Source organism: Mustelus asterias, chromosome 2 (assembly GCF_964213995.1).
Source record: "Mustelus asterias chromosome 2, sMusAst1.hap1.1, whole genome shotgun sequence".
Classification (NCBI taxonomy): Eukaryota; Metazoa; Chordata; class Chondrichthyes; order Carcharhiniformes; family Triakidae; genus Mustelus; species Mustelus asterias.
The window spans coordinates 40,793,496-41,030,655 of NC_135802.1; the positions used below are offsets into that span (position 1 = coordinate 40,793,496).

Consider the following 237,160-nt stretch of genomic DNA (forward strand, 5'->3'; position numbering starts at 1 on the left):
ACACTCTCCCGAATGCTGTTCAATAATTTTATACTTTCTGTACTCTTTATACTTTTCATAACCCAATTGATATTGGGTTGGTTGAAATCCCCATCAATTACTGCTCTATTGTTTTTGCACTATGATTATTAAAAATGTTGTACACTACCTTTGGCTATCTCCTTTAGAAAGCTATAATATTTCCTGTCCAAAAAATAGTACTACTGTAATAACAGTAATATTGTTACTTAACATTAATGAACATTAAACAGTAATGGCTTAATGTAATCTGACAGGCAGGTAATCAGAAATATAAAGATAACATGGGTATATTTCCTCACTGATCTTGAATAATATTTTCTCTCTCTTACCACCAATGATATTGAATCATGTTGGAGTACAGTTTTAGAGGCTTTGGCAGCTATCCAGGAAGTATCTCCGCCAAATTTCCATTCTTCATACATGAGCCCGTACAATTAGTGTCAGCAGTATATTTGAGTGTGGGTAAAGGAGAGAATGTTCAGAGGTGTGCTCGTCGTAGACATACCTTGGCATCCATTCAAGAGATGCTTTCCTTAGAAGTTGCTGCATAATGAGCATAAGTAGAAATCCAAACTACTTTTTCTCAGTGGTGCTAAAGCCAATTGTAGTATTCCTGCTATTGCCCTAACTTTCTGAATCTTGTGTTTCAATTTCACAATTAACAGTGAAATTACTAAATGAAACTGTTGGTCAAGCTAAGTTTTGCTCGTCTATAAGGTCCTTGGTATTATTAGTTACCTATAGCGTGGAATGTCTTCTGTTCTCTTCATGAGTAAGAAGTTTAACAACACCAAGTCCAACAGGTTTATTTGGTAGCAAATGCCACTAGCTTTCAGAACAGGCTGTCCCTTCGTCAGGTGGAGTGGAGAAATGCTCACAAACAGGGCACACAGAGACACAATTGAGTTTGTGTCTCTGTATGCCCTGTTTATGAATTGAGTTTGTGTCTCTGTATGCCCTGTTTATGAATTGAGTTTGTGTCTCTGTATTCCCTGTTTGTGAGCATTTCTCCATTCCACCTGACGAAGAGACAGCCTGTTCCAAAAGCTAGTGGCATTTTCTACCAAATAAACCTGTTGGACTTTAACCTGGTGTTGGTAAACTTCTTACTGTGTTTACCCCATTCCAACGCCGGCATCTCCACATCATGACTCTTCAAGAGTCTCAGGCTAATGCTTTTTGTGCAACTCTTTTAAATTGTGTAAGACCAAAATTAATTTATCTATATATTTACAATCACATCCTGTGATGGGCATAACTCATTTCCAAGAACTACTGATACTTCCTTTCTTGAAGTTTGTGTAACAATTGCCTGTGTGATTATGAAAAATCCTGCAAGTAATTACCTCTACCATTGAAGGCAGGCAAAGATGATGCTTTTCCTCATTAGTCTTCATTTTATATATACAGGAAATGTGGACAGCATTGGCTAGGTCAGCATTTATGTCCATCCCTAATCTGTTTGTGTAAACAATATATCTCAAAAATTAATGGGTGGATTTGAACAAAGCTTGGTACAGAGATGTAAGGAACAGCTGATTTGTTTTTGCTGAAGATGTGGACCCAGATCGTGGAAGTTTAGAAAGGATCCACTAAAATTGGAATATAAGTCAAATTGACATTGTATTAGAATATTATGATTTTTAAAATTCAGAATGCTGCGGATGGTTTCATCTGCTGTGGTGGACAGAAGTCCATTAGAACATACAAAACAGGCGGAGTTGGCCATCGAGCCTCTTGAGTCTGCTTTGCCATTTAATAAAATCATGGCTGATCTGCACAACATTCAGCATCATTCATGACTCTTCAGATACTGAAACAGTCCATGTTCAAATGCAACAAGACAATATCCAGGATTGGGTTAACAAGTGGCAAGTTACATTCACGCCACACAAATGCCCCAGGCAATGACGACCATCAATAAGAGACGCTCTAACCACCGCCCCTTCACATTCAATGGGGTTACCATCACTGAATTCCTCTGTCAACATCCTTGGGATTACCATTGACCAGAAACTCAACTGGACTCACCACATAAACACAGTGGCTACACGAGCAGATCAGAGGCTAGGAATACTGTGGTGAGTAACTCACCACCTGACTCCCCAAAGCCTATCCACTATCAACAAGGCACAAGTCAGGAATGGAGTACTCCCCGTGTGCCTGGATGGGTGCAGCTCCAACAATACTGAGGAAGCTTGACACCATCCAGGACAAAGCAGCCCGCTTGATTGGCACCATATCTACAAACATCCACTCTCTCCACCACCGATGTCAGTAGCAGCAGTGTGTACTATCTACAAGATGCACTGCAGCAATTCATCAAAGATCCTTAGACAGCACCTTCCAAACCCACGACCACTTCCATCTCGAAGGACAAGGGCAGCAGATACATGGGAACACCACCACCCGCAAGTTCCACTGCAAGCCACTCACCGTCGACTTGGAAATATGTCGCTGGGTCAAAATCCTGGAATTCCCTCCCTAATGGCATTGAAGGGTCAACCCACAGAACATGGACTGCAATGATTCAAGAAGGTGGCTCACCACACCTTCTCAAGGGCAACTAGGGATGAGCAATAAATGCTGGCCAGCCAGCGATGCCCATGTCTGACGAATACATTTTTAAAAATTCCACTTTCCTGCCTGCCCCTGCCATAACCCAGGGCTCCCTTGTCAGTCAAAAATCTGTCTAACTCAGGCTTAAATATATTCAATGACCCAGCTTTCACTGCTCACTGGGGAAGAAAATTCCAAAGACTAACAAACATCTGGGAGAAAAAAACATTCTCCTCACCTTCTTCTTAAATGAGAGACTCCTTATTTTAAAACGGTGCCCTCTAGTTCTAGGTTACCCCCACAAGAGAAAACATCCTCTCAACATCTACCCAGTCAAGTCCTCTCAGAATTTTATAAGTTTTAATAAGATCACCTGTCATTCTTCAAAATTCCAATACATTTGTACAGTTGTAGCAAGATTTTGCTACTTTTATATTCCACCCCCTTGCAATAAAGGTCACCATTCTATTTGCTTTTCAACTGACCTGTTTGTACCTGCCCACTGACTTTTTGTGATTCATGTTGTTGCCCTCGAACTTGGGTCAACAATGAATAAAGACACTCAAGCTCTTGAATTATTGGGCAACAAATCTCCTTTATTGTACTCCACTAAGTTACCACAAAAGTAACAACCTCTACCATTCAAACTTTAGTACACAAGTTATCAAACTTCATTATACATAAAGTATTCAACCTCTGTCTTACTTTGCTACATACAAAGTATCTAACCTCTGACTTCATTAAGCACAAAGTATCTAACCTTTGACCTACTTTGTTATACACAAACTATTCAAAAGCTTCACAAAATACCCAAACTCTCAACTTGGACTAAGATACGACCTGTGGCGAGGCGAGGTGATCAGACTCCCAACCGATGGACTTTGTTCAGAGTCTGAGTCGTACTGCTTCTTTTACAGTGGTTAGTCCTGGGTTACCGCTCCTGATATTTCTTTGTCTCTCCATCTTGTACAGTTCTTGCTGTCATTGTTCATGCTTCCAGTCACACATTCACAGGACGGTACTAATTAATGATTGCCTTTTTAGTCACAAATGCTCCGAGGGTCATGTCTCTCTCAAGGGGTCATATGTTTGTCAGGAGCACAACACACTGGGGATCTGTATTCAATCACAAAACATTTGGACAGGTACATGGGTGGGAAAGGTTTAGTGGGATATGGGCCAAATGCAGGCAAATGGGACTAATTCAGTTTTGGAAAGCTGGTCGGCATGGACAAGTTGGGCCAAAGGGCCTGTTTCCATGCTGTATATCTCTATGACTATCTGTTCAAGGCATAACAGCCACTGTCCAATCAGCTCCTGTGCCTGTTTTTTACTGCACATCCCTGTGCAATCTTGCTATTCACGCAGTCCTTAGCCTGATACAATGTTAGTTCTTATAACCAACAGGCTTTGCTGATGTCTTCATTTTGGTGGTGACTTTATGAATATCCATTAAGCTACAATGTACTCAGACTTTCGTATCTTTTTCCTGACGGAAGGTGGAAGAGAGTATGTCCAGGGTGTGTGTGGTCCTTGATCATGCTGGTGCTTTTCGGAGGCAGTGGGAAGTGTAGACAGTGTCAATGGATGGGAGGCCGGGTTGAGTGATGGACTGAGCTTCATTCATGACCCTTTGTAGTTTCTTGCGGTCTTGGACAGAGCAGGAGCCATACCAAGTGTGATACAACCAGAAAGAATCCTTTCTGTGATGCATCTGTAGAAGTTGGTGAGGGTTGTAGCGGACATGCCAAATTTCCTTAGTCTCCTGAGAAAGGTGGGCTTTCTTCACTATAGCGTCTGCATGGAGAGGCCAGGTTGTTAGTGATCTGGGCACCTAAAAATTTAAGCTGTCAACCATTTCTACTTCATCCCCCCCTGATGTAGACAGGGGCTTGCCCTCCACTATGCTTCCTAAAGTCGATGACGATCTCCTTCATTTTGTTGACATTGAGGGAGAAATTATTGCTGTCGCACCAGTTCACCAGATTCTCTATCTCTTTCTTGTAGTGTCTCGTCATTGTTTGAGATCCGACCCACAACGGTGGTGTCATCATTAAACTTGAAAATCGAGTTGGAGGGGAATTTGGTCATATAGTCAAAGGTGTATAAGGAGTATAGTTAGGGGCTGAGGACACAGCCTTGTAGAGCATCGGTGTTCAGGATAATCGTGGAGGAGGTGTTGTTGCCTATCCTTACTGACTGCGGTCTATGTCAAAATGCTGCCAGTTTATTGGAAAGCAAACTATAGAATTGCCACTACAATTATTTCATAATGCTCTCCGGGTGAAATGTGTTTGTAATTGCTACCAATTCTTTCCTTTTACTGCATATGTGAGTATATCTCAATGACAAATGATGGCTTTACAGCTTATTTTATTCTACTAAACAAAGGGAAATAATAGTCAGCAGATTAAGACACCCTCCCACTCACTAATGCATCCAATCAATCATTTTACTCCTAAACCATTGACATTTTTATTGTAAACTCTTGGTAAAAAAAGAAGTCTCAGCACAGCATTTTTGAATAGAATTTCATGTTTTATAATGACTTGCATCCCATTTATTAAATTGACGAGTGGCCAAAATTATGAAGATATTTGGGACCACCACAAACGCTCACCTCCCTGCCCCCATCCCCACCCTGCCCTAATACCTCCAGACTCTTAATCCATCCTCAAAACACTTTTAGATCCTGATAACCTATTCCAATGCTGTCAGACTCTGACTTTCTTTCTAATGTTCCCAAGTCCTAAGAATGACTCCAATCAGAATGTGTTCCTGGCACAACTACTTGGCATAAACCTTACTTATAGACCTAAGGGGTAATGCCATTGGAAATCTGGCTGTGTCTCATGTGATGTTGCTTATTTCTAGTCAGAATCTGTGTGATTTGGAGGGGAACTTGCATGTGGTTCTGTGGTTCATGCATCTGCTGTTATTGTTTTTTTAGATGATAGAGGTCATAGGTTTGGAAGTTTCGTGATGGAGGAAGGTTTGCAGTAGAGTTCTCCAGGGGTCATTGTTGGGACCCGTGTTTTTCCTGATATATATTAATGACCTGGGCCTTGGTGTACAGAGCACAATTTCAAAGCCTGCAGATGATGCAAAGCTTGAAAACATTGTAAACTCTGAAGAGAAGAATGTAGAACTTCAAAAGGACATAAAGAAATTGGTGGAATAGGTGGACAGGTCACAGATGAAGTTCATTGTAGAGAAATGTGAAGTGATTAATTTTGGTAGGAAGAACAGGGAGCAGCAATCTAAAACAAAAGGTACAACTCTAAAGGGAATGCAGGAGTAGAGGGACCTGGGTGTATATGTGCTTAAATCATTGAAGGTGGCAGGACAGGTTGAGAGAGCAGTTAATAAAGCACACAATATCCTGAGCATTATTCATAGGGGCATAGAATACAAGAGCAAGGAGGTTATGTTGAATTTGTGTAAGTTACCAATGTTACTTGTGGAGGAAATTCCCATTGATTGCGAGTACCTGAAACCGGCCTGTGTGACTGATCCTTGCCAAAACAACAATGTCCTGGTAAAAGTTGGGAGGAGAGGTGGCTCCACAGCAGGTAGGACAGAAAGTAGTGGCAGCACCAGTGGTACTGCCTGAGGCAGCAACTCACTGGTCCTGCCCTGCTCAGTCGTTGGACCTCAGATTCCGGGCATCACATTTTAGAAAAGATGTGAAGGCATTTGAGAGAGTGTAGAAAAAATTCTAGGGATGTGGAACTTCAGTTACGAAGATAGATTGGAGAAAATAGGTGTATTTTGCTTAGAGTAAAGAAGATGAGAGGAGATTTGATAGAGCTATTTAAAATCATGACTTCTTTACAGAGAGGGAGAAACTGTTCCCATTCATGGGCGGCACGGTAGCACAGTGGCTAGCACTGCTGTTTCACAACTCCAGGGACCTGGTTCGATTCCCAGCTTGGGTCACTGTCTGTCTGGAGTTTGCACATTCTCCTCGTGTATGCGTGGGTTTCCTCCGGGTGCTCCGGTTTCCTCCCACAGTCCAAAGATGTGTGGGTTAGGTTGATTGGCCATGCTAAAATTGCCCCTCAGTGTCCTGAGATGCATAGGTTAGAGGGATTAGCGGGTAAATATGTAGGGATATGGGGGTAGGGCCTGGGTGGGATTGTGGTCAGTGCAGATTCGATGGGCCAAATGGCCTCTTTCTGCACTGTCGGGTTTCTATGATTTCTATGAAAGGATCGAGAATGAGAGGGCACAGATTTAAAAGAAACAAAAGTGATATGAGGAAAAGGTTTTTAATACAGTGAGTGGCTAAGGTTTGGAACATAAGAGGTTAGTGTGCAAAATTAAAATGATTGGGGTTAATATATTGCCATGGCTTGAGTACTGGTTAGCAGACGGGAAACAGAGAGTAGGAATAAATGCGTCTTTTTCAAAGTGACATGTGGTGAGTTGGTGTGATGCCACAGTGGCCAGTGCTTGGGCCCCAACTATTCACAATATGCATCAATGATTTGGGTGAGGGGACCAATTGTAATATTTTCCGGTTTGCTGATGACACAAAACTTGGTGGGAATGTGAGTGGTAAGGAGGATGTTGAGAGACTTCAAGGTGATTTAGATAAGTTGAGTGAGCGGGCAATATGTGGCAGGTGCAGTATACAGTGGATTAAATGTGAAGTTATCCACTTTAGTCGGAAAAACAGCATGGCAGAGTATTATTTAAAGGTAATAGATTGGGAAATGTTTAGGAGCAAATGGATTAGGGTGTCCTCGTACACCAATCACAAAGTAAGTATGGAGGTCCAGCAAAAACAGAAAATGCTGGAAAATCTCAGTGAGTCTGATAGCATCTGTGGGGAGGGAAGAGAGTCAATGTTTTGAGCTTGGAAGATCCATCGTCAGAGCTGTGAATCATAGAATCCCTACAGTGCAGAAGGAGGCCATTCGGCCCATCGAGCCTGCACCAACCACACTCCCACCCTGACACTATTCCCGTAACCCTACATATTTACCCTTTGATTTGATTTATTATTGTCACATGTATTAACATACAGTGAAAAGTATTGTTTCTTGCGCGCTATACAGACAAAACATACCGTTCATAGAGAAGGAAACGAGAGAGTGCAGAATGTAGTGTTACAGTCATAGCTAGGGTGTAGAGAAAGATTAACTTAATGCAAGGTAAGTCCATTCATAAGTCTGACAGCAGTGGGGAAGAAGCTGTTCTTGAGTCGGTTGGTACGTGACCTCAAACCTTTGGTCTGAGGTCACCTGCTAATCCCCTGATACTAGGGGCAATTTAGCATGGCCAATCCATCCAACCCGCACATCATTGTGACTGTGGGAGGAAACTGGAGCACCTGGAGAAACCCACGCAGTTACGGGGAGAAGGTGCAAACTCCACACAGGCAGTGACCGAAGCCGGAAATTGAACCTGGGTCCCTGGCTCTGTGAGGCAGCAGTGTTAACTGCTGTGCCACCTCCCCCCCCCGTGCCACCCACCCCCCCCCCCCCCACCCCCCCCACCCCCCCACCCCCCCCCCCCCCCCCCGTGCCACCCAGAAGAGCTCAGCAACCACTGGGAGGGTCTCAACTGGCTGCAGGTTATCAGAGACCTGGGACGACAGCTACCGTAAGAAGTCTCACAACACCAGGTTAAAGTCCAACAGGTTTATTTGGTAGCAAATTGCTACCAAATAAACCTGTTGGACTTTAACCTGGTGTTGTGAGACTTCTTACTGTGCTTACCCCAGTCCAACGCCGGCATCTCCACATCATGACTACAGCTACCAGCATGCTTTGCGGCCGGGGACCGGCGGGTGAGAGTTCACGGGCGGGCGGCGAGAGCGAGGCTCGTAGTCCCAGAGTGCCCTGCGTGGTTGGGAGGGAGTAACCAGGGCGGGCGCGAGCTGGCGGGGAGGGAGGGATAAAGCGATGCAGAAAGATGTAAGATGGCAGAGCTGCAGATGTTACTCGAGGAGGAAATCCCCGCCGGCAAGAGGGCGCTGATTGAGAGTTACCAGAACCTGGGCCGCGTGGCTGATTACTGCGAGAACAACTATGTCCAGGTGAGGCTGAGGCGGCTGGGCGAGCGGGAGGAAAAGGAGAGAGAGAGAGCGCGGCAGCGGCAGCGGCACCGCCAGCAACTCCCCCGGCCCTGCCCCGCTGTCTCTCTCACACACCGTCCCCGCGGCCAGGGCCCCGCACTCCACCCCCTTCCCTTCGGTCCCTCAGCCCGGGGTCGACCGCCTCTCTTCCCCCCCGCCCCCCTGGGGTTGCTCGGTGATTATCGGGTCCGGCCCAGAGCTGACTGAAGGCGGAGGTTCCCCCCCTTCTTTCTGTGGCTTTTAAACTCACTTTGTGCTAGAGTGGGCTGCCGCTGGGTTTATCACCACGTTTGAGCTCCAGCCTATGTGTCCCGGAGGGTGTGCCTCTGCTCTGATTCTTGGGGTAAGTCGGCGGGACTCTCCCTCTCCCAATAATCTCCCCCCGGCTGTGGCGGTGCCTACCTACTCTTACAATTTCAACTAATGATTTTATTAACAGCTTTTGTTCTTTTGTGGCAAGCTCTTCTTCTCCCCGCTTTGTTTTTATTCGGTCAAGATCTGCAGCTTTCCAAGAGATTCCGGTTATTCTTTGCATTGATCGATCCTGTGTGTGAGAGATATGAATTTCGGTGTTTCTTCTCAAATTATCTGTCCGAAGACTGCGATAAGTGCTGGGTTTTGTAATCGTAAACAGGGGAAATATGTCTCAATTGAGCAACGTTTACCTTGCCTAGGTTGGGCAACATTTTGAAGGGAAAAAGTGTCCCCGGGACAAGTTTCGTGTGAAACTGGTTTTAGAGCAGATCTTGTTTCGACAGGAGAAGGTTCCTCCCGCGCCCGCTCCTCCTCCCCCAGGAGATTTTTCCCCTCTTACTTTTTAAAAATCTTGATAAATTCCTCGGGCATGTGGGTGTTGAAGCTCGTTGTTTGATGGCCGTGTGTGTAGTTTTGCTTTACTTCGAGGTCGCCAGTAACCGGATGAGATGTCGAACTCCACCCGGGAGATAGTTTGATGCGCCAAATACGTAGGAAGCCAATGTAGCATTTGTTTTTTCCTCAGACGGAAATGTGATAATCAAAGAGGCAGACAGAAGTTGCAACACGTAGTCCGACTTGTCAACTATGCAGGCTATGTTGATCGGGCTACATAAGACATTACTTCTAAAATTTATTAGAACGAAGTATATTTATGACTTAAGATCTCTTGCTCACTTTCCATGTGGTCTACCTACACTTAACTTTTGTCACTTTAAGCGGTTTCCAGAACTTTTAACATCTGACATGCTTTTGAGATGCATTCCTGAGTGTGACATGACAAAAGTTGATACTGAGCCAAATAAATTAAAACCGCTGGATTTTCGAAACTTGGGGTCGGGCTGGTTGAAGGTTTGCTATCAGTGTGGGGGGTGCAAATGAACCCTGAGCTACAGGCCACAGAATTTTTGGTGTGTTGTAGAACTGGAGGAGGTTGTAGAGAGATCTAGGTTAGCAAGGTCAAGGCTGATGGGTGAATAGGTCTTGTATGAGCTTAAGGCTACAGAGAGTAGAAGATGGAATGTGGCCAAAGGCAGCTTTTGGAATAGACATTTTTGAGGTTTCAGTAGTGGATGAGCTGGGCAGGGATTGGTGACTGAAAGGTTGGGTTGGATTAGGAAAAGCTCAGATTCTAATGAAATCAGTTTGCGAATAGTCTAGTTCAACTTACATTGTCATACACTTTCCAGTCACTTAAGCAACTTGTGTCCTTTTGCAGGCTCTTTACAAGCTCCTCAGCTTGCTTTTCCATCTAGTTCTGTACTTTCAGCACACTTGGGACATTGTACTTAGTTCCCCTCATCAAAGTAATTAATACAAATTGTAAATAGTTGCGGCCCAAATACTGATCTTTCCAGTACCAGTTGCGTCCTGCCATCCCAAAAATGACCTGTTTTTCCTACTGTTTTCTCTTCAATTCTCAATCCATGCTGATCCGTTACTTATGTAACAGGAGCTCCACTGACACCTTCACCAAATGTCTTCTGAAAATACAAGTATACTACATCTACAGGTTTTCTTTGAACAACCCTGCTAGTTACACCCTTGAACTAGGCAAACATGGTTAATCTTTCACAAAGCCATGTTGACACTTGCCTAATCAGTGATTTTTCACATTTTGTTGTCAAGTCCTGAAGTTCTAGCGTTTTTGTTTTAAACTGGTCCCAGTTTTCTTTTCCCTACATCTGCTCCTGTTCTGTTTTTAATGGCACTTGTGTACATGCACCAGAAGCCACCATGCACTCAAATATTTTCTTAGAAAATGCTGGCACATTTGTCACATTAGTTGCCATTTTACATGTCCATTGTTACAGGGGTTGTTATTTTTAAGATGTCTCCTATTCTAAAGGATTCCTTGCCTAGAATTAGAGACATTCCACCTGAATTATCTCAATACTAGAATAAACATACCTACAAAATAGCCTTGGACAGACTGTAGACCTCCCTCCTTTCCTGTATATGTTATTTAAGTACCTATTATTCTGGTACTATTCCTGATTTTGTTTTCCTGATTTTTTTTTAATCTTCTGCAAGGTAAATCTATATCCTCCTCTCAAGTTCTTTGTCTCTAGGATTGCACATTTGACAACTCCTAAGTTCAATTTATGGTTCATTTTTTGTTTTCAGACATAGGATGAGTAGTGTGCAATTTTGTGTCTTAGAGTTCCCTTAACTTAATCTGTAGTTGAATGTCAGTTGATCAAACTGCTGCTCCGCCTTTTTCCAAACATATACTTTGTAACTTATTTCTATAATTTTTATGAATAAAGTTGACATATAAAGTGCAAATCATTTTTTTCAACACGGTTTATGGATCAAGCTGCTAATTCTGTCTTTGTTCCTCTTCCTGTTGATCTTAAGGGCCAGCACCAATCACTTTTGTGCTTCCGGTTTTATAACTTCAGTGGGACATACTGGAATATTTCTTTCAAGTGAGGGGGGTGCTGTTCATCTATACAGCTTCAAAACACTGTCCAGTTGTTCCTCTGGTATTCTTTGTCGTTTCCACCCCCAGCAGTTGTCGATCCTTTTGTGTATCTTATCAGAATAGGTGTCTGCAAGCCTTGACTATGTATTACATGTTGTATGTAACTTTTCTTATCAGCAGTTTCATCCTACAGGCAAACACACCACAGATGACCAGGTTGGTTGACCTGTCTCCACAGAATATACACTTCACTGATCGCAGAATGTCTTTGCCTCCTTGTGAGGCTTGTTGGATGGTGAAATCACGCTTGGTTTTGATGGGCAAGTTGCACTTGCAAGTCTTGGATAACCAAATTTTATTGTGACTGTACCTTTACACTTCTATTGCCTCGACACAGTCCACATGCTCCAAATTGAGTATATAATGTTACTTAATACTAGCCAAATATTTTTTAAAACCACTCCTCATCATAGTCTTGCAATCCAGTGCAATGATTGAGTGCATGAACACCGCCACACTTTATGCTGCTCTATTTCTCCTGAATAGATTTTAACCAGAAATGTTCTACCATCACCTGACCAACATTTAAATGTTATAACCTTTGCACCAGCATTGTGTTGGTAGATTGGCAGCTTTATTTACATCACTTGACTGAAAGGTCCACAGTGCTGTATCGGGGAGATGAAAAGTAAATATATTGCATGTAATTTACAGTGCAAATAGGCCATTTAGCCCAGCAGGTCCATGTTAATGCACTGAGCCTCCTCCCACCCTTCATCTAATCTCACTGCCAGTTTAGTTTCCTCTTACATTTATCTATGCTTGTTGCCTGAACTGCAGCGTATGGTAGCACATTTAGCTCTCTGGGTTAAAGAAAAAGCCTCTTCTGAAATCCATATTGGAATTTAGTGATCTTATTTATGTTCTCTAGTCTGAACTTTCATGCTAGTGGAAAAGTTTTCTCCATGAGTACATTGTCAAATCCTTTCATGAATACAAACATCAGGTCATCTGTCAGTGTCCCCTTCTGGAGGAATGAGCCACTGATTATTGCATTCCTGAAAGGTATAATCTCTTGGTATCATCGTGGTTGATCTTTCTTAAACCTCTCGTGCCTCATATCCTCCTAGAGGAAAAAAGAACCATCCGCAGTGCTCACAAGTGTGGTTTGGCCAAGATTTTATTCGGGTTTGGCATAACCCAAATTTTATTCCTCTAGACATAAATCCCAGTACTTGTAACAAAATCCAAAAGTAACTTGGACACTACGTCATGTTATCTGTGCTTGCTTGGCACCCTATTACACACTGCCCATTGATCAGACACAGACAAGGCAGGTGACTAGAAGCTGTCACTAAACACTTAGTTATTCTTTCATGGGATGTGGACATTGCTGGCAAAGCCAATTTTTGTTGCCCTACCCTAATTGGCCTTGAATGGGACAGTCAAGAGTCAACCACATTGCTGTGGATCTGTAGTCACATGCAGGGCAGACTTCAATGACTTTGACAGTGACTTGAGCAAGGAGAGCAAAAGCATGATAGCTAAATTTATAGATGACAAAGATATGTAGGAAAGTATCAGAAGCAAGAAATGCTGGAAAATCTCAGAGCTGCTCAAAACGTTGGCTCTATTCTCCCCCCACAGATGCTGTCAGATCTGCTGAGATGTTCCAGTATTTTCTGTTTCAGATTCCAGCATCCGCAGTATTTTGCTTTTATCTTAGGTAGGAAAGTATGCTGTGAAGCGGCCATAAGGAAGTTGCAGACAGATATAGATAGGTTGAGTGAATGGGCAAAAATTTGGCAGATGTAGTATAGTGTAGGAAAATCATTTTGGCAGGACAAATAAGACAATATTACTTAAACAGGGGTCAACTGCAGAATTCCAAGGTGCAAAGGCAGCTAGGTGTTCTACTGCATAAGTCGCAAAAAGTTAGTATACAGGCACAAGTAATTAAGGCTAATGGAATGCTATCTTTTACTATGAGAGGAATTGAACACAAAAGTAAAGATATTGTGCTTCAATTTTACAGGGCATTGGTGAGACCACATCTTGAATATTGTGTGCAGTTTTAGTCTCATTTAAAGATGAATGTAAATGACTTGGGGGCAGTTCAGAGGAGGTTTATTGGATTGATAACTTGAATGTCTTGAGGAAAGGTTGGACAGACTGGGCTTGTTTCCACTTGAGTTCAGAAGAGTGAGTCACTATTTTTGAGGTGGTAGTTATTAGATTCTTGTTAGGCAATGGAATCAAAAGTAATCAGACAGATGGGCATGTAGAATTTGAAACACAGATCAGCCATGATCTTGTTGAATGATGGAGCAGGTTTGAGGAGCTGAATGGCCTACTTCTCATTTCATATGTATGTACCCGATAAGGATTAGCAGATTTCATTCCCTAATGGACATTAGTGAACCAGATGGGTTTTTATAGCAATCAATAGTTTCATGGTCACCATTACTAAGATGAGTTTTATATGCCAGATTTATTAATTGAATTTAAATTCTACCAGATACTGTAGTGGGATTTAAACCTGTCTTCAGGGCATTCGCTGGGCCTTTTGATTACTAGTCCAGTGACATTACCATTCCACCACATCTCCCCATATTTGGTTGATTGGCCATATCTTGTGGTGGAAGAATATTTAGTGGTGTTGATCTTGTCCCATTGAAATGTAGTTTCGCTCTCCCTAGGGCTCCCACAGTGACTCAATGGTGTATGGTATTCATTAGTCCAGTAACATAGACTAGAATAAGAAGATTCTGCATTTTTAATGTGGTTAACTAGCATCATTGGCCCTTGTTTCGGAAGGAAAATAAGCTAGGGCCTTGTACTTGATTCCTTTTAGCTACACTTGTTTAAGATGTGCATGCTTTGTTGTTGGGCAGTGATAGATGCAAAGATCTCTAATGCCTCAACTAATCATAATTTGCAATTGTTTTGAGGTTTGGATGACTTGCTATCAAGGGTAAGATGGTTGTGCTAGCTCCTGGAAGGCAGTGCCTTCCATGCCCACTGGGCACTGCAGGGACTGGTGTGCATTATTGACCCTGTTAATCGCATTTTGATTTGATGTTTTTAAGTTTCCTTTCCACTTTGTCTTTTGTTTTGGGCAGTTCCCTTCCTTTTGGGAGCTGTCCCTTTTAATTTGTCCCTTTGTTAATTTGATTTAGTTTATTTGGTTCGTCGAAAAGATTGGTCCTGGAAGACAATTAACATTGATGGAGCCACACCTATTGAAAAGTTAAAACCTGCATAGTAAGAAAGATGATTTTTGAGGTGCTTATGGGCTACCGACTTGAACCACTGCATTCATGTGGCAAAGGTATTTGCACAATTCTGTTGAGTAGGCAGTCCCAGTATTTTAGCCCAGCAGAACTGAAGGAAATAGATTGTATCTCTGTCAGGATGGTATGTGAATTGGAGGTCATAGTGTTTCCTATGAGGTACTGTCAAAATAAGATGTTTAGTGCATCGTGTGATGGTACTTATTGTAGTTGGGGGTCTGATGCTGCTGGTGTGAGTGAAGATTTAAAGTAATTGGGGGGCTGCTGATAAAAAGTGCAGCTTTGTCCTGAATGGTGTTGCAGCTGGAATACCAAATAAGCTCATCCATCAAAAGTATTCCATCACATTCTGCCTTGTAGGTTGTAGAATGGTTTGGGGGAGCCAGGTGGTATTCCAGTTGCTGCAAAATATTTTAATCTCCAAGGTAATTGTGTGGCTGGTGAGGTTGAAACTCTGACTAATGGTGACTTCCAGGATTAGCTGATTTAGTAATGCTACTAAAACTTGAGCAACTTTCATTTTGTGTGTCAAAGGAAGTGGCTGCTCTTTTATGCATAATGAGAGAGAGGTATTTGACTTCTGGGGCTTCAAAATATGATCCTGTCCTTTTTACTCAGTCTTGATGCACTTCAGCAGGCATCAGTGGAATTCTAATGTGCTTTGAATTCAAAATGATCACACCCTCAAAAGCAGCCAGGTAGATGTCGAGTGATATTTTTTGAAGTGACTAAAAAACAGATTTTGTAATGTGTATGTGAAATTTCAGTTGCTGTTTTAAGTGTTCCATGAGGATTGTTGGAAAAATTGCTGTTTGGCTGAAGAAGTGTGGTACAGAGAAAGCTGGTTGGACAGGTTAGGGTTAATTGATTGCAAAGAGTTTGAAATTATCTCGGGTGATGCAATTTCTTTCCACTTGGTGTTTTTAAAATATGGATGTGGCTACAGGGAGCAAGGTATCAAAATTTGCATGTCATACAAAAGTAGTGGTATTTGGCAGAGGGCTAGAGTTCAAAATAATCAGGTTAAATTTGAGACAACGAACAGTAAGGAATGTGCTCTACAGTAGGGAAGATAAAAATCTGCATAATAGTTTAAAAGTTGCAAGTTTAGGTTCAAAATCCGTTGTGCTGGGTAAGCTTTGCTTGCCAATCTTTGTTAGTTTGTGATTAGTGCTTGCATGTCAGTACCTGTCACAGTAACACATAAACTTAGGCAGGACAGCAATCTGCTACAGAGGCAGAAGGGTTGTGTTGACTTGCATAGGCCTTCTGGTGTCAAACACTTGATGCTATAGTTTGCACAACAAATTTGGATCCTTAACCTGTTGGCTTTTTGTTTTGAGCTACTGAAAATGGGTGGATGTGCATTGGTTTGCCAACCCAACAATGGTTAATAGAGCTGGCAGTAGCTATGGTGTCTGTTGAGCACCCATAAATCTTTGGTTTGCATTTATGATTTTGATTTTAAAGGACTTGGTTGTTTAGTATATGTCCACGATGCAGTAGAAAACCAAAATTTCAGATTTTAGGAAATGTTTGTATTTTCTGTAGGTACTAATTTTAAATAACTGATTCATTTTAGGTATTTTAAACGTATATTTTCTATACAAGTTCACTAAGGAATTTGGAAATTGATTTATTTCTTGATCACAGTAAGGTGGCATGGTAGCACAGTGGTTAGCACTGCTGTCTCAGTGCCAGGGACCCGGGTTCGATTCCTGTCTTGGGTCAGTGTCTGTGTGAAGTTTGCACATTCTCCCTGTGTCTGCGTGGGTTTCCTTGGTGCTCCGGTTTCCTCCCACAGTCCAAAGATGTGCAGGTTACATGCATTGGCCATGCTAAATTCTCCCTCAGTGTACACGAACAGGCACCGGAGTTTGGTGACAAGGGAATTTTCACTAACTTTGTTGAAGTGTGAATGTAACCCTACTTGTGACACTAATAGTTGAACTTGAGAATTGGTATGCTTGTCTGAGATTCAGCTGGATTGTTTGACAATCTTTTATTATACTTTAAAAGAATGATTCTCTTCTAACATGTTAGTTTATTGTTTTTCCTCTTCAAAACTCTTACTCTTGCTGTGTTGTGATCTTGACTGTAAGGACTGTGGTCATTCACTCAAATGTCTTTGACATTTATTTTCTTTGTGAGTTCACAGTTTGGATATAGTCGCAGTTCAGCATCCAAGTCAAACTACTGCAGCACGTTTGCAGGATGAGCTCCCTGTATGATTGATATGCCACAGATATCCAGGCTTTGTATTTTGTAGTTGCTTGAGTTGTGTGCTCAGAATTTTGCTTTGGGTTTACATTGTATAGCCTCAGCTGAACCTCCCTTGCAGTCTATATATGAACTGCAGATTGAAGTGGCAGTACAGAATAGCTTTGGTAAGCAGATGATTACAGTTCCAGTGCCAACATCTATGTTCGTGCTAGTATTAGTAAACCAGCTTTTGGTTTGATTTCAAGATGTTAGATATTTGAGTTCAGGATTGTGTACTTTTTGCTGAGGATCTTGGTATTGTATTTAAATAGAACATAGAACATTACAGCGCAGAACAGGCCCTTCGGCCCACGATGTTGCACCGACCAGTTAAAAAAAAACTGTGACCCTCCAACCTAAACCAATTTCTTTTCGTCCATGAACCTATCTACGGATCTCTTAAACGCCCCCAAACTAGGCGCATTTACTACTGATGCTGGCAGGGCATTCCAATCCCTCACCACCCTCTGGGTAAAGAACCTACCCCTGACATCGGTTCTATAACTACCCCCCCTCAATTTAAAGCCATGCCCCCTCGTGCTGGATTTCTCCATCAGAGGAAAAAGGCTATCACTATCCACCCTATCTAAACCTCTAATCATCTTATATGTTTCAATAAGATCCCCTCTTAGCCGCCGCCTTTCCAGCGAAAACAATCCCAAATCCCTCAGCCTCTCCTCATAGGATCTCCCCTCCATACCAGGCAACATCCTGGTAAACCTCCTCTGCACCCTCTCCAAAGCCTCCACATCCTTCCTGTAATGTGGGGACCAGAACTGCACACAGTACTCCAAGTGCGGCCGCACCAGAGTTGTGTACAGTTGCAACATAACGCTACGACTCCTAAATTCAATCCCCCTACCAATAAACGCCAAGACACCATATGCCTTCTTAACAACCTTATCTACTTGATTCCCAACTTTCAGGGATCTATGCACACATACACCTAGATCCCTCTGCTCCTCCACACTATTCAAAGTCCTCCCGTTAGCCCTATACTCAACACATCTGTTATTCCTACCAAAGTGAATTACCTCACACTTCTCCGCATTAAACTCCATCCGCCACCTCTCGGCCCAACTTTGCAACCTGTCTAAGTCTTCCTGCAGACTACGACACCCTTCCTCACTGTCTACCACACCACCGACTTTGGTGTCATCAGCAAATTTGCTAATCCACCCAACTATACCCTCATCCAGATCATTAATAAATATTACAAACAGCAGTGGCCCCAAAACAGATCCCTGAGGTACACCACTTGTAACCGCACTCCATGATGAATATTTACTATCAACCACCACCCTCTGTTTCCTATCCGCTAGCCAATTCCTGATCCAATTTCCTAGATCACCCCCAATCCCATACATCTGCATTTTCTGCAGAAGCCTACCATGGTGAACCTTATCAAACGCCTTACTAAAATCCATATATACCACGTCCACTGCCTTGCCCCCATCCACCTCCTTGGTCACTTTCTCAAAAAACTCAATAAGGTTAGTAAGGCACGACCTACCTGCCACAAAACCATGCTGACTATCACCTATCAATTCATTACTCTCCAAATAACTATAAATCCTATCCCTTATAATTTTTTCCAACATCTTGCCGACAACAGAAGTGAGACTCACCGGTCTATAATTCCCGGGGAAGTCTCTGTTCCCCTTCTTAAACAATGGGACAACATTCGCTAACCTCCAATCTTCTGGTACTATACCAGAGGCCAACGACGACCTGAAGATCAGAGCCAGAGGCTCTGCAATCACTTCTCTTGCCTCCCAGAGAATCCTTGGATAAATCCCATCCGGACCAGGGGATTTATCTATTTTCAGACCCTCCAGAATATCCTGCACATCCTCCTTATCAACTGTAATACTGTCTATTCTACTCCCTTGCAACCCAGTGTCCTCCTCAGCTATATTCATGTCCCCTTGCGTGAACACCGAAGAGAAATATTGGTTCAATGCTTCACCAATCTCCTCCGGTTCCACACATAACTTCCCTCTGCCATCTATAACTGGCCCTAAACTTGCCCTAACCAACCTTCTGTTCTTGACATACCTATAGAACGCCTTAGGATTCTCTTTAACCCTATCCGCCACAGTCTTCTCATGTCCCCTTTTAGCCCTTCTAAGCTCGCTCTTCAACTCCCTCTTAGCCAATCTAAAGCTTTCTAGTGCACTACCCGAGTGCTCACGTCTCATCCGAACATAAGCCTCCTTTTTCTTTTTAACCAACAAAGAAACTTTTTTGGTGCACCACGGTTCCCTAGCCCTACCAATTCCTCCTTGCCTGACAGGGACATACCTATCACAGACTCGCAGTAGCTGCTCCTTGAAAAAACTCCACATGTCGGACGTTCCCAGTCCCTGTAATCTCCTAGTCCAACCTATGTTTCCTAATTCTCTCCTAATAGCCTCATAATTACCCTTCCCCCAGCTAAAACCACTGGCCCGAGGTTCATGCCTATCCCTTTCCATCACTAAGGTGAACGTAACCGAATTGTGGTCACTATCACCAAAATGCACACCAACTTCCAAGTCTAGCACCTGGTCTGGCTCATTTCCCAGCACCAGATCCAATATAGCCTCACCTCTAGTTGGCCTGTCTACATACTGAGTCAAAAAACCTTCCTGCACGCTTTGAACAAAAACTGACCCCTTTAACGAGCTAGAGCTATAACAATTCCAGTCAATATTAGTCAAGTTAAAATCCCCCATAACAATTGCCCTATTACTTTCACTCCTAAGCAGGATTGACTCCGCAATCCTTTCCTCAACCTCTCTAGAACTTTTAGGAGGTCTATAAAAGACTCCCAACAGGGTGACCTCTCCTCTCCTATTTCTAATCTCCGCCCATACTACCTCAACAGATAAGTCCTCATCAAACCTCCTCTCTGACACTGTGATACAATCTCTGACCAATAATGCTACCCCTCCCCCTCTTCTACCTCCTTCCCTACTTCGACTAAAACATTTGAACCCCGGGACCTGCAGCATCCATTCCTGCCCCTGCTCTATCCATGTCTCTGAAATAGCCACAACATCGAAGTCCCAGGTACTGATCCACGCTGCAAGTTCACCCACTTTATTGCGAATACTCCTGGCATTGAAGTATACACATTTCAAACCCTGCTCCACCCCACCTCTGCAATGCCGTGCATTGCAGTCCCCATCCATGCATCCCTCACTTTCAGCCCCACTACTCAGGATCCCTCCCCCCCCCCCGAATCAGTTTAAACCTCCCTGCATGGCCTTAGCAAATTTACCCCCCAGGATATTGGTCCCCTTCTGATTAAGGTGTAGACCATCCTTCTCATAGAGGTCACACCTTCCCCAGTACGAGCCCCAATTGCTTAAGTACCTGAACCCCTCCCTCCTGCACCATCCCCTCAGCCATGAATTCAAACCTTCCCTCTCCCTATTCCTCTCTAAACTATCCCGTGGTACAGGCAAGAGTCCAGAGATAACCACTCTGTCAGTCTTGGCCTTTAGTTTCCACCCCAACTCCATAAATCCCTGCCTAATATCCCCTTCCCCTATCCTCCCTATGTCGTGTGTCCCCACATGTACAATAACTTGTGGTTTATCTCCCTCCCCCCTAAGAGTCCTGAATACCCTGTCAGACACATCCCGGACCCCAGCCCCTGGTAGGCAACACACCAACCCTGAGTCCCTACCTTTAGTTCCGACCCTCCTATCTGTCCCCTTAATTGTGGAGTCCCCAATCACAAGGCCCAGTCTTTTACTAAATGTTTCATAAAGATCAGCAATGCTTCTGAGTCATTGCCTACAGTGCAGAAGCAGGCTATTCCACCCATCGAGCCTGTACCGGCAACAATCCACCCAGGCCCTATCCCTGTAACCCCGCGTATTTACCCTGACACTGAGGGGCAGGGTCGATCAATCTAACCCACACATCTTTGGACTGTGGGAAGAAACTAGAGTATCTGGTGGAAACCCATGCAGACACTGGGAGAATGTGCAAACTCCACATGGTCACATGAGGCCAGAATTGATGTTGTGAGGCAGCAGTGCTAACCTTGTGCCATCGTGCCACACATTCCCTAGTTCCCTGAACCAGCAGGGAAATTCATCAGTGCACAATCTTGTGAAATTTGGCCATTTGTTTTAATTGTTTATCAATTAAAGTAGAAGGACAACATACTTAATCTTGTGTGATGGGGAATCCCATTCCTGTGCTCAGCTAACCGACTAATGAAAAATTGTCTTCTGAAAGCTGTAAAATTCCCTATTGCTGACGTTGTACCAAATTATTAATGTAAACTTGTTACTACAGGTGGAATTCCAAATGCGTTATATTTTAAGATTACTTTCATCCTGCTTGTCATTGCCCTTAATTAGTGTATTGCTACAATGATGTCTTGTAAGAAAAATCACAATTTAAAAAAATTCAGTGTGTAATTGCAGCCATGACTCAGTGACAGATTTATAACTGCCAACCCTTCACCCTTAGTGTTATGCAGGTCCAAATAGCCTTTCTCAACACCTTCCAGTTTGGAAATGACTTGTATATAATTACACAGCTATCCTTTAGAATACCAAATGTAAGTAGCAAGAATTTTCTTAGGTACAAGTTGATGACAGTGATGCCTTTTGTCTTTTATGTCCCTTCTCCATCTCCCAAACTCCAAACATTAACCATTGATTAGGCAACAGCAACTTGCATTCTTATGATACCTTTAAATGTTAAAATGATCCAAGTTGGTTGACAGGAGCATTATTGAACAAAACTTGATGATGAGCCTGATGAGATACGTGGTCAAGTACCAAAAGCTGAGCTACGGTAAAACAGTACCTATTGATATGGCCAAAATAGAGTGCTACAAAACCATCCTGTGGGATATTGGCTATTGTGATCAGATCACTGTTGGTTGTGTATTGTGCAAACTTGCAAATGGGCCAAAGGCTGCCACTTTCAGACCTGCAGTGTGCATCGTCTGCCTTGAATAATCCTGGACACGCAAAGTATCGCAAAATCTGAGCAGATTAAGCAAGCAGTTTCACACTGACCCAGTGCCATGGTCGACAAATAATATTTTCCACCAGTAGCATGCTACTGTCTGCCCAAAAAGATGTTCTGCTTGCCATGCAAGTGAGCAACATATGAGTTTCAGTGCTGGTGTGATGCCAGTAATATAGGCTGTACATCTCAATGATTGTCCGATCGAATCAGACAACGCATCCCTTTGGTGGTCGTAATAAAGTGCAGACAGGGTGGCACAGTGGTTAGCACTGTTGCCTCTTGGCTCCAGGGACCCAGGTTCAATTCCAGCCTTGGGTCACTGTCTGTGTGGAGTTTGCATATTCTCCCCGTGTCTGCGTGTGTTTCCTCCGAGTGCTCTTGTTTCCTCCCACTGTCCAAAGATGTGCAGGTTATGTTTGGCCATGCTAAATTGACCCTTGTGCCTGGGGGTTAGCAGGGTAAATAAGTTGGGATAAGGCCTGGGTGGGATTGTGGTTGGTGCAGGCTCGATGGGCCAAATGGTCGTCTTCTGCACTGTAGGGATTTTATGATTGAGTACTTAACTAGCACTTATCTTGCAAAATCCAGAACAAAATGTCTCCTGTTAGATGTTATCCTATGATTGGACAGCAGTTGTTGAACAATCCTGAGTGCACAGTAGCTACACTACCAATTTAAGATAATCAGTTGAGCTTGTAATGTGGTTCATTTGCATTCGATAGAAGTGACATGCATTTGTAAGCAGAAAGCCTCCTTTACAAACAGGAATATGTTTGAGCCTTGCATCATCTTTGACTTGCCAGAAGTTTGGGCCTATAGTTCCTTGTTAATTTCTTCTTGACAATGCTTTGACTAATCAGTCAACTTGCCAACGAAGCAGCAACCTTTTCTCCTGTAGTAAAAATTGTTGTGATTTTTCAAATAGTTTTAAGTGATTTGTATTGGTAAACATTGGCAATAGTGTATAGTTTTAAGTGGGTTTAATGTAATGTTTCTGTGCCTGGAAGGGAAAACTTGTAGTTAGATTCTGTGTAGAATTGGTTTCAATTACAACTGTTTCTATTGTGCTTAGAGAGGGTTATGGTATGAAGAATCGGTAGGCTGGCAAAAGTAGCAATGGTTGCTTAGCAATCGGGGCCTTTTAGGGGAGAGGTTTTTTTGGATTTTGTTTTCGTTGGATATATTGCAGTTGAAGAAAGGACACTCAACTCGCACAGTAGGCTTCCCAAAGAACCAGATAACCAGGGAATTGCGATATAACTTCAGTCGTCAGACATTTGTTTAAGAGAGTCGGGACCAAGGTATTGTTCAGGAAAATTCAAGGGGAAAAGTAAGCCAAATGTTCTGAGTTCGAGACTATTGCAGTAACCACATTTAGTGGGAAATTGGACTTCAGAGGTAAATCAAAAGTTTGATGTCATCTTTATATCGTCTGGGAATGGATAGTTAAAGCAATTGTGAACAGTTTGTACAACAGTTCAAGGCAGAAATTCTAAAGAAGTGATAAAATCTGGATATTGGATTCATTGTTAAAAGTGAAGCGGAAGCTTTATTTGAGTCATTTGGAAAGCCTGGACTGGATTTCTGAATGCAAACCGCGAATGGAACGCATTGTTGTGGAAGATCGTTTTAGAGTATATTTGGAGTTTGGAAACTCTAATGTGAGAATCATTGGGGGGGGGGTGGAATTGTGAGGAGAAATTCAGACGTTAACTTGGGCTCAGTGAAGTGTATGTATTTGACCACAGCCAATCTGTGTGTTTAAAGGGACTTTGTGTTAATGAGACCATCGTAACGTAAAATGTACTTTGTAATCTGTGTTAATCTTAAAATCTGTGTATTAAACCAAGAGGGAGTAGAGAAGTATGGTATCACCATCCAATGTTTTAATGTTTTCTTAAAGCTAAGGATCTCTGTTCCTCCTAGTTTATTTAAAAAAAAATTAAGGTTACTGTCTTTGAGTCAAGTTTGCATTTTGGGATCTTTCTATCCAGCCGTAACACCAACTGGGATCATAACATGTTTGTCCTGCTTAGTACTAAACAAACCATTTCGGCAATGTATTTCTGGCAAGGCCACTGTTTGTTGCCCATTCCTAATTGCTCTTGTGCGCTGGTGGCGCTTTACAATTTCTATAGACTCTATTTTTTTTCTTAATTGTCCCATTACCACTTTTGCCTTATACCAGCAATGTTTTGTCACTTCCAACCTATCTCAGATCTTTCTGTTTTCTCTCTGCCTCCCCCACCCCCCAACTGAACAGCTTTCATTGCCCCTGATTTTAAAACATTTTACATTTCTAACTTTGCCCAGTGCTTATTAAAGCTCATCGACTCTGTTAACATCTTTCTCTTCACCAGATACTGCCTGACCTGTTGAGTATCTATTTCACATTTCTGACATCAGTTTTCTGCTTTTGCCTTGTGTAGAGATAGATTAGGTATTGAGCTGTGTTTTAACAGAGGAGAGAGTGGTTGAGAGTTTAGGGAGGGAATTCCAGAGCTGAAAAGCCTAACCTGCTGAAGGCATGAGTAAAGGGACAGAATTGGAGGAATGTAGCGGTACCTGAAGGGTTAATTTACTTTTTTTCCTTTAAAAAAAAATGTTCATTCGTGGGCGTCACTGGCTGGCCAGCATTTATTACCATCCTTAGTTTGCCCGAGGGTAGTTGAGAGTTAACCACAATGCTGTGGCTCGGCAGTCACATGTTTCCTTCCCTAAAGGACATTAGTGAACCAGATGGGTTTTTCTGGATAATCAACAATAGTTTTATGGTAATCAGTAGATTCTTAATTCCAGATATTTTTATTGAATTCAAATTCCACCATCTGCCATGGCGAGATTTGAACCAGGATCCCCAGAACATTAGCTGAGTATAATACCACTAGGCCATCGCCTCTCCTCGTACTGAATGTTTTGAGCATTTTTGATTTTTTTCTGAATTTCAGATCAAGTTGTGTCTTAAATTTTCGTTTTGGAAGCAGGAAGTGAATATTTTTCACATTCTCAGAATGTTGCTATTACTGGCTAGCTCTGCATCTGTTGTCTATCCCTAATTGCCACCTTGAGAAGCTCATAGTGAGCTGTCTTCTTGAACCGTTGCAGTCCATGTGATCTAGGTACTCCAAAATGTTGTTAGGATTTACTTTGTTCTTGATAGAAAACCTTTTCAGACCCTGGGGAAATATCTTGCAAAAAATGCAAGCACCATTAGAATCCCTTGTATTTCACGACTATATAACATCTGGTTGATGTTGTTACTTTATTCCTTTTTTCAGACTATAGATTTGAGTTCTGGCAGCAACGTTACACCTGAATTGGGAGGGAGGTGAAGAAACTCAAGATATGTTCCTCCTTCAGAGGGTAGAGGAGGAAATATTGGCAAGATTTTGTGTTGGGATTTAAACTGAGTCTGGCATTGTTTCTTCTGTGATAGGCAAGGTGAAACAAGAACTAATGGTTCTGAAATGTATAGGTGATTGTCATGACGGCTAACTTTTCAAGCATGTAAAGAGAAAAGCATTTCTGTCGTTTTGCATAGTATTTAAGCACAAATTCTCGAGAGCATTGATCTTGTGTCCAATAATTAAAGCATTGGCTTTTAATAAATGTTGTCAGCTACACCTGAAATGTCAATGATCTCAAACTGCAGCACTCTGAAATGGCCAGATTGTTTAACCCATATTGCAACAACAATTATGCAATAAATTTATCCTGCTGCAATTACAGTTCAAAAAGAAATACAGAAGACAACTGAACCAATACATTAAATGTAAGACAAAAAGAAATTCAGTCTTGTGCTCAACCTGTCTTTGCAACCCAGATTATTTTTTAACAATCTGTACATGTTTAATTCTACTTTAGGAATAGAGTATAGAGGAGCTTTTAAACTATTGATGCACTTATTTCAAGAATTGAAGGTGTTCATTATTCCCCAGCAATAACTGTGGAAGGATTGATAGTGTTTGGCTGTTCTTATTGTGAGCTTAACTCCACTTTCCTGCCTGCACCCCCATAACCTTTGAAGCCTTTATCAATCAACAATCTCTCTAACTTTGCCTTGAATATATTCAGTGGCCCAGCCTCCATTGCTTGTCGGGAAAGATAATTCCAGTAACTCTGAGAAGAAGTTTCTCCTCCTCCTCCTCCATCTTCTGGACGAGCCTTATTTTTAAATTGCTGTCTAATTTTAGATTTCCCCCACAGAGGAAACAACCTCTCAACGTCTACCCTGTCAAGCTCCCTCCAAAACCTTGTGTTTCAATAAGATTAAAATATATTTTCAGGTTTGCTTATAATTGGTGTCTTTGCAAGGAGTCATACTATAGCGTCAGGAGAACTAGGTTAAGTGAAACTTGATTTTTTTTTGGGAGTGAATATCTGTAACTTGTAAAGAGTTATTGAGCTTGTACAGATTCTAATTTTGGATCATGTCATGATCTTTGTAGTGCAAAAAATTGCAGAACAGCAATTGGTAATGTCCTGGAACATTACCCGTGATGATAGTGGAAGCAGAAACAATGATTTTTAAAGGAAATTTGATGGGCACGTGGAAGAAAATAAACTTTAAGGGCTTTTGAGCAGGTGAACGGGATTGACTGAATTACTCCAGGGGGAGCTGGCGTGCACTTGTTAGGCCAAATGACCTTTTTTTTGTGCCACGAGTGACTTTATAACTAGAGTGTGAAGTTACACAAGCGCAACATTCTAAAATGTATATTATTTGTAATGACAGGGTAATTTCACTGGTCACTTTACAGCTTAACATATGCCAGCAGCTATGACTCACTGCTGTCAGCTTGAATATAAACAGAGGGAATCTGCAAAGTAAGCAATCCTAATTTGAAAATTGGCAAATAATAGAAATGATTGACACTTTGGTTTTGCCATGGGATCTTTTTTACTTCCCAATAGTAAAAATACCTCATTCTAAATGCTGAACAATGCATTAAATGGAACTACAGTATTAAAACACCACGCTTTGTGTCACAGCGTTGCTGCAACATGCCTTAACTCCTCCACTGCTGCCTCCAGTTTTGTCCTGCACTTCAGGAAGGGTTTGTGATACATGGTTGACCAAGTGTGGGAAATTTACTTCTCAGGCTGTCAAGCGTCAATGTATATTCACGATATGTGCTTTGCAATAATTGCCTCAATGTATTTTCTTCGCACTTGAACAAACTGACCTCTTGTGTCTTGGGTAGCTTTTTTCAGTTCATTTCAGATAGCAATATTTCTTGACCATCTCCATGTGAATCTTGAGGGTGTTGTGACGTCTGGTATGTCAATATTTTTAAAAGTTTGGCCTGAAGATACTGCTTGATTTAGTGAGACAAGTTTTAGTAGCACACCATTGAACTGTGTACTTGCATTTCAAGTGCACCAATCATTGTTTAAGTATACCATTGTGGCTGAGTTTAATGAATGAGCACCACGATCAGTTGATATTCCTTGTTAACTAAATCAAACTTCATGTGTCTTTCTATTAGATTGCTATGGGAGCTATGTATGTAATAAAACTTTTCTCTTTGATCTTCTGAGTTTATCCATTCACTTGTGAAATGGCAGTGCTTTGCTCTGCTTTGAGGGCAGGCTGCCATTGAGTGGTGGGACTTTCCCAGCTGTTTCCTTGGTATATTATGTCATTTGGAGGAGGATTGGTATGCATTAGAATAGTACTATTTTAAATTCTTTGCAAGTGTAGTGTGATGAGGAATGTGGCCTCCCCATCTGGCAGTTTCCTCGGGCAATTCGCACGTCACCAAATCTGCAAATGTCTACATGCAAATGAGGAGTGAGTCGTTCAGTCTCCTGCACTTGCTGTGCCATTTAATAGAATAATGGCCGATTCAATAGCAACCTCAAATCTGCATCCTGCCTACTCCCGATAACCTATCACTGCCTTACTTACCAAGAATCTATCCAGCTCTGTCTTAAAAATATTCAAAGACTGCTTCCTCTGCCTTTTGAGGAAAAAGGCCCACAACCCTCCTTATCTGTTAAATGGGCACCCCTTATTTTTAAACAGTGACCTTTAGTCCTAGATTCTGCCCCAGGAGGAAACATCCCCTCCATCCACCCTGTCAGTACCCCTCAAGATCTTGTATGCATCAATCCAGTTGCCTCTTGCTGTTCTAGACTCCAGTGGATACGAGCCAAGCCTGTCCAAACTTTCATCATAAAACAGCCCACCCAGTTCAGGTATTCCTTTTTCAAGCTCAGTGACTTCGAACAAAACCAAAGCATGCTTACTGCACTTAACCTGGCACAGATCAATGATCAAGCTTGGCACTGTATTCAACTTGGTGATCTGCTTGCTTTACTTGTTGAAGTTGTACTTCATTGTCTGCAATCCACAGCTGAGTTTGAAAGCTCAATAGTGAGAAGTGCCAACAATTGTGGCTCAAAGTTGGTCTGATATGTGCAAATCCATATTTCAAAATGTTTGATAAATTTTCTATTCATTTGGCATGGTCTTTCACACTTAACAATTTAGAGAATTTGAAAAATTAACCAGGTGGATGCGATGGGAGAGATTTGATTGTCAGGTGGGGAAAGGTTCAACATTTATTTGGTAAACTGAGACTGTTTATGGAAGAACTTGAACAATATCTTAAATTACAAATATTTCAAAGATAAATCCGTCAAAAGCAGAAAAAATAATTTATCGAAGTATTGCAAGGCAGGAAATGGTTTTCTAAAATCTTAAAGTACAAAAATACATTCAAGTTTCACATTGCTGCCACAAAAATAGGATAATTGAAGTTTTATTAGATCCTGAGGTAGATTTTCCACTAAATGGGCTGGTTTTGCCCCTGTATTCAAAACATCAAGGAGTTTGAAGTCCTAATAATGCCTGATATAAATCAAGTTTGTGATTCTTTTACTTTTTTTAATAAAATGAGCTGGAAGTCTGTCTTGCCCCTAGATTGAATTAATCATAGAAACCCTACAGTGCAGAAAGAGGCCATTTGGCCCATCGAGTCTGCACCGACCACAATCCCACCCAGGTCCTACCCCCATATCCCTACATATTTACCCGCTAATCCCTCGAACCTACACACCTCAGTACTCTAAGTGAGTTTCTTCCAATTGCACTTGGTTGGTGGCCTTCAGGGAGGCTTCAGAAATTGGGCTTAAGGTCCGAGAGCACTAATCTATTTTTTAAAAAGACTTTACATGTTTACTAAAACCAACTGATGTACACCACAAAATAGTAAATAGTTCTGCATGTTTTCAAAATAATTTACTTAAAATTAGGTTAATTAAGACAGGCAGCACGGTGGCACAGTAGTTAGCACTGCTGCCTCTCAATGCCAGGGGACCTGGGTTCGATTCCGGCCTCGGGTCATTGTGTGGAGTTTGCATGTTCTCCTCATGTCTGCATTGGTTTTTATCTCAGTGCTTCGTTTTTCTTCCACAGTCCAAAGATGTGCGGGTTAGGTTGATTGGCCAGGCTAAATTGCTCCTTAGTTTGGGGGGGGGGGGGGGGGGGATATTGGGGCTAGGAGGGTAAATATGTGGGGTTACGGGGCTAGGATCTGGATGTGATTGTTGGTGCAGGCTCGATAGGCCAAATAACTGCCTCTTGCACAGTAGATTCTGAGAGATTGCTCACAGGTAATAGAATCATAGAAACCTTATAGTGCAGAAAGAGGCCATCTGGCCCATCGAATCTGCACCGACCACAATCCCACTCAGGCCCTACCCCCATATCCCTACACATTTACCCGCTAATCCCTCTAACCGACGCATCTCAGGACACTAAGGGGCAATTTTAGCATGGCCAATCAACCTAACCCGCACATCTTTGGACTGTGGGAGGAAACAGGAGCACCTGGAGGAAACCCACGCATACACGAGGAGAATGTGCAAACTCCACACAGACAGTGACCCAAGCCTGTGAAGCAGCAGTGCTAACCACTGTTTTAATGGGCATCAAAAATACTTGAGCTAATTAGAACAAATTGGCAAAAAAAAGTCCTTGATGTACTTTGGAGTGGTAACCTAGTATAATCTGATCCTAAAATGTGTCCGTAACAAAACATAAGTTTGGTTCCTGGAAGATTTATGTTCAGTGATATTCAAATGAATGAATGTAAACCTGAATGAAAATCAGCAATTTTGAGCACATTTGCACTTAGCATGCTGATCTGTGCTCACAGTGGAAACTACCCCCAGCATATAGTGTGCATTTGTAGGATGTCACACCCGGACTGTCTGCTGTGACATCCTAATTATGCATAGTGTCATTTTGTCTGTAATGGTTAGCTTAACATCTCTAAACAGGCAGGAAAACCTGGGAACCAGTAGCACACTTGAAGAAACAAGAAAAAGCCTGAAAAGTACTCAACTGCTTTGAGCATTTTACCTTTCCAGAAAAACCAATCCCTATTTTTATCTTTAAATGCTAGGCGATAAGAAGAGGAACAAATCAGTGACACTAAATTTGTACATAACTGTTAACTTCTTTAGCGATGCTTTTTCCTCTCTCTAGAACTTTGAATTTTACTGTATTTTTCAACTTGCTGTGTGAATCTGGATCTTGGATTAAACTTTTTCATGACAACTTTCAATGTATAATTGACACTACCTTTTTTGTACTGATGAACCACATTTCCCAAAATTTAGCTTCAGACTGCATCGTAGTTCAGTATTAGGTTGGTTATCAGAGCACTTTAAATGGGTGTGCTCTGGTAACAAATAGTCTTGCTTGAGTTCACAAATTCTGTAGCTTGTATGTATGTGATTGGTAGGACATAAATTCTCCCAGATTCAACCATCTAATTGGATTCATTTATATATCAGGTGATTGGATCCCCCTTGAGGTTTTGCCCCTGTAATCCAAGGTTCTGGCCACTCTGGCCTGGGCATAGCCAGCGCTCTTTCCGTCTTAGTTACTGTGCCACGTATAACATATTTCATCTTCCAATTCAGTCACTGACTTGGCAATTAAAATTAGTTTACATTATTGTGTAAAGTCTAGTTTGACTTGACCACTACTTTCCTCAAGATGCTTTTTGGCTATTTACTAAAAAGAGGAACACTTAGTAATGCATAGTGGGATTTTTTTTCATACTGAGATCTATCAATTATAGACTTATACTCATTTTCTGTTGCCTTGGGCAAAACCTCATTTCACTAAGCTATTTCCATTACTGCACATGCTGAGTAGTACCATTCCAGTCAGAATGTTGTGCATTTGTTGCCATCCTGTACTGAGAACATTTCTAATTTAATGTCAAGAATTAAATAAATCTTGAAAAGAAACTAAAACTTGAGGGTGGTTGTTCAAAGTAATTTCCTAGCACTTGGTCTTGAGATTAGAGTGAAGTTGGTGTATACTTGCTAACATGGTAATAGTGGAATAATAGGAGCACTGGAGGCATTAATTGGTGAAATGCGAAGGCTGATGATGGATGTTAACACCATTGTTTACAAAGGTAGGCAAAGATGGCCGAAGAAATTACAGGTCTAACCTCGGTAGGTAAAATCCATTGAATCCCTGCAGTACAGAAGGAGGCCATTTGACAAATTGGGTCTGCACCGACTCTCGGAAAAAGCATCTTATCCAGGCCCAATCCGCCTAACCTGCTCATCTTTGGATTGTGGGAGGAAACTGGAGCAGCTGGAGGAAATCTGCACAGGTGGGGAGAGTGCTCCATAGAGCACTCCATAGAGTCACTCAGACTAGAACTGAACCCGGACCTTGGCGCTGTGATGCTAACCACTGTGCCACCATATTGGAAAAAGTCCTGAAGAACAGTAATCCATACTTTGGGTGGTGGGAAAGATAAACAAGGCAAAGGAATAAACAAATGATAGGAAGTGTCAGGGCCATATAGTGCAGTGGAGTACATTGGACTTTTTGTGCGTTTGAAGTGTTCAACTGTTCCGGGTTTCAGCCCTGGCAGAGCTATTGTTTTAAATGAGCAACAAGAGGACCGTACCTTGGTGTGCAAGCCAACAGATCCTTGAAAGTAGCAGGGCAGCAAGATAATATAGTCAAGGTGACAGTGGGATACTTGCCTTTATTAGCTTGGGCATCAAACGTAAGCAGGGATGCTATCTTTTAACTAGATAAAATACTAGCTAGGCCGCAGTTGGAGTACTGTTTATGGTTCCAGTCACTATTACAGCAAGAGTCTGAGATTTACAAGATGTTGCCAGGAGTGGGCAATTTTATTTGAGGGAAGATTAAATAACTTGGGGTTAATTTTCTTGGAACAGAGGAGGCTGAGGACAGACCTTAATTAAGGTGTGTGAAATTGAGGGAGACGTTATCAAGTGCTTAGAATCCATTTCCCCTGGCAAAGAGGTCCATAATCTGGTGCACAGATTAATCGCAAGAGGGTTAGAGGAATTTATTGACCCAGAAAATGACGGGTATAGGACCTGTTGTCTCATGGCAAAAAAAAATTGGATGTGCACTTGGAAAAACTAACCATACAGGGTTATAGACCATGAACTGGAAAGTGGGGCTTGTTTGTGTATATTTTTTGGTTGGCACAGTCACTGGGTTCAATGACATGCTGCTGTGGTAAATTTTCTACTTCTATGTTGCATTCTCCTGGAATTGCCTGTAATTTTTACTTTCATTTGTCCCTGGTCTTTTCAGTTCAACTCTGGAATATTCCCTTGGGTGGCTCACTGAAAAGCTGCCCAAAACATTTTCAGAACCATCGCTACCTTGAAAGCTGATGAGATTACAGACGTGTGCCTTTTGTCTTAAATTGTTAAGTCTTGATTCACTATCTGTCTGTTCAGATATACATTGTGGTTTAGAAAGAATGTGGTTTTGCTCATGTTTGTCAGTACTTGATAGCACTGTTTTAGTGTTTGGTAGAATGACGTGTGTATTACAGTATGTATTTTAATTGACTCTTAAATTGTAGGGTTTGTGTTTAGCTTCAAAGAAATTTGTACCCCATTGTGATTTTGAATTCATTTTGACAGAGTTAATTTAATATGTGAGACTAACTTGTTTCAATCATGACTTGATACAGTACTGCAGCACTTTGTATCTCACCAGGATATATTGGCTGGCACAGGTTTAGGGTGGCATCCTGGAGTTACACTTGCTTTCTCCAGAAGGGCATTGAACTGGCTAGGAAACTTGACATTAAAACACTGACCACCGCATCTGCTCCTAAGCCATGCAGAATAAGGGAAGCAGCTCCTCAGATTGGCTGAACCTAACCCATTTTGGTCTACATTGGATAAATGCAAAAGATAATTTACTTGTAATGTTACTGCACTTCAAGATTTTTCTGACATGAGGAAAGTTGCATTGTAGCATTTGGTGACGTCCAGGAGTAACGTTGAGAGTCAAGTTATCCGTGGTTGGCTCAATCATAATTTAACCAAAAAAGTAAATTTTATTTTGAGAAGTGTAAGCTTTAGTTACAATTGGCATTAATTGCAAAGAGCTGCAGTTAAGGTTCTCAACAATTTTTTGTTCTGCATAATTACAGGAAGGATGTAAATAAGGTTGAATGAGTGCAGAGAAGGTTTATAAGGATGTTGCCGGGACTTGAGAAACTGAGTTAGAGAAAGGTTGAATAGGTTACGACTTTATTCCCTGGAGCGTAGGAGAATGAGGGGAGGTTTGATAGAGGTGAATAAAATTATGATAGGTATAGATAGAGTGAATGCAAGCAGGCTTTTTCCACTGATGCTAGGGGAGAAAATAACTAGAGGACATGGGTTAAGGGTGAAAGGGGAAAAGTTTAAAGGGAATATTAGGGGGGGGGCTTCTTCACGCAGAGAGTGGTGGGAGTGTGGAATGAGCTGCCGGATAAAGTGGTGAATGTGGGCTCACTTTTAACATTTAAGAAAAACTTGGACAGGTACATGGATGAGAGGGGTGTGGAGGGATATGGTCCAGGTGCAGGTCAGTGGGACTAGGCAGAAAAATGGTTCGGCACAGGCAAGAAGGGCCAAAAGGCCTGTTTCTGTGCTGTAATGTTCTATGGTTCTAATACTTCTATTGCCTCCTTGCAAATTCATTTTTACAGTCTTTCTTCAGCATTGACTGTTGTGATAACTTAATGCTGATTACTTTCTCTCTCTTGTTTCTGTTAGAAACTGGGCATGTTGCCAGAGGATAATGCATTCTTTCAATGCTGTTACGTTTATAACATAGAACCCAATCTACACAACACTTGTCCACCTGAGGAATCTTTTGAAGTTCAGAGTAAATGCTTTCAATCCAAAATTCACAAATTGATTTTATGAAATTTATTTGCGCACCCATGCAGTTTGCTATTACTTTGACAGACCTCTTCCCAAGCAGCTAGCTACAATGCAGTTTCTATCAGTAGCTTGTTTAAACACTTATGATTCAGTTGCAGTCAGTTTTGTAAAGTTGTTATTGTCATTGTCATACTTGCTGAAGTTTCTAATTTTAAAATTATGTATAGTTTATTATTTGCTATAAAAATTTAATCTCCTGAGTGTTTTATTTTATAGGCCCAAGACAAGAGAAAGGCCCTTGAGGAAACAAAAGCATACACCACCCAGTCCCTTGCAAGTGTTGCATACCAGATAAATGCTTTGGCTAACAATGTGCTCCAATTGCTGGATATTCAAGCCTCTCAACTACGGAGAATGGAGTCTTCCATTAACCATATCTCCCAGGTAACAATGAAATTTGAGTGTGAATTTTTATGCAAGATATGCACAACCCCTTTGTTAATGGGTTCATCATAGATGGATCGTAAAGCGCAGAATGAATTTAATCACAAGTTTATTGCGCCTTTGAGTTTTTTAAAATTGAACTCTGTTACAATGTTGCAAACATGAATAGGTTATTATGTTGGGACAATTAAGTTTTCCTGTTAATTTTTAATGAACCATGGACTTCTGGTAAGTTAGCTACTAAAACAAATCCCTTCTACCATGCTTGGAAACGATCACATAAAACTGTTTCTCCATGTGGCATGAAGGGACAGAATTATATAACCTTTTCAAGGTTATGGAATATCTATTTTCTTAAGATGTTCAGATATTTTGTTTTTTTGTGATCCTCTGGCAGTGGCTTGCCATGATGTCTGCAAAATAATAGCTTTATTGTATTTAAGCATGTATATAACAGGATTAAAAAATAATTTGTCTCCTTTCCAAAGTTAAGAAAACAATTGGTATGTTTTGCATTAATTGTAACAAATTGCAATGTTGCCTCAATGTGCAATTATGAATGTATAACCAATACTTAAATTATTTTGCCAAATTTGTACAATGGTGTACTATGATTTAATTTTGCATCTGATTTTAAACTCATCTCCCACCCTTAATTTGCTGTTGCAATTTTTTTCCTCATGATTCACATTCTACTTGATAAACATGGAAATGTTAATTTAACCCTTCAACTTTTGGCAAGTATAGATGATTCTGTACTTTTCGATCTGTCTTTTACTACAGTATTCTTCTGATTAGACTTAATGTTGGGAGCAGAATCATAGAATCCCTACAGTGCAGTAGAAGGCCTTTTTGCCCATCAACCCTGCACCGAGGACAATCTCACCCAGGCTCTCTCCCTCTTACCCACGTGTTTACCCCCTTTAATCCCCCTGACATTAAGGGGCAATTTGGCATGTCCAATTGACCTTGCCCACACACCTAGAGTAACTCGTGTTACTTAAATTCCTAACTACTTGTACTTAATTTTTGCTCTTGCCAGATTGTATTCATCCCTTTTTTTGATTACTTGAGTAATCTAAAATTATTTAATTTAATTAACTAGTTGTCTAAGTTGCTGAAATGTTGCTTTTTTCCTAAGTCCGATATCCAAATGTACCATCTGGCACTGGGGCCCACTTTTTAAAAAAAAATTGGTTCCTTTCTGAATTCAGTATGGAGGAATACCCACAATTTACCCGTATAACTACCTAATCATTCTTGTTGAAAATGCATGTAGTTACAGTTCTCGTGGCAACAGTATGGGGCTTTACAATAATGTTCTTCAAATTTAACTAGTTTGTAGCACGTGATATAGATTTGCATGTGAAGAATGGTCACATAGGTGAGTACTACTGGCACAAGTAAAACCAGCAAGCATCAATGTATTATGAAAGTGAAAATTTCAGCAAGAAAAATTTGGTTACTGGATGCACAGTTTTTTAAAACTCTTGTTTCAGAATGCTGAAGTGCAACTTGATTCTCTTAATGTAGGTCTCAATCTTTTCCCGACTCTTGTCATGTTTGTTTCAAATGATCAGGTTATCTGTCTGGCAGGCAAAATAAATATGCCCTGCGGTATTGTTCTTGCTAACGCTGTGAAGATTAAAGCTCAGTTTTATGCTTTCACTGGATTAAGTCTTCCAGCAAATGGATAAGTGACTTTCATAAGCACTGCCATTTTTTGAAGTTCTTCCTGTTAATGGTGAAACAAGTGGGTGGGTGGATGGTGAAGACCACCATGTACAGTGCTTGATTTTTTGGATGATGTATAAAATAAATGGATCATCCTTGACAATAGCCTGAATGAAGCTATAGTTGTACTTGGCCATATTATTTAGACTTTACTCTAGTTTCTGACCATTTTAATGGGCTGTAACAGGTGTATTTTCAAAATAATGCACTTAATTTATTTAGTAAATTGTTTCTGTGGGATTGGAATTGCTATATGATCCCATCCGGTTTTCCTAAGCCTTACAGAACATGTTGCAGCTCAAAGTCAACGTAGTAAAACTTGAAACAAGTTCTGATTATTTTAATCTTGTTTAATTTCCAAACAAATCTACAGTGTTCAGAATCCATGGCTATGGTCGTCTAGTGGTTATGGAACTTATCCAGTAACTTAGTTCTGTAATTCAAATCCCATCGTAGTGAGTTGTTTTCACGGATTCCCTTCAGAGAAGGCATTGTGGCAGCTGTAATAGGTCTGTTCTAAATGTCAGTCGAGTTTGCACTTCTTGGAATGCCATTTGAATTGGCCTTGTGAGCTGCTGAGTAATGTAAAGAATTGCTACATCTGAGTGATTTGGATGGGTCTTATGTGAGGCCATAAACACATTGAGAAATGTTAAAAATATTCTCCAGTGCATTGTGCAGGGATACTGTGGCAATTTTGGGACCTGTTGAAATACCTTGCAGATTGATATCTTTGTTTTTGAAGTCATGTGCTCTATTTTACTGAACATGTAATTTAATTTGCCGCCTCTTCAAGGAGATAGGATCTGGACATCTCAGGTGAACTTCATTGTACTACAAAACTATAACTGTTAATCCTGGGTAGATGTTCCTCAATGATTCATGGAAGATTGCAGGTTTTGAATCAAAGATTTTCATTACTGAAAACTGGCTTTTTGCTATGAGCAAAACAAAACCGTTCAGAGACAGCCCAAATCGTATTGCACAATATCAAGGCTGAAGAATCTTTCTATTCATGTAGTGATGAATTGAGGGTGTTTAAGAACTTAAAAAGATTGTACAAGAGAAGAAAAACTAACATGTGAAACTTCATAATTTTGAAGTTCGAATGCATGACTTAAAACAAGTAATTGTATCTTAATTTTTACAGTGAAGATCATCAAGCAGTGTGCTGTATTTAAAGCTGGAAAGGAACAACAAATGTAGTGACAGTTTAATTTTAAAACTAAAGATGTTCGAGAAAAGGGAAGGAAGGATTGCATTTTCGATCTCGTGTTCTGTGCAGAAGCGCAAGAATATCAGGGACTCCTGAGATGCAACTCCAGTATTAAAATCTTGAGCTTATAGAGTCATCTATGCAAGTGGGATGAGAAAGGAAAATAGTTCTACTGAAATGGCTTTGGACGACCAAAGATTGAGATTGGTTTTTGGTTAACTTATATAGAAAGTTTTAAAAAAACTCCAAGAATGTTGGGAACTTGAAGTGATCCAGATATTGCATTGCACTGAAGTCCTTGATCTCTGGGAGCATCTGACTTGGAATTGGCAAACACATGAATCTGGCAGGGTGGTGAATCCTCGAACAGGGGGTGACTGTTCAGCTCTGTGCATTTTTTTAAGCTGGTTTGAACTGTTCTAATCCAATTTCCTCCTTCCCCATCCATTTTTAATGTTTCATTTTTCAGGTAGTTTAATTGCTTCTGCCTCTAATTGCACAGTATTTCATGTTCCAATAATCTGAATATATTTCTAACTAACTATGCTCCAGTGATAAGTTTTGTTTCCCAAACTGCCGTTCATTATTTACTCCCTCACACTTGAAATTTTGAGAACCACTTGCTATCCCACTGTTTAATTTTCTGTGATCCAGTGAAAAGATCCTTTATCCGTAAACCACTCCTGCATCATAGCTGTAATATTTTTAAAATGTTGTGCTGGTAACTGCATGTAATACTGAAAACAGTCTTGTATAAATTCAGCATCGCTTTCTTGCTTTAATATTCACTTCCTAAATGTTTTAAAACCCAGAATCTTGTTTGCCTCTTTATCAATGACCTTTGTTCCACCTTGAAAGATTCAGGAATTTACATCCCTAGATCCTTGTTGTTAAGAATTATATCATTCTTTAATATACTTACTCTTCACACTACTTTACCACTTTGCCCACAGAGTTAACCAATCATGCATTCTTCTATCTGCTGCTTCTCCTCGTCATCTGGTATCAGATAACTGTAATATACCTTTGTACCTACTGAAAATAAATCACCTGCACATCACAAAACATGCAAATAATGCCCAATTAGCTCTACACTGTTTTCTGTCTTATAACCTGCTTCCTATTGCACAGTTCTGCTTTCTCTAGCGTGTATTTTATTTTTAGCATCAACTCTCTTTTATATGACATATTAGTAAAAGTTAGCATAATGTTAATGATATAGTTCTCTTGACCAATGATAGAGAATCCTACCATTGCAGAGAGTGGAATTTTAATTCAAATTAATAAATGTGGCTTTAGGCTAGCCTCAGTAATGGTTGCAGAGAAACTATTGGTTTTTGTTTTAAAAACACTATTTGTTTCATGTACTTCAGGAAAGGAAATCTACTGTCCTTAACTGATCTGGCCTACATCTGACTCCAGACCCAGAGCAGTGTAAAGTTGCCATAATCCCGGATGACCTTGGGCTGTTCTCTGCCTGGAGCGGGAGATGATTGGCGTTGGTTTAACCTGAGGGATCACCATACCCCAGGGGAGGAGCAAATTGAGAATCACAGAATTGCTAGAGTGTATAAGACGGCAATTTGGTCCATCGAGTCTGCCCCAACTCTCCAACAGAGCATCTTACCCAGGCCCCCACACTGCCCTATCCCTGTAACCCCATGTATTTACCCCGCTAGTTTCCCTAACCTACACATCTTGGGATACTAAGGGACAATTTGACATGACCAATCCACCTAACCTGCAAATCTTTGGACTGAGCAGGGGGAAACTGGAGCACCTGCAAAAAACCCGTGCAAACTCCACACATAGTCATCCAAGGCTAGAATTGAACCCATGTTTCTGGCACTGTGAGGCAGTAGTACTAACTACTGTGCTGCCTGCAGAAGGTGGGGCCTTTATGAATCACCTCAGCCGGTACAGGAATTGAGCCCCTGCTGTTGGCATTGCTTTGCGTCAGAAATGTCTAGCCAACTGAGCTCACCGACCCTGACTCTACACTGCCCTCCTGAAATGGCATAGGAAGCTACTTGGTTGTATGAAACTGGCAGATAAAGTTTGAAAAAAAAGTATTTCAAAAAACTTGCTAAGGACAATTGGAGATTAAGTTTAATGTTGGCTTTGCCAGCGATACTCTCACCCCCCAGACAGCATAAAACTTTTTTAAAAAGCAGATGGATCATCGAGTATCTTCCAGCTGCACTCTAAACAATTGAGGGAAATAAGTTAGATGTGTCTTTTGCAAAACCATTCTGACTGTCCCTGATTTGTTGTCTTTAAGAGTTCACAAACTTACCCTGTGGGTGAGTGGGATGATCATGGGAGAAGAGTGAGTGGTGTAGTCCTGGGTGTCTTAACTTTATGCGAAGAGTGAAAGTATTAGTTTATTATGTGAAGTTATTTTGAGGGGTAATTAGTTAAGAATTGTAGCCTCTCTGATTTTGGGGTACCCAGATCAGATACCCCAAGGTAAACTATGAAGTCAGACGAGACCCCAACGACTTTTTGTTTTGGCATTAGTGTGAGGATAAGATGTCTCGGTTCAGGCACAATTGTACTGGGAAGCTTTTATCAAAACAAACTTTATTTAACATAGTTTAACCATAACAAAAACATTAGCTTAAGCTTTAACAATTCAGCATACTGAAACATGCCAAGATACATGTCTAAATTGCTAACCTATTGCTATGAGTTCCAATTAAAGCAATATTCCTCTTTTAGACTAACACCCCTCTTTAAAATTAGCTTGCAAACACAGGCATACTTGCTGTGACTTGGGTTACCAGCTTAAGAGCTCTGAGGCCTTTTAAGAGAGAGTGCCACTGCTTTCTCCTGGCAGTTTGGGCAGCAACTCCCTTTATTTTTAAAATGAAACTGTCAACAGTATTTCTTTGCTGCAGTTTAGCTCCTCCCATTAAGCACATGACTCTGGCCCTGTCAATCAACCTAATCAAAACTCTGCTCTGAAATCCCAGGGAGAATACAGATAAACAAAAATGCATCAGCTCTGCTTAAATGTCTAAAATGACTACTTATTTGTGCTCAAAGCTACCAATTTAAAAGTTTCCTTAGACAAGTTGGCACCCTGCAAAACTTAGCTGAATTCTAAGCATACCCCTTACAGGAAACAGATGTCTGGCTGAAATGTCCTTTGAATGAACATTTAAAATGGGAATTTACTGGAGAGTTTCTGTGCAGCATCCTTGATGGATATGATTGGAATTATTTTTCTAAATGTCTACCCAGCACTTGTCTACCTAACCAATTAAAGGGGTGAGAAAAGCCAGACTGTGTCTTTGGTGTCAGTCAGGGCAATTTACCTTTACTGTACTTAATGATTTCCATATCACTCCATTCGGAACTTGCTGTGGATAAATATTTCCATTAAACTACTCGGCATATTTAAACTCCTATCCATGCTGTTATGTCCAAATAAATAGAAGTCAAATGAGTTACAGGCTGTGTTTGCACGAACCAATGAGGCCTATCCAAGTCTTTGAGTGATTTTTGAGCTTCAAGGTGATAATGGCACAGTTGGCATAGGCTTTGCTTTTGACATGTAATTTACATGGCATTGATTAGATCTTAACACACCTGTTTCCCTTCAAATGTTCATATGTGGGATTACACCATTTTAATTCTGAATTGTTGTGTTGCTGTGTATTATCTAAGTTTCTGTCCTGCTGGGGAATAATTTTCATGGTATTTTGTCTAAGTGGCCATTCTTCATTTTTATTATATTGGTGGTTTGACTGAACCTGATCCTGTCATCCAGTTATTTCTGGATGTCAAATCAGAGCAACTTTTGTGCTCGCCTTTTCTCACTTTATGCATCAATCATGTCTACAAAAATTCCTTAATTCAATCTAGGCATTGTTGAACCCGAAAGTAGATTTGAAAATCTTATTTGATATTTAAGATGGTTTTTTGTTTTTGAAAAATGAGAATGATGCTGCTGCTTGAATTGTGTTCAATTTTGGTAAATTTGTAATTTACAAAGTTCAGGAGATTAAATTTTTGAACCGATTTAATTTACAAATAAGCATTTCGTCCAGCTTATTTTTTTTCTGCTTTTGCAAATTAAGTTGATACAATTTCTCCTTTGCCCCTTTTCTCCTCATCCATGTGTAAATCACTTACTGTTTGCTGCTTTCTGATCCCATGATCTTGTACTTTCCCAGGAAAAGACTTGAACTGTAGTCCAGGAAATACTGATGAACTGCTTCTCTCCATGAGCAGGCAAGCAAAAACCTGATGACCAAAAAATACTGTGCCAATTAATTAAATGATTTTAAGTACACAACTGTAATTTGTGACTTGTTGAAACTTAACAGCTATGACATAGGGCAGTATATCTTTTAGTTTTGTCTTACAAAACAATAGTATTGCTGAAAAAAATTGATGTTGAAGCTTTTTGCCTTGCACTCATCAGGGCACTTTGCAGGATTACTAATTTATAAGGGGAATACAATTAATGCTGTATGAGAAGAAAACACTTCTCATACGATAAATTATTGTTTTAAAATAGAATAGAATATTTATTCTATTTTTTATTTCCCAATGGTATTCTTGAAGTATTCTGAGTACAGGACAAAAAATTTTGCCCTTTTTTCAGCAATACCTTTAACATTGAAAAAAGATTTACTATGGCATAATTTCCAAATTAAGCACATTTTAATATTTGTGCCTTGTGTGGAGCAAAATGGCAAACAATTGCAGTGCCATACTTATGACATTTTCTCCCCACTGTAAATGACATTAAGTTGCCTTGCTGATCCTAGCATTCCAATGTGGAGGTGTTTGGATTATTGGATGTGCTGACGAGCTAGTCTCCAATCTCATGGGTTGTTTGATGCAGTGGTTTTATTAAAAATGGAATTGAATTTCTTGAGCTGTTTTTGAAAATAAAATTGTTCAAAATTCATAGTTCATAGCCAACATTTTTAGATAAATTTGGAAAAATACCTGAAGTTGAAAGTTGTTGTAGCCATTTTATTTGGCCGTTGTTTGGATTATCAAGGTTTTAGAAGTCCAACTTGCTACTCTTGCTCACTGTGAAGATCTGATTTTTACAAAACCGTTGCACTTTCCATTCATCAGGATCATTTCTAGCTTTCTGATTCAATGAGGAATTTTAAATTTTGGATCAACTTGGCTTTAGCTATTTTATCCCTGAAATAGTCTGCAACCAAGATGCAAGTCCCTGAGTGGTACATGAAAGCATTACCAGTTGACTTACGATTTTTTGCAATTGTGCCCCCAGGATCTTGTAGATAACTTCTGTCCATTTCTGTCTGGCATGCAATATTTCCAGATCACTGTCCTTTTGAATATTTTGAGTGTTAAACTTCAATTTCCTTTTGAGACTGCTTGGCAGTATTGCATGCAATTAACAAGTTAAACATTGTGGTTAACTATCAGAGCTTCACAGTATGATAGATGCATGGTCAATATACCTGGAAAGACAGTAACAGTAGTTGATAACATTGATCTACATAACACCATTATTCACCACCATGACGACATGTGGTTTCTGAAGATCTGAAACACATGCCTGCCCTGCAAACAAGGTGTCAACAGAGACCATCCGGCAACGTTAGCAAGGGACACCTTCATGTGCGGCACTTGGGCAAACTTTGCTCTTCTCGAATCAGCTTGTTCAGTCACCAAAAGAAATGCAGCAGATGATCTCATCTGCTCTCGCTAAAGTTCTGAGCATTTCCATCATCTCTTGCAGAAGGAAGGATGCTGTCAAATCAATCGCATCATAGCATATTCAATCTGAGAATTGTTTAAACCACCAAGGGTGGATAATGGTCAGTGAATGAACCTGACCAGTGATAACTGCTAGCTAATATAAAACTGGCACTATTGGTATCTTGCAGTGGATTGTTCTATAGAGACACCAACAACAGCAACCTACGTTGGGCACTGCAGAAGATACCGTAATGGATTGTTCTGTGAATGAGATCTTTAACCTAAGTATGCTGCGCTCCAATATATATCGCCCTTTTGCTGTTTTGTGTTTAAACTGGTGACAGAGCAGCTTTCTTGAAGGTCAACCCACGGAAAGCGACTGGCCTGGATGGTCTGGACGTGCACTCAGATCCTGCGTGGATCAGCTGGTGGGGGTATTCACAGACATCTTCAGATTGTTGTAAAGAAAGGTTGAAGTCCCGATCTGCTTCAAGAAGACGACCATCAACCCAGTACCTCAGAAAAACCAAGCAGCATACCTTAATGACTATCGGCCAATGGCTCTGACATCCATCATTATGAAGTGCTTCGAAAGGTTAGTCATGGCACGAATCAATTCCAGCCTCCTGGACTATCTGGATCCACTACAGTTCGCCTACCACCGCAACAGGTCCACAGCAGACACCATTTCCCTGGCCCTGCACTCAACCCTGGAACACCTAGATAACAAGGACACCTATGTCAGACTCCTATTTATTGACTACAGCTTAGCCTTTCACACCATTATTCCCATGAAACCCATCTCCAAACTCTGTGGCCTGGGCCTCGGCACCTCCCTCTGCGACTGGATTCTGAACTTCCTAACTCTCAGACCACAATCAGTAAGGATAGGCAACAACACCACCTCCACGACCATCCTCAACACCGGTGCCCCACAAGGCTGTTTCCCAGATCCTACTGTACTCCTTATACACCGATGACTGTGTGGCTAAATTCCCCTCCAATTCGATTTTCAAGTTTGCTGATGACATCACCGTAGTGGGTCGGATCTTAAACGATGACAAGACAGAATATAGGAATGAGATAGAGAAACTGGTGGGGCAACAATAATCTCTCCCTCAATGTCAACAAAACGAAGGAGATTGTCATCCTTCAGGAAGCGTAAAGGAGAACATGCCCCTGTCTACATCAATGGGGACGAAGTAGAAAGGGTCGAGAGCTTCAAGTTTTTAGGTGTCCAGATCACCAACCTGTGCTGGTTCCCCCCCATGCTGACACCATAATTTAGAAAGCCCACCAATGCCTCTACTTTCTCAGAAGACTAAGGAAATTTGGCATGTCAGCCATGACTCCAACTTTCACAGATGCACCATAGAAAGCATTCTTTCTGGTTGTATCACAGCTTGGCATGGCTCCTGCTCTGCCCAAGACTGCAAGGAACTACAAAAGGTCATGAATGTAACCCAACCCAACACACAAAGCAGCCAGCATAATTAAGGACCCCACGCACCCTGGACATTCTCTCTCTTCCACTTTCTTCTTTCGAGAAAAAGATACAAAAGTCTGAGTTCACATACCAACTGACTTGAGAACAACTTCTTTCCTGCTGCTGTCGGACTTTTGAATGGACTTGCCTTGTATTAAGTTGATCTTTCTCTGCACCCTAGCTATGACTATAACACTACATTCTGCACTCTCTCGTTTCCTTCTCTAAGAACGGTATGTTTTGTCTGTATAGCGCGCAAGAAACAATACTTTTCACTATGTTAATGCATGTGACAATAAATCAAATCAAAGTATAGTCACTGGGATGAGCTGAGAATGACCAGTTGCTAACTATGCACGTACAATGTATAGCTGTCACATATAACGCTAGTGGCAGAGCTAAGTCAGTGAAGGGTTTGTGATGATTGCATTTACAATTAATGACGTTCACACTGCTATTGCTTCAGCCCTTTCACTGACTGCTATTAAAGACGAGCGCTAAGTCCAAGGGAGAAAGGGAGCCTTGCTGTCACAGGTGTAATAAAACATAGCTGCTTTGCTTTCATCTGGCTGTTGATGTTGAGCAGGTTACAGGAACTAAAGACCTTTGTGAAAGCAGTTTCTTTACTGAAGGTGAAGCATTATGTGGTATTATGCAAGTAGTCTGTGCCTAGTTGAATTACATATGTTAAATCGCAATGTTGAGACCAGGAGGCATGTAGCACTGATCCCAGTGGTTTAGAGGTTGGAGTATGCAATGTAGTGTTGGGATTATAGATTATAACTAAATGTTTTCCTTGGTTTCATATGTTTTTACCACCTTAATTTTTGATTTTGCAGTTATTCCATACTTGACTTCAAAGTATCTGCAGGAAATATGCCAGACACCTTCCTCTTTAAAAAGTATACCATCGATTACCATTTTTTCCTGTATTATTTTCATTTGGTCTCTCTGCTTTCTTCCTTGTTGGCTAATATTGTAACCAAAACCACCTCTAATCTGTCCAAATGAAATTGAGACTGTCACTTGGACAAGCCTGCATGCATTTGTTGAAGGGAATTTGTCTCATTAACTTGATTTTGAATTTTACTTTTTGAAGGAGCAGTTGGTTGTTGGGGATAATGTAATTGATGTGGTGTATGAAGACTTTCAAAAGGCATTTGATAAAGTGCTATACTTATGGATCAAAAAGGATACAAAACTGGCTAAGGGACAGGAAACTGCAGTGGTTAATTGCTTTTTGAATGCGGGAAGGTACACTTGTGTGCAGAGGGCACGGTTTTGATGTGCAGATGAGACAAAACTTGCAAACATTAAGAACTGTGAGGAACTTTGAGGATGCAGGCTGTTGGAATGCTTGGTCATGTGGAAAATAAAACTTAGTGCAAGTGATATCTCTTTTGTCGGGAGACCAAGGAGAGGTAATAGAACTAAAGGGCACAGTCCTCAAGGAAGAACAGGAACAGAGAGCTGGGGGTATAGGTACACACATTGTTGAAGGTGGCAGGGCAGATTGAGAATGTGTTTAAAAAGACATGCAGGATCCTGGGCTAATGTAGAAAGAAGAACTTGTGATTAACTTCTATAATGCACTGATTTCGCCTCTTCTAGGCACAGCACAACAGGAAGGGTGTTGAAACATGAGGATATAGCAAAGATTTACAAAATGATTCCTGGTGAGAGACCTGTTATGTGAATAGATTGGAGAAGCTGGGTTTATTTTCCTTTAGAGAAGATTGAGGAGATTTAAGGGTGCTCAATGAGGGGTCCAGACACAATCGAAGAAGCGCAGCTGTTTCCTTGGGCAGAAGGGCCCAAGGACCAGTGGACTCTGAATTAAGGTGATTGGCTAAAGAACCAAAAATGACATGAAAAGCATTTTACTAGGAGGATCTGGAATGTACTATCTGAAATGGTGGTGGAGGCACATTCAGTATGGCTTTTAAAGGGAATTAAACCAGTACGTCAAGGAAAAGAAAATGTTAGGTTACGTGAAGTGGGTTGGAATAGTGGGATTAAATGGATTGCTCTTGCAGAGGCAGTACAGACTGTGCAGTAACCATTTTATGTTTCTTAATCTGCCCAGTAATTTACACCTACCAGGTACCCTTATTAATATGATTTGGTGAGAGGCCTGCTTCAATGAATATTAATGATTTGCTGAGAGGCCTGCTTTATCGAATAAAGAATGCATTTCAAGTATCACTTTTTGAAAATTAATATTAAAATAGCTTAAGTTGGAAATTCGCACCAAACTTATGGATTGTATCAGTTGAAAGGTTAATTTAATTTTGAACAAGTGATTGAATAGGTGGAACCCATTAGTTATGGAAATGTTAGAGCTAAAAGTATAGACATACCCTTTCTCTTTTTTATATCTATTTCATGTATCTTAAGGACTGACACTTGAGTAATGGAACTACTGAATTCTTAAAGCTCCCATAATTAATAACATATAATTAACTATTCTGGTCTGAACAAGCTGCTCATAGCATGTCCTTTATGTGAATTAGTGAACAATCTTTTAACATTTTTAGTTCGATTGCTCAGGTTAGGTTCTTATTACCTGCATGTAATATTCAATGATCTGTCGAATTAACCAATCAAGCTGACACAACCAAGGTGGTTGCTTTTAAAAATGATTCACTTTGAAGGATGCTGACATTTGGCTGTGCATAGTACAGAAAAGTTACAATTGCTAGACACAGCAGCTTTGTGTATCTCTATTTCTTCTTTAAATTAATGTCAAAGCTGAATTTAATTGGGTGTCGGATTGCACTATTGCTCTGAATTGTTCTGGAGCTGCTGCTGGTTAGGATTCTAATTTAAACTGAGTGTTGTGGCTTTAAGTAATCTAGCTCTCCACTTTTCCTTTGGCTAAAGTAATTTTGTTCTTTTGAGTATTAAAATTCAGACCTGTTTAATAGGTGATGGCTGAAGTATTTAAATTACTTTCAGCACAAATTTTGTAGTTGCTTTAATGAAGCCGTCAGGCAAACACGAGCAACTGCTGGCAAGGCCATTTAGCGAAGAGCATGGAGTGTAATATTTTGCTTTGCAGCTAAAAAGTGCCTGTTTGACTATTAGATTGCACTGAATTGTTTTGCTGCTTGCCTTGTTTAGAGCAGTAGAGCTGAAATAGACAAACTGTGCTCTAAAAATGTGAATCTGAAAATTTTGCTTCTCGAAAAGGAGACAAACTCAAGTAAAAATTCACTAAGAAACACAGCTTACATTTCATTAATGCCATTCACATCTTTGGGATACCCCAAAGTAGTTCTCAATGAATGACTTTTTTTTGGTGCAGTCATGTAGATTTATTTGTAAAACTGAACAAATTCCGGATGAAATTACCTGTGCATAATATTTACCGTGGAACAAAATTTGTGGTCGGTAGAATTGTCTTCTCTCTGCTTCATTTTTTTTTAAACTGCCGTTTTGGTACTGTTAAAGGTGAAAACCTGATTGGAGGGATTCTAACATGAAGTTCCAGAAAGTGTGGGTGAGAGTTTGAGGCAATAATGTGTTCAAGGACTTTGGGAAGTAAATTGAGGTTGGAACACATGCACAATACTACAGATACCGGAAACGTGGAAACAAACAAAATCGTTGAAATACTTGACCGATAATCTTTGAAGTCTGATCTTTCTTCAGAAGTTGGAGCAATTTAGCATGTCCAATTAATCTAATCCACACATTTTTGGACTGCGCGAGAAAACCAGAGCGCCTGGAGGAAACACATGCGGACACGAGGAGAATGTGCAAACTTCATACAGTCACCTGAGGCCAGAATTGAACCCGGATCCATGAAACTGAGGCAACGTGCTAACCACTGTGCCACCATACCGCTCCTACAATGTCACCCTATCCCTGTAACCCTACATATTTATTCTGCCATGCCCCGACACTAAGGGGCAACTTGGCATGGCCAATCAACCTAACGCGCACATCTTTGGACTGTGGGAGGAAACCCAACAGACATGGGGAGAACATGCAAATTCCACACAGGCAGTCATCCGAGGTCAGAATTGATGCCAGGTCCCTGGTACTGAGGCAGCAGTGCTAACCATTGTCACCCTAACAACTGAACTGCTTAAAAATGTGACCCTTTGCATCATCCAGGATAGAACTATTCACCATGGTGGGTGGCCATGCCACTGGGTATGCTATCTACCAGGTGAAGGTCCATTGCAGTGAAGAACGTTGGTGAATAACAATTCAATATTGGGTTTTGCAAACTTGCCAATCAGACCATAGGAAAGTAATACATGGACTAGCTCAGTAAGTTTAAACTTTTGCCCTGAGAATAGCCTAATTATTATCTTATTCTTGTAACTTTTTTTAAGGTCTGTATTAGAATTGCACTTAGTGTGGTGGATCACTTCAGAATTTGTATTTTAAGTTTGTCAAATAACACTTCTAATCGAAACTCCACTGTATTTTTCCTTTTGTGGGGTGAAGGGTGGGCAGAGCAATGGATTTAATGTTCAGGTCATTGACTTGAGTGACGTGGCCAGAAAAGCATCCTTGATGGCTCTGGAGAGAGAACCCAAGAACTGCAGGGTGGGAAACTGCTGGTAAAAATGCATTTAACTGAATTGTCATTGACTATTGCCTCATTGTACTTGGCTCTACAGTGAACCATTAAAATCTACATTTTGCTAAATAGTGTGTATATTCAGAAGTCTAAAGCACTTTTTGAGAAGAGAGTTGGGGGTGGGAAAGATTTGATTACCATTTTGTTCTCCTTGTCCATTTTTGGGCATTTGGTCTTGCACAAAGCATATTTGTCCCAGACTTGTAGGTGCAAATTGCTGGCCTGTTGGTTTAACAGGGTGTTTATTATGTGGTTCAACTTTGGCTTGACTCATCCAGCATTTTGGTATGCCAAGCCAGTGCATTTTGAGGGAGGGACATTAGAGTGCTGTTGAGGTATACTATTTTCCATCTTGAGCAGCAAATTCTGATTCCGATAATGACTTGATGTGCTTTGAGTTGGCTTTGTTGGTGTTCGTTCTCTCTCTCCTAACACCCCCCCCCTTATATTAAGTTGATCTTTCTCTACACCCTAGCAATGACTGTAACACATTCTGCACTCTTGTTTCCTTCTATGAATGGTATGTTTGATTTGATTTATTGTCACTTGTATTAACCTAGTGAAAAGTATTGTTTCTTGCGTGCTATACAGACAAAACATACCGTTCATAGAGAAGGAAACGCAAGAGTGCAGAATGTGTTACAGTCATAGGGTGTAGAGAAAGATCAACTTAATGCAAGGCAAGTACATTCAAAAGTCTGACAGCAGCAGAAGAAGAAGCTGTTCTTGAGTTCAGCTTTACTTCAGCCAGAAAGAATGCTTTCTGTGGTGCACCTGTAAACGTTGGTGAGAGTCGTAGCTGGCATGCCAAACTTCCTTAGTCTTCTGAGAAAGTAGAGGCGTTGGTGGGCTTTCTTAACTATAGTGCCGGCATCGGGGGACCAGGACAGGTTGTTGGTGATCTGGACACCTAAAACTTGAAGCTCTCGACCCTTCCTACTTCGTCCCCATGATTGTAGACAAGGGCATGTTCTCCTTTACATTTTCTGAAGTCGATCTCAATCTCCTTCGTTTTGTTGACCAGAGAGATTATTGTTACCACAAATGCCCAAGACTGCTGTACAGACAAAACGTGTTGCCACATGTTTTGTCTGTATAATGCGCAAGAAATAATACTCTTCACTGTTAATACATGTGACAATAAATCAAATCATCATGTGTGGCGTGGAAAGGGATGCACGTGCCTGGTGAATGTTGGTAATCTGAACCGAGCATGCGCTGGTTGAGAGAGGATCATTGATGTGCAGTTCTGATTTTTTTAAACATTGGTTAGGCCCTTTTACATTTGCCTGGCGCATGTACAACAAAAATCTGAACCCTCGATGCAGGTGTGGGAGGCCTGAGGTTCATTGAGGCTTGGAGATGCCGATCATAGAGCTGAAAACAGAGATTGGTTTTAACTTGCTTACATTAGGTTCAATAATTTTTAATCTTTGTGGCAGACTTGTGGGGCCTTTATGGCATACCAGTGTGCTGCCGCACACCGGTTGGGACCCTCTGTAGACTCGTAGTGACAGGTGATAGTTTGAGTTGTAAGTTATTTTCTACACAGGTGCTGGAGATACTTTTCGTCTCTGGAATTAAATCAACTTGCACAGCCAAGTTGTGGGGAACAGAAACACTAAAATAACTTTTAGCCACTTGATGATTTGGGAAGCCAAGTGCTTTTGTTGGAACTTAACTAATGATGGTCTTAAGATTGAGATGCTCATGATATCTTTTACTGCCAAGTCTTCATAGAATGCCTACAGTGCAGAAGGAGGTCAGTCAGCCCATCGAGCCAACACTACCAACCATCCCACCCAGGCCCTGTCTCTGTAACCCCACTTATTTACCCTACTAATCCCCCTGACATGAAGGAACAATTTAACATGGCCAGTCAACCTAACATCTTTGGACTGTGCGAGGAAATTGGAGCACCCAGAGGAAACGCACGCAGACACGGTGAATGTGCAAACTCCTCAGTCCTGAGGCTGGGATTGAATCTGGGTCCCTGAATCTGAGGCACTGTGCCACGTGCTGCCCATCTTGTGGCATGGACGCTGCAGCATTATTTGTGGCAGGCAGACCAAACTCTTTGCGTTAGTCATTGAGAGAAAGTACTTCTCAAGTGCCTCACTACTTGTGTGGGATGTCACCTGTAACACTGTCTATCATGAGGAGATGATGGTGGAGTAGTAATGTTATCAGTAATCCAGAGACCCAGACTACTGCTTGGGAGACATATGGTCAAATCCCACCATGGCAGCTGATTTAGTTAATAAATCTGGGGTATGAAGTTTATCTCAGTAATGGTGATCATGAAATTAAAAAGCCATCTGTTTCACTAATTTCCTTTTTCAGGGAAGGAAATCTGGCATCTTAGCCTGGCCTACATGTGATCCACAACAATGTGGTTGACTCTTAGCTGCCCTCTGACATGGCCTCAAAGCCACTCCGTTCAAGGACTGCCAGGGATGGAAACAAATGCTGGCTTTACTATTGATGCTCACATCCCGTGAAAGAATAAATGACGTGTTGTTAGGATTTAATACATATTTCAGAAGATTTTGCTGTTTTCCTCCACAAAGCAAGTCCTAAATTCCAGATTTTTAACTGGTTGACTTAATTTTGACCTGGACAGTCTTTGTTGTTTGCCGAAGCCTAGTTTTTGTTTGCCCATTCGGGTGATATAAATATATCTGAGTAACACAGCAAGGGCTCCAGTCATGTCATTAAGCCAATGATAGTGGGAATGGGTGCTTTTGTAAAGAATAATTTGACCTTGAAGCTGAAAAATGTGCCGAGACCTTGCCATGTGTCTATCGAACCTCGATTTATGTATGCTTCCTGTCATTTTGCATGAAGTGGCAAATGAGCTCTGGTAAAGTTTAAAATTTTCAGTGCTGAAGCAAGTAAGCATCTCCTTCAGTTTATTGGTTATACTTTTGGCAATGTTTGCAGTGCTCCTCCATGTGTATAGTAATTCACCAATTTTGCATTGGGATCAATGCCACATTGGTGTCACTACTCCACTATGGCATCCAAAGATTGACTTTACTCCATTGGTGCAGATACCCATACATTGTGACCATGTGGGATATGCTGATTGATTGAAGTTGTCAAGCAACCAGAAATCTCAGCTGCTGTTTGGTAGGCAGTAACTAGAAAAAACAAAATGTCCGCCTGAATTGTGCCTTTTGAAATATACCTCATGCACCAGAAGATCAGTGAAACCTGTTGCATCTGGATTTGTTTGACTAATGGGCATGATTCACTAATTGAGTTAGGACGACATTGGCCATGTCATTAATCTTGGTGTAGCAATCTATTTGGTCATGGTACTAACTGAATGAATTTATCTTTTGTACTAAAATAGGGCTCACCACGTCTGCGATTTAGTTGATATTAGTTCCTGTGCGTTGGTTCTATGTTTTTATGACTTCGCAATTCTTGAGTATGAGGCTTCAAGAGTCTTAATGTTGTCAGCAGCAGTAACACGAGCACAAAACTGTATTTTTCTTCATAAACTGAGCCTAGAGTCATAGAATCCCTACAATGCAGAAGGAGGCCATTCGGCCCATCGAGTCTGCACCGACCACAATCCCACCAAGGCCCTATCCCCATAACCCTGTGCATTACCGTAGCTAGTCCCCCTGACACCCCACTGTGCCACCGTGCCAAGCCCCCCCTCCCTAAAATATTTTGGCTACTTGTCCTTGTGGTGTTGATGTTGGTTCCAAGTCTCTGCACAGAAGAGATGGTTTTTAGTCTGTTATTTGATAGAAGTTCATGTAACACTGAGGTATTGAGTGTACGTTGTCTCAAGTAAATACCATTTTGCTTTACTACTTTGTCATATTTGCACCCCTTTGATATAAAATCCTGTCTTATACCCAGTGTCAATGTTTCGCTTCACAGACTAATATTTGTGTGTGGAATCAGGACTTATTGTCTCATCAAAGATTATTTTTCAGCCAAGTGCACTTGTGGCAAGACCAATTTTGTTGCTTTGCTCATGATCACTATCTTCTTAACACTAGCTACCGTCATTTGTGCATTTCACACTTGACCTCAGCACATATAATTATAGAGCAAGTTGTTACAAGGAAGGTGTGTGGGAGGGGGTGGGGAAGAACTGATTGGTTTCAATTGCACAAACTAGTGCATGGTGATTGGAGGTGATGGCATTATACACTTTACTGTATTTCTTGTTTTCATTGATGCATCTTGAAGTAAAATAGCTACTTTATACAAATTCCCAAAGCACCTTTTAGACTTTGTTTGAGTAGCCTACTAAAAAATGCATTAAATAAATATCTAAAATCGATCATTGAACAAATTATCCCACAGATGCAACATTGGTTGGGGAATCTGGACAAGATTATGGGTAGATGTTGGCAGGAGCAAAGTTCATACTTTGAAGGTTTTTGAAATGAGTGTAAAGGGAGAGGTATAGAAATAATCCCTCCCCCCAGAGCAGAACTTTGAGTGATGGCAGAAATTACCCCATTCAGAACTATAGTTTACTAATCCTCTCAAACTTGGCATAAAATGACTTCTAAATTTGATCTCCCTTTCTTCCACCCAACGGTATCTACTGTTTAATGAGTTGAAACATTTACTTTGATCTATAGGGACATGAAAAGATTCCTGGGATAGAATTAAATCAGAAAATTTGTTCTCTGGCTCCGAACTAGAGGCTCAATTAACAACTCTTGATCTGAAGTTGCTTAATTTGAATTGAAATTGTAAAAGAAAAATTTATTGTTTCCTAAAATTGCAATAATTTAGGTAAATTTTACTTTGTGACCAGGAGTAGACGCCAATTATGATTTCCAGAATTCTAATGCGCGAGCATGAATTGGATTCGTGCTTGTTAATCTTGCAGCAAGAAAAGTTGCAGATTGAAACATTTATTCTGTATTGCTGGCAAATGATAGGATGACTTATTTTTTCAGATAAAGCTCGGCACAACATCGTGGGCCGAAGGGCCTGTTCTGTGCTGTACTGTTCTATGACTGCATATTTTATTTTAAAATATGTATTGGAAACTTTTTCTAAATTAGCTTGAGTGCAGTGAAGGCCACTTCATGTAAAAGTATTAAATATACACTTATTTGAATATGAGGTCCTTATCACAGAATATTGTCCATTTTAGTTTTCAGTTTTTGGACACGCAGCCATTGTATCATGTGGATTTGATTGTCTTTTAGGGGTTAACATTGTTTGATCTCTTGGCCCAAAGTTCAGTTACTAAACTTGCCATGTATATTGTATCAGCATTGGGCTTAGGCGGGTTTTTACCTTGGGTATCATGGCAAATCATTGCTGTTCAGCAACTTGAGAGGAGAAGGGTGAAAGTATAGAGGAGGAAGAGAAAAATATTCAGATTATGTTAATTCATAATTCGAAGATTAACTTTGCTCTCTTTTTAACTAGACTGTGGACATCCATAAAGAAAAAGTGGCTCGTCGGGAGATAGGTATTCTGACTACCAACAAGAATACATCAAGAACTCACAAAATCATAGCACCAGCCAGTGTTGAGAGACCGGTCAGATACATTCGGAAACCCATAGACTACACAGTGTTGGATGATGTTGGTCATGGAGTGAAGGTAAAGTTTTCAAGATGAAATGATGCAAGATACTTCAGATTTGTAACCTTATTAAAATCTCAGGTTCTCATGGCCTTGCCCTTGTGAGTCTATGTGCACCCTTGAGATGATGTGTACAGTGAACTTTGAATTGGAAGGTCTGCTGTATCTTTTGACTTTTAATGTTTACTGCAAATAGTATAGCTACACTATGTGTATTCTTGTTATGCAAAAGTTCTAACAGGTGTAGAAACCAGCTAACACAAATTTGTTGCTCTCTCCTGAAGGTAGGGTTCTGAAGACTGGGAGGAACAGAGATCTTGGGGTCATATCTACAGATCTCTAAAGGTTGCCACTCAAGTGGATAGAGCTGTGAAGAAGGCCTATAGTGTGTTAGCTTTTATTAACAGGGGGTTGGAGTTTAAGAGCTGTGGGGTTATGCTGCAACTGTACAGGACCTTGGTGAGACCACATTTGGAATATTGTGTGCAGTTCTGGTCACCTCACTATAAGAAGGATGTGGAAGCGCTGGAAAGAGTGCAGAGAAGATTTACCAGGATGCTGCCTGGTTTGGAGGGTAGGTCTTATGAGGAAAGGTTGAGGGAGCTAGGGCTGTTCTCTCTGGAGCGGAGGAGGCTGAGGGGAGACTTAATAGAGGTTTATAAAATGATGAAGGGGATAGATAGAGTGAACGTTCAAAGACTATTTCCTCGGGTGGATGGAGCTATTACAAGGGGGCATAACTATAGGGTTCATGGTGGGAGATATAGGAAGAATATCAGAGGTAGGCTCTTTACGCAGAGAGTGGTTGGGGTGTGGAATGGACTGCCTGCAGTGATAGTGGAGTCAGACACTTTAGGAACATTTAAGCGGTTATTGGATAGGCACATGGAGCACACCAGGATGATGGGGAGTGGGATAGCTTGATCTTGGTTTCAGATAAAGCTCGGCACAACATCGTGGGCCGAAGGGCCTGTTCTGTGCTGTACTGTTCTATGTTCCACCTCACTCCATTCCTGTCCTCACCTTCCCGTGGCACAGGCAGCAATCCTGAGATTACTACCTTTGCTTTCCTCCTTCTTAGCTGTCTCCCTAATTCCCTATACTCTCTTTTCATGACCCCTTCCCCCTTCCTACCCACATCAGCGGTACCAATATGTACCGCTACCTCTGGCTCCTCTCCCTCCCACCTCAGGATTTCTGGGACTCGCCCAGCGACATCCTGGATCCCAGCCCCAGGGAGGCAGACCACCATGCGAGACTCCCGCCTGCCTCCGCAAAATCGCCTGTCCGTCCCCCTGACTGTCGAGTCCCCGATTAATACTGCCTTCCTCCTCTTTTCCTTAGCCCTCTGAGTTACAGGGCCGGACTCCACCCCAGAGACACAGCCACTGCTGCTTCCCCCAGATGGGCTGTCCCCCCCAACAGTACTCGGGCAGGAGTACTTGTTGTGTAGGGGCACACCCACCGGGGTGCTCTCAATCACCCGAGCTTTACCCTTCCTGGCCGTCACCCACTTGGCCTCCTCCCGTGGCCCTGGTGTGACCACCTGATGATAGCTCTTGTCTATCACCTCCTCATTCTCCCTTAACAGCCTAAGATCCTCGAGCTGCTGTTCCAGCTCCCTAACACGGGCCCTCAGGAACCGCAGCTCGACACACCCCTAGTTAAAAGCAAATTACTGTGGATGCTGAAACAAAAACAGAAAATGCTGGAAACTCTCAGCAAGTCTGACAGCATCTGTGGAGAGAGACCGCACCTGTGTCCAGACTCAATGTTCGCTCTAGTGTCTCAAAGACCTGCTGAGATTTTCCAGCATTTTCTGCTTTCAACAAATTAGACATTTTTGGGTCCAATTTTACCATTTTCATTTTGAGTCCTGGGACTTGAATTTGGGAGTGTTTCAGATCTGACTTTTAGACCTGTTCTCCGGCGCCCCCGTATACACCCTGCCGGGGAAAAAAAATCAGCGATTCAGAATCGTGCTGCAGAAGCCTGCTGCGCCGATCAGAGCCTTCAACTGCGCTTGCATAGTGGGGGAAAAAAAAAGAAAAATGCTCCCCTGCCACGTCGCTCCCAGGTCTGATTAATGCCTCCCCCCGGCCCCCACAGACATTACCCCACCCCGACAATGTAACTGTCCCCCCCCCCCTGACCACCGATTGCACGGAGAGTGGCAGCTGAACCCCCCCCCCCCATCACCACCTGCCTCACCCCCCTCCCCCCAACCACCACCACTTTAATTTGATTTATTATTGTCACATGTATTAGCATGCAGTGAAAAGTATTGTTTCTTTTGCGCTATACAGACAAAACATGCCGTTCATAAAGAAGGAAACGAGAGAGTGCAGAATGTAGTGTTAGTCATAGTTAGGGTATCTGAGTCAGAGAGCTGCCGGAAGCTCTGAGTTTACCACCTCAGAAGTTGGAGAGCCCGAATCGAACCTTTGCGGACCATGTCTGTTTCGCTCCAAATCTGGACGGGCGAGTGGGTGGTAAAGGGGGATGTGCTGGTAAGTTTGGACATCCAGCCCATTAAATCAATCTAAAATGCATGCAAATGCATTTAAATTGACGTCATGCCCATTTTAGGGTCCAGACGGTAGCCATTTTCAGTGATTTGGTAAAGGGGGAATGGACGTGGAGGCGGGCGCGGATCATGCTACTCGCCTCGCGCCCAAAAATGGGTGAAACTTGATGGTAAAATCGGGTCCTTTGTTGGGTTACATACCATGCTGCATTGCCCCATATTGTGTTTTGAGGTCAAGTGTATGCCTATAGGAAATGAGGGTTTGCTTGCACAGTTCATCCTTTCAGTGGAGTAGGAGGGAAATATCTAAACTTACCCTAAAATGATTACTACAGTAACTTTTATATAGTGCCTTTCATGTAGAAAATATACCAAGGTGTTTCAAAGCACATCCTGTTATGGGAGCATTGGAACAATCCAATGGAGGTGATAAACGTGACTGTTTCAGCAGCACATGGGCTGAGGTGAGGTGTAGTTGGGCAATGTCAGAATTGAAAGAATGTGGAAGAGAATATGGGGTTGAAAATTTAATTTGGAGTAAAATAAGATGCCAAAGTTGCAAAAGAGTTGGCTTCAAGCTGAGGCAGTGCTTGGAGAAGATGGACAAAATCATTCTGCATGGAGTTTGTAGTGGGGTGGAAAATGATGGTAGTCTTCCTAGTATCGAACTGGAGAAAATTGAGGCTCACTCTGAGCTGGGTGTCTGACAAATAGTCTGGATTGAGAGAGAAGAATTATTTCTGCTTAGAGAAGCCAGAGTTGTGTTTGAAGAAGTAACTAAATACAAGTTAGTTGTAAATGAATAATTGACCATGCTAATCACTAAACATGATGCTTTACATTTTCCTATTGGTTTTTTAAATTCATATATGGGATATGAACATCTCTGGCTAGACCAGCATTTATTGCCTATTCCAAGTGGTGGTGAGCCACCTTCTTGAACTGCTGCAGTCCCTAAGGTGTTGGTTCACCCACAGTGCTGTTAAGGAGGAAGTTCCAAGATTTTGGCCCAGCGACAGTGTAAAAACTGTAATATATTTCCAAGTCAGAATGGTGAGTGACTTGGGCAGGGAACCTCCAGGTGTTGGTGGTAGTGGTTGTGGGTTTGGAAGGTGCTTCCTTAGAAACCTTGGTGAGTTCCTGCACTACATCTTGTAGATGGATGATTGCCGCTGTTTGTCAGTGGTGGAGGAATTGGATGCTTGTGGAAGGGGTAGCAATCAAATAGGCTGCTTTATCCTGGATGGTGTTGAGCTGCTTGCGTCTTCACACTAGAAGCTGTCAATCTCTGGTTGGATTTTCATAGATTTGAACTGAAAGGGACTGAACTGATTTTCATTGAAATAAACTTTATGCCAGTCGAATTTCCTGTTGTAGATGTAATTCCAAATTATGTAAATTAACTCATGTTTCACTTGAATGAGTCCAAATAATTAAATGTTTAACTGCAGTGAGTTTGTTCACCAAATCCTTACAGGCTCAGTTTTTTAAAAAGAGGAAATAATGGAACATTTGCTTATTGAGCTAAGGGCTTCAATCCTGAAATCTGTCAAAATATACTTTAATTAAAAGGTATTATTAATCACTGTTTTTGTTATGCAAAGTATCATTTGCCTAAATGGTATTGATTCCTAGCCAAGAAATTTTTATTGCTTTCATATGTCTTCATGCTTTGAACCTTTTAATCCTAAATGACCTGCTTTTGCAAACTCAAATGTCAATTTTTTTCTATTTTTAGTTCGCAATAGAATCTGTTAATCAGCAGAAGACTGACTTCTCATTGCTTATTATATCATAGAATCCCTCCAGTGCAGAAGGAAGCCATTCAGCCCATTGAGTCTGCACAGACCACAATCCCACCCAGGCCCTATTCCCATAACCCCACACATTTACCCTGCTAATCCCCTGACACTAAGGGTCAATTTAGCATGGCCAATCAACCTAACCCGCACATCTTTGGACTGTGGGAGGAAACCTATGCAGACATGGGGAGAATGTGCAAACTCCACACAGACAGTGACCCAAGCTGGGAATCGAATCTGTGTCTCTGGCGTAGTGAGGCAGCAGTGCTAACCACTGAGCCAACGTGCCGCCCCAATTTATCAAAATTGTCAGGTAGTTCGATAAGGAAATAGGATATTTATTGCACAGGACGCTATTTGGCCTATTGCATCTGTACTCGTTTTTCCTAAAGAATTTGAAAAAGCTGGTTCTGTTTTCTCATCATAGTTTTGTATCTTTGTTCTGCTTCCAAAATTTAGTTGTTCTTGCCCTTAAAAGATGCATTCCATGTTTAATTGTTTTTTAAAACATTCTCATCCTCCTAACTTGATTATTTGCAAGTGGTCAATTAGAAATAGAGCTTTCCATGAGTAGAATATCAATCCAGGGACTTGAAAATTGAAAGGTGAGAAATTAAATCACGGATACACTTGCACATGGCAATAGCTACAATTTTTGTATCATTTTTAAAAGATTCGATTTGAGAAGAGTCAAGTTTCATGATGATTAGCTCGTTGGAACTAAGGATTAATTGCTCATAAAATTCAACTAGTCAGATGGGATGTAAATTTTATTTTGGGATTGAGCGGAAATTTCATGTTTCCTCTACTTGTATTGTTTATTGAAATCTTCCCATGACCGAACTGCATTTTATCTAATTTTTCTGAATAAATAGAGAAATTATATATGCACTGGTTTTATTGGTACGATTGACAATTTAAGTCAGATGGTCATTTAAAGAGTTAAATATCTTGGAGTGCAAATGTGGGTCCGTTCCAAGCGGAGTCAGGAGAATTTATAATGTGTAAACAAATATTTTTTTATCTGTCTTCACAGAGCAAAATAATCCCAGAAATTGTGGAGAATCAACGAAGTGCAAGATAGTTTTTAAAGAAATTAATGGGTCTTGAGATAGATGAATCCCTTGAATCTGATATATATTCAAGAGTATTGAAGAAGCGGCTGTAGAGATAATAGATAGATTGATCATCTTTCAAAACTCTAGATCTGGAGTGTTCATGAAGATTGGAAGGTGGCTATTTTTTTAAAAAAGGGAGAGAGAAAATGGGGAGCTACAGACCTGGTTGCCTGGTATCAGTAGTAGGGAAAATGTTAGAATCTATAATAAAGAATATGATAACAGAATACTTCAAAAATAATGGTAGGTTTGGGCAGAGTCAACATGGATTTATGAAAGGGACATCATGTTTAAAAAAACTTGTTGGAATCTTTTGAGGATGTAACTGGCAGAATAGATGAGGGAGAATTGGTGGCTGTTTTGTATTTGGGTTTTCAAAGCCTTTAATAAGATCTCAAGACATTGGTTAAAAATTTTTAGAGGAATTGGGGTAATGTACAGGCATGGATTGGGAACTGATTAACAGAAAGAGAGCAAAAGGAATAAGTGGGTAATTCTCAGGTTGACAGGCTGTGGCTAGCGGGGCATTGCAAGGATCAGTGCTTGGACCCCAGCTATTCACAATCTGTGATTTGGATATGGGGGTTAAATATATCACAACATTTGCAGATGACATGAAACTTAGAGGAAGTGGGAGTTTTGAGGAGGATGCAAAGCTGGCTTCAAGGGGATTTGGAGAGGCTGAGCAAGTGGAATTTAAAAAATTGGCAGATGGAATGTAGCATGGAGAAATTAGGTTATCCACTTTTGGTAGGAAGAACAAAAATCATTTTTTCCCCAATGGTGAGAGACTGGGAAATGTTGAACATCAGATACTTGGATGTCCTTGTCTAACATGCATATACAGCAAGCAATTAAGAAGACAAATGGTACCGTGGCCTTCATTACAAAAGGATTTGAGTATAGGAATAATGTCTTACTGCAATTGTGTGGAACCTTGTTGAGACCTCAGCAGGTGTCTTGTGAGAGTTTTGGTCTCCTTACCCAAGGAAAAATGTACTTGCCATAGAGGGAGTGCAAAATTAATTCCTGGGACGGAGGGATTGTCCTGTTTGAAAGATTTAATAGACTGGGCCTATATTCTCTGGAGACTAGAATGAGGGGTGATCTCATTCAACAGTTAGATGCAGGAAGGATGTTTTCCTCTGGCTGGGGATACTATAATACACCTTCACTCCAACTACACCTTTACAAAAGCATACAAATTTATAGAGAGAACGCATGTTGTTTCATGGTAGGTGTACAGTATAAACTAATAGGTGAACTGTAGTTACGTCCACCACACTCCAAAATGAAGTGACAGATGCCACCCCAACGCAGATGCTATTGATTTCTCATCAGCCACACCTTCGGCGCTCATTACCCTATGAGCCAACCAGTCTTACGGAACTCTGCTTTTCATGCGAGTGTTTCCAATTCACTCTCGAAGTTGGTGTGAACTTTTCTCCTAAAGGCACATTCTCTTGGACATCTTCAGCAAGGATCCACCTCCAAGATTTTGATCTCTCCTTCCGTTGTTCCTCTCCCCTGCACCACCATGTGATTTCAAGCTTTGCCCCATGCAGCTCTCAGCCATCCCAACAGAACACCACTTCCCTCACAGGCCTGTAGTATGGGGTCACCAACCTTTGGCCATCTCCTCGGATCATCTGGCTTCTTGCAAGCCTAATTTGCTCTATGTCCCTGTACTTATAATTTGACTTATCGGGACCTTGTTCAGACTCTTGTTCTCATCCTGCGACGTCATTGTCTTTCTGGGGCAACCTCCTGTCCCAATCCTGGATCTTAGAAGTCAGCCCCTACTCGCATGTCCAGTTCTTCAATGCTTCCAGATGTAATGCAATGGCATAGTCTTTTCTTTTTGGTGGAGGGGTGGGGGTGGAGATCACCTGATCCTCAAGGCTCAGTTATTGATTATATTCAAGACTTGGATTGTTATATTTCTACATATTAAGATAGTGCAAGAAACTGGTGTTGAAGTAGTAGATTAGCCATGACCTCCTTGAATGATGAAGTGGGCTGGAAAAGCTGAATGGCTTACTTATCCTGTTCTTGTTTTCTTAAAGCATTTAGAGGACTATTCAAAATTCAAATGTGGGATTTTGTAATCATTGTATTAATGCATCAAAATAAGTAAAGCTGCATTATGCTAGTGTGATCCTATAATTAACGTTTTATTTCTAGGGTATTGAAACCTGTCTTGTAGTAACCTGTTTTTATACAGTACCAGGAAGTTCATTCAGGGATGCATTTCTTTAATTATGAACATGATCTGTACTTAATACTAGAGTTACTGCAAATTGGCAGGAATAGAAATGAGGGACTTCGTTAAAGGGCACACTACTTACCACAGTTGTGAAGAGTATTTTTTGCATTTCGGGAAAAAAATGTTTCCCTTTTTATTCACAAAAATGCAGGTTGCATGATCTTCTAGCTGTTCCTTGACCTGGGACGTGCCGCATTAGCTACAAAGCTGTCACATGGTACAGGAGATGTGGAATGTCCACCACATTCCCCAGTTTGCTTGGAAAGGTATTGAATACTGCACTGACTTGTGGTGGCAGTGGTTAGCACTGCTGCCTTATAGCGCCAAAGAGCCAGGTTTGATTCTGGCCTTGGGTGATTGTTTCATGTGGAGTTTAAGCGTTCTCCTCGTGACTGCGTGGGTTTCTTCCTGGTGCTCCAGTTTCTTCCCACAGTCCAAAGACATGCAGGTTGAGTGGATTGCCTTGCTAAATTGCCCCTTGGTGTCCAAAGATGTGTAGGTTCGGCGGATTTGCCATTGTAAATCCATGGGGTTACAGAGATAGGGCAGAGGGGGGTGGGCTTGGGTAAGATGCTCTTTCGGAGAGTTGGGTGCAGATGGGCTGAATGGCCTCCTTCTGCACTGTAAGGGTTCTCTGTACCTTGGCTAAATGGTTAGCTTGTTATTTGGTTTTTAACTTGCAGGATAATATACAGAAGCTGAAGGACAGCTAGTTATTGACAATACAAATAAATAGCATCGGGATAGAGTTACCAAGATATTGGTATTTCAACTTTGCAGCCATTGAAAAGAAAGACCTGTATTTTCTTGATCGCCAGATATTTCAAAGTTCTTTTCACATTGTGAAAATTATATATAATGCAAAATTCCTGTCCACTGCATGAAGATGACCTGACAACTAGACTGACTTGAAGCTAAACAGGACCGTGCTTCCATGGCAGAAGTCTGCCATCTGTATTGGGCTTTTAACTATCGTCCATTCAAGAATGTCCATTAAACCATACATTAGAGGTAACTAGTTTATCTGCTGCCAATCTGCAATTCTAATGTATCAAGGATTGCTCAGTCACTAAGAAAATCTCAATCTAATTAGTTTGAGTAGATGGAGCAGCATCTACAAGCATAGCCAGCTGATTCTCATTGAAAATATGGAAGAATTGGGCCAGTTAATGTATTATGTATTTATTGTCCCTGACAGCCAAAACAACTCCTGAAATTTATAGATTATTGAAGTCAATTTTTAATTGTTACATCAACACTTATTTAGATTTTGTTTTAACTGTAGCCTTTATACTGAAAGACACTGATTATAATTATTTTTGCATATGACATCTTATAGCTTTACAAGTCCAAAGTTCAAGTTGGAAAGCTAAATCACAGCACTGTGTCAGGTGGGTTGCCTTGAATCCCACGGTAATTTTTCATAGGCTGCATCATTCATGTTGTGAGCGGTCTGATCTGAGAGACCGCTGTTGTTTGCTGAGCTGTCCTTAAGTTTCCTTTTGTGAGGAGGCGTCATGTCCTTGCATGGCAAGTATGAATCCTGTTGTGCAGACAACAGATTTAGAGGGAGGTTGAACCTTGGAGACTACTGCAAGAATGGAGGTTACAATCAGATCAGCCAGGATCTTATTGAAGGTGGAGCAGACTTGGGAGGGCCAAATGGCCTACTCCTGCTCCACGTTCACGTCACTGATCAGATTTTTGAAGATATCCATGTCAGCCCAAAGGTTGCACCATTTATCCTTTTTGTCAAAACCAGCCTCACTCGAAGCATTCACAGAGCTCCAGAAAGGTTTGCATGATTTGAATTGTGTATTTGGTATGTTCTGTAAGTCTTTATAGATTGGCTTCAATGCAGTAAGCTCTTTTAGCATTTTTGCCTTCTGGTGCCCATGAGATAGAATATTAGACAGGACTGGAAGCTATCGTACAATGTTGGCTTCAGTGTAACACTGATTAACCACATTGATTATGTTGAGAATAGTGTTCAAGCATTCTGTGGCTGATTATAATTGAGCTTAACTTTTAAACTTATCTATCCATTTTGGAGCTGCATGGGCTCCCAATCAGCACATGTAGAAATTACTGTAAAGCTATTTTGAAAACTTTTGAATCATGAAAGCTGTAGGCAGTACAGTAATGAGATCACCTTGAAGAATGCAAGGTTAGGGTAAAAACAGGTTTTCCAAGATAAAATGACTGACTGGTAAATTTCGAAAAGGGTTAGATATTTAATTTGTTTAAGTGGTTTCATTCTTATCAACGACTTGGCATCCTTGGGTGATCTATTTATAACAGGTGGGAATCTCAACTTCAGGCCACCTTTATAGTTGGTTTGGACTAGCAATAAGAATAGAACATTCAATGCCTCAAGGCCAGCCTACTTTTTCAAAAAAATCATAGCTGAGATGTATCTTAACAGCATCCATCTGCCTTGACTTATTCCTTTTCTGCCCTTGTTTTTGTGGAATTATGCAGTTATTCTTTTAATTTGATACAATTTTTAATTGCCTTTTGGTCCTGGATGGTGTCCTTCCCTCGCCTTTCTTTCTAACTGGAATGTATCTTCTTGAGTATTCTAAAATATTGTTTTCAATATTGTTTCAAAATATTGTTCCACAGGAGCAGGCTGAGGGTAAGAGAGTTTGTTTCTACACTTGATTTATTTATTTTTCAGTGATTTTTGTGTTTAAAATTGGAGTTTTTTTCTGAAACTGGAAGTAGGCCCAGGAGAGGCCTGGGAAGGTTTTTGCTGTGTTTAAAAGTAGGCCGCACTTTTGAGCGGGCAGCGGAGTAAGCAGGGAGCAGAGTGAGAGCTGTAAGGGCTTTGGCTCTAAGGGCTTAGGCAGAAAGGGTGAGGCGGGACCTATACAAACAGGATGGGGTGCACCTGAACCAGAAGGGCACCAATATCCTGGGAGGGAAATTTGCTACAGCTCTTCAGGGGGGTTTAAACTAATTTGTCAGGAGGGTGGGAAAAGGAGTTGTAGTCTGGAAGTCAGTGTTGAGGGTAGTGAGGTATTGGGGAAGGTATCAAGGGTGGGTACCAGTCGACAGGAAGGTGGGTCGAAGTGTGTCTACTTCAATGCAAGGAGCATCCGGAACAAGGTAGATGAACTTGGGGTGTGGATTGGTACTTGGGACTACGATGTTGTGGCCATTACGGAGACATGGGTAGAACAAGGACAGGAATGGTTGTTGGACGTTCCGGGGTATAGATGTTTCAGTAAGTGTAGGGAAGCTGGTAAAAGAGGTGGAGGAGTAGCATTGTTAATCAAGGATAGTTTAATGGCTGCGGAAAGGCACTTCGAGGGGGATCTGCATACTGAGCTGGGCTGAAGTTAGAAATAGGAAAGGAGCGGTCACGTTGTTAGGAGTTTACTATAGGTCCCCAAATAGTAATAGAGATGTGGAGGAAGAAATTGCTAAGCAGATTATGGATAGGTTTGGGGGTCACAGGGTAGTTGTCATGGGGGACTTTAACTTTCCAAATATTGATTGGAACCTTTGTAGGTCGAATAGTTCGGATGGGGCAGTTTTTGTGCAGTGTGCGGGAGGGTTTCCAGACACAATATGTGGATAGGCCGACCAGAGGTGGGGCCACATTGGATTTGGTACTGGGAAATGAACCGGGCCAAGTGTTAGATTTGGTTGTGGGAGAGCACTTTGGAAATAGTGACCACAATTTGGTGTCTTTTGTTATTGTAATGGAGATGGATAGGGCTGTACGGCAGGGCAAGGTTTATAATTGGGGGAAAGGTAATTATGATGCGATTAGGCAAGAATTAGGGGGCATAAGATGGGAACAGAAACTGTCAGGGAAAGGCACTAATGAAAAGTGGAACTTTTTCAAGGAACAAATACTGTGTGTCCTTGATAGGTATGTCCCTGTCAGGCAGGGAGGAAATGGCTGAGTGAGGGAACCATGGTTCACGAAAGAGGTGGAATGTCTTGTGAAAAGGAAGAGGGAAGCTTATGTAGGGATGAGGAAACAAGGTTCAGATGGCTCGATTGAGGGTTACAAGTTAGCAAGGAATGAGCTGAAAAAGGGGCTTAGGAGAGCAAGGAGGGGACACGAGAAGTCCTTGGCGGGTCGGATCAAGGAAAACCCCCAAGGCTTTTTACTCTTATGTGAGGAATAAAAGAATGACCAGGGTGAGGTTTGGGCCGGTCAAGGACAGTAGTGGGAACTTGTGTATGGAGTCAGTAGAGATAGGCGAGGTAATGAATGAATACTTTTCTTCAGTGTTCACCAAGGAGAGGGGCCATGTTTTTGAGGAAGAGCGGGTGTTACAGGCTAATAGACTGGAGGAAGTAGATGTTCGGAGGGAGGATGTGCTAGCAGTTTTGAATAAACTGAAGGTCGATAAGTCCCCTGGGCCTGATGAAATATATCCTAGGATTCTTTGGGAGGCAAGGGATGAGATTGCAGAGCCTTTGGCTTTGATCTTTGGGTCCTCATTGTCTGCGGGGATGGTGCCAGAGGACTGGAGAATGGCGAATGTTGTTCCTCTGTTTAAGAAAGGGAATAGAAATGACCCTGGTAATCATAGGCCGGTTAGTCTTACTGCGGTAGTTGGTAAGTTGATGGAAAAGGTCCTTGGGGATGGGATTTACGACCATTTAGAAAGATGCGGATTAATCCGGGATAGTCAGCACGGATTTGTGAAGGGCAAGTTGTGCCTCACAAATTTGATAGAATTTTTTGAGGAGGTAACTAAGTGTGTTGATGAAGGTAGGGCAGTTGATGTCATATACATGGATTTTAGTAAGGTGTTTGATAAGGTCCCCCATGGTCGGCTTATGATGAAAGTGAGGAGGTGTGGGATGGAGGGAAAGTTGACCGATTGGATAGGTAACTGGCTATCTGATCGAAGACGGTGGTGGTGGATGGAGAATTTTCAGACTGGAGGCAGGTTGCTAGCGGAGTGCCACAGGGTTCAGTGCTTGGTCCTCTGCTATTTGTGATTTTTATTAATGACTTGGAGGAGGGGGCTGAAGGGTGGACCAGTAAATTTGCTGATGACACGAAGATTGGTGGAGTAGTGGATGAGGTGGAGGGCTGTTGTAGACTGCAAAGAGACATAGATAGGATGCAAAGCTGGGCTGAAAAATGGCAGATGGAGTTTAATCCTCATAAATGTGAGGTGATTCATTTTGGTAGGACAAATTTAAATGTGGATTACAGGTTTAAAGGTAGGGTTCTGAAGACTGGAGGAACAGAGAGATCTTGGGGTCCATATCCACAGATCTCTAAAGGTTGCCACTCAAGTGGATAGAGCTGTGAAGAAGGCCTATAGTGTGTTAGCTTTTATTAACAGGGGGTTGGAGTTTAAGAGCTGTGGGGTTATGCTGCAACTGTACAGGACCTTGGGGAGACCACATTTGGAATATTGTGTGCAGTTCTGGTCATCTCACTATAAGAAGGATGTGGATGCGCTGGAAAGAGTGCAAAGGAGATTTACCAGGATGCTGCCTGGTTTAGAGGGTAGGTCTTATGAGGAAAGGTTGAGGGAGCTAGGGCTGTTCTCTCTGGAGCGGAGGAGGTTGAGGGGAGACTTAATAGAGGTTTGTAAAATGATGAAGGGGATAGATAGTGTGAACGTTCAAAGACAATTTCCTCGGGTGGATGGAGCTATTACAAGGGGGCATAACTATAGGGTTCATGGTGGGAGATATAGGAAGAATATCAGAGGTAGGTTCTTTACGCAGAGAGTGATTGGGGTGTGGAATGGACTGCCTGCAGTGATAGTGGAGTCAGACACTTTAGGAACATTTAAGCGGTTATTGGATAGGCACATGGAGCACACCAGGATGATAGGGAGTGGGATAGCTTGATCTTGGTTTCAGATAAAGCTCGGCACAACATCGTGGGCCGAAGGGCCTGTTCTGTGCTGTACTGTTCTAAGTCTAAGTCTATATCTCTAAATGTCTGCAACTGCATCACTGATTATCTATTTCTTAACCTAATTTCTTAATTCATTTTATTCGCTCTGTTTTTACGCCCTCATAATTGTCCTTATTTAAGTTTAACACACTGGTCTTGAATCTACTGCTCTCTTCAAACTGAACACGAAATTCATTCATATGACCTCTGTAACCTAGGGGCACCTTCACCATGAAGTTAATTGATCCTGTCTCATTGCATGTTTCGAAATTTAGTCTAGTTTGCTCCTTTGTTTGGTTCTAGAATGTGCTGCTTTAAGAAACTTCTGAAAACACTCGAGCTCCTCATGCCAATCTGATTCATCCAATTTATATCGAGTCACCTTGAAAAATTGAGGTTGTCTCACATTTTCAGTTGTAATGTAGTCCAGAAGAACTGGTTTGTGATGTCGGTGGTGTGGGTTCAATTCCTGTACCGGCTGAGGTTATTCATAAAGTTCTACCTTCTCAACCTTGCCCCTTGCCTGAGTTAAAATCACCACTCAGAGCTCCCCCTCGAAGGGGAGAACAGCTTATGGTCATCAGGGACTATGGCAACTTTACCGTTACCTAGTCCAATACAATGGTATTTTGTGGTTCTTGTGGGGATAAAGAATATGTTGCAACAGAGGGTTCCATTTAAGTTCTGTGATCAATATTTCATAATGCCGTTTAATGCTTTTTGGGAGCATTGTATAAAAATGGTGTATTCTGTGAAATTATTTTCTTAACAAAAATCAACCTCTTGCTGGATACAATTCAATATTAGGGAGATTTGAGGTAACTGAGGAAGGTATTCACATATTGGGATTCCAGTGTAGATCAAAACCAAGTACTGAAAGGATTCAGTCAACAAAGTTACATTTAGTGTACATTGAGAGTTGTGGCCACCAGTGATCACTGAAGTGTATAATCTATTGCTGTTTTTTAAAAAAAAAATGCAGACCAGAGCTGTAAAGACAAAGGAACCATCTCCTATGTCCACACACCCCTTGGTTTTCTGTTACACGTGCAGGTTGCCACTTCAGACGATATAGCATCATTTCATTGCAGTACTGATAGTTCAGAGCATCTTCACCAGTGAATTGGAACTTGAGCCCACAACTGTGTGTCTGGCTGAGTGTGGTGATATCATTTGTCAGAAGTTAGCTCACTGACCATCCAAAATTAGCCCTTTCACCTTGACTCTGACACCTACAGATGAGTTACTATCATTTTAAAAGCAACATTAGTTTATATGGATCGACTTCAATTTTCAGTATTAACTGACAAATGTAGGGAGTATGAATAACCCAAGGAGGGGAAGCAATGCTATAATTAAGAAAGCCCACCAATGCCTCAGCTTTCTCAGGAAGCTAAGGAAATGTGGCATCTTCACAGATGCACCAGAAAAACTTGGGATGGCTCCTGCTCTGACCAAGATAGCAATAAACTACAAAGGGTCGTGAATGTAGCCCAGTCCATCATGTTAACCAGCCTCCCATCCATTGACTCTGGCTACACTTCCCACTGCCTCAGAAAAGCAGCCAGCATAATTATAGACCCCAAGCATCCCAGACATACTCTCTTCCACCTTCGATCAGGAAAAAGGTACAAAAGTCTGAGATCATATACCAACCAACTTGAGAACAGCTTCTTCCCTGCTGCCATTCATTTTTGAATGGGCCAACCTTGTATTAAGCTGATCTTTTTCTACATCCCAGCTATGACTGTAACACATTCTGTGCCCTCTCCTTCCCTTCTCTATGTACTCTATGAATGGTATACTTTGTATAGCACGCAAGAAACAATATTTTCTACTGAATACCAATGCATGTGACAAATCAAAAGGAACGAGAAAACCACTGACCACAGAAATCATACAATTGCTCTTTTCATGTTCCATTGTATTGAGATTTATCACTCAAGCTCCAGGATTTTGGCCTTCGCAATGGCTGGGTCAAAATCCTGGAATTCCTCCCTTATCGGCATTGTGGGTCAACCCATAGAACATGGACTGCAGCGATTCAAAGAAGACAGCTCACCACCATCTCGAGGGCAACTAGGGATGGGCAATAAATACTGGCCAGCCAGTGACGCCCATATCCCACGAAATGAGTTTTTTTAAAAAAGCTGAACACTACATATTGATGAAATGGTGATAGTTGTAGAGAAAAGTATCTTGCAATGCATTTGTTTTCACAGTTCAATTTTGAAAGGTTTTCAAACAGAACAGCCCTGATGTATTGGGGCGGAACTTATTTCTGCCTTTTATTTGAAACTGACCTATCCCATTAGTGATAGGCAAGTGTTAAAGCAACAGTCCTAACTTTAGGCCTTGTCGACAGGTGCAATGTCTCAAATCCGGGCATAAGAAAACAAGACATTTTTCTAAGCTGCTATGCATCGATTTTAATTGAACAGATAAAATAACTTACCAGGGCAATTCGGCTCGGTGCTGTATTGATTTGGTGTTGCGCCAGAGCAGTCATCAGCTTCAGCTTCTCACACCACTCTTTACCTGTATTCCAAGTTGCCCCCACCTGACCTGGTTTGGCCTCGTCTCCCATTAATTGAATTGAGGTTCTGATTTCTTTTTTTCCAAACTCAAATTGGTAAGTTTTGAAATCTAGCATGGGCTCGGTGACTAGGTTGTTGCTTTTGAGGCACTATCTGTAGCTTGAGTCTCAAGTCAGTAGTGAAATGGAGCAATTTATTTTTGGCAACAGAATGTTAATGCTCCCCTCTTGCCTCCTTCAATCTGGTTAAAATAACACAAAAATTGGATCTTAATTTTTTCGTTCATGGTATATGGATTTTGACAAGGCCAGTATTCAAAGCCCCAACTTGAACCACTGCAGTCCATCTGGTTTGGTACACCTACAATACTGTTGGGAAGAGAGTTCCAGCATTTTGACCCTGCCACAGTGAAGGATTGACTTCAGTCCCATTTCTTTTGAATTGTTGTTTTCTCTCTGGCTATGTTCCATCAAAATTATTTCACCAGTCTGTTATTTTCTTGCTTTGCTAATTTGCCTTGGAAGTGCAACTTACAAAGTCTTGGTACTACCTTTTGATGTCCTTTATTAAAATAGATGATCTGCTTATTGCCATTTAATTTTGTTCGTCTACAAAATAGAACGGATACTGAAAATGTATTTTGAACTTCAAATGTTAGTGCGAATTGAGTAAGTGTTCACTGCAGCTGCTTTTGATGGGGTTCAACTGAAACTTGAACAATTGTGTTTAATTGGACTTGCATGGCCCTAGCCTTTTAACTTGTTTCCTGATGTGACATTTGACATCACCCAGTATATAATTGAGAAAGGAAATTCCAAGATGAAATCTGTCGCTACTTCTGATTGTTGATAAAACTGTCTAATTGCAGTGGCATACAAACTAATGGCCAGAACTTGGATCAGGAATCTGTTGGCAGAGATATGTTGCACCCATCCTTTTGATAGAGAATCAAGAATGGTGCATATGGAAAATCCTTGCATATATACTGTTAATTATGGGATGCTGAATCAAGTTGGATCTGATTTCTGTTAACTTGTGTTGTTCAGTACAGTGGACCTCATTCATTCTCCATAATGGAGATTTCTTCTTGGATAAAGGAAATTGGTTGATGGAGGTTCCATTGGAATTCGAATGCTGTGAGGCAGCAGTGCTAACCACTGTGCTGCCCTTTTGAGATGAGATTTGCTGAATTCTATGAAGCTTTCCTTGGTGGATCTTCTGATTGGCTTGAGTTAAAAATGGTTCAGTTGAATCCTATTACAGGTCAAGTGCAGCTTTTTACTTTGAGGGTCCTTTAATTGACCGACCTTGTTTTCTTGGATAATCACGAATGATTGTCAGTCATTTCCTAGCAGCCTCATATGTTTGCTAAACCAGAAATCCTGGGAGGTTACAACACAGGAACATGTTTGTACACATGCCAACAAGACTAATTTTCTCTCCTGCTTGCTCCCCATATCCTTGAATAAATGGACATTTTAAACTATCTAACATGGTCATCATTGGTCTTAATTCTGGTAGAAGAAGCGGTGCACTAAAATTTATGATAACATGCCAAATCAGTGTTTTGCTGTTGACTTTACAGTGTTGTAGGGTGGGTGATCTCACCAAATTTCTCTTGTTCTAAATTTATTACTCTGGTACAGTTCCATGGCTGCTGCACAAATCTAAGTAACCATTATACATCTGTAAATCTTGATAAGATAATGTTGGTATTGGATCCCAAGACACATCTGCCCTCAGTTGATAGCTACCTATGCTTATTCAGTAGGGGATCACTGAATAGAAATGAGAATTGGGATCCATCCAATCTAAGTTACTTCATACCAAGCTGTTATCCTCCTCATCCTACTGTATGGACAAACTTGTGAATCATCTGCTTCAGTAACTGTTTCCTCTAGCACTTTTTACGGGTTTTAGTTTTGAGTGATAGGGCAGTGTCGGAGTGTAAATAGAATAGAGTCTAAAATCAAAAAGGTATAGTGTTAGAACATAGAACAGTACAGCACAGAACAGGCCCTTCGGCCCTCGATGTTGTACCGAGCTTTGTCCGAAACCAAGATCAAGCTATCCCACTCCCTATCATTCTGGTGTGCTCCATGTGCCTATCTAATAACCGCTTGAAAGTTCCTAAAGTGTCCGACTCCACTATCACAGCAGGCAGTCCATTCCAGACCCCAACCACCGGTTCAGACTTCTCATTTGCATGCCTAATCGTATGAGCCCTAAAGCTGCCTCCAATACCAAGCTGTAGGCTGGATGTTGCATTTGAGGTGGCCAGATGAAAGGAGCTTTAAAAGAGCACTTTAAAATCCACATAATCTTGCAATATTAACTCTGGAGACCTGGGAAGACATGGTCACAGAAATCGCAATCTGACTGTTCATCTGTTAAACTGAACCATGTCTGCCTGGTTGGTTCAAATTAATTTGAGTTGAGATCTAGCTGCCAAACAAAGGCATGCAAGACAACTCTTTTGCCTCATCTCACTTGGTGGTATATTTCTATTTCACGTTTGGGCTAATCTCCCATCAACAGAAATTCTCATTTGTTGATCTGATTTGTTTGGCTGGCCGCGTGTTGGTTTGAGCCTCAACTCGCCGGCCACCTCAATTGCCCATAAAACATAATTTATACTGCCAGTTGGACTAGACCTGAAATTTGCTCACCTTGTTTTTTTTTCTCATGGAATATGGGCATGGCTGACATATGTTGCCCATTCCTAATTGCCCTTGAGCGAGTGACTAACTCTGAGGCCAGTGATGCATGGTGCACACGTGACAAGTTTTGTATTCTAAGTTAATTTTATGTCAAGAAATTTGGCTTCTTGAGTTGTCATTTATACTCTGAATTTGGCGGTCTTATCCGAGCAGCATACTTGTAGACATGATTTGTGGGTGCAGGTAACTTGGCATTAGAGCTGAAACAATGCAAGCAAGCAAACTCCACTAGATGAAAGAGAGCTTCTATCTTGGGATAAAAGCAAATGACAAAGGGTCATTCAGGTTCAACGTTAGCTCTATTCTGTAAGAAGTCTCTCAACACCAGGTTAAAGTCCAACAGGTTTACTTGAATCGTGAACTTTCGGAGCACTGTTCCTTCAGCAGGTGGCTCGTGATTCCAAATAAGCCTGTTGGACTTTAACCTGGTGTTGTGTGACTTCTTGCTGTGCCCACCCTCGTCCAATGCCGGCATCATGTCTACAGATGCTGTCAGACCTGCTGAGATTTTCCAGTTTTCGTTCTACCTTCGGGTATGTTCATGCCTATAATAATTCTGAGGCAATGCAAACTCATTGTTATCTAATGCTCACCTGTCAAGTCATTTTTACACTTAATCCACCTATTGAACTTATTTCTCCATTGCTATTCTGTTTGTATTGTCAGGCTGCATAAAGTTGATTTGCAAAACTGGCACAGAAAAGCAACTTAAAGTCAAACGGACCTCCTCTAATGAGCCTGCAGAAAAAAGGAGTCACCAGAGAGTAGACCTCTGTCACATACTTTGTATTTTTTTGATAGTGTGTAGATAATTTTGTTTTAAGTACATGGTCGTTTAATTTTTTTGTGTGGCTGTGCTGTGACTTAATCGGGCCAACTTGTGTCTAGCTTGCACAGGAACATTTTTGGTTGTTGCAGGGCTATACAATTTAATTGGTCATAAATGACATGTTGAGCTGACTGTTCAGGAGAGCAAGATTGGAACATAGGCAGATCCAGGGAATAGTTTTATGTGGATTTCCATCTGTTGAACTGGACCCGGAAAGTTTATTCTGCAGTCAGTTAAATGTGCACAATATCGGCTTTAATGGTCTGTGACACTGAATAATGCAGGAATGTATTAATTGTCTTTTTTTGAGAACATAGAAATTGAGACCATTTGTATACATGGGACTACTTGGCTGAGTGTCAGCCCAAATAGCTGGACAATTTAATACATTCTACCCATGTGCATTTGCATACTGATACTGGGTTAAGCACTTGGTACACATCAGTTAAATCCCATTGGCTCGGTTCGCACTCATAGCTTGGCTGATTCAGCTTCCTTAATAGCCTTTTAATTGTGCAAATGGTTTTTTGTCAAATAGCTACAGAAAGTTGTACATGTGATTCAATTTAATACATGTCTTTGTCGAATAAGACTTGATTGTTTCATTTGCTTCCCATCTGCATTAACCTTTACAACCGCGAGGACTTTGCTACCAATGATTTAGGATGGCGAAAACTTGTTCATCCAACTGCATAATGTTTTGAGTTGCAATGCCTTAATGACCAGACACAGCATTGGCAGAGAAGGGAAGAAACCAAAGCAATCCTGCACTCTGGATCCCACTTCTTTGTGGGGTGTCCTGCCCCATGTGTCCAAGGATGTGCATACCAAGAATTGGCCTGTTAAGTCAGGTGAAGACCCATGGCCGAATCTTGTGAACCTGAATAGATGGCATCCTTGAATTGAGGGATAGCTAACAATGACCCACACGTTTTTCCGCAAACCCATAACAATGTTAAGTTGATTTTGCGATTGAATTGTTACAAATCCATAAACTATTTGGCAGTCGAAAACATTTGTGTAATCTTGGCTTGTGTAACAAAGGAGGAATGTTTATTTTGGTGTTAATTGAAGAAGAACCTAATTATTTCTCGCACTTTGACTTGTTAATGAGCAAAACGGTGGCAGAATGTAATCGTGCAGTAAATTTTTAAATATTAGTACTATGGGTGTTGAATTCTGTACTGGATTTGTTTCAAATTTTCTCTACCAAACTCATGTGGTTAACTGTTACTTTATTTTTCTTCCCTTTTGGCAACATTAAGTGGCTTAAAGCCAAGGTAAGATGAGCATTTTTCTTTTGTAGTGCACCAGCAAATCTTTTCAATGCAACAACAGCATAAATACACAGCAGTATTTTACATAGGATCATAGGACTTGGGATCAAGAGTAGGCAAAATGGCCCTTTTGGTCTTCTCTGACATTTGATAAGATCATGGCGGATGTGTGGTCTTGACTCCACTTTCCTGCCTGCCCTTCTTAACCCTTAACATCTTGTCTCTCAAAAGTTTGTCAAACTTGATCTCGAATAAATTCAATGTTTCAATCTCCATTGCTTTTTGGAGAAGAGAATTCCTTCAGAAAATAATTCTCATCTAAATTTTAAAATGGACACCTTTTTATTCTTAAACTGTCTCCCCTAGTTCTAGTCTTCCCACAAGAGGAAAAATTCTCTCCGTATCCATCCTATCAAGTTCCTTGGGGTGTAATGTTTCAATAAGACCACCACTCATTCTTCTTAACTCCAATGGGCATAGGCCCAACCTGTTCAACCATTCTTCCTAAGATGAGCCTTTTGTCCCTAGAATGAGTTGTGAACTTCCTCTGAACTGCTAGTGCGATTATAACTTTTCTGAAATAAGGAGACCAAAACTACACAGCACCCCAGATGTGGTCTGTACAAATGTAACAACACATCCCTACTTTTATATTCATTCTGATGTCAAAAAACGCCAATATGCTATTTGCTGTACCTGCATACTATATTTTTGTGATCCATGTACTAGGAAGCCCAGATGCCTTTGTATTAGGTCTACAATCTCACAATTTAAATAGCATTCCGAACAAAGAAAATTACAGCACAGGAACAGGCCCTTCGGCCCTCCAGGCCTGCACCGACTGCTTTTTAATTCTCTTGTCAAATGGGCAACTTCACATTTCCCATATAATAACCTATTTTGCCCACTTAACCTGTCTATATCCCTTTGACCCCACACTCCCTCCACCTGGCCCCACACCCCCTTCACCTTGCTGGCAATTTAGCTACCATAAAGTCTGGCGCTTTCATCAAAGTCATTGAGGTAGACTGTAAATGGTTGAGGTCACAGCTCTGATCCCTGTGGTACTTTAGATCTTGCAAACCATTTGTCCCTACTGTTTGCTGCTTGTCATCTAACCAGTCCTTTATCCATGCTAATATATTGCCCCATACACCGTGTACTTCTGTGTTGCAACCTTTTGTGGCACCTTATCTATGCATTTGGGAAATCTAAGTTCACCAGAATTACAAATTCCCCTTTGTCCACCTTGTTGCTTCCTCAACAAAGACTTTTGGTTGGCTATCCCAGTATATCCTAATTCATTGATTTTAAAGTGATCTCAATAAGTGTTTTTTTTTCCCATGAGATTTAGAAATTGTGTTATAAACCTTTTGGGATTTCCCAGATATCATTACAATACCTTTTGGGATAGCTCAGTAAAATTCTCCATAATTTAAATGTGGGACATTATTCTAAGCATATATGCAGTCACTTAAATGGTATGTTTTTATGAAATTTTGTAAGTATATGTACTGAACCTAGCAATTGAAAATCAAGTTGTGTACCAAATCTTTACTTTGTAGAGCATTTAAATTCACACCTGGAAAATCTTAATTTTGCTCAATTCCTTGCTGGGATATGATTCTTCTGATCACACTCAGTACCTGTTTAACTGCCTAATAATCTTTCAGCCTGGACAGTGCTGCCAAGTCTTAACATTGTGGTGATGCATCACAACTAAACATCTAATCCTCATCTGATAATCCCTCAGCAGTTGGTGTTTTGGGGGCCAGTTATAGTGTTCTTGCTGCCAACTAGCTGAAAACCCATTCATGACTTGGCTTTGAAGCTTGTACTTTGCAGGTTTCTGAGCTCAGCTACTATCTACGTAAGCTGACAACCTTCAGTGAGCTGAACTGGTTTGTTTTCAATGATCATGTTCAGAAAGCCAGTAATATCGGACTCCATTTTATTAATATAGTAATAGTTAGAATTTATAGTACATACTTTCAATTAAGCATTCCTTACTTGAACTGCAGTTTTTTTTTTGCAGCATGGAAGTAATCAACCTGCAAGAACTGGTACACTCACCAGGACAAATCCGCCCACCCAAAAGCCACCAAGTCCCCCGATGTCTGGACGTGGAACTTTAGGGTATGCTGCTCCATACATGGGAAAGATTAGTCAATTATTTTCCTAGCCTGTACTCTGCTTTGTGTCTTTTGTAGGGAAGACTTACTTTAGTTAATTAAGTTGATAATGTATATGTTGCAACTAGTGAGTTGTTTCATTTAATGGATCCCAGTTAATGGAGTAAATATACGGAAAAATGTTTGCTCGTTAAGGTCATTAAGACATTCCAGTTAATGGCATAGTTTATGGTGTATGCTCTAATTCTCATGTTCTAATTCCTAATAGCTTTTCTTGTTCTAAATGGGCATGCTGAGCTTTAACAGTAATTTTTTTTCAAGATGGAGGGTGGTGGGGGGGGAGAAAAGTTTTCACTGCAGTTTGGAAACAGTTCTTTTTGTCTGTGCGTGTTCGGTTTTATGCCCAAGTACAAAAATGGTGAGGTTTGGAATTGGTTAGCCTGTTGTTTTAATGGTTGTGTAGAATAAAAACTGACTTTTATTTAGTAGAAATCTATATTTAGCCTTGAACAAATTACTCCAGAATGTCAACCCATATTTCTGTTTGTGTTGCTGCTTTTTTTCTGAAATGAGTTCTTTATTACATCTGTGTTTCTATAAATGGAATAGTTGTAATTTGATGGTAAAATGCGAACTTGCCTGTAACAAATGTTGGTATATGGAAAGTAGTGCAATGCCTATACGCTAGGAGCTGGAAATGGTACTTTTTAATTCCATTTCCTTAAGCTTTTATGGGCCACAATGCATTCACAATAGGAAAGGAACTTGAACTAGAAAATTTTGCACCAAACACTGGGATAGCTGAGCAGCCTCGGGTATGTCAGCTTTATTATTTCATACTTTGAAAGGATCCAATTTTTAACTTTCATAAGGTGGCTGTTAAGTAAAGCAATATAAAGTACTTGGGTGTTTGTTTCATTACAATCTGGTGTAGAGGCAGCATCTGATTCATAACTGTTTGTGTGCTCAAACTCTCTGTAAAATAACATGAAGTAATTTTTCTGTACCTTCAGACGAAACACTCCCTACAAAACGCTAGAGCCTGTTAAGCCACCTGTTATTCCTAATGACTACATGACTAGTCCTGCTAGGAATGTGACTGCAAACCAGCAAAGCCCTATGCGAACAGCATCTCTGAACCAAAGGCCAAGAACACACAGGTATGAATGCTCTTTCTGTGATCAACTTTTCAACTCTGAAATGACACTTTGTCGAGATAATTGAAGTTGGATCTGCTTTTAACTTTTTTTGTTGACAAACGTGCTAGTAGTGTAGTAGGACCAACTATCAACTGCTTCATCAATTTTGTTCCCTTCACATAGGTGAAAAGTGGGCATGTTCAGTCATCCGTGTTCAGTACTATTCGTGATGGCTCAGACACCAAAGCATCTTTGTCCACATGCAGCAAGGCCTGGACAGCGTTCAGGCCTGAGCTGATAATTGGCAAGTAATATGCAAATCACAAGTGTCAGGCAATGATCATCTCCAGCTAGGAAGAATCTAACCGTCTCCCCATGGCATTCAATGGCGTTGTTGTTGTTCGTCCACCGTCGTCGATGAGGACCTTAACACCATTAGTCATTGAGGCTGGATGCGATGTGTCCAAAGATGACTGATCAGGCCAATTTGGGCACGGAATGTCCTGGCACATATTGGGCAAACTTGTGAGGCGTTATAGTTGTTGCGCTGGTAGTTCTGGACTTGCGCAGCTCGCGCTTAAGTTGTGCTTCAGCATTGCACCTTGCTTCATAAGCTTGACAGCCCTTGTGGATGAGGCAGCGCCAGGTAGGGCGGTTTTGTGCCAGCGTTTCCCAGGTGGTCGTGTCTATGTCGAGCGACTTCAGGGAGGCCTTGAGTGTGTCTTTGTAACGTTTCTTCTGCCCTCCATGCAAACGTCTTCCAGCAGAGAGTTCCCCAAAAAGGAGCTACTTGGGTATGCGCTTGTCCGGCATACGGATGACATGACCTGCCCACCAGGTCTGTGCTCTCATCAGCAGTGTGTGGACTGATGGTAGACTTGCTCTAGAGAGAACTTCAGTGTCTGGTACTTTGTCTTGCCATCTGATGTGTAATATTCTGCAGAGACAAGTCATGTGGAAATGATTGAGCTGTCTTGCATGCCTTCAATACAGTCCACGTTTCACAGGCATACAGGAGGGTAGTGAGTACCATGGCGCTGTAGACCTTCAGTTTTGTTGCTGGGCTGATTCCTCGACGTTCCCATACAGTGGAACTCAGTTTACCGAAAGCAGAACTTGCCTTTGCTATTCTGCAATTAACTTCTGTATCAATAGTCACTGCTCGGGAGAGGGTGCTGCCAAGATAAGTGAACTGGTCCACTGCCTGTAGTTTCTGCCCTTTGAGATTATGGGTTCTGTGTACGGTGCATGAGGAGCAGGCTGGTGCATGACTTCGGTCTTTTTAATGTTGATGGTGAGTCCAAAGTTGTCACAAGCTGTGGAAAATTTGTCCATACCGACTTGCATCTCTGGCTCTGAGCCAGTATACAGGGTGCAGTCATCGGCAAAGAGTAAGTCTCTCAGAACAGTCTCCTTCACTTTGGTAATAGCTTGAAGTCTCCTCAGGTTGAAGAGCTTCCCATCCACTCTGTATTTAAGGCTGATTCCAGCAACACTGTCCTGGAAGGCATCATGCTGAACAGTGTGGGTGCGAGCACACAGCCCTGTTTGACGCCATTGGTGACTGGGAATGCCTCAGAGGATTCTCTGCTGTTCAGTACTCTGGCCATCATGGAACTGGTGTACCATCTGAATGAATTTGGGGGGGCAGCTGAACTTTGACATGATCCTCCACAGGCCTTGTCGGCTGACAGTGTCGAAGGCTTTCGCGAGGTCACCAAAGATTGTGTAGAGCTCGCGATTCTGCTCCTGACACTTCTCCTGAAGTTGGGCGCGGCAAAAATCATGTCAATAGTCCTGCGACCTTTGCGGAAGCCACACTGTGACTCCGGAAGCAGGCCCAGCTCCAGATAATGACCAGTCGGACTCTTTTTTTCCCTGCAATGGAGAGCAGCGAGATTCCTCGATGGTTGTCACATACTTGCCGATTGCCCTTCCTCTCTTGTAGAGGTGTACGATGGAAGTGTCCTTAAGTTCCTGAGGAATGGATTGTTGCTTCCAAAAGGACTGGAACAACTTGGTGAGCTTCTTGATAAGTACAGGACCAGCAGCTTTGTACATCTCTGCGGGTATGGCGTCTGCCCCTGGGGCTTTGCCACTAGATAGCTGGCTTACAGCTTTCGTGACTTCGGCTACTACCGGTGGGTCATCCATGGCACTGTTGATATCGACCTGGGGAATCCTGTCTATTGCCTCATCGTTAATAGATGACGGTCAGTTGAGGTGGTGTGTGTGTGTTGGGCAGAGAGAGAGAGATTGTGTGTGTGTGAGAGATGGTGTGTGTGTGTGTTGGGGAGAGAGAGATGGTGTGTGTGTGTGTGTGTATTGGGGAGAGAGAGTGTGAGAAATAGGATTACCCACTCCGGAAACTTGAAACCATCCAGGTCATATTGTTACCCTATCCACTACCACCTTAAAGATTTACTCTGACCATCAATGCACAGTGGCAATAGTGTATCTCGGGACTTAGTGTACACTGCTGCCACTTTGCTGTGGGCAACTTGCCTTTTGATTCCCCGAAGCTTGTCTATCATCTGCATGATAGTTCAGAGGAATACTCTCCACTTGCATAACCAAAGAAAAGTTAGAATTTGTACAGTGGTGCATTTTGACTGGACTGATAAAGCCATGTAAAACAGATAATGTATCTTGGCTTCCTCCAATTAATACCTTCTAACCCCCCATTTTTCTCTTAGTTGATTTAAGTTAAATCTTTGTCATGTGTTCTGCACTGAGATTTTCCTAATCAAAGGAATTAATGTATCCCATTATTTCCATAGCACTTTTATCCTTCATCCAAAGAGTGAATATAATTTCATGGTATATTAACAGACAACTTTATTTATGCTCCACCATCTACAGCTTCATGATTGTAGCTCTGCTTTTTTCTTGACGTTCATCCCCAACTTGAATCAAAAATTTAGTTAAACCTCCACTGATTACACATTGGTAAGACTGAAGCCAGAAACCTTTGCACCCTGCCCATGTTTCTGTTTCCCCAACTAGCTGCATACTCAGTCTAAGCTCTGACTATGATGTTTTTCTTGCATGATTTGAACCACAACTCAAGCCATTGTTGCTAACATCCCCCCCGCCAGTCTCCACTCTAGCTTCTATGGTACAGTCATAATGGAAAATCAAGGTTATGGTGGACATGCAGCAGATTCTATTCATAGTAAACAAATGAAGTGCTTAATATTCTGGTCTCCCAATGATAAGTTGGGTGCAGCAAATAATTGAACATCAAAATTCCTTTAGACTATTTTAGTAAAATATGCTCATTTTTGATGAGTAAGTAGTTTAAATCTGTATGCAAATGGTCACTACCTAATTATATCCGGTCCAGCTGGCAGTTGTGTCCTGGACATGTTACTAATTACCACTTGGGGAGAGATTTGCAACAAAGTCAGCAGAAGGATGAATCTGTCTTGATGCTGCATGCCATTCTAATGTCACAAATCTAAGCCATTTGCTTTATTATTAGGTTGGCATTTTGCAATATGTAAAAAAAGCTGCATTCCACAGTAGTTGAAAAATATTTCCCAGTTTGAATTGCAAAACATCCCTAGTTTAGACATGAACAAGAACTGATGGTGGTTAGGGGCAATTTTAGCTCAAATAATCCCACTTGTGACTTTGTTTCTCAATTCCTCCATTTCTTTCAGAGCATTGACAAGACAGAACTGATGTTCATTGCATCAGGTTCTTAATAAATGTGAACCCACAGTCCTGAGCTCACCACAATTTTGGTCTCATTTAATCATTAGAAGAATAATAGGTATGGGAAATAGTAATGTCCAAGGGTATAAGATTTCTCTGAAGCTGAAAATAAAGGTGTCTTTACTGAACACACCCGAGTAAAATGAGACATTGTTTTCAATTAATTTATTGATTTCATATTCTCATGTTTTGTTTACCCAATAGATTCAGATTGTTCTTCTAGACGTTTGTTGCTTTAAATATTGTTTGCCTAATACATTGCATCTCATATTCCAAGTGCCTCGCAGACACTAAATTGCTTTAACATATGGTCATTGATACAACAGCCATTTTGTGCATACTTAAATAGAAAGCTGGAAAAACTCTGGTCTGGCAACATATGTGGAGAGAGAAACAGTAACGCTTCAGTCTATTAGATGACTTCAGAACATGCACTTAATTTGCAAGTAACAATCAACAACTTAGTGGAGTTGTTAATTACAGAAGAAACACTCGCTTGCACTCACCAGATCCACCTACACTAGGGAACTTCAATATCCATTGGCATAAGAAGTTGAAGCTTTTTAAAATCTCATCCAAAGAATGGCACCTGACAACACAATGCTCCCACACAGTTGATTATTATTGAAATGTCAGTCTGAATAATATACTGTACTGCTGCAGTGGGATGTGAACGTAAATGTTTGTGTGCAATTGACAGATTTTCACATTGCTGCTTTTTTTACTTGTTTTAACATTCCAAAACTAAATCTATGGCACCAGCCAATTTGCCATTTGCAGTGCCTGGCTGGAACTTCATCTCCTGTTTAAGAAGAATGCAGCTTTGGATGAATATAAGGAAACATTGGTTATTTCATTAGATTGATTCTGAAAATATTAGAGATATACGGCACTTTTATTCAATGTAATGCATAAATGGGATACAGTAAAAATTCTCCCCTGACAGCACCTTGTTGAAATTTTGACACAATTGGTGACAGCTGTGCCATATTGAGTTGAGTGGAAGAGAAAAGGTAATGCAATCTGCTGTACTCTAAATTTAGCTTTCTTTTCCGCTTGTAGCCTTCAGGAAGCCACTGCACTTAATGGTGCAGTAATTTCAGTAAATGTTTGATTGTTGGTATATCATGCACTATAACCTCAAGAATTTATTTGTAGTTAACTAGTTAATATACTTCTGTCTCTGCTTGAGTCAAAATCCTTGGTTCTGAGTTTTTGTGAGGATGGGCAAGAAAAGCTGATAGTTGTACATGTCAGGAAGCATCCTGGTTGACTCTCGTGTATGCTGAGTTTGCTGACCTCCGGGACAGGAAGATGGGCCAGTTGGCCTCTGCACTCTTATGGAGAGTTGAAATGGTGAGCTGGAAACGCATATATGAATGCATTTAGCACAGGGATCCGCTTTGACTGTTATGCCTCTATGGTTGAATAGCCAACTGAGACTGAGGCTTGCATGTGTATCGATGGCTAAGATACAGAAGCTCATATATATCCTTAACCTAGCAAGGAGTTTTCCATTTGGGATAGCTGCTGGGTAGAAATTGCTGATATGCTTGTTTTTATTTTTTATTTTGCCTTAGTGGGAGCAGCGGAGGAAGTGGAAGCCGAGAAAATAGTGGAAGCAGCAGTATAGGCATTCCTATTGCTGTGCCTACTCCCTCACCACCCACTCTTTTGCCAGGTCGGTAAACTTCTAATGCTTTGCAGATGAATAAATGGAGGATGCTTATGAGTCTGTTTATGAAGTTGATTTTGAGAACTAATTTCCCTGCACTTTTAAGGACTAGTGTAGTTATAACAAACTTCAAGATAGAATGAAAACAGAAAATGCTGGAAATATTCAGCATGTTGGATAGCACCTGTGAAGGCAAACAGTTATTGTTTCAAGTCCATGTCCTTTCATCAGAAGGTCATTGAACTGAAATGCCAATGAGGCATAGTCTCAGAAAAGGGGGTCAATCATTTCAGGCTGGGGTGAGGAGAAAGTACTTCATTTGAGGGTTACAAATCTTTGGCATTATCTAGCTCAAAGGGTCATGGATGCTACATCATGGAATATATTCACGGCTGGACTTTTGACCTCTCCCAGGAATCAAGGATCTCGATACTGGCTAGGAAAGGGGTTGAGGCAGAAGATCGGCCAAGATGGTATTGAATAATGGTGCAGGCTCAACGGGCCGCTTGTTCCAACCTGTCCCTATTTGTGTTCATAAGTTGTTGTGCTCAAGGTAGAGATGGGTTATCTCTTGCAAATCCAATCTCCATTTACTGTCTGTACTGATTTCTCATTACCGAATGGACCTTATCACCACCCACCCCCGATGTTCATATGATGTGGCATATACATTTGTTGTCTCAGCCCAGCCAATATTATAATTTTGTCCAGTGGCATCAGATTTCCTTATTTCTTAAATTTAACATTTTTATAAAGAACTATTGGGTAAAGTGTTATAATCATAATTTGACTTTTTTTGTTAGCATCATATTCTGTCCCTGCTGGAGCCCCTTCCCTGCCACCACCACCACCTCCACTGCCAGCGGGCAGTTTCATAGGTGAGACTGGCTGCTGCTTGGAACTACTCACGCATTTGTCCTTTCACAGCTAACTTGTAATAGATGTGGAAAATGGTGTTGATTCGCAATGGGTTACAATGACTAAACTGGATGGAATGATTTTGGGTTATAAGGAATTGCTGATGGTATTCTTAAGTACTTTTAATCCATGTTAGTGTCTTTGAAGTGGGCTCAGGGTTGACAAGCTGTCCAGGAATTCTTAAAACTATAAAATATTAACCAACCAACTGAAGCCAGATCCATATTTTGTCTTTCAGTCCAGTTTTGTGACAACTTTGAGTTTTACAGATGATCTTTATGCCTTGCCTAAATGACTATTATTAATTCATTTTGCGATTGAAGGGAGTGTCTTAAATATGGGAAACATCAATCCTGAGTTTAATCTTGTCCTTATCTAATGCCCATATGCCAATTTGAGGGTTTTTTTCTCGCCCTCATCACCTCGTTTACTGTGGGGGTGGGGAAGCTCAAGACTGGGTTCCCAACAGACCTTTCGGTTGCAATCAGCTAACACTCTAGAGACTGGGAATTGTTAGGGTGCTGGACCAGAACCCTAATACATTTGGGAGCCAGACTAGACAGCAACAATTTTTCCTTTTTAGCATAAATATGAGGATAGGATATTTCTTTCTGGGAATGACTCCGCTGACAAAGTAGAGATCTTTTATAATAAAACAAATTTTATTTGGTAACACATTTAAATATAACAAATGAAGCAGCTTAGCCACTAACAGTTGAACAATACTTAAAATGAAAGGAAGCAACTTTACTTTCTAGCTTATGACTGTTCCAGTTCTAAATAAGCCCCATTTATGCATAGATCTACACACCACTTATAAATAGTTAGCAAACCCAGGCATACTTGCCATAAATTGTTAACAGTCTTGAAGCTTTTAGAGAGATTTTGTGGAGAGAGAGAGGGTTCTCGGGTACAGCCTATGCATGCCTCTGACTTGTTAGAGAGATGTGTATTGTCTCCAGACAGGACAGCTAGTGAGAATTTGCAAGTCCAGGCAAGTTGTGGGGGTTACAGATAGTGTGACATGAACCCAACATCCCGGTTGAGGCCATCTTCCTGTGTGTGGAACTTGGCTATCAGTATCTGCTCAGCGACTCTGCATTGTCGTGTGTCGTGAAGGCCGCCTTGGAGAACGCTTACCCGAAGATCAGAGGCTGAATGCCCATGACCGCTGAAGTGCTCCCCAACAGGAAGAGAACAGTCTTGCCTGGTGATTGTCGAGCGGTGTTCATTCATCCATTGTCGTAGCGTCTGAATGGTTTCCCCAATGTACCATGCCTCGGGACATCCTTTCCAGCAGCGTATCAGGTAGACAATGTTGGCCGAGTTGCAAGAGTATGTACCGTGTACCTGGTGGATGGTGTTCTCACGTGGGATGATGGCATCCGTGTCGATGATCCGGCACGTCTTGCAGAGGTTGCTGTGGCAGGGTTGTGTGGTGTCGTGGTCACTGTTCTCCTGAAGGGCGGGTAATTTGCTGCGGACAATGGTCTGTTTGTGGATGTGCGGTTGTTTGAAGGCAAGAAGTGGGGGGTGTGGGGATGGCCTTAGCGAGATGTTCGTCTTCATCAATAACATGTTGAAGGCTCCGGAGGAGATGTCGTAGCTTCTCTGCTCCGGGGAAGTACTGGACAACGAAGGGTACTCTGTCCACTGTGTCCCGTGTTTGTCTTCTGAGGAGGTCGGTGCGGTTTTTCGCTGTGGCACATCGGAACTGTCAATCGATGAGTCTAGCGCCATATCCTGTTCTTATGAGGGCATCTTTCAGCATCTGGAGGTGTCTGTTGCGATCCTCCTCATCCGAGTGGATGCTGTGTATACGGAGGGCTTGTCCGTAGGGGATGGCTTCTTTAATGTGTTTAGCGTGGAAGCAGGAGAAGTGGAGCATCGTGAGGTTATCCGTGGGCTTGTGGTACAGTGAGGTGCTGAGGTGACTGTCCTTAATGGAGATGCGTGTGTCCAAGAATGCAACCGACTCTGGAGAGTAGTCCATGGTGAGTCTGGTGGGATGGAACTTGTTGATGTCATCATATAGTTGTTTCAGTGATTGTTCACCATGAGTCCAAAGGAAGAAAATGTCATCGATGTATCTAGTGTACAGCATCGGTTGAAGATCCTGTGCGGTGAAGAAATCTTGTTCGAACCTGTGCATGAAGATGTTGGCATATTGAGGTGCGAATTTGGTCCCCATGGCTGTTCCGTGTGTCTGGATGAAGAACTGGTTGTTGAAGGTGAAGACATTGTGGTCCAGGATGAAGCAGATGAGTTGTAAAATTGCATCTGGAAACTGGCAGTTGTCAGCGTTGAGTACTGGGGCAGTTGCAGCAATGCCTGTCTGGAGACAATACCTGTGCTTAATGCTCTCTCTGCTCACATTGTCTGTACCTTTAAGACTTGATTAGCTGTAAAGACTTGCATTCCAATCATTATTCTGTAAATTACGTTTGTGTCTCTGTATGCCTTGTTTGTGAGCAGATCTCCCACTCCACCTGACGTAGGAGCAGCATGCTCCGAAAGCTGGTGGCGTTTGCTACCAAATAAACCTGTTGGACTTTAACCTGGTGTTGTGAGACTTCTTACTGTGCCTCTGACTTTAGCAGTCAGTTTTTCTGTCTGCTATAGACCCAGCTCTGCACATTAACCATATTACCACATGACCCTGTCAGTCAACCTAATTAAATACCACAGGGGAAATCTCCTCTCCCAGCATCTGAGCTGCATTCCTACCAGACATACCGTGTACCTGTAGAATAAAGCCGAACTTTTAAACATTCCCTTTAAACAAAAACGTATATGTATATATCAGTTGCACTATCATCACAGAATTGAACTTTGAACCTTTCTGATGTGCATAATTTAGCCAACGACTCTCTAGAATGTGAAAAGAATGCTCTCTGCCTCAACCCTTTTGTGGAAAAACATTAATTTTTTTTAAGTTGCAGTTTTTGTCAAGAAAAATAACCATTTGTGTGAACGGTCAGCATTCTTTTTTAGGTTTTAGAACCTTTTGGTTAATTAGTAATTGTGGGAGTGGTGGGATCTGGATTGTATTTTAGTCAGTTCTTGAAGAATGTCCTATTACAGGGTGGCACAGTGGTTAGCACTGCTGCCTCAATGCCAGGGACCCGGGTTCAATTCCAGCCTTGGGTGACTGTGTGGAGATTGCATGTTCTGCCCATGTCTGTGTAGGTTTCCTCCCACAGTCTAAAGATGTGCAGGATAAGTTGATTGGCCATACTCAATAGCCCCTTAATGTCTCAAGATGTGTAGGTTGGGGGGCTTACTGGAGTAAATGTGTAGGGATACAGGGATAGGGTGGGGAGCGAGATGCTCTGTTGGAGAGTTAGTGCAGACTTGATGGACTGAATGGCCTCCCCGTTCCATGTAGGGATTCTAAGCCCATGATACTCTGACACTAACATGGATTGATGTCCTTAGAGGCCTGTTCTAAATGCTTATATATGCTTATAAAGGATTAATTTAACATTGAAGGTTTGATTGAATTTGAATTTTAAGTGTCTATACTTTTACAATGTATAAAGCTTTTACTAATCTTTCTGGCTTGTTGCAATCACCTTTGTTTGCTATTGGTGATGGTGTAGTGAGAATTTTTCCCCCCGAATCTTTGCATGCCTGTAACACTGTCCAGAATCAATAGGAAATTTGGAACCCTTGTGAAAAGTATGGTTTAAGAATGGCTAAAGTATATATATTGCTTGATGTCTCATGATTTTTCCTAAAAATGCGAAGCGGAATAGGAGCCGTGACAGAATGGAAGAAGGAGCATTTTCTGAGTGAGGAAATTGTCAATTGATTTTAATGGAACATGTAGGAATTTCAGATTTTACACAAGTGCGATTAAGCTGAAACTTCATTTTATCCCCTCGCTTTATTTCTTCTGCTCTGGCTGGTTTGAGGATTCACGTTTTCTTCACCAATCAAATCTGCTTTTCAGAAATTATGGAATAATACATATTTCTTTTTTCCTCCCCTGCTGTGACTTTAATGCTTTCAGCTGGCCCTGGTTCGGCTCCTAGCTCCCAGTACAGTACCATGACCAGACAGATCTCTCGGCATAATTCTACCACCTCTACGGCATCTTCGGGGGGCTTCAGGCGAAATCCTTCAGTGACTTCTCAGTTTTCTGTGCAGCCGCATATTAATGGTGGCCCTCTCTATGCTCAAAATTCAAGTAAGGCTTTTACTTAATACTGCTTCCAAATATACAATGCTCATTGTATATTGAGCTAACTAAGGTGTCATTCAATGCATTTTTAGTTGTCTTTATTGTCTCATGGATCATTCTACTCTTGGTGGAATTCTGACTTTGTAGCACAGGTTGCATGTTCATTTCTGTATGACCTATACTTTGCTCATATGTATCTTCCTCAGATGCCTGAAATAATTGGAATCCTCAGCAGATTGTTCAGCACTGAGATTAAGATTTTTAACTATGCAGCAGCAATTTCTTTTCTGAGGGAGGAGAAAATTTGTTTATGATACATGAGAATACATTGTGGTGAAAATGGATTATTAGAACAAAGTATATTTGAAGTAGTTGCAGCATATTAATATTTAAAACAGTTTCTCAGACCCCACCCACCCAGAGTGAACTGATTTGTCAAATATTTTAGATGACTTAGTCAACAGTACACTATGCAGAGCACATCATTCTAAGTTTCACTGTTTTGCAAGATAAATTCCAAACCATGTTTCTGCATACATTTTTTTTCATGGGCGGTTCTGAGAGACAGAATGCTCGGAACTCACCGGAGTGGTAAGGGAAAATATTCCAGCAGGGAAACGGACAGTTAGGTTTTCTAAAAATTTGAGGCTTGCGCATACTTCGCTTGGCTGGATCACTACATTTCCAGCATTATGCATAACAGATGGATTTGCAACTGCAACAACTTCAAAAGGTGTTCTTTGAATCATCACATTTATAATGCATCCCAAAATAACTGCAGTATCTGCAAAAGAAAAAATCACCCGATTGTATTGGTGGCTTGGCTATGAGGGGTCTAACTTGTAGTCTGCAGACTGGTTTGTTAGGTTCAAAAACACGTGCCAAATTTGAATTCCGTGAATGAAATTGCGCAATTCACAAAACCATCAGGGCGGCACGGTAGCACAGTGGTTAGCACTGCTGCTTCACAGCTCCAGGATCCCGGGTTCGATTCCCGGCTCGGGTCACTGTCTGTGTGGAGTTTGCACATTCTCCTCGTGTCTGCGTGGGTTTCCTCCGGGTGCTCCGGTTTCCTCCCACAGTCCAAAGATGTGCGGGTTAGGTTGATTGGCCAGGTTAAAAATTGTCCCTTAGAATCCTGGGATGCGTAGGTTAGAGGGATTAGCGGGTAAAATATGTGGGGGTAGGGCCTGGGTGGGATTGTGGTCGGTGCAGACTCGATGGGCCAAATGGCCTCCTTCTGCACTGTAGGGTTTCTATAACTGAGAAGTTTGCCAAAGCAGCTTCTCCATTTGTAATTGTGTGAAGTTTTAAAAAAATTATTTATTTAAAAACTGAATTATTTATTGCAGCCATCTAATTTGCTTTCAGCAATGTTCACCATCTGCTTTTTAAATAAAAGTGACCAGTTTTCAGGTTGAGGAAATTTGTAATGGCTTGAATTTTACACAAACTCATACTTGCACTTGTGTGAAGACAAACCAATAAAACTTTGGTCCAAATAAGTAGGAATTTCTGGTTCAGCACTGATCAGATTATTAAAACAGCCACACTTGCATTTATATAGTGCCTTTTAACATAAAATACCCGCCTCAGGAGCATTATCAAAAATTGACACAGACACAAGGGAGACATTAGGTCAAATGATCCAAAGCTTTGGCAAAGGCTGATTTTTAACAAACTTCTTAAAGGAGGAATTCCAGAGCTTGGGGTCTTGGCAGCTGAAGATTTGGCTGCCAATAACAATGCCTAATTTAGGGGATGCAGATTAAGGCCAGAGTTGGAGAGCTGGGAAGGTTGTAGGACTACAGGATGTAACACATCTAGGAATAAGAGCATGTAGGGATTGAAACAAAGATGATTTTAAAATCAAGGCATTGTTTAGCCAGGCACATGTGCAGGTCATTTAGCATAAGTACAATGGTGTGTGTTAGGATACTCGAGCAATCAGGAGCAGGAACCCAAGTTGTTCATCCCTGTTAAATCCCCGGGTGCTACCATGGTTAACATCGGCTAACTAATCATTGAAAGGTAAATCAAATCCAAGGATTTCTGGCCTTGAGAGCTTTGCTAATTTTTGCTAGGCTCGAGAATAACATTTTGCATAATTCTGACCGTAAATAGGCTTCAGTGGTGAAGCCCTGTACTTTCTATTTTTAAATCAAAGCAATTAGAAGTCATTGGCCACATCATTCATTTAACCAAAATGTAATAATTTGCATGAACAGAGTGGCTTGTAGAATTTAACTGAACACATCTATAAATCCTGATTTATTTGTCGTTGTCCCCACTTATTTTGCGGTCCTGTGAAGAATTAATAAACAAACATTACAGATTCTGAGTAGGAAAAAGATTATCTACTGTAATGAAAAGAAAAGCTGAGCTGCTTTCCAAGGTTTCAACAAGAAAAGATTACTAGTCAATAAAAGATGCTACTGAGGTAGAGCAAATTTGCATCTTTGTGCATTTCTGTGGCTGTTCACTGGAACCAAAAAGATACATTACCGTGATTTATGGTGCAGTGTTCTTATTCAAAATGAAATCAAGTATAGTGAGGTAACGTTTCAGTTCCACAAAATGGAGTAATGTTTTTGGTATGTGCAAGAGCCGTTTGTCTGCCTCCTCGGTGTAATTTATGCCAGCCACGCTAGTCCTCAAAAACATCTGTTGAGACGTGTGCCTCTTTACAAATTTTACATGTTGCCCCTTTTCATGCTGTCTCCTATACGTGTTCTCAAGAACTCACTGCAGTCGCATTGTTCTAACTCCAGTGTTTATTTGCCGTTTAACTTGGCATACAAGTCTTTAATCTTTCTAAACATGAAATATACAGTTGCTCAATACTTGCTTTTGGTTACTAAATTAGCTCAGGAACAACAGTGTTCATGCATTTCCTGGGGAACTTGTACAAACAAGCATCTGCAAAATAAATTACTGAGAAACCTTTAAGCTTGTACGATAAAAGAGAATTTCTGAAACCACATTTAAGTTTAAAAACTATGGATAGCCTTCACTTCACCAAACTTAACATAACTTGGGACACAAAGTACTGGTCATTGCAAGGTGGCTGCAGCTTTTGTGACAGAAACAGTCTTTGTGGAATGGGGAAAGGTATCCAACATCCATAATGGCAGAGAAACCGTTCTCTTTGGGATTGAATACTTGCATGGCATTATCATGGAACCATCTTCATGCTGTTATGGATACTGGCTTTTGTCAAATAGACTATTCTTTATTCATGCACAAAACCTGCTGCACTATGCTAACAAATCTCAGAAGCCTTCCAATAAAGAAAAATGTATTTGAGCAGTGTTCTGTTTCCTGCCCCAGTGCTGCTTCAATGCACTTTCAGCATCTGCTGGTAATTCCTTTCTCCTAACCCTGATATTGTGTGTCTGATGGTGGATCTCATTTTGAGGACCTTTGGCTTAATGGGGTTAAGGTGGATAGCTGTCCCAGGTCTTCGTCTATGATTTGTCAAGTGATGGGCAGGCCTGTGATCGATTCCCAAATATTAGTAAGTCTTTCTGCAAACTCTCTGCTTAACCAGAAAACTGAAGTTTCACCGGAGTGTAATTGAAACAGTTCTTTACATGCTGCCGAATGAGCAGTTTGAAAACAGTAAAATGAACTGAGCTGGTGTGTAAGAGGGGGCATTTTTAACATTGTTATAGTTGGTTAGGTGCTGATCATCTCAGCTGGTTGTTCCAAGATTGTCAGGTAATTTTGCAGTATAAACAATGAAAACAAGCACACCTACAAAAAAGACAACTGATATCAGTTCCTAAATTGTCTACAATTTGCAGGTTTCACTATTTAAGAATAGGCTTATGAACAGCAGTGTTGCAAAAGTACCTTTTTAGATTTGTGATCCCTGTAACTTTGTGACCTCAAAATGCCAGGAGTGGTGTTGATGTTTTTATTTTTAATCAGCATTAAAACTTACCAACTGAATAAAAAGGAATTATTTTTGGCTGCATTTTCCCAAATCTCTTCACAGATTAAAAATGTATACACCAGAGCAATGAAGATCCTGTGCTCAAAAATTTGCAGTTCATGGAGCTATGATGCTTGACCTTATTCAGGATATTTACTTATCTAACCCTTGGTAGGAAGTACTTTTTTTAAACCTTTAAATGTAGTCCAAATGCCAAACGTTTATTTTCCCCTCACTAATACTGACAGCCTTATACAATTGGGCTTAATTAAAACTAAACCACCCCCCAGTATAGTTTTAAAAGAAAACTAGATTAATACCTCCATCAGGGAAGGTCTCAGAAAAGCACAAACATTCCTTCTCCTTTTGCTGTGCGGCAACTGTACCGTTCTATATGGCCCTGTTCCCCATTTTGTTGATTGCACAGTTCTTTAATTCAAACCTTCAGAACTTTTCCTCCTAATCCTTGGCTTTTTAAAACTTTGATTATTAAATATGCTTCTTGCTTTCCCTACTCATGAGCCTGGTTAGCATTCTATGCTATGGACCATGGCCTTTCTCATTGACTTCCCAAAAGTCCGTTCACCTCGCCAGACCCTACGTGGTAGTTGATCCATTTTAATAATGTTGTGAAGGATTTTTCTTCTATATAATTACTCCATCCCTTGTACCTAAATTGTAATGTCCTCTGTTTGCTGAAGAGTCCAGACCAATAGTCTTGGTGCTTTGTGCAGGGCAAATTTTAAGCCAAGTTTCCTTTGTGCAGAGTTTCCTCCAGCATCCATGAAGTCTCATGGTATCAGATCAAACATGGGTAAGGAAACCTCTTGCTGATCACCACCTACTTGACCTCCCTCAACTTACAAATCCGTGCTCCTCAATATTAAGCATCACTCTGAAGAATCACTGAGGGGAGCAAAGGCGTGTAATGTATTCCGGATGGAACTTCAATGTCCGTCACCAAGTAGCTCAGCAAGCTCAGCCAGTAGCAGTGCTACTAAGTTTTGAAGGATGCATCTGCTGGATAGGACCTTTGGCAGGTCGTGAGAACTGTTGATGGACAAACTTGCTTTATCTCACCAATCTGTCTCAGATGCATCTAACCATGAACTTATTGATTGAAATGACTGTCCAATCGCCCCATGTTCACACGGAGGACATCCTCCATGCTCTGTGACATTACCATTGCGCTAAACAGGATAAATTCAGAACAAAACTGAAGTGCAATGGACCATCAATAGCCGAGTTATATTTGACTACAATCTGAGCACAATATCATAGAAATCATAGAAACCCTACAGTGCAAAAACAGGCCATTCGGCCCATCAAGTCTGCACCGACCACAATCCCACCCAGGCTCTACTCCCATATCCCTACACATATATATTACCCGCTAATCCCTCTAACCTATGCATCTCAGGACACTAAGGGGCAATTTTAGCATGGCCAATCAACCTAACCCGCACATCTTTGGACTGTGAGAGGAATCTGGAGCACCAGGAGGAAACCCACGCAGACATGAGGAGAATGTGCAGACTCCACACAAACAGTGACCCAAGCCAGGAATCGAACCCAGGTCCCTGGAGCTGTGAAGCAGCAGTGCTAACCACTGTGCTACCCTGCCGCCCCACACCTCAGAAGTTTTTCAAGGAACCACACAAGGTTAAAGTCCAACAGGTTTATTTGGTAGCAAAAGCCACAAGCAAGAGAGTGCAGTTAAAGATGTGGTTGCAGGGATGGTGTAGGAGGGAGGGTTTCGGCTACGTGGATAATTGGAACACATTCTGGGGAAAGTGGGACCTGTATAAACAGGACGATTTGCACCTGAATTAGAGGGGCACCAATATCCTGGGAGGGTAATTTTCTACGGCTCTTCAGGGGGGTTTAAACTAATTTGTCAGGGGGGTGGGAAAAGGAGTTGTGGTCCGGAAGTCAGTGTTGAGGGTAGTGAGGTATTGGGGAAGGTATCAAGGTTAAGGGTGGGTACTGGTAGACAGGAAGGTGGGTCGAAGTGTGTCTACTTCAATGCAAGGAGCATCCGGAACAAGGTAGATGAACTTGGGGCGTGGATTGGTACTTGGGACTACGATGTTGTGGCCATTACGGAGACATGGGTAGAACAAGGACAGGAATGGTTGTTGGAAGTTCCGGGGTATAGATGTTTCAGTAAGTGTAGGGAAGCTGGTAAAAGAGGTGGAGGAGTAGCATTGTTAATCAAGGATAGTTTAACGGCTGCGGAAAGGCACTTCGAGGGGGATCTGCATACTGAGGTAACATGGGCTGAAGTTAAAAATAGGAAAGGAGCGGTCATGTTGTTAGGAGTTTACTATAGGTCCCCAAATAGTAATAGAGATGTGGAGGAAGAAATTGCTAAGCAGATTATGGATAGGTGTGGGGGTCACAGGGTAGTTGTCATGGGGGACTTTAACTTTCCAAATATTGATTGGAACCTTTGTAGGTTGAATAGTTCAGATGGGGCAGTTTTTGTGCAGTGTGCAGGAGGGTTTCCAGACACAATATGTGGATAGGCCGACCAGAGGTGGGGCCACATTGGATTTGGTACTGGGAAATGAACCGGGCCAAGTGTTAGATTTGGTTGTGGGAGAGCACTTTGGAAATAGTGACCACAATTTGGTGTCTTTTGTTATTGCAATGGAGTGGGATAGGGCCGTACGGCAGGGCAAGGTTTATAATTGGGGGAGAGGTAATTATGATGCGACTAGGCAAGAATTAGGGGGCATAAGATGGGAACAGAAACTGTCAGGGAAAGGCTCTAATGAAAAGTGGAACTTTTTCAAGGAACAAATACTGTGTGTCCTTGATAGGTATGTCCCTGTCAGGCAGGGAGGAAATGGCTGAGTGAGAGAACCATGGTTCACGAAAGAGGTGGAATGTCTTGTAAAAAGGAAGAGGGAAGCTTGTGTAGGGATGAGGAAACAAGGTTCAGATGGCTCGATTGAGGGTTACAAGTTAGCAAGGAATGAGCTGAAAAAGGGGCTTAGGAGAGCTAGGAGGGGACACGAGAAGTCCTTGGCGGGTCGGATCAAGGAAAACCCCCAAGGCTTTTTACTCTTTTATGTGAGGAATAAAAGAATGACCAGGGTGAGGTTTGGGCCGGTCAAGGACAGTAGTGGGAACTTGTGTATGGAGTCAGTAGAGATAGGCGAGGTAATGAATGAATACTTTTCTTCAGTGTTCACCAAGGAGAGGGGCCATGTTTTTGAGGAAGAGCGGGTGTTACAGGCTAATAGACTGGAGGAAGTAGATGTTCGGAGGGAGGATGTGCTAGCAGTTTTGAATAAACTGAAGGTCGATAAGTCCCCTGGGCCTGATGAAATATATCCTAGGATTCTTTGGGAGGCAAGGGATGAGATTGCAGAGCCTTTGGCTTTGATCTTTGGGTCCTCATTGTCTGCGGGGATGGTGCCAGAGGACTGGAGAGTGGCGAATGTTGTTCCTCTGTTTAAGAAAGGGAATAGAAATGACCCTGGTAATCATAGGCCGGTTAGTCTTACTGCGGTAGTTGGTAAGTTGATGGAAAAGGTCCTTGGGGATGGGATTTCCGACCATTTAGAAAGATGCGGATTAATCCGGGATAGTCAGCACGGATTTGTGAAGGGCAAGTCGTGCCTCACAAATTTGATATAATTTTTTGAGGAGGTAACTAAGTGTGTTGATGAAGGTAGGGCAGTTGATGTCATATACATGGATTTTAGTAAGGTGTTTGATAAGGTCCCCCATGGTCAGCTTATGATGAAAGTGAGGAGGTGTGGGACAGAGGGAAAGTTGGCCGATTGGATAGGTAACTGGCTGTCTGATCGAAGACAGAGGGTGGTGATGGATGGAAAATTTTCGAACGGGAGGCATAGAACATAGAACATTACAGTGCAGTACAGGCCCTTCGGCCCTCGATGTTGCGCCAACCAGTGGAACCAATCTAAAGCCCCTCTAATCTACACTATTCCTGGTTGCTAGCGGAGTGCCACAGGGATCAGTGCTTGGTCCTCTGCTATTTGTGATTTTTATTAATGACTTGGAGGAGGGGGCTGAAGGGTGGATCAGTAAATTTGCTGATGACACCAAGATTGGTGGAATAGTGGATGAGGTGGAGGGCTGTTGTAGACTGCAAAGAGACATAGATAGGATGCAAAGCTGGGCTGAAAAATGGCAGATGGAGTTTAACCCTGATAAATGTGAGGTGATTCATTTTGGTAGGACAAATTTAAATGTGGATTACTGGGTCAAATGTAGGGTTCTGAAGACTGTGGAGGAACAGAGAGATCTTGGGGTCCATATCCACAGATCTCTAAAGGTTGCCAGTCAAGTGGATAGAGCTGTGAAGAGTGCCTATAGTGTGTTAGCTTTTATTAACAGGGGGTTGGAGTTTAAGAGCCGTGGGGTTATGCTGCAACTGTACAGGACCTTGGGGAGACCACATTTGGAATATTGTGTGCAGTTCTGGTCACCTCACTATAAGAAGGATATGGATGCGCTGGAAAGAGTGCAAAGGAGATTTACCAGGATGCTGCCTGGTTTGGAGGGTAGGTCTTATGAGGAAAGGTTGAGGGAGCTAGGGCTGTTCTCTCTGGAGCGGAGGAGGTTGAGGGGAGACTTAATAGAGGTTTGTAAAATGATGAAGGGGATAGATAGTGTGAACGTTCAAAGACTATTTCCTCGGGTGGATGGAGCTATTACAAGGGGGCATAACTATAGGGTTCATGGTGGGAGATATAGGAAGGATGTCCGAGGTAGGTTCTTTACGCAGAGTGATTGGGGTGTGGAATGGACTGCCTGCAGTGATAGTGGAGTCCGACACTTTAGGAACATTTAAGCGGTTATTGGATAGGCACATGGAGCACACCAGGATGATAGGGAGTGGGATAGCTTGATCTTGGTTTCAGATAAAGCTCGGCACAACATCGTGGGCCGAAGGGCCTGTTCTGTGCTGTACTGTTCTACTGAAGCTTTGGGAGCCTTAAGCTCCTTCAGGTGACTACAATCTGTAAGCTCATTGCCTGGCATAGATTATCAAGCTGGCTGACCAACCCTGGTTCAATGAGGATGGAAGTAGAGAATGCCAGGAGCAGCACCATGTATAACTCGGAGGCCAACTTTGTAATGCTATATTGCAGGACTACATGCATGCTAGACTATGGAAGCCGCATGTCACAGAGCTAAATGACTCCAAAACAAATCAAATAAGAGTTCTGTAATCCTGCCGCATCCAATCATGAATGGGATAATGAAGTGACTAACAGGAGAAGGAGCCCCCCCACTCCCCCCAACCACCACCACCACAAAAAGTCTTCCAAATCTGTTCTTGTTGAGTCAAATACTTTGTTGAGCCATTGTATTAATGTATTCTTTAATATATCTTGATTAATGGTCATAGCTTCAGCAGAATGCTCCCTCTGACAATGCTATAAATCTGTACCCTTTAACTTCTTGCAACATCTGTTTATATCCTGGGGAAATGGAGCTTTTTCCTTTTTTATGCTTTGTACTTCCATCTAAAATTTGTGGTGGGTTAACTTGCATTCATAAATGTTGTTGCAGTGGAACCTTATCTACTCTAAGGTAAATGTTTGGTACTGGTCTTGTTTTTGGGTGAAGAAACCAAGTTGCTGTATGATATTTCCAATATAGCACTTGTAACGATCTGCGATACTAAAACCCTATCTAGTGTATGTAGTTCCTTTAAAAGGTTTCTCTGAAACCTTTATTCCTATACTTGGAGGAATGAGGTTGCACTGCTTCATTAAGCAATTGTATGTTCTCCTTGTGACTCAACCTATGTGATTGACAGCTGCTTGTGTTTGCCTTTTCCTTTTACCCCTCACTGTGTTGTTCCAATGTGTCTGTGTTTATGCCAGCATCCCTAGCTCCACCCCCTCCCCCTATGCCTCAGCTGACTCCACAGATACCTCTCACAGGCTTCGTGGCCAGGGTGCAAGAAAACAGTAAGTTCCTATGGCTGAGTAGATGCATCCTTTTCTTTACCCACTTGAGGAAAGAAGTTTGCATGATTGACATTTTCACATTTGTTTAGGCGATTTCTCTACTGCTGTCACTGGCTGTGTGCTTGTCTGTGTTGCTAAATGTTACTTTGATCACTTGACGTGCAATATTTGGTTCTTATTCACATTTGTGTACTAGTTTTAAAGTTGGGTGTATTTTGGTTCACTGGGTATCTTGAAACAAACAATTATTTCCTTTTTTAATCCTGTAATTTTAATTGGCTTTTTTTCGAAGTAATTGAAGCTGGATGGACTTCTATGCATAATATTCAGATCAATATCTATTTACATGTACTTACAGTAAAGCCCCAATTGTTGTAATATTTGACAAGAAAACTACCTTCAGTGGTTGAAATTCAGGATAAAATTGTAATTTGATTTTTTGCTGTCAAAAGCTAATTTACTTAACTGGAGTCTGGCGTTTAGTGGACTGTTCTGCATATTGCACGTCTAATATCTGGAAACTGTTGTATTTGTCATTTTGTGCATGTTTTAGGACACATTAATTTAACCCTACTGTTCATCTGGCTGTATAGTTTCTACATTTGTGCAAAGACTTTTCTTTTTAAAGTTTTTGTCTGTATAAAGTTGTGTCGTGTGCCAATCACAAAAGTATTAAAATCTAGGAATACAAAGTTGCCACCTGCTGGATAGTGTTGATTGTACATAGTGATTCTTGAACTTCATTGAAATGGTAAGCCATTCATTTACTCATGGTTAACGTGGAATTCTACATGAGCATGTTGGGAAAGACTTTTGAACACTGCAACATTTGGATGAAATTTTTATGAAGATGCCTACTCTGACATGGTACAAATATATCCAAAAATTTCCATTTCCAATGCTTCTCGCAAAATTCTGTTTTCTTTCAAAAATGACGATTTCTCTAGGTCGTTTTGGGACTTCTGTACTCAATTGTAAATGTTGTGTACAGATTTAGAGATGCATTTCCTTAGTGAATACAAAATATGGTGGATTTTTAAGTCAACGTACCTTCATTTCCGTTTTTCTTGCTTTGATCTAATTTGAGCTCTTACTGATATAGATTAATACAAAAATGTGTTCGGAATCAATTGTTATAATCACCACTTTGAAAATGGATGAAAATTTTATTGTATGCAGTTTTATTTTGGTTCCTGCAAGTTAACTTGAAATTTAAGCAATTTTCAACATTTTAAATTTTTTTTACTGCATGCTAAAATAATATGCATCAAATTATTACCTTCCAATTGGGGAAACTTAGTATTTAACTGAGGCAGTTGAACATACAAGGATTGATGTGCAGATTTTTCATTTCATATATATATAGAAATTATGACTAACATGGCTTAGCATGGTCTGAAACCTCTCTACATACTCTGCCTATCTGCATGGTTTCTTTTAAAAGCCTGCAATATGAAATGCATGTGAAATTAATTGTGTTGAATATTTGTGTAAAATGTATTTGTTGTCTTTACTAAATGATATTTAATTATACTAATAAACTGCAAATTGTTCCAGTTGCTGATAGTCCAACCCCTCCACCACCTCCACCTCCAGATGATTTACCAATGTTTGATGAATCCCCACCTCCACCTCCCCCACCTCCTGTGGACTACGAAGATGAAGAAGCAGCAGTCGTGCAATACAATGACCCATATGCTGATTCAGACCCTCACTGGGCACCAAAGATTTATCTCGAAAAAGGTAAGCAGTTCATTTATTTTGATTATTGTCACATGTATTAGTATACAGTGAAAAGTATTATTTCTTGCGTGAACAAAGAAAATTACAGCACAGGAACAGACCCTTCGGCCCTCCAAGCCTGCACCGACCATGTTGCCTACCTGAACTAGAACGCCCTACCCTTCTAGGGACCATATCCCTCTCTTCTCATCCTATTCATATATTTGTCCGGACGCCCCTTAAAAGTCACTATCATATCTGCTTCCACTACCTTCCCCAGCAGCGAGTTCCAGGCACCCACAACCCTCTGTGTAAAAAAATAAACTTGCCTCATACATCTCCTTTAAATCTTGCCCGTCGCACCTTACCCTTATGCCCTCTAGTAATTGACTCTTCCACCCTGGGGAAAAAGCTTCTGACTATCCACTCTGTCCATGCCCCTCGTAATCTTGTCGACTTCTATCAGGTCACCCTTCAACCTCCGTCATTCTAGTAAGAACAAATCAAGTTTCTCCAACCTCTCGTCATAGCTAATGCTAGGCAACTTCCTGGTAAATCTTTTCTGTACCCTCTCCAAAGCATCCACCTCCTTCTGATAGTGCGGCAACCAGAATTGAATGCTGCATTCCAAGTGCGGCCTAACCAAGGTTCTATAAAGCTGCAACATGACTTGCCAATTTTTAAACTCATGCCTCGGCCAATGCAGGCAAGCATGCCCTATGCCGCCTTGACTACTTTCTTCACCTGCATTGCCACTTTCAGTGACCTGTGTAAGAACATAAGAAATAGGAGCAGGAGTAGGCCATCTAGCCCCTCGAGCCTGCCCCGCCATTCAATAAGATCATGGCTGATTTGAAGTGGATCAGTTCCACTTACCCGCCTGATCCCTATAACCCCTAATTCCCTTACCGATCAGGAATCCATCTATCCGTGATTTAAACATATTCAACGAGGTAGCCTCCACCACTTCAGTGGGCAGAGAATTCCAGAGATTCACCACCCTCTGAGAGAAGAAGTTCCTCCTCAACTCTGTCCTAAACCGACCCCCCTTTATTTTGAGGCTGTGCCCTCTATTTCTAGCTTCCTTTCTAAGTGGAAAGAATCTCTCCACCTCTACCCTATCCAGCCCCTTCATTATCTTATAGGTCTCTATAAGATTCCCCCCTCAGCCTTCTAAATTCCAACGAGTACAAACCCAATCTGCTCAGTCTCTCCTCATAATCAACACCCCTCATCTCTGGTATCAACCTGGTGAACCTTCTCTGCACTCCCTCCAAGGCCAATATATCCTTCCGCAAATAAGGGGACCAATACTGCACACAGTATTCCAGCTGTGGCCTCACCAATGCCCTGTACAGATGCAGCAAGACATCTCTGCTTTTATATTCTATCCCCCTCACGATATACGCCAACATCCCATTTGCCTTCTTGATCACCTGTTGCACCTGCAGACTGGGTTTTTGCGTCTCATGCACAAGGACCCCCAGGTCCCTCTGCACAGCAGCATGTTGTAATTTCTTTCCATTTAGATAATCCAATTTGCTATTATTTCTTCCAAAGTGAATAACCTCGCATTTGTTAACGTTATACTCCATCTGCCAGATCCTCGCCCACTCACTCAGCCTGTCCAAATCTCTCTGCAGACCTTCTACACGATTCACTTTTCCACTTATCTTTGTGTAGTCTGCAAACTTTGTTACCCTACACTCAGTCCTCTCCTCCAGATCGTCTATATAAATGGTAAATAGTTGAGGCCCCAGTACCGATCCCTGCGGCACGCCACTCGTTACCATCCGCCAACCAGAAAAGCACCCATTTATTCCGACTCTCTGCTTCCTGTCGGATAGCCAATCCCCAATCCACGCTAACGTGTACCTGTACAGCCAGATCCCTCTGTCTATCAATACTCTTAAGGGTTCTGCCATCTACTGTACAGCCCTCCATTCAGAAATGCACCCTTCCACTGCTACCCTCTGTCTTCTATCCATCTTGCCAGCTCACCTCTGATCCCCTACGACTTCACCTTCTGTACCAGTCTGTCATGAGGGCCTTGTCAAAAGCCTTACTGAAGTCCATGTAGACAATATCCACTGCTTTGCCATCATCAATCATCTTCATCACTTCCTCGCAAAACTCGATCAAGTCAGTGAGACATGACCTCCCCTTCACAAAACCATGTTGCCTCTTGCAAATACGTCCACTTATTTCCAAGTGGGAGTAAATCCTGTCTCGAAGAATCCTCTCCTAAAATTTCCCTACCACTGACGTAAGGCTCACCGGCCGGTAATTACTGGATAATCTTTGCTACCCTTCTTAAACAAAGGATCAGCATTGGCTATTCTTCGCCAATCCTGTAGCCAGTGAGGATACAAAGATTTCTCTCGAGGCCCCAGAAATTTCCACTCTTGTCTCTCTCAGTATTCTGGGATATATCCCATCATGCCCTGGGGACTTGTCCACTTTAGTTTTTCAAGACCCCCCAATACTTCCTCTTTCTTGATCTCAACATGACCCAAACTATCTATACACCCTTCCCCAGACTCATCATCCACCAAATCCTTCTCTTTGGTGAATACTGACGCAAAGTACTAATTTAATGCCTCGACCATTTCCTCCGGCACCACGCATAGATTCCCTCCCTTGTTCTTGAGTGGGCCAACCTTCTCCCTGGCTACCCTCTTGCTCTTTACATACGTATAAAAAGCCTTGGGATTTTCCTTAATTCTGCTGGCCAGTAACTTTTTGTGACCCCTTTTTTTAGCCCCCAAGTTTATTTCTACTTTCCTTGTATTCCACACTTCGTGTGTTCCCAGCCTCCTAGCCTTGACAAATGCTTCCTTTTTCTTTTTCACTGGGCTCACAATATCTCTTGTTATCCAAGGTTCCTGAAACTTGCTATACTTATCCTTCATCCTTAAAGAACGTGTCGGTCCTGGATTCTTATCAACTTACACTTGAACGCCTCCCATATGCCAGATATTATTTTGCCCTCAAACATTTGCACCCAATCTACATTCTTCAGTTCCTGCCTAATATTGTTGTGATTTGCCTTCCCCAGTGTAGCACCTTCACTTAAGGACCACACTCGTCTTTATCCATCAGTACCTTAAAGCTTACTGAATTGTGGTCACTGTTCCTGAACTGTTCCCCTACTGAAACGTTGACCACCTGACCAGGCTCATTCCCCAATACCAGGTCCAATACAGCCACTTCCCTGGTTGGACTATCTACATACTGTTTCAAGAAGTCCTCCTAGATGCTCCTTACAACCTCTGTCCCATCCATGCCCCTAGCACTAAGTGAGTCCCAGTCAATATAGGTGAAATTAAAATCATCAGCCACCACAACAACTCTGTTACTTTTACACCTTGCCAAAATCTGCCTACATATCTGATCCTCTATCTCCCAGTGGCTGTTGGGAGGCTATAAGTAAACTATAAGTGGCTACACCCTTCCTATTCCTGAGCTTTATCCATATTGCCTCGTTGTATAAGTCCTCCGAGGTGTCCTCCCGCAGTACAGCTGTGATATTCTCCTTAACCAGTAGTGCAACTCCCCCACCCCTTTTACATCCCCCTTTATCCCGCCTGAAACATCTGTATCCTGGAATGTTAAGCTGCCAATCCTGTCCTTCCCTTAACCAAGTCTCTGTAATGGCACCTACATCATAGTTACCGTAGTTCTGTGCTATTCAGACAAAGCATACCGTCCATAGAGAAGGAAAGGAGAGGGTGCAGAATGTAGTGTTACAGTCATAGCTATGGTGAAGAGAAAGATCAACTTAATGCAGGGTAGGTCCATTCAAAAGTCTGATGGCTGCAGGAAAGAAGCTGTTTTTGAGTCGGTTGGTGCGTGATTTTTGTATCTTTTTACCCGACGGAAGAAGGTGTAAGAGACTGGGGTGTGTGGGGTCCTTGATTATGCTGGTTGCTTTTCTGAGGCAACGGGAAGTGTAGACGGAGTCGATGGATGGGAGGCTGGTTTGCGTGATGGACTGGGCTACATTCATAACCCTTTGTAATTTCTTGCAATCTTGGTCAGAGCAGGAAACGTACCAAGCTGTGATACATCTGGAAAGGATGCTTTCTATGGTGCATCTGTAAAAATTGATGAGGGTCATAGCGGACTTGCCAAATTTTCTTCACCTCCTGAGAGTAGAGGCGTTGGTGGGCTTTCTTAACTAGAGTGTTGGCGTCGAGGGACCAGGACAGCTTGTAGGTGACCTGGACACCTAGAAACTTGAAGCTCTCTACCATTTCCACTTCACCCCATTTATATAGACAGGGGCATGTCCTCCAATACGCGTCCAGAAGTCGATGACTATCTCCTGTTTTTTACTGACATTGAGAGATTATTGTCAGCGCACCACTTCACCAGATTCTTTATCACTTTCCTGTCCTATGTTTCATCATTGTTTGAGATCCGACCCACTACGGTGGTGTCGTTAGCAAACTTGAAAATCGAATTGGAGCGAAGTTTGGTCCCACAGTCATAAGTGCAGAAGGAGTATAGTAAGGGGCTGAGGGGACTGCCTTCTGGGGCACTAGTGTTGAGGATAATCATGGAGGAGGTGTCGTTGCCTATCCTTAGTGATTGCGGTCTGTGGGTTAGGAAGTCTCGGATCCAGAGGGAGGAGCCGAGCCCTCGACCATACTTTGAAAAAGTAAATCCATGTCTATTTTGCTAACCTCTTTAGATTGAAGTTGGGAGTAAATACATTTTTGATTTCAATGTTGCCAGGTTGAAATAAAAACTTAAACTTTTAGTACTTTTGTAAGAAGATTGAAGCTCATGATTGAGGGTAGCAGTTATGACCATTTCCCGTGGCTTTACATGGACAGGCTGCTCCATGTTTTGCAGGCCTTCATCTGACGGTTTTCTGGGACAATTGATTATGTAATAATGTGAATGGCGATGGATTGTTTGCACTATTAGTGAAATGGTAATCTGAGGGGACTAAATTAAGGTGGTCAAAACAGTATTTTTAAGAAGTACATGTCTGAAGTATGGTTAGAATATGGTTCTCTCTGACGAACTATTTTTAGAATTGAGGGCAACCAGGTTGTTTGTCAAAGTGTAAACTTGTGCCAAATAGCCTGTTTTAGTGTACTGAGATTTCTGTGCCTCTGCTATTTTTGGCCTTGATAAACAAGGTAATAGAATGGCTCCCAATACTGAGACTTCAGGCTGCATTCTTCAAAGAGTGGCCATTGCAATAAAAAGTTGGACCAGCCGCAGCACCATGGAACATGAGGTTGAATTAGGATCAGGTCTTGAATTGCATCACTCACTGGATTCGTGATGTAGTGGAATCTATCAACTTGGTTTAAAATATGAATAAAACTGCTTTCAAACTACCCAGTTCAGGGGCCGATAATTTTGGGAGACCATTTGACGAGCAGCAGTTATTTTCTGCAAGCTTTTTAAGATTGAGATGTATCAACATATCTTGCCTCTTGCTTGTGGAAGGCTGGGCAAATTTTCAGTGCCCAGGGCCAGCACGTGTGCAGGCAGTGTCCAGCTGGAAGTTTGAGTTTCAGAGCTGGAATAGCAGCAGGGGACACGGGAGCATCAGCGAGCATGAGAGCGTTGTGGACAGCATGTTTAGAGAGGTGGTCACACTGCAGCGGAAGGGAATGGGTGACCACCAGGCAGTCCAAGAGAAACAGGCAGGTAATTCAGTAGTTCCTTAGCATCTAGCTAGCAAATCTATATTCCATATTGGAGGCTAATGAGGGTGCTGTTTCCTCCAGGGACTGCAGGCAAAGCCAAGCTTCTGATACCGCAAACAGCCTGTCTGTACAGGAGGGGAGAAAGACCAATAGTAATGAGAGGATTCTATAGTCAGGGGAACAGATAGATGCTACTGTGGCAATCAACATGACTCCAGGATGGTGTGTTGCCTCCCTGGTGCAAGGGTCTGGGATGTTGCTGAATGGCTGCCTTATCACCTTCCCACTTCAAGATGCCATGCAGAGGTCATGGTACATGTTGGTACCAATGACAGATAGAAAGAGGGATGAGGTCTTGCATCAAGAATTCGGGGAGCTAGGCAGTAGACTAAAAAGCAGAACCTCATTGTAATCTCGATTACTCCCAGTGCCATGTGCTAGTGAGCACAGAAATAGCGGAATAGTGCAGATGAATGCGTGGTTTAAGAGTTGGTGCAGGAGGGTTTTAAATTTCTTGGAGGGGACATTGAATGAAGCTTTGTGGGTAGAGCTTAGGAATAAAAAAAGGGGCAGCCATATTGCTAGGTGTTTATTATAAACTCCAGATAGGGTGGATTTCTTGAAATGTGTGAGGAGAACTTTTTAGGCAGACAGGTAGAGGGTCCAACAAAGGAAGGAGCTGTGCTGGACCTAATTTTGGGGAATGAAGCTGGACAGGTGGTTGTGGTGGTGGGGGAAGCATTTTGGTGATAATGATTACAACATGGTACAATTTAAGTTTGTTATGGACAAAGAAATAGACAAGTTGCAAAAAGAAAGTGGGGGAGAACGGGTTTTAGTAAAATAAAGCAGGATCTGCCCAAGATAGACTGGGAACAGTTACTGGTGGGAAAACCTACAGAAAAACAGTGGGGGGGTGTGGACGAAGGAAATGGGGAGGGTACAAGCCCAGCATGTTCCCTCTATGTTGATAGGAAGAAGTAGCAAGCCCAGAGAACCATGGACGATCAGATGCATTCAGGATACGATGAAAAGAGAGGGTTTTAGCAGGTACAAGGGGAGCAAATCAGCAGAGGCATCAGTGGAGTTCAGAAAGTGCAGGGTAGAGCCTAAGAAAGCGCTGACTGGTAGAAATGGAGAAAATCCCAATAAGTATATCAATGGGAAGAGGATAACTGGGGGAATGGTTGGGCCTATTAGGGACTACAGGGGCAATCTATGGGTGGAGCCAGAGGACATTGATAGTGTTGAATGAATACTCCACATCTGTCTTCACCAGAGAATGAGGATGAAGGTATGGAATTCGGAGTGAGACTGAGGTTCTTGAGCAAATTTACATAGGGGGTGACAAGTTATTGGAAGGCTTAAAAGTGGAAAATTGCACGTGTATTTGCATGTTAATTCCACATCTGGTACGAGGATTCTCATTTCAGTTATAAACTGACCAACAGTCCATCACAAAAACAGTTGCCTGTATTGTTTTCTGAAATTGATCGTATTTGAAGGTTGGTTTGTATTGTGCCGGCAACAGCTTTCAAATCTTTTCCTTCAGTTTTAATATGCTATTGGTTGGTTACATTGAATAATATCCCCCCTTACTGTGCTTTTTCAACAGTTGTGGCAATATATGACTACTCAAAGGATAAAGAGGATGAGTTGTCCTTCTTGGAGGGTTCAATCATTTATGTGATAAAGAAGAATGATGATGGCTGGTATGAAGGGGTCATCAATGGAATTACTGGTTTGTTTCCTGGAAATTATGTGGAACCCATCATGCACTATGCAGATTGAAGCAAACAAATGACTTCAAGTTCTCTAATCATTGGCCAGTCTAAGCATTTTGGGGTGTGGGTTAATTCGGGGAGGATTTCTAGGTTTAAGGGTGCCATTACTTTGAGTTCAGCATGGAAACTGACAGTTACTGAAAATACAACAAAGTTCAGTCTGGCACAATAAAAATGCAAGTACTGGTCAAAATTTCTTAAGACTTATGGTCATTCCTAAAATACAACTAGTGCTTGTTGATAGCATGCATAAAATACACAAATTTATGTATTGTCGTCAATCCATTTTTAACCTAAAATGCTTCCGATATGTTGTAATTTTCAGTTAATCTGTAAGCACTCTGATTTGTAATCTCATGAACAGTCACGAGTCTATAAAAGAACATTTGTGGATGAGGCTTGGGTGTCTTCTAATCAGAGTACATGTTGTTGATTTGTACTTAACAGGTTAAACATTTTATATGGATAAAATTTACATAATGAAAAAATCATCTGTAGTCACAAAGTGAACCAAAGTGTAGTCTATGTTGTCAGTTCATTTGTACAGTGGAAATTGTCTGGATCATCGGCTTTGTATAGTGCTGGTAAATTTTATTAATTAATTTACTAACCATTAGAATATTAATCCAGTTAACACCTTATGATTTATTAGCTATGTTCTGAACTAGATACAGACAATTCTACTGTACAAAGTCAGTTTCTTGAACAGATTTTACTTTCAGATGCATCTTGTGGCTCAGGCCTGATTAATTATGCTTTCCTATTTGCTTTGGAAGATGAGTATAATTTGTTTCAAAAGTTTATTACTAAATTTAATGTATTTAAAACAGGAATTCCAAGCCAAAAGGCTCCAATCTCCATAAAATCAGTGTTCAGCTGTGTTTCTCCTATGTTCAGTTTAATTATTTGCAATTCATGCTTCAAGTGTTGAAGCTAATAAGAAACCAAGAATCTATCCTATATTCTAAACTGATTTGACATTAAAATAGAGCAGCAATGGGCATATTTTGTCCTGGTACTAAAGGGGATAAGGAAGGCAATAAATGCAGTGTCCTGTTTGGAAGATTGCTAAAATTTCTTGCACCACATTTTTCTATTATTCTAGAAGCTGTGCTCTAATCTGATTTAGCAAAATTATGTGCAAATAAAATGGCAGTTAAATTTGCTTTAAAAGATGTCCACTTTGAAGAGAGACATTATGGGGGCCATACATTGTAATACTGAGGTTTTCTTATTAACTTCTGCCTTATGATTGTAAGAAGCTTTAACATTGTGACTTCATTTTCTTCAATCTTTAAAATTGAAAATGCATTCCTTTAATTTGTATATAACCTGTTACAATTGTATGTACAGCCTTTTATAATAAATCATTCTCAGTATATAAAAAATTACTCTACATGGACCCCAGTCAAGATTTTTTTATAAATGGAGTTGTACAATGGTCAAGTAAGGCCCAGGTTGGGTCAATAACCTTGAAGACAGACCAAGGTCCAATGTATTGTAGGCTTTATGTACATGGTTAGTCAAATGTAAACAAAATTCCCAATGTCCTGCTTTTCAACTTGGAATTCTTCATACAAGTTGAATGTAGTTTTGCAGTCTTGATGGTTGCTTGAAGTGTGGAAAACTCTCACTTGTTCCGAGTTAATACAATTTCTGTAAGTTGAATCAAGGCATCTCTTTCTGGTGAAGGATGTAGCTTTGAGATCTGCCGAATGGCTTCCTGACAGTATTGATGTGCAAGATAGCATGTTTGCTGAACACCATCACTCTAAATGAAAACATAACCTGGTTAGAACAATGGTCAGCTTTAAGTTTAACACTAGAAATATCTATGAATCAGATTTCTATACTATATGTGCATTAAAGTTTGCTCAACGTTCCACTAAAATCAGTGCAAGATTAATTATGAAAACCTTTCATATGTGGCTTCCCCAGGATGCTGGGCTGGGTTGAGTCAGTTCTTGCTTCATAACCCATGCCACTGGGCTCTATCCAATCCTCTTGTCACTGATGCAGTATGTATAGTTACAGGATAAAATGAGTAAGCACTTCAACGCATGATTGTGAATAGCAAGCCATGTCTAACAAACCTAGTCAAATTTTAGTTAAATTTCAGGCAAGGGTGTGTCTGTATGATCAGCTGGAAGGCTGATCATACAGACACCCTTGATTAAACAAGATAGCTATGTAAAATCAACAACTGGAGGCAGTCTATAGATCTGGGTGAAGATGGGGATAATGGGTGTGCATGGATTGTGAGGGTGTGACTGATTCTCCTGTATGTTGCAGCAAAGATATTAAAACTAAAAAAGGTTAAATTGAGGCCAGATGGCATAGATAAGGCCTGCATTCTCAAATATTGAAATAATTAAGGCCCAAGTGTAAACTGGTGGCATTGTTACATAGTATGTGACCTCCTTCTGCTCAGAGGTCAAATTGAGTGATCTAATAAAATTGGTAAAAGAAATCAAAGATGGATGAGACTAACTTATCAGGTCATGCCACTTAAAGTCAGTGGTAGGTGGCTGCCATTACTGATTGTGGGTTAAGAAGTTGGTAGGTGTTGATGACCAGTTGAGTATTGGAGAACACCAGAGAAGCCACTGTTGAAAGCAACAGCTGACCAGATGCAGTTTGAATTGAAGATGGGAATGATGAACAGCACTGGTTTTGGCTTGGTCAGATTCTGGAGGAATTGGAAGATCGTGGATCAGCAGGCTACGTTGCCACCACCATTCTGACTGCAAAGATGGGAAACTGGTCTGCAACTACTAATGATCTTGTAGTTGGCAACACATGAAGGGACAGAATGTAGATAAATCATTGTCAGTACAGGACTTAAACTATCATGGTGTGGACAATCCATTTAAAATGTTAGAATTGCAGTGGACTCATGCAGAAATATTTAAAATTAAAACCACTTAACATTCATTGGAGCAGAGAATTAAAAGCATTGAACACTAACTCCCATCTTCAAACTGTTTACAATGTTGAGTTGGACAGATCATAATTCTTGCATCATTGCTGGGCCAATATCCAATAATTCCCTGATACAATGTGGGAGCAACATCACAGGCTGCAGTTATTCAGAACATCAATGTCCTGAATAATTATTGGGCAATACATGTAGCCTTGTCAACATAATGTTTTGCTCCTTTCTTACCTGTTGTACATATTGCCAGGCCTGATCTACATCACCATCTGCACTGAAGCGTCTCATTATCAGGGCATGTAATTCTGGAAACTAAATGAGGAATTTAGTGCAACATTTCAGCATTGTTTGGTTACATTCACACTAAGCTAAATATATTTGCATTTTCTGTAATTTCCACTACACTGCTGAACTCCAATGTTGCCATGATGGCAGATGGCGAGTATTGAATTTAAGAATGATAGTTGGCATAGATTATGGAAAGCTTTCAGAACTGTCCTTTCACCAGGAGTTTAGGTCACTGGGACAGTCATGGTGTGGCAGGTCTTCAATTCAATGCCTGCTGCAACGGGACTCCAGTTATCACCTTACTCCAAAGCTTTAATTGGGTTAATGAGGCTTAATGATTAACAAGGGTTAGTTGTGTATCTTTGTGTTGATATAAAAATCCTACTTCACTGCATTTCAAATTCCTGAAAGCAGAAAATCTGGACATCAATCACAATGTGACTAATCTAAAAATGTGTTTCGACCTCGGCTGTAGTTATAATTTTAGAGATTCGAATTGTGCACGCACAACCTGCAAGAGGGAGATTTCTAAAATCAGCAGCTGATCTGCACCTCAACCCCACTTACCCACCACTACCTTGTAATCATTAATCTCTCATCTCAAATTTCAGTGGTCAAAATTTGAGGAATTATTCACTATCCTTTATGAAGTGCTTCCTAATTCCACTTGTGCTTTTCTTGGGATTCCCTGCAGAGAACAAGGGTGTTTTAACAACCAGTGTGTCCAAATCCAAATCAGTGATGCCTAGTGCATGGTTGAAGGTTATTCTATTTCTTGAACTCCCAAACTATTTAAGAAATTAGGATGGAAGGGACTTAATGCCACAAAGTTTGAAAAGCCACAGAATTATGGAGTGCATTAAAATCCCACCTGACCATTTACAAGCATCTGTTTCAAGAATGGGTTCATTAAGTAGAACTCTACTAATTTCCAATGGAGGTCAGCTCCTTTGATTAGAGTGATTGAATCTGTAACCTTTGTTTGCATAGTTTAGCTACTTGCTTTAACCAGATTAAGTATAAGACAACTGTAGGTCCAAGTTATGTGGAGCATTTCTTGTTTCAGTCCAATTCAGGCTCACTCCTGCAACTGTTTCCATTATAGCAAAGACTGTATCGGAGCCACTTCATTTTCAACTGGGCCAAATTCTTTTTCCCTTACACCTGTTCCACATCTCAGGGTCCATCCCCAACACTTTCACCGTTTTCAGTGACAGACCAAGATTCATTAAGGGTTATGGGGATCAGGCGGGTAAGTGGTACTGATCCACGTCAGATCAGCCATGATCTTATTGAATGGCGGGGCAGGCTCGAGGGGCTAGATGGCCTACTCCTGCTCCTATTATGTTCTTATGTTCTTATTATAAGCCCACTGACTCCCACTGTTACCTAGACTACAGCTCCTTACACCCTACTTCCTGCAAGGACTCCATTCCCAGTTCTTCGCCTCGTCACATCTGTTCCAATAACGCAACCTTAGAAAATGGCAGTTCTGATGTCTGCTTGTTTCCGTAATTCCCCCCGAACCATGATAGGGTCGTTCCTTTATTTCTTTGCTCACCATTGTTCAAGGCCCCAAACATGCCTTTCAAGTGAATCACTTGCACCTCCTTCAATTTGGTCTACTGTATTCAGATTTCTATTAACAATTTAAATTCCACCTGTTGCTTTGCTGGGATTTGAATCCATGTCTCCCCAAAAGCAACATCGTGGGTCTTTGGATTACTAGTTCAGTGACATTGCCACAGCCTGCTGTCTCTTGGAAAGGCAGGTTAATTAGATAAAGTCAGCATAGGTTTGTCAGCAGGAAGTCATGCCCAACAAATTTGATATTGTGTGGATGAGGTAAGTGTAGTTGATGTGGTTTATATGGATTTTAGCAAAGCCTTTGACAAGGTTCCACATGAGGGATTGATCGAGAAGGTTGAAACACATGGAATTCAGGGAAACGTGGCGAAATGGATCCAAAACTGGCTTAGTAATAGGATGTGGAGATGCCGGCGTTGAACTGGGGTAAGCACAGTAAGAAGTCTCACAACACCAGGTTAAAGTCCAACAGGTTTATTTGGTAGCAAATACCATAAGCTTTCGGAGCGCTGCCCCTTCATCAGATGGGAGTGAAAATCTGTTCTACAACAGTGCACAGAGACACAACATCAAGTTACAGAATACTAATTAGAATGCAAATTAGAATAGGTCTTAAAGGTACAGATAATGTGGGTGGAGGGAACATTAAACACAGGTTAAAGAGATGTGTATTGTCTCCAGACAGAACAGCTAGTAAGATTCTGCAAGATCAGGAGGCAAGCTGTGGGGGTTACTGATAATGTGACATAAATCCAACATCCCGGTTTAGGCTGTCCTCGTGTGCGGAACTTGGCTATCAGTTTCTGCTCAGCGACTCTGCGCTGTCGTGAAGGCCGCCTTGGAGAACGCTTACCTGAAGATCCAAGGCTGAATGCCCGTGACTGCTGAAGTGCTACCCCCATAGGAAGAGAACAGTCTTGCCTGGTGATTGTCGAGCGGTGTTCATTCATCCGTTGTCGTAGCGTCTGCATGGTTTCCCCAATGTACCATGCCTCGGGACATCCTTTCCTGCAGCGTATCAGGTAGACAACGTTGGCCGAGTTGCAAGAGTATGTACCGTGTACCTGGTAGATGGTGTTCTCACGTGAGATGATGGCATCCGTGTCGATGATCCGGCACGTCTTGCAGAGGTTGCTGTGGCAGGGTTGTGTGGTGTCATGGTCACTGTTCTCCTGAAGGCTGGGTAGTTTGCTGCGGACAATGGTCTGTTTGAGGTTGCGTGGTTGTTTGACGGCAAGAAGTGGGGGTGGGGGGATGGCCTTTGGCGAGATGTTCGTCTTCATCAATGACATGTTGAAGGCTCCGGAGGAGATGCCGTAGCTTCTCCGCTCCGGGGAAGTACTGGACAACGAAGGGTACTCTGTCCACCGTGTCCGTCTTCTGAGGTCGGTGCGGTTTTTCGCTGTGGCGCGTCGGAACTTTTGATCGATGAGTCGAGCGCCATATCCTGTTCTTATGAGGGCATCTTTCAGCGTCTGGAGGTGTCTGTTGCGATCCTCCTCATCCGAGCAGATCTTGTGTATTCGGAGGGCTTGTCCGTAGGGGATGGCTTCTCTGAGAACACCATCTACCAGGTACACGGTACATACTCTTGCAACTCAGCCAACGTTGTCTACCTGATACGCTGCTGGAAAGGATGTTCCGAGGCATGGTACATTGGGGAAACCATGCAGACGCTACGACAACGGATGAATGAACACCACTCGACAATCACCAGGCAAGACTGTTCTCTTCCTGTGGGGGAGCACTTCAGCAGTCACGGGCATTCAGCCTTGGATCTTCAGGTAAGCGGTCTCCAAGGCGGCCTTCACGACAGCGCAGAGTCGCTGAGCAGAAACTGATGGCCAAGTTCCGCACACATGAGGACGGCCTAAACCAGGATGTTGGATTTATGTCTCATTATCAGTAACCCCCACAGCTTGCCTCCTGATCTTGCAGAATCTTACTAGCTGTTCTGTCGAGACAATACACATCTCTTTAACCTGTGTTTAATGTTCCCTCCACCCACATTATCTGTACCTTTAAGACCTGGCTGGCTGTAGAGATTTGCATTCTAATTAGTATTCTGTAACTTGATGTTGTGTCTCTGTGCACTGTTGGAGAACAGATTTTCACTCCATCTGACGAAGGGGCAGCACTCCGAAAGCTTATGGTATTTGCTACCAAATAAACCTGTTGGACTTTAACCTGGTGTTGTGAGACTTCTTACTGTTAGTAATAGGACACAAAGGGTTGTGGTAGAAGGCTGTTTGAGTGATTGGAGGCCAGTGTCCAGTGGTGTAACACAAGGTTCAGTGCGGAGACGCTTCTTGTTAATAAGCAAGTTGGCAGATGACAATAATTGGTAGGAAAGTTAGTGAAGAAGGTCGTAAGTTACAGGAAGATAGATGGGTTGGGCAGAGCAGTGGCAGATGGTACTTAACCTTGAAGTACGAGGTGATGCACTTTGGAAGAACAAGACAAGGGACTATATAATGAATGGCAGGACACTAGGAAACTCAGGAACAGATGGATCTTGGGGTACTTATTCACAGATCCCTGAAAGTGGCATTGTGTACAAGAACAAGGAAATATTGTTGGAGCTGTACAGATTGTTGGTGAGGCCACAGCTGGAGTACTGTGCAGTTCTGGTTACCCAACTATAGAAAGGATATGATGGCACGTACAGAGGAGATTCACCAGGATGTTGCCTGGGATGGAACATTTGAGCTATAAAGGAGAGTCTGGATAGGTTGGATTGTTTTCTTTACAGCAGAGAAGGCAGAGGGGGGAACATGTTTGAGTTGTATAAGATTGAGGGGTGTGGACAGGGTGAATAGGAAGCAGCTGTTCCCTTTGGTTGAGGGGTCAATATGAGGAGGCATAGTTTAAGGTAAAGGGGCAGGAGATTCAAAGGGGATTTGAGGGGAAAAAAAAATCACTGGTGGGAATCTGGAATGCACTGCCTGGGAAGGTAATGGAGGCCATTTGGATGAGCACATGAAATGGGATTGTGACTTTAGTGGTAATTATTGTTGGTGCAGACTCAATAGGCTGAAGTGTTTTCTCTGCACTGTACGATTCTGACTTTTTCTAGCTGCCAATTTAAGCTTTCCATCACTAACTTCACCTGGCCATGGGTGCATGGTTTTAACTACGCAGCCAAATAAACACCGAATGTCTTAACTTAACAGCTACAGTTCACCAATAGTACTTGCTATAATCAGCTTTGTTGCAAGTGTGAGAATGACATGGGTATCAGCCATGGCTTAATTGGTAACTCTTGTTTGAGAAACAAGGTTATGGGTTCAAATCCCACTTCAGGATTTGAAAGCTCAGCCTTTTTGTGATCAAAGTGCTTTCCAATTGGAGGTGCCATTGAATGGCACTATTTTGAAGAGGAACAGGGGAGCTATCTCCATTGTCCTTGATAATTTATACCCCAAATGCAGATAATCAGGTTCTCATATTACTGTTTTTGGAACCTTGCTGTGTGTAACTACAATGTACCCACGTTACAACAGTGACTACACTTAAAATTGTCTGTATAGTACTTTGGGATGTCCTGCGATCATGAAAGTTGCTAAAAATCTATTTTTGATATCATTAAATTCTAGTTTAATTCCAGTTACATTACTGTGGAACATAACACTGCAGATAATATTTACACTCCAAAAACTTAGTTCTCCAGAGTCTAAATAACTGACCTGGAAAATTTACTGCAATGTCAAATAAAATTTTGTTTTTGTGGAAACTACTACAGTTTATATTTATAAATGTCCACATTACCTGTTGGCAAGCAAACAACACTGGGCCTGTTGCCAATCCAAGCTTCAGGTCGGTAGCAGTAGGTTTTCCTAATTGATTAGCACAGGCAGTGAAGTCCAACACATCATCTACCAACTGCAACAACAAGTACAGTTTAGTTTAGAAATAGATATTACAACAGGCTCTCTCGTGCCAATAAAGTTGCAATAAACGGCATTATCTGCACACTACCTGAAAAGCTATCCCGATATTTCTTCCATATTGGTAAGCAATTTCCTGGACATCTGGATCACAGTTACCAAGTATGGAAACCTTTTAAAAAAAAAAAATCAAATGAGAAAGTTTTAGATTTTCAAAGTCTGGACCAATCTTTACTATTTGACTTGAGCAACAAAAACAAACTCTCAATTTCCCAAGCTTGATCCATTTTTTACACCCATCTTAGAATCATAGTCTCTGGTGTGGTCTGCAGCCCAGAATATTAGCATTATTAAACACACCCTCTAAAGAAGTGCAACATCATATAGACCAGTTCTGCTCCTAATCATAGGGATTCTATTCTATAGTGCAGAAGGAGGCCATTTGGCCCATCGGGTCCACACCAACCACAATCCCACCCAGGCCCTAATCCCTGTAACCCTCATATTTACCCTGCTAGTCCCCCTGACACTAAGGGGCAATTTGGCATAGCCCACACATCTTTGGAGTGTGGGAGGAAATCCACACAGACAGGGACCCGAGGCCAGACCTAACCCAGGTCCCTGACGCTGTGAGGCAGCAGTACTAACTACTATGCCACCCATAAAATCTGGATACAGTTAGACTGGTGCAATTGGCTCAGCACATTGAAGCAGCAAGAGAAATGTTTTGGACCTGCACTGTTAAGTACATGCAAGATTGAGGCTCTACTACGAGGAAATTACCAGAGAGCTACTGCTACCTGTGGAGTTACAAGCCACCATTAAGGTAGTACCCTCAACATTGAGCAAAGGTAGAAAATCTATATACAATCAGTACAATTGAACAAATAATTTCTAAATTTAATCCCTATTCAAATCTTTGAATAAAAACATTAAGATAAGTTCAGATAAAGTGTGTAGCTTTGAAATGTACAAATTAATTCCTGAATACTTAAAAACCTGATGGAAAAGATATCTCTAAAGTGATTAATAGCAATCATTAAGCTAAAATAAATCATCAATCCTTGCACAAATTCAAGCTGTGTATGTGAAACCTTGTGTAATGAGGTGCACAATATTATACATTTCATAATTTGTCAACAGACCACAATTCCAGTTGCTTCAAGAACGTACATACTGCTTTACAACTGTTTGCTATGAGACTTGCAGTCTTCTTAAATGTTTTCTCAAGGTAATGCACGAATCTTTCATTCTCATTTTCTTTGGAGCCCAACTGCATAAACTCTCCTAAACATGAAGATAAAAGATACTAATTCACAAGTCATCAACTATGCAGACAGTTTTATGCATTCAAATCAATTTTAAACTAACCTCGTACCAAGTCTTCAATTGCTTGAGTGAAAATGGATACTACAGCGTTGTTACCAAGCCGAGCAAGGGCCACAGATGCTGTAGAGAGAACAAAGTCTCCAGCCAAAATAGCCTGCAATGAAAATTCACAATAGAAGCAAGGAAAAAAACCATTTGATACAGTATTACTAAATCAGGTTATTGCATATTTCCTGAACTGACAAAGGGCTGCACATAAACACTGCTCTGGAAACACTTAATCAGACAAATGAGAGGTTCTTATTTTTCAACCCCATCAGTAAGGTGTTGAGTGCATACCATAACAACTCTTATGTTTTCCTGTATTAAATACTTTATAACTTGCTTTATACATTTTTCTCACCACCTTCCCTCCATTTGTTTTCTGAACCTAATTTGACATTAAATTCACTCCCTTTTAATCCACCCTTCTTTTCGGTCCTTCCTGTTTATTTCTCAATCCTTTAGTGTCATTGGTTAAGGTTCCATATATGGCCTTGTTGCTCTTACAACACCGGTTTGCACTTCAGCAACTTTGTGAGCATGTGTACAAACAGGTCTCACTAATAGGGCAAGCCCAGAGATACTCCAGCAAAATCTGTATATTTATTTAAGGTAACTTAGGAATTTGAATGTTTTTGAGTATGCTATGTCTAGGCAGCATAAAATGAATACTTTTACTTATTACACTTTAGTTTCTAATGTCATTCACACTTTCAGGAAACCAGTCTTCTGGTACCTGCCTCAAAGTTGTTAGCAGCTTGACACAATGAATGAATGAATGCAATATATTTGGCTCACGAGAAGGATGGAGAAACGTAAATGGAAAAAGCAAGGCAATGGAATCATGCAGGTTACTTGCCAAAGAAAACAGGTAAAAAACAAAAAATTGAGTCGTGGATTGGCAGGCTAAACTTTGCTTTATTACCTATACTCCAATGTAAAAACTATACAATGATTGAAAAGGTGTATACTGATGCAAAAATCTTTGAATATCTGCTCTACAACAGAAGTACTACTGACAACATTTTAAAACATCCAATATTGGTTGTACAAATTTTGTCCAATTTAGCTAATAAAAAAACTTACTCAGCAAACAATGAAAAAAAATTCAACATACATCATTCTCTATACTTAGTATTTTTCTACTTTCTTCCTCCATCCACCCCTTTAAAGCTTTGACACTCAACAAAGTATGTGCCATAATCATTAAGATTAATGCTTACAGACTTGATAGCAAAGAGCATCACAGCTACACAGAATCTGGTTCTCACCTGATGTCTCCCAGCCCAGAAATGCAGAGGTCAAATGCAGCACACCTACTGCCACTCCAGTGGAGTGGAACTATTTTAGCAGAGATCAAACTAAGGATCCTTGCTCAAATCAAGACCCGAGTCATCGGGAGAACTTGGATGATTATTTTTGTTAAAGCCCCAAGAATAACATCTCTACTTGTCAAAACAGGTATGGACAACTGAAAAGGTAAGCAACTACATAAAACAAGAAAAAAGCTTTAAAAAAATGTCAAAACTAGCACAGATCCTGGCAATTGGAAGATATACAAAAGGTGACAAAATAGCTACAAGTCTAAACTAAGAGTCACAAAAAGAAGCACACAAGCGATATCAAAACCCAAATAAAATTTGAAAAGGGTATCGAGGAACAGCAGAGGTAACCTGAAAACTGATGTATTAAATGGAATAAAAAATATTGGACATGATAAATATTTGCTGTGTTAGCATTTACAGTTGAGGGAGAGGATAGCATCCCAAGGAGATTATTATTGAATCAGGGACAGATACCCATGAAAATTAGTGACAGTAAAAGAATGATACACACGAGATGAGTGGAAAAAAAAACCCAGGGCCAGATGTTTCCATTCCAGGATTTTAAATGAAGTAGGTGAGAATGTTGTAAATGCTTCAAATATAATCTTCCAAAGTTCTCTTTATTCTACCACCATTCCTTTAGAAGGGGAGAAGTGTGCCTTGTACTCCACTATTTAAACAGCACCCAGAGGGAAAGCAGGGAATTATAGATCAGCTAGATTTAACATTTGTTGTCAGGAAGTTATTGAAGTCTATAATTAAGGATATCAATCTTGAGAATGATCAGTTGAGAGCCTGCTTGGCTTTGTAAACAGTAGGTTACGGCTGATAAAACCTGACTGAATTTTTTGAAGAGGTGACTAATGTAGTAAAATGGATGTTATTTATATGGCCTTCCAGAAGTCATTTGATCAAGTCCTTTATAAGAGACTGTTGGCTGGGGTAGCACAGTGGTTAGCACTGCTGCCTCTCAGCGCCAGGGACTCGGGTTTGATTCCCGGCTTGGGTCCCTGTCTGTGCAGAGTCTGCACGTTCTCCCAGTGTCTGCGTGGTGCTTCCGGGTTTCCTCTGGGTGTTCTGGTTTCCTCCCACAGTCCGAAAGATGTGCTGGTTAGGTGCATTGTCCATGCTAAATTCTCCCTCAGTGTACCCAAACAGGCGCCAGAGTGTGGTGACTAAGGGATTTTCACTAACTTCATTATAGTGTTCATGTAAGCCTACTTGTGACACTAATGAATAAACTTTAAAGTTAAAGTTCACGGAATTCAAGGCAATTATTGACCTGGTTAAAAAATTGGTTGAGGGACAGAACAAGACAGAGCAAGATTAGTGGGCAGGTACTCTAATTGGCAGAATATGACGTGATGCCCTGCGAGGATCTGCGTGGACACTTAATCATTATTTACCACTAAATGATGAGATGGAAAGCCACATAACCAAGTTTGTCAATGATAAAGAAAAGTGGCAATGTAAGTGGTACAGATGGAAACAAAATTGCAGAGATATTAATATATTAAGTGAATGGACAGAACTGATAATGGATTTCAATGTAGGCAAATGGGGCTATTGATTCACTTTGGACCTATAAAGGGAAGAACAGGACACTTTGGAATTGGTGAAAAGCTAGAAACAGTGGCAGGTCGAAGAGATTTTGGGCAATATGCATTGATGATTAAAATGACACGCACAAGTATAGAAAATAATTAAAAGCTAATGGAATGCTGACCTTTATTTCCAGAGGATTTGAATACAAGGAAGTAGAGCCGGTGTACGTTGACCAGTTCTGGGCACATGTCTTAGGAAGAATAAATTGACATTGGAGGGAGAGCAACATGACATTTTAACAATTCCCAGAATGATAGCTGGACTTCAAGGGCTACATTATGAGATAAAATTAAATAAGATTATATTCCCTGAAATTTAGAACTTAAGGGGTGATTTGATTAAAGGTTTCAGACAGCAAGAGGAACAGAAAGCACAGACAGAAACTATTTCTGCTGTTTGAAGAGTCTAGAACTAGAGGGCATAGTCTGAAAATTAGAACCTGACCTTTCAAAGTGAAATTCGGAAACATTTCCGTGCAGAACTGTTCCGCAAATTGTAACTGATCCTACGTTAATTTTGAATCTAATATCGATAAATTTTTGCTAACCAATGGTATTACGAGATACAGGGTAAAGACAGTACGTGCTGTTAAGTAACAGATGTGAAATGATCTCAGACTGGCAGAATAAAGGACTAAAGGACTAAATGGCTTATTTCTGTTCCTAATGATTTGTCATTATTTATTTTTTGATTATGAACCAATTCCTTATGACCAAAGCAGTCACACTGACCTTTCTCTCTCCCCAGATTTTATTCACAGTAATTTTACCCCGTCGAGTGTCTGACCCATCAATAACATCATCGTGCACAAGGCTAGCAGTGTGGATCATCTCTACGATCATGCCTATTGAATGCTGGCTTTTCAACAGCTTTCTATATAGAATGGGAGAGAAAATAATAAGTTAATATTGTTGACCTTGGGTGAAAATGACAAACAGGTTCCAGTTCATCAAAACTGCTACTTCTTAGGAAGGTGACACTAAATATTTGCTAAAGTAACACAAAGGTTCTGTTAGGACTTGAGCTATTCCGCCACGGAATACTGAAATGTTGCTGTGCAAGATATTATGATTAAACTATCCTGAATAGCACCTACCAAAAGACTTCCCCTGCAGGTTTACATTCTGGACTGTTTTAGTGAAAATATTTAACCATACTACTGCTTCATGCAGTACTCAGAAAGGAAGCATACATTCTTGTCACACTTGTTATTTAAGCTGTGATCAACACGTCAAGAATTTAGGAGTAATGGCTGGAATTTTACCAGTGAAGTTACTCAGCAACACTAAAAGACTTAACCACACAAAAGAATTATAGTGGCTGAGATAAACATTCATGCAGTGCTATAAATTGGTATTTCACCATTTTAATTCTAAAGATGACTTTAGTGTGCAAATACCAATTCGCTATTTCTTTATGCAAAACTAATAAGGAATTCTGTTTATCATTTACATTGAATTTCAGAATGCTTAGTTTTCACACCATCAAGCGATTCAAGAAGCAGCACTATGTATTACTTTTTGTTTCTGCTTTAACCAAATAGTCAAGAGATTAATTGGTGTAGCGATTGTGAGCAGGTGGTAAGAGTTGGAATGGGTCTTGTTAGGGAGAAAGATGGTGATATATGCTGAGAGGCAGGGGGCAAGGCTAGAATACTGTATCAGTCTTTAAGAAAGAAGAGAGATGGAGAGAGAAAATATTGGTAGAAGCGGAGATAGTAGAGGTAATGTGTGGGGTGAAAACAGATAGGAAGCATGTACTGGAAAGGCTGGCTATGCTTAGAGTGAATGGTCCAGATGGCATTCAACCCAGGTTGCTAGGAGAAGTGGGAGTGGCAATAGCTTAAGCACTTGCCATCATCTTCTAATCATCCCATGAGATTGGAGAGGTGCCAAAGAATTGGAGAATAGCAAATGTCACACCCCTTGTTCAGGGAAGGCGATCCAGACATTCCTCATAATACAGGTTGGTCAGTTTAACATTGGTGGTTTGTAATGTTTTAGAAACATTAATCAGGGGAAAAAAGGTCAACAGGCATTTGTAGAGATTTGAGTTCATGAAGGAGAGTCAGCATGGATTTGCAAACAGCAGATTTTGCTTGACTAATGAAACTTTTTGAAAAAGTAACAGAAGTTTGATGAAGAGGATGCAATGGATGTTGTCTATATGGATCTTGACAAGGTATATAAAAGACTGGTGAACAAAATTAAGGCTCTTGTAATAACAGGATCAGTGTCAGTTTGGAAACAAAATTGACAAAAAGAAAACAGAGTTGTGGTAAGGACTAGAGAATTGTAGACAGTGATGTTCCCCAAGGATCAGTGTTAGGACCCTATATAAATGAGCTGAATATTGGAATCCAGAGCAATATTTAAAAAATGTACCCTCTATACCAAACTGGGAGGTAGATAGAATTTAATACAGATAAGTGAGAGGCGGTTTTGGCAGAAAGAGTAGGGAGAGGCAACATGGACTTAACAGCACAAATCTAAAGAGAGACAGAGGGACCTTGGGATTTATGTGCACCGATCCTTGAAGGTGGTGGGGCGGCACGGTGGCACAGCGGTTAGCACTGCTGCCTCACAACGCCAGGGATCCGGGTTTGATTCCCGGCTTGGGTCACTGTGCAGAGTCTGCACGTCTCTCCGTGTCTGCGTGGTGCTCCGATTTCCTCCCACAGTCCTAAAGGTGTGCTGGTTAGGTGCATTGGTTAGGTGCATTGACTATGCTAAATTCTCCCTCAGTGTACGCGAACAGGCGCTGGAGTATGGTGACTAGGGGATTTTCACAGTAACTTCATTGCAGTGTTAATGTAAGCCTACTTGCGACCACAAGACACAGGAGCAGAATTAGGCCACTCAGCCCATTGAGTCTGCTCCGCCATTCAATCATGGCTGATATTTTTCTCATCCCCATTCTCCTGCCTTTTCCCCACAACCCCTGATCCCCTTATTCATTAAGAACCTATCTATCTCTGTCTTAAAGACACTCAATGACCTGTCCTCCACAGCCTTCTGCGGCAAAGAGTTCCACAGATTCACCACTCTCTGGCTGAAGAAATTCCTCCTCATCTGTTTTAAAGAATCGTCCCTTTAGCCTGAGGTTGTGCCCTCTGGTTCTAGTTTTTCCTACTAGTGGAAACATCCACTCCGCCCACTCTATCCAGGCCTCGCAGTATCCTGTAAGTTTCAATAAGCTCCCCCCTTTATCCTTCTAAACTCCAACGAGTACAGACCCAGAGTCCTCAACTGTTCCTCATACGACAAGCTCTTCATTTCAGAGATCATTCTGTGAACCTCTTTTGGACCTTTTCCAAGGCCAGCACATCCTCCCTTAGATATGGTGCCCAAAACTGCTCACAACACTCCAAATAGGGTCTGACCAGAGCATTATTCAGCCTCAGAAGTATATCCCTGCTCTTGTATTCTAGCCCTCTTGACATGAATGCTAACATTGCATTTGCCTTCCTAACTGCCAACTGAACCTGCACGTTAACCTTAAGAGAATCTTGAACGATGACTCCCAAGTCTCTTTGCATTTCTGATTTCCTAAGCATTTTCCCATTTAGGAAATAGTCTGTGTCTCCATTCCTCCTTCCAAAGTGCATAACCTCACACTTTTCCACATTGTATTCCATCTGCTACTTCTTTGCCCACTCTCCTAACCTGTCCAATCCTTCTGCAGCCCCCCTGCTTCCTCAATACTATCTGTCCCTCTACATATCTTTGTGTCAACTGCAAACTTAGCAACAGTGCCTCCAGTTCCTTCCTCCAAATCGTTAATGTATATTGTGAAAAGTTGTGGTCCTAGCACTGACCCCTGAGGCACACCACTAGTCACCGGCTGCTATCCTGAAAAAGACCCCTTAATCCCCACTCTCTGCCTTCTGCCAGTCAGCCAATCCTCTATCCGTGCCAGGATCTTACCCTTACCACTATGGGCACTTGACTTATTTAATAGTCTTCTATGCAGCACCTTGTCAAAGGCCTTCTGGAAATCTAAATAAATCACGTCCACTGGTTCTCCTTTATCTAACTTCCTCGTTACCTCCTCAAAGAGCTCTAACAGATTTGTCAGACACGATCTCCCCTTGACAAGCCGTGCTGACTCAGTCCTACTTTATCATGCACTTCCGAGTACTCTGCGATCTCATCTTTAATAATGGACTCTAAAATCTTGCCAATGACCAGAGTCAGGCTAACCGGCCTATAATTTCCCGTTTGCTGCCTCCCTCCCTTCTTAAACAGCAGTGTTACATTAGCTAATTTCCAGTCCTTTGGTACCCTCCCTGCTTCCAGTGATTCCTGAAAGATCACCACCAATGCTTCCACAATTTCCTCAGCTATCTCTAATGGAATAAACTTTACTTTATATTGGGAGTAGCTACTAAAGCATATGGGATCTTGGACTTCATAAGGAGGTGTTGAGTACAAAAACAGGCAAATTATGCTTAACCTTTATAAAACTCTGGTTAGATCACAACCAGCGTATTGCATCCAGTTCTGGTCACCACACTTTTAGAAAGGATGCTAAGGTCCTTGAAACGTTACAGAAGAGATTTACCAGAATGGTTCCAGGGTTGAGGAAATTTAACACAAGATTATTCTCCATGGAGCAAAGCAGATTGAGGGGGTGAAAGCAGAGACGATTAATGATTTCAAAAGAAAACTGGATGAATACTTGAGGGAAATTAAGTTGCAGGATTACAGATATAGTCATTTTTAATTTTTCCGGGTTTTGGCATCGCTGGCTAGCCCAGCATTTACGGCGGCACGGTGGTTAGCACTGCTGCCTTTCAGCGCCAGGGATCTGGGTTCAATTCCTGACTTGGGTCACTGTCTGTATTATATGATTGTGTGTGGAGTCTGCATGTTCTCTCCCTATCTTCGTGGGTTTCCTCCGGGTAGTTTGGTTTCCCCCCCCCACAGTCTGTGCTGGTGAAGTGAAGGCATTTAAGAACGGAAAGGTGAACTCCAGAAGTTGTTTATTCCTGTTTGGCGCAAGAGTTGCAAGGGAATTGTGGCCAAACCATGGATTACAAGGGAAATTAGAGATAGTATCAGATTCAAGGAAGTAGCATTCCGATTGGTAAGAAAAAACAATAGGCCTGAGAATTGGGAGCAGTTTAATATTCAGCAAAGGAGGACCAAGGGATTGATTAAGAAGGGAAAAATAGAGTATAAAAATAAGCTAGTGGGGAACATGAAAACTGACTGTAAACATTTCTATAGATATGCAAAGAGAAAAAGATTGACAAAAACAAATGTAGGCCCCTTACAGTCAGAAACAGGAGAATTCATAATGGGGAATAAAGAAATGGCTGAGGAATTAAATTTGTGCTTTGCTTCAGTCTTCACAAAGGAAGACATGAATAATGTACCAGAAGTGCTGAGAGAAACATGTTTTAGTGAGGAGCTAAAGGAAATCAGCATTAGTCGAGAAATGGTTTTGGGGAAATTGATGGGATTGAAGGTGGATAAATCTTCAGGTTCTGATAATCTTCATCCCAGAGTACTTAAGGAAGTGGCCCAGAAAATAGCACATCCATTGGTGGTTATTTTCCAAAATTCTTTTGACTCTGGAATAGTTCCTACAGATTGGAGGGTTGCTAATGTAAGCCCGCTATTCAAAAAGGGAGCTCGAGAGAAAATAGGGAACTATAGTCCAGTGAGCCTAACATTGATACTGGGGAAGTTGTTAGAGTCTATTATCAAGGATTTCATAATTTAGCATTTGGAAGGCAATGGTATAATCAGACAAAGTCAGCATGGATTTAAAAAATCCTTGACAAATCTATTGGAATTTTTTGAGGATGTAACTAGTAAAGTTGACCAAGGAGAACCAGTGGATGTCATTTATTTAGGCTTTCAACAAGGTCTCACATAACAGACTACGATGTAAAGTTAAAGCACATGGGATTGCAGGTAAAGTCTTGAGATGGATAGAAAGCTGGTTAGCTGATAGGAAGCAAAGAGTTAGCATAAATGGGTCTTTTTCTGATTAGCAGTCAGTGATTAATGGAGTTCCGCAGGGATCTGTGCTGGGATCCCAACTGTTCACATTATATATTAATGATTTGGAAGAGGGAACTGAAAATATTATCTCCAAATTTGCAGATGATACAAAGTTGGGTGGGAGTGTGAGCTGTGAGGAGGATGCGGAGATGCTACAGCGTGATTTGGACAGGCTGAGTGTGTGGGCATCTGCATGGCAGAATAATATGGATAAATGTGAGGTTATCCACTTTCATAGCAACAATAGGAAGACAGATTATTACTCAAATGGGTGTTAATTGAGAGGTGGATATTCAATGAGACCTTGGAGTTATCGTGCATCAGTTGCTGAAAGTAAGTGCGCAAGTACAGCAGGCAGAAAAGGCAGCAAAATGGTATGTTGGCCTTCATAGCAAGAGGATTTGAGTATAGAGATAGGGATGTTTTGCTGCAATTGTATAGAGCATTGGTGATGCCACACCTGGAGTAGTGTGCGCAGCTTTGGTGTTCTTATCTGAGGAAGGATGTCCTTGCTATGGAGGGAGTACAGCGAAGGTTAACCTGCTGATTCCTAGGATGGCAGGTCTGTCATATGAGGAGAGACTAAGTCAGTTAGGATTATATTCACTGGAGTTTAGAAGAGCGAGAGGGGTTAGACGGTGTAGATTCAGAAGGAATGTTTCCAATGGCGAGTGAGTCCAGAACTAGGGGTCACAGTTTGAGGATAAGGGGCAAACCTTTTAGAACTGTGAGGAGAAATTTCTTCACCCAGAGGGTGGTGAATGTGTGGAATTCACTACCACCGAATGTAATTGAGGCCAAAACGTTGTCTGATTTCAAGAAATTAGATATAGCTCTTGGGGCTAAAGGGATCAAGGGATATGGGAGGAAGTGGGGAAACCAGGATATTAAATTCGCTGATCAGCCATGATCAAGATGAATGGTGAAGCGGGCTTGAGGGGCCAAATGGCCTACTCCTGCTTCTAGTTTCTATGTTTGGTGCATTGGCCATGCTAAATTCTCCCTCAATGTACCCGAACAGGCACCGGAGTGTGGAGACTAGGGGATTTTCACTAACTTCATTAGTGTTAACGTAAGCCTACTTGTGACATTAATAAATAAACTTTAAAAAAAAACATTTATTGCCCATCCCTAATTGCCCTCGAGAAGATACTGGTGAGCCACCTTCTTGAACCGCTGCAAGCCAGGTGATATAGGTACACTAGAGTGCTGTTAGGGAGGGAATTCAAGGATTTTGACCGTGGGAAGGGTCAACTGGGAAATGGGTCTGCTTGGAATGCTCTACAGAGAGCCAGCATGGAGTTGGTGGGCCAAAATGCCTCCTTCAGTGCCATTATGAATTTGTTAATGTGGCTATGAAATGCAATCAATATTTGTGTGGTTGCAGGAGTACACAAAGTGGTGGGACAAAAAAAAGTAATCCTCCATACATCTCCAAGTCAAAGTTCTGTATTTCAGCTAACAATTTACAACATTTACTTCACTCACCGGTTCTTGCTATGGTGGAGATTGCATGCTTTTCCCATTAATATCACAATCATGGGCCGAAAAGCCTTCCCTTTTCCATCAAAATAGTAATCACAAATGTCTTTAAGGTCTGAAGAAACTGCTAAAAGCTGAAAGGCCATTTAAAGAGTTAAATCTCGAAACAAAAGTTATCACACATTCATAAGTTAGAGTAGCAGCAATAACAGAAAAAAAACTGTTAAATGTGTCTGAATCTTTAACAGAAGAATCAATTATCCAAATATACATGCCAACAGACCAATACTTTCAAGACGGTGACCAAATTTTGCCATACACCTCCTCTCCCCTCACTTTCTCATTATGATTACAGTTATGAGAATACTGGCCAAGCCGAATAAAGCATGGAAGAACCAAGGATGAAGAAATTAAGCCGCAGGACTCCCAAGATTGAAAAAAAACACCAAAAAGAATCCTGACTATACAAACTTGAACAAAATAAATACAAGTAATAATGAATGACCAAATCAGTACACTGAGCAAATAAGATAATGATTCTAAACAACGCTGACCTTAAACTCAATCCAACAGATTTTTTACTATGCTTTTCACTCTGGATAGATTTTTGAACATTTACTGTGGGAGGCAGTTCTTTTTCTCTGGGTCTGGCTGCACAGGTCACAGCTCAGGGTCTATGGTATATTCCTACCAATACAACCTCCTGGCTCAAGTATTGGTGTTGCTGACAGTCACACACCATGATCCACCACGCACTCCCTTGGCACCTATTCAATAGCTGGACCTCTCCTCTCTCTACAGAGCTACTTGGTCTGACTGACTTCTCTCAAACTTCCTCTTTTCCTCTCAGACAAACAGAACGAAATTTTCTGGTTAAACACAACAGACTTACTGTCTACAGCAGCCAGGTCAACTTTTCTTACATCTTTTCCTAACCTCCCCACCCCCACCAAAAAAAAACCTGACTAGTTTTCCTTGTAGAACATTTTCCATCCTCAGAAATTTTATCCGTAGCAACCACAGGCCTTTCTTGTTTCCAAAAGCCTCTCAGCTGGGATAAAAATTCAAGTATGGTTTGTAAACACACAGGCATGCTAAACCAAACCAAAAGTAAACAACCCCCAATTCACCTTAAACTGAAACCAAAACTCTATATTCTTAACCTTTAATATAACCCACAATAGAGACAGTTCTAATACTTTATCCACCTCCGTACAAAGATAGTAATTCAGCAGAAACATTTCACCTAAGTGGCCTTTTGTTAAGCTCAACAGGATATTTAGTCAATTCATAGGCAAGCCCATCCTTGCCCTCAAACACACTTTCAACAGGCCCTAATGGATTGCAGCTAGATTGCAGAAATCTTGCTCATTTTACCATCCCAAACCTGAGGAAATTCTGTACCAAGTATTTGTCATGCTCCCCCAAGTTTGCAATTGCTACCAGAAATTAAATAAGATTTTAATTGTATGCACAGTGCAGTAGTAAAACATACATATGTAAAAAGAAAGTTGCATTTTATTAATTTCTTTTATGGTGCTAAAATCATGTAAAAGGAGGTTGAAACACACAGAAACAAATTTACTTTTAAGATCAAAGAAGTATACTCCTCCAGGCAAACACTGGTTACTGTGTGCGGAAATTCCTGGTCAACCCGGATTTTAGCAGAAAGGTCGATGTAGACAAAAAATGTTATTCACTGCTTTTCAACTTATTCATGTAAAAACAATTTGTCTATAAGTCAATGAAATGTTAATTAAGTTTTTTTTAAACTGAAATCATATATTTTAAGTTGATTACTCTCCACGATTTGTCCCTCATCAAGCAGACCAAATCCCATTGGAGGGGATAGGCAGGTAAACTGGATCCCCTGACCTCAACTCAAGTCAGTCAACTAGATGTGCATTAGTTGGATCATCCACACATTCTCCCTAGTTTCTATGGAATGCTACTAACTTGTCAAATGGTTTTCCAAGATTGCCAACTGGGCAATTCATATGAAACTTGTCTTGGTTTAATGTTTGCTTTGCTATATTTAAAGTGAAAATTAGACATCCTGTATCGAAAGTCTCGTAGTTTCTGTTGCGACCGGTCAATAATAGAAATGGTTTCCACTCCAACTGTTAAATCTCTAATAGATAAAACATTGCTTGTGTAAAGGATCTTTATAAGTATGTCATGATCCAGTTCTGAAACTGTACTGATGAAAATGAAAACATTGGTCAGCAGACTTACCCGTCTGATTTCATCATACAAATTCTTCAGGTCTTCCTGAGCTAACGTGTAGGGATTTTTATACTGTTTGTCACTGTGCACCTGGTTGCAGCAGCATTTAGTCCTAGTTGTGTACATGAGTCTGGATGGAGTCCTAAAACAAAAGAGTTATCCTTGGGTTTAGTGGCTTCTGTTCAAATTAAAATTAATTTCAAAAATGTCTAATGACCTTAAGTTTATTGAAGAAACCATACAAATCTCTTCATGCTCTTTTTCATCCTGCTTTTTAAATAAGGAATTCTCCTGTGACATTGCAGCACTGCAGTTTCCATAACATAACCAAATATCCATAGAATCCCTACAGTACAGAAGGAGGCCATTTGGCCCATCGAGTCTGTACCGACTACAATCCCATCCAGGCCCTATTCCCATAACCCCACACATTTACCTTGGTAATCCCGACACTAGGGTCAATTTTAGCATGGCCAATAAACCTAACCCTCATATCTTTGGACTGTGGGAGGAAACCGGAGCACCTGGAAGAAACCCACGAAGACATGGAGAGAAAGTACAAACTCCACACAGTGAAGTGACCCAAGGCCGAAATTGAACTTGGGTTCTTGGCACTGTGAGGCAGCAGTACTAATCATCGTGTCACCGATCTGTTCATAGAATCACAGAATGATGCAGCGTGAGGAAGAGGCCATTCAGCCCATCATACTGGCTTTTTGAAAGAGCTATTTAATTCATCCTATTCCTATAACTTGCATTCTCCCCACCCCGTTAAGTAATTATCCAGTTCCCGTTTCAAAGTTATTACTTAATCTGCTTTTGCCAGCCTTTCATTCAGTGCATTTCAGACCATAACTAGCAGTTTTTAAAAATCCTTCTCAGCACCTATTAGCACTTTTGCCAATTACCTTAAATCCATATCCTCTGGTTACAGGCCCTTCTGACACTGGAAAAGTTTATTTTCCTTATTTAGTAAACCCTTGCTGATTTTGAACATCACCATCAAGTCTACTCATAGCCACCTCCACTCAAAGGGGAACACCTACAGCTTATCGCTCATTTGAAATCCCATATATCATTCTCATAAATTTTCTCTGTACTCTCTCCAATGCTTTAGCATCTTTCCCGAAGGACAGTTCCCAAAACTGGACAATACTCCAGCTGGGCCCCAATCTCCGACTCCCTGCCGTACAGAAGGAGGCCATTCAGCCCATTGAACCTGCACTGACAACAATCCCACCCAGGCCCTATCCCTGTAACCCCACGTATTTACCCTGCTAATCTTCCTGACACTAAGGGGCAATTTAGCATGGCCAATCCACCTGACCTGCACATCTTTAGAGTGTGGGAGGAAACCAGAGCACCCGGAAGAAATCCACGCAGACACGGGGAGAGTATGCAAACTCCACACAGTCAGCCGACGCCGGAATTGAACCCGGGTCCTTGGCACTGAGGTAGCAGTGTTAACCACTGTGCCAACATGCCAACCTGTGATTTATAGAAGATTCAGCATAACTTTCATGTTTTTGTTCTTTATGCCTCTGCCTACAAAATCAAGGATCCTCTATGTTTTGTAACAGTCTTCTCAACTTGTCACTATTGATACTTCAATTACTAATATCAAGTTAGATTCATTATGAACAAAACAAAGGCATTGCAAAACACACCATATATACTCAAGACTAAATTTGTGATTCAACTTAAAAAGCAATGAACTGCATTTAATCATTAATCTTATGTTTAAATACCCACCTTCCCATTGATTATTAAAAAAGTTGGATTGTGCCAGCTCATTTCTTCTTCCCCTCCCCTATACCCCTTTAAGTTTCATCATACATGCCAAGGAATTTTAAGTCACAGCCATGTATAGAGTTGAATTCTAATGGGACAGAAATATAAAGAGAAGAGTAACAACTTTAGTTTTCCAATTAAAACAAAAAGATTGCTGGGTTACTAAAAGTCCCAACATAAAACCATGTGCTCAAATCAAATAACATCAGCCATACAGGCATGGCTACAGCTTGTTTTTTAAGCAAATGTAAATAAGAAGTGACTTTTTGATACATCTAATTTTGATCAACAGAATTACACCTTTAGGTACTAAAGTCAGAAATTCTAATGTTGACAAACACTATGCTTTAAAAAAGGCAAGATCCTGGGGTTTCCAAATGGCTCAGCAAACTTATTCCAATTTGAATAGTTCTACAATGTGAAATGGAAACCCAGGCTTATTACTAAAATTATTTTTCCTTTGTATTCATGGGATGTGACCATTTCCAGCAAGGCCAGCATTTATTGCCTCTTCCAAATAGAAATAGAAATAGAAATAGAAACCCTACAGTGCAGAAGGAGGCCATTCGGCCCATCGAGTCTGCACCGACCACAATCCCACCCAGGCCCTACCCCCATATCCCTACATATTTACCCGCTAATCCCTCTAACCTACGCATCCCAGGATTCTAAGGGGCAATTTTTAACCTGGCCAATCAACCTAACCTGCACATCTTTGGATGTGGAAGGAAACCGGAGCACCCGGAGGAAACCCACGCAGACACGAGGAGAATGTGCAAACTCCACACAGACAGTGACCCGAGCCGGGAATCGAACCCAGGACCCTGGAGCTGTGAAGCAGCAGCGCTAACCACTGTGCTATCGTGCCGCCCTGGATAAGATATTGGTGAACTGCCTTCTTGAGCTATTCCAGTCCACATTGTGTCAGTGCACCCATGGTGCTATTAAAAAGGGAGCTTCAGGATTTTTATCCAGTGACAGTTAAGGCACAGTAACATAATTTCAAGTCAACATGGTGTGGAACTTGGAGGGGAATTTGCAGATGCCGACACATCTGCTGCTCTAGTCCTTTTTGATAGTAACGGTTGTAGGTTAAGAAGATTTACTAATGTCTTTCAATTGTTAACTGCCCTCTGAAATGGCCAAACAAGCCACTCATCTGTATCAAACCACTCTAGAAAAGTCAAATTACCTGCTCTCTATTTTACAAAGGGAATATATTGTTAGTTCACAGAAATGTGACTGTACAAGGCATTGTCTCAAATGGTTCTTACCTCCACAAAGAATCTGGCTTCGTGTAAGCTGTAGTGTTTAAATAGATTCTTCTATGTAAATGCAGCTCCTGTACATGAATACAAAAAAAACATTTTGAAATTATTGGAAAGATATTTAAGAACATAAACTCCAGTTTGCTATTAACTGGATGTAGCAGATAGTTCAGATCCAGTCTTGCACAATTTCTATTTCAAAAAATTAAGTATTAAAGGAGTACAATCAACAAGTTTCAAGTTAAATCACATCGTGGTGCAGCAAAGGGGATTTTAAAACCTGTGAATATCTGAAGCAAATAATAGATAAGAACATAAGAACTAGGAGCAGGAGTAGGCCATCTGGCCCCTCGAACCGACTCAGCTCCACTTACCCGCCCGCTCACCATAACCCTTAATTCCTTTACTGTTCAAAAATTTATCTATCCTTGCCTTAAAAACATTCAATGAGGTAGCCTCAACTGCTTCACTGGGCAGGGAATTCCACAGATTCAGAACCCTTTGTGTGAAGAAGTTCCTCCTCAACTCAGTCCTAAATTTGCTCCCCGTTATTTTGAGGCCATGCCCCCTAGTTCTAGTTTCACCCGCCAGTGGAAGCAGCTTCTATCTTATCTATTCCCTTTATAATCTTATATGTTTCTATAAGATCTCCCCTCATTCTTCTGAATTCCAATGAGTGTAGCCCCAGCCTACTCAGTCTCTCCTCATAAGCCAGCCCTCTCAACTCCGGAATCAACTAGTGAATCTCCTCTGCACCCCCTCCAGTGCCAGTATATCCTTTCTCAAGTAAGGAGACCAAAACTGTACACAGTACTCCAGGTGCGGCTTCACCAGCACCTTATACAGTTGCAACATAACCTGCTGTTTTTAAACTCCATCCCTTTAGCAATAAAGGACAAAATTCCATTTGCCTTCTTGATTACCTGCTGCGCCTGCAAACCAACTCCTCGAGACTCCTGCACAAGGACACCCAGGCCCCTCTGCACAGCAGCATGCTGCAATTTTTTGCCATTTAAATAATAGTCCATTTTGCTGTTATTCCTACCAAAATGAATGACCGCACATTTACCAACATTGTATTCCATCTGCCAGATCCTTGCCCACTCAGACTATCTATATCCCTTTGCAGACTTTCAGCTTCCTCTGCACACTTTGCTCTGCCACCCATCTTAGTGTCATCTGTGAATTTTGACACACTACACTTGGTCCCCAACTCCAAATCATCTATGTAAGTCGTAAACAATTGTGGTCCCAACACTGATCCCTGAGGCACACCACTAGTCACTGATCGCCAACCAGAAAAACACTCATTTACCCCCACTCTTTGCTTTCTGTTAGTTAACCAATCCTCTATCCATGCTAATAATCCATTACCCATAACATCCCCCTTCTCATCCTCTAAAGGATCAATGTTTACTTTAGCCACTCTTTTTCGTTTTATATATTTGTAGAAACTTTTGCTGTCTGTTTTTATATTCTGAGCTAGTTTACTCTCATAATCCATCTTATTTTTCTTTATAGTTTTTTTCATGGCTTTCTGCTGACCTTTAAAGATTTTCCAATCCTCCAGGTTCCCACTAATCTTTGCCACTTTGTATGCATTTCCTTTCAATTTGATACCCTCCTTTATTTCCTTAGATATCCATGGCTGATTATCTCTTTTTCTATAGTCCTTCCTTAAGCAAGCAGAACTTGCTGGAAGTATTCTGATCAAACTTCTTGGAATAAAGGTTGAGATTTTAAAAATGCTGGAAACACAGAGGTAATTTAGTAACAAAAAAGGTTAACATTTCAGATCAATTAAAACAGGGCTAGGTTTAAGTCTTAGAAATCATTCAGGTAGTTGTTAGGTGAAAATTAGCCAGGAAGATAAAATGCTGAATTTATGCTTAATGCACTGTTGTCATTACATAAGGAATCCGGCAAAGTACTCGTTATTGCATAAAGAATACAACAAAGTATCCTATTAGAAAAGAATGCATTTCACATGTCCGTATCTGAAAATGTTTATATTCATTTGTGGGACATGGGCGTCGCTGGCTGGCCAACATTTATTGCCCATCCCTAGTTATGAGTTCTCTATTATCCCCTCTTTAAATATCTATCGGATTCATTGTTTACATACTGCAAAATAAGGTAAAAATAGAATGCACTTTTTTTGCAAAATAAATAACCCTAAAATAGTCATTTTGAAAATATAATTAAGTGGCTTAATAGAAACATTTATCTGAAACTTTTGATTCAAAAAAAGTCAAAAGAAGTGATAGAGGCAGCCGAGGAAAAAGACAAGCAGTAGTTTGTCTCTTAAAATGAGTCCAGTGTGCAGGAAATCCTGTTCCTTGCTGTTCATGCCTCGAGATTTTCCATCACTTTAAAAGGGATCTCTAATTGGTGTTCTTGACATCAGAATCACTAAATCTATCAATTATGCAGTTGATGACACACCTTAGCTTCTTCACTGTACCACCTGACTGAACATGAAGGAAGTTTGGTGGTAGGGTAGGGGCAATTAGTTAACACTTTAAAACTCAACTGCACCAAGCACTCTGAATTAAAACTATTTTTAAAAGTAAGGAACACAACTACTTGAAACAGTCTGGATTGTCAAGCTACTGTTTAGATTCAAACACTGAACTGTACAAAGAGAAGCTCCTGTTTATCTGCTATTTGTGCAGAACTGGCTCATTTGGGGAGGCAATGGCCTCCTATTATCACTAGACTATTAACCCAGAAACTCAGCTAATGTTTTGAGTCTCCCGGGTTCGAATCCCACCATGGCAGATGGTGGAATTTGAATACAATAAAAAAATATCTGGAATTAAGAATCTACTGATGACCATGAAATCATTGTCGGAAAAACCCATCTGGTTCAGGGAAGGAAATCTGCCATCCTTACCTGGTCTGGCCTATATGTGACTCCAGATTCACAGCAATGTGGTTAGAACATAGAAAAGCTACAGCACAAACAGGCCCTTCGGCCCACAAGTTGCACCGAACATGTCCCTACCTACTAGGCTTATCTATAACCCTCTATCTTACTAACTTCCATGAACTTATCCAAAAGTATCTTAAAAGACCCTATCGAATCCGCCTCCACCACCACTACCGACAGCCGATTCCACGCACCCACCACCCTCTGAGTGAAAAACTCTCAACTGCCTGTAGGAAACTAGGGATGGGCAATAAATGCTGGCCAGCCAGTGACACATATGTCCCATGAATGAATTTTTTAAAAATCAGCTGGAATGACATTATGGTGCAGTACAATTAGCTTTAGCACACCTGGAGCAGAAATAAAACCAGCCAGAACTCCTACTGCTGATGGCCATCTGACAATTATTGCTAAAGTGTGCAAACATGGATCTCCTGAAAGTGCAGGATTAGTTCCTTTGTCTGAACAGCTTATTCATAATCAAGGCTAACATTAATCAAAGTCACTTGAGTGCATTACTGAAAGATAACCAACACAACTGGAATAAGTGGAACAGACAAATGCGTTTGAATTCTTTGAGGAGGTAACAAAGAAGTTAGACAGAGAGCCAGTGGACGTGATTTATTTGGATTTCCAGAAAGCCTTTGACAAGGTGTCATACAGGTAGCTGCTAAATAAGCTAAGAGCCAATGGTGTTAGAGGCAAAGTACTGGCATGGATAGAAGATTGGCTGACAGAAGGCAGAGAGTGGGGATAAGGGGGTCCTTTTCAGGATGGCAACCGGTGACTCGTGGTACTCCACAGGGGTCAGTGTTGGGAGCACAACTTTTCACTATATACATTAATGATCTGGAAGATGGAACTGAGGGCATGATTCCTAAATTTGTGGATGATACAAAGATATGTAGAGGGACAGGTAGTGTTGAGGAAGTGGGGAGGCTGCAGAATGACTTGGACATGCTAGGAGAGTGAGCAAAGTGGCAGATGGAATACAATGCGGGAAAGTGAGAGGTTATGCACTTCGGTAGGAAGAATAGAGGTGTAGACTATTTTCTAAATGGGGAAAGGCTTCAGAAATCTGAAGCACAATGGGACTTGGGAGTCCTGGTTCAGAACTCTCTTAAGGTTAACATGCAAGTTCAGTTTGCAGTTAGGAAGGCAAGTTCAATGTTAGCTTTCATTTCTAGAGGGCTAGAATACAAGAGCAGGGATGTACTGCTGAGGCTGTATAAGGTCAGACCCCATTTGGAATATTGAGAGCAGTTTTGGGCCCCATACCCAAGGAAGGATGTGCTGGCCTTGGAGGGGGTCCAGAAGAGGGTCACAAGAATGATCCCAGGAATGAACGGTTTGTCATACGAGAAATGGTTGAGGAGTCTGGATCTTAGAAGGATGAGGGGAGAATCTAATTGAAATTTACAGAATATGGAGAGGTCTAGATAGAGTGGACATGGAGAAGATGTTTCCATTAATGGGAGAGACTAGAACTTGGGGGCAGGTCAGGTCATTGAGTGACTTTAAGACAGAGATAGATAGGTTCTTGATCAATAAGGGGATCAAGGGTTACGGGGAGAAGGCAGGAGAATGGGGATGAGAATCATATCCATGATTGAATGGCAGAGCAGATCAATGGGCCGAATGGCCTAATTTTGCTCCCATATCTTATGGTCTTATGTATCCATATTTTGGTTGAAAGATAATTGAGATAAAACATAATTTCTCTCCCCACAGATGCTGCCTGATCCCAGCTGAGCTTTGTTCTTATTTCAGGTTTTGAACTGAAGGTTTCAATTGGCAATATTTCACTTTTGCTGCTTATACGTACCTCACCTAATATGGATTTGCTCAGTTATAGATTTTAATCAGCTCCTTTTGTAGGTCTCTAACTGCTTCTAATACAATCCCACCTACCCTGTAAATTAGTATTTGTGCATTTGACAAATTTATCTTTCATTTTCACATCCAAGTCATTAATATAGATTAGGAACAATAGCAGCCCCTGCACCATTCTGGGGACTGCATTCACTGTTTCCTTCACCTCCAACTATCTGAATTAACAATTTACCTTTAAGGTTTTTTTTGTTTTAGGACTTCGGAGTAGGCCATTCAGCCCTCTGAGCCTGCACTGCCATTCCATAAGACCATTACTGTGGTTTCAACTCCACTTTCCTGTCTGTCCCTCAAAATGCTTTATCAAAGCATAATCACTAGTGAACTATAATGTGGAGATGATGGAGAATCAGACAGACCAAACAGCTGCTGTCCGGACAAGGTGATAAATAGTTATTCATTGAATTATATTACCCAATATCCCTGAAGACAATTTTAAAAAAAATTATGGGATGTGAGCACCGCTGGCAAGACCAGCACTTATTGCCCATCCCTAGTTACCCTAAAGAAGGTGGCGGTGAGCTGCTTTATCAAACCCCTGCAGTCCTGAGGTGTAGGTGCACCCACAGTGCTATTAGGGAGGGAATTCTAGGATTTTGACCCAGCAACCATGTGAAGGAACGGTGATTTATTTCCAAGTCAGGATGGTGAGTGACTTGGAGGGTATCTCCAGGTGAGGTGCTCTCAGGTATCTACTGCTCTTGTCCTTCTAGATGGCAGTAGTCGTGGGTTTGGAAGATGCTGCCTAAGGATCCTTGGTGAGTTCTGGAGTGCATCTTGTAAATGGTACACATGGCTGCCACCGGAGGATTAAATGTTTGCAGAAGGGATAGTAATCAAGTGGGTTGCTCTGTCCTGGGTGGTGTTAAGCTTCATGAATGTTGCTGGAGCTGCACTCATCCAGGTAAGTGCGAGTATTCCATTACACTCCTGACTTCTGCCTTGTAGATGGTGGACAGACTTTGGGGAGACATCAAGTTACTCACTGCAGGATTCCTAGCCTTTGACCTGCTCTTATAGCTGCAGTTTTTATCTGGCTAGTCCAGATTAGTTTCTGGTCAATGGTAACCCCCCCAGGAGGTTAATAGTGGGGGATTCAGCGATGATAATGCCATTGAATGTCAAGGGGCAATGGTTTGATTTGATTTATTATTGTCACATGTATTAGTATGCAGTGAAAAGTATTGTTTCTTGCGTGATATACAGACAAAGCATACTGTACATAGAGAAGGAAAGGAGAGGGTGCAGAACGTAGTGTTACAGTCATAGAGTGTAGCATTTGCACATGGACTGCTTCAATATCCAAGGAGTCCCAAATGATACTGAACATTGCACAGTCATCTGCGAACATCCTGACTTTATAATGGGAGGAAAATCATTGATGAAGCAGCTGAAGATGGTTGGATCCAAGACACTATCCTGAGGAAACGCCTGTAGTTTTTATCCTGGAGCGGAGATTACTGACCTCCAATCACCACAACCATCTTCCTTTGTGCCAGGTATAACTCTTCCCCTTGATTCTAGTTTTGCTAGGGCTCGTTGATGCCATACTCTGTCAAATGCTGCCCTGAGGTCAAGGGCAGTCACGCTCACCTCAACTCTTGTATTCAGCTCTTTTGTCCATGTTTGAACCAAGGCTGTAAAGAGGTCAGGAGCTGAGTGACCTTGGCAGAACCCAACGTGAGCATCTGTGAGCAGGTTATTGTTTAGTAAGTGCCGCTTGACAGTTGTTTGGCACACAAGTAGTCCTGTTTTCTAGCTTCATTAGGTTGACACCTCATTTTAGGTATGTCTGGTATTGCTCCCGGCATGCCCTCCTGCACTCTTCATTGAGCCAGGGTTGATCCTCTGGCTTGATGGTAATGGTAGAATAGAGGATATGCTGGGCCATGAGGTTACAGATCATGGATGAGTACAATTCCGCTGCTGCTGATGGCCCAAAGTATCTCACGGATGCCCAGTTCTGAGCTGCTAAATCTGTTCAAAGTCTATCCCATTTAGCATGGTGAGAGTGCCACACAACACAATGGAGGGCGTCCGCAATGTGAAGACGGGACTTTGTCTCCACAAGGATAATGTGGTGGTCACTCCTATCGACAGTCATGGACAGATGCATCTGTGGCCTTTTAGGTCAAACCAAATAAACGGACTCAGGTTGGTGAGGATGAGCTCAAGTATGTTTTTCCCTCTTGTTGGTCCCCTCATCAGCTGCTACAGTTCCAATCTAGCAGCTATGCACTTTAGTACCCAGCCAGCTCAGCCTGTAGTGGTACAATCGAGCCACACTTGGTGATGGACATTGAAGTCCCTCACCTAGAGTACATTCTGCACTCTTGCCACCCACAGTGCTTCCTCCAAGTGGTGTTCAACATGTTACACGTGGGTCATTACATCTTTGCCGCATTAACGCATTGAAGAAAAACACAGCATTTGGAAGGCACTATCATAGAATGGTGCAGCACAAGAGGAGACCATTCAGCCCACTGTGCCTGTCTCAGCTCTTTCCATTGACCTATTTTATTAGTGCCACTCACTCCCTGTTCTTTCCCCATAGCACTGCAAATATTTCTTCTTCAATTATTTTCTTTTGAAAGTTACTATTGAATCTGCTTCTACCACCCTTGCAGGCAATAGATTCCAAACTATAACAACAACGGTAAAAAAGGCCTGGATTCTGTGGTTATACTGACAATAACTGTTAGTATTTGCCATAAACACAATTCAAAATTTGAAACTGACTGCAAATTTTGGGATTTGCACATGCACAACTGAGGATATCATAGAATCATATCATAGAATCATAGAAACCTACAGTGCGGAAAGAGGTCATTCGGCCCATCAAGTCTGCACCGACCACAATCCCACCCAGGCCCTACCACCATATCCCTACATATTTTATCCACTAATCCCTCTAACCTACGCATCTCAGGAAACTAAGGGGCAATTTTATCATGGCCAATCAACCTAACCCGCACATCTTTGGACTGTGGGAGGAAACCGGAGCACCCGGAGGAAACCCACGCAGATACGAGGAGAATGTGCAAACTCCACACAGACAGTGACCCGAGCCAGGAATCGAACCCAGGTCCCTGGAGCTGTGAAGTGGCAGTGCTAACCACTGTGCTACCGTGCCGCCTGAAAGTGTTGTTAGTGACTTTTCAGACTTCACTTTTCAGAAATCATTTAAATTGACATGAACTTCGACTTTATATTCTTGGTCTCGCTTTAAAACCACTGGCAAATGTTGCACCTTATTGAGAGAAATGGAACCGATTTTTAAAATAGCACACTAGTTCACAATTACAACCACCACTATGGTCCTGGAAAAAGATTTGTATTTCTCCAAATTTGTCAAAATTCTGTAGATTTTTCATGTTTTTAAGTCTAAGATATTTCAGCTTCCACCTTCAGCCAATTTGCATTTCCCAATTTTCTTGAGAAAATTCACTTTCACTTCACTTTCTGTAAAATGATGAAAATAAAAAGGATGATAAATACATTTTACTTATGAATTAGCTGTGAGAATACTTTGATGTAATCGGATGCTTAGTCTCTTAAACATTGCTGCTCGTCAGAGATCCCCAGAAACAGCTGGCGCATGTTGAGAAAGATGAAACCACGCCAGAGATTGCTGTTGTGGGCAGCTTTTTTTTAGATCAGTGACACGTGCTGTCACTTTAATGCTGACTGCAAAGTCAGAAAAATTGCATTTATACAGCGCCTTTCATGACCTCAGGATGTTTCAAGTAATCAAGTAGTTTTGGAAATGTTGTAATGGAAACACAGCAACCAATTTGCAAACAACAAGCTCCCACTTAAACAGCAAGTGATAATCACCAGTTATCCTTTTTGTGGTGTTGATCACATTGGGCAGGACATCAAGGAAAACTCTGCAGCTCTGCTTGAAATTGTACTGTGGGATATTTATGTCCAGCTTAGAAAGCAGAGAGGGTCTTGGTTTAAACATAGAAACTAGAAGCAGGAGTAGGCCATTTGGCCCTTTGAGCCTGCTCCATCATTCATTTTGATCATGGCTGATCATCGAATTCAATATCCTGATCCCCCTTTTCCCCATATCCCTTGATCCCTTTAGCCCATAGAGCCACAGAAAGGTCTCATCTGAAAGATGGCACCAATGATTACTGCAGCACTTCAATACTGAACTGCCAGGCTAGATATTTTCAGACCAATATTTTCTTAAGTCACCTTTAATTTGTGCCCTCTGGTTATAAACACTCCAGCTACTGGAAAGTTTCTCCTTCTTTACTCTACCAAAACCATTCATGATTGAGTAAATCTCTATCAAATCTCCTCTTAACCAAGACTGTTCTTTGGCTCGTGAGATATAGGGACATGGTGCCAGAAAATTAGAGAATTGCAAATGTTAAAAAGGTTATTTTTAAAAAAGGGTGCAAGAATAAACACAGCAACTACAGGCCAGTCAGTTTAATTTTTGTGGTGGAAAAGCTTTTAGAGGCCACAACCTGGAACAAAATTAAATCACTGCAGATTAATTCAGGAACGCTAGCAGAAGATTTGTTAAAGTAAAATCGGGAGGTAACAGAAAAGGTTGATGTAGTTTATATGGATTTCTAAAAGCTTTATAATAAAATGCCATACTATAGACTTACCAGCAAAGTCCATGGAATAAAAGGAAAATGACAGTATGGACAGAAGTTGGCTGAGTGACAGAAACCATTAGTGGTGAATGGTCGTTTCTCAGACTGGAAGAAGGCATATGGGGGGTGGCGGTCCACAAGTCCATACTAGAACCACTACTTTTTTTGATATATATTAATAACCTAAACTTGGGTTTGCAGATCACAATTCCAATTTAGGAGCAGTCAGTGTGCATATGCAGCACAACTTGGACAATATTGGACTAACAAGTGGCAAATAACATTTGTGCCACACACGTGCCAGCTAGCAACCATCTCCAATGAGAGAATCCAACCATCTCCCCATGATATTCTATGGTATTAATATCACTGAATACGCTATCATTAGCATCCTGGTGGTGACCATTGACTAGCCACTTAACTGGACTATTTAAGTGCCATGGCTACAAGAGCAGATCATGGGCTGGGAATTCTGCAAAGAGTGACTCACTACCTGACTCCCATCTACAAGGCACAAGTCAGGAATGTAACGGAATACTCTCTCCAGTTGTCTGACGAATGGAGCTCCAACAACACTGAAGGTCAACACCTTCCAAGACAAAACAGCCTGCTCGACTGGCACCCCATCCACCACCGATGCTCGGTGGCAGTAATGTGTACCATCTACAAGAGGTATTGCAAAAACTCACCAAGCTCCTTCAACCACACCTTCCAAAGCAGTGACCTCCACCACGTAGGACAAGGGCAGTAGATGCATGGGAACACCACTACCTGCAAGTCCCCCTCCAATATACACACCTTTCTAACATGGAACTGTGTTGCTGTTTCCTTGCCATCTCTGGGTCAAAATCTTGGAATTCCCTTCCTAACAGCACTGTGGGTGTTCTGACAACACATGCCACAGACTGCAACAGGGTTCAAGGCAGCAGCACACCACCACCTTCTCAAGGGTTCTGAGGGATGGGAAATAAATCTTGACAGAGAGAAAGAAACTGACAGTCATTCTGGCTCAAAACGTTAACTCTCTGTACACAGATGCTGTCAGACCTGCTGAGATTTTCCGGCATTTTCTGTTTTTGTTTGAGGCAGAAACAATTCACACTGCCAGCAAACTAGTGGACACAAATTTACCTGGAGTGGAAAAAGATGCGACAGTGAGGTGAGGGAAAACTTTTCCAGACAGCGGGTGATTTAAAGATCTGGAATGTACTGCCCAGAGGCAGATTCAATCGATTGATTGAGTTATTGTCACATGTATTGGTGTACAGTGAAAAGTATTGGGACACGCAAGGCGGAATAGGGATACAGGGAAAAAGTAGGGCGGTGGGACGAGCCGAGCTGCTCTTGTGGAGGGCCTGCACGGCCACGACGGGCCGAATGGTACTCCTTCTGCGCTGCAATTTTTCTATCCTTCTCTACATGTGACCGAAATACATCCCGGGGAACTATTGCTGGCGATGAAAAGGCTGTTAAGCAGGCTCAGGAGGGGACGGGTGGGATAACTCTGCACAGGGGTGACCTTCTCGTCACCTTTCGCGGCCGTGGCCTCGCTTCCTTTTTTCCCCTCAAGTGTCTGTTACCTTCACAAGAGCGTGTCGGTGACGGGCTCCGGCACCCCCGGCCTCTCCAGCCGACGGAAGGCCGGCCGCAAACGTCTCGCGGTCCCGGCATCCGTTAAGCAGGCCGCACGCGCTCAGCGCGCCGCGCGCCAAACCGCTCCTCCTGTTCCACGCGCAGCAACGGCTCAAAAGCAGCGCCATTTTTTTTTACCGGCTCCTCTTCTCCTGTCCTGTCCCGCCCCGTTCCCTCAGCCCGGCGAGGGAGCTTGGGAATGTGTCGGCCCGAGTGTAATAACACAGAGATTTATATTAAAAACCAATAAAACAACCCGAGAGGAAACCTATCAGTAAAATAATAACCATACTCAGGAAAAAAAGGGGCTATTTTCGTCTTCTACTTAAAGGTCGATGTAGTCTGACCCGGAAATTATTCTTATTAAACTCTGGAGCGGGGACACTACTTTTAGGGAGCTTTGAAAACAATGTTTTGTTTTGAATGTATATTTGTGGCGATGCCTCTTCAGCAATTCGACCTTTAATCATGGTTCTTTTCTTTAAGATACCCGAAGAGCCTGTGGGAGAAGCACTGACTCTTCCTGGCTTTCCACTGGCCAATTGAGATGGTGCAAATCTACAAACATTATTCATCCTGTTTTATTTCTTCACTTTCCTTCCGAAAGAAAAGTGCTTCCCTCTCTCCCAGCCGAATGAAATTGTTTCGCATTTTGTGTATAGAAAAATGGACGTTGGATTTTTGCCAAGATCAAAGTAAAGAGAACCGTGGTTGCAAAAATGCTCAAACCTGATATGACGATGAAAATGATGATGATTGTGGGGTTGATTTGGGAGTCAACTGTTGGGATTTTTTCTCGAGGAGAAAGAACAGAATTTGAAGCTGCTTCTGATCCTGAATGTAATTCAGTTGATTCTCGCCATTATTTTGCTGATGGTGATAACTTGGGTTATAGCCAGATTAACCGTAAAAGGATTTCCATGGATTTGTGGAATTTAACATCTCAAAAGTTAATAGGTAAAGTATTTTTTTCCAGGTAGTACAAGTGCAGCAGTGAGCAGGTTATTTACTGGTCGAAGGGGTTCATGAGTTGAGAATACCATGTAGATGGATGGTGTGTTCATAAAGTTTTGAAATACTTTATGGTTCTAATAGCCTGGCGTCACACTGATGATTCATTCCTCTGTCTCATGCACAAATAACCAAAAAGCTGTACCTTCATTTGTGATTCCAATGCAGTACCTTGAATTTCAAATAGTAAGAGTCATAGAGGTTTACAACATGGAAACAGGCCCTTCAGCCCAATTTGTCCATGCTGCCTTTTTTTTTAAACCCCTAAGCTAATCCCAATTGCCCGCATTTGGTCCATATCCCTCTATACCCATTTTACCCATGTAACTGTCTAAATACTTTTTAAAAGACAAAATTGTACTTGCCTCTACTACTACCTCTGGCAGCTTGTTCCAGACACTCACCACCCTCTGTGTGAAAAAAATGCCCCTCCGGACACTTTTGTATCTCTCTCCCCTCACCTTAAACCTATGCCCTCTAGTTTTAGACTCCCCTACCTTTGAGAAAAGATATTGACTATCTAGCTGATCTATGCCCCTCATTATTTTATAGACCTCTATTAGATCACCCCTCAGCCTTCTACGCTCCAGACAAAAAAGTCCCAGTCTCTTATAACTCAAACCATCAAGTCCGGGTAGCATCCTAGTAAATATTTTCTGCACTCTTTCTAGTTTAATAATATCCTTTCTATAATAGGGTGACCAGAACTGTACACAGTATTCCAAGTGTGGCCTTACCAATGTCTTGTTCAACTTCAACAAGACATCCCAACTCCTGTATTCAATAGACTAAGTTGAAATAGCAGCAATAAAAACAGAAAATGCTGGAAAAACTCAGCAGGTCTGGCAGCATCTGTGGAGAGAGAAAATAGAGTTAAAGTTTCGAGTTTGTATGACTTCTTTGCCAGACCTGCTGAGTTTTTCCAGCATTTACTGCTTATATTTAAGATTTCCAGTATCTGCAGTATTTTGCTTTTCTATTGTTGTAGGTAAATAATACCTCTGAGACTAGTCGTGAGTCAAAGTATAGTGGTTTATTTTCACAAGCTTGTGGGAGAAGTCAGATCCCTAACGCGGTCTCCAGACTTCTCCCCGCATACAGGTTAAGAACAAATATTTATACATATATTTTCGTCCCTGGTCACGTCCGCATTGTCTCATGATTATTGCTGCCTCAGCGATTCCGTCCTTTGTGTAGTCCGTGTAATCGTGGCCATCTCAAGGCTGTCTGTTTTGTCGCCTCTATGTGGACACCCGCGGTTTGTTTATCCAGCATACAAGATTATAAGTTTGCATAAACAAGTTAACTGGAATACAGGGGCCTATATAACAATTTATATCGGTAAGGATGAATAGTATATAATGAATATATATGAATCTATTATTATACGATCACAGAAGGCATACATGTCAGCTCCACCGTGTTAAACAAAGGTACATAATATAAAAGGACACAAAATGGATTCTAGCTGGGTTAGCCACATTCCTGAACACAATTAGCTGGGAAAATCATGAGCTTGTATACAGCAGCAAGGATAGCTGCTTCTCTTATCTGTTCTTGGATACATAAAAACAAGTTCTACAGACACGAAAACAAGTTCTACAATGCGTGTTACAAATCTCTAAGTATTACAAAGTTCATTAACCCATTCCTGTCTTCACTATTAAGATAATACCCCACCCCCCCAGTCCTGCAAGTACTGCATGGATCTGGTTTCTGAAATTATGAAAGATGTAAACACCTTTTTTTTGCATATTTTCTTAAAATTTGGCAGACAGTGGGAAATGTGAAATTATCCACGTTGGTCAGAAGAACAGGGGAAAAAATATTTAAATGGGGAGAGACTACAGAATACTGCAGACAGAGGAATCTAAGTGTCCTCGTATATGTTAACTTTTGTGATTCATGTTAGTATAGCAAGGGATTAGGAAGGCATATAGAATATTAGCCTTAGTGGCAAGGGGATAAAGTATAAAAGTAGGTAAGTCTTCCTACAACCATTCAGGGCATTGATGAAATGCACTGAGTGTACTGTGTATAGTTTTAGTCCTCTATATAGGGAGAGATATACATTGGAGGCAGTTCAGAGAAGGTTAATTCAGTTGATTCCTGGATTGAGGAATGGTTGAGCAGGTTGGGGCAATGCTTATTGGAGTTTAGAAGAATGAGAGGTGATCTTATTGCAGTATGTAAGATTCTGAGGGGGTTTGACAAGATAGACACTGAGATGTTTCCCCTCATGGGTGAATCTAGAACTAGGAGGGATCTCCTATTTAGAAGTTGAAGAGGAATTATTTCTCTCAGAGGATTGTTCATCTTTGGAATTCCCTAACCCAAAGAGATGTGGAGGCGGTGTCATTGAACACATTCAAGGCTGAGATTAACAGATCTTTCAGCAATAGGGGAGACAAGGTTGATTGGAACAGGCAGGACAGTGGATTTGATGCTAAGATCAGATCACCCATGATCTTACTAAATGGAAGAGCAAGCTTGAACAGACAGAGCAAACCTCTGCTCCTTGTCCTTGTATTCTAGCACATTTGTTATCAATAATAAACAAAGTACATGCATTTTCTTCATGGGAAGTAATTACAGCCACCTTAATGAAGTTGCTGATTTTATGAACCTGAAGTAATTATTGTAAAACACCACTGTGGTTTTTTTTATTAAACACCAATAACAGAATTAAAAATCTCATTACTAAGGGGCATATGTCATAAAGCACATTGCATCCATCATATTATTTCCTAAGTTTTAGGCTAAGGGATGTGTGGGACTGTGTCACTGTTTGTCAGTGGCCAGCAATGCAGAAGTTTAAGAATCACTGGTGCGACAGTAACACCAATACTACTTCCAAAAACGCTTAAAAATTGGATTGTAATTGCCAAAAAGTGCACTTGAAGGAAAGATGCTGATGGATGTGAATAAACAAAGCAACTTACTTCCTTGTAAATGCTGGTGCAAAAGCTATATAGAATTTGGGATATAATGCTAACAGCGATTTAGCTTGTGTAGGTCAGACCTTGAGTACAATTTGAGAAGTAATAATAAACTTGGTTAGGTCACAGTTGAACTTGTCCGGTAAAATTTGGTCCAGAACTTGCAATTTCCAGGATTTGTTTCCTGGTATGATACCACGGAAGACGTGTAAAACCCACCCCCCAGTCCTGCAAGTATGGCCTCTTTCTGTACTGTAGGGTTTCTATGATTACTGCACGGTAATTGCCTGGGAAGTTAAAAAATTTGATGGGCAATTATCCTGCACCTGGAACCATCTGATACTCTTACTTAAATTGGAGACTTCAGATGATTTTGTCTAGGCAGAATAGTTATCCAGGAAAAATTAAAAAGATTAAAATCAATTCTAATTCCTGACTAACTACACCGTGGGGTGGCACAGTGGTTAGTGCTGCTGCCTCACAGCGCCAGGGACATGGGTTCGATTTCCGACTTGGGTCACTATCAGTGTGGAGTTTGCACATTCTCATCGTGTCTGCGTGGATTTCCTCTAGGTGCTCTGGTTTCCTCCCACAGTCCAAAGATGTGCAGGTTAGGTGAATTGGCCATGCTAAATTCTCCCTTAAAGTACCTGAATAGGCACCGGAGTGTGGCGACTAGGGGATTTTCACAGTATCTTCATTGCAGTGTTTAATGTAAGCCTACTTGCGACTAATAAATAATTTTTTTAAATTCAAAATTTAAATTTAAATATTTATTGACCACCAAACCCCCACACTCCGCGCCTTCCTCACCCCCGACCTATTCTCTCACTCCAACCAATCACCCTACCAACTCTCAGACTACCCCCTTACCAGCGAACAAAATCCCACATCTTTTTGTATAAAACCCACAACCCGTACCATAGTTAGGGCATTGCAGAAATAAAATTCATGACAAGTCAGATTTTCTTTCGTCGAGAACATTGAGAAAAGATCCTAAGTAGAAGAAAAGAATTGTGGGTCCTCACACTTTGAATATTAGAAGGCTGGGGAGAAGCAACAAAAGAATTAAAGATTGAAGCACCAGTGCAAAAAGACAAGTTTTTTAAAAAAAGCTCTGTATGGTTTTAAAAGAGGGTTTTTTCTGATCAGAGAAGGTTGAGATTCCAGGCAGTATCTGGCATACTTAAAAAGAAGGAATGATATGCTACACAGCTGGGACTGCTTGAAAAAAAAATTACATCAAGTCAATGGACTCCAGGGTTAAAAGGTTAGTGAGAAGACAGAAAATAAAATATATCAAGCAGTCTCGAGTTCCCCGTGCCTGAAAGAGAAATGGTGGGTCAATCGGGATCCATGGGACATTTCAATGAAGAAAATTAGTCATGGAGTTCCAATGCAGAGCACTTTGTATGAGCGAGTTGCTTGTAACTAGCTTTTCTCAGTACAATAAGAAGTAGAACCTACAATTTGACCGGCGCATGGTTCATCCAGCAAAGCCAGGAACCAAAACATATAATGATTTGACAAAAATGCTTGAAGAGTTTCACTCTTCTAAGCCATCGATCATCGCGGAACGGTTCAGGTTCCACCAAAGGAATCAAGTGGAAGACAAAAACATTGCTCAGTTTGTGCCAATTTTAAGGCTGACCAACATTGTGAGTTTGGCAAGTCATTAGAAGATACTCTGGGATCATTTAGTTTGCGGTTTCAAAAATAAGGCTATCCAAAAGAAGCTTGATGACTGAACATGTCTTAACTTTAAAGAAAATAGTTTAAATCGTATTGTGGGTGGAACTGGCTGCTAATGAGGCTTCAGAATTTGGTATAGGAATGAAGATCCACAAGTTGGAAACTGATCTTAAGAAATCAAAACAACACAAGCAAGATGTGTCAAAATGGGCCATTCAGCAGGTGAACACTGGAACAAGGATAGTAAATGCAAGAATCATTGAAAAATGGGTCACATGTAAAAGTTTGTTGGGCTAGACCAGCTTCCCTTGAGAAAAATATTCAGAAGAAGAATCTTTGTACCTTCAAGAAGAAGAACAAGTTGCATTCTACAAAAACTTACAATACGAATGAAAATAATTATGACTATGAAGAAGAGAATGGCCTGAAATATGATGAAGAGCTCCAACTGAAAGTATTATCCATAGAGGGTGAAGCACATAGATTCTGGGTAATTCTAAAGTTAAGTGGACAACCTATTAGGATGGAAGTTGATACTGGGGCTGCTGTGTCTTTAATTCTTGAGACTACATACTAAGAAAAGCTGAAGCATCTTCCTTTGAAAACAGCTGGTGTAGTTTTAAGGACATACATGGAAGAGATTATGTCTCTTAAAGGTTATATCATGGTCAACATAGAGTTGAGTGGACAAACAGTGGAGTTGCCTCTCCATGTGGTCTGTGGTAATTTTCCAGCTCTATTTAGGAGACAATGATTTGAGAAGATGAAGCTTAACTGAAATGCTGTCAATGGATTGTTCGATGACAAAACAGACCGACTGAATGTTTTTGAAGAGACATTTGGTTCAGTGAAGGAAGTTAAAGTTAAACTCACAAAGTCTAGTAGTCAACAAAAAATCAAAGCAAGAGCGGTGCCTTATGCAATCCCAAGGTCAAAGAAGAATTAGTATGACTTGTTAACGCAAGTGTGTTAAAGCAGGTTACAATGAGTGACTGGTCTATCCCCATCGTACCTGTCATGAAGCTAGATGGTTCAGTTTGTATTTGTGGTGATTTAAAAACGAGCATAAATCCAGTGTTGCGTGCTGATCAGTATTCGCTTCCTTTAATTGATATTTGTTTACAGGGCTATCAGGTGGGCAGAAATTTAGCAAGATTGATCTTTCACAAGCATATTTACGGATGAATGTAGCTGCTGAATCACAACTATCATCGTTACTCATAAAGATCTTTTTCATTATAAAAGATTGCCTTTTAAAATAACATCCGCATCAACAGCCCTATTCCAAAGATTGATGGATCAGATTATAGGTGGTCTTTCTGGTGTACAATGTTACCTGCATGATCTTCTAATTACAGGGTCCAGTGAAAGAGCACTTGAATAATTTAGAAGCATCATTGGAATGTCTTCAAGTACATGTTCTGCATATAAAGAAGCACGTGACTTTTTTCAGAACTCAATCCACTATTTGGGCCACATTATTGATAGTAAAGGCCTACATAAAGCACCTAAGGAAATGGACGCTATTTTAGAAGCACTATATCTGACGAATGTGATGCAATTGGGGCCCTTTCTCGGATTAGTAAATAATTATGGCAAATTTGTTCCTAACTTAGCCACACTATTGAAGCCATTGTAATATTTGCTATATGTGAAACAATGATGGGACTAGGTGACAGAATGCGAGAAAACACACAAGGATGTCAAAGATGATTTGCAGAAGTCTGACGTGGTGGTTCATTTTAAGCCAAAGCTACCATTATTGCTTGCTTGCGATGCTTTGCCTTATGGAATAGGGGCAATCATTTCACATATTGTACCTTTGGGAGAAGAACGACCAAAAGCTTTTTCTTCGCATACTTGGACTTGGGCTGAATCTAACTATGTTCAGCTAGAAAAAGAAGCATTGAGTGTAGTTTTTGGTGTACCAGAGTTTCATCATTACTTATATGGTTATCATTTCACATTATTGACTGATCATTGACCCTCAACTACTATTTTTGGGCTGTAAAAAGGCATACCATCCTAGCTGCTTGTTGATTGTAAAGATGGTCACTGATCCTATCTGAATGTTCTGAATATAAAATATATTCAATCAGAGTGCCATGCTAATGTTGATGTGTTATCATGCTTATCTTTACCTATTGAGCAGATGCCACCATCTAAATTTTCTAATATTCCTTATTTTCACTAGTAGATTATTTGCCTGTGATAGCTTCTTAAATTCAGAGACATACCTGGCCTACAGAAATGATCCCGTGATGGGGAAGGTGATGGATATGGTATTGAAAGGAATGATAGCTGGATTGCATCATCCGCATTCTGACTTGAAACCATATGTGTCAAGAAAGCTTGAGTTGACTGTCCAAGGTGGGTGTCTATTGTGGGGAATCCGGCTGATGGTTCAAACTTGTCTACGTAGAAGAGTTCTTGAACAACTATATAAAGGACATCCTGGTATAGTATGGATGAAGGAATTAGCACCCAGTTATCTTTGGTGGCTGGGCTTGGATGCTGAGATTGAAGGAAAAGTGGAACAATGTTATTCCTGCGCATGAAAAAGAAATACACCATCGTTGTCTCCTTTGCACCCTTCGGAGTTACCTACAATGCCATGGCAATGATTGCATGTAGACGTTGCTGGTCCGTTTGAGGGTCACATGTTTCTAGTCATAATTGATGCACACTCAAAGTGGCCAGAAGTTGTTATCATGAGATTTACTCCAACTGAATAAACCATTGAAAAACTTGATGAAATTTTTGCAAGATTTGGTAAACTGCAACAGATTTTTAAAGATAATAGTTCATAGTTTACAAGAGTTTGAGGATTATCTCAAAGTAAATGGTTTTCAGCATGCAAAATCTGTGCCTTATCATCCATCAACCAATGGATTGGCTGAAAGATTTGTACAATCCTTGAAACATTCTTTAAAAGCTTCAAGAGAGCAAAGTTTGTTATGAGATCATGTAAATAGCTTTTTGACATCTTATAGAAACACAACTCATGTGACTACCCAAAGTTCACCTGCATTAAGAGAAAGTTGAGAACTACATTTGATTTGTTATTACCTCCAGAAACTTCAGATATAGGAGAGCATCAACAACAATCTCAAGTTTCTAGACAAGAAGTGAGGGTAAAATAATCCTCATTTCAACAAGGAGATTGAGTGTTGGTGTGTAATTAAGTGAGAAATGGGTACCAGTCACAGTTTTAGCAAAATGGGTCCAATTTCTTACACGGTTCAAACTGAAGATGAACTAGGTAGGCAATGCCCTGCTGACCAATTGTTGTCATCTTGAAATGATTTCTCAGAATCATCTCCAGAAGTACCAACTTCTTTAGTCCCGAGTGTTGTGAATACTACTGCAGAAGACGTAGTTGAATCCGAGTTGCCTGATGATTGTGTCTTAGCTACTATACCATGTGGGAATGATGCAGAATTAGTTTCAAGAGAAGAAGTGTCTTCTGAAGTTCCAAATCATACTTCTAGGGTCAAAGACAGCCAAATTCCAGAATGTTGTATACAACCAAAGAAGAATAAACATCCTCCTGATCGTCTTTCTTATTGATTGAGTGGAATGATTAATGGTACATAGTACTGTGTCTAGAGTATTATTGGTCGTATGTATAACATCTTAGTAATTTGTTGTCATGCCCACAGAAGTAAAGAAGGAGGGATGTTATATATATTTAAGTGGTTACAGTTTCCTTTAAGAGCTAATCACATGATTTTATGGTGATGTCATTAGGGTGTTTGCATAGGCTGCTGTTTTAATTTCAGTTTGTACTCTGTACAGGTAAGACCTCTCAGAATAAATCAATTGTTAGTTTGAATCTATGTGTGCAAACCACTTTTTTGTGTAAAACCCACAACCCCTAACATAAGACATTACATAGACTTACCTGGTTTACGATAGCTAGTGCCATAAAATGGGGACATGGCTTCAATTACCCCAACAACTATGTCCTGCATAGAAAGGACACGGGAACCAGGTACTGTACCGGGTATGTCTTCAGACCCCGGTTGGAAGTTTGAGCAAGAAATTTGCAGCACCAATCTAAGGTAGGCAAGAAGGAGTGGAGTGGCAACTGACTGTAGTTGCCACTCGTCGGAAGTTCTGGTCCAATATCTTGTTATCTCCATTCCACATACAAAACAGGTATACGAAAGCTGAACGAATACTTGAGCAGAGGAAGATGCCCTTTGTACTGGATGGTGTTGAATTTCTTGATATTGTTTGAGCTGCACTTAGAGGCAAATGCAGAGCGTTCCATCACACTCCTGACTTGCGCCTTTTAGATAGTGTACAGGGCTTCGGAGAGTCAAGAAATGAGTTACTTATCTCAGTATTCCCAGCCTTTAAACAGCTCATATAGCCATTGTATTTATTTGGCTGGTACAGTTACATTTCTGGTCAATGGCAACCACCAGGATTTTGATGATGATGTTGTTGAATATCAAAGGGAAATGGTTAGGTTCTCTTGTGTTGGAGATGATCATTATCTGGCACTTGGGTGGTATGAATATCACTTGCAACTTGCCAGCTTAAGCCTGAATGCAGACAGACTGCTTCAGTATCTGAGGAAATATGAATGGTAATGGAAACTGCGCAATCATCAGCAAACATCTTCACTTCTGACCTTGTAACAGAGGGAATGTCATTGATGACACAGCTGAAGATGGTTTGCCTTCGGACACTACCCTGAGGAATTCCTGCAAAGGTGTCCCGAGGTTGAGATGATAGGCTCCAACGAGAACTGCTTTATTTTGTGTTGGTGCAACTCCAAAAAATGAGAAGTTTGCCTCTGAATTCCTATTGATTCCAGTTTTGCTAGGGTTCCCTGATGTCACACTCGGTCAAATGCTGCCTTAATGTGAAGAGCAGTCACTCACAACTCACCTCTGGAAGTTAGCTCTTTCCTCAATGTTTGGACTAAGGTTGTAATGAAATCTGGAGCTGAGTAGCCTTGGAAGAACCCAAACTGAGCATTGGTGAGCAGTTTATTGCTGAGTAAGTGCTGCTTGATAGCACAGCTGACAAAATCTTTTATTGCTTTGTTGATGCTTGAGTGTAGACTAATTGGGTTCTAATTTGCTAGATTGGATATGTTCTGCTTAGACATACCTGGGCAATTTTTAACACTCTTGGGTAGATTCCTTTGTTGTAGCTCCCTTGTCTGCCCCTTTCCTTGAGCTCTCCTTCCTTTCTCTCTCACAAGCTTCATACTTCATGCTTCCCCCCATCCCATTCTCTGTTTCTCTTTCTACCCCCTCTTCTATCTACTCTTCCCTTTCCTCTCTCCTCTCCTTACACTATGCTTCATCATTCTCCTTCCTTTCTCTCTCACTATCTCTCCACCCACTTCCCTTCTCTTTTTCCCTCCTCTTACCTTTCTCCTCTTCCCTTTGTCTTTTGCCCCATATCATCTCCCTCAGGCAATGGGTGGGCTACATTGCAAAATACAGTTAGGTGGAGAAATGTTGAAGGTTTCAAAGTTGTTTATTTTGGGATGGATAGGGGAAGGTGCCTTGGTGAGGAGCATGGAGTTCTAATTAAAGTTAAGGATAATATTTTGATAATGAAAATTGCAAAAAATATATCTTTCTTTATTACAGAATCTTTTCAACTTGATCCTATCAAAGAAAATTATGTACGTCAAGTGAGGGATTGTATTTTTTCAGCTGTTCAGCCAGAACCATTCAAGTCTACAGTTAAGCTGGTGGCAGTATCAAAGGTTAGCATATGTTTCTTTTTATATTCATTCATGGGTTGTGGGCATCGCTGGCTGGGCCAGCATTAATTGCCCATCCCTGACGCCATTTAAGAATCAACCACTTTGTTGTGGATCTGAAGTCACATGTAGTCCAGACCAGGTAAGGACAGTAGATTTCTTTTCTGAAAGGACATTAGTGAACCAGATGAGTTTTTACGACAATTGAAAATGGTTTCATGGTCAACAGTAGATTTTTAATTCCAGTTTTTATTATATTCAAATTTCATCATCTGCCATGGTGGGATTCAAACCTGGGTCCTCGGAGGATTGTCCTGGTTCTCTGGACTACTTGTCCAGCGACAATACCACTAATACCACTGCCTCTCCTTTGTTTTTCAATCACTTATGGTCTCTGTGTTGATATAGTATTACTAGATTAAATAGCTTATTTAACAGTTAAATTAGTGAATTTAATAGTTAATTGGTGCTGTGTGTATACTAAATAAACTGGTGTGCTTAATTTTGTATTGTTATTAACTGATCATTATTAGACAAATTGACAAAATGCATTGTTTACTCTTCATTTTATTCCCCCTTATGTTTTCATATCAACGCCAAGTGAAGTTATTGCAAATGGAATTATTAAACTTATTTATGGAATTATTTTGCTTTTCTAGTTTCCAATCTTCTCAATTTCCTGTTTACTGGTTTGACAATGAGAATATAGTGACATAGGAAGAGGAGTAGGCCATTCAGCCCCTCAAGCCCGTTCCACCAGTCACAGAGATCATGACCAATCTGTGACATAACTCTAAATATCTATCTTTGTACCATATTCCTTAATACCTTTGGCTAACAAAAATTTATAACTAAAATTATAATCTAAAATTATTTATCTATTATCAATTGCTGTTTGCGGGAAAGAGTTCTAAATTTCTACCATCCTTTGTGTAAAGAAGTGTGTCCTAATTTCACTCCTGAAAGGTATGGTTTAATTTCTGCTGGCATTTGATCCACTTAACTCAACTCGTGCCCAAATACCAGATCCAGGAATGCCTCCTTTGGGCCAGAAACATACTGATTTGGAAAATTCATCTGAACACATTACAGAAACACTTCCTCCTCTGCTCTTTACACTATTGCTATTCCAGTTGACATTAGATAATTAAAATCCCTGTTACAAGTACGCTATGTTTCTTGCAGCTCTTGGGAATTCTCTTGAAAATTTGTTTCTCTGTATCTTTCCTACTAGAATATGGAATACACCCATATTGTTGTTTTTATTTCCAGCCAAATGGATTCAGTCCTTCAATAAGGGCAATCTCTCTCACAGCACTGAAATATTCTTCTTAATCAATACTGTCACTTGTTCTTCCCTATCTTTCCTGAGCACTTTTGTGCCAAGGAATATTTAGTGTCCAGCCCTGTTGTCTGCAGAGAGGGACAAGCATTCCTAGATTGCGTTCAAGAGAGCTTTCTAGAGCAATGTGTGTGGAATTTTATGAGATTTTTTCTAAGTGTCCAGCTAGTCTGAAAATGGGAGAGTTCCAGATCCGTTTTTGGGATGAGTTTTCATGCCCAGTCTTATGCACTCTGTCTTTAAAAAGATGGGCTAGTCAGTTTCTAGCCAAAGATGCTGTGGGCAGGGCTTAACTCACCAGACAGCCTGTAGAGGGAGGTATTGCGCGTGTGCAGACCTCTGAGGCTGCACATGTGCATTAACAGTAGCAGGGGTCTGACAGACAGAGAGAGAGCTGTCAGGCCCCTGCTACTGCAGGCAGCCTCAACTAGCCGCCCCCGCATTCGTGGAGCCCCGTGGCCCGAAATACAGCCTCCCTGCCGCCCAGATAGATCCCAGCCCCCGTTCTCTTCCCCCACCGATCGCATACAGAGAGGCAGCGGGGCCCCCCTCCCCCACCAATTGCATGCAGAGTGGCATTGGGCTCCACCCCCACAGGCCGGGAGTGGGGCACGCTGCCACTCTGGGCATTGCTCAGGTGCCAAGCTGGCATTGCTCAGGTGCCAGGCTGGCATTGAGGGTGGCACTGTTAGTCTGGCATTTCTCAAGGGGCACCCCCGCCTTGCACTCATCCTCCCTGGGGGGGCCTCAATAGCCTGCGGTTCCACTGGCGAGGCCAACACAACTGTTCTCCGTTCATGGGGAGCATGTGTTTTCCTTGCCGGAAAGAACCTCTCCTGGTGAGACCATTGAAGGCAAGCGAGCCCAGACGATTGAGCACCGGGCTCACTAAACACATTGAAATCAACATTTAAATAAATTAATCAGCCTCTTGCCCATTTCAAATCCAGGTGTTGTAAAATTATGACAGACGCGAAAACCGGCGCCATTCATTCTAGCTGCTTTTCGCCCGATTTTACAACATTTTCCCGCCGCAAAATGGGCATAAAGAGGTCATAAAATTCCACCCTATGTGTCCAATTCCACAAGAAAAGAAGCGCTGCTGGACCTGGTTCTTGAAATTAGGTGGGCCAGGCAGATCAAGTGTCAGTGGGGGAGCATTTAGGAGAGAGTGATCCTTGTATCACAATGTTTAGGATGACAGTAGAAAAGGACAATGGGTAATAAAAAGGAAGCATAATAAACTGGAGGAGAGTAGGGCAAGAATGGAGTTGGGCCGGATAGGTTTGCGGGAAAAACTAGAGCTAAACAATGGACTACCTTCCAAACAGGAAATGTATTGGGCACAATCAAGGTACATTTGTTCAAAAGGGAAAGGAAGAGCAAACAAATCCAGTGCTCCCTGGATGAAAAATATGGTAGAGATTAAGATAAAGATGAAAAAGTGTGCTTATGATAGGTTTCAGGTCGAAAATAAAATTGAGAATCAAGCTGAATGCAGAAGTGAAAACACAAAATGCTGAAAAAACAGGGCTGGCAGCATATGCACAACATTGTGGGCCGAAGGGCCTGTTCTGTGCTGTACTGTTCTATGTTCTATATGTGAAGAGAGAAACAGAGCTAACATTTTGAGGGGTGGCACGGTAACATAGTGGTTAGCACTGCTGCTTCACAGCTCCAGGGACCTGGGTTCGATTCCCGGCTTGGGTCAGTGTCTGTGTGGAGTTTGCACATTCTCCTCGTGTCTGCGTGGGTTTCCTCAGGGTGCTCCAGTTTCCTCCCACAGTCCAAAGATGTGCGGGTTAGGTTGATTGGCCATGCTAAAATTGCCCCTTAGTGTCCTGAGATGCGTAGGTTAGAGGGATTAGTGGGTAAATATGTAGGTATACAGGGGTAGGGCCTGGGTGGGATTGTGGTCGGTGCAGACTCGATGGGCCAAATGGCCTCTTTCTGCACTGTAGGGTTCTATGATTCTATGAGTCCAATGTGAATCTTCTTCATACAGAAGGTTTAGAAGGGAGATGAAAAAGCACATTAGAGAAGTGAAGATGGATTATGAGAATAGACTGGCAGCCAACATTCAGGTGAATCCCAAAGTCATCTATAGACACTTAAATAGTAAAAGGGTGGTAAAAGGAGTAGGACTGAGTCGGGGCCTAAAAGGGAATGTATATGGAGGCAGGGGGCATGGCTGAAATATTAAGTGAATACTCTGCATCCGTCAAGTAGATCGATGCTACCCAGACTATGATGACAAACAAGGAAACTGTCCCTAGAAGGGTTCAAAATTGATGAGGAGAAAGTGTTGAATAAAATGTCAGTACGAAAAGTTAACAAGACACTGGGACTGGATGAAATGCATCCAAGGTTATTGAATGAATTGAGAATGGAGATTACAGGGACACTGACCGTAATCTTTCAGTCTTTTTTAGACTCAGGAGGTGCCAGAGGACTGGAGAATTGCAAATATTATGCCCTTCAAAAAAGATTATAAGTATAACCAATTACGCAACAGTCAGTTTAAACTCGGTCTGGATGATGTTAGCTTTATTCTCTCTCCACAGATGCAGTCAGACCTGCTGGGATTTTTCAGCATTTTCTGTTTTTGTTTCAGATTTCAGCATCCACAGTTATTTGCTTTTAGTGTAAACTCGGTGTGGTCAAGCTTCTGGTAACAATGATTTGGAATAGAATAAGTGGTTACTTGGGCTTATTAGGAAGAACCAGCACGGATTTCTAAAGGGGAAATTGTGTTTAACTAACTTGCTGGTGTTTTTTGAAGCGGTAACAGAAAGGGTCAATGAGGGTAATGCTGTTGATGTGTACATGGATTTTCAGAAGGCATTTGATACAGTGCCATACAACAGGCTTGTGAGAAAAGCTATAGCTCATGGAATAAAAGGGACAGTAGCAATGTGGATACAAAATTGCCTGAATAATAGGACGCAAAGAGCAATGGATATTTTTTGGGCTGGAGGAAGATTTGTCATTGGGTTCCCCAGGGAGTCAGTATTGGGACCCTTGCTTTTCCTGATCTATATTAATGATCTGGAACTTGGTGTGCAGGGGACAATTTGAAGGTTTACAGATGATACAAAACTTGGAAGTAATATAAACTGTGAGGAGGACAGTGTAGAACTTCAAAAGGGAATAGATAAATTGGTTCAGTGGCCATGTCGGTCACAGATGAAGTTCAATGGGGAGAAGTGTGAGATGATGCATTTTGGTAGGAAGAACATGGAGAGATAACATAAAATAAGGAATAAAATTCTTTACATGGTGCAGGGGTAGAAGCACTTGGATGTATATGTGCGTAGATTATTGAAGGTGGCAGGACATGTGGAGAGAGCACTTAGTAAAGCATATAGTATCCTGGACTTTATTAGTAGGGCCTTAGAGTACAAGAGTGAGGAGGTTATGTTGAACTTATACAAGACACTTTAGACCTCAGCTGGAGTATTGTGTACAATTCCCGGTGCCACACTATTGGAAAGATGTGAACACATTGAGAGAGTGTACAGAAGAAGTTTATAGGTATGGTTCCAATGATGAGAAACTTCAGTCGTGAAGATAGATTGAAGAGGTTCGGATTGTTCTCCTTGGAGAGAGGAAGACCAAGAGGAGATTTGCTAGAGATGATCAAAATCATGAGGGGGCTGGACGGAGTAGATAGGGCAAAGCTGTTCCCATTTCTTAAAAGGATTGCGATTGAGAAGGCACAGATTTAAAATGACTTGCAAAAGAAGCAAATGTGACGTGAGAAAATCTTTTACACGAGTTGTTCGGGTCTGGAATGCACTGCCTGAGAGTATAAGACCATAAGACCATAAGACATAGGAGCGGAAGTAAGGCCATTCGGCCCATTGAGTCCACTCCACCATTCAATCATGGTTGATTTCAACTCCATTTACCCGCTCTCTCCCCATAGCCCTTAATTCCTCGAGAAATCAAGAATTTATCAGTTTCTGTCTTGAAGACGCTCAACGTCTCGGCCTCCACAGCCTTCTGTGGCAATGAATTCCACAGACCTACCACTCTCTGGCTGAAGAAATTTCTCCTCATCTCTGTTCTAAAGTGACTCCCTTTTATTCTAAGGCTGTGCCCCCGCGTCCTAGTCTCCCCTGCTAATGGTAGAGGCAGGTTCAACTAAGGCATTCAGGAGGGAATTAGATGATTATTTGAATAGAAACAATATGCAGGGTTATGGGGAAAAGGCAGGGGAATGGCAATAAGCCATAATGCTCATTTGGAGGGCCTGTGCAGACATGATGGTCTGAATGGCTTTCTTGCATACTGTAACAATTTTGCTATTCTGTGAAATTAGAGGTGACTGTAAGAAGAGCAAGACAGCAATAATGAGGGCTTTCAATCTATATATAGACTGGGTAAGCCTAATTTGTACTAATGTTGTGAAAGACGAATTCTGGAAGGTATGCAAGATGATTTTCTGGGCTGTTATAGATCTAGTATTGTGGAATGAGAAAGGGCTAATTAATGATCTTGTAAAAGAGCCTTTAGGAAAGAGGAACCATAATATGATAGAATGTTATTTGACGTTTGGAAATAATTAGTTCAGTCAGTGATTAGGGTCTTAAACAAAAGAAACTATGAAGGTATGAGGAACAAATTGGTTATGATGGATTGGGAAATACAATAAAAGTATGATTGTCGGCAGGAAATGGCTGTTTAAAGAACTAATACATAGTTTACTTCAAAAATACATTCCTTTAATGCACAAAAACTCAGCAAGGAAAGTGGTCCAATCACACCTAACGAAAGAAAGCAAAGATCAAAGAAAGAGGGGTATAAAGTTGCCACAAAAAGGATAAACTTGAGAATTCGGAGCTTTTTAGAATTCTGCAAAGGAGGACCAAGAAAAAGATTAACAAAGGGAAAATACAACATGAGAGTAAATTAGCAAGAAGCATCAAATGGACTGTAAAAGTTTTTTATGGATATGTAAAAAGGAAAAGATCAGCAAAAACAAATGTGGGTCTGTTGCAAGTAGTTTCCGGAGAATTTATAATGGGGAATAAGGAAATAGCATAGAAACTAAACAAATACATAATGCAAGTCTGCATGGAGGAATGCACCAAAAACCACCCAGAAATAATGGAGCACTAAGGGACTAGTGTAAATTTTTAAAAGTTTATTTATTAGTGTCACAAGTAGGCTTACATTAACACTGCAATGAAGTTACTGTGAAAATCCCCTAGGAACTGCAAGATATTAGTATCAGTTAAAAATAATAGAGAAATTAATGGAACTTAAGATAAATCTTCTGGAGCTGATGATCTACATCCCAGAATGTTGAAAGAGGTGGCTGCAGGGATAACAGATGCATTGATGATCATCTTTCAAAATTCTATAGACTCTGGAATGGTTCATGCAGATTGGAAGGTGGCATGTGGAACCCCACTGTTTAAGAAAGGAGAGAGAGAGAAAATGAGGAACTACAGACCTGTTAACCTATATCAGTAGAATCATAGAATTTTACAGCACAGAAGGAGGCCATTCGGCCCATCGTGTCTGCATCAGCTCCTGAAAGAGCTACCCATTCTCCAGCCCTATCTCCATATCCTCTAAATTAGTTCTAAATTCATCAGTTTCAAATATGCATCCAGCTCCTTTATGAAACCTCCTATGGAATCCGCCTCCACCACTTGCCCAGGCAGTGAATTCCAAATCCCTTCAACTCTCTAAGTAAAGAGGTTCCTCCTCATCTCACTCCTAGGTCTCTTGTTGACAATCTTGAAATTGTGACCCCAAGTCACTGACTGACCAACTAGTGGAAACAGAATATCTTTCTTTACCTTGTCAAAATTGTTCATAATTTTGAACACCTCAATAAAGTCACCACTTAATCCTGTCTGCTCCAAGGAGAATAAGACCAATTTCTCTAATTTTTTCTTGTATCTAAACTTCCTCATTCCTGGTATCATTCTAGTAAATCTCCTCTGCACTTCCTCTAGGGCTTTAACATCCTTCCTTAATTAAGGTGCCCAGAACGGAACTCAATACTCCAAATGTGGTCTGACCAGTGATGTGTAGAGGTGGAGCATCACTTCCTTGCTTTTATACTCTATGCCTCTATTTATAAATCCAAGCCTTCTTAACTGCTTCAACTTGCCTGGCCATCTTTAGAGCATTATGTAGTTGACCCCCAAGGTTCGTCTGCTCCTGTACTACCAAAGTTCTACCATTGAACCTGTACTGTCTCCCCAGGTTTCTTCTACCAAAATGCATTACCTCACATTCCGCTGCATTGAAATTAATCTAGAATCATAGAACACCTATCTGCCAGGTGTCTGCCAATTTGGCGAACTTGTCAATGTCCCTCTAAAGTCGCAATTCACTATTCTCGCTAGCTCAGTATCATTTGCAAATTTAGAGATTTTGCTCTCAACACCCACCTCTAAATCGTTTATTTAAATCAGAAAAAGCAAGTGTCCCAACACTGATCCCCGCGGAACATCAGTTTTAACTCATCTCCAGTCTGAGAAATGCCCATCCATACCTACCTTTGTTTCCTATCTCTTAACCAACTTCTAATCCATGCTGCCAAGGGGTGAGATTTTCCGGCCGTACTTGCCCTAAGGTTGGAAAATAGTGCCCGAGGTTAATGGACCTTTGCGTGGTCCATGTCCCGCCCTCTACAATTTCTGTGGTGGGGCAGAACAGGAAAACCCCGCCCAAGGATTCATCAATCCCAAACATTTCTAATTTGCTCACCAACCTGCTATGTGGCACCGTATCCAATGCTGTCTGAAAGCCCAAATATCATTGTTCAGGAAGTTACTGTCATGTGAAAAATGTTGGGCAGAATTTTCCCAAAAAGATTCTAAGTGTCACAAAAGACTGAAAACTGGAGTGTTTCACTCTGGTTTTTCAACGAACTACCCCACCCAATTTTCCCATACACTGTCATTTTTTTGGCAGTATGGGGGGGCGGAGCCTAAGATCGTCAGGGAGGTTAGATGCAGATTGCTAGGCATACGCCCAGATCTCCCATATACTGTGCACATAGCATATGGGAGATATATCAACCCCAACCCCCCCACCCATGGACGTCGCTGGTGGCTCTGACCCCCAGTCGGCGGCCACACCACCAGCGCCCACCCCTCGATGCAGAGTTCCCCCCTACCAACCTCCCCGCCCCACGCTCCACTCCTATAAGGCTCTGCCCCTTCAGGCCCCGCCCCTTGGCATTGTCCATTGGGCAATGCCAAGCTGGCACTACCCAAGGGGCACGGCCTGCCCCTGCCCACAACCACTGGCGAGGCCATCACATCAGGTCCTTGTTGGTGGGGGCCATCTGTGATCCTTGCTGGTGAGGACCCCCACTAGCGAGGTCAGAGAGCTAAGTGAGCCCAGACTATTGCGCCCCGGGCTCACTAATCAGATTTAAATCAGATCGTAGATATTTAAATTAATCTTGCGACGTTCCCGGGCATGATCACGTCTGTTATGTTCTGTTTTCGTCTTCCTTTAAAGTACAAATTGGCCTGTGAAATAATTATTCAGAACACTAAACTGAAGAATGATGCACAGAATAATGAATGCTTGCTGTATAATGCAGGTTCTGTTTGTACCCATTGTAAATGGTGTGAGGAGAAGGGTTTGTTCTGAATAAGAAATTATTTTTAATTTTGCTGCTATGAACATTTTTGTGATATAGGGGATTTGATATCAAATTAATTTAACTGTATTGTTCAGAATAGAGAAATTTGAGGTTGATTTACAACTGCTGACTTAAAGAAGGAACAGTTGATTCTCGTCATACAGAGAACCATAGAACCGTAGAAAATTACAGCTCAGAAACAGGCCTTTTGGCCCTTCTTGTCTGTGCCGAACCATTTTATGCCTAGTCCCACTGACCTGCACTTGGACCATATCCCTCCACACCCCTCTCATCCATGAACCCGTCCAAGTTTTTCTTAAATGTTAAAAGTGACCCCGCATTTACCACTTTATCTGGCAGCTCATTCCACACTCCCACCACTCTCTGCGTGAAGAAGCCCCCCCTAATATTCCCTTTAAACTTTTCTCCTTTCACCCTTAACCCATGCCCTCTGGTTTTGTTCTCCCCTAGCCTCAGCAGAAAAAGCCTGCTTGCATTCACTCTATCTATACCCATCAAAATCTTATACACCTCTATCAAATCTCCCCTCAATCTTCTACGCTCCAGGGAATAAAGTCCCAACCTATTCAATCTCTCTCTGTAACTCAGCTTCTCAAGTCCCGGCAACATCCTTGTGAACCTTCTCTGCACTCTTTCAATCTTATTTACATCCTTCCTGTAACTAGGTGACCAAAACTGTACACAATACTCCAAATTCGGCCTCACCAATGCCTTATATAACCTTACCATAACACTCCAACTTTTATACTCGATACTCCGATTTATAAAGGCCAATGTACTAAAGGCACTCTTTACGACCCTATCCACCTGTGACGTCACTTTTAGGGAATTCTGTACCTGTATTCCCAGATCCCTCTGTTCAACTGCACTCTTCAGAGTCCTACCATTTACCCTGTACGTTCTTCTTTGGTTTGTCCTTCCAAAGTGCAATATCTCACACTTGTCTGCGTTAAATTCCATTTGCCATTTTTCAGCCCATTTTTCTAGTTGGTCCAATTCCCTCTGCAAGCTTTGAAAACCTTCCTCACTGTCCACTACACCTCCAATCTTTGTATCATCAGCAAACTTGCTGATCCAATTTACCACATTATCATCCAGATCATTGATATAGATGACAAACAACAATGGACCTAACACCGATCCCTGCGGCACACCATTAGTCACAGGCCTCCACTCAGAGAAGCAATCCTCCACAACCACTCTCTGGCTTCTTCCATTGAGCCAGTGTCTTATCCAATTTACTACCTCCCCATGTATACCTAGCGACTGAACCTTCCTAACTAACCTCCCATGAGGGACCTTGTCAAAGGCCTTGCCTGGCTTGGACCCAGAAGCAATTAATGGTGCGACAAACCCAATTCTTTTAGTTCTGTTCATTCACTTTTGCGAAAGCAACTTCTGAAGATTGTGTGTGCATATTGCTGATACAACCTTTTACTCCATTTTAAAATTCAAAATGTGCCTAACTACAAAATGTGATAAACGCTAATAAATACTTCTAATGGTTGTTTCACTTTAGTTTTAATTTAACTGATTTAAAGTGCTTCACTAAATTATATTCATCTTTTGATATAAGTAGATACTTAAGTTATTGGTCTGAAAAAAATCATGATTATGTAATGTATAGTAACTAATTGTTCTTTAATATGCAATTGTTTTATATTTATTTTAGGAAGTTGTGGAAGACCTATTAGACTTGGATGTGTCTGTAACAGAGACCAAAAAGTTTATTCAATTTGTTAGTGGAGCATGGATTTTGCCTGGATCTGTCCCTCTAACTCATAGATATGGCGGTCATCAGGTAAAGTGGGATTGTATTATGTATCCTTTACAAAGAATTTAAAACGTACCCTATTATTATACCTACATTTCTATTTTTTCAAGAGAGGGAAAGTTATTTGATGTCTAACAAGGTGAACAGTGATGTTGCTTGGAAGTTAATTATTTGTTATCAGCATATTTGGCATTCTTATGGTGCAATATAAAGTAGATAGGTAGAAAAAGTTGTGAGAACTTTGTAGATCTCACTAATAACGTGCATCAGTCAGAAAATACGATTCATCAGTGTAAGATCTATCTGGGCTAGATTTTGGAGTTAGTTTAATTCTTAAGTCACTTCTAGGTAGTTGTCCTATTATTTTAAGTATTGAATCATTAGTGATCCTCCAGATACAACTTTCTGTTAGTTTCAATTGTGCAATTGGCTAACTTGAGTAACTTTGGCAGAAGTCATGATGCAGGTCGCTACCTTGCCTAGGTCAAGAAATTATACATAGTTAGGAAGCCTAAAACAGGTGAAGTATAAGTTAAAGTAAAACTCAGGGGCGTACTTTTATAAAGGTTGTAATATAAAGTATTCATCATTTTGGTAACAGACTACTAGTTACATCTTACTTCAGTAACACATCAGATTCTGTTTGCCTAGTGATAATTGGCAAAGACATTTAGTGCTCTTGAGAATTTGAGAAATGTAGGATCAAGTTTAGATGTTACAGCATTAAGGAAACTGAAGTTGCAGAAGCACTTGAACTAGAAAATACTTCAATAGAAAATACTGATTATTCTCTAAATTAAGCCATTTTGCTAAAAAGGTATCATTGACATAGTTATCCATTTTCTTGATGCATTTCCAGGAGGATGCATTTCATGTAAATTGCTTGTTGGCATTATAATTCATAAAGGAGCTAATCTGCAATTTAGTGAATCCATCTGTTTCAGCTATCCCAATGAAGGCTTGTGATTGCATATTTTCAACTACAGCAGTATATCACACAGTATCCAGTGGAAATGGTGAATTGAGACGTTAAAATCACCACTTTCGACTGGGTTAATTGTCTGTCTTGAAGTACCTAAACCAAGATAGTTAATATTGGATGAATATAGTTTTTTTCAATAAACTATATGTTTTCTGAAGAGAAGGGCAGCAAACTAGCCAACAATTTGCACTGGATTATATCTTAATTTCACTAGGTCATACAGTTAGAATGTTATAGAGATATGTAAAAGCCTATTACAAAACCAGGCAGAGAATAATCTGATAATTTCAATGTCATTGGCTCAGTTAATTTATTCAATAAATTTATTCATAATTAATCCCCCCCCCACACACACACACACACACACACACCCCCTATGTGCCAACTCATGTTCCCTACAAACTCAAAATTAACCTTACACCGTAAAGGCATCACTGTGGAGTTAGGCCATATAAACCAGAACGTCCTGGTTCAGTCACTGATACAATATCGGTAAAACAAAGAACAGTACAGCCTATCAAGCCTATGCCAACACATAACGCCTTTCTAAACTAAAGATCTTTTGCCCCTACGCAATCCGTATCCCTCTATTCCCTACCTATTCATGTATCTGTCAATACCTCTTAAATGTTGCTATTGTATATAGAGGGCATATAGTGTGTTAGCTTTTATTAACAGGGGGTTGGAGTTTAAGAGCCGTGGGGTTATGCTGCAACTGTACAGGACCTTGGTGAGACCGCATTTGGAATATTGCGTGCAGTTCTGGTCACCTCACTATAAGAAGGATGTGGAAGCGCTGGAAAGAGTGCAGAGGAGATTTACCAGGATGCTGCCTGGTTTGGAGTGTCGGTCTTATGAGGAAAGGTTGAGGGAGCTGGGGCTGTTCTCTCTGGAGCGGAGGAGATTGAGGGGAGACTTAATAGAGGTTTATAAAATGATGAAGGGGATAGATCGAGTGAACGTTCAAAGACTATTTCCTCGGGTGGATGGAGCTATTACAAGGGGGCATAACTATAGGGTTCATGGTGGGAGATACAGGAAGGATATCAGAGGTAGGTTCTTCACGCAGAGAGTGGTTGGGGTGTGGAATGGACTGCCTGCAGTGATAGTGGAGTCAGACACTTTAGGAACATTTAAGCGGTTATTGGATAGGCACATGGAGCACACCAGGATGGTAGGGAGTGGGATAGCTTGATCTTGGTTTCAGATGAAGGTCGGCACAACATCGTGGGCCGAAGGGCCTGTTCTGTGCTGTAATGTTCTATGTATCTGCTAAAAGTAGCAGTTAACCATGACTCCCGGTTCTGATTGGACTGTTCTCTGAGAAAGAGCTAGTGTACAATCAGGTGAACCACTAATAGTTCAATTGTTATGCCTAATTTTGTCCAGACCCTACTGTGATCATCATTCAGGTTCATAGGTGAAGACTGGCTACATCATGCTTGTTCAACCCATGCCCCAGATTTTGGCCTGCGAAGCCATTCTATGTGGCCCCCCCGGGGTCACTGTTCAAATGCCAGTCAGATGGGTAAGTGAAGTTAAAGATTCTGCAAGGGCTGTTCCTTCAATCATAGGCCATTACTCTTCTCCGTTTGCTGCTGATAGATTCACATAGCAAATATTGGAGAGAAGCAGTTACTAATTGAATGAGAGTAATCAACGGCAATGCTAAGTGTTGAGAAGAGAGAGAGGATTTTATGGAGGGGATGAAGAGAGGGAAGGTGCTGTGGGGCCTGGGGAGCAGAGCTGCTATGGGGCTGGGGGTGGGGGGAGGGGGAGGGGAGGTGCTATGGGGTCTGGAGTGCAGGGTTTGGGTGACAGAAGGATGAACAGGGAAAGTGACTGATCCAAAATATGGAAAAAAGAGTTAATAATTGTTTTCCTTTTAAAATTGACTTCAAATACTTTCTGGATTGGTGAGTTCACAAAATGCGAAAAACTTAATTTTTTCTGTTTCTTTTCACACAGTTTGGAGTCTGGGTTGGCCAGCTGGGTGATGGGAGAGCCCATTTGCTTGGAGCTTATGTTAACAGGTAAATAGCAATTTTTAAAAACAGTTTGAGCTAAGTGAAATGAATATAACTTGTTCAAAATAAATGTGGTAGAGGAAGTTAGGAAATCAGCAAAGCAGACATTACTGAAGGCTGAATGCATAAATCCAGTCTTTATGGTCCTGAACCACACTGGCCAGAAAATTCTAACCTGGAATTCCAGGTTAGAACTCTGGTTGTTGCTTAGTTAGTTGATCTTAGCTGAACAGCAGTAAAGCTTTAACAACCTCAGTTTTAGGAGTGGAAAAAAAACAGTCAAGGCACATACTTCTAATTACTAATAAGAAGAATATACAAGAATATTCAATCATTCATTTGAGTTCCAACCAAAAGTCTACAGATTGCATCATAGCAAGAGCCATTGCTATACTAAGGGGGAATCCTGAAAAAAATTTGTAAAGACATAATGTTGTGTTCTAAAAAGTGTGAAGCATTTACACGATAGAGAATTTAAAATTTAATGATGGTGTGTTACAAACTGCAATAACTGCTGTAAGGTCACAGTGTGAATCTCTGTGCTCCATATATTTGATATCTGTAAAGAAGATATCCAACAATCTCTGGAGATCTATACTAAAACAAATAATACCACTTCAATTAAAGAAATCAATGGCAGCTTTTAAAAATGTTTGGAGATGAAATCATCAGAAATCTGTTAATTTCTCATAAATTAACTCATCCATCTTTCTACAGGCATGGTGCAAGATGGGAGCTTCAGCTGAAAGGCTCTGGGAAGACTCCCTATTCCCGGTAACTTTAATACATTGTCATTCATCAAATGTTATTTTGCATAAGTACTGCTTCTTTATAGGATTTCTGTTTGACAGAGATGGTGATGGCCGTGCTGTTCTCCGCTCATCCGTGAGAGAATTTCTTTGTAGTGAGGCTCTGAATTATCTTGGGATCCCTACCACCAGAGCAGCCAGGTAAATATTCTAATACTAAATAACTGTTATAGTTTCTAACATCATCAAGTTTTAATGAAAGGTCATTGACATTTGTTGTTTTCATTTATATAAACGATTTGGATGAGAGTACAGAAGGCATGGTTACTAAGTTTGCAGATGACACCAAAATTGGTGGTGTACTGGACAATGAAGAAGGTTATCTAAAACCACAATGGGATCTTGATCAACTGAGCCAGTGGGCTGAGGAATGGCAGATGGCTTTTAATTCAGATAAATGCGAGGTGTTGCATTTTGGTAAGACAAACCATGTCAGGACTTACACAGTTAATGGTAGGGCCCTGGAGAGTGTTGTCGAACAGAGAGAGACCTAGGTACATAGTTCCTTGAAAGTGGTGTCACAGGTGGCAAGGGGGGTGAAAAAGGCATTTGGCACACTTGCCTTCATCGGTCAGAGTACTGAGTACGGGAGTTGGGATGTTATGTTACAACTGTACAAGACATTGGTAAGGCCACATTTGGAATACTGCATTCAATTTTGCTCACCCTGCTATAGGACTGATGTTATTAAACTGGAAAGGGTGCAAAAAAGATTTATAAGGTTGTCACCGGAACTGAAAGATTTGAATTATAAGAAGAGGCTGGATAGGCTGGGACTTTTTCCCTGGGGCGTAGGAGGATGAGGGGTGACCTTATAGAGGTTTATAAAATCAAGAGCGGCATAAATAAGGTGACCAGCCAAGACCTTTCCCCATGATAGAGGAGTCAAAAACTAGATGGCATAGATTTAAGGTGAGAGAGGAAAGATTTAAAAGGGATCTGTGGGGCAATCTTTTCACACAGAGGGTGGTGTGTATATGGAATGAGCTGCCAGAGGAGGTGGTAGAGACAGGTACAATGACAACATTTAAAAGACATTTGGACAGGTACATGGATGGGAAAGGTTTAGAGGGATATGGACCAAACACAGGCAAATGGGACCAGTTCAGTTTAGGAAACTGATCGGCATGGACGAGTTGGGCCAAAGGGCCTGTTTCCGTGCTGTATGTCGCTATGAATCTATGGCCAGGACTTGAAACTGTAACTCTTTTCTTCGTGGCTACTGCCTGACCTGCTGAGTGTTTTTAAGCATTTTCTGTTCTCATTAAAATTTCCAGCAGTATTTTGGCTTTGTTGTAGTGTTTTATTCACTCACTTTTCTTTCAGGATTGTCCATCTTTGATGAAGTTCTGCTCTTCTGCATGATTTTCATTTGCCTTTTACCTTGTTTTGTGTTATTCATTCATTGGAAGTGGATGTTACTGGCTAGGCCAACATTTATCCCTAAATGCCTTTGAGAAGATGGTGGTGAGCTGTTTCTTGAACTGTTGTAGTCCATGTGATGTAGGTACACCCATAGTGCTGTTGGGGAGGGAGTTCCAGGATTTTAACCCAGCAAGCCACGATGGTGGGTGGCTTGGAGGGAAAATTCCAGGTGGTGATGTTCCCATGTGTTTGCTGCCCTTGCCCTTCTAGATGATTGTGGTCATGGGTTTGGAAGGTGCTGTGTCAGGCGCCTTTGTGAGATCCTGCAGTGCATCTTATAGATGGTACACTGCTGCCATTGGGCATCAGTGGTGGAGGGAGTACATTTTTGTGGATGGGGTGCCAATCAAGCAGGCTACTTTGTCTTGGATGGTGTTGAGCAAGCTGGAGCTACAGTCATCCAGGCAAGTTGTGAGTATTCCATTGCACACCTGACTTGCACCATGTAAATGGTAGACAGGCTTTGGGGAGTCAGGAAGTGAGTTACTAGCTGTAGGATTCCTTGTCTCTGACCAGCTCTTGTAGCCACAGCATTTATATGGCTAGTCCAGTTCAGTTTCTGGTCAGTGGGGATTCAGCGATGGTAATGCCATTGAATGTCAAGGGGAGATGGTCATTGCTTGGCATTTGTGTTACACTAATGTTACCTGCCACTTGTCAACCCAAGCCTGGATATTGTCCAGGCCTTGCTGCATTTGGACATGGGCTGCTTCAGTATTATATGAGGAGTTGTGAATGGGCTGAACATTGGGCAATCATGAGCAAGTATCCCCCACTTCTGACCTGATGATGGAAGGAAGTTCATTGATGAGCAGCTGAAGGTGGTTGGGCCTAGAACACTATCCTGAGGAACTCCTGCAGTAATGATTGACCTCCAACCAGCACAACCATTAGACAGTTTTCCTCCTGATACCCATTGCCTCAAGTTTTGCTAGGGTTCCTTCATACCACACTGGTTAAACTATTACCTTGATGTCAAAGGTAGTCACTCTCTCCTCACCTATGGAGTTCAGCTGTTTTGTCCATGTTTGAACCGAAGCTGCAATGAGGTCAGAAGCTGAATAACGCTGGTGGAACCCAAACTGATTGTCAATGAGCAGATTACTGCTGACTAAGTGCCGCTTGATAGCACTGCTGGTGACCCTTCCATCACTTTATTGATGATCAAGAGTAGACTGATGGGGTGGTAATTGGTCAGGTTTGATTTGTCCTGCTTTTGTGTACAAGACATACCTGTGCAATTTTTCACATTGTTGGGTAGATGCCAATGATGTTTGTGTACTAGAACAGCTTGGCTAGGAGCGTGGAAAGTTCTGTAGCCAAGTCTTCAATACTATTGCTGGCACGGTAGCACAGTGGTTAGCACTGCTGCTTCACAGCTCCAGGGACCTGGGTTTGATTCCCGGCTTGGGTTACTGTCTGTGTGGAGTTTGCACATTCTCCTCGTGTTTGCGTGGGTTTCCTCCGGGTGCTCCGGTTTCCTCCCACAGTCCAAAGATGTGCGGGTTAGGTTGATTGACCATGCTAAATTGCCCCTTAGTGTCCTGAGATGTGTAGGTCAGAGGGATTAGTGGGTAAATATGTAGGGATATGGGGGTAGGGCCTGGGTGGGATTGTGGTCGGTGCAGACTCGATGGACCAATTGGCCTCTTTCTGCACTGTAGGGTTTCTATGATTCTATGAAATCTTCAAAGAGGCTTATGTGGTCAATCATAGCAAACGCATCTTGGTTAGTTGTTTAATTATACGACTCTGTTGAGTCTGCAAACATGACCCTGAGCTTCATCAGAACTGTTAAAGATCAGCAGCTTGAAAGATTGTTACAATATTTGAAAATTGAAATATGTAATATATTTTTACTAATGTAAGATATACTACCAGTTCATTTTTTTTACCGTGGCCAGTAATATTGTTCAGTTATTTTTTTCTTTTGGTGATTTTTGGTGGTTTTGGTGTTTTCTTAAGTCTGGTCATCTATTATTAAGATAATCTTGTGTTTACTTCTCTACAGTCTGGTTGTAAGCAATGATGATGTGAAGAGGGATCAGTTCTACAATGGAAATGTGAAGAATGAAAGAGGTATGTTAACAGTTTACCATAACCCCTATTAATTACAGAGAATTGAAAAAAGTTTAGCATTAAAGTGTGTTACACAATGTGATATTTCTTACCTTTATTGTGTTCTTCAAGGTGCAATAGTTCTTCGTGTAGCGAAATCATGGTTTCGCTTTGGGTCACTGGAAATTTTGGCACATTCTGGAGAGACTGAATTATTAAGGTAATCTTACTAGTTTTTTAAGTCATTTTGGATTTGAAGATAACATTGAATCGCTCTTGTTTCTGCTGTTGAGTATAAATGCTTTCAAGGGATGTGGGCATCATAGGCAAGGCCGCGTCTATCTTGGCCAGGCTGGGAAGTCTGGGTGGATATGTAAAATGGCAAGAGAAGATGTGGTGGAGTGCCCCTATGCTCAGTGAGAATGTTGGAGGACAGTCCTACCACTCAGTGGCCAGTTGAACTATTTAACTGGCCAACTAGGGGTCTCTTCCCATTGTTGTTGACATTTGACCAGCGGTGGGTGAGACCTCCACCATGTAAAGAAACAGTCCAGAGCCTCCTTGGACACCAAACTGTCCAGATTCTTCTTCGATTATAGGACAACTCCCATGCAATTACCAGAATAGCCCCAGCCGAGTTGCTCATGGGCAGATAACAAGCACCAGGTTGAGCCTGATCTTCCCGAACCTGAGGAGGAGGGGGCGGGGAGGGGGATCAAGAGGCATAATGCTGAGCCCACGACAACACCAGTAGAGACACTTAAAGATGGGCAATAGGGTGTTATTAAAGAATAGTGGGAATGGCCCCGTGTGATTACAAGGCACGGTCAACTCAAGAACAGGACCGGTTTCCTATGAAGTCTGCGTGGGAGAGACCATCCTATGAAAACATCTGGACCATTTAAAAGCTGTTAAGCCCCATGCCGTGCTAGAACAACCTATACCCAGCACATCGGGAGCCATGGCAGAAATTCTGGGACCCGGCGGCTCCTGCTCTCCGGTCATTGGAACCTTGGAATCTGAAATAGAAACGGTGGACTTAGCAGCGTTAACTCTCTTTGTGTTCGATGAAGAGAGTGAACCCATGCCTCGATGTGCGAGATGAAAGAGGTGAGCTCTGGTCCCGGTAAACCCCACCTACTTCCAATGCAGAGATGGAGAAACTGCACCTGGCATTGAAATGCTACAAGAAGCTCGCAAGGCAAACAACCAACCGAGGTTCCTCAGACCTAAAGGAGGAGGAATGTAGTGACTTTAACGAGGTCCATGAGGTGGACCTGTTAGAATACGAGTTCCCTGATTGAGGCAGTTAATGCTGTCCAATCTGGGAGCACCGCAGAGATATATAATGTGAAGTGTCCTGGTTTCCAGCACTCAAGGTATGTACTCTGTACTGGGAAGTACCTGTCTGAGTATTACTAACTATTGTAAATAAATCTAAATTTGGTGAAGGGATATTGGCCTCGGTGGAGTTATACAGGATGGAAATAATCTGTTGAATACTGTTTTCTTGTAGGAAGTTCTCAAATTCCTGCGAGACAAATTGAGGTCCGTTGTCACTTACCAGCTGTTTTGGAAATCCAAAGCGACTAAATACTCCTAGTTTTTCAATAGACTTCTCAGATGAGATAGATGCCATCACAATGACCACTAGCCATTTGATATGTGCATCAACCTTTGCTAAGAATATATATCCTTCGAAAGGGATATGTGCATCATCCTTTGCTAAGAATATATATCCTTCGAAAGGTCCTGCAAAATCCACAAGTACACATTGTCAAACCTCTTCAGGTTATTCCAATGGATGCAGTGATTCTAAGGGTGGCAGGTTTCTTACCTTTGCACAAAAAAAACATGTTCTAGCTTTTTCCTCAATTTCCTCATCCATTCCAGGACACCAGAAATAACTTCTTGCTCTTTCCTTAACATGCGTACGACTTTGCAATAGCCCTCGTGTAGCTTCTCTAACATCCATTTCCTCAATGGAGGCGGAATGTTCACTCTGAGCCTCCATAAAAGACATTCTGACTGTACTGACAACTCCATTTTTTTGGAGTAGTAGGGTTTCAGGTAGCTGTTCTGAAATCTTTTCTCATAAAACCATATCCATCACTTCTAAGAGCACAAGATCATTCCAAGAGTGTTTTCTCACTTGCCTATATGTGACAGCTGTGTGGTACTTGTTCAAAGTGGAAGATATTCCCCTTCAAGCAGTCTGATTAACTGCCTGGTAGAGGCAATCTGCGTTAAAATATAGACTTAACTGTTGGTACTTAATGGTGTGAGTATGTGCAGATAAGCAATGTCCATCTTTGCATTCTTGTGACAATGAAAACTCCCTCCCATACAGGAACTGATGGAATTTCTTTCCTCCAAAAATGATCTGAATGCTTTCCGTTCAATCTGGGCATAGTTACTTTCAGCTTTGCTCAAGGTTCGAGAAACAAAAGCAATGGATTTTTCTTCATTGGATGGCATCTCTCCTACACCTCTCCTACACCATAAGGGGATGTATCAAAGCAAAGTGTATAGATAAAGTAGGATTAAAGTGTGTAAAAGCTTCAGACGTAAATAATGCTTCTTTGGCTTGCGTGAAGGCATTATTGCATTGATCTGATCACTTCCACGTCTTGTTCTCGCCTAAAAGATTATGTAATGTTTTCAGAATTGTTGCTAAGTTTGGGACAAATCTTCCATAATAATTCAACAATCCTAGGAACAATATTCTGAGGTGCAGGCACCTCTGTAAAGGCCTTAACCTTGGAAGGAGATTTGTAAGGGCCAGTGGCATCAATCACATGTCCCAAAATTCTCAACAAGAATTGGAAAAACTCACATTTGTCTTTATGGACTCTCAGACCATTGTCTTCCATTCGCTGGAGAGCAGCATCCAAATTTTGAAGGTGTTCTTCTTCATCTTTTCCAGTGATTAGAATGACATCCAGATAGCACCATGCTTCACTCACTGCACTCAGGATCCATTACACTTTGAAACAATGCAGGAGGAAATGTGATACCAAATGGCAATCTTTTGCACTGGAACAAGCCTGTGTGTGTCACAATCGTCAGAGATTCCTGTGACTTTTTGTCCACATGCATTTGCAAGGTAGGACTGGCTCTGGTCAACTTTGCTAAACTTTTGGCCTCCTGCCAATCCTGCAAACAGGCCTTCAATGCAAGTTAATGGGTACTGTTCAGCACATAACATTGGATTTATGGTGACCTAGAAGTCTCTACAAATCCTTACAGACCCATCTTTCTTGATGGCTAGAACAATATGCATGGCCCATTCACTGATATTGACAGGTTCCAGAACTACAGCAGGTCTGGTATCATCTGTAAGGAGAACAAGCAGAGTTAATGTTTCAAGTTCTTTGGCTCTTCATCAGAACAAACAGTGCCAGTGTCGAATCAGCATTGCATGTGAGCTAACGCCACAATCTGCCTACACCTGACAGAGGCTCCTAATGCTCATGCCGCTGACCTTCCCAATGGCATCCAGTGCAAACCGCTCCTTAATTGTGTAGGTAAGTATTTTTGGAACCAAATCTGCACTTAAAGCACTGAAATTACATCCACTACATTGTTGAATTTTGCAGCCACTGAATTTCGCATGAAAACTTTGCATTATTGTTACAATCTCTATGGTGGAATTATCAACCAAAATAATTAAATGATCCCCAAGTGAAGAAATTACCAACAAGGTTTCACTTTTTGTAATTTTACTTTAACACAAAATTGAGTCAATATAAATTAAATGTGAATTGACACGGCAAATAATACTACAAATACAAAGATAAATTTTACTTTAAAAAGGTGATACATCAAAGACACATCTGATACAACCATAAGTATTTACATCACTCCCCACAGACACGTGGCATTATGTAGCTACAAAGTTCCACAATATGCTGTTCTTTATTCAGGTAGGGTAGGTCAGGATTCCTATCTGACAAGAGCTTTCGTAGGTACAATTATCACCAATAAGGCTCACGTCTATGAACCATCTCTCCCTTGGGTCACAACAATCCTGATGGTGTAGCTCTGACCAAACAATAACACCCCGGTTCATGTTTGGCCACTTATGGTAAAACATCCAGCTCTTCCAGCTTTTAGACCTTTTTAGGTTGCTCGCACAATGCCTCCAAGAGCTCTTGCATCTGTGTGCTGATCACCTTCTGCCTTCAGCTCTCCTTTGTGTCTGTCAGCCATACAGCTTTCAGATGTTAACTTCTGTCCTCTTGGTATTGCTTCCAGGTCAAGGGTTGCCAGGTCTTATGGACCAATGTTGCTTATTATCAAAGGAAATTACAATTGATCTGTTTGCATTTGATGCAAACTCTTAAAAGTTATTTTCAAATACTCTTAGAAGCAATTTTAATTTGCACAGATATCTTAAAGAAATTAGAATTTTTCCTCACTGTACTGCTTCTGAATCAAAAGTTTAAAGTTTAAGTTTATTTATTAGTGTCACAAGTAGGCTTACATTAACACTGCAATGAAGTTCCTGTGAAAATCTCCCAGTGTCATCTTACACACATTGATTCAAAGTAAAAGTCTCAATAATCTATACATCAGTAAAAAAATTAATTGTCTTTAAACAGATTATTCTAAGCTAATTTAAGAACATGGTAAAACAGAAAATGCATGACCCAGAGCTTCTTGATCTCATTATGTAACTTCTCTACCTTGCTGTAACTCTGACCTTTCTATCTTTGGCCTGCTACAATGTTCCAATGAAGTCCAACATAAGCTTTTCATCCTTTGACCGAAGGCCTCAACGTTGGGTTCAAGTTTAGATCATAACCTCCGTTCCCACCTTGCGTAGTTTATTTTTGGTTCGGTTTGTTCTAATTTCTTTCTGAATCCATTTATTTTGCATTCAGACAACTGATATACTAACATTCACACCTCATCTAGACATATCGGGGGCGATTCTCCTAAAAGAATTCTAAGTGTCGCAATCACGTAAAAACTGGAGTAAATCCCGCTGTTTTTTTCAGTGGGAGTTTCAAAATGAATCTCCCATACTCTGCAATGCACAGAGTGCACGACCGTGATTTACCCAAAAAATCAGGCGGGTCCTATTTCTGCTGGAGAGGCCGGAAGCAGAGCGCTGATCTCTCAGTGCCAAGATCGGCGCATGCACAGTAGCCCCGCACTGCTAGCCTCCCGGTCGCTGGCCAGATGGATCGCTGGCCAGCCCTGCGACTCTGTATCGTTGCCCCTCCAACCCATCCCCACTGGCTCCCCCCCTGGACGTGTCCGGGCCACGACCCTCCCCAGCCTTCCTTGATTTTCCCCCGCCCCAAGCCCCGATCTAGCAATTGTACCCCCCTGCCTCTGCTGCACCCCCCTCCTCCCTGGGCAGGCTGAGGCCCCACACTGATGGCCAGCCCTGATTGCTGGCCTCCCTCCCTCTGTCATTGATCCCAGTGCAGAGTGACAGCGGGGTCCCCCACCCCCACTGGTCTCCCCCCCCCCCCCCCTTCCAGGGGCCCCACCCCAATAGGCCCTGCCTGCTCTGACCCCACCCCATTGGCACTGCCTGTACCCAGTGGGCATTGCCCAGGTGCCCCCTTTGGTACTGCCACTTTGCCCCTTGGGCAGTGCCAGGGGGCCCAGGCTGGCACTACCAAGCTGGCAATGCCCACGGGCGCCCTCTACCCCTGACTTCCCCTCTCTGGCAACACGGTCCAAACCTTAACCACACGTTTGCCTGTGTACAAGCACTTATGAATTGCTTAACTTATCTGCTTTATCACAATTTTCTCTCCTATAACACTCATTTTCATTTTTTCTTAGGAAACTGATAGATTTCATTATAAAACAACATTTTCCTTTGATAAATGCAACCAACTCAAACAAGTATCTGGTATGTTTTAAGATCAATATTTTCACTATATAATATTAAGATTTACACAATTTATGTACCATTTAACCAAATGTCATGTATTTCTACTTGTCAGAAAATGACTTACAATTTTCACTGACTTAGTGTTTTGTTATTACAGGAATTTTTCTCTCATGTTGTGACAGATACTTCATACCTCATCGCACAATGGATGTCAGTAGGATTTGCACATGGTATGACATAGAAATGTTGCTCAAGGCTACTAAATTTTTAAAAAAGCACCAATTTACACTCGATAGATCCAAAATGTCCAAATTGCACAGTTTTAGATGTAATAAAACTAATATCCTCTATATATCCTCTAATATACTAATATTCTCTCTTCTGACTCCCAAAGTACATGTTTAAATTCCCGAAAACAAGACTTGCCATTTGTAATGCTGTTCATTTTTCCCCGTCAGTGTGACTATTAAGAAAGCAAGCTATTCAATTTATTTTTCAAGGTTGTACCTGAGCTGACAAACTCCCCGTCGAGCTTATTTGCTCTGGAGCTCCTGCAGTGACTATTCAAAAGCATTTTAAATTGTTCTTTCTGTTGCTTGTTACATGCCTATCTCCTAATCATTACTTTAATCTAAAATTTAGAACCACCTATTCTAGGCCAAATCCTTTTGCTTGCTCTGACCTCCACCAGGATGTTGCCTTGATCATTGGAACTCCATTCCCACTTCATGTCCTGACTCCTTTACTGCAAGAAACCTCCTGTGCTGGACCCTCAAGAATATCTCACACAAAACGAACAAAAATATTCCTACTTCCCAGCTCCCAATAAGCTTAAAAATCTGCTAACTTCCATTGCCAACTCTCTATTTTACTTGCTTCACAAATATTTTTGATAACTGGAGCAAAGCTCTTTGTGCTGTTGACTTAATGTTCCAGTCCCTCTTTTGTTTGAGCGCCAAATTCTTCATCCTACAACGGCAGCGGGGCATGAACAGCCGGAGAATTCCGGCCCATCTTTCCTTACTGCAATAACTAACTCCTTAACTAATAATGCAATGCCTCCTCCTCTTTTACCCCCTCTCCTGTCTCGCCTGAAGATTCTATATCCCAGAATGTTGAGCTGCCAATCCTGCACTTCCTTCAACCACATCTCTGTGATGGCTACTATATCACAATGCCATGTGTCAATTCTCGCCCTTAACTCGATATCTGTAATACTCCTGGCATTAATTGAAAGGCTATCCAGCATTGCCTTATTCCCTTGAAACTTAATGCAACAAGGTTTCATCCCTCTTTCTACCGATGTCATTTTAAAAATTCATTTGTGGGACATGGGCGTTGCTGGCTGGCCAGCATTTATTGCCCAACCCTAGTTGCCCTTGGAGGGCTGTTGAGAGTCAACTGCATTGCTGTGGTTCTGGAGTCATATGTAGGCCAGACCAGGTAAGGACATTAATGAACCAGATGCGTTTTTCTGACAATCAACAATGGTTTCATGGTCATCAGTAGATTCTTAATTCCAGATATACTTCATTGAATTCAAGTTCCACCATCTGCCGTGGCGAGATTCGAACTCAGGTCCCCAGAACATTAGCTGAGTTTCTGGATTAATAGTCTAGCAATAATACCACTAGGCCTTGCCTCCCCTTTTATCAACATGTACCATGACCTCTGCCTTATCACTCTCCTCCTTCAGGATGCCCTGGAGCTGGTCAGTGGCTTCCCGGACCCTTGCACCAGGGAGGCAACGCCTCACGTTGACAGCCACAGTGGCGCCTTTCTGTACCTCTGACTATAGAACCCCTTGTTATTATTGCTTTTCGTCCCCTGCTGTGTAGGCATGCTGCTTGTGGTGCCAGAAGCTTGGCTCTCCCTGCACTCCCTGGAGGAACCAGCGCCTCATCAGCATCCAAAATGGAATACTGATTTGTGAGTGGGCCCCAGGGGACTCCTGAACTACCTGCCTGTTTCTCTTGGACTTCCGGGTGATAACCCATTGCCTTCCTTCTTCAAGTGCCTTCAGCTGCATTGTGACTACCTCTCTAAATGTGCTGTCCACAATGCTCTCAGATTCATGGATGCTTCACAGTGCCACAGTCACCGTTCCAGCTCTGAAACCCAGAGCTGTAGTTGGACATAATTCCTGCACACATGCTGTCTCGGGCACTGGAAATGTACCCTGCTTCCCACATAGAGCAGGAGGAGCAAACCATGGCTTTGAGCTCTCCTGCCATGCCTAAACCCTTTAAAGCTAAAACTTTTGAAGACTTTTTAAAAAATAGAATAAGTAAGTCTATTTCCTTGCTTAAACAATGACTTGCAAAAAACATGCCTACCGCTCTATTGCCTGCCCATACTTTGACAAATCAGACCACAAGACTGTGCTCCTGCTCCCAGCTTACAAGCAAAAACTGAAGCGGGAGAATCCATCAAAGAGAGTCGTGCAATGTTGGTTTGAGGAATCGGATGATCTCCTACGGGGCTGCTTGGAGTATTTAAAAACTCTGCGACCAGCCTGAATGAATACGCCACTACAGTAACTGACTTCATTAGTAAGTGTGTAGAAGACTGTGTGCCAAAGAAGCGAATCCGTGTGTTCCCCAACTGGAAACCATGGATGAACAGGGATATCCACTGCTTGCTGAAGTCCAGATCTGAGGCGTTCAAGTCAGACGACGCTGACCTATACGAGAAAGCCAGATACGATCTAAGGAGATCCGTCAAAGATGCCAAAAGACAATACTGGACCAAGCTAGAGTCCCAGACGAGCCACACAGACCCCCGCCAACTATGGCAAGGTCTGCAAGACATAACAGGCTACAAGATGAAGGCATGTAAAATTACCGGCTCCAACGCACCCCTCCTTGATAAGCTCAATGCATTCTACGCCCGTTTTAAGCAAGAGATCAGCGAGAGCATGCCCTCCACCCTGGAATCTCTGGATGAACCTGTATCTGTGGGTCATCACTGCAGATGTCAGAGCAGCTTTCTTGAAGGTCAACCCACGGAAAGCAACTGGCCCGGATGGGGTACCCAGGTGTGCACTCAGATCCTGCGCGGATCAGTTGGCGGAGGTATTCACAGACATCTTCAACCTCTCTTTACAACAACCTAAGGTCCCTATCTGAAGCAGATAGGGACCTCAGAAAAACCAAGCAGCGTGCCTTAATGATTATTGGCCAGTGGCTCTGACATCCATCATTATGAAGTGCTTCGAAAGGTTAGTCATGGCACAAATCAATTCCGGCCTCTAGGGTTACCTGGATCCACTATAGTTTGCCTACTGCCGCAACAGGTCCACAGCAGATGCCATTTCCCTGGCCCTACACTCAACCCTGGAACACCCAGATAACAAGGACACCTATGTCAGACTCCTATTTATTGACTACAGCTCAGCCTTCAACACTATTATTCCCATGAAACTCATCTCCAAATTCCATGGCCTGGGCCTCTGCGACTGAATCCTGAACTTCCTAACTCACAGACCACAATCAGTAAGGATCGGCAACAACACCTCCTCCACGATCATCCTCAACACCGGTGCCCCACAAGACTGTGTTCTCAGCTCCCTATTATACTCCTTGTACACCTATGACTGTGTGACCAAATTCCCCTCCAATTCGATTTTAAAGTTTGCTGATGACACCACCGTAGTGGGTCGGATCTCAAACGATGACAAGACAGAGTACAGGAATGAGATAGAGAATCTGGTGAACTGGTGCGGCAACAATAATCTCTCCCTCAATGTCAACAAAACGAAGGAGATTGTCATCAACTTCAGGAAGCGTAAAGGAGAAAATGCCCCTGTCTACATCAATGGAGACGAAGTAGAAAGGGTCGAGAGCATCAAGTTTTTAGGTGGCCAGATCACCAACAACCTGCCCTGGTCCCCCCGTGCTGTCACTATAGTTAAGAAAGCCCACCAATGCCTCTACTTTTTCAGAAGACTAAGGAAATTTGGCATGTCAGCTATGACTCTCCCCAACTTTTACAGAATCCACCATAGAAAGCATTCTTTTTGGTAGTATCACAGCTTGATATGGCTTCTGCTCTGCCCAAGACCGCAAGGAACTACAACGGTCGTGAATGTAGCCCAATCCATCACGCAAACCAGCCTCCCATCCATTGACTCTGTCTACACTTCCTGCTGCCTTGGCAAAGCAGCCAGCATAATTAAGGATCCCATGCACCCCAGACATTCACTCTTCCACCTTCTTCCTTCGGGAAAAAGATACAAAAGTCTGAGGTCACGTACCAACCGACTCAAGAACAGCTTCTTCCCTGCTGCTGTCAGACTTTTGAATGGACTTACCTTGCATTAAGTTGATCTTTCTCTACACTCTAGCTATGACTGTAACACTACATTCTGCACTCTCTCGTTTTCTTCTGTATGAACAGTATGTTTTGTCTGTATAGCGTGCAAGAAACAATACTTTTCACTGTATGTTAATACATGTGACAATAATAAATCAAATCAAAATATAATTTGAAAATATCCACTAGGACTTACTCACCAATCTGCTGCTCATGTTGGTCCCACGTCACTTTCTGAACTGTCACATCACCTCAGAATGCCGGTCTGTCCCTGTATTACTGCCGATTTACCCTGCCACCACCGAAAAGATAAGTGGATTAGGCCTTACCTTACCGCTCTTTTGTACTCCCCTAAGCCTCGGGTTCTCCTCCCAGGTCCAAGCTCCATCACCGCTGAAAAGATACGTTATCTTGAGACTCCATCACCGCTGAAAAGATACGTTATCTTGAGATGAGCTTCCGACCTTATATTTGTGCTATCACTAAGATTGCCTATCGCCACCTCCATGACATCGCCTGACCTCACCCCAACTCAAGTTATCTGCTGCAAAACCTTTCATTCATTTTTTTTTACCCCTTGATTTGACTATGGCAACTAAGGAATGGTCTCACCATTCTTATCTCTGTAATCTCCTATAGCCCCACAACCCTCCGGGATATGTGCTGTCCTCTAATCCTCTCTGTTGAGCATCCCTGATTTTAATTGCTGCCCTGTTGGTAGTCACATTTTTGTTTGCTAAACTCTAAGCTCTGGAATATCCATCCTATACTTCTCTGCCTCTCTACCTCCCTTTCCTCCTTCAAAACCTACCTCCATGACAAAAAAGCTTTTGGTCTTCTGTTAATGTTTACTTATGAGGCACAACATCATGTTTTTTATAATGCTTCCAAGAAGTAACATGAGCCATTTTATATGCGAAAGGCACTGAACAAAATATAAGTTTTTGTTGTTGTGGCTAATAATTTTTGCAACATTGTTTAGAAATAAGCTTGACACAGTAATCTCAATTTTTAAACCATTTACGATAAACATATTTTAAGAAACAGTCACCATATCATAACGGGGCAGCAATTCTTTGGGCAAAATTTAATGCCCTACCACATGATGAATTTAGTAAGGGGTTTTAATCGGACTGGTAGGTAGGGACCTCACTGCCATCTCACCTCTATCCTGATTAAGTCTGTGGTAGGAAGACACAGGTGGGGACAGCACCACCAATTCACTCTGGCGGAGGGTTCTCACCATGTAGGAAGCCTAAAAAATAAACCCGGTCGAGGGTGCTTATGGGCTTCCAGAGTGCATTCCTATTCAAAACCACTCAGGCTGGGATTTTTTGGGCCCGTCCCCGCAGCAGGTTTTCCAGCAGTGGAGGCAGCTCATCATTGGCAAGATCAGGGTCTTCTGGTCCCGCTGAAGTCAACGGCCATTTGCACTGCTTGCCGTCCACACCCCTGGGGAACGGGGATCCTGCTGTTTGTTTTCAGCAACACCAGCAGATCTCACTGGTGGGAAGAGCTGGAAAAGCGGGGGAGGGGGGGGGAGAGAGGCTGCGCCATCCCCACTTGGGTCGCCGAACCCCCCTCCTCGTGACTCTCCTCCCCCCCCATTGTTCACCTGTGGCCTGGGTCACTCGACACTCCTGGGCCTCAGACATTGCTGGCAACAGTAAAGAGTTGGCAACTTTTAGTGGGTGGGGCGTCCACCCATGGGAATTAATCCTGGGACAGGTCTACTGCTGCCCAGTTAGATGGCTGATTGCCTGGTTGTCTATATTAAAATCTGCCCTTTGTTTCTATCATTGTGGGGTGGCAGTTACTACCAGAAAAATTTCAACTATAGTTTTGTTTCCAATGCCATTCGTAATCAAGGACACATGAAAGCTGTCTTATGTGACTCACCCTCTGATTTCCTCCTTTCGGGTACCCAGTCAGCATTTGCCGCTTCTTCTGAAAGCAGGTTCTATAAGCAAGAATTTGTGTGATGATTTTAAAATGATGTCTGTCCTTTGGTACGTGTCTTACCTTTTGTCTTTTTTCCCCTTTCCCTCTCTTTCTCTTTCTGTTTTTTCTATATTTCAGGTGTGTGCAATACAGACAACTTCAGTTTACTCTCTGTTACATTAGATTATGGTCCTTTTGGCTTTATGGACTTCTATGATCCTAGTAAGTATCCTTTTTCTTCTCTGCAGAGCATCTATTAATTCTACTTTCAATAGCATAGTACAACTTTTGTAAGGTTCTGTGTCATCATCAGGGTCTCACACACAGCTGACTCATATAAAAGAAAATTGCAGACGTGTTGTCTTCCAGATCATACTGTTGCATATTTCACATTATTTAAAAATGATATTCATCTTGGAAATGAGGGCATTGTAATTTGGCTTGCTGTCCTAGGCTAGGAAGGAAAGAAATAATTGGGACTTTCATTCCCGATTGCTAACCAGTGATCATCAGTACTCTAGTTTATTGGTTGTGGATAGAATTGGCTTCAGCTGTGGTATTCGTCCGCACATACCACCAACGCCATAATCACCACAAACCCTCTCCCCCACCACCACTTTGTCAGTTTATGAATTCAACTAGCTGATACTGTCTTACTCAAGCATGAAGAATGGTCACTGAGGTATGTACTAGAGGGTTGAAAACTGAATGCAGAATTGTTCTTAAGTATGAGTCATTGCCTATGCAGACTTGTTATCCTGTATGAGTCATTACCTTCAGGAAAAGAAAAAAGAATGAGAAATTCAGCAAATTTATTTGAAGATAAAATGCTACTAATTATAGTTGAGCATAGGGATTATATATAGAATGAACTCACTATGTGCTAGAGTATAAGGCCATGAAGACATTCGTTTTTTTTTTCAATTTAATTGTATTTAAAAAAAGGGGGATAATGTGTTTTTCTTACTATTTAATAATGTTGCTATTAATAGCCATATAAACAAATTTCTGTGTTTCCTGAACCAGATTTTGTGCCAAATACATCTGACGATGAAGGTCGATACAAGATAGGGAACCAAGCCAATGTTGGGAGATATAATCTCGACAAATTGAGGAAGGCTCTGAACCCATTATTGGACCCGAAGCAACAGCTGTTGTAAGTAGTACTTATAGTCACGTATGCCAGCTGACTTTCTGACATAATAAAATGACTAGGAGTTGAGCAGTATTTTCCGGTTTGAAAATTAGGCTCCAAGAAGTGTTTACACAAAGCATTTCCTCTAATGTGAACTGGGAATTATAATTAGAAGCAATCTTAATCCTGTTTATTCTGAGACATGTAATGGTAAGGGTCATTATGAATTTAATGCATTGTTGCCTTGGATTAAAAAATATACCTTTGTGATTGTATTTTGTTTTATATCCAACAGCAACAACAACTTACATTTATCATAGTAAAAAAATTCCAAGTCACTTCACAGGTTACTGAGCCATAGGAAAATAAATGAGGATAGGTGATCAAAAGGTGGGCCAAGTCTAGATTTTAAGGAAGAGCGAGAGAGAGAGTCAACAATGTTTGGGGAGGAATTTTAAAGCCTAGGCTTTAAACCTAGGCACAGCCTGGTGGACTGAATGAAATTGAGGATGTGCCAGAGGCCAGAATTCCAGGCAAAGATCAGTAAAAGCACTTTTTCAATGCTATTTGAACTTTCTCAAAAATTTGAATTTAATATTTTACGGAAAAAGGATATTCAAGTTATTTGTAGCTGTTTTTCTTCTTGTATAGTCTAGAGATGACATCAGATTAAATTTGGATTTCTCTTTCAATTTAACTCTCTGCACACACCTGGAACACATCTTCCAGAATTTTCTGAAAACTATTTTTCCTCTGTGCCATGATTGTTTGATAAACTTGCACATTTTCGTACAATTGTGAATGAACTGATTTCTTAATTGAACAATTAATCAATAAACCATATGCTCCATGATCATGGTTCTTTATCCCAAGTAATCAAATGCAGATGTTTATAAAGCACCTTTTTGAAATAATTTGCTACATGAGTACCGAAAACTGTGATGAGAATCTACTAAGTATTGTGTTATTAAATTTACAGTTCCTCTTTAAATGAATGAAATATACTGCCTATTGTCTCAACCATAAAGAACAGCATGGTTCAGCCACGTTCTGACTTTAACAAGTGAGCCATTGGATGAGCCCACTTACTCCGTTAATAACTCCAACCTTCACTTTCCTTTTTACGTCGATTCTGTCTGACTGTACATTTTTCAGAATCAGCCTTATAATTCAGAAATGTCCTGTTAAACAATTGGATGTTTACAGTATTAGAACAAGGTATTTATACCACAAGTTATATATTTTTAATATAGTAGATTTTATGCAAATTTTCCAGTATGTTTGTTTACAATAATTTTTGATGGTTTCTGTTGATATTTTTAAGTTATTGGGTATGATTTTTGAGCTCATCAAGATGGGAAAGTAACTTTTACTAGTGCTGGGAAATTGTCCAGATATGCCACTGAGGATAGGGCCTGTACCTCTGAACTTCTATTTTGAGTACCTTCCTATCTCTGGTGAACCTACTCCAGTTCCTTGGCCAGGGTCGATAATTCTGGCCAGAGAATTTTTACCTGAAGTGCCTGTTCTTCAGCTGTGACCCTGATAGTACACAATATTTATACTGCAGGGGGAGGGAATGAAAGATGAGTCATAGCCATAGAAACCAGGGGAAAAGACTGCTAATAGCTGTCCACAGAGAGAATAGAGGGTGTGAATAGAAACATAGAAAAACTACAGCACAAAACAGGCTCTTCGGCCCCACAAGTTGTGCCGAACATATCCCTACCTTTTAGGCCTACCTATAACTCTCCATCCTATTAAGTCCCATGTACTCATCCAGGAGTCTCTTAAAAGACCCTATTGAGTTTGCCTCCACCACCACTGACGGCAGCCGATTCCACTCGCCCACCACGCTCTGAGTGAAAAACTTCCCCCTAACATCTCCCCTGTACCTATCCCCCAGCACCTTAAACCTGTGTCCCCTCGTAGCAGCCATTTTCACCCTGGGAAAAAGCCTCTGAGAGTCCACCCGATCTATGCCTCTCAACATCTTATGTACCTCTATTAGGTCTCCTCTCATCCTACGTCTTTCCAAGGAGAAAAGACCGAGCTCCCTCAGCCTATCCTCATAAGGCATGCCACTCAATCCAGGCAACATCCTTGTAAATCTCCTCTGCACCCTTTCAATCTTTTCCACATCCTTCCTATAATGAGGCGACCAGAACTGAGCACAGTACTCCAAGTGGGGTCTGACGAGGGTCTTATATAGCTGCATCATTATCCCCGGACTCCTAAACTCAATCCCTCGATTGATAAAGGCCAGCACGCCATACACCTTCTTAACCACCTCCTCCACCTGCGGGACCTGGACCCCAAGGCCCTTCTGATCCTCTACAGTACTAAGAGTCTTTCCCTTTATATTGTACTTCTTCATCCCATTTGACCTACCAAAATTGGCCACTTCGCATTTATCTGGGTTGAAGTCCATCTGCCACTTCTCCGCCCAGTCTTGCATCCTATCTATGTCCCTCTGTAACTTCTGACATCCCTCCAGACTATCCACAACCCCACCAACCTTCGTGTTGTCGGCAAACTTACCAACCCATCCCTCCACTTCCTCATCCAGGTCATTTATGAAAATGACAAACAGCAAGGGTCCCAGAACAGATCCCTGGGGCACACCACTGGTGACCAACCTCCAATTAGAAAAAGACCCATCTATACCCATTGGGGCGGGCACGGTAGCACAGTGGTTAGCACTGCTGCTTCACAGCTCCAGGATCCCGGGTTCGATTCCCGGCTCGGGTCACTGTCTGTGTGGAGTTTGCACATTCTCCTCGTGTCTGCGTGGGTTTCCTCCGGGTGCTCCGGTTTCCTCCCACAGTCCAAAGATGTGCGGGTTAGGTTGATTGGCCAGGTTAAAAATTGCCCCTTAGAGTCCTGAGATGCGTAGGTTAGTGGGATTAGCGGGTAAATATGTGGGGGTAGGACCTGGGTGGGATTGTGGTCGGTGCAGACTCGATGGGCCGAATGGCCTCCTTCTGCACTGTAGGGTTTCTATGATTTCTATGATTTCTACCCACTCTCTGCCTCCTTTGGGCAAGTCAGTTCTGGATCCACAGGGCAGCAGCCCCTTGGCTCCCATGCCCTGTCACTTTTTCGAGAAGCCTTGCATGGGGGACCTTATCGAACGCCTTGCTAAAATCCATATAAACCACATCTACCGCTTTCCCTTCGTCAATGTGTTTAGTCACATTTTCGAAGAACTCCACCAGGCTCGTAAAGCACGATCTGCCTTTGACAAAGCCATGCTGAGTATTCTTGAGCATACTAAACCTCTCTAAATGCTCATAAATCTTGTCCCTCAGGATCTTCTCCATCAGCTTACCAACCACTGAGGTTAGACTCACCGGTCGGTAATTTCCTGGGCTATCCCTAATCCCCTTCTTGAAAATAGGAACCACATCTGCAATCCTCCAATCCTCCGGCATCTCTCCCGTCTCCATCGACGACGCAAAGATAATCACCAGAGGCTCTGCAATCTCTTCCCTCACCTCCCACAGTAACCTGGGGTACATCCCATCCGGACCCGGCGACTTATCTATCTTGATGCCATTCAAAGATTCCAGCACAACCTCTTTGTTAAATTCCACATACTCAATCTTTTCAGTCCACCGCAAGCCCACAGTACATCCACCCAGGTCCTTCTCCTCTGTGAAAAACGAGGCAAAATACTCATTAAGCACCTCTGCCATTTCTACTGGTTCCGTACAGATTTTCCCACGTTCACCTTTTATAGGCCCTATTTCTTCACGTCTCATCCTTTTACTCTTCACACATTTATAGAACGTCTTAGGGTTTTCCTTAATCCTACCTACCAAGGCCTTCTCATGACCCCTTCTGGCTCTCCTAATTTCCTTCTTTAGTCCCTTCCTACAAGCCGTATACTCATCTAGATTCCTATCTTCGCCAAGCTCTCTGAACCTTTTGTACGCTTTCCTTTTCTTCTCGACTAGGTCCCGCACAGCTTTCGTGCACCACGGTTCCTTTAACTGACCAACTCCTCCCTGTCTGCTCGGAACGTTGTCCTGTAGAACTCTAGACAGACATTCCTTGAAAAACTGCCACCTCTCTTCAGTACATTTCCCCGAGAATACCTTCTTCCAATTTACTCCTCTAATTTGCTGCCTTATGTCTTCATATTTCCCCTTACTCCATATAAATGCTTTCCTAGCTTGCCTGATCCTCTGCAAAAAAGGGGAAGCGGGGGGGAGAAAAGGTAGGGGAAGGAAAAAGTGGGGCGGGGGGGGGGGGGGAAGAAAAATGAAGAAAGACCATAGAGAAATAAAAGGTAGAGGACAGTAAAAAATTAAGTAAAATAGAATGAAAATAAAGAGGACCAGAGGTGGGGTAGAGCAAATCATCTGAAGTTGCTGAATTCGATGTTAAGACCGGAAGGCTGTAAAGTGCCTAGCCGGAAGATGAGATGCTGTTCCTCCAGTTTGCGTTGAGCTTCACAGGAATATTGCAGCAAGCCAAGGACAGATATGTAGGCATGGGAGTAGGATCGTGTGTTAAAATGGCAAGCAATCAGAAGGTCAGGGTCCTGATTGCGCACAGACCGATGGTGCTCAGCAAAGCATTCACCCAGTCTACGCTTGGTTTCTCCGATATAGAGGAGACCACATTGGGAGCAGCGAATGCAATAGACCAAATTGAAAGAGGTGCAGGTGAAATGCTGCGTTACCTGGAATGAATGTTTTGGACCTTGGATGGTGAGCATAGAAGATGTAAAGAGACAGGTGTTGCACCTTCTGTGATTGCATGGAAAGGTGCCACGAGTGACGGGAGAGGTGTTGGGTACAGTGAAGGAGTGGACTAGGTTATCCCGGAGGGAGCAGTCTCTGCGGAATGCTGACAGTGGGAATGAAGGGAGGATGTGTTTGGTGGTGGCATCACGCTGGAGTTGGCAAAAATGGTGGAGGATTATGCTTTGCATGCGGAGGCTGGTGGGGTGAAATGTGAGAACAAGGGGGAATCTATCCTTGTTCTGGGAGGGAGGGGATGGGGTGAAGGTCGTGGTGCGGGAGATGAACTGCACGCTGTTGAGGGCCCTGTCGACAACTGTAGATGGAATCCATGGTTGAGAAAAAAGGAGCGCATATTAGAAGCACTCCTTTGGAAAGTGGCATCATTGGAACAAATGCGATGGAGGTGAAGAAGCTGAGAGAAAGGGATGGAGTCCTTACAGGGTGTGGGGTGTAAAGAGCTGCAGTCCAGATAACTTTGGGAGTCAGTGGGCTTGTAATGGATATTGGTAGATAGTCTATTGCCGGAAATGGAGACAGAAAGGTCAAGGAAGGGAAGGGAAGTGTCTGAGGTGGACCAGGTGAAGGCGATGAAGGGGTGGAAATGGGAAGCGAAGTTGATGAATCTTCCGAGGTCTGGACGAGAGCATGAAGCAGCACGAAAATAGTTATCGATGTACCGGTAAAGGAGTTGTGGGAGGGGACCTGTGTAGGCCTGGAACAAGGAATGTTCCACATACCTCAAAAAGACAAGCGTAGCTAGGACCCATGTGGGTACCCATTGCTGCTCCTTTGATTTGGAGAAAGTGGGATGAATTAAAGGAGAAGTTGTTGAGAGAAAGAACAAGTTCAGCCAGATGGAGGAGAGTGGTGGTGGATGGGAATTGTTCAGGCCTCTTCAAGAAAGAAGTGAAGAGCTCTCAGGCCGTCCTGGTGTGGGATGGAGGTGTAAAGAGATTGCACATCCATGGTGAATAGGAGGCAGATAGGGCCTGCGAACAGGAAGCTGTCAATATGACGCAGGGCATCAGAGGAATCCCAGATGTAGGTGGGGAGGGAATGGACCCGGGGGTGAGGATGGAGTCTAGATAAGAGGAAATAAGTTCAATGGGGCAGGAGCATGCTGACACAATGGGCCTACCAGGATAGTCTTTTTTGTGTATTTTAGGAAGTAGGTAGAAGTGGGCTGTCCAGGTTGGGAGACTATGAGGTTGGAAGCTGTGGGGAGAAGGCATCCGGAAGAAATGAGGTCGGTGACGGTGTTGGAGATAATGGCTTGATGTTCAGTGGTGTGGTCATGGTGCAGGGGGAGGTAGGAGGAAGTATCTGAGAATTGGCGCTCAGCCTCTGCGAGGTACAGGCCAGTACGCCAGATGACAACAGCATCCCCTTTGTCGGCAGGTTTGATGACAATGTCAGGGTTGGACCTGAGGGAGCGAAGGGCGGAAGTTCGGAAGGAGAGAGGTTGGAGTGGGTGAGGGGGGCAGAAAAATTGAGACGGCCAATGTCCCGACAACAGTTCCCAATGAAAAGATCGAGGGCAGGTAATTGTCCCGGTGGGAGTGTCCAATTGGAGGCAGAATGTTGGAGGCAAGTGAAAGGATCTGTGGAATGGGGGGAGGACTCTTGCCCAAAGAAGTGGGCACGGAGACAAAGGCGACGGAAGAAGAGTTCAACATCATGTCGAGCCCGGAATTCATTGAGGTGGGGACATAAGGGTCCTAATAACCTATTCCTAATAACCTTTACTACTACTCGTAAACCCTATTACAGCTAATAAATCCTTACAGTTAATAATCGATTACACAAGTTTTGATGATAAATGAGCAAAATATTTATCAACCAATCACTTAACTGTTTTCCTGTGATGTTACACTTTGATTTCTCTCAGAATGTAGTTATTTTTGTTTTTGCAAAAATATCCTTTATTCATTAAATATCTGAAAGAAACATTACGTAACATGTCAAATTGTTGTAACAGGTAAGTGTAATGATGTTCACATTTTCTGCAGAGAGATCAAGATACACTCTGAGGTGCTTCAATTCAGTAATGAGAACATTACAGACTTTTTAATATTTTTGTTTCAGAGTATACATTTCTGTTCAAATTATATACATCAGTCATGTTACACTCTGAGGTGCTACAGTACAGTTACATATGGTTAGGATTAAGCATAAAGTCCAAGTTTTACACAATTACCAGCCCCTCGGTTTACATTGACTGAAAGGCCTTACACAGTGGCTTGCGTCTTGATGGTGGCAGCCCCAAGCTTGAATGTATCCCTCAGCACGTAGAATTATACATAGTCCTGGATCTTTGAATGTGACGGTCTGCAACACCCAGTCGAGGATTATTCTTTGCACTGTAAGACCAACAGGTTTCGGGCAGAACAAGGAGCCTCTTTCACCGAGTTGATGATCCTCCAGCTGCAGTTGATGTTTGTCTTGGTTTATGTCCCTAGGAACAGCCTGTAGAGCACAGAGTCCTGTGTCACAGAGCTGCTCCGGATGAACCTCGACAAATACCACTGCATCTCTCTCCAGTCAGTCGTTGCAAAGGCACGTTGCACAAAAAGGTGTCCGACCAACTCTGCACACGCACACACTTCGAGGGCAGCATGTGGTGGCACAGAGACTTTGGACATGCATGAAGAATCAGACAGGGAGTGCCCCTCTCACCACCAGCCAAGCTAGGTCTTGGTGCTTGTTTGAAAGTCCTGGCAATGAGAAATTCTGGCAAATGACTGACAGTCTGCTCAGGGAACCATCCGACAGGATCGATCATTTCCTTTTCCCTTCGGGCCTCGAGGACATTACGTTCAGACCTCTGCTTGATGAACGTGTGGTCAAAGGTGTTTTTTTGAACAGACGTTTCAACAAGGGACAGGTGATACGGTCCAATTACTTGGCGTGTTCCATGGAAACATGGTCAGACCCATCCTTTGCAACATGGAATAGGTAGAACCGTGGTGACACTCGGTGTTTGCGTACTTGGATCTGTACACAGCTTGATTCAGCCACACAAAAAGGTGGCCATGAAGTTGAAAATGACATTGGGTACGTTTCTCCCTCCATTGTCCAGAGATACATGGGATCCCTTCGGACATGATCCATCTTTGTTTTTCAGATGAACTTGAAGATGGCTCGGGTGACTGCTGCACCGCAGGATCAGAGTATGAGTCAGACCCATGCCACATACAGCAACACTGAGAGCATCTCACACCTGATGACCAGGTTCTTGCCTGCAATGGAGAGAGAGTGTTGCTCCCACATGCCTAGCTTTTGCCTCACCTTGGCAATACACTCCTCCCAGTTTTTGGCATATGTCTCAGCTGCTCCGAACCACATCCCCAGCAGCTTCAAGTAATCTGATCTGACCATGAAGGAGACAAAGGATCAGTCAGCCCAGTTCCCAAAGAACATGGCCTCACTCTTGCCATGATTTACCTTGGCTCCTGAGGGCAGTTTGAACTGGTCACAGAAGATCATTAGACTGCGCACCGACATTGGATTCGAGCAGAAGATGATGACGTCGTCCATGTACGGGGAGGCTTTGACCCAAGTGCCCCCACCGCCTGGGATCCTCCCTTATAGAATCATAGAGTCATAGAGAGTCATAGAGGTTTACAGCATGGAAACAGGCTCTTCGGCCCACCTTGTCCATGCCGCCCTTTTTTTTAAACCCCTAAGCTAATCCCAATTGCCTGCATTTGGCCCATATCCCTCTATACCCATCTTATCCATGTAACTAAATGCTTTTTAAAAGACAAAATTGTACCCGCCTCGACTACTACCTCTGGCAGATTGTTCCAGACACTCACCACCCCCTGTGAAAAGATTGCCCCTCTGGACACTTTTGTATCTCTCCCCTCTCACCTTAAATCTATACCCTCTAGTTTTAGACTCCCCTACCTTTGGGAAAAGATATTGACTATCTACCTTATCTATGACCCGCATTATTTTATAGAACTCTATAAGGTCACCCCTCAGCCTCCTACGCTCCAGATAAAATAGTCCCAGTCTATCCAGCCTCTCCTTATAACTCAAACAATCAAGTCCCAGTAGCATCCTAGTAAATCTTTTCTGCACTCTTTCTAGTTTAATAATATCCTTTCTATAATAGGGTGACCAGAACTGCACACTGTATTCCAAGAGTGGCCTTACCAATGTCTTGTACAACTTCAACAAGATGTCCCAACTCCTGTATTCAATGTTCTGACCGATGAAACCAAGCATGCCGAATGCCTTCTTCACCACTCTGTCCACCTGTGACTCCACTTTCAAGAAGCTAAGAACCTGTACCCCCAGATCTCTTTGTTCTGTAACTCTCCCCAACGCCCTACCATTAACTGAGTAAGTCCTGCCCTGGTTCAATCTACCAAAATGCATCGTCTCTCATTTGTCTAACTTAAACTCTATCTGCCATTCGTCAGCCCACTGGCCCAATTGATCAAGATCCCGTTGCAATTGGAGATAACTTTCTTCACTGTCCACTATGCCACCAATCTTGGTGTCATCTTCAAACTTACTAACCATGTCTCCTATATTCTCATCCAAATCATTAATATAAATGACAAATAACAGTGGGCCCAGCACTGATCCCTGAGGCACACCACTGGTCACAGGCCTCCAGTTTGAAAAACAACCCTCTACAACCACCCTCTGGCTTCTGTCAAGAAGCCAATTTTGTATCCATTTAGATACCTCGCCTGGATCCCGTGAGATTTAACCTTATGAAACAACCTACCATGCAGTACCTTGTCAAAGGCCTTGCTAAAGTCCATGTAGACAACATCAACTGCAACATCATCTACCTTCTTGGTTACCCCCTTCAAAAAACTCAAATTTGTGAGACATGATTTTCCACTCACAAAGCCATGCTGACTGTCCCTAATCAATCCTTGCATCTCTAAATGCCTGTAGATCCTGTCTCTCAAAATACCTTCCAACAATTTACCCACCACAGATGTGAGACTCACTGGCCTGTAGTTCCCAGGCTTTTCCCTGTAGCCCTTTTTAAACAAAGGCACAACATTTGCCACTCCAATCTTCAGGCACCTCACTTATGCCCGAATCCTTCCTGATAGACATAGCAAAAGGTTCTGTGCAACATACTAAAGGATAAGGGAAAGAGGACAGCCCTGCCTGACTCCAGATTTGATCTGAAAGCTTTCTGATATCCACCCATTTATTGAAACTTTGCTACTGATGTTTATGTGGAGCAGTTGGATCCAATTGCGGATTCTCTCCCCAAACCCCATTTTAGAGAGCACGTCCATCATGTACAAAGAACAAAGAAAATTACAGCACAGGAACAGGCCCTTCGGCCCTCCAAGCCTGCACCGACCATGCTGCCCGACTTAACTAAAACCCCCTACCCTTCCGGGGACCATATCCCTCTATTCCTATCTCATTCATGTATTTGTCAAGACGCCCCTTAAAAGTCACTACCATATCCGCTTCCACTACCTCCCCCGGCAACTAGTTCCAGGCACCCACCACTCTCTGTAAAAAATCTGCCTCATACATCTCTTTTAAATCTTGCCCCTCGCATCTTAAACCTATGCCCCCTAGTAATTGACTCTTCCACCCTGGGAAAAAGCTTCTGACTATCCACTCTGTCCATGCCTCTCATAATCTTGTAGACTTCTATCAGGTCTTCCCTCAACCTCCATCGCTCCAGTGAGAACAAACCAAGTTTCTCCAACCTCTCCCCATAGCTAATGCCCTCCATACCAGGCAACATCCTGGTAAATCTTTTCTGTACCCTCTCCAAAGCCTCCACATCCTTCTGGTAGTGTGGCGACCAGAATTGAACACTATATTCCAAGTGCGGCCTAACTAAGGTTCTATAAAGCTGCAACATGACTTGCCAATTTTTAAACTCAATACTCCAGCAGATGAAGGCAAGCATGCCGTATGCCTTCTTGACTACCTTCTCCACCTGCATTGCCACTTTCAGTGACCTGTGTAACCTGTACAGCCAGATCCCTTTGCCTGTCAATACTCTTAAGGGTTCTGCCATTTACTGTATATTTCCTATCTGTATTAGACCTTCCAAAATGCATTACCTCACATTTGTCCGGATTAAACTCCATCTGCCATCTCTCCGCCCAAGTCTCCAACTGATCTATATCCTGCTGTATCCTCTGATGGTCCTCATCGCTATCCGCAAATCCACCAATCTTTGTGTCATCCGCAAACTTACTAATCAATCTAGTTACATTTTCCTCCAAATCATTTATATATATTACAAACAGCAAAGGTCCCAGCACTGATCCCTGAGGAACACCAGGGACCAGGAACACCAGTAGGTGTGTAATATTCTGTCAAACACTTTCTCCTGGTCTAGGCTGATGAGGCAGGTGTCCACCCTCCTGACGTGCACATAGGCAATCGTATCCCCATATAGCGTGAGGCTATCAGAGATCTCCCTTCTGGGTACAACACAAGTCTGATCAGGGTGGATCACTGACTCCAGAGCAGACCTGACCCAGTTGGCGATGATCTTTGCTCGAATTTGGGTCACTGTGCAGAGTCTGCATGTTCTCTGCATGGATTTCTTCCAGGTGCTCCGGTTTCCTCTCGCAGTCCGAAAGACGTGCTGGTTAGGTGCATTGGCCATGCTAAATTCTCCCTCAGTGAACCAGTGTGTGCTGAACTAAGGGATTTTCACCACAATTTCATTGCAGTGTTACTGTCAGCCTACTTATGACACTAATAAAATAAACCTTATAAACTTTAGCTTGAATTTTGTAATCCACGCTCAACATTGAAATGGATTGTCAATTTCTAACTTCCTTCCTTTCCCCCTTCCGCTTGTAGATGAGGATAATGTGATTTCTTCATGGATTCTGACATGTTGCTCTCCAGAAGCCTGGTGTCAACACACTTCCAGCAGGTCTGGGCTGATCCAGTCTCCATAGAGCTGAATACAACTCAGCTGGTAAGCCGCTGTTTCTGGGAGTTTTACTCATCTCACAGGACAGCCTTTGTCAGCTCATCCATGGTTAGCAGCTTGACCAGGCTCTCCCACTCTGGCCAGACTTGAAACATTAGCTCTACCCTCTCTCCACAGATGCTGTAAAATCTTTGGCATTTTTTGTTTTTGTCTCCCACTCACTGTTGTCTAAGACCCTCCATTGTGATTACTCTGCTCTGGAGCCACAGACTGCACTAGATTGGATACCTCTTCTAGGTCCTGCTGACTGCCACTGTGTATTCTTTTCACCCACTCAGGGGGGGAATATAACAGAGCAATTTACATACATAGCAGCAATCTAGCTAAAGTGTTTTAATGTCTGCAGTCAGGCGGCTAAGGATTATCTGCTTGGATTTCATTTGCTAGAGGGTTCAACAGCTTCTAAGGCTTCATCCAGGGTTTTGGTTCATATCCATCACTAATTTCCAGTTAAGTCCTCTCATCCAACAACGCTTTCTTTTTCTTAAGTTTTTCCACTCTTCGCAATTTGATATTTTTTCTCCCATAACACCTGGCTCATTCTGTGGAGCCCCACTGTACTTATAGAAGCTTATTCCTTTTTAAAAGTAAATGACAACGTTGGGATTATGGGCAACTGCTCCCTTCCCGTGACGTGATTCATATCAGTGAGGATGTGCGCTGCCAGCGACCAGATGGGAAAAGACATCATCTTGAATGGATGTAATCACTGGCCCTAATCCTGCTCATCCACGAAGCAGGAGGCTATGAGGTCGTCTCGAGCTCTCCTGCCCCTTCTGGCCATCACCACTGCTTGGAGGCCTTCCTCTACTTCCTCTAGGGCTTCCTCTTTGTTGGCCACCTCACATCCTCTTCATGTGCCGCTTATCCATCTCCTCGGGCAGCTCCACCGCATTGAAGTGCCAGGTTATAGAGGGCACCACCACGATGTGCCACAGCCTATGGGGACTATATTTGAGAACTCCACCAGGCCGGTCCAGGCATCAGAACTGCATCTTCAGTGTCCCAATGGTCTGTTCCATCAAAGCGTGAGTAGCAGCATGAGTGTTGTTATACCAGGTCTCTGCTGCACTCTATGGCCTCCGCATAGCCGTAATCAGCTACGTCTTCAGGGGGTACCCTTTGGCCCTGAGGAGTCAACCCTGTAGCCATTGTGCTCCCTCAGAGATATCAGCTATCTGAGAGTGGCTAAGGCTGAAGCTGTTGTGACTGCTCCCCAGGAACCTGGTCGCGAATGAGCTGAACATTGAGGGAGTGGAAGCCCTTGCAGTTGATAAAAGGGACTCCTTGATACCATGGGATTTGGAGAGCCAAGTGGGTGCAGTCAATTCCTTCCTGTACTTGTGGAAAGCCTGCAGTGTGGACGAATCACAAAGCCTTTGTGTCCTGGTTAGCCTATCCCGGTCAAAATTGAAGTAATTGTGAGCATTTGCGAAGACTACATCCACCACCTCCTTGATGCACTTATGAGCAGAGGCCTGCCACAAAGGTCAGTGGTGGGAGCCCTGAAAGGAGCCAGGTGTGTAAAATTCAGGGCTGTGACCTTCAAAACCACAGGCAGTGGATGCTCTCCAAGTCCATGAAAAGACATCTCCCAAAAAAGGTGGCAAAGATGAGCTACCATGTCCTTGGACAGGCAAAGTCTTCTCTGACACTGGTTCTTGCTCATCTCCAAGAAGGTCAGGCACCGTATGCAGACCCTGGATCATAGAAGGTGCCTTTGGTGTCCTTCCTGTGGCAGCTAGAGCTGACCCTGCCACCCCTTCTGCCTCGGGGTTCCGTTCCTGTCTCTGGAGAGCCAGATGCCTCCATTGATGTCTGCTCTCTCCTTGAAATGCTAAAAGGATGATAGCCAATTCCATAGGCTCCATCTTTCTTTCAGTCTTCTCCTCTTACAGTTATGATGTGGAGATGCCGGCATTGGACTGGGGTAAGCAGAGTAAGAAGTCTCACAACACCAGGTTAAAGTCCAACAGGTTTATTTGGTAGCACAAGCTTTCGGAGCGTTGCTCCTTCTTCAGGTGAGTGAGGAGTTGTGTTCACAAACAGAGCATACGCGCCACAGCAAAAAACAGCACCGACCTCCTCAAAAGACAAACATGGTCCACGGCGGACAGAGTATCTTCATCGTCCAGTACTTCCCCAGAGTGGAGAAGTTACAACATCTTCTCCGGAGCCTTCAACATGTCATCAATGAAGACGAACATCTCGCCAAGGCCATTCCGATATCCCCACTTCTTGCCTTCAAACAACCGCACAACCTCAAATAGACCAATGTCCACAGCAAATTACCCAGCCTTCAGGAGAACAGTGACTATGACACCACACAAACCTGCCACAGCAACCTCTGCAAGACGTGCTGGATCATTGACACGGATGCTATCATCTCACGTGAGAACACCATCCACCAGGTACATGGTACATACTCTTGCGACTCGGCCAACGTTGTCTACCTGACACGCTGCAGGAAAGGATGTCCCAAGGCATGGTACATCGGCGAGACCATGCAGACGCTACGACAACGGATGAATGGACACCGCTCAACAATCACCAGGCAGGAGTGTTCTCTTCCTGTCGGGGAACAATTCAGCAGTCACGGACATTCAGCCTCTGATCTTCGGGTAAGCGTTCTCCAAGGCGGCCTTCACGGCACATGACAATGCAGAATTGCTGAGCAAAAACTGATAGCCAAGTTCCGCACACATGAGGACAGCCTCAACCGGGATCTTGGGTTCATGTCACACTATCTGTAACCCCCATGACTTGCCTGGGCTTGCAAAATCTCACTAACTGTCCTGGCTTGAGACAATTCACACCTCTTTAACCTGTGCTTAACCCTCTCTCCGTTCGCATTGTCTGTACCTGTAAAGACTTGATTACTTATAAAGATTCGCATTCCAACCATTATCTTGTAAATTGAGTCTGTGTCTATGTATGCCCTGTTTGTGAACACAACTCTTCACTCACCTGAAGAAGGAGCAACGCTCTGAAAGCTTGTGCTACCAAATAAATCTATTGGACTTTAACCTGGTGTTGTGAGACTTCTTGCTGCTCTTATAGTTAGTAAGGGAGAGAGTGAACATTGAGGGATCGATCCTTTTCTCTTCCACCCCCGGGAGCATCATCTTGTTGGTCACTGACTACTGTGCTTGCTGTCAAATTGAGGGCCATTTCTTTACAGCCTCCCAGAATGGACAAGACCCCACACCACCCTTTCCCTGCTCAGCATAACTGAGTGGCCACAGCTTTGAAAACCCTTCTGTATCCTGAGCTCTCATGTTAGGTGCAGGAGTCTGCCCCTTGGGTTACTGTAAGACCCTGTGCGCAATCCTGTCAAAGGGCTGAGGGGGAAGATCATAGAACATAGAACAGTACAGCACAGAACAGGCCCTTCGGCCCACAATGTTGTGCCGAGCTTTATCTGAAACCAAGATCAAGCTATCCCACTCCCTATCATCCTGGTGTGCTCCATGTGCCTATCCAATAACCTCTTAAATGTTCCTAAAGTGTCTGACTCCACTATTACTGCAGGCAGTCCATTCCACACCCCAACCACTCTCTGCGTAAAGAACCTACCTCTGATATCCTTCCTATAAGGACACCGCAGCACCCACAGCTAATAGAGCAGGATGCCATGCTGAGCCTTGTAGCCTTTGCCCTTGTCAAGGAGGGTTTGTGCTCACCCTCTCGGCAAATGCTGAAGGGAAAATATGGTTGGCTTGTGAGGCCTCAACCCTCCATAGTGCCCCAAACAACAGCTGGCTTGCAAGACCTCCCAAGTCCTCCTCCTGGAGGAACCCCCACCCCCACCATCTTGCAAGCCCTATACCATATTTCCTGTCCTTACAATGATGCTCACTATTGAATGAATCTCGATAACATTTTAACCAGTCTATTCCACTCACTGTCAAGGTGCAATCATTGTCTAACACACCACAGTTAAATGAATCTGTGATTAATACTCTCATCACTGGACTAGCTTTCTGTGACAGTACAATTCCTTTAGAATGATCATTATCATTTTTAAAAATATTCTTTCATGGGATGTGGGCATTGCTGGCTAGGCCGGCATTTATTACCCATCCTTAATTGCCCTTGAGGGGACATTTAAGAGGGAATCACATTGCTGTGGATCTGGTGTCACATGTAGACAAGACCAGGTAAGGATGGCAAATTTCTTCCCTAATGGACCTCCGTGAACCAGATGGGTTCTTATGGGTTTCATGAACATCATTAGACTTTTAATTCCAGATTATTATTCAATTTAAATTTCACCATCTTCTGTGGTGGATTCAAACCTGGGTTCCCAGAGCAGTACCCTGTGTCTCTGGAATATTAGTCCAGAGATAATACCACTATGTCACTACCTCGCCACATTATCTTTAACCTCTGAATTCCGTGTGTTATTTGTCATTTCAAGAACTCTGCTCATCCTCCTTGGGTAGTTCATCACATGGTCACCTCACTATAAGAAGGATGTGGAAGCGCTGGAAAGAGTGCAGAGGAGATTTACCAGGATGCTGCCTGGTTTGGAGGGTAGGTCATATGAGGAAAGGTTGAGGGAGCTAGGGCTGTTCTCTCTGGAGCGGAGGAGGCTGAGGGGAGACTTAATAGAGGTGTATAAAATGATGAAGGGGATAGATAGAGTGAACGTTCAAAGACTATTTCCTCGGGTGGATGGAGCTATTACAAGGGGGCATAACTATAGGGTTCGTGGTGGGAGATACAGGACGGATATCAGAGGTAGGTTCTTTACGCAGAGAGTGGTTGGGGTGTGGAATGGACTGCCTGCAGTGATAGTGGAGTCAGACACTTTAGAAACATTTAAGCGGTTATTGGATAGGCACATGGAGCACACCAGGATGATAGGGAGTGGGATAGCTTGATCTTGGTTTCAGATAAAGCTCGGCACAACATCGTGGGCCGAAGGGCCTGTTCTGTGCTGTACTGTTCTATGTTCTATGGTGATATTTTGAGTTACACTTCAAGCACCTGTTATCTGTTCCCCGGGCATTCTTGGGATCATTCCCCTCCAACTACTGCTCCCATCCTGTTGTCCACGATGGTATCCAGATCTGTTAAAAATTCATTGATTCTCATACACTCTGTCTGTGACTCTTTCTTTGTATTGATACCTGCGTCTAGTGTCTGGATGATCTTGAATTGCGACAGTCATTCAGTCCTTCGTTCTTCGTGGCATGGCAAAATGTCCTGTTGGTACCATCAAGGCTGCTGAAAATTACTGTTTACCCAGAAATTTATATCAGGGATGACCTGGGTGACTTGATCTCATGATTTAACAATACCATCATTCACCAAAAGGCATGGAAGTAGCACAGTTACGATTTTTATTTTCTTTATTTCCCATGTTTAAGTGCTAAACTACACAAAATGATAACGTGTGACAAAAACATGCACAAGAAATGTAAGGTGAAACAAATTTTAAATCGTGTATAGAAAAGTTGGGGAAACATGATTTAGTGGAATCTAAAATAAGACACACAATTCAATTCATTACTTGCAATATTTTTGACAGAAGTTTATTTTATTTCTGCTGGATTTCTAGGGCTGAACAAGTATTAAAAGGATATCCCGATCTTTATCAAATCAAGTAAGTGTTAATTTTCATTTATAAAAGGAGATCATTATTAATAAATTATTAGCAAATTTCCCAAATTATAAAGAAATATATTAGCCAGTTAATATGTTTTAACTCAGGAATAATGCTGGCCCGTATATCAATAGAACTTACTGAATTTCTTTGCATTTTTATGTCTAACAAGCAGCTATATGAGCCCTAGACTAATGTCTCTTCGGAAGGATGATCCTCCTTCATTCTGCCCTGAAATTATGTACTCAAGTCCTGCACGGGGCTTGAATCCATGACTTTCTGATTCTGAGGCTGAACTCTTGCCAGTGACCCAAACTGGCATGAAGGAGAGGATAAAAGAACAGTTAAATAAAGTCCTTCAGGTACTAAGGTTTATAAGAGCTGGAAATAAGTGGATCTGTAAAGACACAAACCCTCAGCATTTTCAATGGCTGGATAAAAGGTACTTATGGCTTTGTCAAAACTTCGGTTGAAAATAAGGTCCAGCTGTATTTCCGTTTTTAAACCATTTTATAGCTGTTTTTTGTTAAACAGCTTTTGAAAATTTGCCTAAAACATGGATATAGTTAGCAATCACATTATACCCAATTACTTCTGATCAAATTTTAGATTCATGGAATTGTTTAAAGCTAAGTTGGGCTTGTTTGGACGTGATAAAAATGATGAGTATTTGATTGCATACTTGTTGAAGGTAAGCATATTATGTTACTAGATTTTAGACTATTCAGCTCTGCAGTTTTTCCTCTCTTGCCAACTAAGCCACATATCACCCTGTTCAATTTTTACCCAAGCTCTGAACCCACATCTTTTTTGAGTTTCTCTCCTATTTCCCCTTAGGTCCTCTCTTGGTTCATTTTATATTTTATGTTTCAAATTGTCTCTTTTAAGTTAAGGTAAAACAGAATGTCTTGGAATTGGGGGGATGATGACTTTGGTTCATTTAATTCATTTGATTCATTTAACTATGGTGTGCTAGGCAGTGATTGCATCTTGACAGTGAGTGGAATAGACTGGTTAAAATGTTATCGAGATTCACTCAGTAGTGAGCGCCATCATAAGGACAGGAAATATGGTACCAGGCTCACAAAACGGTGGGGTTGGGGCGGGGGAGGAGGGGCTCGCAAAATGGTGGGGTTGGGGGAGGGGGGTTCGTTCCTCCAGGAGGGGGAGATAGAACATTACAGCGCAGTACAGGCCCTTCGGCCCTCGATGTTGCGCCGACCAGTGAAACCAATCTAAAGCCCCTCTAATCTACACTTCCAATATCATCCATATGTTTATCCAATAACCATTTGAATGCTCTTAATGTTGATGAGTCCACTACTGCTGCAGGCAGGGCATTCCACGCCCTTACTACTCTCTGAGTAAAGAACCTACCTCTAACATCTGTCCTATATCTCTCACTCAATTTAAAGCTATGTCCCCTCGTGCTAGCTATCACCATCCGAGGAAAAAGGCTCTCACTATCCACCCTATCTAATCCTCTGATCATCTTGGATGCCTCTATTAAGTCACTTCTTAACCTTCTTCTCTCTAACGAAAACAACCTCCAGTCCCTCAGCCTTTCCTCATACGATTTTCCCACCATACCAGGCAACATCCTGGTAAATCCCCTCTGCACCCTTTCCAACACTTCCACATCTTTCCTTTAATGCGGCGACCAGAACTGTACGCAATACTCCAAGTGCGGCCGCACCAGAGTTTTGTACAGTTGCAGCATGACCTCCTGGCTCCGAAACTCAATCCCTCTACCAATAAAAGCTAACACACCGTACGCCTTCTTAACAATCCTATCAACCTGGGTGCCAACTTTCAGGGATCTGTGCACATGGACACCCAGATCCCTCTGTTCATCCACACTAGCAAGTATCTTACCATTAGCCCAGTACTCTGTATTCCTGTTACAATGATGACTTTGGTTTTCATGGAAAAAGAGGTCCAGCCAAAACATATAATTTTTCACACCGTCACACAAAAAGGAGCAGCTGATCTCTCTGGACACATAATTTGAGGCTCAGAGATCTGGAAAGCGAGAGAGAGAGAGATGCTGCAAGATGAAGAAGCATAGAAGACACTGCTGTAAAAACAGGCTGCTTGTAAGGGTCAATTTTCTGTTCGGAAAGAATAGAGAATGGATGGGACTTTTGGAGATTTAAAACGCAGAAGTCGCTGAAGTGGGCCTTGCAGCTGTGAGTCAGCTACGGGCTACTCAGAAGACTGAGTTAAGCAGTTTTCAAAAGACACTGGAAGACTTGCCCTGATATGGCAGGTAGAAGAATGCCTGCTGAGAAAAGCCAGGAGGGCTTTGGTTTTACATATATAAGACTACATTCCTGCTGAGAGTGTGATGTAATATACAAACAGGTGTGCTAATTAATTAATGTGTAAAGGTAGGTGTACTGGTTGCCTATTAAGTAGTGTTTAGTCTACAGTAAAAGTCTTAAATGGGAATTCTTGTCATGTGATTCTTTCTGTTAGTCACTAGGAAATTCATCATTTTTTAAAAGGTTATTGGTCCCAATAGAGATCATAACAAGATACCCTGTATCTTTGCGTTTTCCTTTATTGCCAATTATAATGGCTTTGTTTTATTTATCTTAAAATGTAAAAGCAAACAGTCTTTTATCACTATTTCTAGTTCCTTTGGTAAACTCTCTAGTAGAGGGAACTTAAAGCCACTTATACTTTTAAAATAAACTGTGTTTCTAATTATTACTTTCACTTTTGTAGCTGATGGAAGATACAAGAGCAGATTTCACAATGACATTTCGTCAGCTTAGTGAGATTACGCAGCAACAGCTTGAGGCTCATAGCATTTCTGAGGTAAATGGGTCATGTCAAGATTCCCAGATAAATGTACAAATTTTAACTGCCCAGCCTGTAGACGGTTAGAATGGCCAGAGTGACTTTACCTCTGCCTTTCTGCAGGTTGGAATTTTAAACTCCACTTTTATCCACCAGAACACTGTGGGGTCTTGCTTCAATGTTATAGATCATGCCCCAATAATGTCAATTTTATTGGGGCCGATATTGACTACAATTTTAATCTGAGGCCGATACAGAAAAGACTTGGCTTCCTCACCAGGGCATTCTGGTGGCTAAAGTCAATCAGCAACTGCTTCAAGTGGATTTGGGCAGGAAATCAATGCTGAAGCGGTCCAGTGTTAAAATCTCCCAGGCATCTTGCTGTAGCGTCATCTGCCTCAGCCCTACCAAATGTTTTTCAATCGGACATTAAAACTGGAGTTTAAGGTTCTGCAACATGTAGAGACCTCTGCAATATTTGTGAAAAAGAGCAATTATATTTATTCACTCTTCACATCTGAAACTTGTTAATGTTCTCATTGAAAAATTATAATTAAATATATAAACAATATTTAAACGTACTTTTAAAAAAAATCACTGTTCCCTCCTGTTTCAATTGCTTTGTGTCCTTACTAGAGGTTTGAGGCTTTTAGCCGAAAACTTGTTCAACTGACCATCAAATTCGTATGTTAATTTAACTAGAATTAATGAACAATTTCTAGGCTGGCAACGTAAATGTCTAAATGCATTAACTTGACAGCATTTTAAATGTAAAATATTTTTGAACAATTTATTGTGTCTATTTTTATGGTAGAAAACTGAAATATCGTTCAGAAATGATGGTGAACCAAAGGTCTAGTAAGAATGAGAAAATTAAAGTAATCAGCATAAATAAAGAAACAGAACTCATGAAATTAAGGGCCCCGTAAGTGGCAACAAATCCACTGGACCTGACAACTTTAATCCTAGGTTCTTAACTGAGGTAGCTGCAAGATGGCAAGCCTAACTAACAGGGTATAGCAAGGATCAAAAATTATAATCACTTGGATGAGGGTTTTGAGTGTAACGTATCCAAGTTTGCTGGTGATGCAAAGTTTAATGGAAAAGTAAGCAATCAAAAGGATCCAAAGAAGCAGTAAAGGATGTGGACAGGTTGGGTGACTGCAAGTGTTACCTTATCCACTTTGGTTGGAAAAATAAAAAAGAACAAGATATATTGGTAAGAGACTGGAGAATGCTTGCATTCAGAGGGATCACTGGTTGTCCTTGTATCTGGAGCACAAAAGGTTAACATGCAGGTAGGCAACCAGTTAGGAAGACAAATGGTGTTCTAGATTTTGTTGTAAATGAAAAGAGTAAAGAGGTCTTACTACAATTATACAAGGCATTGGTGAGGCCACACCTGGAATACTGTGTACTAAGAGAGGACTTACTTTCTCCAGAGGAAGTACAATACTTGTTCTTTGAATGAGGTGATTGACCTATGAGGCAAGAGTGAATAGAGTAGGCCTGTATTCCCAGCAGTTTAGAATAATGGAAAGATGATCTAATTAGGCAACGACCCCTCCGCGATTATCCTCAACACCGGGGCGATGCAAGACTGTGACCTAAGCCCCTTACTATACTCCTTATACACGTATGACTGCTGGTCAAATTCCCCTCCAGCTCGATTTTTAAGTTTGCTGATGACATCACTGGGTGGGTCGGATCTCAATCATTGACGAGATGAAGTACAGGAAAGAGGTAGAGAATCTCCAGGCTGATTCCAGGGATGGCAGGACTGATGTATGAGGAGAGATTGACTAGGTTAGGATTATTTTCGCTGGAGTTCAGACGAACAAGGGGGGATCTCATAGCGACTTATAAAATTCTAATAGGATTAGACAGGGTAGATGCAGGGAAGATAAGAGTAGATCAAAGATATTTCTCAACTTCCTCTTCAGTAGTGGCAAAGCTGGGGAACTCGGAGTGGTTGCATGTGTGGTGTTGCAATACATTGCCAAGAAACTGTTTAGACGGTGATTCAATGAACCTTTGACCTTAGAGGCTTTCAGTAAATGCTTCAAGGACTGAATAAATCTTTTGGCTAATCCATTTGTTGATGGGTTGTCAGGTGCTGATTTTATGTGTTGGCTACTACTCACCTTCAGATAATCTTCAAACACGTCAGCCATGTTGTGGCCAATTATCACTCACGATTTGGAAGTATCCAGGATCAGGGATAACGGTCTGAGGATTCGGGGTAGACCATTTAGGATGGAGATGAGGAGACATTTCTTCACCCAAAAGGTGGTGAGCCTGTGGCATTCATTACCACAGGAAGTAGGTGATGCCAAAACCTTGAATGTATTCAAGAGGCGGCTTGATATAGCACTTGGGGTCAATGGGATCAAATGTTATGGGGAGAAAGCAGAATTAGGCTATTGCATTGGACAATCAGCCATGATTGTGATGAATGATGGAGCAGGCCAAATGGCCTCATCCTGCTCCTATCTTCTATATTTCTAATCTGGTAAAATGGTGCAACAACAATAATCTTTTCCTCAATGACAGTAAAACGAATGAGATAACCATCGACTTCAGAAAGCTTGGTTGGGAGCATGCCCCTGTCTACATCAATGGCAGTGAAGTGGAAATGGTCAGGAGCTTTAGGTTTCTAGGTGTCCAGATCACCAACAACCTGTCATAATCCCTCCAGGCTGATGCTATAGTTAAGAAAGCCCATCAATGCCTCTAGTTTCTCTGGAGGCTTAGGAAATTCAGCATGTCCGCTACGATCATCAATTTTTACAGATGCACCTTAGAAAGCATCCTTTCCTGTTGTATCACAGTTTGGTGTGGCTCCTGCTCTGACCAAGACCACAAAGGGTTGCGAACGTAGCTCAGTCCATCATGCAAACTGGCCTCCCATTCATTGACTCCGTCTATATTTCCCGCGGCCTCGGAAAAGCAGCCAGTATAACCAAGGACCCCATGCACCCTGGGCATACTCTCTTCCTCCACCTTCCGTCGGGAAAAAGAAACATAGTCTGAGATCACGTACCAACCGACTCGAGAACAATTTCTTCCCTGCTGCCATCAGACTTTTGAATGGACCTATTCTATATTAAGTTGATCTTTCGCTACACGCTAGCTGTGACTGTAACACTATACAGGGTGTAGCACCCTCTCCTTCTCCCCTATGCTCTCTATGAACAGTATGTTTTGACTGTAGAGTGCAAGAAACAACACTTTTCATTGTATGCTAATACATGTGACAATAGTAAATCAAATCAAATATAACATTTAAAATTCTTAAGAAGCTTGGTAGGATGGACGTTCAGAAAATGAGAAATCCACAACAGGGGATCAAAGTCGCAGAATAATGGGTTGACCACTTAGAACTAAGATAAGGAAAACTTACTTCACTCAGAAGATAGTGAATCTTAGAAATTCTCTATCCCAGTGAGCTGTGGGTGCTCAGTAATTGAGCATATTCAAGAGAGAGGTTGATTGGTTTTTGGGTGCAGTGGAAATTGAGGGATACAGGGATAATGCAGGAAGGTGGAATAAAGGTAGAAGATCAGTCAAGATCACTTGTTGAATGTTGGTGCAGGTTCAAAGGACTAAATGGCCTGCACCGGCTCCTAATTCTTATGCTTTTACTATCTTGTGTTTACTGTATGATTTGAAGAATATTGACGGTCCATTATTGCAGATATTTTCAGTATTAAAGTACTCTTATGACAAAATTTTTTTTGGTGTAGGAATACTGGGCCCTTCAAGATGTTGCAAGACACACAAAGTTCTTGTACTGGGTTAACTTGTATCTGTCAAGGTTGAAGAGGTAAGAATTCATTCGCTTTTGAAACTCTTAAAATCCTTCTGCAGAGATATTGAGACTATAACTAATCCAGTTTACCTATCTTTAATTGTACCTTTAAGTTACTTTATCACTTACAGTATCTTTCAATTGTGAAGATCACTATATAAATCATGAACTGTTATAATCTCCTTGCTTTTTAATGTTTTTGGTTTTTGATTAAAATAATCCAACATTATTGTGTGATGTTGATCATTTTATTTTGTATTTGCCCAACATTGTAACATTAGAGTGTTTCAGGCAATATGTTTATTTTTTTAATGCTTTTGAAAAAGACAAGAAATTCCTGATGTGTTCAACTTAGTTATAAATGGATGTAATTTTTTACAAATAACGATACTGTGATAAAAGTGTGCAAATGATATGCGTATATATTGTGGATTTTTTTATGTTTCAGAATGTTTTAAAGTTCAGCTTTCTTCTACAGATAGTCAGCTTGGAAGGAATGACGCAGGTTTATTAATAAGTTGTTGACTTTACAAAGGGTTGATCTAGATAGGTAAAAAGCTTGCAAAGAAGCCAATGACATCACAAACTATATACATGATGAGACCCTTAATGTGACAGCACAACGACAGCCCCAAATATTTAACAATTTTGATGATCAACACTTTCCAGCATCTCACTATTTAAGAAATATTTGGTATTCTTGTTGTCATGGATGCACATTCCAAATGGCTGGAAGTTGTGCAAAGTCAATGACTGTGGAACAAACCATTAAAAAGCTCGATGAGATTTTCACTAGTATTGGGAAACCAGAACAAATCGTGAGTGATAATTGGCCACAACATGGCTCAAGTGTTTGAAGATTATCTGAAGGTGAGTAGTAGCCAACACATAAAATCAGTACCTTACAACCCATCAACGAATGGATTTATTCAGTCCTTGAAGCATTTACTGAAAGCCTCAAAGGCCAAAGGTTCATTGAATCACCGTCTATATAGTTTCTTGGCAACGTATTGCAACACCACACATGTAACCACTCAGAGTTCCCCAGCTTTGCTACTGCTGAAGAGGAAGCTGAAAAATATCTTTGATCTACTCCTATCGCAGGAGACATCCGAGAAAGTAGAACACTATCAGGAGTCGTAAATCTTGGGAAGAAAAGATCTTTCTGCAAGGTTTGGCACGTGGATATACCACTAGCAAAAAGTGGGTTCCTGCACATGTATTGGCTCAAAATTGGCCCTGTCTCCTATACAGTACAAACTGAAGATGAGCTAGTGTGGGGATGGCATGCAGATCAGTTGTTAGCTACATGCATCAAAGTGCCAGTACCTACCTTGAGATGAATCGCCTTCCATACCATCAGATACAGTAACCGCAACTTTGGATCAATCAGCAGAAATTGAAATTGCTGAAGAATCCCTTGCTGCTACTAGACTTCCTTTCGCAAAAGAAACTGTTACATCTTCCAGGGTAGAGGCATCCTCTTTAAGAACCGGAGATTACCTCTAAGGTTTAAGAGCACCCAAATCCTTGAAATGTCCAGACAGCCAGTGCGGAATAGATGCCCACCTGATCGTCTTTCCTAAATTGTATTATTATTGTGTAATGATGCATTGCCTGCCCTTGTGTGTATGTGTGTGTGTGTGTGTGTGTGTACATATATATATATGTTTTGATGACTATGTAAAATACTATGATTATTTGTTGTTATGGGACCTTAGAAGTAAAGGGGGGAAGGATGTTATATCCCCTGGTTCCGAATGGCCTTCTTTTCTCCTAGTCCCACAACTGGTTCATATTTCCTGGTCCCACACCACCTGCTGACCGACCAAACTGACTATCTCCAAACTAACTGCAAGCTGACAGTCTGTAAGCAAACGCGCACAGATAAATTTATACGTATGAAGGATCCACTCTAACCCCCCCATCCCAACTCCTTGACAATGTGGTGCGCTTTGGGATGCTCCCTAACAGAAATGTAAACTAGTCAGCTGTGTTAGCCTTTCATACTCAAGGCTTCTCCATTGTGCTGCCTGCCTCTATTCATGGTGAGGGGTGGGGAACAGGCAGCGTTAATGCTGTTAAAATACCACAGAAGGCTCAAAATTGACCCTAATTGCCTTGTCAATTGCCTTAATTAACTGCCTGGGAAATCTCCCTGGAGTTGGGAATTCATTGGGGAGAGGTCCTAACACTGCCGCCCCCTATTTTCCCATCCACCCCACCCTCCCAATCTTCATGGTGCCGGGTAAATCTAGACTAAAATGCCAAACCATTTCCTTTTGTGCTGTCGATTTCAATGGTCTTGTTTAAAAATTGTTTTAGTATTGTAAATCAGCGCTTTTATGACATGCACATAATGTTCCCAAAAACACGTTTACAAATATTGTTTCTTGCAGGAACACTGTGGATTCAGATGAAGCACGCAGAAACAGAATGGAAAGTATGGCGTTTTAAAATAGTTTTCTTAATATAGCCTGTATATTTCTTGCAATAGTTAGTAAAGTTAATTAAAAAATAAACTTGACTGTCATTATTTATTTTGAAGGTGTCAACCCAAGGTACATCCTTCGCAACTGGATGGCAGAGTCAGCAATCAAAAAGTCTGAGCGAAATGACTTCTCTGAGGTAATCTTATTGCATTTTTCATCTAATAAATTGATCAATCTAAAAGATAGTTTTTTCGCCTCTTACTCAGATTGCCTTGGCCCTAGTGCTACAAAATTTGTCTCATCATAAACTCTGTTGCTTCTATAGTGTGGCATTGAGAAGCCCTAGCAAAACTGGATTTAATGGGAGTCAGGGGAAAATTCTCCACTGGTTGTACTCCTACCTGGCACAAAGGAAGATGGCTATGGTTGACAGAGGTCAATAACCTCAGATCTGGGACAAGACTGCAGGAATTCTTCAGGGTAGTGTCCTAGGCCCAACCATCTTCAGCTGCTTCATCAATGACTTTCCTTCCATCATAAGGTCAAACATGGGGATGGTCATTAATGATTGCATAATGTTCAGCACCATTCATAGCTCCACAGATACTGAGGAAGCCCATATCCAAATACAGCAAGATCTGGACATTATCCAGGTTTGGGCTGACAAGTGCCAAGTAGCTTTTGTGCCAAGCAAGTGCCAGACAATGACCATCTCAAACAAGAGAGAATCTAACCATCAGCCCTTAACATTCAATGGCATCACCATTGCTGAATCCCCCACCATCAACATCCTGACCATTGACTAGATATTTAACTCAACTAACTACATAAATACTCTGGCAACAAGAGAGGTCGGAGACTCCCCCCCCCCCCCCCCCCCCCCCCCCCCCCACCTGTCCTCCATCTGCAAGAAGTGTGGTGGAATACTGTCCACTTGCCTAGACAAGGCAGCTCAAACAGCACTGAAGAAGCTTGACACCATCCTGGGAATGCAGCCTGCTTGATTGGCACCCCATTCACCACCATAAATGTTTACTCCCTGCAGCACCAAAACATAGTGGCAGCAGTCTGTACCATCTACAAGATGCACTGTAGCAACTCACCAAAGCTCCATCGACAGCATTTTCCATAGCTGCAATACCCAACCACCTAGGCAGACAAGGGCAGTGTGGGAACACCACCACCTACAGGTTCTCCTCCAAGCCATACACCATCCTCACTTGGAAATATATTGTCATTCCTTCACTGTCGCTGGATTAAAATCCTGGAACTCCATTACTGACAGCACAGTGGGTGTCCCTACAACACATGGACTGCAGTGGTTCAAGAAGGTGCCATCTTCTTGAGGGCAATTAGGCACAAATAACAAATACTGATCTAGCTAGTGATGCTCACATCCCATGAAAGAATAAATAAAATGGATACCTTTTCATGAGACCAATGGCAAAATGCTCCACAGCTACTTCATTGAACACAGTTCCTGTCTTTCCCTGCTGCCTAATGCCATTATCCTTTTCAATACATGATGAAAAGCAATCCCATTTCTCAACTCTTCAGGCATCTATTTCCAAACATATAAAAAACGGTCCCAAATCCTAGAATAAATTCAATATTTGTCCAAAAGCAAGGTTTTGTTCAGTGGCTGTACAAATATTGCATAATATTTTTTCTCTACATTTGCTTTCTTTGGTGTCAATTTGCACTCTTCTAACTATTCCTAGTCCTAAATCCTATCTGAATGGTGAAGTGCATGGCAGTTTATTTGGTATGTGTCTCTTCAGATTGTAATGGTCTTTCCTTCCAGTTATCCAATCCTTAGAAAAGCAAGTTTGTAATCTACTTTTCTATTGCTGTTTCTTGAGCAACCTGATGGCCTCTTAAGCTACATCTTTTGGCCTTTATAAATCGGAGTATCGAGTGTAAAAGCTGGAGTGTTATGGTAAGGTTATATAAGGCATTGGTGAGGCCGAATTTGGAGTATTATGTACAGTTTGGTCACCTAGTTACAGGAAGGATGTAAATAAGGTTGAAAGAGTGCAGAGAAGGTTCACAAGGATGTTGCCGGGACTTGAGAAGCTGAGTTACAGAGAGAGATTGAATAGGTTGGGACTTTATTCCCTGGAGCGTAGAAGATTGAGGGGAGATTTGATAGAGGTGTATAAGATTTTGATGGGTATAGATAGAGTGAATGCAAGCAGGCTTTTTCCGCTGAGGCTAGGGGAGAAAAAAACCAGAGGGCATGGGTTAAGGGTGAAAAGAGAAAAGTTTAAAGGGAATATTAGGGGGGGCTTCTTCACGCAGAGAGTGGTGGGAGTGTGGAATGAGCTGCCGGATAAAGTGGTAAATGCGGGGTCACTTTTAACATTTAAGAAAAACTTGGATGGGTTCATGGATGCGAGGGGTGTGGAGGGATATGGTCCAAGTGCAGGTCAGTGGGACAAGGCGTAAAATGGTTCGGCACAGACCAGAAGGGCCAAAAGGCCTGTTTCTGAGCTGTAATTTTCTATGGTTCTATCTACAAGTATCTGAGTACTAGTAGGAAGACTATCTTGAGAGACGGAAGGGTCATTTGAATTCCTTCTTATTACACCACTAGCAGACACTTGTTAATAGACCCGTCTAATTACATAGAAACATAGAATGTAAGAACCAGGAGTAGGCCATTTGGCCCTTCACGCCTCCTGTCTCATTCATTATGATCATGGCTGATCATTGAGTTCAATATCTTGATCCCGTCTTCCCCCCCATATCCCTTGATCCCTTTAGCCCCAAGAGCTATATCTAATTTCTTCTTGAAATCACACAATGTTTTGGCCTCAACTACTTTCTGTGGTAGTGAATTCCACAGATTCACCACTCTTTGTGTGGAGAAATCTTTCCTCACCTCAGTCCTTAAAGGTTTACCCCTTATCCTCAAACTATGACCCCTGGTTCTGGATTCCCCCACCATCAGGAACATTCTTTTTGAATCTACCCTTTCTAATCCTGTTAGAAGTTTATAAATTTCTATGAGATCCCCTTTCTTCTAAACTCCAATGAATATAATCCTAACCGACTTAGTCTTTCCTCATATGACAAACCTGCCATCCCAGGAATTAGTCTGGTAAATCTTCGCTGCACTCCCTCTATAGCAAGAACATCCTTCCTCAGATAAGGACACCAAAACTGCACACAATACTCCAAGTGTGGCCTCACCAACGCCCTAAACAATGCAGTAAAACATCCCTATCCTTCTACTCAAATCCTCGTGCTATGAAGACCAATATACCACTTGCCTTCTTTACTGCCTGCTGTACCTTCGTGGTTACTTTCAGCAACTGATGCACGAGGACACCAAGGGCTCGCCAAGTATCCACACCTCTCAATTTGCACCCATTCAAATAATAATCTGCCTTCCTATTATTGCTACCAAAGTGGATAACCTCACGTTTATTCACATTATACTGCATCTGCCATGCATATGCCCACTCACTCAGCCTGTCTTAATCAAAGTCATGCTGAAGCATCTCTGCATCCTCCTCACAGCTGACCCTTCCACCCAACTTTGTATCATCTGCAAGTTTGGAGATAATACATTTAGTTCCCTCGTCCGAAAGTTAATAGTTGGAGTCCTAGCACAGATCACTGCGGTACTTTACTAGTCACTGCCTGCCAATTGGAAAAAGACCCATTTAGGCCAACTCTTTGCTTCCTATCTTCTAACCAGCTTTCTAACCATCTCAAAACACTATCTGCAATTCCATGCGCTTTAACTATACATAGTAGTCTGCTATGTGAGACCTTGTCAAAAGCCTTCTGATAGTCTAAATAAACGACATCCATCGGTACCCTTTGGTCAACTCTACTAGTTACATCCTCAAAGAATTCCAATAGATTTGTCAAGTATGATTTCCCCAATGTAAATCCATGCTGACTTTAAATGCTGAGCTATGAAATCCTTGATAATGGACTCTAGCAACTTCCTCAGTACTGGCGTTAGACTCTATAGTTCCCTGTTTTCTCTCTACCTCCCATTTTGAATAGTGGGCTTACATTACCAACCCTTCAATTTACAGGAACCAGTTCAGAGTCTAAAATTTTGCAAAATGACCACCAATGGATCTATTTCTAGGGCCACTTCCTTAAGTACTCTGGGATGAAAATGATCAGACCCTATAGATTTATCCGCCTTCAATCCCATCAATTTCTCAAAACCATTTCTCTACTAATACTGATTTCCTTAAGCTCCTCACTAAACTTGTTTCTTTCAGAATTTCTGGTACATTATTCATGTCTTCTTTTATAAAGACAGAAGCAATGTACGAATTTAGTTCCTCAGCCATTCCTCAATTATGCATCCTTTCATTTCAGACTAGTGGGCCTACATTTGATTTTGTTAATCTTTTTCTTTTTCCATTCCTATAGAAACTTTTACAGTCAATTTTTATGTTCCCTGCTAACTTACTTTCATACTCTATTTTCTCCTTCTTTATCAATCCCTTTGTCCTCCTTTGCTGAATTTTAAACTGCTCCCAATCCTCGGGTTGATTGCTTTTTCTTGTCAACTTGTATGCTTCTTATTTAAATCTAGTACTATCTCTAATTTCCCTTGTAAGCCCTAGTTTGGCCACCGTTCCCTTTCCACTCTTGCAATAAATAGGAATAAACAACTTTTGGAGTTCACCTATTCGTTCCTTGAATGCCTGTCGTTTCCTGTCCAGTGTCCATCCTTTTAGTAATGTTTCCCAGTCCATCATAGCTAATTCATGTCTCAGACCATCATCGTTACCTTTATTGAGATTCAGGACCCAGGTCTCAGAATCAACTATTTCACTACCCACCTTACAAAGAATTCTATCATATCATGGTCACTCATCCCCAAGAGTTCTCTCACAACTAGATTGCCAACTAGAGGTGCCGGAGGATTGGAGGATTGCGGATGTGGTTCCTATTTTCAAGAAGGGGAATAGGGATAGCCCAGGAAATTACCAACCGGTGAGTCTAACCTCAGTGATTGGTAAGCTGATGGAGAAGATCCTGAGGGACAAGATTTATGAGCATTTAGAGAGGTTTAGTATGCTCAAGAAATCTCAGCATGGCTTTGTCAAAGGCAGATCGAGCCTTAGTGGCCTGGTGGAGTTCTTCGAAAATGTGACTAAACACATTGACGAAGGGAAAGCGGTAGATGTGGTTTAGATGGATTTTAGCAAGGCGTTCGATAAGGTCTCCCATGCAAGGCTTCTAGAAAAAGTGAGAGGGCATGGGAGCCAAGGGGCTGCTGCCCTGTGGATCCAGAACTGGCTTGCCCAAAGGAGGCAGAGAGTGGGTATAGATGGGTCTTTTTCTAAATGGAGGTCGGTCACCAGTGGTGTGCCCCAGGGATCTGTTCTGGGACCCTTGCTGTTTGTCATTTTCATAAATGACCTGGATGAGGAAGTGGAGGGATGGGTTGGTAAGTTTGCCGACGACACGAAGGTTGGTGGAGTTGTGGATAGTTTGGAGGGATGTCAGAAGTTACAGAGGGACATAGATAGGATGCAAGACTGGGCGGAGAAGTGGCAGATGGACTTCAACCCAGATAAATGCGTAGTGGTCCATTTTGGTAGGTCAAATGGGATGAAGGAGTACAATATAAAGGGAAAGACTCTTATTACTGTAGAGGATCAGAAGGACCTTGGGGTCCGGGTCCATAGGACTTTAAAATCGGCCCCGCAGGTGGAGGAGGTGGTTAAGAAGTCGTATGGTGTGCTGGCCTTTATCAATCGAGGGATTGAGTTCAGGAGTCCGGGGATAATGATGCAGCTATATAAGACCCTCGTCAGACCCCACTTGCAGTACTGTGCTCAGTTCTGGTCGCTTCATTACAGGAAGGATGTGGAAATGATTGAAAGGGTGCAGAGGAGATTTACAAGGATGTTGCCTGGATTGAGTGGCATGCCTTATGAGGATAGGCTGAGGGAGCTCAGTCTTTTCTCCTTGGAGAGACGTAGGATGAGAGGAGACCTAATATAAGATGTTGAGAGGCATAGATCGGGTGGACTCTCAGAGGCCTTTTCCCAGGGTGGAAATGTCTGCTACGAGAGGACACAGGTTTAAGGTGCTGGGGGGTAGGTACAGGGGAAATGTTCGGGGGAAGTTTTTCACACAGAGGGTGATGGGCGAGTGGAATCGGCTGCCGTCAGTGGTGGTGGAGGCAAACTCAATAGGGTCTTTTAAGAGACTCCTGGATGAGTACATGGGACTTAATAGGATGGAGGGTTATAGGTAGGCCTAAAAGGTAGGGATATGTTCGGCACAACTTGTGGGGCCGAAGGGCCTGTTTTGTGCTGTAGTTTTTCTATGTTTCTAATCCTTTCTCATTGCACAATACCCAGTCCTAGATGGTCTGTTCCCTTGTTGTTCCTCAACATATTGGTCCAGAAAACTATCCCATAAAACTCCAACAATTCCTCCTCTATTGTACTGTGACTTATTTGACTCTCCTGATCTATATGCAGATTAAAGTCACCCATAATCACAGATATTCCTTTAACACATGCATCTCTGATTTCCTGTCTAATGCTATTCCCTACATTACCACCACAATTTGGCAGTCTTATAACACCACCATAAATGTTTTTTGTCTCTTGGTTTTTCTTAACTTGACCCATACAGATTCCCCATCATCTGTGCTGATATCTTTCCTCAATATTGTATCAATATCTTCTTTAATCAACGATGCAACTCCACCACCTTTTCCTTTCTGTCTGTCCTTCCTAAACACTGAATAGCCCTCCATGTTTAGTTCCCATCCTTGGTCACCTTGGAGCTTGTTGGAGCTTTTTTCAGAAACCATGTATTATGCTGGCTTTCTCAACTAACCCAAAGACTCATGGAGACAGTATTCTGGTTAAAGAATTTCTTTATTTCCCAAGCTTGGTCCATGTACGTGGGAGAGAAATTTGGGGCAGTCCAAATCTACTCTAAAAGTACATAATTCTCAGCATTACAATTGTACAATTTTCAAAAGTCATTTGCTCACCCCTTTGCTCACACCAGCTGGGTATTAGCCAATCATTGTTAGTATGGGCTATTTACCTTGGCCAATAACATTTACCTTCTGACAGCATGGAAATACATGAGCTCGTGGACTATAAGGGTGGGATTTTATGGCCTCGCTCCGGCGAGATCGTAAAATCTCACCCAAGGCCAATGGAGATTTCTGTTCTGGGAACCGCGAGCAGGTGAGGTCGTAGAGTTACCGCACAAGAGTTTCTCACAGTTTCCTGACACTCTTCTTATCTGGTGTAATGTATGTCCTATTTATTAAACTGTCTGGGACCGCTAGGACTGTCTGGAGCCCACACTGATAAGAGTTATTTTTCCCTTTGCTCAACAGTCGCATTGTTCTGCGGAATGTGGTTCTTTTTATTTGACTACATCTCAACATGCATTAGAGTAGTGTGTCATTAGCCAAGGTGTATGCTTTTAATACAGATTAGAATAGTTTTTCAAAAATACATGTTTAAATTCTCTAACAGTGGTTATATGTGTCTTTATGCAAACAGTACCTTTATAAAATATATTCCAGGCACATTGTGACTTCACTCTAAATTAATTTACCCCGATCTCTTAGTCTTTTAGTCCCAGGTTATTCTGAATTCCCTCTTACAGGGCCATATCTTTGTAATGCCAACTATATTACAACTCTTTGCATCTATCTGCACAATAATTCATCCATTCAGGTACAAAACCTTAAGGTGAGGCCTTTTAAAGTTTCTCATCCCATTCCTACTATTTTTTACTGTGTCCTTATTTGACTCTGGTCCTTGATTTCTTTGCCTATCACTTTTCTTGTTCTCCTTGCTGTCTTTTCCTCTTGTTCTTGATTCCCCCTGCTCTGAATACTTATAGAGGTTCCCATCCCCCTGCCATATTAGTTTTAAACCCTCCCCAACCACTGCCTCTAGTCTCCCATCTCTGCTTTTTCCCCTTGTTTTGCAGATTTGTTTTAACCCCTTTTCACTTATGTATCTAATTCTCTTTTGAAAGTTACCGGTGAATCTTTTCCACCAGCCTTTTGGCCCTGCATTCCAGATTATGATGCGTTGTGCAGAGCACATTCTTTGCTCTTCTTTGCCAACTAATAGAAAGACTGCTATAGTCTCCTTGCTCCCCAACCTGTATTTTTACCCCTTTTTTCCTCTTCTGCATCCCCGACCCCTCTCCAGTCATCCTTCTACAAAAGGGTATGTTCTGGTGGAACTCTGGCAGGAGCCTGTTCAGTTTTTATAAATTGGCTGAGCCTGGAAAATGGGCAGGGATCAGTGTTGTACACATAGAGCTGGGATCAAAGGGTGATATGTAGGTGGGTATAAGTCCTGTCTCTGCACACCAGTTATTACTGTCAGCTCTTCGGCTGTATTTATCTCAAAAGGTAAAGTTAAATATTAATTGAGAAAATCAAATGCCTGTTTCTGCGCTCCTATTTTAATAAATTGAAAATTCATTCAAAGTTAAAATTGTGAAGCATAACATGTCCATGGAAAAGCAGGACACTATTCTATATTAATATAATGTTCACAGAGAAGTTACTTGTGTAAGTTTAAAATACCAGTGGCACATATGACAAATTATTTCTTTATTTTGCCTTAATAACAGGTTCACCTTCTGCAGAAAATTTTACGCCATCCTTTTAGCAAGCAGGTAGAGGCAGAGGAAGCTGGATATTCTTTCCGTCCTCCTCCATGGGCTAGAGAGCTTCGTGTCAGCTGTTCCTCTTAATGATGAAAGTAAATTGTAACAAGACCAAAAATCGTTAACAGCCCAAATACTTTAGCCAAGTAATTCCATATTCCTCTTATGGGCAGATTTTACATAGGTTACGTGTTGTTGAATAAACTATGTTGTGCACACTATCAATAAAGTTGATCAATTTTAAAATCTCGCTCATAACTACATCATGAAGCATAAAGTGTACAAAAACAGAAAATGCTGCAAAATCTCAGAAGGTCGGATAGCATCTGTAGAGAGAGAATAGAGCTAATGCTTTGAGTCTGGATGACCCTTTGTCAGAGCTAAAGAGAAAGAAAATAGGACAAGATTTATACTGTAAGGGTGGCGCGGGGTGTGAATCATATGTGGATGTGAATCTTTAATTACCCCCTGGAATCTTTTCCATCTGTCAAATGAGGATTAGGTCCAGCATCCCATACACATGATTATTAGAGAACTGCTTCAGTCATGCACTGAAATAATAAAATTTAGCTCTGTCCATGCCACAAATGCAACTTTACTTTTCCAGTTTTGCAAAAACAGAGCTGCAATATATATTATAACATATGCAACATTACAACAATGCTATATATAAAAGATGGCAGCATACAGAATCAATTTTTTGGCACAATTTGACTAATAGTACACAAGAATTTCAGGGAAGAACAGTAACATTTTGAAAACTGAAAAAAGGAACTGGAAGTCTGCACTGACTTTCTGTTGCTGGCATATTTCACAGGCAGCAGTGGGGAACTTGCTACATCAATATTTGTGTCATGTTGGCTTGGGTAACCGCTGCTGTTTTCAGGAGATAGATTAATTACATCTGTTTCCTGTTTACAAAGGTCATGATTAACGTGTAGCAGACGATGTGCTCAGATACATTTTGTAATTTAGAAACCATACAATTCAAGGTTAACAGTATCTAAATTGCCCAAAGTAAGTAAGCTCTCAAAACCTAGATTATATGAACAAACACAAGCATACAAATTAAGAGCAGGAATAGGCCATATGGCCTCTTTGATTTGATTTATTATTGTCACATAGAAAAAGATCAATATCCTGATCCTGCTTTCCCCCGATATCCCATGATCTCTTTGGCTCTAAAGTAAACTTTATTTATTAGTCACAAGTAGGTTTACATTAACACTGCAATGAAGTTACTGTGAAAATTCCCTAGTCGCCACATTCCGGCGCCTGTTCAGGTACACTGAAGAGAATTTAGCATGGCCAGTTCATCTAATCTGCACATCTTTGGACTGTGGGAGGAAACCGGAACACCCGGCAGAAACCCACGCAAGCACGAGGAGAACATGCAAATTCCACATAGACAGTGACCCAAGCTGGGAATCGAACCTGGGTCCCTGGCGCTGTGAGGCAGTAATGCTAACCACTGTGTCACCATGCTGCCCTGATTTATGTAAGAGCTATATATAAGAGCTATATCTAATTTGTTCCTGAAATCACACAATGTTTTGGCCTCAACTACTTTCTGTGATAGTGAATTCCACAGATTCACCATTTTCTGGGTAAAGAAATTTCTCCTCACCTCAGTCCTAAAAGGTTTACCCCTTATCCTCAAACTATGACCCTTAGTTCTGGACTCCTCCATCAGGAACATTCTTTCTGAATCTACCCTGTCTAATTTTATAAGTTTCTATGAGATCCCTTCTCGCTCCTCTAAACTCCAATTAATACAATCCTAACCAACTTAGTGTCTCCTTGTATGACAGACCCACCATCCCAAGAATCAGCCTGGTAAACCTTCACTGCACTTCCTCTATAGCAAGGACATCCTTCCTCAAATAAGGACACCAAAACTGCACACAATACTCCAGGTGTTGCCTCACCAACACTCTGTACAATTCGGATCAATTACCTTTCAGAACCAGAAATAGTCAGAAATGTTCTTTAAGAGTTAAAGGGCCTTCCATCTATTGTTTCATGTCCCATAACTACCCCCATTTGCCTTGCAGCATAATTCCACCCTATCACTGAGTTTCCTTTTTTGTTCTTTCCTTCCCACTCTCACCTTTCCCAGCCTTTGTACTTGCTTATAAATGGTTACATCCCCAACTTTTTCCAGTTCTGATAAAAGGTCAGCAAACTAAAGCATTAATCTCTCACTCTTTTTCTCTCTCTCTCCATAACTGCAGCCTGACATGCTGAATATTTTATGGACTTTCTGTTCTAACTGGATATTTCAGATCTTCAGTATGCCCCGGTATAGAAGGTGATCGATTACAGATTGCTTCTTGATTTCTGATATGCTGACTCTTATCACTGTGTGCAATGAGTTAAATGGTCAGCGGACAGTTTTCTGTGAAAATCTCGATAATGGTGAAAACTAGAGAATGCTATACAAAGATCATATCTGTGAAGCACTGAAATAATGGGCAAACAGGTCTTTTGAGAGCACCAATATGCTTAAGACCCCAGTTAGCGCACCAAAACATTTCATTCACTCAAGTATTTTTGAGTGTTTTGGAAAGGAATATAACTTCACTACCTTGTGGTTGACCTGATATCCTGCTAAAACAGCAAAAAATTCAGGAGTGGAGTTTTAAATTTTTTTTCAGGATGTGACTGGACAATTGGACTTTAAGTAGGTGGAAGAGATAAAGCTGGTTTTAAAAAAAGTGACCATTCATTTTATGCATACCTGAATTTTATTACAACAAATATGTAAACATGCTGATTATTTATAAATTACTATTTAAAACATGAAATGAACAGCTATATGAGCAAAGTCAGACATACGAACATGTATAACTGGGGCCTGCATTATCAAGTTAAACATCGGTGCAGGAAGTATAGGCGTGCTGTTAGTCTTTGAAACAGGAAAGAAACGCCTTGGTTGTGGTTTTGTAAGGGTTTTCTGAAATGATGAAAATAGCATGTTTTTTCTGCAAATCAACAAAAGATTTAGGCTGTCAAAATTAATGAAGATAAAGTTCACAAAAATAATATTTCCATAGCAGAAATAAGCATGCTTTGACCAGAAGAGTTGTTTTCCCGTTTAAAGCATTATAATCAGCCCATTCTACACAAGCACATAAAAAGTTATACAGTCAGCTTTTAGCCATGGGCGGTCTGTTACATAGAAAGTGAGCAACAGGTTTTGCACTGTAGATCAGTGCATCAGTGTGTTCTGGCTGTGAAATGATGCAAATCGGGAGGGGCCAAAGTTTTATTCCTGATCTGTACAACTAATCAGAGTGTGACCATCATTGAAGGATTACAGTTGGCCTCACTTCCCCACACATTGTGGAAAAAAACACTGACTCCAAGGTCCGTTTCCGAATTCATTTTGACCTATGTTATCGAGAAAAAGGATGGAAAGAGACATTTAGAAAATTATTTTTACAGAGGATGGCTAGAATGTGGAATTTTTCACAGTAAACTTGTTGAAGCAGACCTCGTGAATTGTTTTAAAAGGAAATTAAGTAGGTGCTTATAAAACAGGTGTATGCAAAGCAAGTAGGCGAGTTGATTAGACTAGTTAGTGGTTATTGTGAAGAAAAATACAAGGACAAGTGGATGGTCTTGAACTACAGCATTGTAAGGTTCTGGCCTGTACTAAGCTGATTTCTTCGAGGGTAGTGGGCAGGGCACTACAAATTAGGGTACTACAAATTGCCTCAGATCTTGGAATGAGGACATTATTTGGCTTTGCCACTGATGATGGCTTTCCATGACTGTCCTGGAAAGTGCATGGATATGAGTGGCAAGATTTGGTTCACCTCACCAAAATTTGCATTATCACTTCAGGATTAACATCCTAACCTCTTTCCTTCCCTCACCAAAAACCATACCCAATCAAATTGAACATTAATGTCTTCATAGTTCTCTCAGCACACCTTTTCAATTTTCGCAAACATTGGTCTATCCAGAATGCTATTGCCGAAGTTCGCAATTGTATAAACTCCCACATACCACCATCCCTTTCCTTGTCCATTACCGCTTGCTACCTGTATCCAAGCACATTCACACAAAGGTCCTGTTTTTCACCTTTCTTCAAGGTCTTGTCACACCCCACCCAAATCATAGCCAGTTATATGTCTCAGTCAACATCTCCAATCTCCCTGTCCTGAATTACTACAAATGTACAAAAATGACAAACAAGTGCAGCTGGTTAATTGAGATTGTCCCAAATAGTCGTCGTGCAACTGAGCAACATGATTTCTGAGGTCCCCTCATCTATCAACAGCCACTAATCCTCTGAGGAGAGGCAAAAAGCAAAAAAAATTCCAAGGTTAGTTCAGGAATATTTTGGTGGGGAAAATTCCTCTCTGCTCCCTGCTCCCAAAGGCAATGAAATGCAAATTCCTGAAGATCACAGAAACCTTTTTATTCACTGTGATATTTATCCAGGTACCTTCTGAATGCTTGCAGCAAATCCACATTCACTACACAAACTAGCAACAGTTTCCAAAGGTAATTTATGTTCTGCAAAACAAGAAGACTGCCACTTATCCTAGTTTTAGAATCATAGAAAGTTTATGGCACAGAAAGAGGCCACTTGGCTCATCGTGTCTGCACCAGCTGAATAATGAGCCCTTGGCCTAATCCCACTTTCCAGTGTTTGGTCTGTAGCCCTGCAGATTACGGCACTTCCACATATCCAGACGCTTTTTAAATGAATTGAGGGTTTCTGTCTCTACTACACTTTCAGCCAGGGATTTCCAGACCCCCACAGCCCTCTGGGTGAAAAAGAAATTCTCATCTACCCTCTAATCTTTCTATCAATCCCTTTGAAGGAAATAGGTCCTTCTCATTCATCTAATCCAACCCCTCACAATTTTGTTCATTTTAATTTATTGTCTTCTCTGGAGCTTTAATTATTTTTACTGATTCCTCTTTATGTTAAATAATTCCTAATTTCTTTTTAGGTCTTTAATTTCTGCGTTCTTACTGGATGAATATGTTTCACAAATGGAATCTTAGTTTCCACTTGTCTTAACTTCAGCCAAACCCTTTTGGTTTCCCTGTTGGCCAAGTCTGTCTCTGGTGAAATGTTGACTTGTTTCCATTCTGGAATTCTCTTGTTGCCCTCATTTGGTCATTTGGTACCCTCCTTCTGAGGATCAGATCATTTGTCGTTTAATGTCCTTCATTGCCCTCCATATGGGGTATTTCGTTGCCTTCATTGTGGGGTCTTTCATTGTCCTCCTTCTGAGGTCTTGGAGTGGATAGAGGGACACATAATGGCATGGGGAGTATGGGAGGCCATGAGGGGTGGGTGAGGTCACAAGGTGGCATAGGTGGGGCATGAAGAATGTGAGGGTGGTTAAGGATGCTTTTGTATTGAGCATTTTGTAATAACTGCAACAGGAGCTGAAACACAGAGGCCAGCCTTCCACCAAGTGGCATCCTTCAAACTCATTTTGGGGATGGAAGGCTTGACTTGTGATCCACCCGCTCCCCCAGAATATAAGTATGACCTCTAGGCTTCTTTTTCTCAGGTCAGGTTGGGGAGCCGGGAAATGTACTGAATCTACACTTCAAACCCAGGAGCCAGAGATGAACTCTGCCACTTGTGAGTGGTCCATTTTGAAAAATTAAACTCCAAAGCTTTCAAACATAAAGTTAAAGTTTATTTATTTGTCACAAGTAGGGCTTACATTAACATTGCAATGAAGTTACTGTGAAATTCCCCTAGTCACCTTAGTCTGGCACCTGTTCAGGTCAATGCACCTAATGAGCATGTCTTTCAGAATGTGGGAGGAAAGCGGAGCACCCGGAGGAAACCCACACAGACACGGGGAGAACGTGCAGACTCCGCCCAGACAGTGACCCAAGCCAGGAATCGAACCCAGGTCCCTGGCACTGTGATGCAGCAGTGCTAACCACTGTGCTACTGTGCCACTCTTTAATATGCCTTTAACTGTCCTTGTATCAAAGAGAACCAGCTTAATTTTTAAAAAAATCTACTCATAGGCTCACAATTGGTGGCAATTGATAACAAGTCGCAACAGTTATATGGTAATTTTAAAACATTCATTCGTGGGACATGGGCATCGCTGGCTGGTCAGCATTTATTGGCCATCCCTAGTTGCCCTTAAGAAGGTGGTGGTGAGCTGCCTTCTTAAATCGCTGCAGTCCATGTGCTGTGAGTTGACCCACAATGCCCCAGGGAGGGAATTTCAGGATTTTGACCCAGCGACTGCGAAGGGACGGTGATATATTTCCAAGTCAGGATGGTGAGTGTCTTGGAGGGGAACTTGCAGTTGGTGGTGTTCCCATGTATCTGCTGCCCTCGTCCTTCTAGATGGAAGTGGTTGTGGGTTTGGAAGGTGCTGTCTAAGGATCTTTGGTGAATTGTTGCAGTGCATCTTGTAGATAGTACTAGTGCTCATTGCTACAGACTGAGGTGTGGCAATGATACCACCTTCTGGTATGAAACTTCTGAGCAGCTTGGTAAATTGTAATAATTAGCGAGTCATTTGTAGTTATAAATATTTATTATTTGTGGTTGCAAATGACATGTTAATTTCCAGTGCTGTCAGTTCTGTTCTGTATTCAGTCAGCAGAATTACTGTTTTCAGCTCCAGAATATTATCAGTAATATGCTTTCTCCTTTGGAGGGGATCAGGGTTTTGAGTCCTGTGGGTGCTCTCTCAGGCTCTGATAGGCAGGGGGCATATTGGTAGATGAGTCAGCTTCACTCGTCAGGTTGCCATCTGAATTGGTGGATGGATGGAGCATCACTGGCTGGTTAGATGGGTAGATGACAGCTTCCATGGATAGGAGGCTGCTTCTATATGGCAACTTGTGCATGTCTGTTCCATCCCACCCTGAGCTCTGTTTGACTGAGGTAGGACCTTGTGTGTGGTGTCTGTTCACCCACTTGTCCATCTTGAACTTGGTCTCAGATCCAAGCTGCCTCTCCTAGTTGGAGCCCTGGCAAATTGTATGCCGTGTGACATTTGTCATAGATCCACATCCTTCTGGAACAGTATTTGTCCTCTTTATCACTTTGGAAGGAGTAATTTGACAAGGAAGTATACTATGAAAGGTCTGACACTAGGAATTTCTGAAGAACAAAGGGACCTTGCCGTTTTTGTCCATAGATCTCTGAAGGCAGAAAGGCTGGTAAATAGAGTGATGAAAAAGGCATATGGCACACTCACCTTTATCAATCGGGGTATAGATTACAAAAGCAGAGAGGTCATGATGGAGTTGTATAGAATATTGGTGAGGCCACAGCTGCAGTACTGTGCACAGTTCTGGTCCCCACATTATAGGAAGGACGTGAACGCACTGGAAGGGGTGCAGAGGAGATTCACCAGGATGTTGCCTGGGATGGAACATTTAAGTTCTAAAGCGAGGTTGGATAGGCTTGGGTTGTTTTCACTGGAGCAGAGAAGACTGAGGGGCGGCCTGATTGAGGTGTTCAAGATTATGAGGAGCATGGACATGGTGGATAGGGAGCAGCTGTTTCCTTTAGTTGAAGGGTCAGTTGCAAGGGGACACAAGTTAAAAGTGAGGGGTGGGAGGTTTAGGGGGGATTTGAAGAAGAAGGTTTTTACCCAGAGAGTGGTGATGGTCTGGAATGCACTCCCTGGGAAGGTCGTGGATGCAGGATGAGTACTTGGCACACCATAATATTCAAGGTAAAGTGCTGGCAAGTGGGATTAGGTTGGCAGGTCAAGGCCTTTCATACGTCAGTGCAGACTTAATGGGCCGAATGGCCTCTTCTGCACTGTAGCATTCTGTGATTCTCTGCAATTCTGATCTCTCACTTTGTCCAAGCCATCAACTTGTACCTGCAGTGTGTGTGTGTGTGGTGGAGGCAAGTTCAATTGAAGCATTTTAAAGTTAATTGGACTATTAGCTGAAAAGAAAGAATGTGTAGGGGTACAAGGAGAAAACAGGAGAATGGTACTAAGGAAATTTGAGAGCTTGTGCAGACAGGATAGACTGAATGATCTCCTCTTGCACTGTAACAATTCTGGAATTTCGTGCAAGTACGAAGTTGAATTCTCAGTCTTCTTTCCATTAAGCGTTCATAAGGTGTTAAACCATTCCGGGCTGGAAGTGAACGATTGCTCAGAGGCGCAAGTTGGATACCTTTATTGGTATCGGGGTGGCACAGTGGTTAGCACTGCTGCCTCACAGCGCCATGGCCCCCGGGTTCAATTCCCGGCTTGGGTCACTGTCTGTGCGGAGTCTACACATTCTCCCCGTGTTTGCGTGGGTTTCCTCCGGGTGCTCCAGTTTCCTTCCACAGTATGAAAGACGTGCTGGTTAGGTGAATTGGCCGTGCTAAATTATCCCTCAGTGTACCTGATCAGGTGCCAGAGTGTGGTGACTAGGTGATTTTCACAGCATCTTCATTGCAATGTTAGTGTCACGAGTAAGCCTACTCGTGACACTAATAAATAAACTTTTTTTAAAAAGCTTTAAAAAATTAATGTTCTTCAGCAAAGCTTTCACTGTACACACTCCTCTTTTAGCTTCACCTTTAGCTTGAGGATATCTTGGTGAGCTGGTAGAATAGGCAAATCTATACGATGCAGTGAACTCTGTAAAGTATCCATTTTGTCTGAGGCTACAATGTCTGGGATTCCGTGTGTTGAAAATATCAGGAGCAGGCGTCAGCCCTTTGACCTTTGAGCCTGTTAGGTCATTTGATAAGATCACTTCTGGTCAGTTGTGATTCTCACTTCCATTTTCTTGTCTGTTCTGCAAAACCCTTGACTTCCTTGTCTATTAAATATCTATTTAACTCAGCCTTGAATACATTCAATGATTCTGCCTCCATTTCTTTTTGGGGAAGAGAATTCCATTGACTAATGACACTCAAGAGAAAAATTTACTTCTTATCTCTGTCTTAAGAAGGAAATTAATTGTTCATTCTTAAACTGTGTCCCCTAGTTCCAGTCTACCCCACATGAGGAAACATCCACCTGACACCCACCAAGTCAAGGTTCCCTCAGGATCTTAACTGTTTCAATCAGATTATCTCTCACTCATATAAATGCCAAATGGTATAGGCCCAACTAGTTCAACCTTCCTTTATAAAACAAGCCCCTATTGAAGAAATAAGTTGAGAACATTTTCCGAATTGCTTCTAATGTAATTATACAATTTTTCAAATAAGGATATGAAAACTGTGAACAGTCCTCCAGATGTGGTCTCACCAAAGCCTGTACAGCTGCGTAAAACCTCACTACCTTTACATTCCATTCCCCTTGCAAAAAACACCAATGTTCCATATGCCTTCCTAATCACTGCTACAACTGCATTCTAACTTCTTGTGATTCACATACCAGGACACTCAATTCCCTTTGTACCACTGAGTTCTGCAATCCATCTCCATTTAAATAATATACTGATTTTCTATTCTTCCTGCCAAAGTGGACAAGTTCACATTTCCCACATTATGGGCGGGATTTTTCTCTCTGCGGTGTGTTTCATGGTGGCGGGAGGTGGTGTGCGCTTACTGGTGGCAGGATATTTTGCTCCAGCCATCGTCAATGAGGTTTTCTATTGAACGCACCCCTCACCACTGGAAAACCCATGGCACAGGTACAGTGTTAGCGGGATCATTAGATCCCTCCGGTGTGAATGGGAGCAAGATTTAGGCAACTATTCCAACTGGCAATTTTTTGCCCACACACTTAACTTATCCATATCCCTTTGTAAACTCTTTACCCCCTTGACAACTTACTTTCCTGCCTATCTTTGTGTCAATGGCAAATTTAACTACCCTACATTCAGTTCTTCATCCAAATCACTGAAATAGATCGATGTATGTAAATAGTTGGGGCCCCAATACTGATCTATCTGACACTCTATTAGTTACATCTTGCCAACCTGAAAAAGACCCTGCTATCCCTACTCTCTACTTCCTGTTCACTAACCAATCCTTTTATTCATGCTTATATGTTGCTCCCTACACATGAGCTCTTATCTGGCATTGCGCCTTTTGGCGATCCAACTACTCTACATCTACAATAGTGGTGGGCCACCGGCCACATGGGGTTCTGAGTGCGGCCCACGAGATATTTTGTTGAGCGTTGTCCATGCACAAGATTGCTACATTCCACTGATTTCCATCCATGAACTTTTTTCCTACCGGAATGACTGAAGTGATAGACACGTAAGCAAGAGCATGGGAAGTGAGGTACATGCTGATTGTACACAACATTGGCTGTGAGAATCTTGTCTTACTCCACATCTAAAGTGTAAATGTTTATTTTGTTTTTACCATTTGATGTTGATGATAGTTTTATTACTATATAAATTATTAAGCATTTTAAAAAACTCGTTATGAAGTATTTGGAGTGTATTAAATGAATAATCTTATTCATGGTTAAGTGAACAAGCCTGATTTTATTCTTGCCACCCACTGAGATGAAGGAGGGCCATTCATGTGGCCTACTCACTAGCCTAGGTTGTCCATCACTGATCTATTTTATCCACCTTACTTTTCCTTCCTCAAAGATTTTCTAAGCACCCTGCTATAATCTTCTTGATAATGGATTCTAGTAATTTCCCGATGACGGATGTTCAGCTAACTGGCCTATAATTTCCTGCTTTTTCTCTTCCTTATTTCTAGAGAAAAGGTGCTACATTAGCTATTTTCCAAGCTGCTAGACCTTTCCAGAATCGAATGAATTTTGGGAGATTAGAACCAATGCATCTGCCATCTCTGCAACCACTTATTTTAAGACTGTAGGATATAAGCCATCTGGTGCTGGGGACTTGCCAGCCTTTAGGTGTAATTATTTTCCCAGCACCTATTCCCTGTGATTGTTTAAGTTCCATCCTTGATTTTCAAGTACCTTTGGGAAATTTTCTATAGTGAAGATGGACAGAAAATCCTGTTCAGCACCTCCGCCATTACCTTTTTTTCCATTATCAATTCCCCAGACTCACTCTCTAGAGGACCAACATTTGGTTTCATTACTTACCTAAATATTTGCAGAAACTCTTACCATCTGTTTTTATATTATTAGCTAGCTTTCTTCTTTTTTATTTATTTTTAGTAATTCTGAGCTGCTTCTCAAAATCTGACCAATCTTCTAACATCAATCTTGGTAAATTTGTGTAGTCTTTCTTTCAATTTAATATTATCCTTAACTTCCTTTTCAGCCATGGATGATGCACCCTTCTCAAAGAGTCTTTCTTTCTCATTTGGATAAATCTTTGCTGAGAGTTATCAAATACATCCTGAAAAGTTTGTCACTTCATCTCTACTATCCTAACCCAGTTCACTTTAGCTAGCTCTGCTTTCATATCCTTTGAATTATCTTTATTCAGTTTCAAAACACTAGTGTTAGATCCATACTTCTCGCCTTCAAACTGAACATGAAATTCTATCATGTTATAATCGCTGTCACCCAGAGCTCCTTTATCATGAAGTTATTGTTTAATCCTGTCTCATTGCACACCACCCAGCCTGGAAAAGCCTGCTTCCTGGTTTATTCTAAAATATACTGCTCCAAGAAATTGTCCCCATTGCAGTCTATGAGTTCATTCTTCAGCCTGATTCACCAAATCTACATGTAGATTAAAGTCAATCATGATTATTGCAATACCTTTCCTACTCGTCCCATTTGCATCATTCTGCACACTCCAACCTACAGTGTAGCTACTGTTGTTGATCCCTTAAGTAGTGCTGGTGGATGTTCTTTCCTGCTGCTGAGTGTGATTCATCTGCACGTGGTTAAGTGTGGCTGTTAACTAATGCATTGATCTAAGCAATCGGAGAGAGTCAGTGTGGATTAATAAAGAATGGGACATGCCTAATGAACCTGCCTGAATTTTTTGAAGTTGGAACTAAAGTAGAAAATGTTTGTGGATATTGCTTATGGCCTCCCAGATTGTATTTGCTAAAGTTCCTCATAAGGAACTGTTAGCTAAAGTTGAAGTTCATGGAACTGAAGGCAGATTATTGACCTGGTTAAGAAATTAGCCACATATTCAAATATGGTAGGATTAACCATCACCTAGGATGGCATAGACTTGTCAGGAATGGTCAGCATGGATTTGTTAAAGGAAGGTCTTGCCTCACAAACTTGATAGAATTCTTTGAGGAAGTGACAAGAAGGGTTGATGAAGGCGGTTCAGTGGATGTTGTGTACATGGATTTTTGCAAGGTGTTTGACAAGGTCCCACACGACAGATTGGTCAAAAAAGTAAAAGCCCATGCGATACAGGGTATGTGGCAAACTGGACCAAAAGTTGACTTAGTAACAGGAAACAAAGGGCAATGGTCAATGGATGCCTTTGTGATTGGAAAGTTGTTTCAAGTGGTGTTCAACAGGGTTTGGTGTTGGGAGCCTTGCGTCTTGTGTTATATATTAACCATTTGGATGTGAGGGGCATGAAAATTTGCAGCTCAGTAATAGATAGTGTAGAGATAGCTATAATGTGCAAAACAACATCGATGGGTTGGTGAAGTGAACAGTAAAGTGGCAGATGGATTTTAACATAAAGAAGTGTGATGTAATGCATTTAGGGAGATTGAACAGTTATAGGGAATACACAATAAATGGGAATATACTAAGAAGGGTAGATGAAGAGAAAGATCTTGGCGTACAAGTACATAGGTCCCTAAAGGCAGCAGTTCAAGTAGACAAGGTTGTAAAGAAGGCAAATGGAATGCTGTCCTTCATTGGTAAAGGTATAGAATACAAAAATAAGGATACAGGCGGGATTTTACGACCTCGCTTGTCCCGAAACCGTAAAATCCCGCCCGAGGTCAGTGGACCTTTCCATGGTCCGCCCCTCGCCTGCTCCGATTCCCGTGGTGGACGGGATGGTAAAATTTCAGCCACAATGTTGGAATTGTATAAAACACTGGTGAGGCCACAACTGGAATATTGTGTGCAGTTCTAGTCACCATATTGTAGGAAGGATATAATTACTCTGGAGAGAGTGTAGAGAAGGTTTACAAGAATGTTGCCAAGACTAGAGAAGTATAGCTATGAGGAGAGATTGGATAGGCTGGGGTTATTTTCCTTGGAACAAAAAAGGCTGAGGGGTGAATTGGTAGAGGTGTACAAAATTGTGAGTGGAAGAGATAGAATGGACAGGATAAAATTGTTTCCCTTGGTGGAGAATTCTAGGACTAGGAGATATAGATTCAAGATAAGTGGCAGTAGGTGTAGAGGAGACATGAGGAAGAACCTTATTTATGCAAAGGGTGATGGGTGTCTGAAATTTGCAGCTTGAGTTGTTGGTGGAGGCAGAGACCCTAAACTCTTTTTAGAAGTGCCTGGATCTACATCTTAAGTGCTGTAAACTATAGGGCAATGGGCCGGGTGCAGGAAGGTGGGACTAGAAAGGGCACCTGGATGTCCTCTGGCTGGCATGGACAAGATGGGTTGAATGGCCTCCGTCTGTCCTGTAACTTTTTTATGGCTCTACCGTTTCTATGATGGTGACAAAAAGATAGATGTCATTATAAGCAGAATTACATAAAGATATTATTAGATTAAGTTAATGGGCAAAGCCATGACAAATTGATTTCAAAGTAAGAAAATGTGATGTAATTCACTTTGAGCCAAAAAGGATTGATCAAAATTATTTCTTAAATGGTGAAAAGCAAGAAACTATGGAGATTTAGAGACTAGAAAGTCAATTTAAATGTCATGAACAGATACAGAAAGTAGGCTAAAAGGCTAATGGTATACTGATCTTT

At 41.8% G+C, this 237,160-nt stretch overlaps 3 protein-coding genes across 15 annotated transcripts; 2 read left to right on the forward strand and 1 right to left on the reverse strand.

Moving 5' to 3' along the window:
* Window positions 1–8,426: 8,426 nt before the first annotated feature.
* On the forward strand, window positions 8,427–110,261 carry abi1a (abl-interactor 1a). Of its 5 annotated transcripts, XM_078233953.1 has the most exons (11): window positions 8,442–8,626; window positions 34,577–34,744; window positions 54,896–55,072; window positions 78,056–78,156; window positions 79,166–79,312; window positions 84,592–84,692; window positions 85,490–85,564; window positions 89,620–89,796; window positions 99,601–99,687; window positions 101,245–101,430; window positions 108,697–110,261. In XM_078233953.1, exons 1-11 carry the CDS (start codon window positions 8,510–8,512, stop codon window positions 108,870–108,872), a joined length of 1,512 nt encoding a protein of 503 aa, XP_078090079.1. In that variant the 5' UTR covers window positions 8,442–8,509; the 3' UTR covers window positions 108,873–110,261. The 5 variants fall into 5 exon arrangements, with proteins under 5 accessions (XP_078090088.1, XP_078090079.1, XP_078090096.1 ...); XM_078233962.1 differs by lacking the exon at window positions 85,490–85,564 and having other exon boundaries at window positions 8,427–8,626; XM_078233970.1 differs by lacking the exon at window positions 99,601–99,687 and having other exon boundaries at window positions 8,443–8,626.
* On the reverse strand, window positions 110,159–146,011 carry pdss1 (prenyl (decaprenyl) diphosphate synthase, subunit 1). 8 transcript variants are annotated; one of them, XM_078234000.1, is made up of 12 exons: window positions 145,666–145,886; window positions 134,651–134,718; window positions 131,595–131,727; window positions 129,366–129,493; window positions 122,595–122,736; window positions 121,985–122,053; window positions 118,934–119,045; window positions 118,740–118,849; window positions 117,654–117,734; window positions 117,444–117,557; window positions 112,032–112,112; window positions 110,159–110,636 (listed from the first exon to the last, which is right to left on the reverse strand). In XM_078234000.1, exons 1-12 carry the CDS (start codon window positions 145,843–145,845, stop codon window positions 110,496–110,498), a joined length of 1,359 nt encoding a protein of 452 aa, XP_078090126.1. In that variant the 5' UTR covers window positions 145,846–145,886; the 3' UTR covers window positions 110,159–110,495. The 8 variants fall into 8 exon arrangements, with proteins under 8 accessions (XP_078090126.1, XP_078090136.1, XP_078090146.1 ...); XM_078234030.1 differs by lacking the exon at window positions 110,159–110,636 and adding an exon at window positions 110,848–110,875; XM_078234010.1 differs by lacking the exon at window positions 121,985–122,053 and having other exon boundaries at window positions 145,666–146,011.
* A 62-nt stretch (window positions 146,012–146,073) lies between these two features.
* LOC144507140 (protein nucleotidyltransferase YdiU-like) lies at window positions 146,074–223,667 on the forward strand. Of its 2 annotated transcripts, XM_078233933.1 has the most exons (20): window positions 146,090–146,674; window positions 156,978–157,096; window positions 167,750–167,878; window positions 170,802–170,866; window positions 171,578–171,634; window positions 171,712–171,810; window positions 175,106–175,173; window positions 175,285–175,372; window positions 180,958–181,027; window positions 181,167–181,239; window positions 187,403–187,486; window positions 188,291–188,420; window positions 189,561–189,617; window positions 205,678–205,722; window positions 206,332–206,413; window positions 208,453–208,545; window positions 212,274–212,353; window positions 214,738–214,781; window positions 214,887–214,966; window positions 223,390–223,667. In XM_078233933.1, exons 1-20 carry the CDS (start codon window positions 146,437–146,439, stop codon window positions 223,510–223,512), a joined length of 1,824 nt encoding a protein of 607 aa, XP_078090059.1. In that variant the 5' UTR covers window positions 146,090–146,436; the 3' UTR covers window positions 223,513–223,667. The 2 variants fall into 2 exon arrangements, with proteins under 2 accessions (XP_078090068.1, XP_078090059.1); XM_078233942.1 differs by lacking the exon at window positions 189,561–189,617 and having other exon boundaries at window positions 146,074–146,674.
* The last annotated feature ends 13,493 nt before the right edge of the window (window positions 223,668–237,160 follow it).

Coding starts and splice junctions, on each gene's coding strand:
- abi1a (XM_078233953.1), top strand. CDS start 8,510: ATGGCAGAGCTGCAGATGTTACTCGAGGAGGAAATCCCCGCCGGCAAG. Junction 55,073..78,055: donor ATGTTGGTCATGGAGTGAAG/GTAAAGTTTTCA, acceptor TTTTTTTTGCAG/CATGGAAGTAATCAACCTGC. Junction 101,431..108,696: donor AAAGATTTATCTCGAAAAAG/GTAAGCAGTTCA, acceptor CTTTTTCAACAG/TTGTGGCAATATATGACTAC.
- LOC144507140 (XM_078233933.1), top strand. CDS start 146,437: ATGCTCAAACCTGATATGACGATGAAAATGATGATGATTGTGGGGTTG. Junction 146,675..156,977: donor AACATCTCAAAAGTTAATAG/GTAAAGTATTTT, acceptor TCTTTATTACAG/AATCTTTTCAACTTGATCCT. Junction 175,174..175,284: donor AAATGTGAAGAATGAAAGAG/GTATGTTAACAG, acceptor GTGTTCTTCAAG/GTGCAATAGTTCTTCGTGTA.
- pdss1 (XM_078234000.1), bottom strand. CDS start 145,845: ATGGCGCTGCTTTTGAGCCGTTGCTGCGCGTGGAACAGGAGGAGCGGT. Junction 134,719..145,665: donor ACCGACACGCTCTTGTGAAG/GTAACAGACACT, acceptor ATTCATGTACAG/GAGCTGCATTTACATAGAAG. Junction 110,637..112,031: donor CCTGGCAATATGTACAACAG/GTAAGAAAGGAG, acceptor GTTTTCATTTAG/AGTGATGGTGTTCAGCAAAC.